Here is a 288,358-nt window from a genome sequence, read left to right on the forward strand (position 1 = left end):
ATAGTACTAGAAGTCCTAGCCAGAAATATTCATCAAAAAAAGAAATAAAAGCCATCCATATTGGACAGGAAGAAGTAAAATTGTCTGTTTGCAGACAACATAAGTTTATGTGTAGAAAACCCTAAAGACTACATGCACACATACCTGTCACAACGAATAAATTCAGCAATGCTGCAAGATACAAAATCAACACATTTTAAAATCAGCTGCATTTCTATATACTACCAATGAACAGCCCTAAAAGGAAATGGAGAAAGCAATTCCATTTATGATACCATCAAAAAGAGTAAGATACTTAGGAATAAACTTAACCAAGGAGGTGAAGGATGTACAACTGAAAACTATAAAACTTTGCTGAAAGAAATCAAAGAAGACAGATGAGTGGAAAGACATCCCATGTTCATGGATTCAAAGACTTAATATTGCTCAGAGGTCAGTATTAACCCAGGTGATCTACACATTCAGTGTAATTCCTACTGAAATCCTGATGGTAGTGGGATTTTTTTCCTTGAAGAAATAGAAAAATCTATTCTAAAATTCATATGATCTCAAGGGACCTTAAATAGTCAAAACAGTATTGAAAAAGAACAAAGTTGGAGGTCTCACACATCCTAATTAAAAAAAATTTTTTACAAAGCCGATTTATTACAAAGTTATAGTAATCAAAATGGTGTGGCACTGGCACCGAGATATACATACAAACCAATGCAATAAAATAGAAAGTCCAGAAGTCAACCCCATTTATATGATCAAATGATTTTCAACAAAGTTGCCAAGACCATTCAGTAAGGGAAAGGAAGTCTTTTCAACAAATGGTGTTGAGAAAACTAGATACCCACATGCAAAAGAATAAAATGGGGCCCTTGTCTTACACCAAATGCAAAAATTAATCAAATGGATCAAAGACCTAAGGGTAAGAGTTCAAACTATAATACTTTTAGAAGAAAACAGGGGAAGAACTTCACGACATTGGATTTGGTAATGAGCTCTTGGATATCGTACCACAGCAAAGGCAACAGAAGAAAAAAGAACAAATAGGACTACATCAAAATTAAAAACTTCTCTGCATCAAAGGACATAATTGAGTGAAAGATAACCTATGGAGTGGGAGAAAATATATGCAAGTCATTTATCTTATAAGGGGCTAATATCTATGATGTACAAGCAACTCCTAGGACTCAAAAACAATAAAAAATCAAAGAACTCAAAAAAATGGGCCAAGAACTTGAATAGATATACAAATTGTCAATACGCACATGAGGACTAGATGTTTATATCATTAATCACTAGGGAAATTAAAATCAAAACCATAATGAGATACCACTGCACACTCGTTACGATGACTGTCAAAAGGAGGAAATAACAAATATTGTTGGTAGAAATGTAAAATGTTACAGCCTGAAGAAAACAGTATGGTGATTCCTCAAAAAATTAAAAATAGAAATACCATATGATCCAGCAATTGTCCTTCTGAGTATATACCTAAAAGCAGGGGCTTAAAAAGATACTTGTATGTCCATGTTCATAGCCACATTTTTCACAAGAGCCTAAAGGTGAAGGAACACCAATGTCCGTTGATGGAAGAATAGAAAAGCAAAATGAGGTACATACAAATAATAGAAAATGATATTAATCTATTCATATCATATGAATATGCTCCAACCTCGAAAGGAAAGAAAGGAAATGCTAACACACACTGCAACAGGGATGAGCCTTGAGCACATTACGCTAAGTGAAATAAGCCAGTTACAAAAGACAAATACTTGGTTATTGCACTTACATGAGGTACCTAGAGTAGTCAAAATCATAGAAGGTAGAATGGTGGCTGCAGGGTCTGCGTGGAGGAGATGGGGAGTCGTTTTATGGGTATAGTTCCAGTTCTAGAGATGGTGGTCGTAATGGTTGCACAACAGTGCGAATGTACTTAATACCAGTGAACTGTACGCTTAAAAATAGTCAAGATGGTAAATTTTATATTATGTGTTTTTTACAACAATTAAAAACATATACAAAATTATGCATTGGCTTATGTAATGTAGAATTCAGGGATAGATCTGGGCTTTCAAACAATGGTCTTCGGACTTTGGAATCTCCCAGCCCTCCTTCCTCTGTGTTGCTTGTTCTCAGAATGGCTCTTGCCATCCTGGCAGCTAAACTGCACAGTGACATTTCTGAGCTTACATAGTTTTCTATTTCTCAGTCTTAAGCATGTAAAATATCATGGGAGGACTCTGATTGGTTCTGCTTGGGCCACATGACCATCTCTGTGACCAATCACGGTGGGCAGGGAAAGCAGATCTGAGCCACCCCTATCACTGTCGAGCAAGTGAGGCTGTGTAACACGCAAGGTCATCATGTAACAGGAGAGAAAGGATGTTCTCCCAAAGAAGGGGTGTTGGATAGACAACCCATGACCTCTGTAGTGTCTGGATTCTATCTTTCAAAGTCACTTCCACCATTTGAGGCAGACTGTGAGCACTTTGCCTGAGTTGTGGAGATTGGCTTTCTTCCAATTCCACTCTCCTTTTCAAGTGACCACAGCCCTCCAGAGGGTCTCCAGGTTCATGGCACACCCACCTTCCAGAGGAGAAGGGTTTCTACTCCAAGTCCCTGCACTGGCTTTGAAGTTGGGTGTGGCTCTGAACAGGGCAAGACAGGCGCTCTCCTGATAGTCTGATTGATTTTTCAGCTTCAGTTCTGTTAACCTAATGCTACCTCTTGGGACATTGAGTATGCCCACCAGAGTCTTACATCTACCCACTTAACTTCCATTTGAAAGATTTATGTGTGAGGTTGGATACATTATTACTCTTGTGTAGACAGTCATCAGTGTTTGTGAATTAAGATCGATGATGTGGGCAGCCACCTACACGAATTGCTTAAAAGTCGTTAATTTGTGGTTGGCGTTAACATGTTTGATGGATATCACCAGATACAAATCAGAAAGAACTCTTGGCTCATTTCAGGGACGGTGGGGGCCTATTGCAATACTTTCTACAGAAGTAGGATGGATTACCCAGTGAGGGGTTTCCCCCAGGTGTGGTGCCTTCTACGACCTGCTTTCCAGGAACCTGAAGAACTGGTTTAAAATGCAGATTCCTGAGATTTACCCAGATAAACTGAATCAGAGTCTCCGGGGATGGGACCCAGGAATCTGTATGTTTATCAAGCTCCCCTGGTAAAGTTTGAGGGCCCTACTCTGGAATTTCCATAATTTATACTGCTGTGGCTATTTCACAAGGGTGGCAAAATGCAGGAGGAAGCTTTCCTTTCATACACTGATCGGTGTATGGCTCACCAAGAAATTGTTTTGCTGGGTGCATAGCCAGGCAAGTGCAAAATCATGGAATGAGGAAGAGCAGAGAGGTTTTTTGACATTTGCTGTTTCTCAATGGTCTTTAGCTCAAAAAAAAAAAAAAAAAATCCTTATGCCAAAGTAGCATATTTTGGGGTGGCACGTTCTGATCTTCTACAAGGGCTCTCTGTCGCTCTCTCTTGGCCCCATCTCTGGATTTTCTCTCTCTCAACTCCTTGTGACTGGAGACAATCTGGTGAGCTTTACTCCCTCCTTCCTTGCTTCATGAGGGACTGTGCTTAGATTGGCTTTCTGGAGCGGGTGACGTGAAAGGACATGCCAGAGCTCATATTCTGCGTGGATTTTAGACGCTGGAGAGGTCTTAGCGATCAATCATCCCCCGGGGGGGGGGGGGTTGCCCCTGCACCACTGGACTTTCTTTGGTTCATTTCAGACATTGCTAATCAATCTCTGCACTTTTTCTCATGAGGCTTGGATGCGGCCTCACAACCCTTTCCAATATAATACTGAGTTTTGATTGATTTGCCGTGAAGTTTATTTAAACCCTAGATCTAATCAAACTTCAGTTTTTACCTATGGAGAAGGGTAGGAAAAGTGACTTGCTCAAGGCCCAGAGCTAGGTCTGGAAATACCAATACCCTGGCTATAACATATGCAGAGGGGTTTTTCTTACCTTTGTGAATGGTCAGTTTTTAATAATATTTTCCAGAAATGTTGGAATAAATTTTAACAGCTAAAATATAAATTGTGTGGACTATAATCTTTTCCCTATATGCGTGAAGATTTCTTAAGGGTTCTAGAAATTGTCAAGCACTGAGTATGTAAATAGCCATTGTTAAGTGGCAGGTCGGAGCATTGACAGCCTGCTAATCCCAAGAATAATTCGTAGATTGGTGGATTCCGCACTATCTATCACTTAGAGTTGTAACCAGTGGTTCATGTATTTCACTCAAAAAGGGAGAGCAAGGTAGCTCAATCTGCAAATATTCAAGTGCCTGGCATTTACAAAGAACAGAATACATATCACTTTGTTGAGCCCTCATCGGCCACATCATTTTCATTTGCCGACAGCCCCAGCCGGGTACACTTACTATTATTCCCATTGAGTTTACAATTCTCACACCGGGGAGGTGCGTTGTTATAACCAGTAACCAAAAGAATGTGGTGTCATGTCCAAAATGGCAACGTGGCTGAGTTCAGCATAGAAATCAGAGGTCTACAGAGAGACCTCTCCTTCCTAATGCAAGCCAGGGGGCTTCCACTGCTCCTACGGAATGCTGCTTCGGCTGCTCTCCATCACCAGACATCAGAAGGAAGACTTTAGGACAAATCCGTGGAGGAGAGTTCTGTTGGAGGTGGCAGGAGGCTGTAGTTGAGAGTCCTGCCACATGTGCAAAATCAGCGCCTCTGCTGACAGCGGACCTTCCTCCTCATCTGATCCGCTCCCTGACTCTCCCCCTCTCTCCGTAGTTGTTATTTCTTTGCCAAGCCCTCAAGCTGGATTAATTTATAACTTTAATAATGTGGTAAAGGGCCTGGAGTTATTTTGCCTGGAGAAGGTGTATAAAGTAGGCTGCATCATTTTCTCCTGTGCTTCCCCATAAACAGCCCATCTGCTTACTCGTCCTTGCTATTGGAATTTCAGCCTTTGTGTTGGAAAGTGCCTGGATTAGTCTGAACTTCAGGGATAATTCAATGTACAAATGCATGTTTGTTGCTTTTTGGGTGAAAGTTGGTAAGGAGAGGAGAAAACTGGAATATGGGGTGAAATGTCCTAGAAAATTAACTCAAAGTAGATCTCTTAAAAAATTCTGTAGGGTTAGGGGGCATCTGGCTGGCTCGACTGGTAGAGTGCGCAGTTCTTGATCTCCGGGTTGTGAGTTTAAGCCCCACATTGTACGTATAGAGTACTTAAAAAAGCATTAAGAACCCCCCAAATTCTGTAGGGATATTCAACACTATTTCCCAAGGCAAGTTCTGAATAAGAAAAAGAACAGATGACATCAATTTCACAAGAGAATCTTCTTGCCGAAGAAAACATAATTTCTATCTTTATTTTTATTCTTAGCTTTCCAATAAAATATCATATATATGTATATATATGTATATGTATACATGTATATATGTCTCTCTCTCCATATATATATATATGTATGTGTATACACGTATATATGTCTTTCCATATATATATTTATATGTGTGTGTATATATGTATCTATATATACATATATATGTATGCATACATACATACATACATACACTGAGAGACCAACTGGGAGAAATTTTCAGACTAAGGCAGTCAGGATCTTACAGATTCAAAATTCACATATGGCAGAGATATGTTAATAAATGTAAGTGGATTCTTCACTTGGGCTTGAATAAATTGGACAGGATTTAGAATTAAAATTGGAAACCCATGCTTTTTCTTCCCTTCAGATCGAACTCAAACTTTCTCTCAGTTGAGCACTGAGTAGTCCCATAACGTATTCATTAGTTTATCCCTTACAAATTGCTTTCCTATGTATTATAGCCTTGGATGTTTCTGCAATTCTAAATCCTGTAATGTAGTGATTCTTTATTTTTCTACATGTCATAGATGAGGAAACAGTGCTCCAGAGAAGTTGATGACTGTTGAGCACGAAAGGGTCGGTACTGTGGCAAGGCTGGACATTGAGTCCGGATCACCATCCTCATATTTGTTTGTTGGTGCTGACTATCAAGCGTAGAGTCTAGGTTGGGCACCAGGCTGGCCACAGGAGCCAAGGCAGTAGTAACAGACCCTGGCTGCAAGGACCTGTCAACAATGGAAGTTCAGAGTACACAAACCATGTGAAGCTGTTGGATTAGGGAAGATTTGCAGATTGATTCTATCAAAGGGGAGCCAAAGGTCCTATAATACCTCCCAGAGTGATAGTCCACCTGGGGGTTGATGCTAAGCAGGACTGATGGGGTGAGGAGTTTGAGGACAGAGGGCAGAGATGCATAAACCCGGTGGGTAGGAAGACACGAAGAGTCCAATGTGACTCAACCCATAGTTTTGTGCCTTTTGAATACTTGTATTCACTAAAAGATGAAATTATTATTGAAACCTGTTTTTTTTAATGTGTATTTATTTATTTTGAGAGAGAGAAAGAACAGAGGAGGGGCAGAGAGAGAGGGAGAGAGAATCCCAAGCAGGATCTGTTCTGTCAGCAAAGAGCCCAATGTGGGGCTTGATCTCATTAACCATGAGATCATGACTTGAGCCAAAATCAAGAGTTGCATACTTAACCGACTGAGCCACCCAGCCTCCCCTGAAACCTGTTTTTATTTTGTTCCAAACTATATAATTAAACTGGAAATCACTAAGAATTGGGATTTCTTACTGACTTTAGAAAGAGTATTCTTACGGGGCCCAGTTTAATAGCTAGGCTTCTGCCTCTATTGTTAATGAAGAAAACTTGTCTCTTTGCAAAGTTTCAGTTCAGTTTTTGCATTTCTTTGACAAAAAAGGTAAAAATCAATCCAAGAAGAATATTGGCAAACTCAAATCCATCCTTTTCATTAGTGTATCGGTTTGAATAATATGTATTTACATATTGTTTTGTGACAGGACCACAAAAAAAGTTGTGAGTGATATTCTTAAATTGTAATGAAAATGCTATCACGTTTTTTTGAGCTCATTGTTTCCTGAGCAGCAGGTGATAAAATTCAGGCGATCAGTATACGCAGTATTTCTGGGCTTTACTGGAATGATTAATGGTTCAGACTTTATATGAATTGGGAAAGAGGTATAAGACGAGATCAATTACAGGTGAACTTGGACTTCATTACCACAGAGCAATTGCTAATACGGCTCTCTTCTCTGAATGTATATGAAGGCAAAGGTTGGGCGGAGAGAGTGAGGAAGGCAAGGTCTGGGCCAGTGGGCTGCCTCTGAACAAATGGTGTTTGCAGTGAAGACGCCTTTTAATTGAACCAATACTGCATGTAGACTCCTGGCCGCCTTAGCAGCTTCATTTGCTCATTTTTTTGGATATAGACAAAAGTCTATATCTTCACTGCTGAAAATTCACATATTATGAAATGTCTGATTTGCAAAGTGAGAGTTCTCTGGAATCACCTCTCTTCTCCATCATCTGTGAGAAAAACCACATCAACGGTTGGGTATTCTTCTTGGAATTGATTCTGGCTCGTTCTACCACTTATTTATTTATTAACACAGAAAAGATCAAGTAACATATTTTGAACTTGATTGATAACTTAATTATCCCTGTGTATTAATAAAACAACAACCACCTACGTGGGCCTGGGCCTGCCTTGCTGCCTAGCTGTGTCTCTGGCCAGCAGCTGGCCTTGCCCTTGTGCCCACTGTCCTCCAGTAAGGCCTTTTTCAGATGCCAGAATAGCATTGTTCCAGGGTTAGTGTTTCCTTCAACTGAAGTCACTTAGGAGCTCTGGGCACGAGACAAGAAACTCCTCAGGGGCCGGCTTATTCTTGTTGTGTGTACCTGCTGCCCTGGAAACTTGTCTGGGTTTTTTGGGGGAATCTTCCTGCCCAAGGAGACTCAATGGCAAAGTGGGTCAGAATATGCCTTCTGGAATTGGTGGCATCCTTTTTTCTTAACCTCACTAAGCCTCAGTTTCCCTGTTGGTTAAATGGAGACAATAATAGTACCTACGGTTTAAAATTCTTTTTATGGGGATTAAATGAAATCCTTTATGTAGAGCATTTAGCCTGGTGCCTATGATGTTGTAAATTCCTGTGAACGACATATCCCCTTACTAGATGTGCTGGCTCAGGGGGACAGGGACTGGTTATCTATTTCCTTCTCTATCCTTAGTGCTCAGTCCACAGAGGATTCTGGATAAACATTTATGAGGAAATGAATTCCCACTGATTGCCTCTATTGACCCCACTGACCAGGCCAGTCCTTTAAGCTGGAAAGAGAATCCAGAAAGGAGCATTGGAAGGTCAGAGAAAAGTCATTCGCCAGCTGTCCAGAAGTACAAGCCGGGTAGAAAGTCAGAGCTTGCTGCCCAAACTGGGAAGCTTCCACACAGGTCCCACTGCTCGCAGGAGACCGCCACGGGGCGGGGATGAAGTCTGTGGAGGCCTTTCCTCTCCATTTGATGTGGGTCTGGATGTCCTGCTGGTTAGTAGGCTGGCATTTAGGAAGGACGGCTGGACGTGTTTTGAGGGAAGAACAGGAACACACTAGAGCCCCAGGTCTTCAGCATGTTTTCACCTTGCCTAACCATGACGACCTTCCAGAAGCAATGGCTGCTGCTTCCCTTCTACCTTGCAGATCTTTAGCACATTTCTCCTCTGGTTAACCCTCTACTAGATCTCTAAATATGGCCCCAGCTCAGCCAAGTTGACTCAGTCAATGAAGCACTCTCTGAAATTGATTCTTCGTGTCTGTCAGAATAAAAGACAGCACCTCAGGTGTCAAGCTGCTAATGAATCCCATGGCTTTTCGCCAGGACATTCCAACAGCCAGCTATTCCAAACTCCATCTCTTTACCCCTGTGAATGGAAGGGCCCACTGCCCAGGACAGATATGCACAGACATCCATCGTATGGGGCCGTTCTGAGTATAATGATGCAGAAACATATTAGCTGTTAGAGTAGGCAAGGTCTTGTGGGATTTCTCTAGCCTATAATTGGCTTTTACTGTTGTGGGTTCTGTGAGTGTCAGAAATAATGAGATGACATCTGGGTCTGACATGGCATCATTAGAGGCCTGGTAATGCAGATGATGAACATGCATTCATATAAGGGAGGATAATGAATCAAGTGGGGAAATGCTTGCGGAGTCATGGGGGTTGTGTCCAGATATATACTTTTTTTGGTGTATATTAACGCCAGCAATTGATAATCCATGGCCCTATCCTCCAGGGGCTTGTAGGTCCCCAGCTAAGATAACATTTCTCAGGCCACCAAAAAACTCACAGTGAAGATCTTTGTGAGCAAGTCTGAAGGTCATCTGTGCTGCACCTAGGGTTGGATGGGATGCGGATTAGTCCATCGGGAGTGTGAGACAAGGCATATGAGAGCCCAGCTTTCATAGGAAATATCCTGAGCACAGTTTCATATGCCTCTACACAATTCCAGTGATACTATGGTTTTTGGAAAAAGTTATTTAGCCATTTATAACAGTCATTAAATTGCTATGACTTATGGGTGAATGGCATTATCCCCCCAAGAAACACTGCAGGACATCTGTTTTGCCACACTAAGCAACAAGCCAATGTAAATGTTTGTCTCTGGCTATAGAAATCCTCTCCTCATGCACTGAGTACGTAGGAGACTTTGCACAGCTCTGCTCATTATAAAATTCAGAAGCCTTAGCACCATTGTTCATAGTCAGCAGGTGATGGGGAGGGGAGGGCGGGCAGCACTTGAGGGTTGCCTGTTAAGTGCCTACAAACAGTCGGAACATCAACCCAGATCTTGTAGTTTCAAACATCCTATCTCTTACCTCCAATCCCCCCTCCCAAGCCAGTGTGTTTAGTACTGCCATGATGGCCACATAGCTCATGCTTTTGGAGAGGGTAGGGTGTCTGTCTGGACTGTCCCCGCCTGTCTCTGTCTGCCCCCATCTGTCCCAGTGTAGCTTTCTCTGTCTCTGCCCGCTTGGTCTGAAACTCTCTCCTTTCTTTAGCTTGTATTTTTGTTTGTTTGTTTTGTTTTTTTGTTTCTTTTGTAGTGAAGGGAAATACACATGCAGAAAAGTGCCAGGTCATAAGTGCTCAGGTGAGAGAATTCTCATAAACTCTAATTGGCCTCCTAGAAGCCCCTTCATGCCCAGTTCTAATCACTAGATTAGAACTCTCCCCAAGGGCAGCCATGCCCCTAATTTCTAACTGCCTAGATGCGTTCGCCTGTTTTTATGGTTTATGTGAATGGAATCCTGTGGCTTTTTTCACTCGGCATTTTGTCTGTGAGGCTTATCCATGTTGTGTGTAGTTGAAAACTCATTCTCATTGTGTGCGTATACTGTGGTTTATTTATCCATTCTGCCAACTATGGGCATTGGGAAGTTTGCAATTTGGGTCTGTTATGGGAAGTGCTCCTGGGAACATTCTAGAAGATGTCTTCTGTTAAGCATATGCCCGTATTTCTGTTGTGCGTAATTTGGACTAAGGAATGTTAGCTTCCCTTGACTTTAATTGTAAATTAAAGTACCTGCCCTTCAACCGTCTCAGTCTTCACTGAAACCGACAGGGAGACTTAGTGGTGCTTAGGCCATAAACTCAGGTGTACGAGAAGTATCACTGGAGTTTTTAAAATTTAAACCTAATATTTATTCATTCATTCATTCATTCATTCATTCATTCATTCATTTATGAGAGACAGAAAGGGCGCAAGTGAGCTAGCGGCAGAGAGAGAGAATCCCAGGAGGGGGTTCTTCCAGAAGGAAAGAGAGAGAAGCAGGGCTTGCCCAGAGCGGGGCTTGTGTCTTTTACCTGAAGCAGAGTTCGAACTCACCTAAAGTGAGGCATGAGCTCACCCAATGTGGGACTCAGACTCATGAACCATGAGATCATGACCTGAGCCAGAGTCAGAGGCTTAGCAGCTGAGCCACCCAGGTGCCCCTAAACCTAATTTTTAGCTCTAAGTCCCCCTCCTCATACTACTAGACAAGGGGAATCTTCTCTCAGTTGTTGTGCGATTCCTGCCACACCCCGTGGGGGCTGTGACCAGAGTCAGGAAAGGGAAAGGATCTCTAGCCACCATCTGTCCCTCTGCTGAGCAGCTCATACTTCAGAATGAGGGGTGGTTCTGTGCTGTGCTTGGGGCATGGAGATGTGGGGGGTCTGAGACCCTTGATGTCTCTGACCATACACTTTGGGGTCCTCTCTGGGTCCTGCTGGCTCTCTCACGGGGGATGGGGAAAGGGGGGGTCAGATCCCTGCTGCTCTCCTTCCAATCACAGGGAAGTCTCTTCTTCAATGGGAAGACCCTCCCTGAACCATCCTGCTTCTTGGAGCCCCACTGCCTCTTCCACCAGCTCTGCCCCATGTGGTGGGCTCAGGATTTGGAAAGCAAAAGCCAAGAAGTTTAAGGCTGGTTGCTTTCTGCCCTAGCATGTTTCTCCCTTGAAGCAATGAAACACAGAACCTGCTTCAATGGGCAAAGGTGACAACTGGGGAGAAGAATGGATATCATCTTAAAGTGTCACAGTCTTTGCTTAACTAAAACGTTGGGAACATGGTGGCCATAGGCACATGTGACCTGTGTGGTGACAGTTGACATGATCTGCTATCCATGGACTAGGGGGCCAGTGGGCACCACCTGGGCGTGTTGGTTTCTCTTTTATGGGACTCTTGTGAGTCTCTTACAAGAGACTCTGTTTTTCCTCTCCTAGAAGTTGGGGAAAGGGTCTTGGGTGGAGAGGAGGGAGGCAGGAGATACTGGAAATGAAGAGAGATATATGGAAAGATTCTTGGGGAGAAGACACACTATCAAAACACAGCAGTTTGGGGCGCCTGGGTGGCGCAGTCGGTTAAGCGTCCGACTTCAGCCAGGTCACGATCTCGCGGTCCGTGAGTTCGAGCCCTGCGTCGGGCTCTGGGCTGATGGCTCAGAGCCTGGAGCCTGTTTCCGATTCTGTGTCTCCCTCTCTCTCTGCCCCTCCCCCGTTCATGCTCTGTCTCTCTCTGTCCCAAAAATAAATAAACGTTGAAAAAAAAATTAAAAAAAAAACAACAACACAGCAGTTATTGGGGCAAGACACATGCTAAAATGGCTAAAATACTGACAATCTGAGAGTGTTGTGTCCTAAGAGATGCCAAGAAGCTCATGTGGTGGGAGAGCACTCACCCCCAGATTCATGTCCTAGGGCTTTGGGGACAAAGGAACCCAAACTGGATTGCTTAAAACAACAGAGATGTATTCTCTTACAGTTCTGGTGTCTCGAAGTCCAAAGTCAAGGTGTTGGCAGGGCCATGCTCCCTCTGAAGCTTTGAACGAAGCATCCTTCCTTGCCTCTTCCTGGTTTCTGGTGGTTGCTGGCAATCCTTTGTTCTCCTTGGCCTGTAGATGCATCATTCCAACCTCTGCCCCCATCCTCACATAGGCTCTTCTCTCTACATGTGTCTGTGTTTTCTCTTTTATCCAATATTAGTCATTGGATTAGTTTACACCTTAATCCAGTGTGATCTCATCTTACCTAATGACACCTACAAAGACACTGTTTCATATATATATATATATATATTCCCCCAGTCCCTCAATGGGTTGAATGGTGCACACCTAACGTTGAGGAGAACCATCTGCCCTATTCAGTCCACTGATTCAAACACACTAAATCTTTTCTGGAAACCCTCTTACAGACACACCGAAAATAATATGTAATCAGATATCTTGGTAGGGGCACCTGGCTGGCTCAGTCAATAGAGCACGTGACTCTTGATCTTGGGGTTGTGAGTTCAAGCCCCACATAGGGTTTAGAGCTTACTTAAAAAAAAATCACAGGGATGCCTGGGTGTCTCAGTCAATTGAGTGTCCGAGTCTTGATTTCAGCTCAGGTCATGATCACACAGTTCATGAGTTCGAGCCCCATGTTAGGCTTTGCACTGACAGCATGGAGCCTGCTTCAGATTCTCTCTCTCCCTCTCTCTTTCCTTCCCATGCTCATGCTCTCTTTCTCTCTCTCTCAAAATAAATAAATACAATTTAATTAAAAAAATCAGATATCTGGATATCCCATGGCCCGATCAAGTCGACACGTAAAATTATAATTATATATATAATCATATAATTACATCACCATTTTTTACTACACAAGAATCTTTATTTTGACAAATAAGTGAAGAATAAAAAAAATGACCTGAAAAGTAAAAGAAAAGGTTAAAATAAATGTTTATGAATTATTGTAGAAATTATACAAAAAGAGGGTTAAAATTCACAATGAGGAAAATCCAAAATGTGTCCTTTTGTATAAAGGCTCTTCCTTGGCAAGAAACAGAGAGAGATCAGAAACACAGTTTGTTTTTGCTGCTGAAAAATGTACAAGATAACTTAGAAAAACAAGTCAAGGTAGCTATTTATAAAAGCGTGGGGAGGATAAGAGGAAACACCAAGGGATGGTTCAGGGCTCTGGGGATGTTCCCATCACCCTTTGGCTTGAGGGGGCAGTTGCTGGGACCTGGAGGGAAGCTTAAACTAGAGGAGGGGATCTCCCAGCAGGAGCTGTGACCTTTGGTAGAGGGTACTGCCCACACTGCAGAGACCAAAAGTGAGCCAAGGGACACAGGTACCCCCCCACCCCCCACTTCACTTTCCTCCCTCCTTCTACTTCCTGGCAGTGTTGGTCATGGGGAATCAAGTAGAGGAGTGGTGGGTCCAACGAGAGCCTTTCGCAAATAGTGCAGAGTGGAGGAGGGTGGAGGGTAGAGCAGGAGGGTCAGTGGAAGCCATCCAGACATGACGTAGGGGTTCCTCTACCGGTGTGAATGTGGGGTGAAGAGAGTTTGCATGCCAGCGTCCCAGGCCAAGGAGGAGCCCACAGGGTGGATGGAAGTCCAGGCCACCAAAAAGGCCCACATGCAACTAATGAGTTACAGTTCATGACAGTGTAATTTCTATAGGGCAATTTCTAGTTTTCAGTCAACAGAATTAGTTTCGTTCTTTGCATGGAAGAAAAATCAATCTAGACCTTTTTGGATAGAGACTTAAGAAAACACCAAAACCTTAGGGCCACCACTGGCTGTGCCAAGAGCTAGAACAATCCTAGAATAGAGACTGACAAAGACACTCAGAAGGTACTTGAGGTGATTATATTACATCAGGAATTCAAACCATTCTATCTCAGCTTGGCTCTAATAATCTAAATATTTGAAATGGATATTAATTTAATTTAGATGATCTGGAAAATTAACTCAAAATTTCTCCTCAAAGCATAGTGTCCTTTTTTTGTATAAACATTTCACTTAGGGCTATCTGGGTGGCTCAGTCGGTTGAGCATCTGACTCTTGGTTTTGGCTCAGGTCATGGTCTCACAGTTTGTGAGTTTGAGCCCTGCCTTGGGCTCTGTGCTGACAGTGCAGAGCCTGCTTGGGATTCTCACTCTCCTTCTCTCTCTGCCCCTCCCCTTCCTCTCTCTCTCTTTTATAAAAAAAAACTTTTTTCAATGTTTTACTTATTTTTGAGACAGAGACAGAGAATGAACAGGGGAGGGTCAGAGAGAGAGGGAGACACAGAATCCGAAGCAGGCTCCAGGCTCCGAGCTGTCAGCAGAGAGTCAGATGTGGGGCTCGAACTCACGGACCGTGAGATCATGACCTAAGCCTAAGTCCGATGCTCAACCGACTGAGCCACCCAGACGCCCTTCTCTCTCTTTCAAAATAAATAAATAAACATTTCAAAACAAACAAACAAAACATTTCATTTATAACAGGTAGAGTTAAATCAACAGATTTTTCAGGTATATGGCACATCATTTTTTTTTCCCTTTTCTCCTCTTGATAAATGAACTCAAAGGCGACATACATAGATGTACTTTTTTTTTTGCTTGTAGGCCTTTAAAATACATTTTTCTTGTGTAAGTCAAATGAAACATTACATATTAATTTGTACAGTGAGATTTATTGAGGTTTCTGGAGCTGTTAGGAGTTTTCAAATAATGTGCTTAAAAACTTCTGGGTCATTTCTGTGATTTATTATGAGGTAATATATAAATACACATTTAGGTGCCCATTAAGAATAGATTTGAGTCCCATAATATGGAAATTACTCAGCTCTTCATACTTCATAATACATCACATTAGCTGGCAGTATGGAGCCATTATGATATTAACATAGATTTCAGCGCAATAGAAATATACTTACAGGAAGGTTAAAAGAACAAGATCTGCTTCTAATGGCTCTTTGAGCCACTTGGAACAAGGTAGTGCTTTGTTGGCATATTTGTAAAAAGTTGAATAATAAGATCTTAAGATTTGTAAAAGAGTGATTTCTGAGTGCTACTTTAAAATTACCATTTCTCGTAAAATATTTAAACATGTAAGCACGCAAGATGGCCAGATGGGGCTATGTTTCTCCCCTTCCATTTTGAACATGACTAGGAGTCTGTAAAACATCTATGTCGAGGAAGGCTCTCACAGAGCCTGTTAAAGAAGATCTCTTCCACCTTCCTGGAGGTGGATGGATGTTATCAGAAAGTTGGCAACCGTACTTACAGAAGCAATGTGAAAATAATAGTGTGCAGGGTGAAGCATTGTGAAGGCTGATGGGCCCCTTGGCTGGAATATGAACAGCAGGGAGGAAGAATCTTGCCCCGAGGGTACACTAAAGCCGGAACAGTCTGCTGGTTCACACTTCAGTTCAATCTTTGCCATGTTGGTCATGGGAGCGCTGTTCCCACAGCTGAAGGCTTTTGTGGCAGGGTCTACGTTTCTGGGTTCTTCTTTGTGGTTGAAGCCGTGGGAAAAGCAATGCAGAAACCTAAGCAAGCACCCTGGTGTAAGTGCAGATTCCTCATGCCCTGGGCCAGGTTCAAAACCATCTACAGATCCCGTGTTTTGGGGACCCAAACTCTGCTGGGTCTTGAGCACACATTTAATAGTTTAATCCAATGTCTCATTGGTTTAAAAACAACTCTTGGTATTTATGTATTTTTTTCTTTTCCAGTGGGTTTGAGATGATAAAATATGCTGACTTCCTCCTGGCAGCTGGGGACACCTAGGCGGTGGTTCTTGGCTTTCGATGTACATTGGCATCGTTTGAAAATGCCAGTAACAGGGCTCAGCCACACCCCCAAACCTGCTGAGCAAGAATGCCTCAGGACCAAGGCTTGACTGACCTGAACTGAGAAGATGAGGCTAGACATCTCCCACTCCTTCCCCTGAAAGGCTTAGGACCCTGGGTTACTTCTCCAGAACTCACCTTCTGACAAACTACCCCCAGGAGGCCATTTCCCAGGGTGTGTTTAGCTGAGCGGGGAGGCGTGGTGTGGAGAAGATGAGACTGGTCTGGGGTGGGTCTCTGACACTGGTGGTGCTGATCTGGCCTGCCCTGTGAGGCCCGTGGAGAGAGAGAGCCTGTGGGGAGGGAAGGGAGCAGTGAGGGGTGTCCATGGCCTGGGCTTGGGTGGGAATCACGACGCCGTGTGAGGATGGGGGCGTCTTTTCCGCTTATCGCGGGGTACAGCAGGGCTTCAGAGAAGGAGGAGCAGCCCACTCTGGCTGGAGGAGGCTGGCGGCACTGGGAAAACGGAGTGTCCTTTGACTTCAGCGTTAGTGTCAGCACTGTGGACACTGGCCTGCAGGACAAAAGGCAAGAGCTGTTGTGAGCCTATGTGAAGACTCTCTGGTGACTCTTCAAAGTAGGGGTGCCGGGGGATGGGCGCGGGGGGCATGTGTGTGAACGTATACACGCATTTCTCAAGGGGCCGGAAGTCTTGCATTATACACATGGGTAAAGGGCCAGGGACACCTGGGCCGATGCCCTTCCTGTGACCCTTCACTGTAGTCATAGGCCGGGACGCTGGGGGTCACCTGTCTGGTCTTGGCTCCCCTGCCTCTCTTAGGTGGACGTGGCCCACACTGACTGAGGGGTTAAACAAGGAAACCGTTAGCATTCACCCCTGTCTTTGGACTCCAGCTAGTCAATGCTTCCGTGAAGTGCATACAGATCGCCAAGTCTCAATGCTGTGCTTTGCGGAAGATCCGACCCTCTCTTCCACCAGGAGCAACATGAAGTAATCTTTAAAGACCAGGTCAGGGGGCGCCTGTGGGTGGCTCAGTCGGTGAAGCGGCCGACTTCGGCTCAGGTCATGATCTTGCGGTTTGTGAGTTCGAACCCCGCGTTGGGCTGTCTGCTATTCGCACAGAGCCTGCTTTGGATCCTCTGTCCGCCTCTCTTTCTGCCCCTCCCCTGCTCGCACTCTCTCTCTCAAAAATAAATAAACATTAAAAAAAAAAACAAAAAGCAGATCAAATGTTGCTTTCTCCAGGCAATCTTCCTTGATCTCCTGCAGCTACAGATCTCTCTCCGCTTTTTGGCTTATGGGGCACATCATTTGTCGTTCTTGGAGTTCACCACTTTCTTCTTTGGGTAACTGCTAATCACATACACATGTGGGACATGCGGTGGACGCTCATCATTTGTAGGCTTCCATTTTCCCAGCAGGTGGAAACTCCTCGTGGGCAGAGCCCAGTTGTCTTAGTCCGTTTGGACGGCTACAACAAAATAGTGTAGATAGCGGGCTTAGACAACAAACATTTGTTTCTCAAAGTTCTGGAGGCTGGGAGGTCCACCATCAGGCTGCCAGCAGGTTTGATGTCTAGTAAAGACATACTTCCTGGTACATAGATGACCGTCTTCTCACTGTGTCCTCACATGGAAGCTCCCTGGGGTCCTTATTTTAAGAAAAAAAATTCTACTCATAAGAAATCACCCTTGTGACCTAGTCACCTTCCCAAGGCCCCATCTCCTAATGTTATCATATTGGGTGTTTGGATTTAACATAATAATCTGGGATGGGGGAGACAATGATTCAGTCGATAACACCCACCCTTAGCTCTCCTACAAGACAGTGCTCTCAGGAAAGGCACTGGGACGTGTCTTCTGGAAATGAATGGCTAATCCCTGATTCCTTCCTGGGGAACTACTGTGGGCATTTTGCTTGGGAAAATAGGCTTCACAAAGAGGATCTTATTACTATTTAAGAACCATTCTTGTTTAAAGTTGTTTAGTTTGAGAATCTATAGGCAGTCTATTCTGAGTATGCTTTTTTTTTTTTTTAATTTTTAAATATATTTTTGAGAGAGAGAGACAGAGCACCAGCAGGGGAGGGGCAGAGGGAGAGGGAGACACAGAACCTGAAGCAGGATCCAGGCTTGAGCCGTCAGCAGAGAGCCCAACGCGGGGCTCAGACCCACAAACTGTGAGACCATGACCTGAGCTGAAGTTGGATACTTAACCAGCTGAGCCACCCAGGCTCCCGCTAAGTATACTTTAAAAAAAAAAAAAAAAAGTTTATTTATTTATTTTGAGAGAGAGAGAGAGCGAGCGAGCATGAGTAGGGACAGGGCAGAGAGAGGGGGAGAGGGAGAGAATCCCAAGCAGGCTCCATGCTATAAGCACAGAGCCCAACGCGGGGCTCAAATTCCCGAACTATGAGCTCATGACGGGCACCAAAATCAACAGTCAGATGTTGAACTGACTGAGCCAGCCAGGTACCCCTGAGTATACTTTTTATCCCGGTGAGCCAGTAAACACGGAGCGTTCACACAATGGTTCACCATGTATGGGCTTCTCCACTGGCTGATTGAGTTAAGGATACATTTAGGGCTTTGAGCAAAGCATCCTCACTGGGAACAGGAACCAGTAGACTAGACAAGCCATTCCCAGCTTTTAGGGGACCGAGGAACATCCTATTTTAGTGGCAAAAACTTGCACAGATTTTCACTCTATGGTGGTTATACTTTTTAATATCTGTTAATTGAGAACATATATAATATGACAAAATGTTATGGGTCATTTGAGGAATATTTTAAAAGCAAGTTAGTCTTCACAGCACCTACAGGCATAAATCTGGCATCATTTTATTTTTTATGGTAACAAAAGAAAGATGAAAATGGCAGTGCTTGTTGCCACGTGTGTTCACAGTCTTTGAAATTACTCCTTTCCCCCCGAGATCTGTGGCCCGTGGATTGTCGGTCACTGCACTGAAACTGTCCTTCTGATTAAAGCTAAAGCTCCTGGTCAAGGAACAGCCCCATTGAGGGTCTGACCAAGAGGAGAAGCCACAGCCTTCCAGCTTTCTGTAGCTGCTTTGCTTTTCTCCTTGTATGTTGTGCTTTTTGTGTGTGCGCACAGCTTAGAGCCAGCCTGTCTGCAAAAAAAAAAGGTGAGATGATTGTTATCTGTTTGAAGATAAATCTCGCCAACTGTATTATGCAGCCTTGAGCCAGACTAGAAACAGTGCATTCCCTCCACCCATATTGCAACTAGGACTTTCTTTTACCTGCTCCAGGGCGTGCTCCTTACCTTTCCCAACCTCTTGACCAGTCAACAAATCATGGGGGTTGTAAAAAGGGCGTTGTATTTATTCCTCCAAATTAGAATGAAGGGGAAATATAGGTAGCTTTATGTAAATATAATATTGCAACACAAGCTGCCCAAAGCTCATTTGTTTCCTGAGTCTGTTGGGGATCATAGAGGTCAATGTTGGACAAGCCAGTGGTCCCAGGGGTACTCTGTGGGCATCAATCTTTTCTTTCTAGTTGGACTTGACAAGTTGGAAAAGAGGAAGTGTGTCACACACATAATGAGATTCTGAGCCTCCGATTATTTTTGTCCAGTTGTTTTTAAAAGGGAAATACTGCTTTCTTATCAACTCACCATGCAGAGCAGTTTCTGTGGGATAAATGATTAACATGAGTCAAAAGCACAAAGAACGTTCGGACGTTAGATATTAGCTCTGGGGTGAGATTTCTCCATCCTCGTATGATATGAGTCTGCCATTGTGGGCTTGGGCAGAAGAATGCCACTGTGTCGTTTCTGTTTTCCATTTTATCAAATCATACAACCGTGTTTCAGTCATTCTGACATATCCAGTCTCTTTACCTACCATCCTTGGCTGTTTCTGAATTGAGCCAGTGTTTCCTTAATACACGTTTTCCTAAATTATAAAGTTGGGGACCTAATGTAATTTTGAACTTCACATAATCAATACACTCTTGCTATTGCTGTGGCAAGATTGAGGAGGGTTTCGATTTGTAGCCAGTTGGTCAGGAGTGCAGGTGGCCGGGGGACCCCCCCCCCCCCCCCCCGCCCAGGCTGTGGCTAGTCTGTGAAGGGAGAAGCAGTCTTGCTGGAGACTGAGCCCTTAAGCTGTGGAGTCTAACTCCAGATGGTTGGCCCCAGGATTGCACTACAGTATTGCAGGAACCAAGTCATGTTAATGGTGGAAATGGAGAGAGAAAGCCTCAGGCTCCTCGGATATCTAACTGACCATGAGAAAGTCCAGTATCTTTCCAAGAATGTCCTTTCATCCACCCTACCCCCTCAACGAGCTAGAGTGGGTCTATCCTTGCAAATCAAAGAAACTTTGGCAATTTGGGCAGGGAAGCAGGCCATCAGAAGCCTGTGGTACCCCTTCCCATCTGAGATCTTGTTAAGTCGGACAGATACCCAACTCCCCAGAATCTGCTCCTAAGAGGACGCCAGGTGGTAAGACCATGGACCTTGCATGATCTCGTCCTGTCTTGCATTCTCTGCCCCAACCCTGGTTTGGGGCCACAGCCTGACCCTACATCCCTTCCTGGATTACTCTGCTCTCTGCCTGGACCCCAGTGGATGCTTGTAGGGAACTCAGACAGGAAGGGCCTCAGGCTGCCTCCCCCAACTGTGACCTCAAGAGGTCATCCTGGGCTGTCTTTATGTTAGGTTCCTCTACTGGTCCAAAATAGAATCTGCCATTTGGCTACCATTTGGTCCATGTGTTCATGTCTTTGGTGTTTCAGTTTTATGCAGTAACAGGATAAGAATCTTACTGTCTCCTTATTGCTGTAATTTCTAAGTATTAAAGCCTGAATTATGGGTTTCTAAGAGGACGCCAATGATCTGTATCTCCAGTATACACTAAAGGATGGTACAATTAATATTTAATTAGAATATTTTCTGGACTATTTTCTAGAAAACTTTAACTTAATTTTAGGTGGAAAAAGGTACAGGCGTCCCCCCCCCCCCTTGTGCCATTCATTTTTTTCCAGCTCTTTCGGGTTCCTTACGTTATTGCTGGAATGTGATTAATCGGACTGTCAGTATTGGTTTAGCTTTCTTTTTGGTGAATTTAGAAAAATCTTGCAGTGATTTTATGAATCTAAATTATACGTGCAAAAATTTTAAATGTAGATGGAAAATTTTATCTGGACGTGTATCAACCCTGGGAGTCCTTAGGGGCGGGCTCTTGTTCGAGATTTTAGGGTGTTTCTGATAGCTTCAGAAGCCAGAACTGCTGCTTACTGCTTCTATGATCCCTCTAGGTGCATATTTTTGTAAGCCCTTATATGTCTCTCATAACTGGTAATAAAGTTCTTCAAATAAGTAAATAGGGAGGTGGTAAGTGCTTAGCAGGGAACTAGTGTTTTATTTCAGAGCCAGGCTTGGGCTGGAGAGAAGAGCCAGGTTGGAGCTGGGGGATGTCACCGGAGGAAAGAGAACAGAGCAGTGTTAACCCTGTGGACTGGGGGAAGGAAGCCCTTTGGGGCCTTTAGAGAAGATGGGAAAAAAAGACAAGGGGAAGAAGGAGATTTAGGGTATCTGGCAGAGCCACCAACAACAGCCTCTGACCCACCTCTTAGCCCCTGCCACAGTCTGCTCTTGGACTTCTCGGTGAACAAGCACTTACTGTAAATGCTTATGCTGTAAGCCCGTATCCACTGGGGATAAGGTGTTGATTGTGGAACTGTTGGTGGCACTGCTCACCCCAGAGCTCCCTCTTAAAACTCCAATGACAAGTAACCTTCGTGACTTTTCTCCAGTTACGTCCAGTGAATAATTTGATTTCTGATGTTTCACGTAAAGGGATTGGCCAGGGCTCAGCCTTCTGTGTGTGTGTGTGTGTGTGTGTCTGTGTTTTACTTTTATTTTTTTTGAGAAAGACAGAGAGAGACAGAGTCCAAGTTGGGGAGGGCAGAGAGCGAAGGAAACACAGAATTCGAAGCAGGCTCCAGGCTCTGAGCAAGCTGTCAGCACATAGCCCGATGCAGGGCTCTAACCCATGAACCATGAGATCATGACCTGAGCCAAAGTCGGATGCTCAACCAACTGAACCACCCAGGTGTTCCCAGCCTTGTGTTTTGTAACCCCTTCGTCATGACCCCTGCCTGCCCCCCACCCTTGTCCTGCGGCCAATAGCCAAGCCTGGCTGACATTCAAACTAGGAACCACATGAGAGCCAGAGAGACAGATCAATGCCAGTGAATTGCAGCGTATTGGAAACTTAGAAGCTTGTACAGCTGAGATCTCAGCTTATGAGACAACAGGCAGCAGCCTTTATTTTTAATATTGTTGATATACTTTTTAAATTACAAATGAATATACATTGATTGCTGAAAATTCAAACCAAACAGAAAAATATAAAGTAAATAATGGATGTCTTCTATCCCATAAATCCTCTCTCCTAGTCCAACTCCTTACGTATAACACAGCTACCAGTTTGGCCATGAACACGCGCACACACACACACACACACACACACACACTTCTAGGACTTTTGTTCTTTCCATGTTGACAACAACAAAAACAACAAAAAGTGATACTACAAGTCATCCACTTTACCCTCAGTGACATAACAAGGATGCCTTACATGGTGGTGTATATTTACAATTGACCTCTGACCTTTGTTCCAAAGTCTTGCTCTGCTCTAACTCATCGAACCACACCCTATTGACTGGTATTTGGGTTGTCTCTACTTATTTGATCATTCAATAAATATTTTTGAGGCATTTAGTAAATGTTAGTGCCTGTTCTAGACCAAGATGCCCACCCTCATGGGGTTTCCTGCAATGGACCCTCACGTGCCTCCTTCCTCGTCACAGGGCAGGTTTTGGGGGTATAGTGTGTCAGAGAGCATGAGGGTTTTACATGTTGATGGGTCCTGACCAAATGCCACATATCTAACTTTATCCCGTGTCTTTTAAAATCCTATAATTTCTTTTATTTCTGTGCAGAAGGAATCATTTCTTTTCCAGAGTCCTATCTCCTGTGGACCCATGTGAAAGTGATTATATTTTAATCAGAAATGCTGGAAGAATAATTGAAGTCATAATGCAAGAGCTCTTTTGTCAGGGAAACACCAATGGGATTTCTCACTTGTATTTTGGCTACTCTCCTTTCTCAGAAGATGTAATTTAAACTGTGCAAAGAACCATCATCCTGAGGCTTCCTTGGGCTCTGAAGTGTCTGGGGACTGTTGGCCATCTCCAGGGAAATTTGACATCTTTCTAGAACTTCTGAGGCAGGAGGAGCCTGTTAGAAATCTGGAAGTCTCTTTCAGCCTCTCAACAGTGGGGATTTCAGTTGACTCTCCCAGCTTGTGTGGTGGGATAATCTCGCCCTGAGAACAGGGGAAAGAATCCTGTTAGGGTTTCTGATCTTTCCAAATAAACAGACTAGAGAGTGTTAAAATCAGACCTGTGATGTTAATGCAATGTTTTTATTTTGTTAAGTGATTTCTGACTTCATGTTTCAATGTTTTCAGCATCTCTGGAACTAGAGCAGAATAATTGTTGTGGTCAGTACCTGCCATGAATGCAAAGACACCTGGGTGGCTTTCAGAAAAGCAGGCATCGGGTTCTCCATCAGCCTGGGTCTTGGTTCTCTAATCCCTTTTTCTTAGGTGTTCCCAGGAACCTCTGCTTGGGGAGAGAGGAGAGGCATACTGGCCACTGGCAGAGGAGGGGAGTGTTCTACAGGAGAAGGGGTCAGATGCATAGCAGTCTGAAGCCAGAATCTTGGGTTCAAATGCCAAGATGGCAATTTACTAATGATGTGACTGTGGGGACATTATTGATGCCCTGTATTGTACTCTGCAGGGCTGTTGTGAGATTTTCTACACTTCTAGCCACACAATTTGCATTCAGATGTGGGTTTGGTTCACTGTGTTTAGCTGTAGGACCAATGAGGCTGGAGGGTGGGAGCTGGGATGCTAGGTACGTGATTTATTTCATTTATGGTCCATAATGGCACACGATGCTTGGGTCCTACCGACCTGGGTCTCAGACACTGGGTTCTGATTTCCTAGATGTGGACTTTGGCTGAGTCATTTAACCTCTTTGAGCCACTCGTTCCTTCGTCAGTGACAGGAGATAGTGACATCACCCCTGTCTGGAGTGTGTCCGTGAGGACCACACAGGAGAATACCTAGAGGGTCTGCACTGAGCCCGGGGTGCAAAGAGAAAACCATAAACAGTGGCCATCACGCCTCAGGGTTCTTTTCATCTCACTCCCGCCACCGCCTTCTTTTTACTTCTGCCTGAATTTCTTGAGGCGGGCAAGTAATTTTAGCTGGACAGCTACACGCCCATTTGGCACAGTGAATGAGGGGAAAAAAATCGGTCCTTTTCCATTTCGTAGACATCTTCAGCCTGCAGAGGCAGCCAAACCTCCTGGGCAATTTCCTCAGAAGAATCACTGCCTGTGCTGAAAAGGAAATCATTATTCTTGGCAGAGATCCCTGACTTGTTCCAATGGACAAATCAACGCAAAATAACTTCACTGAACGGTTTTATGTAAGTTGCTTGGGGAGCGTTTTGAACTAGTGTTGACTGGGCAGCAGGTTCATGCAGTTCATCACCCGCTCTTCTTGTAGCTGCAGCGGTGGCCCTACTGAGATGATTTTATGAAAGGCTGGGTGACCAGTAACACTTTCCTTTACACATTCCCTAATACAAATGCTCTTTGGTGCCGGACGCTGGAATTTCAATCAAGCGGGCACATGGGCAAACACAAAGGCATGCGTTCATCCATTCACGATTCATCCACTCAACAAATGTTTACTGTGCACCTGTAACTCACCAGGCACTGATCCAGGTCATGAGAACACAGCAATGAAGAAGAAACCTGGTGCCTGCCCTATGGAGCCTATCGTGTAGTAAGAGAGAAACTCGTATCCAATACTCGGTAAATCACTAAGACACAAACAACAGTAAGTGCTGAAGAGGAGAGACATGAGGTACGAGGTACGATGGATACCTAACCTATTCGGATCTGCTATGTGTGGGGTGGGAGACCTATTCAGAAGGGGCGAGGAAGGTTTTGCTCCAGAAGGGTAGTTGAATGGAAATCTGAAGGGTGAGGATGGGCTAACCTGGTTGAGGTAGAAGAACATTCCAGAAGGATGGAGCTGAAAGTGTAAACACCCTGAGGTGAGAGAGCATGCACGTTCCAGGAATTGAGAGAAGGCCAGTGTGGCAGTGACTGAGGTGCAAAGAAGTCAAGATGAGTCCGAAGATGAGGCACTCACACAGGCCAAGTAGGCATTGCCAAGAATTTCTGTTTTTATTCCAGTGCCAAATGGCAAACCACTGTTAAAAGGTTTTATGAATGGGTGTTCATGTATGTATGGGTGTGTGTGTTGTTCATGACTTGATTTTCATTTTGGAAGCACCTCTGGGCTACAGCGTGGGGTTAGGAGTGGGGATGGGAGAGAAGTTAGGGAACCAGGGAGAGACGGCGGACAATTGGACAGAGATGGTCGTGGAAATGCCTGGACCTTTGAATGCATTGAGGATGTACACCGACAGGATGTCGTTTTAGATCTAGAAATGGAGGTGATGGAGAGGTTAGGGGTGACGCTTGAGGTTCTGACTTGCAAAGCAGGGTGAACGGTGGAGCCATTCACTGAGGTGGGTAACACTGGGACAGAGCCAGGCAGGCGAAGGAGATGGGGTGGAGGCAGGGCGTGGAAAGCCCTGAGTTCTTCCTCCCAGCACTCTCTGGGCCTGTGCACCTGTAGCTCACCTCCACATATGGAGGACCTCCTTCTGAATTTTGTGCCACTGTCACCTCTACAAGTAAGTTTTCAGACTTCTCACTCAGCATCGCTACATTGCCATGTTTTCATACCCCTCGGGGAACTCAATTCAGTCTCTGAAAGAAATGGCATTTTCTCTAGACCAGGTCTAAGTCAAGTTCCCTCTCCATTTGGTAAGAAATAACATTAACAACAGCCACCATTCCTTGCAGGATGCTGTGCTAGGTGCCTAACATTTGCAACTTTATCTGAACTTGGGACTAAGTCAGACCAGCAGTGAGCGATGAGCCTGATTCTGGTTCAGCAGTCAAGGAAGTAATTGACTGAACAAACACTCCTTGCCAAGAACCTAATGTGCTATGCTTGGCCCTTGGGATACAAAGATAGAATATGGATCTGTCCTCGGCGTGGGGTGAGGGAAGAGGGGAGACCTACATGTGCTACTATATCCTGGCTTAAAGAAATTATCTGGGGGCGCCAGGGTGGCTCAGTCTGTTAAGCGTATGACTTTGGCTCAGGTCATGATCTCACGGTTTGTGGGTTCGAGCCCGGAGCCTGCTTCGGATTCTGTGTCTCCCTCTCTCTCTGCCCCTCCCTCGCTTGCACTGTCTCTCAAAAATGAATAAACATTCAAAACGAAAGAAATGGTCTGGCAGGGAAGACCCACATATCAAGACCTGGCCATAAGCAGAATGAGGTGAGGTAGGCAGTAGGTCCTGGATGACAGAGGAGAAGGGATTCACTTACAGGGAGGATTGGGGCAGGCTTCCTGGAGGCGGCAGCACTTGTTTGGGGGCTTATGGGATGAATAAGAGTTAAGGATGTAGAGCAGATGAGGGAAGGACATTTTGGGCACAGGAATCAGAGTGCAGGGTACGTTTGGGGAGGGTGGGGGGCTGCTGGAGTGCAAGGCATGTGGAGGGGGAAGGAGTGAGAGAGGAGGCAGAAGTTAGAAAGGGCCAGAGAGTGGAGGTCTTCCTATGCTAGGGAGTTTGGATCTGATTCTGCGGGTGGCTATAGCTGCGACAGGTTCCTAAAAAGGGGAGAAGAACAGTGCCTATAATTTAGAAAAACGACTCAGGTGGCAAGGGGAAGAGTGGGTTGGAGAGGCAAGACATTAGATTTTCCAGATTTTAGGCAGCTCTTAGGGGTTGAATTGTGTTCCCCAAATACCCTAACACCCTGTACCTGTCATTGTGGTCTCATTTGGAAGTAGGGTCTTTGTAGATGTGATCAAGTTAAGATGCGCCCATCAGTGTGTATCCTAATCCAGCGTGACGGGTGTCCCCAGAGGGGAATTTGGACACAGACGCACACAGGGAGGGCGCTGTGTGACAACCATGGGGGCAGAGATCACTGCTATGCAGCCGCTGCAAACCAAGGAGTGCCAAGGGTCTCCAGTGACAGGAGTTGTGAGAAAGGCCTGGAACGGACGGATCCTCCCCAGAGCCCTTGAGACAGTCTGCCCCCACCTACACCTTGGTTCTGTACGTCTGGCCTCCAGAACGGTGAGAGGGTAACTTTCTGTTGTGCGAAGCTCCCGGGTGAGGTGATTTGTCATGGTGCCACAGGAGGGCTTCCTGAAAACCAGCCAGGCTGGGCCTCAGCCTTAGAGTCTCACAGAGGTGTGGGCCCAACCGCAGGGAGGATTCAAACTCATACTTTCTCCGTCAAAGGAGGCTGTGAGGACCTTCCCCAACTCAGGCAAGTCCTCACAAACGTGCTGCTGAAGGCAGTGGGGTCAGATCACCTTCTGCCTCAGCAGATGACATGAAGCGCCCTCAGGAGAGAGGCTGGGAGAGACGATGCTCCCCTGAACCCCAAACTCGCTCCTGGTGCGCGGAGAAGAATTATAATGGCAGGAGCAGAACTTATGACGCACTCTGGAAGCTTCTGAGACTTTATAGCCTGAGGGTTGGTCCCTGTGACAACTAAATTTGAATGGGCTTTGCCATGTGCCTTGCACGGGGAGGCTGCTGGTGGAGAGAGGAAGCTCTTGTCCTGCCTTTGGGTTTAAGCTGCCGCCTCCTGTCACTGACTCAGTGACAATTTAAAAATGAAAGTGAGAACCTCACTCCATAATTAAAGAATGCAAATCAGAGCAACAAAGAGAGGCCATTGTTCATGCATTGAATTGGAGAGAAATTAAAGTGTTGGGGACAGGGGAGGGAGGTGGTGGGTGGCAGTCGGCCTCAGAATGTTGATGGCAATGAAAACGTTTGCAGCCTCTCGGGAGGATAATCTCATAATGTCTATCAAAATGCTTAATGCCCACACAGGGTCCTATACAGCGTAGGTAAGTTCCTGCCCTGCTACAAATCTACCCTACAATCATGTTCGCAAAAATTTGCCAATTGATATGTGCAAGGATGTTCACTGTAGCAGTTTGTAATGGAGAAAATAGAAGAAAAAAAACACTGGAAACAACTTGTGATGGCTAATTATAGGGGTCAACATGACTAGACCAAGGGATGCCCAGAGAGCTGGTAAAACACTATTTCTGGGTATGTCTGTGAGGGTGTTTCCAGAAAAGAATCACATTTTAATTGGTAGACTGAGTAAAGACCGATCTCACCAAAGTGGATGGGCCACATCCGGTCTGGTGAGAGCCTGAATGGAACCACAAGGCAGGGGAAAGGTGGGTTTACTCTCCGCTTAACCTGGGACATCCATCTCCTGCCCTCAGACATTGGCACTTCTGGTCACTGAGCCTTCAGACTCATACCAGGACTCATGCCATTGACTGTCCTGGCTCTCAGGCCTTAGGAGTTAGTGCAAAACATGCCACCAGCTTTCCCGGGCCTCCAGCTTGCAAAGCAGGTGGTGGGACTTCTCAGTCTCCATAATTGCATGAGGCAAACCCTCAAAATAAGTCTCTTTCTATATATCTGTATAGATCCTGTTGGTTCTGTTTCTCTGGGGAACTCTAATATTCAACTTAATGTTTTTCAGTAGAAGACTGGGTAGTTTTATTATGTGCATCTATACAATGGATTGCTAAAATTAATTGGGAGACTATTCTGGGGTAACTGTTCTGGATGGAGTATAATGCGGTGCCATAACTTTTTTTTATGTTTTAAATTAAAACTAACAATTTGAATTGAAAACACAATTCTATAATTTCGAAATTATTTATCAGCATCTACTGAGACTGAGCAGATGCATACCAATATAACCTAGCAGGTCTCCTCCTGCATGCATTCTCTATAGATTTGCATCATATAATCAACAAAAGACATTAAGAATGCCCCCAGCAGCTCCATTTATAATAGCCCAGTCTGAAACACGGTAAATACCCAAAAAGTGTAGACTAGGTTGGTAAATTGTGGAATAGGCATATTGCTGGAATACTATACAGCAACGAAAACAAACTGTGGCTCTATGCAACTATATAGGTAAATTTTGCAAGCACAATGTCGAGTTAAAGAAGCCAGACATAAAAGAGAGTGTAGTAGTACACAGTACATGATTCCAAGTGTCTGAAGCTCAAAGTCAGGGGAAAAGAGTGAAATGAGTGATAGAAGTCCAGGTAGGGATGACCTTTGTTGGGGGTAATGACTGGGGTGAAACATGGAGTCCATTTCTTGGCATAGGTGGTGATTAGTTGAATGTGTTCACTTTGAAAATTCATCAAGCTCTACACTGATGACTTTTGCGTTTATATATATGTAATACTTCAACTAAAAATTTACTTAAAAATAGATACAACTCAACAACAAAAAAGAACAAACAACCCAATTAAAAAATGGGCCAAGGTCTTTATAGACATTCCTCCAAAGATATATGAATGCTCAATACACATGAACAGATACTCAATGTCACTAATCATTAGGGAAATGCAGATCAAAATTATAATGAGATACCACTTCATACTCCTTAGGATGGCAATGATTTTTTTAAAAAAAGGGGAAATGACAGGTGTTGGTGAGGATGTGGGGAAATTGGAACCCTTGTACATTCCTCGTGGAAATGCAAAATAGTGCAGCTGCTGTGGAAAATGGTCTGGTGGACCCTCACAAAGTTAAACATAGAATTACCATATGATCCAACACTTCTATGTCTAACCATACACCTCAAATAATTAAAAGCAGGGACTCAACAGTACTTTTACACCAATAGTCAAATGATGGAAGCAACACAAATGTCCTTCAAGAGATGAATGAATAAACAAAATGTGCTATATCCCCCAATGGAATATTACTCAGCCACAAAAAGGAATGAAATTCTGATACATGCTATAGCAAAGATGAACTCTGAAAACATGCTAAGTGACATAAGTCAGATGCAAAAGGATAAATATTGTATATGAATCCCCAGGTATGAAGTCACTGAAATGGACGAATTCGTTGAGACAGGAAGTAGAATAGCGGTTACCAAGGCCTGGTGGGAGGGAGAATGCGGAGTTATTTAACAGTGTAAAGTTTCAGTTTGGAATGATGAAAGTTCTGGAAATGAATAGTGCTGACGTTGCACATGGTTATGCATGCGATGGTTTGAATATGCTTAATGTCACTGAGCTGCATGTAAAAGGGTAAACTTTGTGTATATCTTATCACAACAAAAAAGTAAAATATAATATACTTAAAAAATAGAGATCTATGTGATCTATGTGATAGCATACATGGAGAACGTAACCCTGATTAAATATTTTAAAAGAGCATGGAAATACATGCAGTTACATTAATATTTTAACCTAGAGGATATGCAAGAAAAGCTGATAGTGGTTATCTTTGCAGAGGACAGGAAGTAGTGGGGACAGTGAGGGGTCCTTTTTTATTTAAAACCTTTGTCTGTATCCTCTGAAATCTTCTTTCCCTGGGCATGCATTGTCTTTATTCAAATTACTATAAAATCACAAGGGAAGGAGGCAGGGGGCGGAAGTTCCCTTGTACTCACTTTCTCCAGCTTGCAGGCCAGTCCCCTGGGGAGCAGTCCTGAGTCTGGGGTGGCAGACAGGCCAGCAGAGCCACTGGCTTGTGCGCCCCTGGTCCTCCCCAGGATGGCATGACACACGGCAGGCTGATCACTGCAGTTACTTCCCGGAAGGGGCAAAGCCTGTTAGCCTGGGGCTCCAATTTATGGAAGACCCGGTCCATTTCATTTTTATAGGCCAAATTATAGAACGATTCACCTTTGTTTTATATAGTTGTTTCAATAATAGAAAAAGGGCATCGAACATGTAGTGAGGTAGCTTGCCCAAGAGAGTAGGGGAGAGGGAACTGGTTATGTCTTTGAACAATAACTGGTATATATTTAATGCCTGCAAATCACTGATGTTAGCAGAGTAGTTTCCTAGAGGAAGCGTCCACGCTTTGGACTCTCTAGAGACTCAATGGAGCTGTTTGCATTAGTATCACTGTGAAGGACAGTCATTATTCCATCTAATCTGTGACGATTGTGACCATGGAGTGGGGACTTGCTATCCCCCTACCTGGCTTCCTGGTGAAAACAAATTTCTTGGGCCTGAGCTCTTTGGGCCAACGAGTTGTTTATTAAAGTGAATGACAACTGGACAGGAAAAAAATCCCACATTTTCCTAGAATTCAAGGAACATGGTTGTCACTTGCATCAAAGAGCTGTAGAATGGTTGTCCCCTAGAGCCTTCGAGCATTTTCACACTGTCAACTGGTCCCAAGAGACAGGAGACAGACAACGCTCCAAAACCATGGGATGGGGTGGTAAAGAAATACCTCATTACTGAGAAGTTTCTAGTTGATTCAAAAGTTTAACTCCCCCTTGAAGGAGCATTGCTAGTTTAAAAAATTAAAGTGTAATCAGGTGGGAAAACAATCACGTTGTTTTTCAGATTTCAAAGCTGGGTTTAGCAAGAAAAACATTGCTTAAACAGAAAGCCTTCCTTGTCCTCAACCAAGGATATTTCACAGCATAATTTTGCTTCTGTTTTATGGCAAAGAAATCTCTAGGATATGATGTGGTGGCTTCCCTGAACAATCTCACCATAAAGTTAGTTCCAGCAAGATCCTAGTGTAGTCTCCAGCTGTGGTTCCACGGCTGCTTCCATTAGGTTGGTTAATAACGGAGCTCGCATCTGCTGAAAACCTAGTTTGCAGCTAATAACGCTCAGATGCGTAGGCTTTTCTGTGTGGAAGGAAATGCTCATTTGTTTCATTTGAGGAGGCATAAACACCAAGTAATTACGACTTCTCCAGTTCTGCTCCACAAGGAGAGTGTCTAATCATCATTAATCCCTCTGGGATGCACACTGTGGCACCAGCCCTGTGATGAGCTGGTTTGGAATCAATCTGGACGTAACATGCCATCCTTATCATTTAGCATTGGTTAATCTCCTCTCTCTCACAGCCAGAAGCCCTGAGCACATGTGACTGTGGGACACAGAGGGAATGGACTAGGATCTACATTTGAGTGGATCCTGGAAGATATACAAAACAAAGACTCCGAGGATGTCCCAAGTGCAGGCCCAGACTTGCGTCATCCCCTCCTTATGAGTGAAGCCAAGATGGGATGGGAAGAAGGTACTTGATGACTGGGGTGGATGGGAGTGTTGTAAACTCTGGGTCTAGAATTCTTTCTTGTCTAGCAAGAAAGCAGGACGCAGGATTAAAACGCGAGAGATGGGGGCGCCTGGGTGGCTCAGTCGGTTGAGTGTCCAACTTCAGCTCAGGTCATGATCTTGTGGTTCACAAGTTCAAGCTCCACGTCGGGCTCTGTGCTGACAGCTTGGAGCCTGGAGCCTGCTTCAGATTCTGTGTCTCCCTCTCTCTCTGTCCCTCCCCCGCTCATGCCCTCTTTCCGTCTCTCAAAAATAAATAAAAATGTTTAAAAAGATTTAAAAAAATGCGAGAGATGGCTAATGTCGGGGAGAAGACAAGAGCCCCGATTAAGGGTGCTTGCTCTGTTTTTATTAGGATCAGAAGGCTTACAAACATGGTGATGGACGTGCACAAAAAGACAATGAAGCTGTGAACGTGAGGGAAAAGTGGTCTTGAAGATATGCGGGGTTAGGGGTTTGGGTTAATACAGCCGGGAGGCCAGGAACAAGGTTGTTTACACCAGACTTGAGGCAACACCTCTGTTTATCTAAACTGGTCTAGGGGATGAGAAAGAGTGTGTAACCTCAGGGTGAACAAGGCACCTTTCTCTTTTGTTGATTAGCTCAGCTCTGGGCAACTTCACCCTGCAGAGTCTAGAGCCCTATTTACCTGTTTACCTAATTTGGTCCTTCCTTCCTGTGAAAGCAGATTTCTGCTTTAGTACTAAATTGGGGGGCATTACTGCCCTGGATACCTAATCTTGTTTCCTCATATATCTTTGTATAGGGCCTCAGCCCCAGCCTCTTGATCCTGGGGCCTGGCCCATCCTCTCTATACTTATTTACCTAATCTTGTTTACCCAAACTTGCGTGTGAGCATCCTATGGCTTTGTAATTCTTTTTGCCTTGTTAACCCATTAGTGCAGGCTCAGGGAATTTCAGAGCTTATTCCCCACATGGGAGGGCAGACACACACTCTTGCTAACCAGACCTAGCCTGGCCTTCCCTGCCAGAGCCATGCAGGAGTTGATCTCATCTGGGATGAGAGTGACACAATGAGCCTATTAGCGAGCATAACTTAGACTAACATGACAATGACTGTCTGCCAGTGCTTTTAGGAATTATACCAAGAGAGACGCACTATATCCTTGTGTTAGTAGAATAAGCTGGAGACAAATCATGATTCATTTTCATGTGCAGTTTCGTCAACTGTGAAGCTCCCTCCACCTTAAGCATCTCGTAAACTGTAATTTGCATCATTTCCTTGTTTTTATTAGCCTTGTGTTACTTCAGACTGAGCAGGTTTGTTTGCTCACTGACTCAACATTTTCCCAAAAAAGAAAAATGGAAGAGCAGACACTTCTAAGGCTTAGATCCACAGGCTTGAGGCAGTGAGCAGTCTTCCCCATCAAGCAGTCCTGGGATCACCCTTCTTGATCCTACCCAGGTGACTTTGCACCTGCTGATCTCCTGAACAACCCTGTCATCAATTTGCACACCTGGGGATCCTGTTGTTCCTTCTGATGTCTTCTCTGCGAAGCCTTCCTTGCTCTCCCCAGCTGTCTATTCATTCAAAAAATAAAATGTTTGAAATTATGTGACAGTCACTTGCTGGGGCACTGGAAATACCATGGTAGACATGGCAGATTTAGGATCTTAGAGTTTAGTGAGAATATAAGACAGAAAAATAAGCAAATAAGCAAACACAATTATTTCAGCAGTGGTAGGTTATATAAAGATAATCGGACATGAAAGATGGAAATGACAGAGGAACTCCCACGTAAGGAAGTGAGAAAAGCCCTCTTTGAAGAGGTGGCTTATAATTTGACCCTTGGAGGAAGAGAAGGAGCCAGTCAACCTTAGAGGAAGCGAAGATAATTTCAGAACATGTCAAAACCCAAAGAAGGAGGAGGGCAAGTTTGAGGAAATGTAAAAAGCCAGCAGGACCGGGGAGAACATTGATTAAGGGCTCCCCATCTGTGCCCTCAAAACCTGTTGTGCATACTCCCGGTACAGGGTGCCTGTGGTTCTCTAAGTGGGGGTCTGGGTATCTGTCTCCTGTCTCTGCTTTAATCATCTGCATCTCCAGCAACTTGGTCCCTGCGGGGCACGCAGTAGGTATACAGCATGTGTTTGTTGAATAGAGGAGTCAGTGACTCTGGTCTTGTCTGCACTGGGTGCTTGCTATGTGTCTCCGTGTAAGCTGGTACACGGGAAGGATGCTTGCAGGGTGTGAAGATTGGGCAATGGCATCAAGGGGCTGTGGGCCACGGTTTCCGATTGCTGGGATCTTCCCTGGGACTCTCTCTAGTCACAGAATTGCCCAGACTGTGTTTCATAGCTGGCATGTTGATATTTCCAGCTGTAGTCCTTGCTCTGGTTAATTCTGGCTGCTTGAATAACCGCAATACCTTTAGCTTAATGCCATAAACGAACACCATAAACGAACACCATAGTCAGCGGGGTGGATAGCCCAGGCTTTGAGGAGGGAATAGACCTGAGAGATCATCAATCCAGTCTTCTTATTTTATGAGGATCAGAGGGAAAAACGACTTACCCAAGGTCACACAGCTAGCTAATGATTGGAAGGAGACTAGCTAGCACCTGGAGCCCTTGACTCCCAGGCTTTGTTATGTCCACTGCCCATCTGGTCTTCACTTATGTCTCACCCCTGTGGCTTCCTCCACATACCCAAGGCTAGGAGGGTGGAGTTGGGGCCGGGGCTCCAGAGTCAGGCTGCCCCACTGCAGATGTCAGCTTCACACATTGAGCAATGCCTCAGTTTCCCCATCTTCAAAATGGGGTAACAGCTAAATTTATCTTTTAGTGCAATGATAATTAAGATAAATTAAGTAATTCATGCGAAGAACTGGCACTTAGTAAGAACTTCATAAATGTCAATTCTTATTGTCTTTTCTCTGAATACTATTCTAGGGTCAGCACATGCTCAGCACACATTTTCAACAATCTTTTCCTTTATGTATTGTTTTTCTATTAGCTACTGAACTGGATTTTATTTATCCATCTCTCCCCAGACAAATGTCTCCACTGTTGGAGAAATTATAAATCCCAAGCTATTGTTTCCTTATTAAATTTTAGGAAACAACACCACAGCGCTTATGATGTGCTCTTGCCCAATGCTGACAGTGTCGGAGGGAGGCTTATTATGATTAGAGAAGTTAATTAGTCATGCACAAGCAATGCAAACAGTGTGGAGGAGAAGGGGCCTCTATGGGGAGAGAAATGGCTTGAATTGTGGTCCTGAAGATGAAATTATAAATGAGACAAGGGATTTCCATGCATAAAATACATCCTCATAATGAGAAATGGAGATGGAAATGAGAAAGTTTGGAAAGGCTTCAGTTGTCTAAATGAAACACTAAGCTTCACATCTTATATTTATCAGATGCTTACTGAGGATTTAAATGGAGGGGTAATTGGGTGAGTAGTAGGCGGATGGATGGACAGACAGGTGCATGGGGGAAGGGTAGGCAGGCAGCTGGATGCATGGGGGCTGTGGCTGGATTTGTGGGTGATTTGATGGATGGCAGGACAGATGGATGGGGGATGGATAGATGGAGAGGTGGGTAGGTGGATTAGAGCAAAAGCTTCACCTGAGTTTTCACATGCACTCCTGTGGAGCTCCATGAAAAATTACAAATAGTATCTCTGTGTGAAGTTAAGTGTTTTATTTCCTCAACTATCAATAAGAAAAACACCAAGTACCAATCAGCCTTGTTAGAAGAAAGGCAGAATTATCCTTTTATTCTCTGTATAGAAAATATACAAAATTACTGTCACATGAATAGGCAATATATATAACATACACACACACACACACACACACACGTGTGTGTGTGTGTGTGTGTGTGTGTGTGTGTGTATATATATATGGAAAGAAAGTAATCCAAAGTTGTATCAGGCAGCTAATTAATAACAAATCATGTTACTCTTCTGGATTTTGTGATGTTAAAATGTATTTGTTATAATTTATTTTCTCATTCTAAAAAATATTTACCTTTAAAAAAATTTATTTTTGTGATACTGTAAGCTTTTTCTTAAAGAGGGCACCCAAAAGTGTTTACATTTCAGACCCACAAAATGTGGATTGATGCCAAAGCATAACTCTTTTTTTGTTTTAATTCGATATAAAGTGAAAGAAAGAGAGAGAGAGAGAGCTAGCAGGGGAGAGGGACAGAGGGAGAGAGAGAGAGAGAGAGAGAGAGAGAGAGAGAGAGAGAGAGAAAGAATCTTAAGCAGGTTCCATGCTCAGCGCAGAGCCCGACATGGGGCTCAATCCCACGACCCTGGGATCATGGCCTGAGCCAAAATCAAGAGTCTAATGGTCAACCAACTAAGCCACACAGGCGCCCCCAAAGCATAACTCCTAACTCTATGGTCCCCACTCTGCCCTTCTTCACTCACACTTGCCAATATTCCAGCCCTGATTAAACCAGAGCGCCTGTCGCTGACAACCCAAGCCCCTGAACGTGGCTGGAAGAAGATATCCAACCAGGATGGCAGTTTCTGGTTTCAAAATGGATCCTTGGCACTGCTCTACCCTGTGCTGTTTTCTCAGTAAACACACCTTCCCACGATTCTCCACGACTCTTGTCACACCTGCGCTATCCTCAGACCTCCAACATCTTACCCTGTCTACTCTCTTAGCTGATGACTTCTGTTATTTCACTGAGAAAATAGACAGGAACTGCCCACCTTCCCCACTCTATCAATCTGACTCCTCTGTGCTCTTCTCTTCCTCCTCAGTCACAATGGCACTGTTCGTGTTACTCTGTAAGGCAGCCCCCTCCCTGCCCTGGGCACCAGCCCCATCCCTTCTGGAAGATGCAAAGAACTGAGAGTAACAGGTGCTTGGGTGTCCCCACCCGTTCCCCTTAGACCATCCTGGAGGCCACTGGGAACAGTTCTCTTTCATGCCAACTCCGCCTGGTCCTCTGCCCTAGGGGGTACTTTGCCCATGGGTCTGGGGGCTTCTGGAAGGGTTGAGAAGCCCTCAGTCAATAGAGGATGAGACTGAGTGGAGAAAGCTCACCCTTTGTGAAGCAGTTCTGATTCCTAGAGGCGCCAGCTGGACGGAGCCCCAGCGTCTACAGCAGCTAACGCATGCACCCTCTGACTTTCTTCCCTTTCCTGTCTCACTTTCCCACACCCGCACTGTGCTTCTTAGGATCCACCCCTCAAGTAAGCTGCTTGCTTCCGAATCTTTGCTCAGGGTCTCCTTAGTCTTCAAACCACATCCCAAACCCACTGGGTCCTTACCCTCTTCGCCGGTCTACCCCACCCTCACCTTGCACCTATAATTTCTTACAAAGCTCTCTCTTTCTTTCTCTGTTTCCACGGCTACTCCATGTGGTTATTCTACACAGAGCATCCCGAGGACCTTGATCTTTCTTTTTTTTAAAAAAATTTTTTTAATGTTTGATTTATTTTTGAGAGAGAGAGAGACAGAGACAGAGCACGAGTGGGGGAGGGGCAGAGAGAGGGAGACACAGAATCTGAAGTAGGCTCCAGGCTCTGAGCTGTCAGCACAGAGCCCGACATGGAGCTTGAACTTGTGAACCACAAGATCGTGACCTGAGCTGAAGTTGGATACTTAACTGACTGAGCCACCCAGGCACCCTGGGGATCTTGATCTTTCAAGTGCAAATCATGGGATGCCCCTGCTTAAAATCCTGTTGCCCATCAAATGTTGAGTAAAATCTAACCATCTCCCCACGGCTCCTCCATCTCCTGTCTCTGCCTCATTCCCTGTCCCCCCCCCCCCCCCCCAGCCAAGCTCTGTCCCCACGGGTCTTTGCTCCTGAATGTGCCACGCTCACTCCTGCCTCAGACCCTCTGCTTCTGCCTCTACCTCCCCACCTTCCTGTGGCTGACTCCATTGCAGAAGTCAAATCTCTGCTCAAGTATTTCCTCCTCAGAAAGGTCGTCCCTCCGAGATAGCAGAAACAATGGTCCCCTAAAGGTGGCACATCCCAGTCCTCAGACACGGTGAATATTTACCTCACAGGGCAACAAGAGCTTTGTAATTAAATTATGGATCTTGAGATGGAGATATTATCCTGAATTGTTTGGGTGGGTCAATGTAGTCACAATGTAATCCTTAGAAGAGTAGGCAGGAAGATCAGGGTAAGGACAGAACAGAATGAGGGAGAGGGTAAAGGAGTGGGAGAAGCAGGAGCCAGGAGCCAGGAGAGAGGAGAGGAGAGGATGCTATGTTGCAGAGGATGAGATCAGGAACCAAGGAAATGGATTCTTCCCTAGAGCCTCTGGAAGGAATGCGGCCCTGCCACCATTTTGATTTTAGGGCTTCTTTGCTCCGCCCGCCCCACACACACCCACAATGTAAGAGAACAAATTTGTGTTTATTTCAGCCACTAAGTTTGTGTCCATTCATTACAACAACAACAGGAAATGAGCACACACTTTGTGAATTGCCTTGTGTTTTTCTCCCCATTGTGAGCACAATCTGATTAGTGCCATTTATAATTTGTGTGCTGGTTTATTCCCTATGACCCCACCAGAACGTAAGCTCCAGGAAGGCGGAGACTCCGTTTTGGTCACTACTCTATGCCCAGCAGCACCGGAGATGGGACCGTGCCTTTGTAAAGTCTGCGTGGTCCTACGAACGGCCCTTCCCGTCCCATGTCTGACACTACTTGTATGTGTGATGACGACTGTTCCCCAACATGACCCTTGAAATACGCCTTTTCTTTACTGACAGAGACAGTCTCTCCCTTGGCTGCACATGCATTTGAGTTGTTCTCCCCAGTATTGGTATGTTTGCCCGGAGCCAGCCATACCTGCTACCTGATTTTCTCATGGAGCCAATGGCACTGGAGCAGGTTTTATGCTTGACCAGGCACATTCAGGTTATCGCCAATAATGGGAATGATTGGAAGTAAACTTCCCCAAATTAGACAAATCAGTGGTAGAGCTGGACCCCATCGGGTGACCAAGAAGACATTTTCATTCTCGAGGCCTCATTATTACATCCCTCACCCAAGGGGGCCATTTGCCACTCCCTTCCCTGGAGCTCAACCCTCATGGTAACAATGCCTTCTGCCTATTTTTCTACCACAAACTTCCGTCTACCCTACCATTTCTGCTTCCTCGTAGCTTCCGTGAACATGGAATTTTTACCAACTCCTGGTTTCTACTACCTTCTGATTGCTACGCTCTGCCTTTCAGAGAGGAGTAAATGCTTGATTTATGTACCCCAAGCTGGTTCCTTGTTGCCAACAGTACAAGAAACATGGGTTTTGTAGGTTTGCAATGTAAACTACTCTTGATCAGATTAACCCATAAGTGACCGAGGCTGCGACCTGAACACCAAACAATTTACATGGGGGGGGGAGGGGTCAGAAATTTATCCTAATTAAAGGAGAAATTACCCTGAATAGCAGCCACAGGCTTCTCAATATTAGCATTTTAAAACAATTGAATGCATTCTTTCATCTTTTATGCTGTTATGGACTTTAATGGAGTAAACATAGCGGGGGAAAAAAAGTTAGTAAAATATGAAAGGGAGAAATTAGGCAGACTGCTAATCCTTTAGCAGAATTAAACACCAACGTCTCAAAGGTATTTCTGGGCTGCTTTACAGAAAACAGCTAAATAATTAATTCATTTTATGTATCCTCATGTGGCGGCAAATGCCAAATCTCTTTAAAATGTTGTTACATTTGTTTCTGAGTTTCCCTGGAAATTTACATGAGGAAGGGCTTTTAGGTGGTGGTCTTTAGATTCTCAGAAAGGTTTTAGTGTCGTCATTCAGAGAGAGTAAAAATTATCCTGGCTTCCTGGGCAGCAATCCCTGGCTCTGGGGGATTGGGAGGTCCAGGAGTGGAGAGCAGATTGCCATCACTCTAGTTTCTTGGGAGAAATGTCTTCCCATGACAGAAAGGGGAAGGTGTGTTGAATCTCTGAAGCCATCAGCTTGACTCTGGACACAGGGGTCTGTAGGTGGGCAGATGGGAGAGTTGCCAAAAGCAATCCCAGGGAGGGAGCGGGGCCCCTTACCTGACCTGGGTCATTCACCTAGGGCAATGCAGTTGTTCATTGACAAACGTCTCTGTACCTGGTGTTGCGCAGAGTACTGGGGTCATGTGAGGGTCAGCAGGCCAGACCTGGTCCCAGCCCTTTGGGACCTGCATTCCTTTGGGACGATAACTGAGCCCAAAAAACACGTTTTGGGAAGTGCTGGGGAAACAAACTGTTGTGACAGACAGCAGCAAAAAGGAGGCAAACATACCAGCATTATTATATACTGTGAATGGGCTTTTATTCACTAAAATAAGAAAGCCTCAGCCTCAGCTGTTTAAGAATTCCAATTTTATTTTTTATTTTTATTAAAATGTTTTTTAACGTTTATCTGTTTTTGAGAGACAGAAAGACAGAGTGTGAGCGGGGGAGGGTCAGAGAGAGGGAGACACAGGATCCCAAGCAGGCTTCAGGCTCGAAGCTGTCAGCACAGAGCCCAACGCGGGGCTTGAATTCATGAACCATGAGATCATGACCTGAGTCGAAGTCGGCTGCTCAACTGACTGAGCCACCCAGGTGCCCCGAGAATTTAAATGATTAAATGGAAGTCATCCAAAACAGGTGATTTGATGAGGTGAAAAGCAAAAGGCTGAACAAAGATATTGAGCAAAGATTAGCAAATGGTACTAATGTCACACGAGGTTGAATTCAAAGCGGAGGATTAAAACAAGGCAAAGGTAGCACTTTGTTATAAAGGATATTATTCACAATGGGACCATAATGATCACCCATCTGGAGCTTCAGATTCCATGGCAGGCAGAGTAATGGCCCCCCCAAAGATGTCCATGGACAATTCCTGGAACCTGTAAAAATGTGGCCATGACGAAAGGGACTTTATAGGCGTGTTTAAGTGAAGGATCTTGAGATAGGCTATCCTGGATTATCCCGGTAGGCCCAATAATTACAAGAGACCTCCTAAGTGGAAGAGGGGGGCAGCAGAGTCAGAAAATGGGATACAATGAGTGGTGGAATTTCTGGCTTTGAAGATGGAAGAGGGTCACAAGCCAAGGAATGTGGCAGCCTCTGAAAAGAGGAAGGCCAGGAAGCAGATTCTCTCCCGGAGCCTTCAGGAGACATGCAGCCCTGCCAATTCTTTGACTCTAGCCCAGTGAGTCTTCTGACTTCCAGAACTGTAATATACCACACGTGGGCTGTTTAAGTGCTTACGTTTGTGGTCGTTTGTCACATCAGCCATAGGAAACTAATACATGTACCAAATGACAAAGTGTCAAGTTATGTAAAGAATAAAGGGCAGGGACAACAGTGAGAAATATACAGAATCATGAAAGAGATTTTAACTCGTTCACACAGAATTGGGTGTGAAATTGCACGATGTCCCCCAGAATCTGTGTTCTTCTCTTCTTCCCAAGAACACAACTGGACTACATTTCCCAGCTTCTGTTGCAGCTAGATGTGGCCATGTGACAGTCCCAGCCAATGTGATGTAACACATTTCTGGGCCAAGACTTTTAAGAAGCTCACTCTCCCCTCCCTCCCCCAAGGTAATGATGAGGCCTTCGGAGATGGAGAGGACTTAAGGTAGAAAGAGCTAGGTCCTTGAATCACCTTGTGACCAGTACAATTTATGAGAGTGAGAAAAAAACTTCCATTGCATTTGAGTCATTGTATATTTGGGGGTCTTTTTGATACAGTAGCCTAGTTGAAGGATCAGGATATATGGAAAAAAATATCTAAGAATTAAAAAGGTTTTGAAAATTATAATTAAGCAAAGGAAACAATCAATAGAACTAAAAGGCAACCTACCGAATGGGAGAAGATATTTGCAAATAACATATCTGATAAAGGGTTAGTATCCAATACATATAATGAACTTATCAAACTCAAAACCCCAAAGCCAAATAATCCAATTAAAAAATGAGCAGAAGACATGAACAGACAGTTCTTCAAAGACGACATACAGATGGCCAACAGACGTGAAAAGATGCTCAACATCACTCATCATCAGGGAATGCAAATCAAGACTACAATGAGATATCACCTCACACCTGTCAGAATGACTAAAAATAAAAAAGTGCAAGAAACAAGTGTTGGTGGGGATGTGGAGAAAAAGAAACCCCCTTGCACTATCGGTGGGAATACAAATTGGTGCAGCCACTGTGGAAAACAGTGTGAACTTCTCTCAAAAAATTAAAAATAAAACTACCCCATGATTTAGTAATTGCACTACTGGATAATTACCCCCAAAATACAAAAACACTAATTCATGGGGATATCTGCACCTCTATGTTTATTGCAGCATTATTTATAATAGCCAAACTATGGAAGCAGCCCAAGTGCCCATCAACCGATGAATGGATAAGGAAGAGTTGGCATATATATGGAATGGAATATTATTCAGCCATAAAAAAGAATGAAATTTTGCCATTAGCAACAACATGGATGGAACTAGAAAGTATAATGCTAAGTGAAATAAACCAGTTAGAGAAAGACAAATACCACGTGATTTCACTCATGTATGGAATTTAAGAAACAAAACAAACAAAGGGAAAAAGAGAGAGAGAGAGAGGCAAACCAAGAAACAGACTCTTAACTACAGAGAACAAACTGATGGTTACTGGAGAGGAGGTGGGTGGGGGTATGGGGAAAATAGATGATGATGGGGATTTAAAAATATACTTACCATGATGAAAAAAATTAAATTTAATTAAATTTAATTTAAAAAAAGATGTAGGGGCACCTGGCTGGCTCGGTTGGTTAAGCCTCCAACTCTTGATTTCTGCTCAGGTCATGGTCTCATGGTTCATGAGATCGAGCCCCGTGTCAGGCTCCACTCTGACAGTGCAGAGCCTGCTTGGGATTCTCTCTCTCCCTCTCTCTCTCTGCCTCTCCTCCCCTCTCAAAAAATAAAAAAGTTAAAAATTAGAAGATCCCAAAGTTATAATTAATATATAATTATAATTGGTTACTATTAATGAAAATAGAATTAATAAATTATAAGGAATAAGATTAATAATTATAACCTAATATACATTGGCATATCAGCTGATGGAGACTACTCCTTATTTTCAAATAGTTTTTTGACATTTATAAAAATTGACCGAATGAAAGTTCATGGAGAAAATCTCAATAAATTCTTCTTGGTCAAAAGTATAAGATGACATTTTCTAATCACAGTAAAATAAAAATAACTGACAGAAAAAATATATAGGCATTCACTTTTCCTCCCAAGGCCAGTACCTTCACAAAGAAAGAGGAAAAGATTTCTTAAGTTACCCTTTACTTCTCCTCTCATACTTTGCCGTAATATTTGAAATTTCTGACTTGATTCTTACATTATTTCTTAAGAATTGGGGCAATACAACTGTAGGGGTAGGGATCGAGTTGGTGATTGCCAGATGGAGGAAATTGACCCATAAAAGGCATGAGGGAACTTTTCGTGGTGATGAAAATGTTCTATATCTCAATCATGGTGATGGTTACACAGCCTTACAAAATGCCCTGATCCATAACACCCAACACAGCATAAACTTTACTGGTTGTAGACCATAACATAATAAAACTGAGTTAAAAAAAAAATAAAGTCGGGGCGCCTGGGTGGCGCAGTCGGTTAAGCGTCCGACTTCAGCCAGGTCACGATCTCGCGGTCCGTGAGTTCGAGCCCTGCATCAGGCTCTGGGCTGATGGCTCAGAGCCTGGAGCCTGTTTCCAATTCTGTGTCTCCCTCTCTCTCTGCCCCTCCCCCGTTCATGCTCTGTCTCTCTCTGTCCCAAAAATAAATAAACGTTGAAAAAAAATAAATAAATAAAGTCAAAGTAAATTGAGAGAAAAGAGTAAACTTATGGGCAATAGAACCATGGATTATTTTTTTCTTCTTCTTTTTTTGTATGGAAAAACGCACTAATGTGTTTGAGGATGCCTGTTTGTATCGAGTAGTGTGCTGAATCACCGGGTTTTTCAAATCCGGCTGTGTTGTACTTAGAATTACCACGCAAGTTGGAAAGTCATCCATCATATCAGTATCTGTCAGAACGCTGCCACACCGCTACCCAGGCTGTCCTGCAAAATCCCAATACCAAGGAACATCTGGTTGTTCTCTCATTTGAAGAGAGAGGCAAATCACGTCTGCAGTAGCACATTCCAAACACGAGATTCAGTAGAACCATCTCCAAGCTCTGCATGTACCTCCTTAGGACTGACAGCCGTGTCAGCATGCGGGAGGCTGCCCCTGAAAAGCAATCATCCTGGCAGTCATTACCTAGAACTTTCTAAAAGCGGACTCTTTTATTTTAGAGAAGAATGTCCACAAGGGTCAAATACAGTTTTAACCAACACTTAACAAACGTGACATCTCCCTCCCCTGACCCATTTAAATGCAACAGGAGGATGCTAAAAGAATACTCAGCGCTTTGGAGAGTCGGCACTGAAACGCCAGTTGGCAAGTTCGAATGCAGTGGAAATAGCGTGAGGTGGTGCTCTGGGCCTCTGTTGCTGGGTCCTGCCTGTCTCTCCTGTGCCATCTGCTCCCAGGGCCACATCGATTATCGCTAATGCTTAAGCAATGCCAACCTGCTGGCTTCACATCTCCATGAGTTGACTCGTGCTTCACCCTTGGCATCCATAGCTTTGCCCGGATACCCTTACTCATCCATCTGCCTCCTCCGGGAAGCCTTCCCAGAATCTTCTGGCTAAGCTAGGACCCCTGATTTTTGTATTTATTTCCCTGTGCATATGACAATTTTTATCACTCACCAAACAGTACTGAGATTATGTGTTCCTGGGTCAATCTCCTAAATTGGCTTGGAAGCCCCAAGAAGGCACATTCTCTGTCTTACTGGCTTCGTCCTCCAGGCCTTAACACAGGTATGGCTCTCATCACCTTATTGAACTGAAATGGGAAATGCTTCTCTCTTCACTCCCAGCCTGTTCTCTTCCTCTCTTCTCGCTGACCATGTGGGATGGGCTCAGAGTTCCAGGTGCAAGTCCCAGATGCTGCTGGGACAGGTGAGGAGGGCAGGGGTCAGGGCACCAAGGGAAGGGTGAGCCTGAGAAGCAATCATGGCTTTGCCCAAGTACGTTGTTAATTATTTTATTAATGCCACTAAAATTTCAACCAACCACAGGTGATTTCGCCCTCTTCTCTGTTGAGCTAATCTATTTTCGAATCTTGGAAAGAAAACTAAAACCACACGGACAATGCAGTGTGCGTAATAGAATAAGGAGAAATTCCAGCATTAAGCTTGACGGTAACCTTGTCACCAGGTGATGCTATGAATATGCCCTTGTCTGGTCTATAGATATGCTGATTTTCTTTTCAACTCTGAGACCAAGGGGTTGAGGAGGACATTTTACCTTACTTCCCGATGAGGGAGTGAAGAAGCCTGTGGGGAAGGAAAGCCAAACTACATTGATTGGTTGAAAGCAGGTCCAAGGTCGAATGATGGATATGCACAGGCAGGCGTCCTGAGCCTTGGATAAAGCCCAAATACAGAGTCAGGAGTAAGCTGAGAGTCAGAATCTGAGAACCACTGACCTGAGTGAATGAGGAAGCAAATTAGGGTAGGCTGGAAATTCTAGGAAGATGGTCCAGATCGAGCTGTGGGGTTGGTAGGGTTTTTGGCAAGGTATATCAGAATCGTATTTCTATTCCTTGTCCCAAGATATCATGAATAAGAATTAGCTGGGGCACCTGGGTGGCTCAGTCGGTTAAGTGGCCGACTTCGGCTCAGGTCATGATCTCACAGTCCGTGAGTTCGAGCCCCGCGTCGGGCTCTGTGCTGACAGCTCGGAGCCTGGAGCCTGTTTCAGATTCTGTGCCTCCTTCTCTCTCTGACCCTCCCCTGTTCATGCTCTGTCTGTCTCTGTCTCAAAAATAAATAAACTTTAAAAAAAAAATTAAGAATTAGCTGAATGTTCTTTCAAAACGTGCATTTTATATTTGTGTGTGTATATGTGTGTGTACTATGTGAACACATGCATAGCTTCTGTTTCACTCTCTCTTTTTTTTTTAAATATATACATAGAATCATTTTTAAAGGATTTGTTTATTTATCTTGAGGAGGGTGAGGGGCAGAGAGAAAGGGAAAGAGAGAATCCCAAGCAGGGTCTACACTGTGAGTGCAGAGCCCGACGTGGGGCTTGATCTCACAAACCTTGAGGTCATGACCTGAACTGCAATCAAGAGTTGGAGGCTTAACTGACAGAGCCACCCAGGCGCCCCTAGGATCATTCTTGACACAGTGAAGTGTTACTGGAATTTTTTTTCACTTGGCATTATGTCTTGTAGACCTTTATATGTCATTGCATCTTGATTAAATTCATTAAAAAAATTATTCCAGAATATTCCACATAACATGGTCTACCAAATGTATTTAACACATTCTCCTATCGATTAATATTTGGTTTTTTATTATCCAATTTTGGGCTATTTGCAGAGCTACATGTTTTATATACATACCTCTCTACAGCTGGGCAAGTATATTGGTAAGCAAGATAGTTAAAAGTGAAATCATTGGGTTGAAAAGAGGGTATATCTTAAGTTCTGCAAGGTGTTTACAGATAGCATGGAATCTGCAAATTGCCTTTGAAAACACTAATTGTCACTCTTACCTTGGTATCTACTCTGCCTGTTTCTCCACATCTTCATAAAGAGATATCATGCTGAACCTGAGGTCTGACACTTGTGTTCAGCCGGCCTTCTGTGTTTCCAGGGCTGCCAACACATTATCTGATGCATAACCTTCTTCTCCCACTGACTCCCCTCCTCCCTCCACACTGTCGCTTAAATAAGTGTCTCTCTCTCAGGCGGGTCTCGCCGATGCTCTAAACGAGTCTATGACATGCTTGCACCGTAGCCTAGGCTTCCTCGTATTTATGGAGGTGTTAAATAATTATTCGTTTAATGTTTGTATTCCACCCTAGATTCCTCCATTCATTCTCACATTTTTATTCACTCATTCATTCAAAATGCTGATTGATAAATCGAGTGCTGGTCTAGTGTAGGGGTTAAGAGCATTGGAATTAACAGACATTGGAATCAAACTTCTTGGGTTCGAAAACCAACCTTGTCTCTTACCACCTGTATGATCAAGTTATACGCTTTCTCTATGCCTCTACTAGTACTCACTTCATAGGCTATAGGGATGGTTAATTGGGAAGGTGCACATAAAACACTCCAAAGGGCAACCAGTATACAGTGAGTGACAAATACATTCTGTTATGTCTTATTATATGCCAGGCGGTGTGCAAGTGCTGGGCACCCAGCAGGGAAGGAGACAAAGAACTGTCGAAAAATTAGAATAATTTCACATTATCCATAAAGGAAATAAATGCAGGGTGGACTGGGGAGGGCAGATTCCTCTTAGATAGTGTGGTCATGGGAAGCCTCTCTATAAAGGTGACTGGTCAGTTGAGGCCAGAAGGAAAGGGGAGGCATGAACGCTACAAAGAATCAGGGGAAGATCCTTTTAGGCAGAGGAAACAGTAAGTGCAAACGTCCTGGGGCAGGAAGATGGTGTAAGAGCAGAACCTCCATGATGGAATAATGGAGAGCAAAGGTGAGAGGTCAGGTCTGGGGCCTGTTGACCATGGTATTCCAGTGCCTAGTATATGGCATACTATTGTGTAGGTATTTAACACATTCATGGAATAAATAAATGAGTAATGAACGAGTGAAGAAAGGAAGCGATGATAGGAGTGCGTTAGAGGCTTTGTTCTGTTCTCAGGTACCATCTGCCCACATTTGTTCATTCCACCTTCTGGAGATGAAACAAGTGAGTATGATTTTTGACATCCTTACCTGCTGGAGAGTGAGACAGGTAAGTGGGAACCTTAGTCTGGATGGGATTTGAAGATCACACATGGCACCCGGTCCGGTCATTCCTGCCAAAAACCCGAGAGCTGTCTGAAAGAAGGAATTTCTGCGGATCAGGTATACAGGAAAGGTGACAATGGACATTTCCACCAGGGAAGCCTGGAAGAGTTTCCAAAGAAACCTTCCATTTCCAACAGTGAAGTCATTTACCCAGAGGTCAATGGCCAGGCTTTTGCTCACTGTGCTAGCCTGGACTGGCTTTTCCCCTCAGTGACAGGTGTCCTGAGGCCATGTTCACCCCCACGTAACCACATGCAGCCAAGTGCCCATAAGCATACCCACTGTACAAACTTCACACTGGTCTGACCCTCTGGTTTGATGGGATTGCCTAAGGCAGCAGAATAGGCATATTTAATATCCATGTAAAAGAGAAAGAGGGTCCAAATGAGCAGAAATGTAAAAAACCTGGGTCTGGTGGGATGGGGTTAAAGAAACACTGCGAGCATTGGTTTACCACTGCAGCTTCTCAAAACTGTTCTTGGGGCGCCTGGGGGGGTCAGCCAGTTAAGCATCTGACTTCTGCTCAGGTCATGATCTCGCGGTCTGTGAGTTTGAGCCCTGCATCAGGCCCTGTGCTGACAGCTCAGAGCCTGGAGTCTGCTTTGGATTCTGTGCCTCCCTTTCTCTCTGCCCCTCCCCCACTCATGCTCTATCTCTCTCAAAAATAAATAAATGTTAAAAAAAAACAACAACCTGTCTTAGGCATAGACTGTTTTATTTATCATCATGACCATTCTCAACTGAAAAAAAAAAACAGCTTACTAGTGGCATACGATCCTAGGCCAAAATCCCAAGCCTTTCCCTCTAGTCAGTGTTGATGTTCTAATCATAAATTACAGTGCGTTGGAAAATACAAACTTCAGAGCTGTTTTATTTTTCTAGGCGTTTTTATGGTGCAATGAAACACATCTATATCTATATTATATCTATAAAAGAAGTTGATTTTATTTAAAAAAATTCCTTTATTCATATATTCAAAATATGTTTTTTGAACCAGCTGCGTCCCAGGGCAAAGGTTTCTGAGGGTCATAAATCCTGAATTAGTGCAGGTGAAAGTAGTTTTTGCTATTTTCCTGTTCATATTTAGCAGGCTTCAGAGTCTTTTTATCTTGTGGCTGGCTTTACAAGAGACGTCCTCCAAGGAAAGTATGCTCCCCCGGGGGCTGAGTTGGCCTGGTTTTGTTGTTGTTTGTTTTGTTTTTGTTTTTGTTTTGTTTTTTGTTTTCATGAAAAGGGTGATCTTATGCATGTAACTTTCCAAATTTGAAGGGCAAGGTTGCCATGGCAACTAGCGTAAACCCACAACTCCTATACCTGGATGTTCTAGCTGCCTAGAACATTCCTCCCACTGGGGGCTGCCTCGGCATCCCCAGCCCTGCAGCCATTGCCTTCTTGGGGTTTTGCAAGAGCTCAGGTCTATATTCCAACCCCAACAAAGGTCACACCCAAAGCCCCTGTCATTGGCAACCTTGGGACAAAATCTGCGAAAAGACTTATGCCTAGCATCTTCACTACAGTTTTTACCGGCATCGTGATAGAACTTGCCGACAAGGTCAGAGACTTGCATGATGGCAGGATTAGTGTTCTACATAGAGAGATGGAAAGAAAATCTTTTCTAGACCTGTAGGAGTCTGAAGAACCGGAGAAAAAGAAGAGCAGAGGTCATATTTTCTTAGGCTTTACCTTTTACAAGATGGATGGTTCCAGAAACACTACCAACTCTACTTGCTGAAAGGTGGTATGGCCTAGGGGCAAGAGCATCACTACTCTCTTGGTTAAGTAACAATCACTCACTTAACAGGCACTCTTGATTGAGTAACAATCACTTAAATGTTTATTAAGCACCTACTACATGCTAGATGCTGGGGATTCAAGGTGCTGGAGTCTCCAGTTAGCACCTTGCTAACCATGTGCCAACAAGGATGCTTTATGACTTGCTCAGGGGAGAGCGTGCCCTGGAGTCTATCTTGCATGGTGTCCTGTACACAGTAGGTACTCAGCAAACGTTGTCAAGGGTGGGGAGCAGAAGGCTGAGATAGAAGGGGCAATGAATTTCAAACCGGGAGGCCTTGGGACCCCAGGCAAGTCACTTTTGCCTCTCTGAGCCTGCTTCATTGCGAAAAAACGGGAATAGTAATATCTCCCTTGCAGAGAGGTGTTGAGAGAGTTTAATAAGATCGTGTCCCTGAAAGGGTCTAGTATGGTGGTTGGCATGTGTGAGTTCTCCGGAAGAATGTCTGTAAGGCTAGAGCAGGTGTGGGAGAGGAGGATGGAGAAGTAGCAGGGGCCACAGGCACCTGGGTGGCTCAGTGAGTTAAGCGTCTGACTCTTGATTTTGGCTCAGGCCATGATCTCATGGCTTGTGAGTTCAAGCCCTGCATCTGGCTCTGCGCTGACAGCACAGAGCCTGCTTGGGGTTCTCTCTCCCTCTCTCTCTGCCCCTCCCCTGCTCACTCTCTTTTTCTCTCTCTCAAAATAAATAAATAGACTTAAAAAAAAAAAGTAGCAGGGGCCAGATCACACAGGCTGCCCAAAGGGTCATATTAGCCATTTTGCTCTTTCTCCTGAAAGCAACAGGGAACCCCCAGAGGGCTCTAAGTGACAGGGACAGGCATGTCTCTGCCATTTTGGAAGCACCTTCTGGCTGGAGCCTGGACCTGGGAGGGACAGCTGGCAGGCTTCTGCCCTGCTGCTGAGGAGTCGTGAGGCCGGCCTGCGGGGAGGTGTGGCCAGGGCCGGAAAGCAGCGGGTGTGTGTTCAGGGGGGTCCCCCGGGGGGTGGAATTAGCGGGGCCTGGTGTCTGTTAGATGAGGCCCAGACAAAGGGGCTGTTTCACCGCCGAGGCGTCAGGCCGGCATCCTGAGTTTTTGCTTGTGCGACAGGCTGGAGTGGGGCGCTCCCAGTCCCAACCGCGGCATCATGGAGGAGAAATGAGTTCGTTGGCAAAACATGCACGGAGCGCGAGGGGGCTGCAGGCTGGCCCGAGCGGGGGGGGGCCCGGGAGCTCACGCCAAGCCCACGAGTCCTGAAGAGAATGTGCTTCTCCAGCGACTGTGGAGAAGCTGGTTGGGGCTGCTGTGGCTCAGTCACGTGCCTTACGGCCTCCTCGCCCGTGGATCCAGACATACTCATTGAGCACCAAGCCCGGGGCCCACGCGGGTGACGGGGACAGAGACAGACCCGCCAGTTTCCATTCCAGTGCGGGGGACGTACAGCAACCACGTGACCAGGATGTGGCCAGGATCATTTGCCTCCATTTGAGCAGCAGAGGTCAAGAGGCTGGAGTGTTTGACAGTAGCTGGTGTGGGTGGGTGGGTGGCTTTATGGAAGGTCGTCAGTGAAGACGCTTAATGTCAGGTCAGAAGATTGCAAGACGCTGGGCGAGTCACATTGTCTCCTGGAGCCTCAGTTTCGGCATCTTGCAGATGGGAATGATGGTGCTTTCTTTCGGACCAAACGATACCATCCATCAATGCAACTTGAAGCTCCACAAATGTGAGGGGCTGTTACCAGGTAACAGTGGGGGCATGGGAAGGTTTGGGCTCCGGCCAAATGTCCTTGATTAAGAAGAGAGAAGGGCATTTACTTACTGCCCAGCATTTTCCTTAGAATCAGAGGGTCCTAGCTTGGTGAAGGAGTCCGGCCTGGTGCTCAGGGCCCGGCCCCCAACTCCGCCTCCTCTGGGAATGGGGAGGGGTTTGGGGGTGGGAATGGAGGGGTGGTCAAGACCTTGGCTGTACTGTGCTTTGTGGCCACAAGAGGGCTCACAGCCCACAAACTTTTCCTCCAATGAATCCTTCATGTTTTCCTTTTTGACACAGTGGCTCCGAGTGGGGCCCCATCCAGTAACATTTAAAATTGCTATTCAATTATGCACGGTTGTCAGACAATTATAAGCATTGCTGTAATAGCTGAACATTCATTTTAGCATCTTAATTTTATAAATGTTTAAATGTGTTTCTCATGCAGAGCTATTCAAATGCAGATGATTAAGTCAAACGATTGCATTTGTAATTTTCTGGAAGTTTTTCCTTTGAAATGAAATTTCCCCACTAAAAGTGTCCTTTCGTTGTACCCTCAATCAGCTGTTGGGTTCACGTTCACGGTGGAATTGTTGTATCTCGGCCACGTGCATGGTAGTGCCTTCCTTTCAGCTGCGGGATTTGTTTGGTACCGGGGCATGTGGCTGGAGCCCTGCTTAATGATTCACTGTCCGATCCTCCAGTGTCAGGCTGGAAATAGGCACGAAGGGGAATCTGCAATAGTAGGAACTTTCAAAGCTTAACAATGTGCTTCACCGCGTTAGAGTTCACAGTGAGATTTTCAGGTCGGCACAAGCATAGGCAGGGATAGTTGGATGCAGATCCAACCTTTGCTCACATGGAAAAAACATCCTATGTTCATGGTGACTCCTTGTGTTGACAGGTCAGCAGACAGTTCATTAACTTCCCTCTCTCTCTCGAGCAGACTTTGCTGCCGTAGTTCCCCTGAGCGTCGGTCACACTGAGGGCTGGGCTCAAGGCAGTCACCAGGTGGAGAGGTTTCCAGCCCACTGACTCCAGAGCATCCAATCATCACATCAGCCCCAAGACATCCATCACTTACAGTAAAGGGCCTTGTCATCTGGATGAGACCGGGACATCAAGGTCTCAGAATCCTCCCGAATAGAGGGGGCTTTTACGCAAGGCCGGTGGCGCTGACCCCAAGGAAAAAGGCTTCAAGAGGAGATGTCTTTTTTTTTTTTTTAATTGAAGTATCGTTAACTTACGATGTCCCATTAGTTTCAGGTGTACAACACAGTGATTCGACAACTCTATATACCCCAAGTGTAGTTCCCAATTGTTACCATAGGATGCTGCAACACACTGACTATATTCTCTATACTCTACCTTTTATCTCCATGACTAAGTGTTCCAGAATGGAGCCTGTACCTCCCATTTGGCCCATCCTCTCTCCCCCCCCCCCCCCATCCCCCGCCCCAGCAACTACCAGCTTGTCCTCTATATTTACGGGTCTGTTTCTACTTTTTTTGTTTGCTTGTTGGCTTGTATTTTACATTCCATATGTAAGTGAAACCAATCACTTATTTCACGTAGCATGATACTCTTTAGGTCCATCCATGTTTTTAGAAATGGATAGTTAGATTGCTTTCATATTTTGGCTACTGTAAATAATGCTGCAATAAATATAGGGGTGAATATATCTTTTTGAATTCGTATTTTTGTTTTCTTTGGGTACATACCCAGTGGTAGAATTACTGGGTTGTATCGTATTTTCAATTTAAAATTTTTATTTTATCTTATTTTATTTTCTTTAGAGAGAGAGAGAGAGAGAGACAGAGAGAGAGGGAGAAAGAGAATCCCAAGCAGGCTCCATGGTCAGTGTGGCGTCTGATTTGGGACTCGATCCCATGATTGTAGGATCATGACCTGAGCTGAATTCAAGAGTCGGGCACTTAACCAGCTGAGCCACCCAGGCATCCCAGCATTTCCATTGTTAATATTTGGAGGAACCTCCATTCTGTTTTCCACAGTAGTTGCACCAATTGACATTACCATGAACAGTGCGTGAGGGTTCCCTTTCCTTCACATCCTTGCCAACGTGTGTCATTTCTTGTTGTTTTGATAAGAGCCATTCTGACAGATGTAAGGTGACGGCTCACTGTGGTTTTCATTCCCATTTCCCTGGTGATTCAAGAGTCGATGGTTTTGAAGTTAAACTATCTCATGAAAGAGGCTTGTTGGTACCCCTCTATCTTGGACACCTTGCTAGTTGTTTCTATTCTTGGGCACCCAGGCTAGCTAGTCTTCAGGGCCTCTGTCGACCTGGCACAGTGGGGTAAACTTGCTCAGGCTGGCCTCAGCAGCTCTTGCGGATGTTGTGGATTTGAAGGGGAAGGGAGACCATTGTGTGAATCATGCTGGCAGAGAAGATTCTGTCCCTGGCGTGCACTCAGCCAATCTGATACCCCCATGTGAAGTTCTGACGCACCGAAGAAGGGACACTTTGAGGTAACTCACAGTCAGAGGTGGCTGAGTCAGGGATAGGGAGCCGTTAGGGTCCAAGGACAGTGATTAGCCAGACTGTCCTTTGGGTGTGACAGTATGTTTTCCGATGCTTGGGTCTCATTTGTTCTTGCTTATAATTTTTTTTTATTTTTTTGAGCCTGGTCCTTTGTCTTTCCTGTCAGTGTTATAATCCCATCTAAAGAATTGCTTATTGGGGCGCCTGGGTGGCGCAGTCGGTTAAGCGTCCGACTTCAGCCAGGTCACGATCTCGCGGTCCGGGAGTTCGAGCCCCGCGTCAGGCTCTGGGCTGATGGCTCAGAGCCTGGAACCTGTTTCCGATTCTGTGTCTCCCTCTCTCTCTGCCCCTCCCCCGTTCATGCTCTGTCTCTCTCTGTCCCCAAAATAAATAAACGTTGAAAAAAAAAATTAAAAAAAAAAAAAAAAAGAATTGCTTATTAGGTTAGCTAACTTTGGTTTCTGTTCTTTGCAACCAAAACTCTTGATGTAGCTGGGGATAGAATACTGCATTTAAAAAAAGATCTTTTTTTTTTAACATTTATTTATTTTTGAGAGAGAGAGAGAGCATGTGCACAAGTGGGGGAGGGGCAGAGAGAGAGGGAGACACAGAATCCGAAGCAGGCTCCAGGCTCTGAGCTGTCAGCACGGAGCCCGATGCACGGCTCAAACCCACGAACCGTGAGATCATGACCTGAGCCAAAGTCTGACGCTTAACCGACTGAGCCACCTAGGAGCCCCTTAGAACATCTCATTTTATTCACTTCTCACTTTTTTTCTCATCTGAGACTGAGACTTCTTTTTCAGCACCTGCTGCAGTCTCCAGGTTCTAGCCTCTTTTTGTCTCATGGAAGTCATTTCCTGATCCTAAAACCACAACACTTTCCCAGCCAACACCTGCCCCCTGGCTCTCCCTGGATAGCTGTTCATCTTCAGGTCTCTGTGCTCCCTCTTCCCAGAAACACAGTGCTTGGGAAGGTGGATTTTTAAGTCAGAGTCCCAGGGGTCATGTCCAGCTTCTGCTATTTCCTTCTGTGTGGTGTTGGGCCCAATTCTTAATTTCTTTGTATCTCAAAGCCCTCATCTGAATGATGGACAAAGTAATATGTAGCCCCTACAGTTGTAATAAGAATTAAATTCATGAAGACATATATAGTGTGTAGGACAGTACTTGGGGCGCAGGAGCGCCCAACAACAATAGCTATTATTATTAACATTGCCTGTCAGTTTGTTGTGAGGATTAACGGAGGCGATGGATGTGGCATTCAGCAGTTCCCGGAGGAGTCCTCAGTCATGGTTTAATTGTGATCATCCTTTATTTGATGGATCTTTCTCATCCTTCTGATGTGGTTCAAGTTACCTCTGTGCAAAGAGTCCTGACTTTACTTGCCACTGGTTGACTTAGCCCAAAGGAGCAAGTGGGAAGAAAAATAAAGAAATGGTGGTTTGGATCAGAAATTCAGATGACATAGGAAAAGACCCTGCCCATGAACTTGGGCTCCCTTTGGCTGATGATGTTTGTACAGAATCCAAAGTAGGCTCCAGGCTCTGAGCTGTCAGCACAGAGCCTGATGCAGGGCTTGAACTCACGAACCATGAGATCATGACCTGAGCTGAAGTCAGTCGCTTAACAGACTGAGTCACCCACGCACCCTGACATTTATCTTTAGATGGCCCTGTGATTCCATTTTAATGGAAAAAAGAAATCAATTAGCAGGTGCTTCTTGAACTGTTATTGAGCTGGGTTTTGGGGGTTTGTATTTGTTTCTCTGATTCCATCAAACTTATTTTCCTGTTTCTCCCACCTTCTCTCTCCTTTGGTTTTAGTACAATTTTGGTTGGAAAATTCCAGCCTGTGTAGAAGGATATAAGAGAAAGGCGTGTGTCTTGCAGCAGGAGAGTAGCACATTTAAAGGTCAGGTCAAGGTGCTATGGAAGAGCAAAGGTGAGGAGCTTGGGGAGTGGTGGGGTTGGAGGGAGCGCTGGGATCTGCCTGGGAATCCTTCCTCGGCCCTGTCCTGTCTGAACCATTCTCCTTGCTCCCCCATGGCCTCCCCCACTGACTCTCTTCAAAGATTTCCTTGCTTGGAGAAGGATCTGGCTGGAAGTATCTACTGAGGGGGTCATCTCTACATTCTAGGGATCTTCAGAGCCAGGGATGGGGGTGTTCTAGGATAACAGTAGGTCTGTGAGAGGATGAGTTTGGGCAGTGGGCAGGCAGGAACACATTGTGAGCATTATGGGCTTGGTCTACAACCTTTGCCTAAGTACCCCCTGGCCTGCAGACTTGGAATACCTCTTTCTGTCTTAGAATTCCTACCTAGGACACAGTCCTTTCCCTTTTAAATACTGCTGACCAAATGCTATTGTATCCATAAAAACAGTGGCAATAATAATACCAGCAGAGACATATCCCGAGCATTCATCATGGTCTAGGGACTGTCAATGTTCTAAATGTGCTTTCACTGTTTAGTCCAGGCAACACCCTATAAATTAGTCTTTGTATTCCCATTTTGCAGATGAGAAAACAGATTTCAAGAGATTCAGTGACTTGCCTAAGGCCCCATAGGCAGTAAATGGCAAAGCCAGGATTTGATCCCAGATAGAATCTTGGAAGTCAGTCTAACTGATGGCATGGAATGGACATACAGTTTTTACTGTGGTGTATGCTGTATCCAGCTATGCTAGAAAGTGATTTTCTAGAATTTGGAGTGCTTGTTAAAGCACAGAATACAGGGCCCTAGTCACAGTTTTAGATTCAGTAGATCTGGAGTGGGCCAGAAAATTTGCGTTTCTTACAAGTCCTCAGCTGTGCATGCTGGTCCAGACACCACATGTTGAGAACCACATCCTACAGCAATATCAACCCATGACTGTGTGTTGACTGGAAAATTCAACCGTAAAGACTTTGTCAATTTAGATCCGACTCATAGAGATTTTCCAATCATGTGACTAGGGCCAGGATGTCATTTTGTACAAAAAAAGTAAGGTCTTTTCAGTGAATTCATAGCACACATGGTTATCAAGAAGAGGTTTAAAATGGTGAGAAAACAAATTGTCCTCTGGTATGCCTAGCCTAGGTGTGCTAAGCACAAAGCAAAAATGTGCCAACAGGTTGGTTTCCTAAAAGGAACCCTGATTATTCCTTTTGTGACATTAAGTGATATTGATCCACAAAGTAAGAAAGTTACTCCTTTTACAATCTCTTTCAGTTCTAGTGATGTCAGTGAGAAAGCTTCAGTTTTGTGCTATTTCCCTTGAACACTTTCAAAAAATCTTCCTTAATCTCCTGTTGCAACAAAGAGAGAGTTAAGCCTGAGGACAGGCAGTAGTAACCAGAAGTTAATACACAGTTTTTACTGATGTCCTTTATTTTGCCATTAACTCATACATACCCTGTTTAAATAGCTTAGGAGAAATTATGAGCACAGACTGCGTTGGCCTGAATGGGCACTGCCATTTACCAACTGTGTAACTGTGGGCAAAGTTCTGAACCTCTCTGTGCTTCAGCTGTCTCAGTTTTAAATGAGGATAAAAATAGTCTTGGCTTCAGTGTTGCTATAAGGATGAAATGGGTTAATATTCATAAAGCACTTAGAAGATTGTCTTGAACACGGAAGTGCTACATAAGTACTTGTAAATAACTAAATCGGTAAATAATTCATTGAGGCATGAAAAGCATTATCTTAAAGCAATTTAAAGGCAGAGACCACATACTGGAAACCCAAGGCTGTCCGGCCCCTCTCAGCCCATGTCAGACACTAGAAATCCATGAAGGCAGGTTCCTGACTCAGCTTTTCCCTGGCCACAGCCATCAAGATATCCACAAACAATGGTTGATATTTAGCACCCAAGATGAAGATCCATTTGTCTAGCCTAGGCTGGCCACTCTGGTGGACCTGGGATGGGATTCTGGTTGAATGAGGGGTGAATTGGCAGACACTTTGGTCAGGGCAGCCCCCACGGTGGTGAGGTCACAGAAGCTGAAGGAGGGCAGATGCCAGCATGAGGTTGGCCATTACTGTTTTGTCCTCATTAAAGAAGGGTCCTGAGGGAGCAGTGATCTGCTGTGCCCCTCAAAGCCAACCAATGGGAGTGTCTAAGAGCACTGGAAGTGGGGAGTAGGGGCATGTTCACTCGTCACTTAGAGAGCCTTTTGACATGTGACCCTACTGACCAAAAATGAACTTCGTCTTGTCCACCATCTTGCCTCAGTCAGGCCTTCCCTGACTGAGTTATTGAGTTATCCAGTTATTGAGGGGGCTTGTTTAATTTAAAAAAAAAAAAAAAAAAGCAGATCCAGGGCCAGCTTTCCTAGAAATTCTGATCGTGTAGGGCATTTGCATCTTTAATAAGCACATTAGTGATTCTGATATAGGTACTTCATGGAACACACTTTCAAAAATCTTGCTTCTGTCTCTTTTTAAAGGGGAGCTATTCCTTTGTTTTTATTGTTTTAGAATCTTCTGTGTAATTCTTTGCTGGCACAAAAGACCCCTTTGAAAGGAAGAAAGTGAAAAAACGCTGCAAACAGATAAGAGTGATGACATCAAAACAAAGAATGAATGTATCGTGTGTAGAGAGCTCCAAAACATTGTACCTTTGTCTGATTGGCCAATTCAATTAAATTGAATTCAATTAAATTGCTCTTTGGTTATTAGCAGAAAGTTACATGTGCCTAAAATCTTTCACTAACAAAAATCAGAGCTTTTATTATTCAGTATTAAAAAGTTCAACCCAATGAGTTTCTATGCCAAATTTTTAAATTAGGAAGCCTACAGTGTTGGAATATCATGACCCAGTTTTCGTTTTGATTTCCACCTCTAATTTCTTACGTCTAGTGCAAAGTCTGCTCTGTGGTGTTTCCAACTTAGAAAAAGTCAGTGGCCAAGAAGGACACCTGTCAGCCACAGAAAAGAGGAGGTGAGTATGCAAATTAGAATGCAAATGAGTGCAAATAAGAATCTGAAAGATAAACAAGATGAGTTTTGGGAGATGCTGTGAATCATTGCTGTGCTTGGTTCTTTGGCTGATGTAAAGGCATTAAGACAGGAAGTTGTTCCTGCAGGGGATTTTTTTTTTTTTTTTTTTACTGTGGTAAAATTTAAATTACACAAAATTTACTACTTAGATTCTTTTTAAGTGTACTGTTTTGTGGCATTGAGTATATTCATACTGTTGTACAACCATCACATTATCCGCTCCAGAAACTTTCCATCTCCCCAAACTGAAACTCCACACCCATTAAACACTGACTTCCTTTCCCTCACCCCTAAGTCCCTGGAAACCACCATTCCTTATTATTTAAAAAAAATTTTTTATGTTTATTTATTTTTGATAGAGGGACAGAGCACAAGCAGGGGAGGGGCAGAGACAGACACAGAATCCGAAGCAGGCTCCAGGCTCTGAGCTGCCAGCACAGAGCCCCACACAGGGCTTGAACTCACAAGCTATGAGATCATGATCTGAAGTCAGCCACTTAACGACTGAGCCACCCAGGCACCCCTCTGGCAACCACCATTCATTCACTCATCTGAGTGGAATCAGATAACACTTATCCTTTTGTGTTGGCTTATTTCAGGTAGCTTTGTGCCCTCAAGGTCCATCCATGCTGTGGTGTGTGTATTTCCTTCTTTTGAAGGCTGCGTAATATCCCGTGGTGCGTGTTCTATTCATTCATCCCTGTGTGGACACTTGGTTCCTTTCACCTTTTGGTTATTGCGAATAGTGCTGCTCCGGAAGATGTAAAGTCTTCCGGCAGTGGATTTTATTTTTTTGTTTTTAGTTTTTTATACTTAATGTAGTTTTAATGACTTAAGCACAGGGCTGTCCCATATCTTTCTACACATATGTTTATAAATATGTATATCTTAATGAAAGAAGATTTTACTTGCAAGATGGATCATATATAGTGTCATTTCAATGAGGTAAGCACACGACAATTTCCATATGCTTCTACACTTAAGTTTACGGACACTTATATCTCAATGAAAGAAGATGTTACCTGACACAATGATTATATACAGTGTAGTTTCAACGAGTTAAGCACAGGGCTATTCCCATATAGCAGGGGATTTGAATAATAAAAAGCAATGACCCTCTCCCACCTCCCTCTACTAAGTCTGGCCTGATATCCAGAGCTGGCAAGGGACTGTCTGTTGTTTGAGAGACACTTGGCAGGAGATGGGCTGAGCACATGGCTAAACTTCCAGCATCCCGAGCCAAGCTCTTCGTAATTTTTCTTGAGGCCACATCTTCTCATGAAGTCCATCATGTTAGAAACTCACACCTTCTCCCGCACAAGGAGACAGTTAACAAATCATGTCAATGGTGATTTTTTTTTCAGTTGAATGATATCTAAAAATTCTAGCACGTGAGAAAAAGAATCCATCACATGACTTGAAACCACAGGAAATAATAATAATGGGAGTGGAGACCATAATAGGGTGGGCATCACTCTTTTGCATTAAACGTCACTCCTTGTCTGTGTGTTGCATTTGCTTTGCTTATGGTATATACCCACAGCGAAACCATGGCGGAGTGGAAGACAACTTCTGGGAAATTTTATATGAAGTGCAAGAGGGAGGCATACGCTGCTTGCTAACTGTCTGACAGATTTATAATGTTGTAGAGATGAGAGTCGCTAGGTAGCTTGACCTGCATCACAGAGGTGGGACTTGTTTCTGAGCAACAGGTAGGGATTTTCCCCTCCCAAATGCTAATTAATCTGAAGGAGCAAGAAATCAGATGGGAACCATAGCATTCTGTGCTTCCTGTTTTCAAGGCTGTGATGGAAGGGAATGGTCGTCAACCTATCCCCTTTGAAGGTCAGGTTTTCAAAGTTGTAGAACTCTCTGGAGCAGTGGTGGGTGGTCAGCCCAGAGGACCTGCTTTCAAAAATTATTTTCCTTCTGGTTTTGGCCCCTTAGGGTGCCTGGGCCTCATTCTTCCCTTTAAACACGCAGACAAAAGCCCCCCCCCCCCCCTAGACAGCACTGCCCAGGAGGCTGGGCTGTTTTGGAATTCAGGTTTTGAAAAGGGCTTTGAAGATAAAAGGAGGTACCTTCTCTTGCCTTGATTCAATCTCGTCTTGCAGCCTCTCCCTAACAGCAGCCTGTCTCTGCAGCTGAGATGCTGAAGGCCTATCCATGCAGCCCTCTGCCTGGCGTGGGGTTTGGCTAATCCAAGAGGCCAAAAGAGCCTTCCTCCCAAAAGGATCGCCTCAGCCCCCCAGACATTGCTTTGTATGGGTTCAGCTCATCCAGCTGACTGAGAGCTTCCGGAACGAGAGCAACCTAAGACCTCATTTCCCCAGCTCTGCCAGGGCATGGATAATCCAGATCATTGAAATAGACTCTTCCAGAGAGCAAACCTGGACATCGCTCACGAAGCTTGTTGGAAGTCTTTCAGAAACCACATTACATGCTTATGTTCCTTTGAAAAGAGGAAGCACTGAGCACAATGTAAGCTTTGTGCCATTATCTTTGTTGGACCTTCCTCAGTAGGCGGAGCGGTGCCACAGAGAGGTTGCACCTGCCGTCCCTGAGCGTGGACACGTGGCTGCTGCGTATCTCTGGCATTTTCTTCATCTAATCTGCCATGGGATTAAAAAAACAGAGTAACCAGTTAGTTAGCCTTGTACATGAGAATGAAGAAGACTGACATTTGGTGAAGCAACAAGGGCAGAGACTTGAAGTCTGGTAGCTCTGGATTCAGGTGCGGGGTCTATCTATGGTCCATTGGACGGCCTCATGGGGCTAGTAATTCAACCTCTTGGAGCTGGTTTTTTCATCTGTAAAATGGGGATGAGGCTGGTGTGAGGATCACACGAGGTGTCGTGGGCAAAGTGTGTGGCACCCAGAACTGTTATTAAAATCAGTGGAGGAGGTGGGGAGCAGGTACCATCCCGGCCCCGCCCACACCCCTGCATACCCGTCACGTCTTATATAACCATCTCCCACCTTCCAGCTGCAGACACCTGCAACTTGGTGCTGAGGGCTTTCTCTGGTCATCGCCCCCTGCTTGGCTGGAGCTCAGAGAAGGCCAGAAGTTCCCAGAAGCATCCCCTCGGTGTCCCAGGAGTGATGCTCAACAACTGACAGACAGTAGAACCCTGGCTCCCAGCTGTGGTTGGGGTGGGGGTGACTGAGATGGGCTCTCCTTGTTCCCCAGTGGGACTGTCCACAATGTCACCTGCTTGATGACACCCTTGTATTGGCTGTCCTTCCCGTTCTGTCCCATGTCCTCACTTCTCCTGCAGGGCCTCCTGGGATCACTTCCTAAATAAACTACAAGTCCTCAGACCCTTGTCTTGGGTTGGCCTCTGGAGGAGCCCAGACCAAGCATTACGACCAGTAGGTGCTGCCTCGTGTTCCTCTCAGCTTCCCATTTTCGCCCTGTGTTGTTCGGATTGCATGGAAAAGACAAAATTCTATTTTCACACAGGTACATAGTTAATTTGAAGATCTCACTGTGCAATCGCAGTACATATTCTTCAGTTAAACTTCCAGAAGAATGAGATGGGCAGTACTTGTTTTCAGAACTGAGTCATTACCAAGAGCTAACAACCACTTGTTGGGGAAGGTCGTCGAAGGACGTGACCTCAGGCTCTCCCAAGAGCTGGACCCAGAAGGCTCCTCACCCCCTCGCCTGTCCTTGGAAGGCACGATCTGACTGCCATCCTCGCAGCGGGATCCATTCTCAAGAACACAGCCTTGAGAGAAACAGCATATGTGCCTGAACCCAGTTCAGGCCTCTATATAAAACTCTTAAGATCCTGACGGGCAGGTCTGGAGATCTGCTCATCTTCCTGCAGCCAAGACAAGCCCGTATGTAAGTTCCTTTGTTCATTACACCTGCCACCCATCAACCTGGAGTGGCCTGCCTCTTCCTTCTGTCTCTCCCAGCCCTCTGTGTATAGGGGCCAGTTTCAGGTGTCACCCTGGAAGCTCCCAAGCTTTAGGACCAGCACCACTTCCATCGCAGAAATCTTAGTCAAGCAAGAAGCCACGGAAGCTTTTGGAAAGATAGAAACCTACCACCAGCACCCAGTGTTCTCTCGATGGGACGGCTGCCCAGTTTGCGTGGTGTGAAGGCCCATACGTTCACCTGTCGCTGCACAGCAGACTGCTTCAAAGTGACAAGGGCATGCACTGGGCCGACAGTGGTGTCCTCGCTTGTGCATTTGATGCAAAGGAATGTACAGAGCCCAGAATCTGTAAAACGACCAGCACGGAGGGCAGCACTCCTAATCGCGGCCACCTTCACGCGAGGGTCAGGCCTATGCAGAGATGGGAGATAGGGTTTTTTTCCCCCCAAGTTTGCACAAAAATGAGCTTATGTGCCTGTACCCGTTCGCGCACTGGCAGTCTTAGATGTGTTAAGATTTAGTATGTCACCCAGGCAGGTGTATGTTCTTCTTTATTACGGCTTTTGAAGTGGTTAAAACATATTTGAAAACAATACCCATTTGACTACAGCCCCTGAAGCAGAGCCAGGTTTCAACCCCCCACACTCCGGCACGCAGCCCCTCCCCGACCTTCAGTCTGCAATACCTGCAGATTTTCTCAGAGGCCACGTGCCATCCACGTCACTCAGCGCCCACGTGGTTCATCTCACTGGCCCCCCCAAATGCTCCACGAGGCGGCTATAATTACCATCACCATTTTCTTTTCTTTTTTTTTTTTTGAATTTTTTAAAATGTTTATTCTCGAGAGAGAGACAGACAGAGACAGAGTATGAGTGGGAGAGGGTCAGAGAGAGAGAGGGAGACACAGAATCCGAAGTAGGCTTCAGGCTCTGAGCTGTCAGCACAGAGCCCGATGCGGGGCTCGAACTCATAAACTGTGAGGTCATGACCTGAGCCGAAGTCGGACGCTTAACCGACCGAGCCACCCAGGCGCCCCTACCATCACCATTTTCTAAAGGCCGTAGCACAGACAGGTTAGGTCACTTGCCCAAGGTCACACAGCAAAGGAGGGGCAGAGCTGAGGTTCAAACCCAGGTCTGTCCCATTCCAAAGATTTCATCAAAACTACATCCCCAGTGAGCCTAATTGCAAAGGGTATGCTCTTCCTCCTTCACTCCATGAGTTTATTAACTGCTCCTAATGGCACAGGTGACAAAAGGCTAAGGTGAGGGACTTTCTCTCCTGGGAACAGAGTGTCTTTCTGTCTACATAACGCTGGTAGGTGTTGGCAAACACTGGTAAAGAATTGTGTACGATGATGCTTCCATTTTTTAAAAACAAACCATTCCACGTGTCAGATGTATAGTGTCTGTCTCCCACAGAGGTCCAGTTTCCTCTAATTTTTATCTATTACCAATAATTCTTTGGAACTGTAAGTGTTTACAATAAAAACAACAGGGCAGTTTTTGCTGGTGCAGGTACACCCCCTGTGAGGTGTTTCTGTTAGTGACCAGTGGCTGGTCTGCTCACCTGGCCACCCATTCCCCAAGGGCCCTCCTTTAGAGATGACCTTTGGTGGTTACAGTGATATTTGGCTACCCTTCCTGCTGGGACAGCTGGGACCTTTATAGACCTGTTTCAACTTACTAGTACAAGATCAAAGAAAACCTTCTGGGTTGTGGGCATCTCCATATTGCTTTTCCCTGCATAGATTAAAGAGTTGTTGGTGTTTATATCTAATGATGTAATTTAACTTAAAAGAGAGGGAGGACTATCATCTTACTACTTGGACAAAGGTTGGGAAGAGGGGAGATATGGCACCCATTTTCATTAGCACCCTTTGCATAGAGACGGGGAAAACATCTTGTGAATATCACTTATTACTCAAGTGTCAGAACATCTTGTGTCCTGGAAAGTTATACAACAGACCTGTGAATTGAATAAAGAGATGAAGTTCAGGTAAAATGGGAAGGGGCCAGCTTTGTCCCGGCGACACCACTCTCTCCTACTGTCCTGTGCTGACAACTCCTGGTCGTGCACATGATCACTAGAGGCCAAGGAGGGATGGAGTCATTCTGGAATGGAATTTTATTCTATGGCTGGGGGGTGGACAGACAGAATGGCCACTTTCAACTATTTTCCCCAGTGTGTACCATTTAATACAGCACTTTAGTCATCAGCTTCTTGCTTCGTGAGGGGTGATCTTGCTTTCCTAACTAAACCCTCGTAGCCTCTATACCTTCTGTGTCCCCCACATATCCCTCAATGGTGTTTGGCACGTGGCAGATATTTGGTAAACACCCTGTGATTGACATATTAGATATAAGGATTCAGTCAGGTCTCAATGACAGAAAAAAATCCCAATCAAGCTGCCTTAAGCAAAACCAGGAAGGTAGTGGCCCATGTAACTGGGGAGTCCAAGTGTCAGTGGTAGTAGCCAAAGCTTGCCTCGGGGCATCATACAATGGCAGTGGTGCCTGATTTGCCCAAATCTTACTTCTGCTTTCCTCCATTTCAACTTAATCCTCAGGATCTGTGTAATGGTGAGATGCCAGCTTTCTGAGAGTCAGGTAAAAATTATGTACCCTTATAGAAAAATAAACATATACCCCACACTTTGCAAACAATTTGTGGGAGTTTCACGTACCCACTAAAATCCCAGCATTATTAGGGAACTTTATAGCTTTGGGAGTCACATCTGGAGAAGTTAGTAGAAAGGCAGATAAGGCAACCTTTGTTCTCAGGACGGAGATAGTTTTATGTTCCATGTCTGAAAAGACTGTACATATATAGGGCAATAGCTCTGGAAATCCTGACGCCTGTGCTGTGGTCACAGGCAGAGAGTTGTCTGGGGCCACTGGGTCATGGCCTATGTTTATCTATCCATCACTGTTCCAAACACGTTATCCACCTGCAGTAGACTCTTCTAATCTCTTTGAGGGAGAATGAAGAGCGCGAAGACTGTTTTTAGAAGCTAAGTTCCAAAATGCAATATGCATACATATATATGTATGTATATGTATATATATGCATATATATACATATGCTAACTTGTAAAACTCATCAATGTCACCTATACCATGCTAGACAATAACGTGTTGTCTCCTTTAAGCTCAAGTGGCAAATGGGCTTTGAGACAGGTGAGACTGGTATAGCTGCTGGATGTAGTTGTGGACCCAACTCTTTCCTAAAATCTTGTTTGGATGAAGGAAGAGACGAGCAAGACAAAATCACGTAATACCATTGTTAGCAGATTCCCCCAATGCTTAACGTTTCATTCACTCATTTGCTCATACGACAAATACTAATATTTACTGAGTAGCTACTCTGGGCCAGGTATTTTTCAAGGGGACATAGCAGCAAATGTAAAAAACGGTCCCTTAGTAATAGTGATTATCTTCTAGTGAGATCCATGTGGCCGGCATCTTGTGTGGTGGGCATATGGTATTTGTCTTCCCAATATCTGTGCACCCAAAGTAACTGACTTTGGTTTAGGGCATTAATCCTTTTCCATTCTCAATCCTCTTGGTTTGAGAGATGGGTCTATGATCCAGAGTGATCCCAGTCAGCATAATTATACCCCAAATCCTCAGCCACAATGGTCACATGACCTATACTGGTCTGATCAGATCAAATGTCAGGATTTTTACAGGAGCTATTGAATTGCGCGCACACACACACACACACACACACACACTTTCTCTTTTATCTCTGCTGAACGTGAAACTGAGAGGCTGTAAGTTGGGGCTATCAGTCAATTTGCACACAAAGAAGAATCTGAGCATGAAAGCAATAGAAATGTAGCATTGAGTGCTAGTGCCAAAGACATCGAGGCTTCATACGTTGAGTTCTTGATCAAGCTGAGCCTGATTCCAGAATTCCTCTCTGGATACCATCATCCAGGTCAACTTGAGTGGGGTTTTCTACCAATTGCTGTTAGAGGAATCATAATTGATGCACCTGCTGACCTTGAAGACTTGATGTAGTTTCAGCTACAAGCATGTTCTGAGTACCTGGCATATGCAAGGTTCTCTGAGAACAGATATGCCAACATGTGGGGAAGGTGAAGGTGAGGTGGGCTTCATCACCCCTTCCTTCCTATCATCAACCCCTACTACTCATGCCCCAATACTCCACCCCGGGCACCCTTCCTCCCTTCCCCAGGCACGAGTCTTGGGTTCCACGTCTGCTCTCCTAGCGGTCAATCAATCCCTGGAGAGGGCAGGCCAGGGGCGTGTCATACCAGGAAGGGCACTGAACTTTAATTGGAAGAGGCCCTTTGCTTCTACTCTGTGCCTTACCATCTAGATGGTCTGGGTGAGCCATGGAACTGTCTGAGCTTTATCTTCCCAAAAAGGAAGGGTGGCTATAACAACAACAACAACAACCCCAAAACATTCTCTTCCCCATAAGCTCATGCTGAGGATCAAAGGAGTCAGTGTAAGGGGCAGGGGCAGTGTGCTGTAAATAGCAGACTGACAGATGAAAAAGAAGACATCTTTGTTCACAAATAGCCTAACGTGTGAGTTCACCTGGGAGACTTTGCTCTTCAAAAGGGGATCTCTGAAGAGGAAAAAACGTCATTGCTGCATGAATTAAGCTGGAACCTGAAATGACAGCCCTCAGCAAGGGCTGATAAGGGTCAGAGGCCCTGCCTGCCTCCCCCGTCATCCCGTGCAGGCACCTCTTCCGCTGGCCCTTGCGGAGTGAGCCCTGCGACTGACTCCATTCCCAGGATAGTAGTTAATGACCTGGAGCACCTGGGTATTTAGAGAACATTTTTCTTTCCATTGGCGCATATTTCTGCAGCAGTGACAAAGCAGAGGTGGCGCTGTGGGAAAAGGACCAATGAGGTGGACAGGTGGATTCCCCGGACCGGAGAAGACGGTGGTGGAGCTGTGCTGTCCGTGACCTCCTCTGAAGGTAGAAAGGCGGCCAGCACGGGAAGATACCAGGACGAGGATTTCCGGCTCTGGGGGCTAAGAGCTTGAAAATAAATGAGGAGTTTTCCCCCAAAGAATGCCAGGGGAGTAGTGAGCTCACTGGTCCGATCTGATCAGCGGTGGGGAGGAAACAACTTTTACTGTTACCTGAGTGCCTCCTTGCAAGGAGCATTTGAGCAGCTTCCAGAGATTTCCTAGAAGTGACATTTCCGTTTGGGTCTTCGAGACACAACCTTTGCGGGGTTTGCTGAGTGCGTCTGACCCCATGGCAGGCAGCACACTTGGACAAATGAAGGGGTTGGCATGGTTTGCTTGAGGGTTCCCACGGAGAATTTCCTCCACACCCTGTGACCTGTTGTTTTTCTTTGGTCTTCCACTTAAAACCAAACCAAACCAAACCAAACCAAACCAAACCAAACCAAAACAACTGAGCTGTAATGTACCCACGATTAAATAAGTACACGGACTTAAAGCATACAGTTGGATGGATACTGGCAGTTGTATGCACCCATGTGTCCAGCATTTCGGTTAAGTATAGAATGTTTGTAATACCTCAGAAAGTTCCCTTGTGCCTCTTTCTTGCCTCTACCCAGAGGTAACCACCAGGTGGAGAATAGAACCACCTATTCTAGAAGCTCATATAAATGGAATCCTATGGTATGCTCTCTCTTTTATGTCTGGTTTCTTCTGCTCAAAATTATGCTTTTGAGACTTACTCGTGTGTTTGCATGGATCAGTAGCCCCTTCCTTTTTATTGAATCATGAATATTCCCTTGCGTGAACATGCCACGATTTATCCATTCTCCTGTTAATGAACATTTGGGTTGTACTCAGTGTTGGGTTATTGTGAATAAATCTGCTATGAGCATTTGCACACGTCCCTTGGGCTTGGCTAGCACAGAGCAAAGACCCCGAGGAGATAGAAGACATGGAGAAAATGAAAATGAAAAGAACCGAGGGGGCCCACACAAATCATCAGTTCTTGACAAAGCTGCCAAGGCAATTCAATGTGCAAAGATAGTATTCTGTACAAACAATGCTGGAGCAACCAGATAGCCTAAGGGGAAAAAGAACCTCAGCCCCTGCTCCTTGGCACGTGCAAAAATTAATTTGAGATAGAATATAGATCTAAATATAAAAGGCAGTATTATAAAGCTTCTGGAGGAGAACATAGGAGAAAATCTTCACAGATGTGGAATAGGCAAAGATTTCTTTGGGTACAAAAGGAATAACCATAAAAGAGGAAATTGATAAGTGGGTCTCTGTCAAAACTAATAATGTGCACTCTTCGAAAGGTACTGCTAAGAAAATGCACAGTTTAGGCACAGATGGAGAGAAGATACTTGTAACATGTATAACTAATGAGGGACTAATATTCAGCCTATAATAAAAATTGCTTCAAATCAATAATCAAAAGGAAGAACCCAAGTTTAAAAATAGGCAACAGACACGCATAGGTACTTTACAAAAGAAGGTGGCAGAATGGCCCAGACATACACGAAGAGATGTTCAACATCATGAGCCATCAAAAAACCGGAAATCAAAACCACAATATGATTTCATCCAGGATGCAGGCAGGTGTCATCAGAAGGGCACAGGACTGTGAGTCAGGGACTTGAGTTCTGGTCCTGCCCTTGGCCCTGCCCCTGACTCCTGGGGTCTTGGCAAGGCCCTGGACTTCCGATGAGCAAGAGAGAAGCAGCAGCTATGCACTGAGTACATAGGTTTCTTCATCTTCAATTTGTTTTCTTGCACTAATATTCCGGGATTCTCACTTGTGCCACAGCATCTACGCCAGTGAGAATCCTGCTGGTGGCCCCCGCACAAAGATTTCTTTGGATGAAGTAAAGGTAGCGATATTCTGACTTTTCACATGATGAATTTGAACATAATAGACAAAGTCCTGCAGGGAAAAGAAAGTTCCTAGCTTAAATCCTCTTCTAAGAAGTGAAAGAACATTTTTATTTTCCTGAAAATGTCATAAATTCATACGTTTTCCTCCTTGGATGGAATAACAGCTAGTCTAAAGACATGAAGGGGTTAAATCATGTTCAATGTACTTTATACGTTTCCCAGAATCAGGAAAGTTGTTTTTTATTAGGTAGAATTTGGCTTAATGTACTTCAGTGTGTTATCTATAGTGATATATCCTCAAAGGTCTTATAAATACTGCGACTTGAAAAGGTGAAAGAACCGAGAATGCTTAGTTGGGAAAAGAGAAGCTTCTCTCTCTTTCTGTCTCTCTCTTTCCCTCCCTCATCCCACTCCGTCTCCATGTCTCCATTTCTTTCCAGTCACAGAATAATTAAAGGACTGTTATAATGTAGAAGAATAGGCATTAAATATACTCTGTGGCCCATATAACACAACTTGGACCTAGGGATATAGGCTACAGACAAACCTGTTTCTCCTTAAACAACAACAACAACAACAACAACAACAACACCAACAACAAATCTCTCCAAAAATGGAATGAGCAGTGAGTTCCACATCCCTGGAGGTGTTCAAGAAGACAGATACTTATTAACTATTTAGGAAGACATTCATGGACAAGGCTGAACTTGATGACCTCTCTTGAAATTTCTCTTGGATTTTGGTGTTTTAGGCACATCAGCAAGTTTGTACCAGGCAATCATGGTGGAAAGCCTGAATGTGTGGGTCTCGGAGGTTAAGGGTCACCATGCTGGCCGCCTGTTGCCAGGTGACACTCTTAGAGCACTTAGATGGGTGTCATTGAGATACAACGTGTAACTTTTGGAAATGAGATTATAAGAAATCGCTGCAAAGTTCCGTTCTCCAAAGGTGGCTTTGGTTTTTGGAAATAGCTGAAAGTCTGGTCAATATGGGATCACCATACTGTACAATGCTGTCTGAGGATCAAAAAAATATCCAACAGCAGAGGCGTGATTATGGAGGGATGACGGGGACTTTCTTGGCATGCTCATAAGCTTGGCATAAAATATGAGAGATTTTCCCAGAGTGGCACTTGGAAAATGTGTGCAACCACAGAAGCACTGGGGGAAGCTGCAGTCATTTGAGTGTTTACATTCTGGTGTGAGTTTTCAAAGATCAGTCTCACGCATTACAGCTATGGTGCTCATTATGTCTCCACAAGGGATGGAAACGTTTATGTCATTTCTGATGACTGGGTGAGACTCTAGCGACTGCTCAAGTCTCTGAGCTTGCTGAAGCTCTGACCCCTGATTCCTTCCCTGGGGAACACGTCACATCCCACAGGAGTCTTACAAAGACCCAGTGGGAGCTGCCGAGCTGGACACCTGGGTGCTCCGGCTGGAGTGCTTTATCTACCCTGCTTTCATTTCTTCGCTTCCTCGTCAATTCATTTATCTGCTGGGGTAGCAATACGGCACTTCTGGAGAGCTCTGTTATTTGGCACGTGTTTACAGCTGCACCGCTTCTAGAGCCAACCACCTCCGCACCCATGGAAGTGGCTGTCTGCTCTGTGGGATTTGGGACACCAAGAATGTCCTCTTCAGTCCCCTTTCACTGGGAAGAGAACCCGCCTGCCCTTCAAGAGTGACCTCCCTTAAATTAGAAACTCTTCCGTGAGAGAGAGCCCACAAAATATCCTGATCCAGGTTTATACAGTAAAGAAGGCTGGAGCTTTCCCTGGAAGCCAAATCTGGTAAATGAAAAGGGACATCATTAGGGCAGATGACAGGCTTGCTGATCGGAGTAAAGAAGGAAGAGGGGAAGAGACTGGATAGCAAAGGGCAAGCCTTGGGTGACATCACAGCTTTGTTTAAAGTCTTGCAAATTTGTGTTGACAGAGCGGTGCTGTCTTACCAGGGAGCGCCCAGCATAACTCATTTACTGGTGAAAGACCTTGGGTGTAGACAAGAATTCGGTGGTGGGGGGTGGGGTACATGCCAGTTGTCTTCAGTCTGCCTGGGGGTGTCCTGGCCCTTGTTTGTTTGCTACACATCAAACAATTTCCTTATTTCTAAGTGTCAGCCCCTATTTGTGGGGCTTTGGGTGAAGGTTTCATTCCCTGCTTAGGGATCAAGCATGTGACCCAGGCTTGAGACAGTCAGTCCATCAGGATTCCCTGGCCACAGTAATGGGTTCATGTCCGGCAGTGCCACTGACATTCAATGACACTTTGGCTGGGAGCTCTGGGATCAAGATCAAGGTCGTTCCCGCCAGATTTGACTCTGAGAGCCTGCAAAGCTGGGATTCTTGCAGCCAACTTGCGACTACCAGGAACCTGAGACTGAAGCCAATACAGTGCAGACAGAACAGAGAGAAGGGAAGAACCAAGAGAACAGATTCAGGCAATCAGACAGGAAGTTGAACTGGGCAGCTCTTCAGATGTGTTTCAGAGTCGCTTCTTAATGACTACAACAATGAGATCACATGCCCTTTCAAACTCCCTCCCAAGGCATCTCTAGTACAAGCAAAAATGATAAACACATTGTGGCACAAAGATTCTAATTCTGTAATCTTGGTAACAGACTCTGGTGGGCAGGGATATTAGAACTAGGTCTCTGCCACGAACCTATGCTTGGTTTTGCTCTTCCAGGAAGGTGGACCGACTGTGCCCTCCAAACCTCTTCCAACCTTCTGCACCTACCCTCTTACCTTCACCCAGAATTTCCTCCCTTTGTGTCTTCCTACTCTGCCTTACAAGAACCAACTGTCCTCTACAAGGCTAGTCCCTGGCCATCCCAGACCAAAGGAATGACTCAAACTTCTGACCTCTGACTGATCCAGTTTTCTGAAGCACTACTTTGGACTTACTAAGACTGCTTTGCATGGCTTCTTGATGTTTCTTCACGACTCTTTGGCTCCCCATCCTCCCCATAATTATCCAGGTTATGAATCCTAACACCTAGCACTCGGCTTTGCACAGGCTGCACTCAGTTGATGCTTATAACAAGGGATATTTTATTTTTTTATTTTATTTAAAAAAAAATTTTTTTAACGTTTATTTATTTTTGAGACAGAGAGAGACAGAGCATGAACGGGGGAGGGGCAGAGAGAGAGGGAGACACAGAATTGGAAGCAGGCTCCAGGCTCTCAGCCATCAGCCCAGAGCCCGACGCGGGGCTCGAACTCACGGACCGTGAGATAAGAGACCTGAGCCGAAGTCGGACGCTTAACCGACTGAGCCACCCAGGCGCCCCAACAAGGGATATTTTAATAACATGGGCTCTTGTTAGTGTCCCCTCCTGGCCACCTGCCAGTCTCAGATCTGGGTCATTAGAATTCATTGGGTTGACTATAGGATCTCCTATACCACTTGGCCAACCTGCGTGAATCCAGTTGTGTTTAAGGCCCAAGACACAGAGGAGACAGAACCATACCTCTTTCCCCCAAGTTCTTCCCTCTCCACCACATCTGACACCCCACATACCAACCGAGATACATAGTCCATTCATTAATTTGCCAAAAACTCATCAAGCACAGTGTGCCAGGCATTGGGTGTACAGAGATGGGCAAATCAGAGGAATTTGATTCCTCTGTGGGTTTTTTAAAACTTTATTTTTATTTATTTTGAGACAGAGAGAGAGAGAGACGGAGAGAGAGAGAGAGAGTGTCTCAGGCAGGCTCCGTGCTGGCATGGGGCTCGATCTCAAAACTGTGAGATCATGACCTGAGCCGAAATCGAGAGTCAGATGCTTAACCGTTGACTGAGTCGCCCAGGCACCCCACTGCCTGTGGTTTTGATGTGAAGCCTCTTCCACACAGAGCTAGGATTGTTCTTCCTCTGTCTGCCTCTCTGTCCCTAGACCCTGAGATGTCTGGGCTTAGGTATCTCGGGTCTGTCATGTGTCCCCTTGGAGGCAGGGTCTGTTTGTCCTTTGCTGGTGCCAACGCCCTCCTCCAAAGCTCTTCTCTCCACCTACTCCCCCTTTTGTCCAAAATTGAGATATGGTTCCTCATTCCCAGGGACTACCCTCTAATCCATTTATCATACTCATAAAATCCTGGCTGGGTCTCTCCTAAAACCCATGAGATCTGGTCTCCCCAGGGACAAACTAATGGTTAGTGTGAGCTTTGTATCTTGAATGTCCATTTGGCTTAAGTTAGTAAAGCTAAAGGAAATACTCGCAGTCCTGACAGGGGATGGGAAAAGCAAAGCCAAATCCCCTCTGGGCTCTGGCTTGAGGTCATGACCCCCAGGCCAGCAGCCAGTGGTGAAGGTCTGGCCTTTGACTGTGAACCCTAAGGATGACACTCCTGGTCTTACTGCCCCAGGGGCTCATGGCTGACCCCAAGGGCCTGTCCTTTTCGCTTTTCACAGCGCTGCAGCCCCAAAGGTGCTGAGGGTGGGGGTCGGAGGAAGCTCACCCCAGGGGCTGCCTGGCGCTGGTGGGTGGGTGAAGAGCCAGGCTCACCTTTGCCCTCAGTCCGTGTGCCAGGACTCTGGAGCCTGGCTGGCGGTTCCTGAACGCAAAACGAAGCCTACTAGGGCTCTCGGGGTGGGTGGTGGGAAGGGGGCGGGGGCAACTTTATAGACAATAAAGGTTAGAATTTCAGGTTGGCAAGGGGTAGGGAGAGCAAAAAAGCGGGAGGGAGGGTGCGGGGCTCCGCAGGAGCAGAGGGTGCCGGGGCTGCCTGGGCCTGAGAATCCCCCGGCGCGTCTCCGCCACCTGCCCACGTGCGTGCGTGCGCCGGGAGCCCGAGGCCGGTCAGCGGGAGTCGGAGGCCGAGCCCGGAGCCGCAGAGCAGCCTCAGGCGGAGACCCAGCGAGCGCGCTGCCCCGGGAGCCGAGCGCAGGGGCCGCCCACTGGCGGGGGAGCCGGGGAGCGCGCAGGGGAGGCGGCGGCGGCGGCGGCCGCGGCGGCGGGGCTTCCCCGGGCTTCCCCTCCCCTCCCCGGGCCAGGGCGCGGAGGCGGCGCTCGGCGCCAGGGCGCGGGGAGTCCCCAGGGCGCCCCCAGCTCGGCGCGGGGCCGCGGGGCGGGGAGCGGCGGGCGCGGCGTCCGCGAGCCCCCGGGCCCCGCGGCGGGAGGTTCGGGCCGAGCCCTCCCCAGCGCCCGCCCGCCCCCGCCCGGCGCCCGCCTCCCGCCCCCGCCCGCGGCCTGGAGCGCGCCTCCCTCGCCGCCCCGGGTCTGGCGAGCCGGCGCCGGTCGAGCTGCGGGAGCCGCCGAGAGCACCAGCCGCCGCCGCCGCCTCCCCGGGAGCTGCTCCGGCCGCACCATGCGGGAGCTGGCCATCGAGATCGGGGTCCGGGCCCTGCTCTTCGGAGTGTTCGTGTAAGTAGTGGTGCGCCGCGCGGGGGGGCGCGCGGACGCGGGGACCCACGGACCGAGCGTGTCTGCGCCCCAACTTTGCTTGCGCCACCGCGTCCCTTCGGGGCCTGGATTCGAGGTCTCCTCCCCGCCCAGTGCCCGGGATGTGTCCTACGGGACCGTCCTGGTCCCCTTCCAGGGACCCTGGGCGCGGAGGGACCCACGTACGCCGGACGAAGACTCGCTCCCGCCACCCCCATCGCGCCAGGGAGCGGGACCGGCCGCCGCTCGGGTCCCCTCGCCTGCGCTTGTCGCCGGCTGCGCACCAGCTGCCCGGGGACTCAGGTTGCACCCCTGGAAGCGGGAGCGCAACCTCGCTCGCGCACTCGGGAAGTTTCTCTTTCTGTGCGATCTTCTGAGCCCGACGTTTGCAGTCCTTCCTCCTGGCCCATCTCCCATCGCCGTGCGCAGGGCCAGGCTGGATCTCCTTCCGTGGCCCTGGCCCTGGCTTTGGCGACCGGGGTTCAGGTGAGCGTTTCCCCCAGGAGACGTTTGCGGTACTTCTCTGGCTGGAAAACTGTTGCTGCGGAGGCTGGGGAAGTCGGGGGCCGCGGCCCGAGGTACGGGATCCGTACGCCCGGAGCTCAGTGCGGAGCCCTTGTCCGCTTAGGGTGCGGGCGGGCGCTAATGGGGATAGCAGCGAAATGCCTCTGGTGGCTCCGAGCGGCTGGTACCTGGAAATAGCGATCTTGGAAAGAGGAGGGGGCTCCGGGCGCAGGCTCTTTTAGAGATGTCTGAACCCCAGGGAGCCTCAGGGACCCGCTACCCGCCGGCCCCCGAGGCCCAAGCAGCAGAGAGCTGTCGCCGTCTCTGCCTTTCAGATCCGAGCCTTTAACACCAGCTCAGACCCACTCCACAGCCCCCTATGATCTCTTGCCAGGCAGGCGACAGCACCTGCACTTGACCCTCCGTTAGCTGGTCAGGTTCTCTTTGCCCCTCCACCCATGAGTGTTTTCTGACACATTTGAAATATTAAAGTTGCATGAACTTTCTGGACTTGCCAGGTTCTTTTGAAAAGCCCATGCATGCAGCCATTCCAAACAGGAGGCCCCTCTCTGGATTTCTGCCCCAGCCTGGAGTCATTGATGGCAGGTGGGAGGCTGTGAGTTGACTTCTGTTTCGTGCAGCCCAGGGTATACACATGGAAAGAAAGACCCTTTCTTGCATGTTTTTCTTTACTAGGGATTAAATTCATCCAGAGTATTGATTCACACCATCATAAAGGGTGATGAGTTCCCCCAGATGCAGGCAAGCCCCCTCTCCCAGCTTCTGACTAAACACTGCTGTTATTCAGTGCGAAGAAGGAATTAGAAGAACTTCAGTTGGGTTTTGATGCATTTGGAAAAACAAAAAAACACTTTTCCCTTCTCTTACTCCATTTTTCTACCTTTGGAACATATATCAAAACTAGAGATTGCTGTGTTATCAGATGGGGCCAGATCTGATTGGCAGATAGGCTAGTTCCATTATATTATTATATGATAGAAATGATAAAATAGTGTTCAGTGCACGGGATTTACCAGACGTTTGTTTGGTAAACGTGAGTGTGCGTAATGCTGAAATAAAGTGAGGTAGGCTGGTAGGCTGCCTGGTCTGATTGTTGCTGGAAATTGTCAGATAAAGAAAGGGTCCAACGGTATGCAAACATTTATATTGTTTTCAGATTTCAAATAGCCCCCAACACATTTATGAGATGATTACAGATATATGACGCTCTGTGCAGTGGCTTTGAAAATGTGATAATTACTGCTTTATGTGCTTTTTTTGCTTCCTCAAGGAACGTTATGTAAAAATCAGGCAGTTTTATATTCTTTTCTCCAAAGTTCCCCTTTGTATTAATTAATGGGGGCTCTGCCGTTACCCAAAGGGAAACATTTGGGCACTGATGGTGTTTTGGGGTGATTCCCTGATTTTCTGTCAGTTGGAACCAGTACAGTGGATCCAACTTGTGGCTCTTTTACCTGCAAAGACCAGCTTTGGTATCGGTGTGAGACTGCCTGGGTGGGATTCTTGGATGTTCAGATGCTGTTATCATCAGGCAGAGATAACGACTTCCGGAAGGACAGGCTAGGCGCACATAGATACAGATGACCCTTTGTTTTCTTAGATAAGCTTCTGGTGGGATAACAGAGGCTGGATTTGGGGGGAAGGTTTGTTCTTCCTTTCTCCAGCGCTGGTCTGATGGCAAGATTTCAGTGGTTTGTACCCACCTGTGCTCATGAAGGTGGTGGTCTCCGTAGCAGAGTGGGTTGAGAAAATCCTTCTGGGCAAGCTGCATCCACTTTCTCTGCAGCTGGGTCCAGTGTAGCTGATAAAAGTCATCATCTGCCTCTGCCCATTGTATGTACCCTATTTCTCAGGATAAGAGAATAATCTTTTTGGGAGGAGGGGAGACACTTTGCTTCTTTGCAAACTTGTGCCTCTGGGAGGATGTCACCTGTAGATGCACCTGTTCTGTGATTATATTTTCTCTGAGTGAGAGCAAGACCCCACTGCCTGAGGCCCACATGCTCCTGTAGACTTGAAGTGAGTGCTAATGAAATGCAGTTTTGGACCTTGAGGTTGTGGGGTTATATGCTTTTCCTTTCTACTTAGGGAACCACTTCTGTGTCTCTAGGCCAGGTTTAGTGCTGAGGTTTGGCGATTCAGGATCCCAAGAGCATGCCTTCCAGGAACCCCCCATAGACCATCCAAGAGGTGTGCAATGTCCATTGGGCAGCCCTGACCAAGAAGTTCAAACCACCGGGAAGAAAATTAGTAACGAGTAACACAAATCAGGGCTGGCACAGAAAGCTTAACCGAACAGGGAATAAAATGGTTAGAGGAGCCCAGTGTTTAGGAAAAATCAAAGTACAATGTGTAGCTTTGAGGCTGCATTTAGTGCTCTGAAGCTTGCCCGGAGGCCCCTTTGCTCTTACTTATGGAGTGTGGGCAGAGCAGAGAGGAGGAGCTTCAGTGGGCTTCCTCCATTTTCCTGCCACCCAAGGCTCCGGCAGATTCTGTGAGCTTGTGTGTACCTGCAAAGCCAGCACCGGACCTCGGTGAGCAAACGCAGTGTGGATACAAGGTGGTCAGTCAACAGCCTCGCAGCCAGTGTTACACTGTGGGTAGTATATTACGTCCACTTTTACTGCCGTTACCAGTACAGTAAGTGCCATTTATTGAAGGTTTATTACGTGCCAGGCAATAATGAAGATGATCACACAGATTTAACCCTGACACACACTCCACGAAGCAGGTATGTTGGCATTTGTGTTCACGCATGAAGAGGCCGAAGCAAAGACAGGTTAAGGAACCGCCCAAGTCACAGAGCGAAAATGGGAAGCCCTGAGATCCAAATCTAGATGGTCCTTCTGCGTCATCTGGACTCTCAGTCACCTCGCTATACTGCTTCAGGAAAAATAACAGCCGGTGCGTGGCTCTCAAGGGTTTACTGTGCATAAGACATTCAAACAAAGAAAGCAAGATTTAGACAGGGTAAGTAGCTGGCCTGAGGACACTCAGGTAGCAGGAGGTATAATCTGGATCTGAACAGGCAGCTGAACCCCACGTCCCACAGCCATCAGCCGCTGAGATAGAATGTGTCTGGCACCAGACTTTGGAAACCAGAGCAAAAGTGACTGCATCCTAGAAGCGATCCCCTTACCGTGACCTATTGTCTCCAGAGAAGCAAATGAATGGCGTAGAATGATGTGTGGGAAGAGGCGTCACTCTGGTTCTCAGAGCAGACTCTTAGGATGACATTTCAACGGGGATGGGGTGGTAGTTATGGGTCCCATGCCCTAAGAGACGGGATTAGGATATGTTACAGACTTTGCAGGGTCTCCCTTAGTCTCTGGAGCCCAGAGGGGGAGGTGTGGGGAGAGAAACTTGCAGGTCAGAACCTAATTGGTAGATTAAAGAACTGAAGGGTGTGTATACTCTCTCTTGCACCTTTTGGCCCTTGCCTCCAGGACATCAGTTCAACTGGAAAACCCTTTCTTTATAGCACTGCAGAAAGGGCTCTGGAAATAAGACAACAATCAGAAATGCCGGTGGAGGGGGAAGGCGATCTACCTGTTTTACCTGTGAGCCCAGGTTCCCTGGGGTCCTCAGTCCCTCTCTCCACTACCCGCTCTGAGTGGCCCCCTGTCTGGGATGTCCCTCTGGGAGCTGTGGGTTGCTCAGCGAGTGGATGACATTTGCCTCAATTCAGATCAATCCTGTGTCTTTCTTGGAGCACTTCCTGTGCAGGAGACCTGTACTGGGGGCGGGGCGGGGGCGGGGGGGGGGAGGGTGTTTGAAGAAGGCTGGGGGGGCCTCCTGGGAGCTCACAGGTTGGCCAAGCAAGCACACAGGGGACCACTAGTGATTTTCCCCAGTGTAATCGCTTGCTTTGGAAGTTTTTCCTCCCAACGTTTTCATCATCCATCCAGGTGACAGATGCTTACTTGGCACCTTCTAGGGGCCAGCACTGTACGAGTTCTTTTCCTTCCCCTTCGTTGGTGCACTCTGGTTGGTATCATTCCAAACAGACACAGGGAAACTTGGCACCTTTGCTGGTCCAGGTGATTTGCCTGAGGGCACTAGCTGTCAGGTGGGATTTTTGGAGTAGTGACGAGGCCAAGGACAGTTGTAGTTGGAGCAAAGTGCTCCGTTTACTGAGGAGGGGTTAATTAGCCCCAGGAGGGATGGGAAGGTGGGGACAGGTGCCAGGGAAGGCTGCCCAGAACTGGCACCTCACCTGAGTCTTGAGTATCCAGCAGCAGGCCCGAGGACATTCCTGTGGACAAAGTGGCCTGGAGCAAAGGCCTAGAGGTCTGGAGGCACATTTTGGATGGGGATCAGGTCTCTGGGTGTGGCCTCAGCATAGAGTGTGGGTCTGGAGGTGGCTGGTAGGAGGGGCAGGAAGTGAGTCTGGGACAGCAATGTGGGTGGTCTCAGTGCCCTGCTGGGAAGCGTGGACATTCCTTTATAAGCAGTAACTGGGGAGCCCCGGGAGATTTGAAACAAAAAAGCATCATGGTAAGACACTTGCCTGGTGGTGGAAAGTGACAGCTCCCTCGGGCACGTAGGCCCTGTTTACGTTTGTAAGTGACAGTACCCAGCTGCTGTGCCCCACGGTGTGTGCGCTCTGGGGGCCTGGGTTGCGGTCAGCTGTCTCTGTGGCTGGCTCCATACTGCCAGCTGTTGGATTGTGGGGGCCGGCACTGTGTCATCGTCTTCTTTGCTTTCTCTGTATTCCCAGCCAGGCCTTGCCACCAGCGCGGTCTGTGCCCCTTGAGTGCTCACCAGATTGCGTTCGATTTCTGATGGCCATTTCTGATGGTCACAGAGACCCCAGGGCGATCTGCCTCAGTGCAGAATGAGGCTTCCTTAAAGGTTTGCTGACCACGTGCATCAGACTTTCCTGGGGCCCAGCTCAGACTTCACTGAATCAACATATGGAACGGAGCCCTGGGAATCTGCATTTTCAACAGGTGCGCCTTCTGTCCACCACATTTGGGAACTACTGACGTGCGGCCTACACCTTCTTGTGCTGGAGGGTCTCCTCTGGTTCTTTTCCGGCTGCACAGACTACCCTTCCCCAACTCCTGCCGTCAGGTGGGGCCATATGGAACGTGGGTGTTCGACAGGTGGTGAGCTCCAGTTGGGGCAGCGTAAATTTAGTGGCCTTTAGTGGCCTGTCATTGTCCTCCTCTGTTGGGGACGAGCATGCAGCTGTGTGTTGAGACGGCAGAACTTCTCCACGTAAGCAGAGAGACAGCTTCCCTGGAGAGTCATAGCATTGGCAGTGGACTTTGTGGGCCAGAAGGAAACTTTTTGCGTTAATGGCGATTTTAGGGATTGATTAGCTACTGAAGCACAAGTCTGTTCCATCTGGCTAATACACTTGGAATAATTTTGCTTGCTCTCTAGAAACAAAGTCATTTGAGGCAAAGCGGTATCATGAAAGACTATGGACTTTGGAGCTAGACGGGTCTATGTTTGGATTTTAGCTCTGCCACTAACCAGCAAGTCGCCTAAAATCTCCGAACCTCGATTTCTTCATGTGGGAAAGAAGAACAATACTTACCTCATTGGATGTTAGTATATAAGATGCTTTTTTTTTTTTATAACCCCTGTCCTTAAAAAAAATTTTTTTTAATGTTTACTCATTTATTTTTGAGAGAGTGTGTGAGCGGGGGAGGGACAGGGAGAGAGACAAAGAATCTGAAGCAGGCTCCAGGTTCTGAGCTGTCAGCACAGAGGCTGATGCGGGGCTGGAATCCACAAACTGTGAGATCACGAGATCAGGACCTGAGTCGAAGTTGGACGCTTAACCGACTGAGCCACCCAGGCGCCCTAGGAGATAAGGTGCTTTAAGCACCTACAGTACATGGAACAAAAATGAGATGCCTTCTCCCCACTCTTGTGAACCTCTACTGCGTATAGTTGGTGTCTGAGAATAGCAGTGTAGCACAGTGGTCAGGACCATGGCCTTTGGCATTGGTTGCTGAGGCTTGAATCCAGATTTTGACACTTACTAGTTGCATGAGCCTTTGGGGAAAGTATTTATCCAGCTTAGATCCTTGTTTCTCCCTCTGTTCCACAGAAAAAATAGCAGTACCCATGAACGTAAGGCTTGGGAGTATTAAATGAGAGAGTATTCAGCTCATCATGGGTGCTCAGTAAATGGAAATGTTATTACCATTGTCCTTTTGTTAAGATGAATCCATAACGTACGCTAAAGAGAAACGCTGTAGGTAGCTAGCAATACTCTGATTACAAATGATTTACTACAGGATTTCTATAAACTAGTAGACTTCTTTAAATATATTTTGCATGATTCCTTTTAGTCCCCGTGAGGCAAGTATGTAACTTGAGCTCATGAATGAGCTCATTCAGTGAGCCGTACCCGCATAGAGCAGCGTGGCTGGCTCGCTGTCTAATGGACGGGTGGTCCCAGTACTGTCGTTTCTCATATGTGACTTACATTGCTGGCCGTTTACAACAGTGATTTTAGGACACCAAATCCGAAGGGGCATTAGCATAACTGCATTGGACCATGTGAAAGGAAAATGCTGCATTCCTATCATTTTCTTCCGACACCCAGTGTCCGAAGCCCTGCGCAGGGAGTTTTCCATCAGACACCCTCCCGGGGCCCTGTCCACCCCCAGTCGGGGTGGATGGAGTGCGGTGAGCATCTCTTCCCTCCCTGGGGAGGCTTCTGCCTTGTCATCTGATAAATGGAGCAGCCTTCTGCTTGAAATATTATTTGCCACTGTAAAGTGAGTCTGCTGAACCCAGAATTCTGAGAATTGATGATGTTCTGCCACAGGGAGATAAATGCTTATAACACGACGAAAAGGAGATCATTAGTTTCATAACTTGTAGACAAAGTTATCTCAATTAGTTATAAAGATGATGCCTTTTATGACCCACACAAGGCTCATAAAAGCACCATACCTCCCTCTATTTTCCTATGATAGTGTTCTTAAATATGAAAATCATCATAGTAATACTTGTTTCTTTAGTAAATATAACCTGTGGGTGAATCAGAAGCACCGGTTCACAGTGCGGAGGTGGACTGGCACAGAACCATACCCGCCAGTGCCATCATTAACCAAAGGCACAAAGGTGTAGAGGGGCTGGGAGATGTCCCGGGATGGACGAGCAGGACGCACAGAGAATCTGGGAGTCTTGAGCCCAGGGATGGCCGCATCACCAGCTTTCAATATGTGATTGAAAAACTGTCCTGCAAAGGTGAGAGACTAGTTGTGATTCGGTCTCCACTGCAGACAAAGGAGCAAGAAACAGGGTCAGAATCCGTAGGAGGAGCATTTAGGTTGGTTTTCAGAAAAGTAGGCAGTCTGCCAGTCACTGGGAGACATTTCTTTTCTCCTTTTCCGAAGGGTTTTAAAAACATTTTTATGAAAGTGTTAGTTCGAACCATATGCAGTGGCTGATATTTGACTGTTTTGACCTACAAAAGCAAGAATTTCATTGAATTCAACCTAAAAATAAAATACACAAGGAAACAAATGCATGACTTATAATTGCACAGCTTCCCAGAATACCCTCTGCCCACCAAGCCCCATTTCCCCCGCCCCCAGGGTTCAGTTCTGAGCTCCATATAAATGGAATCATACAGCAGGTACTTTTTCATATGGCTGCTTTGCTCAGCGTGTTTTTGAGATTTATCCATGTTGTACTTCGTTGTAGTTTGTTACTTCTTATTGCCATAGAGCTTTCATGGCATGACTTACCTCTTGCTTTACTCATTTTGCTGTTTATGGATATTGGGGTTACTTGTTGATTTGGGCTGATGCTGTTATTGTCTGTCTGTCTTCTTTCTTTCTTCCTTTCTTTTTTTTCGTGAACATATTTGTAATTTCTGTTGGGTATATACCTAGGAGTGGAAATGCTAGGTTGTTATTCACTTGAGGTTTTTAAAGAAGGATTTGGCCTTTCTTCGTCTAGCTCCACTTCTGAATTAGGGATGTGTGCTGCTTTAATCTCCATCTGTTGAGCAGTTACTTTGTGAAAGCCCGTGGTGGCCCCGAATGCCCCGAAGAAGCCACGAGCTGGGTCCCCACTCTACAGGCAGGCAGGCAGGCAGCCAGGCAGCCAGGCAGCCTGGCCACCGTAGTCAGTGCAAGGGCTTTGGAATTATTTTCTGACTGCTGATTGCAAGGGTGTGCCCTAGCTTCCTCATCTGTAAAGTGGGGATAAGAAATAACACCTGCCAGGGGGCTGTAAGGATGAAATGATGCGTAACAGGTGCCAGCCACAAAGCTGGCACATAGTGGTAAAGCCACTCTGTGTCCCTGGCTCCATCATGCTTCCTGTGGGCAGGTGGAGATGAAGGTGAGTGAAAAACCCCCCTAATATCACAACGTAATAATAAGAAGAAGAATGCAGCTCTTAGCACCACAGGAGAGCTGTGCCTTGAACTAGGATTTCAGAAGTCTGGGGGAAGCATTCTGAATAATCATCCAAGAAATCACTGACAAAATGAAATGACCAATACCTATGTACGTGTCAGTATCTTTTCATTGACCTGTATCTACACTTTGGTTACAGAGGGAGGAAAGGAGACGAGCTTTAACACGTACTGTAGATCAGCTTTGTTCTAGGCACTTGTCACACCTTAGATGATTTCATCTTTGCAAGTCCCTTGCCACCTCCCCCCCCCCCCCCCCGCCGCAAGAGGTGATATTGTTGTCCTGATTTACACAGTAAAGAGTTAACACTCCTCATATACAGAAAGCTCTTGCCAATCAATGAGAAAAGAGCAGAGCTCTTAAAGAGAAGAGTGGGCAGCAGAACTAACAGGGAACTAGTAATACAAATAGCGAACACACCTTTATAAATCTGTGATTTCCATAGAAATGCAAAATATCCATCTGAAAGCAGCAAAATGACATTGCATATAGATCAGCACACACTTCTTATTGTGCTGGGACCAAAGAATGTGGAGCCATTGAAATTAGTAACATAGACGACTATTTGTTGACTTGCGGAAGATACCCATAAATTGTGAAGTGGTAAAAAGTAGGTTATGTAGGTGTGCACGATGCTACTTTCATGTGGTAATGTAATGAAATCAGTTTGTGTTGATATCTATAAGGAAAATCGCTATAAAGATATACGACAAAATTGTAACAGTGGTTATTTTAGCCGATGGAATTATATAATATTTGCTTTTTTCTTCATGCTATTTATCGTCTACATTATTTTACAGTAAACATTTATTACCTTCATATAGAATCAGAAAAATCAATGTAGAAGTTTCCTGTTATGGGGAGGGGAAGAACCTAATGAAATATTCTTAGATGGGGCTGTGTGATCTTTTTGTGATTGCTTTAGACATATCTGTAGCGGGAATGTGTCAAAAATCAACCTTTCTATATTTAATATCAACTAAAATATTGAAAGGAAAACCAGAAGGTAAAGATTAACACCCAGATGTGCAAGGTTGTGGTGAAACAGATGTGATCTGAGGCTGCAGGTGGAAATGTAAATGGACATAAGCCTTTAAAAATTTTTTTTAACGTGTATTCATTTTTGATAGAGACAGAGCATGAGTGAGGGAGGGGCAGGGAGAGAAGGAAACACAGAATCTGAAGCAGGTTCCAGGCTCTGAGCTGTCAGCACAGAGCCCGATGCAGGGCTTGAACCCACCCATGAGATGGTGACCTGAGCCGAAGTCGGCCGCTTAACCCACTGAGCCCCCCAGGCACCCTGGACATAAGCCTTTTGAAGAGTGGTATTTCAGTGCATAGACAGACCTGAAATTATTCCTGTCCTTTGACTTAGAAGTGTTAGAAAAATATGTTGAGGCACTGATGTAGAGATGCAAAAATATCCTCTTGTATAAGATATTCACTGCTGTGTTCCATAAAAGCAAATATATTTGTCAAATAAAACTAAAATAAAAGTCAAATGGTCAACACTGGAAGAATAGTTTGATAAATTACGGACACAATAAATTGTCTATTAAAACGATAATTTTGAAAATTGGGAAGAAACATGGTAACATTTTATGATGTAGTAGTTAAAGGGAAAAAGGACTCTCCAAAAATAGATGTCAGAGTTAAACTGTGGGCAGCATGTTTGATTTGGGCAAATATTAGAAAGGATTTTACACAGAAGAGCATGTATGTAGTGGGAATGAATGTTTCTCTTCACTTAAACATTTTCTTTAAGATTATGAAATAGTTAGGGGCACCTGGGTGGCTCAGTCGGTTGAGTGTCCGACTTCAGCTCAGGTCATGATCTCTCGGTTCGTGAGTTTGAGCCCCGTGTCGGGCTCTGTGCTGACAGCTCAGAACCTGGAGCCTGGTTTGAATTCTGTGTACCCACCTCTCCCTGCCCCTCCCATGCTCATGCTCTGTGTCTCCCTGTCTTTCAATAATAAGTAAACATTAAACAAATTTTTTTTAAGATTATGAAATAGTTGGAAAAGTTGAAACAACAGGGAAGGGTAAGGATGGCTTACCTCTCTCAGGACTGCTTCACCTCTCTGCCCGTTCATTCCCTTCACTTTTTAAAGTCAAACTTTTAAACAATGTGAACTCTTTTGTGGGACTATGTTGCCTGGCACGTTTCTGAGATTCATCTATGTTGTGCATAAAATATACATTTTGAATATATTATGTATTTACACATAAAAATATAGGTGAATATAAAATAAAATAAATAAAAGTTGAATAAAAACTGAGACACCCTGACAATTTTTTTTTTTTTTACTTAATTTAGATCTACTTGATTCTTTTTATTGGCTGTGGGTATTTCATCATATTAACCTACTCAGGGCATTTTAGGGTGTTTTCATGTCTCAGTACAACAGACAGCATTGCAATTGTGCTTACACTGTAGTGCACCTGTTAAAGTATTGCTGTGATAAGCTTTTGCAAATGACATTTCATGGTCAAAGACCATGTGTGTTTTAAATTCTGATGGATGTTGCTCAGTTGTCCATCCAAAGGGCTGGCTGTCCATGTTTACATTCTGTTTTTCGACATCCTTGCCAATGCTGGGTGTTGGTAATGTTTTATATTTGTACCGTAGGACAGAATATAACATTTGCATCTTTTCATTGTGTATTGGCAGTTTTTATTTCCTTTTTAAAATTAGGTTTTAATTTTGGGGTGCCTGGGTGGCTCAGTTGGTTAAGCATCCGACTTTGGCTCAGGTTATGGTCTCACAGTTCATGAGTTCAAGTCCCACATTTGGCTCTGTGCTGACAGCTCAGAGCCTGGAGCCTGCTTCAGATTCTGTGTCTCCCTCTCTGTCTGTCCCTCTCCTGTTCATGCTCTCTCTCTCTCTCTCTCTCTCTCTGTCTGTCTCTCAAGAGTAAAGAAATGTTAAAAAAAATTTAAATTAAGTTTTAATTTTAATTCCATTATGGTTAATATATAGTGTTATATTAGTTGCAGGTATACAGTATAGCGATTCAACAATTACGTATATCACCCAGTTACTTATCAGGACAAGTGCACTTCTTAATCCCCATCACCCATTTCACCCATCCCCCACTCATCTTCCCTCTGGTGACCATCTGTTTGCTCTCTATAGTTAAACATCTGTTTCTCAGTTTGTCTCTTTCTCTTTTTCCTTTGCTTGTTTGTTTTGTTTCTTAAATTCCACATGTATGTGAAATCATATGGTATTTGTCATTCTCTGACTTATTTCACTTAGCATTATACTCTCTAGTTCCATCCACATCGTTGCAAATGGCGAGACTTCATTCTTTTTATGGTTGAATAATATTCCATTGTGTATGTATATATATACACACACATATATAAACACACATAGACACACACACACACATCTTTTTTATCCAATTCGTCTATTGATTGACACCTGGGTTGCTTCTATAATGTGGCTATTGTAAATAATGTTGCTATAAATGGGTACATGTATCCCTTTTCAGTTAGTGTTTTTATATTTTTTTGGGTAGATACCCGGTAGTGCAATTACTGGATCTGTTTTTAACTTTTTAAGGAACCTTCAGTCTGTTCACAGTGGCTGCACCAGTTTGCATTCCCACCAACAGTGCACAAGGGTTCCTTTTCCTCCACATCCTCGCCAACACTCGTTTCTTGTGTTTTTGAGTTTAGCTGTTCTGACAGGTGTGAGGTGATACCTCATTGTGGTTTTGATTTACATTTCCCTGACGGTGAGTGATGTTGAGCATCTTTTCATGTGTCTGCTGGCCAATTTGTATTTCTTTAGTGAAATATCATTTCCCTTAATCCATGCTTCATCTTACTGAAGTGTAGGAGTGCTTTATGCCTTAAAGATATGAATCTTTTCTTTCACATGTTGCAGCTATCTTCTCTGTGTCTGTGGTTGACTTTTAAATTTCTTTGCAGTTTCTATTATGCGCACATTTTAATTTTTGTGTAGTTAAATCTATCAGCCTTTCCCTTTATGGTTTCAGAGTTTCTGTCCTATTTAGAAAGTCCTCTTTCGGGGCGCCTGGGTGGCGCAGTCGGTTAAGCGTCCGACTTCAGCCAGGTCACGATCTCGCGGTCCATGAGTTCGAGCCCCGCGTCAGGCTCTGGACTGATGGCTCAGGGCCTGGAGCCTGTTTCCGATTCTGTGTCTCCCTCTCTCTCTGCCCCTCCCCCGTTCATGCTCTGTCTCTCTCTGTCCCAAAAATAAATAAACGTTGAAAAAAAAAATTAAAAAAAAAAAAAAAAAAAAAGAAAGTCCTCTTTCATCTAAAATAGAAACGTTCTGTATTTTCTAGTGTTTTATGCTTTGTTCTTTAATTTTAATTCTTTAACGTATCGGAAATTTATTTTTATGTATGGAGTGAGGTAGAGGATTTAAATTTCTGTTTCTGTATAGTTTTCAGTTGTGGAGTAGACATTGTCTTCTCCGTGATACCATTACCAGTGACAAATTCCCATATGTCCATGGAATTGCAAGTGAATCTTGTTGCAATTTCAATTCTAAGGTATATGGCCCCTTACCTCTGGGAACAAACATAGCATGGAGGTTAAGACTGCAAGCTCCAGAGTCAGGATGCCTGAGTTCAAAGCACTAATCTTCTCTTACAATCTGTGTGAACTTGGAAGTTGCTTTATCTCTCTGTGCTTTAGTTCCCTGGTCTTAATAATGATATGGATAATAGTGGATACTAATAATAATAATGGATAATGATGCAGGAATTTCATTGTATTGAGATCAGAGAGAGCGGCTTGTGCAATTTTTGTGTTTCATAACTTGTTCTGATTTTCTGTGTGGCCACATATGTGGTCAATTTTTTGTAAATTTATATAGCTTGAACATAATGAATAGTTTGTGTTTGATAGGTACAAAGCTCTAAATATATTAAAGCAAGCTGACTATACTCTTCAAATCCTCTATATTCTTTTTTTTTTTTTTAATTTTTTTTTTCAACGTTTATTTATTTTTGGGACAGAGAGAGACAGAGCATGAACGGGGGAGGGGCAGAGAGAGAGGGAGACACAGAATCGGAAACAGGCTCCAGGCTCTGAGCCATCAGCCCGGAGCCCGACGCGGGGCTCGAACTCATGGACCGCGAGATCGTGACCTGGCTGAAGTCGGACGCTTAACCGACTGCGCCACCCAGGCGCCCCCTCTATATTCTTACTATAAAAAAATTCATTCTTTATAATTTGGTCGTTTTTTAAAAAAAGTAATCTCTACCCACAACATGAGGTTCAAATTCATGACCCTGAGATTAAGAGTAGCATGCTGTACCAACTGAGCCAGCCATGTGCCCCTAACTTGGTCTTTTTAATGTGAAGGTATGCTATCCCTCAAACTATGGTAATTAAAGCATTTACATTTTTGGAAGAAGTAACTAATATTTTGTCATACTACTGCCAGCTTATTCTCTGTTTTATTTTTGTGGTGCTTCATTTTGCTTTTTTACCCCCTAATTTCTTGCATTTAGCTGAATAGCTCAAGTTTTCTTTGCCACCCTTCTTTTTTTCCCTTAGTGATTTGGAGGTCAGAATTCCTATGTCTGCATTTCAGATTAGTGTTCTTAAATTTTATCTCCCTCTGATAAACCTTTTATCGTTAAGAAGTTTTCATCTTTGTGTTAATATTCCTTATCTTGAAGTACACTTTAATACAAGATATAGGTAGCTACATTATCTTTTTTGAGAGTAATGCCTGCATAGAATATATTTTCCATCCTTCTACTTTCAACCTACCTGTATTTTATGTTTAATGTATGTGTCTTATAAACGACATTTAGTTGTACCTTTTAATTTTATCCAGTATGGCCAATCTCTGCCATTTATTTCAAGTGGTTAAGCCATTTACATTTAATGCAATTATTGATGTGGTTGAGTTTAAGTCTACCATCTTATTTGTTTTTTATTTGTCCTGTTATTTGTTCCTTTTTTCTCTTTTCTTTAAAATTTTTTTAATGTTTATTTATTGTTGAGAGAGAGAGAGAGAGAGAGAGAGAGACAGTATGTGAGCTGGGGAGGGGCAGAGAGAGGGGGAGACACAGAATCAGAAGCAGACTCCAGGCTCTGAGCTGTCAGCACAGAGCCCAATGCAGGGCTCGAACCCAGGAACTGCAAGATCATCACCTGAACTGAAATTGGACGTTTAACAGACTGAACCACTCAGACACCTCTCTTTTCTTTTAGATTAACATTTGTTAATATTCCATTTTATCATCTTTATTGTAGTTTTAGCTACACCTCTTCAAAAATTTTAGTAGTTTCTCTAGAGATTACAATATGCATTTTTTACTTGTCACCATTAAGTCAATATTTCAAACAGATTTCAAATACAGCATAAAATACAGCATAAAAACATTATGACAGCATACTTTCATTTCTTCCCTTATGCCTTTGAGATACTGTCATAGATTTCACTTCTATATATGAATCACATAAAACATTTGTTTTTGTCTTAAACAGTCCATATACCTTTATAGAAATTACATTGAAAGTATTTACCCACATACTTAGCATTTCCAATGTTCTTTGTTATTTCTTTCAGATTTAGTGTTTTCCTTTAGGATTATATGCCTTCATTCTGAAGAACTTCCTTTAGCTTTTCTTTTTTCTTTTTTTAATTTTTTAACATTTACTTATTTTTGAGAGAGAGAGAGAGTGAGCGAATGAATGGAGGAGGGATACAGAGAGAGGGAGACACAGAATCTGATGCAGGTTCCAGGCTGTGAGCTGTCAGCACAGATCCCGACGCGGGGCTTGAACTCACAAACTGTGAGATCATAACCTGAGCCGAAGTCAGATGCCTAACCGACGGAGCCACCCAGGTGCCCCCCTTTAAGCTTTTCTTGCAGGGCAGATTTGCTAGAAATAGGTTCTCTTGGACTTTTTCTATTGGGATTATCTTTATTTTTGAAAGATACTTTTGTTGGATGTAGATTTTTAGGTTAACAGTTTTCTTTCAGCTATTTAGAGATGGCTTTGAATTGCAGATTACATTCTTTCTGATGAGAAGTCAGCTGTCTTTGTTATTGTTGCTTTCCTGAATGTCATGTGTTTTCCCCTCTGGCTGCTTTTAAGAATTTCTCTTCACCTTTGGTCTTTTGCAGTTTGAGTATGATGTGTCTAGGTTGGTCTCATTGTACATTTCCTGCTTGGGTTCATGGAGATTCTCAGAGCTATGGTTTGATGTCTTTCATCAGTTAAATATTAATAAGACATTAATATTTTTTCTGCCCCATTTTCTGTCTCTGTTTCTTTTGGTTTTTCATTCACACAGATATTAGTTTTATTTTATTTTATTTTTATTAAAACTTTTTTTAATGTTTATTTTTGAGAGAGAGACAGAGTGTGAGCGGGGGAGGGGCAGAGAGAGAGGGAGACACAGAATCTGAAACAGGCTTCAGGCTCTGAGCTGTCAGCACAGAGCCGGATGCAGGGTTCGAACCCACAAACCACAAGATCATGACCTGAACTGAATTCTGACACTTAACTGACTGAGCCACTCAAGCACCCTTATTAGACAGTTTTATATTATTCCACAAGTCTTGGAATGCTGTGTTCTATTTTATTTTTGTTATTTCTTTCTTCCCTGTGGCTCAATTTAAGGTAGTTTCTATTGGTTTATCTTCAAATTCACCAATTCTTTATTTTCTACTATGTCTATTCTGCTGTTGAGCCCATGCAATAAATGCTTTATTTCAGTTCATTTTTTTCCAGTTTAGAATTTCCATTTGATTCTTTTTTAGAGTTTTAGTTTCTTTGCTGATGTTTTGCACTTGTTCATTCTATTCTTCTTTCCCTATAATCTTTTAATGTATTTATAACAGAAAGTCCTTTTCTGCTAATTGTAACATCAAGGTGATCTACGGTTCTGATTTTTTTTTTCCCTGATGATTATGGGTCACATTTTACTGCTTCTTTTGTATGTGTAGTAATTTTTTATTGCATATTGGAGCTTATGAATCATACATTATGGAGACGATAGATCATTATTGTCTGCCAAAGAGTGTTGAGGTGTGTTCTTGCATGAAGTTAATTTATTGCTGGGTCGCCTTCATCCTTAGAATCTTGGTTCTAGGCTATGTTTGTTTAAGTCTATCTTGGTTTTGCCTTTGATCCTAGGGTACATCCTTTAGTTCTGGGAGGTGCTTTTTATTACTATAATTTGGCTCTTCTGAGGTTTCAGTAGAAAGGCTAACTTGGAAGAACTTCAACTCCAAACTCGATCTCCTGGCACTGGCTAGCTGCTGGAATTTCCTGTTTTACTTTTAGATTGTGGCTGTTACTTTCCAATGGGATCCTTGGAGTCCTGTCCTGCACATTGCAATGTCTGAGTTACCCAGTAATTTGAAGGGAATTTGTACACAGAATTTTGGGTTTCCCTTCTCTGGCTAAACTCTTTTTCAGGAAGGTTTCGTGGGTGTGGTATTATCCAGTATTTTATTTCCACTTGCTTTCTCTTTTCCATAGTTTTCTCCCCCGCTATTCTGCTTTACTGATGGACACTCCTGGAGGCTCTAAAACCTGGCTATGGATTTCTTAATGTTTTCTTTCTTTTCAGTTGTGTTTTTTGAGAGGGAAGAGAGACAAAGTGAATGGGTTGCATCAGCCATCTTGAATTAGATATCTCTTTAAATAGATTTTTCAATTTTTTCTTGGACACAATGTTTATGTTTTTTAGTATATAAAATTATATTTTAAAAATCCACTGATTCTTACTTTTACCTGTGAATATTTTTATGGCTTTTGGAGTCATCATTCAAGTGACCTCTCCTTTATGTATCTGAAATCCTACCTATTATCTAAGACTTGGCTCAGAATTTGCTTTTCTCTGTTACCTTGTCTGAGCATATCAGCCCTGAATGAATGTACGTGATATTGATGACAGTGTTATATAGAAGGCCCCTGCTTATCTTTTTATTTAATGACAGAAATACTTGGTTCCTGAATGTGTTGTGCTTTAATTCAGTTTTGTGGACCAGTGCAAAGATTTTCAGCCATGGAATGAGAACATTTTAAATTGGACTTTAAACATATGAACAGCTTACTCACAGAAAATCGTGTGAAACACAGATGCCTTGCTTTGATTTTTTTCCTAACACAAAAGATCCTTTTACTGTTTGCTGGAAGTAGCAAACTGTGGTGGTTTGACGATGACGAAGATGACAATGATGTTAGTGATGATAATTCATATTTATTGACCACTTACTATATGCCAGGCACTTTGCTCCTGTGAGATAAGAATTTTATAATTTTTCATATTTTTGGATGAGAAAACCAAGGCTTAGAGAGGTTAAAGAATGTGCCCAGTGTCACACAGTTAATAAGCAAGATGAAATGCTTTCCGTGAAACATTTAAATTGAGTTATTTTATGAGTTGGAACAATTCAGAGCAGATTTGGGTGGGGGTGGGGAAGAGGAAGGACTGGTAGTGAGGCTTCCTGATGATGAAATGACCCTGACAACCTCTGCAAAATCATGGACGTGAAGGGGATAGACACACGACGAGCAAATGGAATGTTGACATTTTACTGGAAGGCACCGCCGAGTGAATTATATTATACCCAGTGTCTGGCCTGACCTGGCTCTAGGCGTTGTCTCATCCATCACCCTCTGCCTTGTTTCCCAGAGGTCCTTACTGAGATCCTCCTTGTTGTTCAGGGGCAGAGCTGAGTCTAGAACCTCTGTCTCTTGACTCCTGGCCCCACAGGCTGCTGTAGCAGGTGACTTCCTTTGCTCCTCTTGAGGCGTCAGTTCTGCACGTTAGGGCTCGTCCTTTCAAAACCCTTTGGGATCATTTGAATGCAGCTCTGTTTCTAGACAGCCTCTGTAGGGCAGCTAGTGAGGAGAGCTGCTTTTTATCAAAACAAACTCTTGCTCAAAAGGAAATCCCAGCGTCTCCTCCTTTTCCTCACCAACGTCCAGGTATCAAAGGAATAAATTCTAGAAATCTAATGGACGGCATAGTGACTGTAATTAATAGTACTGTGTTATGTATCTGAAAGTTGCGAAGAGTGTAAATATTTTTTTAAGTTTATTTATTTATTTTGAGAGAGAGAGAGAGAGAGAGTGAGTGCATGAGCAGAGGAGGGGCAGAGAGAGAGGGAGAGAGAATCCCAGGCAGGCTCCTTGCTGTCAGCTCAGAGCCTGATGCTGGGCTTGAACTCACGAACTGCAAGATCATGAGCTGAGCCAAAATCAAGAGTCGGACACTTAACCAATAGAGCCACCCGGGCACCCTACAAAGAGAGTAAATCTTAAATCTTCTCATCACAAAAAAGCAATGGTGGTTAAGCACCATGATGGAGGTGTTTACTAACACTGTGGCAGTAATCCCTTTGTAGTATTTAAGTGCATCACACCAATACATCACACACCTTAAACAGTAAAGCTTTTCAAAAAAGATCTCAGTAAAGCTTTTCAAAAAAGAAGTCCTGGGGCGCCTGGGTGGCGCAGTCGGTTAAGCGTCCGACTTCAGCCAGGTCACGATCTCGCGGTCCATGAGTTCGAGCTCCGCATCAGGCTCTGGGCTGATGGCTCAGAGCCTGGAGCCTGTTTCCGATTCTGTGTCTCCCTCTCTCTCTGCCCCTCCCCCGTTCATGCTCTGTCTCTCTCTGTCCCAAAAATAAATAAACGTTGAAAAAAAAAAAGAAGTCCTGACAGTTCTCCTACATGTATTTGCCACACTTCTGCACCACGTGTAGGAGAGACGTGTCCACAGGCCCAGAGCATGCGAGGTGACAGGTGAGTCCTGCCTTCGAGCGCTGTCCTCTCCTCGTGGTCTCTTTGACCGGCAGTTGCCTGTGGACATTGTTTTAAGTATCAGGAAGAGGGATGGACCTGAAGTTCAGGGGTGGGTGTTTCTGGAGGGGTTTTCTTTGTAAAGCCCAGCTTTGAAAACTGGAGGGCAGCCCTTGTCACACTGAGAATACCTGCATTTGGGGCAGAATATTTGCGGATGGTGACACATCATTTTCCTTGGTCCCATTCCCTTGTCCTGGGAGCAGAAGTAGATGACTTGGGGGTGGAGACTCCACTCCCCTCCCTTAAGATGGTGCAGGAATCACCTCTACGCCTTCAGGAGCATTGGCAGTGCATTGACTATGTCCTATTATGTGAGATGCTGAGCCGGGCCTGGGAACAAGAACCGAATGCCACAAGCCCGCCTCACTAGCCAGAGTCACGTCAGCGGCAGAGAGCAGGGTCCTTGGAAATCGGGATGCCATGGGGTCAGTCTTCTTGGCATGGAGGACTGGCAGAGCAGGAGGGCTTGCCAGGGGCTCGGGGGCCCAGTGGGGTTGGGGTTTGGGTGGTAAGAGCCACAGCACCCAGAGGTGGGACACAAAACTGAGTGGAGGATGTCGGGGAGCAGCTTTGCCTGGGGCCAGCTGTGCCCTCCTTTGTGCAGACCTTGCTTCTGGGTCTCCAGCCCCGGGGCCTGCCTTTTGAATTGATTTTGCAGGAATAGCTTCTTTCCTTTTGAATGCTTCCTCTGTGCCAGGTGAGATTCTTTTTTAAAAAAAATTATGATTATTATAAGCCCATTTAATTCATCTTAAGAAAACCTAAAAAGTAAAAATTGATGCCTGAAATCAGAATATTCATGCTGAGTGTGACCTCATTAATGGATGTATTAAGAACTGTATTCTTCAACATCAGAGAGTGTATTTACATTTGCAAAAAAAAAAAAAAAAAAAAAAGAAATTCAACAGGGGTAGCCTGAGAACAGCATAGTCTAATAATTTCACTGACTACATTTTTCATTGTCAAATGAGTTTTGCAAAATATAGTCTACCTGTTATTGTTCCACATCACCGTTTCAGATGACCTGGAGAGTTCTCTCTGTAAAACAGTGGAATGGTCCGATATAGGATATTTAAAAGAAAGGCAGTTTTGTTACTTTATGGAAATTCAGGAATAGCAATCCTAAATTCACACTGTGCATGCAGGTGAGTTTCTTATGCTTTGTGTGCAATGAACTCGTCTGGTCCTTATGACACCAGCATGAAGTGAATGCTGTTAACCTTCTCACTTTTGGGGAGGGGAAGTGCAGGGAGGGGACAGTGATCTGTCTGTGGTCATTTCTATAGGTGGCAGAGGTAGAACGGGGGTCCAGGCCTGCCTGGCTCCATAGCTCTCTGTTCCCATTGCTGTCTTGCTGGGGTTGGGTGGGGGTGATCTCTTTGTCCCCAGCTGCCCACACTCTGGCCTCCTGTGCACTGTGCCTGCAGTGGATCTTGGTCATAACAAACCCATGGTCAGGAGCAGTTGAGCCTAGTGCCTAGAGGATCGCAGGATCTGGAGCCCCAGACCCCCTGGCATCAGATGCTGCTCAACCTCTGCTTGAATTGCTTCAACCTCTCCTTCCTCAGTTTATGAATCTGCAAAGTAGGGAGAAAAATCGTACCTGTTGGAAACTGTCAGAGAATAAATGCTAGCAGGGTGATGCCTGGCATGCAGGGAGCTCTCCATAAATAAAAGCCATCGTCATCAAAATGGTTGGTGTTCATCTAGAACTTTCCCTACCCTTCTTTTGGCCCCACCTTTACCCCATCTTGCCTGTGAGAACCATGTGTTTATAAGGTAAACCTGTCTTCATTTACCATAATCCTTGTTTCTTTCTTGAACAAGTGGAACCTTTCTCTGGATGTTAGCAGGCAGTATTGGAAAGCAGTGCAGCTTTAGGAAAAGCCAACATAAAAAGCATCAAGAGCCTTGGATGAAGCTTGATTAATTATCTGTGTACTTTATGCCTGAAATGCGAATCATGGTTTTCATTTTCCTCTCAAGAACGTGAGCTGCCTGCTTTGAATTAATCCAGGAGAGCAGTGTTTTAAAAAATTTCCCTACTGCTTTGTCAGCACTTAGAATTACTGCCTGAGGGTTTTCTTTTTCCCTTCTCAGAGAATCTAAAGGCAGGTTGAATACTTTTTGGATTAAATTTAATTAGTTTAAGTTTGGAAAAAAAAAAAAGAAAAAAAGAACAGAACTTTGTGAAGGTTGTGCTCCAGAAAGAAGTGTTTCCATTGTGATTTTTTGTTTGTTTGTTTCTGAGGTGTTTTGAAAACCACTCTGGGTTTTTCTGCTGGCTGTGTTGGAAATCATGAGCCCCTGCTCACGGGAAATCGGAAAGCAGGTGTCACTCTGGAGTGAACTGTGTTCAGTTTCACAGTGAACGGAGTCAAATCCTAAGAACAAATCCACGTGAGATACGAATGAGTGCAGGTATAATTTTGGCATTTGCCTTGCTCCACTACAAGCATCGTGAGAGGAGGGCTTTGACTTTTGTGTTCACCACTCTCCCTCCCACTGCTGATGTGGCTAGCACATAGTAGGTGCTCAGGAAATAGTGAGCAAAAGACGTAGCTGTAGTGAGGTGACTTCAGATGACGGTCTGCCTACTAGAGGAAGGACCTCTTCCAGTTGGCATATCCTGGGCCTACAGACAGGAAGATGAGGTCAAGGCTTGCCCTTTAGATGTACAGAGAAGCTCAGAGGAGAAGTCAGGGAAGCCATGGGTCACTCAAGTTGGACAACTTTTCCTCCCCAGGAAGAAATGCAATGAGGAAAAGTCCAGGCATGATATTGAGATACCATGTGGGTTCGTGGCTCTGTCAGCTCCCCAGGAAGGGTGACTCCTGATCTTCTCCCATTGGGCTCTGGCATTTAGAGGCTGTGCAGGGTAGCACTGAGCAGGGAGGTGGCAAAGGTGACAGTGTGATTAGTGTGGCCACATGTGTGTTTGATTAAATGTTGAGACACACACCATGGTCTGCCAGGTCTCCATCTTCTTCAGGGCCCATGCCCACAGCTGGCTGTCCACAACCTTCTTGTGACGGGTCCTCAGTGGGGTCAGGCCTATTTCCCAAGGCACAGACCCTCTGAGCACTACCTCTGAGCTGAAGCGTACGTCTTTGAGAACCACAGCTTTTTAAGAAAGTTATCTTTGTTAGAAGTTCTTTCTTTAAAAAAAAATTTAATGTTTATTTTTGAGAGAGAGAGAGAGAGACAGAGTGCAAGCAGGGGAGGAGCAGAGAGAAAGGGAGGCACAGAACCCGAAGCAGGCTCCAGGCTCTGAGCTGTCAGCACAGAGCCGGATGCGGGGCTTGAACTCACGAACAGTGAGATCGTGACCTGAGTCGAAGTCGGATGCTCAACCGACTGAGCCACCCAGGCACCCCAGAAGTTTTTTTTTTTTTTTTTAAATCAATGTTTTCAAATTATAAAATAATTGTAGGCTCAGTGTAGGAAACTTGCACAATACAGAGAGAAAAATGGGAAAGAAAGTGAAATTATTTATGGTCCTACTAGCCAGAGAAAACCACAGTTAATATTTTGGTCTGTGTTCTTTTATTTTTTTTTCTTCAGTACTTTTCTACACAAAAGCTATGCCTTGTCTGAAAGGCAGTTTTGTAGCATGCCTTTTCCACTTGGCATAACACCCTCAATATTCTCCATATGACAATAAATATTCATCCCCAATATGTTTTTGTAAAAGTTGCGAAGGTTGGCAGAATACACCACCCCAAAATGTGCCACTTTGGCATAAGGATGATTTTGAGCTGACAGCAGTCAAGAGGAGGCAGATGAAGAAGGCTCCCTGCCTTCCTCCGCTTTGCCTAAAAGTGGAGCACAAATTTTCAAGTTGTCCTTCCTCCCTTCTGTACCAGGAAGGACAGAAATTGGTCAATGGAGACAACTTTGGACCCTATCAGCCTGGAGATGGCACTGGAGTAATTTGCAGTAACAAACTTCATGACTAACCTTTATGTGCCATTAGTTTCCTCTCATATTTGACCTTCCTACAGTTAGCTACCCTTGGAAGTGCTAAAACTCTTCCTTTGTCCTGTCATTCCTTCACAGATTTATTATCCTTTACCGGGGATGCAGTATAAGCTGGAGTTCTAAGCCACTGCTTTGAGTTACTCATTTTTCCTTGGGTAGTTCCCATGTAACCATGTGGTACACCTGTTAATAAACTCTTGTTTGTTTCTCTGAATCTGTCTTTTATTATAGGGATACAGTTAAGAACTCAGAAGGGTAGATGGGAAATAATTTTTCCTTTTCTACAGCTACAGTACATTAAATGAAGGCAAATAATTAGATACAGTCAGCTTGCTGGTGTTGGACATTAGCAGGGCATCTCTGGGTTTTAGCTGATGTAAACAACATTGTGTTGAAAATTTGGCTCATGTGTTGCCATGAATATCTCTGATTATATTCTTAGACTTAATTCCTGGATGAGGGATTTCTGGGACAAAGCATTTTTCCCCCCTCTACTTCCTCCTAATAGCAGAAAGGTTGTATTTTCTGTACAGTGCCTGATTTGGCTGGTTCTTCTTATCCTTCCTGCTCAAATATCCCTTGCTAAAGAAACCTTTACTGAGAATTTTGTTCAATGCTCATGCCCCACCATGCTGCATTACTTATCCCCCTTTTTTTGAATAGTTTTTGAATAATATTTATTTTATAATTTTTTAATGTTTATTTTTGAGACGAGAGAGAGAGAGAGAGAGAACACAAGTGGAGAAGGGGCAGAGAGAGAGGGACACATAGAATCCTAAATAGGTTCCAGGCTCTGTGCTGTTAGCACAGAGCCTGATGTGGGGCTTGAACTCATGAACCATGAGATCATAACTGAGCCAAAGTCAGACATTTAACTGATTGAGCCACCCAGGTACCCCTTTAATAGTATTTATTTTAATCTGAACTGATGCTGTCTATTATTTATTGGCGTCTTTATTGTCTGTCCCCACTCAGCAGGTTGTAAGTTCTGTAAGTGCAGGAACCTTGCCTGTTGGGGTCACTGCTGTTGGGCAGAGCCTTTCCAGCATTCCATTTCAACCCTGCTTGTGCATCTTGGTGTGCAGGACAAGTTTACTGAGTGAATAAATGCTTACCCACACTGCTAATAACTTGTATTATGCATTTTAAAAAAACTTGTTACCATTATTCTAAACTATTTTTTTAAATGTATTTGTTTTGAGAGATAGAGAAGGGCAAACAGGGGAAGGGCAGAGAGACAGAGAGAGAGAGAGAGAGAGAGAGAGAGAGAGAATCCCAAGCAGGCTCCACACTGTGAATGCAGAGCCTGATGCAGGGCTCTATCCCATTAACTGTGAGATCATGACCTGAGCTGAGATCAAGAGTCAGACGCTTTGACTTAGGCTCAGGTCATGATCTTGTGGTCCATGAGTTCAAAGCCTGCGTCAGGCTCTGTGCTGATGGTTGGAGCCTGGAGCCTGCTTTGGATTCTGTGTCTCTCTCTCTCTTTGTCCCTCTTCTGCGCTCTCTCTCTCTCTCTCTCTCTCTCAAAACTAAACAAACATCAAAAAAATTTTTTTGAAAAGTCAGGCACTTAACCGACTGAGCCACCCAGGCACCTCTCTAAAAATTGTTACCTTGGGGCGCCTGGGTGGCGCAGTCAGTTAAGCGTCCGACTTCAGCCAGGTCACGATCTTGCGGTCCGTGAGTTCGAGCCCCGCGTCGGGCTCTGGGCTGATGGCTCAGAGCCTGGAGCCTGCTTCCGATTCTGTGTCTCCCTCTCTCTGCCCCTCCCCCGTTCATGCTCTGTCTCTCTCTGTCCCAAAAATAAATAAACATTGGAAAAAAAAATAAAAAATAAAAATTGTTACCTTTATTCTAAAACAAAGAATGACAAACATGATTTAACTTACTGCTGGCAATCAGTGGCCCTCAGGTGGTCCTGTGATTCCTTTTGGTGTACTGAGGTGTAAGGAAGGCATCTTTCCCATGCACTGACTGGGGGTTTTAAGTATTGTGGTTTGTTTCCCATAGTTTAAATGCTTTCCTTTGTATGTAACAGGCCATAGACGGTGTGTTTACTTAAAGCAAGTTGTGTTTCTACTACAGTTTGCAGCTGTTAATCTGTAGCGGGCCTTGAAAGGAGATAGTCACCTTAGTAGAATGGTGCATAAATTCAGAGTGAATAGGTTTTACTTGAGGGTCTGAGTAGCTGTCCTGTGTTTTAGTGCTTGAGTGTGCTACATGCCTAGAGGCTTTTTAAATTGCTGACTGGTTCTTATAGAGGGGTGATGTTGATAGTTGAGTTCTGGATGAGCAAGGTATTACAATTCTTATTACTGAGATAGTGTCCCCTTGAGTACAGCCGAAGACTATGTCATCAGGCTGCTGTAGCAGTCAGAGGCTGAACGAGTAGCTCATACAGAGAATACTGGCAGTGGCCGTGCATCTGGGGCACAGCTGGGGGATGATGCCAAGGGCCATGCCTCAGGACTCTGAATCTGACCTCCTCTGTCCAAGGTTTTATCAGCAACTTGGATAAAGACATAGACAGTAGGCTTATCAAATTTGTGCATGACACAAAACGGGGATGGAAGTCTAATATGTAGGATAATAGAATCAAGATTCATAAAAATCTTGGCAGGAATGATGGGTTTGAGACTAACAAGGTAAACCCTAACAGGATTACATGTGAAGTCTTGCAGCTCACTTAGGCAGAGCCAGCCAGCAGCTGCCAGCGCTGGCCAAGGCCTGCCTTGGAGGCAGTTTGTGTACAAGAAACCAAGTAAGGCCTGTGGGCTTCCTCGAGGCTATTTTTTAAAATTAATTGCGCCTTATATGCTTTTTAAAATTAATTACGCCTTATATGCTTTTTAAAATTAATTACGCCTTATCTGCTTTTTAAAATTAATTATGCCTTATATGCTTTTTAAAATTAATTATGCCTTATATGCTATTGATCACAGTAGGACCTCCAGATCTAGAGGATGGTAAATTGCTTCATAGCCCTTCTTTCCTGGAGCACGTCTTCCAGTGCCCCTCTCCCGACCTGGACTGATTTCCAGGCCCCAACTGAGCTCTTGCTTTCTCTGGGGAGCTTCTCCTGAGCCTGCGAGCTGGCCAGCAGCCCTTCTCCCCCATCACAGTGCTCACCAAACTGTGTGGCTGTTGTCTGATCATCCGTCTTCTGCTTTGGACCCAAGACTCACAGGGCCTGTGTCTGCCTTAATAGGTGCCCCGCCCTGAGCAGTAACACGGTGACTGGCACACGACAGATGCCCAGTGGGTGCCCTGCCTGGTGGTATGAGCACCAGAGGATGGGGGTAGGGCTCAGGACTCCATACCATTGGATCTTATACCTTCTTGCCGCCAGGCAGTGACAGGCTTGCAGACCCTGGGCTGTGGGGAGCAGGTGACGCAGTTGTGGATGCTCAGCCAGACCATGCCCAGGTGTGGACCGTCCCAGGGGGGGCTCCAGGGCAGCCCGGGGGATGTCAGGAAGAAGACAACGCAGTTCCTTGAATGAAAGAGCTTTAAACCAAGTGGAACTTTCTGACCACATTCGGACTGCTTGCTTGGTGGGAATCACCGCTTAACCGTGACAGCTGAATTCTGGAGAGGATTTTTTTTTTTTAAGTATATTTTTTAAAATTTATTTTTGAGAGAGATAGAGAGCAAGCAGGGGAGGGGCAGAGACAGAGAGGGAGACAGAATCCCAAGCAGGCTCTGTACTGTCAGCACGGAGCCCGATGCAGAGCTTGGACTCAGGAACCGTGAGATCATGACGTGAGCTGAAGTCAAGAGTGAGACACTTAACCGACCCAGGTCCCCCCAGAGGGGATTTTTAAATGGAGGGGGAGGAGTTGAAAGCTAGTGAAACAACAGCCAGGGCTGCCCTGCCTAGGGCTCTCCCTGGATGCCAGGCACTTTATGTAACAGCCCCTCCTCTCCCTCCCTCCCCCATCTGTGGGGTTCCGTGCTCCTGTTGTCTCCCTTGGACACATCAGGACACTGAACTCTTCTTCTAAGTCAGCTAGTGAGCAGCTGATCACTAAAGTCTGTTCCTCCTCTAAGGGCCACCGATGCTACGATTCTGCTGTCTTGGGGTTTAGTGACACAGCTCTTCCAGGGTCTGTAGGGTAGGAATTCAGTGGCCGGGGACTTTGTGCCTGCCTTGGAGAAGCTCTTTCTGCCTCCTTTGTCTGTTTGCGGGTCGGCAGCTGACCCGTCAGTGCCTCTGTGTATGGCCCTGGGGACTCTGGTGGTGGAGTCTCCTCTTCTCCCAGGACAGCAAAGAGGCCAAGGTCGTCTGTGTGAACACGCAGACACGGGTCCTCTTCAGGCCTGGAGGTGGTGTGGGGTGGTGGGAGGCCTTCACAGGCTGGAAGTCAGACAGCCCCGGGTTCGAGTCCCCGCTGCCACTTATTGGCTGTGAGGCCGCCATCTGATCACTTAACCTCTCTGAACCTCAGCTGTGGAACGTAGCATTAGTCTCCAGGTCTGTAAAGCACTTGACCCAGGGGCCCCCTTGACAGGAGATGGCTGATGTCCCCATCTGCCTTCAGGGTCTCAGCTGTGTTGCCTGCGCTTGAGGCTGTTAGAAATCTGTCGGCCAGGTGAGCTGAACACTTCTGTGAAAACCAACTGACTTTAAATTTCCACACCTGGAGGTGCTGGATCTTTCCTGCCTCATGGATGTCAGAGGCGGGGAGGGGGGGAGGGACAGAATCAAATCGTCAAACTCTCCCAGCCTCACGCGGCCTGGGGTGGGATCTGTATCCAGGCCTCTCTGCCCTTGGTCATTCTGGCTGTGCTTGGCCTTCCCAGTTGTCTGGTGTACCTGGTGTGTGCGTGCGTGCGTGTGTGTGTGTGTGTGTGTGTGAGTGATGACCCCTAACTCATTCTCTACAACTCTGTCCTGCAGCCAGAAATAGGATTACAAACCATTTGTTGGAGGGAGGGGATATCACGAAATGTATGTGTGGGTTTTTTCCCCAGAAATTATGGGAAGGGAACATCCATTCCTCAACAAGTTCTTTTGAACCCCTTTTAGGCTTCAGGCACAGCTCAGGAACCCGGAGACACAGCAGTGACAAAATGGATAAAGTCCCTGCCCCCATCGAGCTGGTCCACCAGTCTGGTGAGAGAGGCTATAGAGAAGCACACAGATAAAAATATAGTCTGTTGGTGGTGACGCCCAGTAGGAAAAGATGTGGCCGAGAAGGAGAGGAAGGGCTGGTTTGGAATGAGGTTTTGCTATTTTATGTGGAAATAATTCGAGAACACCTGCCTGAAAAGATGCTATTTGAGCAGAGGCCTGAAGCAAGAGAAGAGCGAGCCTTGCAGGTGTCTGGGAGGAACATTCCGGGTGGAGAGAATGGCAAGGACAAAATGCCCGGCGTGGAGGCACGCTTGGTGAGCTCAGGGCCCCTCGGGGGAGCCAGTGTGGCTGGGGTAGAGTGAGAGAGTCACATACGGTAGCGATGCGAGTGGCCGGGCGGTGGATTCCAGGCCCTGGGTCGAGCTGCTCACCTCCTCCAGTTCTCACTGCTCAGAGACCCTGGTCCCCGAGGGAGACCCAGGCGGGTGCGTGGCACCTCCAGGGATCACAGCTCCAAGACACAGGTTATATTCTAGTGCAGATCCACGTGGCTCCGAAGTCCTCATGCTCCCACTGGGCTGGGCTGGTGGAGATCACCCCCGTCCGTGTCCCTGTCCCTGTGTCCATCCTCACTGTCCTGGTGCCCTGCACCCCTGCCTCCAGCCTACAGAGGGGTCCACTGGCACTGACCGGGAACAGAGCCCTGCTCCCCTCTTTCCTGGGGCGGGAGGGGGGGTCCTCCCTGCCAGACTTCTGCCTCATCTTCATTGAGGTCAGAAGCGAGATAAATGAGAGATTGCTGTTTGGGTTCAGGGTATGGAGTCAGTGCGGGTCTTCATTGGCCGAGGGGGATGAAAGTGCCTGTGACCTTTCCAGGGTCTCTGGGGTGGCTTTGAGCGAGGTGGCCTGGAGGAGCTCGCTCCGGTGCAAACAGTGGAGCTTAAAATAACACTGACCTCCGTGGAGCCTCGCGAGGACCGAGTTAACGTGTGTAAAGCACTTAGAATGTGCTAGCACACCTGGGAGTCCTCTGTCCATGTCCACCATGGTCACCACTGTGAGCCAGGGATGGAGGGAGAAAGACAGACTCTGTTCATGCCGCTTCCGGCCTGGCGGGCTCCTCAGCGGTCCCTGTGTGGTGCTAAGTGTCCGTGGGAAGGTGTACAAATGTGACTGAGCAGATACAACCAGTGTTAACGTTTTGGGGATTTTCTTCCCGCCTTTTTGTCCAGTGTATGTTTGCACGTAAACACCACCAACAGCCACAACACAGGAGAGCCCAGGATTGTCCCTTCACCTAACGGCGTGTCCTCACGGCCAGTCACCGTAAGCGGTCAGCGTGTGGCAGAATGATGTCCCGCAGGGACGTCCGCATCCGGATCCCTGGGATCTGTGGACGTGTTGCCTTGTGTCGTGAGGGGGTTTAAGGTCCCAGAGGTAACTAAGGTTGCTCATCGGGGAGGTTATCCCGGATTATCTGGGTGGGATCAGTGGAATCACGGGAGTCTTTGAACTCGCTCTGAAAGTGGAGGAAGGGGAGGCAGGGGAGGGGGCCAGAGAGATGCAGAGTGGACAGATCCAGACTTACTCTTGCCGGCTGTGAAGTTGAAGGGGGTCACGAGTCAAAGAATGAGGGACACCTCTAGAAGCTGGAAAAGGCAAGGACGGATTCTCTCCCGGAGCTTCTAGAAGGGAATGTAGCTTTGCTACACTTTGATCTGAGCCCAGTGAAATGTGCATCAGACCTTTGACCTCTGGAACTAGTGTTGCTAAAGCCACTAGCCGTTTGTTACGACAGCAATAGGGAACTAATACAGCTGGTTTTTAGGCTTGTGCCTCCCCCTCTCCCCGCCTCCTTCCCACCAGCCACGCTGGGCTCCCTGGGACACGGGCTATGCCTTGTTCACTCTGGCTGGATCCCTGCATCTGGCACCGCTTCAGGCTCAACGGAAACGTATTAAACTCTTTGCACCTGCTCAGGACTGGCGCCTCCAAGTTCAGGGCTGGAGTGGTATCGTCTCTCTCTTTGCAAATCCAAATGGTTCTTCATGCTGCCCATTGGGAGTGGCGTCCAAGGCTGAGGGACCTGTGGCCAGCCCAGGCTAACCTCGGCCGAGGCCAGGCGGCACAGACACGGAGTGCTGGCCACCGGCGTTGCCCACAACTGGCGAGGCCTTCGGAGGGGAGTCCCTGTGAAGTAGGACTCGTGGGCAGAACACAAAACAAGCACATGTTTTTCGATGCCAGATGCTATGGGTTCCTTGTCGCATTTTAAAAAGGACCACTTTTGATTCATTCATCGGGGAAAGGAATGAGAGGTAAAGACACAAATCAAAGGGAAAATCCACATAAAAGAGAAAAGAACAGAAGCGGAAAGAGAAGTGTCCTGTTGGCCCTAGAGCAGGAGTACCGCACCCGGGATGCCCAGGGATCCACACTTGTTTGGTCCGGGGCAGGGCAAGGGCAGTGATATTTTTAAAAGTGTCTCTAGTGAGCGTACTATGCAGCTAGGATTGAGAAGCGCGGCCCCAGGGCATTCTTGGCTCTGCTCTGTTCTCCCATTAGAAGCCCTTCAAGCCCTACAAGTCACCGGTATTGCGTAGGGGCCACCCACGCATTTTACAAATGGAGAAACTGAGGGTCAGAGACACAGGTGCCATCTGCAAAGTCATGAGGCACGTGGTGGCCCAGTTGAGACCGGGACCCCCACCCGTGGACTTTCCTACAGGCACTGCCAACGGCCTCAAACCAAGACGCCCCCCCCCCCCCCAGCCTGCATCTGTGGGTGGCTTCCTTTCCGTTTCTTTAAAGTTTTCCTATTTCTTCCCAAATCCCCCTGTAAAAGATCAGCTGATCCTTCGATGTGAAGATAAACCTCTCTGTCTCCACCTGCTCTTTGTTGAGCCGGGACCCCTTAGTGAGTATGAGCACAGAGCACAGGCTCGGAAGGCTCTGGGATCTGGCTACGCTGTTACTATGCGGCCTCTGAGGGCCTCAGTTCGACCATCTGTAAAATGGTCGTAATGCCAGTAATACTCCATAGGGTTTGTGAAGTAGAAGAGGTACATGGTGCATGGAGAGTGTCCAGAACAACATGTGGCTCGAGAATGCCAGATGGTACAATATTGTTTCAAGTTGCTATTGATATAGGGAGGGGGGTCGCCATTCAAATGTCAGAGCCGGTAGCAACCGTCAATGGCTGCGTTTTCCACTGTTGAATTTGGACTTGCTTTGGAATGCACCTGGAGGTGGTCAGCCGCGTCCACTGGTTGACCTGACAGGGAGCCAGTCCTCTCTCAGAGGGTGGTAAGTGTGAGTTTCCAAGTTAGGGTTCAAGGAACACTAGCTTTGGAGCAGAGGCTCTTTGGGCATTAGCGCCTCATTTACACTACCTGCCTTGAGGTCAGCCTGCCTGGGGCCGCCTCCTGGAGGCGCCCAGGGTCCTTGGGAAGAGCTGAGCCCCTCGCTCACTGCAGGATTCAGGGGATCCGCTGCCTTTGCCTGCATGTCTCTATTACATAAAAATTTTCCATGCAAGTAATTGCAGAATGGGGTAACAAGGAGGATAATAGGGGGAGATAATTGTGGATAAATCAGCTTGATTACACTTTTTTTCCAAACTCGATTATCCAAATTCGCAGTGCTGTGCAAAATCGCGAAAGCCAATTAAGACCTTCCAGTAATGACTGCAGAATCGGGGGAAGCCTCTCTGATAAGTCCAGCTGGCTGCCTGACAGGTTGAGGGTGGCAAGTATAACCCTTCTGCTTCTGCTTTGTTATATTTTAGAGACAGCCGGGGGGGTTACTGTTATGTTTTTAAACAAAGCTATTGTGTCTACAGGGGAGAAGGTACCGTCCCTGCTGCTGATTGTGTAGATAGCGATTGAGAGGCACCTTTAGTATTCTGCAAGGGGGTCATTCTGATTCGTAATGTTGCCAGTCGCACTGGGTACGGATTCATTTGGAGATGCAATACCATTTATAAAATCACAAGTTAAAGGACTCTGGGAAATCATTTAAGGCAGAGAAGCAACAATTGACTTCTTTAGCAGCATCCTGTTAGCCTCCTTTTACCAGTATTACTTGATCTTTATACCCAGTTGTGTTTTTCTTTTCCCCAGCTCTATTGGGACATAATTGACATATAACATTGTGTAAATTTAGGGGCGCCTGGGTGGCTCAGTCGGTTAGGCGTCTGACTTAGGCTCAGGGCATGATCTCGCAGTTTGTGGGTTCGAGCCCCGCGTCGGGCTCTGTGCTGACAGCTCAGAGCCTGGAGCCTGTTTCGGATTCTGTGTCTCCCTCTCTCTCTGACCCTCCCCCGTTCATGCTCTGTCTCTCTCTGTCTCAAAAATAAATAAACGTTAAAAAAATTAAAAAAAAACATTGTGTAAATTTAAGGTATATAATATGTTGATCTGATGCACTTATATACTGAGAAATGATTATCACTGTAGCATCAGCTAACACCTGCAGCGTGTCACAGAGTTAATATATCTTTTTTTTGTGGTAAGAACATTGAAGGTCTGTTTTGGAAAACTTCAAGTGTATGATACAGTGTTACTAACTGTAGTCACCATGCCATATATACATTCAGTCTCTAGAGCTTACTCATCTTATAGCTGGAAGTTGCTACACTTTGACCACTATCGCCCCATTTCTCCTACTTTCCACCTGCAGCCCATGCTGGCCACCATTCTAGTCTCTGTTTCTATGAGTTTGCTTGTTTAGATTCCACATAGACGTGAGATCATACAGTATCTGTCTCTTTCTGTCTGACTTACTTCATTTAGCTGAATGTCCTCAAGGTCTATCCATACTGTCACAAATGGCAGATGTCCTTCTTTCTTACGGCTGAATAATATTCCATTGTATGTATACAGCACCTCTTCGTTATCCATTCATCCACTGATGGACACTTAGGGTTGTTCCTGTATCATGCGTATGGTGAATAATGCTTGAAATGAACACGGGCATGTAGGTATTAGGGATGAAGATGTCAATTTGGAAAGGCCGGAAGTTGGGCTGATGGGGCCCTGAGAACACAATGTGGTCCCCACTGTTTCAGCCCCAGTCCTAGGATGGGCTCCTGGGCCAACATTATTTTTAAAAAAAAAGTTTTTTTTAATGTTTATTCATTTTTGAGAGACAGAGAGAGACAGAGCATGAAGGGGGAAGGGGCAGAGAGTGAGAGGGAGACACAGAATCTGAAACAGGCTCCAGCCTCCGAGCTGTCAGCACAGAGCCTGACGTGGGGCTTGAACTCACGAACCGTGAGATCATGACCTGAGCCGAAGTCGGACGCTCAACCGACTGAGCCACCCAGGCACCCCCCAACATTATTTATGAAGGGTCTGGAGGGAGGGAGAGGAGCTTAAGAAAGACAAAGTGAGCAAGGAGAGGGATCAGAGAGCAGGAAGACAGTACCCCAGGAGCCCAGGATCAACACTAGCCCCTTTTGAGTAGGGTGACAAAACCTACTCCTAGGCGGATGTCAGTGCTTGTTGAACACATGACTGCATGAGTGAATGAATGAGGAGTAAAACTGAGCATTTATTAGGCTTGCTTACTATGTGCCAGTTATCTCATGGATAGTTATCCTTTTACAGATGAGAAACAGGCATGCAGAAGTAAAGTGATTGGGCCAAGGTCATTTTACTGCCTTGCTCTACTGCAGATGAATGAATGAGACAGCGAATGAATTTGCATTATACCAATCAAGAAGCAACAACACTGAAGGAGTGATTTTCCTGTGGTCACAAGGTAATCAGTGGCCGCTAGCTGACGCTGGTCCAGTGAGCTGCTGCCCAGCACCAGCCTGCGTCCCTGTACTACCCGGGCAGACCCCGGATCCTCCCACCGCTGCCTGTACCGAGTGGAGTTGTCTGCAGCCCACTCGTGGTTTTGCTGTCACTTCAGCGTACCCTTGCCCACCCTCCCAGAAACGGGGGCTGTGGAAATAGCCCAGGGTTATGGTTAGAAGACCTGGGTTTGAGCTTCAGTTTTGCTGTTTGTCCTGCTGAATGAATTTGGGCAGGTCAAAAACAAAAACAAAAACAAAAACACAACACCCTCTGAGCCTCAGTTTCCCTCCCTGGACATTGGGGACGGCAGTGCCTACCTTTTCGTTGTGAGGAGTGATTGAGGGAAGCTATAACATGTGCCTAGCGGGCTCCTGGCCTATAGGAAGCACTCAGAAAGCGATCAGCTGACCCATCTTCCCTCACTCTGCTTCCTCTCTCCCCACTTCTCTTCCTCTCCCCTTCTCTTCCTTCTGGATGTCTCTGAAGATGGCATCTCATTTACTGTGTTACTAAGGAGCCATTGAGATGACCGGGGACGCATCAAACCCAGTTCTCAGCAGTGCCTAGGGGCTGGGGGGGGGGGTCTCTTGTCACTTGGGACAGAGTTGAGAGCAAGGTTTGCAGGGGTGGGTAGGTGCCGCCAGTGCTGCTGGAGGGGAGCACCCAAGTGCTGTGGGCCAATGCGTTCTAACAAACCAGGCAGCAGACGAGCCGTCTGCAAAGCCATGCTCCCTGAGAAGAGAGAGGTGCACTCGTCCACTGGGGGCGCTGGCCTCGTAGACTGGGGGGGGGGTCCTGGAGACCGTTAAGTGCCCCCCACTCCTGGACCAGCCAGCAGCGAGGCTGCAGCAGCCACAGAGAAGAGCATGTGTCATATTGCACGGTCTAGCGGGGGGATTCACAAACACAACGGGTGTGGCCGGACCCGAGGCAGGACTTGGCCCTCCCAGGCGGGCAGCCCTTTCTTCGCTCCTTCATCAGTTTGCTGCCCTGGCGGGATGTGGGCCTGAGGTTTCCACACCAAATTCTTCAACGGAAGCCAGAGATGCAGATTGTGCAGTAAGAGCTCCTGGTTTTTAAACATTGGCCATGAATTATACATAAAAAAAAAAAAAAAAAAACAAAAACAAAAAAAACAACAACAAAAAACACCGAGCAGCCCAAAGCAAATGTAGTAGCAAGAAGCTGCTTTCAGTCCAAGGGCGGCCAGCTGCCAGCTGCCGACTGAAGATTCCATGTGGCAGAAGATCCCATCTTTGTTGAAATAGCGGCCGTGGATTCGTTTAGTCTTGGTGCAGTAGGTATTTATTGAGCACTTACTTCATGCCAGGCACTGCTCTAAGCCCTGGGGCTACGGCTCCGATTGAAAGCAGACAAAAGTCCCTGGTGCCCATTTGGAGCTGGTGTTTGGTTGTGGCCCTTGCATTCAGCCTCGAGATCATCACTGTGTCTTTGCGGCCGTGGTGGTATGACCTGGCTTATCCTTGATTCTTTTCCTAGGAAGATTTCAAGTCAGCAGATGGATCCCAGCCACAGAGCCTAGTCGTACCAACAGGCAGCCATTGCTGGGTCCTTCACTCGGGAGCTGGCTGTCACTGGGGCCACGGAAACCGGCCCAGGGAGCCTGCAGTTACGCACGGCCTAACCCGGGTCCAAGGGACTGTGTCCCAACTTGACTTTGCATTAGGGGGTTGAGGGCTTGTAGTGCAGGTGATGCCGACAGCAAAAAAACTTTGGGGGCAAAAATGAGGGTTCTTGATCAGCTTGAAAACCACAGGCCTGGCCATTCCTCAGGGTAGAAGGGGGGAAACGTCTGCCTCCTCCAGACCTTGGCTGCTGAGCAGGTTTTCATGCCCAGGGGAGATGTACCCCAGCGTCTTGTCTCCCATCCCCATGCTCTCAGCCCTGACCTGGCCCCTGCCCATCAGCCTCTTGTCTGATCATGGCCGTCCCTGGCCCTGGGCCTTCTGATCTGTGGCTGTGCAGTCTCAGGAATCTGCCTCCTCTCACCTACCAGCCCAACTGAAGATCATTCTAGAACATGGAAAAATAAGTCATGGAGAAAATGATCAGGGGCTTCATTCAGGTCGGGGCTTTGCTGATATCTGCCAAGGACTCGGGGAAGAAGGGCCTGTTGCTAGCTGGACCCCTGCTAACTGCCACCGGGGAAATTCAGATGAGGCTGAAAGGGAGCAAGATCTCGAAGACACTTGAGGGCCCCAGTTGGGAACAAGTGGTCTCTCTGGCTGATGCGTTTTAATTAAAATTATAGCTCAGAAACCCCTTCAAATTAAGTTCTGTCTTCACTGTGTTTTGTCCTAAGCATTGAGTGGCATTCTGTGCTGCCCCAGGACTCTGCTCAGTGGTGTATTCTGGGGTCTTTATGTGGCCTGGTGTGGCCACATACCACATATTCCAGGTGTGGGTATGTAGAATGTTCCAGAGTGCTTTCAGCTGTGGCTAAATTCCTAAAGACTTATTTAATCCAGGAATGAATGGTTCCCTGGGCATTCTAGAGCCAAAGATTAATTGGAGACTGAGGTCTGTTAGCAAAGAGATACGAACTTTCCTCCCTCGTCCCCTTTCACTACATTTTTTTTTTTCCTTTGCAGTGGTTTTTGTTTGCTTGTGGCTCAGAGACAATCTGGTGGTCCCTGCAACGTTTTCTGCTGGGAGATGTGTCTGGCCCAGAGGGCTCTGCGTTGCCGGCCCTGCTGGGAGAGCTTTTCTGAGCCTGGGCCTAGGCTCTGAGCTCTGGAGGCCCGACAGCCAGTGGGAGGCAGATTCCATAGGTTTCTCAGAGCCTTAGTCTCAGCTGCCTGGCTCTGCCCATAGTCACCTGTCCCCCACGGCTCACTGTCACCCACACGTCACCGCCTTAGTTATGAAGCACTTGCTTTCCGAGGCGTCCAGTCTGGGCAGCATCTGAGCCCGGGAGAGGACTCCTCATCGCCTCAGGCTCTGAGGCGACCTTGGGGTCTTGACCTGAGGGTCTTCAGATAGGTCTAGGTGTGCAGGTTTTGGAAGGGAACTCCTTCTGTGAGTCAGCTGACCTCTTCCCTTGTCTCTCCTTTCTTCTTGCTGACTTTTATTCATTCCTCTTTCTGTGTGTACACTTGACTGAAATAATACTTTCCAAGAGCATCAGTTGCTTTGGCTGAGAAAACACTTAATTTTGGAGTATCTTTCTGGCCAGTGAGCAAAATCATTTTAAAACAAACAAACAAACGAACTTCGTGTTGTGGAAATTGTCACAAACCCTCCACCAGTTCTCAGGACTTTGATTTCATCTGGTCCCCTCTCCCCCTTTATTGGTGGAGTATTTTTCCTTACTATTTATTTATTTACTTATTTACATTTACTTACTTACATTTATTCCTTTTTGAGAGACACAGAGTGCAAGTGGAGGAGGGGCAGAGAGAGAGGGAGACACAGAATCCGAAACAGGCTCCACGCTCTGAGCTGTCAGCACAGAGACCGACGTGGGGCTCGAACTCACAAACTGTGAGATCATGACCTGAGCCAAGTTGGATGCTTAACCGACTCAGCCACCCAGGTGCCCCTATTTATTTATTTTGAGAGAGAGAGAGAGAGAGAGAGAGAGAGCGAGCAAGCGAGCATACAAGTGGAGAGGGGCAGAGAGAGGGGGAGAGAGAGAATCCCAAGCAGGCTCCACACCATTAGTGTGGAGCCCAATGCAGGGCTCAAACTCACAAACCATGAGATCGTGATCTGAGACAAAATCAAGAGTTGGGTGCTTAACCAACTGAGCCACCCAGGCGCCCCTATTGATGGAGTATTTTAAAGCAAAGCCCAGTCATAACATCATTTCATATGCCAATACTTCAAAAACTTTAACCGATGAGAACTTAAGAAAAACAAAAACAATGAAACAAAAAACTGAACCAGTCCCCCCAAGAGCACAACACCACTTGTAACCCCCAATCAAATGAACACCTAATTTCTTTGAATCAGGATCTAGATAAGGTCCCCACGTTGTTTTGTGGGATGCATATTCTTAGGAATTTTTTTTTTTTTTTTAATTTGTGATTTTTCAGTGAGTAGTAGTATTAATGGCAGTTGTTGGGTGCGTCTGATGGACCCTGACTGAACTCAAGATTCTCACTACATTTCAGCAGGGGTGCTGCCCATTTTACAGATGGGAAGGGGACTTCGCCAGCTTGCCCCTGGTCACGAAGTCCTAGCTGGACCTGATGCATTGGCTTTTGCAGCCCGCGTGTCTGTAGACCAGGATTTTCTGTTTGAATTCAGACAGTGAAATGTTTTCAGGCTTCCGTTGACTTCCGAAGGGAAGGCACCCTCTGTAGAGATGTTCAGAAATTGTTGGATTAAATGTTTGGACTTTTGGGCTGATGCACATGATTTTGAACGTGGTGCTGCTGCGAAATATGCTTCCGGGTACGCCCCCGCCCCACTGCAGGCATGTTTGGGTGTGTCCTGCTTTTTCTGTGCGGTGGTTTGAATATGCCGTTGGCTGCAGGAGCTGCCTGATGGGGAGGGGACATCTACTGAGCGTCGCACAGCCTGCTCTGTGCTGAGTCCATTATGCGTTTCCTCCCCATCCATTCCTCACCACGGCCCTGAAGGTAGTTTGTGTGGTTATCTCCACTCGTGGACAAGGCAACCAGGGCTCAGAGAGGAGGCGTAACTTGCCCAGGGTCACACAGCTTGTAAGTGGCAAGGGTAGAACATAGCCTTTTCAACTCCACAGCTGTGGCTGCCAACACTTTACTTCCATGGCCAACATTACCTTCTGTCCTAGTTCCCCCACTTTAGGGGCTCCTGCTCCTGGACCTCTCTATACCAGCATCTCATCCTGGACATTTTCAAATATGCGGAAAAGCAGAAACAGCAAAATGATTCCCCCGTATACTCCGCCTAGATTTAGCAATTAACATTTTAACTTATTTGCTTTATTTCTGTATTTATATGCTCTATGTATAATTTTCTGAACTATTTGAGAGTAAATTGCTGGTGATTATCCTAAGCTCTCTAAATGCTTCTCCAAAAAATAAGGCATTCTTCTACATATCCATGTTCTTACCACACTGAAGGAAATTAGTACCTTATTATCACCTGATATCTAGTCCGTTCCAGTCCCTGTACTGCCCCGCTCATCCTCAAAGTTTCTTTTTAATGGCTTTTTAATTTTTTTGACCCAAGATCCAGTCAAATGCATGTTACATTTGGTTGTCTTGTCTCTTAAGAGTCTTGTAATCTGGAACATTCCATCTAGCTTTATTCCTAGACTTGTCTAATTCATTGCTGGAGGGCATTTGACTTGTTCCTCTGCCCCTGTGTTTCCTATAAGCTAGAAGTTGGATCCAAAGGCTTGATTAAGTTCAGAGTATACATGTTTGGGAAGACCAAACATCCGTGGATCCATCCGTGGTTGGAGGTGTCGTGTACTTCATGGAGCGTGTGTCAGAGGTCCATGTGTGTCTGTGGCCCCAGTATTGGTGACCACAGGTATAGGGGAGGCAGATTGGGGCTGTTCTTTTTCTTTTCTTAAATTTTTTGTTAACGGTTTATTTATTTTTGAGAGACAGAGAGAGACAGAGCATGAGCAGGGGAGGAACAGAAAGAGAGGGAGACATAGAATCCGAAGCAGTCTCCAGGCTCTGAGCTGTCAGCCCGGAGCCCAATGTGGGGCTTGAACCCAAGAACCGTGAGATCGTGACCTGAGCTGAAGTCAGACGCTTAACCGACTGAGCCACCCAGGCACCCCCAGGGCCGTTTTTCTAAATGCTGAAGAAGAACCAGTGTGAGCAGGTTGTCTTTGGGTCGGCAGCTTTGTTTTATCCACACTGCCCACCCCTGGTCCTTTCTCTTCCTTCCTGGAGCTGGATAGATCGAAGACCTCTCCAGGCTCAGTCCAGACGTTTCCACCCCTGTCCCGCCCCATCGTGTACAGAGGGCCTGGCCAAGGAGTACATGCTCTGATCGTCCTATCTTCACACCCTTGGTGAGGAGGGATTCCTTCCCTAGGGGCCATGGGGGTGGCCATACATGGAGGTTGGGACAGAGAGAGGGATGGAAGTTTATTAGTCACATTTGCACACAGCAGGGGAGGAGAAGACTGCCAGCCAGCAGGGCCTGTGGGAGGCAGGCTGTGTAGTTCCAAGAGGGAGGGGTGGCCCTGGTTCCTACAGGAGGATGTGATCGGCCTGTTTGTGGGCTGGTAGGGGACTGAAACCCCATACTTAGGGATAATAAGCAATAATTTCACCTGGCCCCTTGATAAAGAGGGCTGTTTGGCCGGGGGACCTCCCCTGAGGGGGCAGAGCAAGGAAGGGAAATTGTGGTCAGGCTGGTCGAAGCCCGTGTGGTTTCAGACGCGAGGGCAGGACCCAGCATTAGGCTGTAATTTGAGGCTTTCGGCTGCAGCGCAGTAACACACGTACAGAATGCGTGCTATTCGCAGGTGCCCTTCTAAGAACTTCACACCATCACCTTAATATTCACACCAGCCCTCTGACGGAGGTGTGTAGGTGTCATCATCAGCAGTAGTTTGCAGATGAGGAAATCAAGGCCCAGGAAGGGTAGTGTCTTGCCCAAGGTCACGCAGTCAGTGAGGGTGAGTGCAAATCCAACCCAGGCTGACCCTCCGGAGTCAGTGCCCACAGAGTTGGAAGGGCATGAGGGCTGGAACCGGGGGAGGAGGAGTGGAGCCCGCCTGTGCCTGTGCCTCGGCCCCCGGGGGGCGGCCACCCTCGCTAAGCCTGCCTTCCCATCCTTTGTGAAGCTTGCTGCAGAGAAGAGGGGCCGTCCCCAGGATGGGGTGGGGGCCATGGGAGCCGTTCCTCATCTGGTCCAGGGCTGGTCTCCTGGATACAGTGCAGGTGAGCGGCCGACAGCTTTGCTGCACGGCACCTGCTTCTCTGGGGGGCGGGGAGGAGGGGGATGCTGGGGGCAACTTCTTGGGGTCTTCACTTCTCTTGCCACCTCCTTCTCTGTGCATTGTTTCTTCCCTTCCCTCCTTCACGACAAACATCCGACTGCCCTCTGCAAGAATCTGATTTCAGCCTTCACACTGAGAACTGAGATCAACATGTTGCATTTCCCAAGAGCAAGGCTATATTTCTAATTGTGGAAAATTGTGTCTCTTATTCAAATAATTGCAGTTGCCACTACACTGGTGGGCAGTGTGTGTGTGTGTGTGTGTGTGTGTATTTGCATGTTCTTTCCTTAAAGTTCCAGACTATGTGCTGAGGAGGACGTGCATTAGTGGACATTCCAAGGCACATAGAGCCGTGACGACTTAGGCAAGAGACCCTTTGTCTTGTAGCCTCAGTATTCTCGTCTATAAAATGGGAATAACAGCAATTTCTATCTCATAGGCTCTTATGAAAATTAAATGAAATAATGTTGGAAAGCACCAGGTCAAGGGCATGGCACAAGATGGCTCCAAATGTGATAACCAGTTATTATGAAATTTGTTACTCTTGTCTTTGGGATGGCCAACCGCCGAACTCAGGAGAAGGCTGTATGTTCAGAGACAGGTCACGGGCTTGCTGGCTCACAGAGATAATTCATCAGTACATTCTGTCCGTGGCCTCATCCCACCCTTTGTCCTAGGACTAACAGTAAGCCTGAGACACCTCCTCCCTGCCGGGCCTGGAGCGACTTGCCTGTCTACTGACCGCATCCAGTGCCCATTTGTAAGTGTTTTCCCTCTCTCGTGGGAGACGCCCACCCGTGGGGCAAGTCAATAGTTCAGTCAAGGAACAGGCTTTACTTTTTGCTCTTGCCTGGAAAACTTCTTTATCACACTGCAAGGTTCAAAAGGGACTTCCTGGGCCATTGTCGCTCACAGAATGGTCAGATGATGAGTGACAGTTGTCATCGTTGTCTGTCTGACCCTCTTCCCCCGGCATGCAACCTCTCTGCCCCAAGGTTGGGGAGAATGGGGGTGGGGAGTCCTTCTCAGACCCACTTTGTGTCCTCGGCAGTGTTGATGTTCACATTGGAGGAACAGCAGCCACCTTTGATGGAGGCCTTCAGTGCCCTAGACACTTGCCAGACCCTAACTTTTCTTACTGCTGATGATAGCAGTATTATTACTGCCCTGGAAGGTGTAGCCATCCTGGGGGTGGGGTGGGGGGAAAGATACGAAGTCTCAGAGAGGTTAAGTGACTTTTCTCAAGCCCCTCAGCTGGCAAATGCCAAAGCAGGGATTTGAACCAAGTTTAATGGTCTGGTTAGGTTCATATTTCAGTACAATCTTGTGTTATTTTTGGTTGTGGGAAAAGGAGGTAGAAATCTGTGTCTAGTATGTGACTGAAGTGTTAACCTATTTTGAAAAAGCTATGCCATCTACGTATGTGATATGATTAAAGGGGGGCGTGATAGCGGAGCTTTGAGAACTTGGCTTTGAGTTAGAAGCAGCATGGGGACAAAGGCTTCACTGTTCCTTGCTAGTGTGATGTCAAGATGGGCCATTCTTCTGGGTTCCTAATTCTGAATGTTGCCCCATTCAGCATGTGGACAGTGATAGGTCCACACCCTGTGACATTTCCAGGGGGTAGGATCCTCATAAGCAGCCCTAGATTAGAGGCCATCTCATGGGTCCACCTACTGGAACACTCCTAACCCGACATCTCCTGAAAGCAGAGTGGGCTGGCAATCTGTGTAGACAGCTCTGACACCTGTAACTGAAGACCTTGACGTCTCATTCTCCAGTCAGTTGGCACTTCACGGTCCCTTGACTGTAACCTCTGCAAGAGGGGGACCACGTGTGTTTTATTCCCCAGGGTTCATAGGGCAGTGCCTGGCACATCGCAGGCACTCAGTACGTGATTGTTGAATGAATAAGCAGGAGGCAAAGATGATGGTGGTCCACTGCCTCTCCCCTACTGCACCCTTCCTATATAAGCAGATACCGTATGCTGCTTAAGAGTCAGGCTGGGCTGTGAAAACAGGACTGGCCATGAGGAGACAGAGAGACAGAGATGGAGAAAGAGAGTATGGATAGGAACCCAGCCTCAGGAGGATTTATGGATGAATTAAAAAGAGAATAGCTCAGCATAGAGTTAGAATAATGTCTCTGAATTTTCATTGTGTATGTTTTCCAAGTTCTTCAAATCGCACCGTTAGAAAACTTAAGGGAGAAAACAAGAACACTCTTCCTCCTTTGCAAGGAAGAAATCGGTACACGGTTAGATTGAGACAGTTGTGCGATTCGAGCAGCAGAGAAATTAAAGAAGCCTATCTCGGATCTAGATCCAACAGCAAGCCAAGTCACCTGGCTCTGGGCAGGTACAGTTTTCACAAAAGAAAAGCTAGGTTGCCTTTAGTGGGAACTCTATCCTTTCTGCATCAAAACGTTTTGACCCGCTTCCACGACAGCAGCGGGGCTTAGAGATGATTTTAGGGGCTGTGCGATGTGCGCTTAGGTTACACACGGGTGAGAGCCCCCACCTCCGCAGTCACGGAGAGGGTCACTCACCCCCCTCCCCGTTTCCCCTTCCGTCTTTCCCCGCCTTGCAGGGGACGGACAGACCAAGGCCATGGACAGACACTCCCTGGGCCTTCACAGGGAGGGTGGGCTCCTCTCAGAGGCAGCGGCACCAAAGAATTTAATAGCGGTCTTTTGTTTTCATTGTGTTTATGTTGACATTTACCGGCTGTTGACAGAGGGAATGTTGACTTTGTAATTAAGCAGTGACATGAAAGTTTCTTCTAGGCTTTTAGTTTACCAAGTCTCAAGGAAAGTCACAGTAGGGGAGGAAGGGGGGATAAGGCAAAACTTGGCCAACTTGTTTCTTTTTTTTTTTTTTTTAATTGTTACTTATTTTGAATGAGAGAGAGAGAGAGAGAGAGACAGGGGAGGGGCAGAGAGAGAGGGAGGGAGAGAATCCCAAGCAGGCTCCTAATGGTTAGTATGGAGCCTGGACGCAGGGCTCGAACCCATGAACCGTGAGATCATGACCTGTGGCGACACCCAGAGTCAGACGCTTAACCAGCTGGGCCCCCCAGGTGCCCCTTGGTTCTCAAATGGCTGAAGCTGGGAAGCACCGGCTTTCCGTCCCCGGGAGCCTGTGTGTCCACCCTTAGTGCTCACGTGAATCCCCTGGGGCTCTTGCTGAAAATGAAGATTCTGATTCAGTAGATCTGGGTGAGGCCCCGGAACTCTGCGTTGTTAATTGGCTCCCTCCCTTTGATGCCAGTGCCTCGGCCCCTTTGCGAATCGCAGTTTGATTGACAGGCGGGCAGCGTGGCACCACCGGGAAGCTTGCTGGGGATGCCAGCTCTCTGGCCCCACCCAGGACTGGTTGTTCCTGTCAGCACAAGACCCCAAAGTGATCCTGGCCACATTAATGTTTGGGAAGCGCTGATCTAGTGCTGATCTAGTGCTGGGGGGTCCCAGTGCCTAGTGAGCCCTGGTGAGCAGGTAATTGGAGGTCGCGCTTGGCCTCCTCAGCAGAAACCGGGTTTCCACTTCCTGGCTCCCAAACCACCTACAGAGAGCTCATGGAAGGGGGTTTCCGGGCCTGGGCTGCCCTTTCTTGGAAACACCCTGTCTTGTCTCGAGACCTGTCTGTTCTGCCTCACGCCCACCTCTGCCCCCGTTTGCCCTCTGAGACCCACGGTCCTCTGCGTAGCTGCCTTGCTGTCTGGAATCTCAGGGGCAGGCACCGGTGGCTGGAGCGTGGCTGGAGAAGGGACATCTATCTCTCTAGGCTCTGCTGCTCCCAGGGAATATAATTTGCTTGATAGATGTGTTCTGGCTGCAGCTCCTCGGGGTGGGGTGTGGAATTGTGCAAAAGGCTGATTGCAGGCTTTAAAAACTCGCCATGATGGTCGTAACACGCGGGGGACAAACGAGGTGAGGAGGGACGGTGCCGGCTGCGTGGGGAAGAAATGGGGATCAAGGTTCTGGGGCCTCTGAGAGCGAGGCTGTGGGCACATTAACACTGCTGACGGCCCGTGGGTGGCAGGTTGTTATTTTAAAGCCACCTGTGTCATCTTACTGGCTTCTTTCCGATGGGACCTTGTCACATCCCTGCCAAGAGGTGGAGTCCAGTCCCCTGTCTGGAACCCGGGCTTGACTTTCAGACTCTTGTGTAACCAGATAACACCACAAGACTCTGAGACTAGGTCAGAAAAGACAGTCAGCCTCAGCCTGGCTCTGTCGGACCCCCCTCCTGAACTGAGTTCACCAGGTACAGAATGGGGTCCGGAGGGTCCAGAGGTGGCCTGATGGCCGCGAGCTGACAAAGCAAACCATATCCCCGCAGACTCAGCCCCCTTGATCCCCGTCTTTCTCTCGGTGGTGACCGGGTTCCATCGGCCTGGGTGTTGTGGGTTCCCAGGGTGTGGGAGGGTTTGGGAGGCTGACAAGGTGAGGAGGGGAAGCGGTCTGGTTTCCTGGCAGCAGCCCCAGGATGCACCTCACTGCCCCCCCACTTTCCCTCCCTGCCTGCCTTTCTCTCTGCTTTCCTCCTGCCCAACCTTCTGTCTTCTCTCAGAAGCTTTTCTTGCTCACTCTGCCCCCTACTGGTGGCGAGGTGTCAGCACGCCGTCCGGGGGTAAGGGAGGGGAGGGAAGAACCTGACATTTTCCCCCTGGTGCTGCCCTGGTGGCTCTTCAACCTTTGTTCCTTCTCCAGCCTACTTCCTCCCCAGAGCCGGCTGCCGGCCTGGCCTCGCCCCACTCCGAGCCCCCATTCTGCCCTTCGGCTTTCAGTTCACTTTGGAGCCCCAACTTCCTAGGGTCTTCACAACCATTCTTTTATGCCCAGCATTGGTCCTCGGCGGCAGAAAGTTGTACAGTGTCTACCATGTCTCGGTAATTCTTTCGATCCATTTTACCCTGTCATCCCCGTCTCCTTCCCCAGAGGCTGGATTCTCCACCGAGGACGTGAAGGAGTGGCCGTCTCGGGAAATACAGGCAACAGACGAGAGCGCTCACACATCTTCCTTTGTTTTGTTTCAGTTTCACAGAGTTTTTGGACCCATTCCAGAGAGTCATCCAGCCAGAAGAGATCTGGCTCTACAAAAATCCTTTGGTGCAATCAGACAACATACCTACCCGCCTCATGTTCGTAAGTACCGCGATTTCATGGCTGATTTGACCAGTCTCCCAAGTATGAACCAAATGGGTTTCCATTTCTGCTTTGCCAACCCCTGCTGAAGACAGCGAGCAGTCTCAGAGAAAGAGGAGGTGAGCAGCCCATGGCATTAAAACTCCATTCCAGATCATGATGGGCGCTGCTTGGCCCTATGGAACCAGTAATTGCCTGACACTGTGGAAAGAGGAGGGACTGGCTTACGTGAGCTGTGCCGAGTTGTTTCCAAATACTTACGGTAAAATAAGACCAGAAATGGATTTTCCTGCTCCATCTCCTTCTGGAATAAACCTCTGTTTTGCCAAACTCAGGCCCTATATAGATAGCTCTGTCAACCACTCTTCTGGTTCTAGCAGGTCAGCTGACTTCTGATGCGATACCTCGTATGACTCAATCCCCAGATAGTGTTTTGTGCCTTTCTACTTCTAGAATAAATGGACCAGCATCCAAATAGCTGGTGGATATAGCAGGATTATTTTTACCTCTTCACCCTGCCCCGTGGCTATTGAAGCCTTTTACATTTCACTTCCTATGTGCCGGGCACTGTGCTGAGAGCTTAAGAAAGGATTATCTCATTTAATCCCACCCAACATTACAGTGAGAAAGATGTCAGTCTTGTTCACATTTGCAGATGCAGAATTACATTCTAGAGAAAGGAGGGAACTTGCCCAAATCCACACAGCAAGTGAGTGGTAGAGCCAGGATTGAGATCCAAGCAGCCTGCTCTGAGCCCAGGCTCATCCCTGAAGCTGCCATGTAGGTTGGGAGCTGAGTGTCCAAGACTCCTTGCTGATGCTAATGGCCTCCTGGGGAATTGCCATCAGGCCTTTCTGTAGCAGAGGAAATACTTAATTAAGCTCCTCCTTGTTACGGAACAGTAATGTAATTTTTGGTTGAGCTGGTCTTCTAGCTTGAAGGCTATTTCTGTTGATCACCCATTGTGTCTTGTGCCTCTGGAAACTTACATGGTTGTTCTAAAGATTTCATAGAGCACATGAAGAATATTTTTGCATCTTGAAAGAAATCCCTCTGATTTTATGAAAGAAATCTTGTTAATTCGTGATTAGAAAGATCTTTGTCTGCAAACATCCCGAAATGCCCAGCACATTACAAGAGCTTTGAAATCTTATTTTATTTGCCTTTTAATAATTGCTTTTCCACCGGAAACTAAACTGGATTATTGTAAATTTCAGGGGGGAATTGAAGAGTTCAGGCTTTACCTAACACTTGAGTATTAAAATTAGACTTTTTCCATTTCTGCTCTAACTCAAATCTTCCATAAACCCTAGAAATAAAGGAACTAGTGTGTGTCTGGCTGGTTTATGCCATGGCTTTGAAAGGGAGAAGCTCTTATCACTTATCCCCACTCTTCAAAGATTTCACATTTTACGTGCTGTAAGACACAATTTGGAGATGAATGCTCATATGGGATATTGTGAGAAATTTGTGGCTGTGTCCTAGATTTGTGAACAATGGATTGTTTTGAAGTCTAGATACAAATGCCACAAATACCCTGGCTGCAGACACACATAGGAGTGGGTACATTTGCATGTTGGCAGAGGTGGATAGGAGGCAGTAAAGGAGTTATTCAGTGCTGTGAGTCTCAGAGAATAGAAGTGTATTCAGCCTCAGATCCTGATTCCTACCCTCGAATCTCCTGAGGAGATAAGTTCAACCTTTTATTTTGTTAGTGGTAGTTGATGTATTTCATTCATTTGGTCACAAGATTTAATGCAGGCTCCATAATAACACGAGGAAAGAAGCAGATACATTTATAATACACGTAACACAAAGAGGAAAAATATTTTGTCACCACATAAATCAAATTTTTTTTCTCCTGGATTTTATTAAGAGTTTAATATAAAATATCTGTTTGCTTTGATCCATTAAAACCTTCAGGTGTTTATGGAAGACTGTAATAAAATATATATTTTCAATGTTTTTTAAAACAAAGTTGGTTTCTTTAGAAGGCTCAAGTTTTATTGTTTAATACATAAAAAAAATCTTGGGGTCTGTTTTACTTATGGTTGGAATGGGTTTTTTGTTTTGTTTTGTTTTGTTTTGTTTTGTTTTGTTTTGTTTTGTTTTGTTTTTGAGAGAGAGTGCATGTGCCTGTGTGTGAGTGGAGGAGGGGCAGGAGAGAGAGAGAGAGAATATCTCAAGCAGGCTTCATGCCCAGCATGGAGACTGTTGGGGCTCGATCTCATGAATCGTGAGGTCATGACCTGAACTGAAATCAAGAGTCGGTCAGACACTTACCCAACTGAGCCACCCAGGTGCCCCTTGGTTGGAGTGTTTTAATCTAAAGGCAAACTTTTTAACTTCCTAACCAAAGTGTTATTTAAAGACAGTTTGTAATAAACCACATGTCTTTTGATTGGGAAATTAGTGCCTCTGGAGCGGTGTGTGTGTGTGTGTGTGTGTGTGTGTGTGTGTGTGTGTGCGTGTGTGCATGTGTGCACACGCATGTATATTTTAGAGGAGCCACTTGGTCAGAGGTCACAAAAACAGTATTAAAATGGTAGGGGATTAAGTTAAGTACAGAGTCAATGGTGATAACATCACCAGGAAGCCCCTCTCATTTTCTCTGTCTTTGGCACTTTCAGCTAAGGTGACGATGGAACTTCTACATGAAAGTTGGGTGTGGTTGGATTGTTTGATTCTGAGAGTTTGTATCCCTTGATGACTCTGGGTTCCTGTTGACCAGAGAGACAGGCTGAGAATTCTTTTCACATATACTGAGTCTTGAATTAACATTTCTGGGAAGTTCCCAAACTTTTAGCTGTCTTTATGGAAAGCTGCTTCCTTATTCAAAAGACGTCATGGTTCCCTCCTGAGTGTGTGGGGTTTATCATAGCATCTTTGAAAACCTGCTTTTTGCTGTAGGAAGACTTAGTTTGTGTTGTTTTTTGCTTTTTAGCATACTCTTTGTTTCTGTCTTAGTAGTTGTGTCTTTGTAGATTCAAGGAACATTTCCAGCCTGCTGTGGGTAAGAAAAGCCATAGGAGCTTCAGGTGATGGGAAGTCAAATCAGATCTGGGGGGATATATCCTGTATATAGGGGTCCTACAGTCTTCTGCTGGAGATGGTACTCTAAAGAAAAATAGAATCTAGAAAGGGCTAGAGGCTTGGGTAAACTTGCAGGGAGCTTCCTCATCCCCATCATCACTATCGCCACCACCGTCATCATCATCATCATCATCATGGCAGTAACAACAACAAGTAACATCTCTGGAATACAGGAGTTGTGCTCACCACCTTACAGTGGCATCTGAGATAATCCCTGTCACAGTCTGTTGAGGTCATCACTTTTGGAATCCCATCATTTCAATGGAGAAAATGGCAACTGCAATGAGATTCAGCAACTTGTCCAAGGTTATACAACCACCAGTTGCTAGACCCCGATTTGAATGCCAGCTGCCAGAGGCTAGACCCTCATGGACCCATTCAACTGTGATGTCTCCTTCGGGGCTCAGGTGATGTGGAAAGGTGGTGAGAAGCCGGTCGCATGCACAAGAGCTGGTGTGTCAAGGCACAGACACAAGAAAGCAGGGGCCATGTGGGCCCAGTGAACAGGGCCCAGGGACACAGACATGAACATGACTTGGATGGACCCAGGAAAGCTCTTGATAGGTAAGCTCAGGTAGTGAGTTGATGGGATGATTGGTGTCCCCCAGTTGCTTTACTTGGCTTAAACAAACAAACAAACAAACGAACCTACCCAACACCTGTCCTTTGCCCTTGTTCTTTCTGCCCTGGCCACAATGAGTCCAGAAGATTTACTTCTGTAAAACATTACTGATACCGTGTTGATTCGATAACAGTGTTTCCTATTCTAGTATAGAATGCTTCTAGGGAAGACAGAAAGTTAATTTTGGGGGGAGGAGGGAAGGAAAAGAGACAAAGCTGGCTCATGATAGACAGTTTAATTTTTAGACTCTTTGCAAAAGTCGTAGACAGCTCTTTTCTCCGTGATGGGCTGTAATTTCTTACCCACAGCAAGGCCCTTTCCAGGTGTCTGCACTGCATGTCCTGGCTTGTCTCTATAAGCACTTTTCAGCACATCTGTCAAGTGCCAGAAATTAAGGCACTCCGGGCCTGTTGTTTGTCTGATATGAATGAACTACGGTGACAAACTCTTCTCTGGTTAACATCCTGACATCAGAGTTTGAGCCCTTTCGTTGTTAAAAGTTCTCGGTATACTTGTGCCCCTCCCACGTCAGACACACTGGCCCTGCTTTGTCATTTTCCAGAAGCATCCTGGAAGTACCGTGTCTTGTATCAGTGCTGCAGGTGACCCACCTTCTGGAGCAGCAGTGGCCAGGAACTGACAGTACTTCCTGTGTTGGTTTCATTGGTGGACGCACAAGGCCGGTCCCCGGTGGAGACTCTGGTCACTGGTCGTGTAGGCAATGGCAGGTTGCCTGGATGCATTAGGCTCTTCCCTGTTCCTGACTTCCTCCCGGCACTGCTCAGACTCAGGGCATAGGGGGCGGGAGCTTCAAACCACTTTGTTCCCAGTAGTGTGGTCACAGGATCCTGGTACTCCTTTACTGGTTTGGGTCATTTGTTAACACTTTTCCCTGGGGAAATAATGACATCGTAGCATCCAGTGGATGCTGGATGCTAGCTGCTGGATTCTCTGGGTCGGGCTTCTCTGTACATTCCAGACTGGATTGCCTCAGTTCCCCTTTCTAGCTATGTGACTTGGAAGAATCACCTACCCTCTCAGTGCCTCAGTTTCCTTACTTGTATAAAGGGCCTTTGATAACACTCTTCTCCCCCTCCTACAGTGTTGACAGCATCAAGTGGGGTGATAGACTTCCAGTGCTTTGTTTAGTGTGTGGTACAGAGGAAGCATTCAATAACTGCTGGTGAATTTAAATCCCAGTAGCAATATTTATTATGGATGGTATTGTTGCACCCATCTTAGAGATGAGAAAACTGAGATCCAAAGGTGAAGAGGTTGAGTGACTTGATCATGGCCACAGAGCTGGTAAGCGTCAGAGCTGGAGCTTGAACCCAGCTCTCCTTAATCGGAGTCTGTTCTGCACATTGTGTTTCTCAGCCTGTATAATAGCACCAGGCAAAACCAGCCACAAACTGGACCCTGCCTGATGACTGAGATATATTATCTTGATATTTGGGTTCTGTGCGCTACAGTTAATTAGTAGCTTACAAAGCCATTCTTTAATGCAAGAATGATCTCAGCCTCAGTTTCCTCACCTGTAAGATGAGGCATTTGGACCAAGGTGATCACTGCGATTCAAGACTCCAGCCCAGGCAGCATATGGAAGTGCAGGTTGGGGTTTCTAGGCCCACCGGGTGCGTGCCTTTGAGAATTCATTTCTTTCTCGGTTTTGTTAGCTGTGCAAGGAGGATGTTTCCCCCAGGAGAGTAGTTAGAAGATTAGACAAATGTGAGGAAAGCCCGGCACACATAGTAGGTGCTGAATCCATGACAGCTGTCCCTAACATTTCTGTGACTTACCCATGTTCCTGGATGTGAGCCCCCTTACTTCCCCCTCCAACTCCAGAGAAAAGGCATTTACCATGTTTTATTAATGCTTCTTACTTCTAAGGTGAGAACTGCTATAACACCATGGCTAAAATCCCAGAGCTTGATATAAAAACAGTCTGGGTATAAATCTCCACTTTACCACTCAGTAGCTGTGTGCCTTTCAGCAGGTTGCTTAACCTCTCTGTGCCTTAGTTTCCTATCCATAAAGTAAATGTGTGTTAATATGTTAATTTGCATGAAATGCCCAGAACATACCATGGTCCTAATTAAGTTTTCAGAGCACGTTAGTGCTGTTTATCTCACTTACGTCGGTACGCGGGGCAGCCCTGTTCTCGTAACTAGTGAGGGAAACTCAAGCATGGAGAAGGGTTCAGTCTGTTTTCCGCGTCCTGCAGTAGTGGTTGGCTGGAATTCATCGTTCTGGTCTCTCTCCGGTCCCTCTTAATAAGCACTCAGCGTTCACTGTCTTTCCACTGGGCTCATTCCCAGGATTTAAAAAACATTCAAAGCTTGGAAAAGTTAACCTAAGGGAAAACAATAGCAGGGGATATTTTGCCTGCCTCTTTGTCCTACATGTCCACATCTGTTTGGAAGTAGAAGTGGTCACCCCCACTTCCTGTCTGTGTGTCTTTGTCTCCAAGGGCTCAGGCAGCGGAGCAGCTGCCTTTAAAGGCTTTTGCAGGAGCGGTGGAAGGGGTGCGCCCTGGATTTCATTCAGTCTGGTTTGTTGGGTGAAAGGGGGGTACCCATTCTTGTGTCCACTCCTCTTACTCAGTTCAGGGGTGCTTCCGCCCAGAAGGAAGTTGTTTTCCTAATGGGTTGGCTTCTGGGGCTAATCTCTTAAATCTACCTTTTAGTTGGAAAATCTTGGTAAAAAGGGGGAGAGATGACACATGTAAATATGTCTCTGGCTATGCCGACTTGAAGACTGTGCTGTCCAAGGATATGGCAGATATGTTTCCAGGAAGAAGAAGTGGGATCGGAGCCCAAGTGTCATTAGGATGAGGGGAGGAAAGAAAGATGGCTACACCCTCAGGCACAGACATTTCTGTGGCCGCCTGGATGATGGGTGCTGTGGTTCTTCCTCTGATGTATTCCCTCATGTGAAGCTCATGAGCTGGGGAGCCCTCGCCCTCCTGGGTGACTAGCATAGGCCTAGGAAGTAGTTTCTTGGTGGTTCTAGAAAACAGACCAATGTGCATCTACATAGGAAAGTTGTAGAAGGGGTGAAATTAAGTGATGGCTCTGGTTGGGCCATCAGAGTTGGGGGGGTGCTGTTGGAAGTAGGGGAGCTGAGACAGGAAGCGGTGCTCAGGGAGATCCCCTTGCCATCAGGCTGCGAGCCTGGAGCCACTGGGTGGTCCTGATGCCTTCTCCGGCTCCTGCTCATGGGCCTGGAGCTATCGGTCTCCCCTGTGGTGTCCCTGTCTCCTCTTGGTTGGTACACTCCAGCTCAGGATCTCCTGTAGGCAGCCTCTGAGGTAGGCAAGGTCTTGCCAACTCGTATCTTTTCTGGGGTTTTATGTCAGTCTTACCTTAGAGTATTCCATCCGGGATTGCCTTGTAATGTTGTCTCCAGTCCTGCGCTATTCTGGTATTTAAGGTTTGAGTATCAGTGGGGTCACTGTGTGCCATTCACTGTTGAGTGAGCTGCTTTTCCCTATTGGGGAGTGTGTGGCCTCATCTGCGTGTCTGATGTGAGAGGAAACAGGGAGCTAAGGACTTCTTGGACCTTGACTGTAACTTTGGACTTAAGTAAGCAGGGGCTTCCATCATTACTCTTGAAACACTAAATGCGCGAGTCAAACCTCTGACTCACCAGCATCAGTATCATTTGAGACACCTGGTACAAAATGTAGATTCCCAGACGGGTCTTGTAAGGCTACTTGAGGGACTCAGCTTTGTAATGAACCCGACTGTTATTCAAGTGTGAGAGCCACCCAGGCACCCCTGGGAACTTTCACAGATGTCGCTGGAGGTATTAATGCACAAGTGAGCATTGCCTTTTCCAGTCGCCCTTGGGGAAATCTTCTGCTTCTCTGCTCTAGTTCTGAATCTCCTCTTATACAGCTGCCCTTAGACTGGTGCCACATTCTTCTGAATACCTTCCATGGTGATAGGACTTGCTGATTTGGTGTTTAAACAGCTAAGTCATTCAGGACCACAGCTGATAAGGAGGCTCATCCAGCTGGTTACTGCCATTGTAATGGGAAAGAAACCAGCCAGCAAGGGGAGGGGTTTTCTCCTGTCTCATGAGCTGCCTCTGAAGACGGTTCCCAGAGAGGAGGCCCCAGGATGTGCTGAGCTCTTGCAATCTAGTTGCAGCAAGTGTGTAGAGCATCTCCGGTCGTTTTGAAAGACTGTGTTCATTTGGAGAATTGTTTTTATAAAAGAAAAGTGTCTTCTAGCCAAGCCTATCCCCATTAGAAAGTCCCTTTCCAAAAAGTGGCATTGCATTACAGGTGGAGATTTCCAAAGGTGTGAGCACTATCGGTCAATAGTCACCAAACCCCACCCTTCCTACCACTGTGTATTAGGTCAGTTGTGAATTTGTGAGATAATTAGTCCCTTCTGATATTGTTTTCCTGAGATGTTATAATCAGTAAGGAAGTAACTTCAATACTGTTCTCCTGGTTGTTGGAATGGTGAAAACAACTTACTAATTGTAGAATGCTGAACAAAGGCTAGATATGGCAGGCAGAAAACCTGGTCTCCAAAGCCTGGCCTTGCTACTCACCAGCTGTATGTCCTTGGGCACATCATTTAGTCCCCAAGCCTGGCAAAGATAGTCACAGAGTCATCATGAGGATTTAAGAGACACCGGTGCCTGATGCTACCCAAACATAGTTCCTGCCTCATAGAGCGCTCTGTAATCAATGTTGCTTGCATCTGAATCCCACCAGCTTGATTCATTAAACACTTATTGTACTTTTCTGTGTGCTTTGGGCCAAGGGAGGGGAGGAGATGGAAGAAAGGAAGGGAGACGGTAAGCAAAAGTATTAAAGTCTGCTTTGTGGAGGAAATGAAATTCAGTAAAAGAACATCAAAGAAACTGAATCGATTGACTCTAAGCAAGTGCAGTGTGTTGCCAGAGAGATGGGGATGGGAGGCCAAGGGTTCTTTCTGCAGTGGAGGATGTGAGGGGGTCCTCTGGCAAAGGTGAGTCATCATTATAGGCTATTCTTTCCTGTTTAAAAAGCCACCACTCTGGCGCGCCTAGGTGTCTCAGTCAGTTGGGTGTCCAACTTCGGCTCAGGTCACGATCTCTCAGCTCGTGGGTTCGAGCCCCACATTGGGCTCCGTGCTGACAGCTCAAAGCCTGGAGTCTGCTTCGGATTCTGTGTCTCCCTCTCTGCCCCTCCCCTGCTCACACTCTGTGTCTCCCTCCCTCTCTCTCTCAGAAATAAATAAACATTTTTAAAAAATTAAAAAAAAAAAAAACTAAAAAGCCACCACTTTAAAGGTGGCTCCCAGCAATTGCAAATCAATTATAACCCACAATCAGACCTCCAATTTTTTTTTAAGTTGTCAGAGTCTCTAAGTATAGATATAAATCCTCCTTCTTTGAGGTCAGGAGTTCAGTAACATCATTCAACTAGTGAGTCTAAATGAAACTAACTTGAACTAATTATCAATCAGCCCTCTGATAGCAAACTGCTGTCCTCATAAGGGATTATTTGTTATTTTTTCCAGGCAATTTCTTTCCTCACACCCCTGGCTGTTATTTGTGTGGTGAAAATTATCCGGCGAACAGACAAGACTGAAATTAAGGAAGCCTTCTTAGGTAGAGTATTCACAGTTCTTGCTCTAGGGGATGGGGCTGAACTTAATTAGATCAGTAGATTAAAAAAATCTCTGTTGGACCCAGCTGATTTTTCTCTTGGTCAAATTAAACTTGGGAGAAACAAGAGAAGGTAAACTTTTAGCCCTAAGAAGAGCCAATTCGCAGATGGTAAAAAACACGTTACCTTCAGTGGCAGCCTGGCTGCTGTCCATTGTGCTGAATGTGAATGTCCGTCTGTACATCCCAGATCTGTGCTACTCAGGCACAGGAGCAGGGTAGCTCTTAGTGGTAAGGCAAAGATGATCTGAAACTGTCACTATTGACTGCCAAATCCCACATTTGTGACTAATAAATTACAGGCAATTCAGAAATCAGGCACAGATTTCTTGACCTGTCACCATTGGCTGGAGGCACAAATGGGCAAAAGCAGATGTAAAATATAACAGAATTCGGAAATAAACTCTATAACTCATCTTTTTGGGGACATTTCTAAAATTAAGCAATTTTTATTGTATAGAGAGTGTTGTAGTCTTTGCCATCGATTATAAGACCATTGTAACAAATTCTCCCCAAGCTAAGCTGTATCTGCATGTGACGCAAGTTTGACATTTTTAAGATTAAACCCATTTTTATGATCTGCATATTAGTTAAAGGACTGAGTAAATGACAATATTAAGAGAAAGCAAAGGTAATTGGCTTGCTGAGTAACCCAAATAAACTACCCAATAGCCAGGTTTTCAGCTTTCTGATCCTTAGGAAAACTGAATTATGTTTATTTTTTGACACCTCATAAAAGCTATCCAAACTCTTACATAAACTGTGTTTTTGATGTGTTGTATGGACTTTATTATTCAGTTAGATAATATATCTGGAAAAATGAGATATTGCCCCTCTGAGGGTATGTTTGTAAATTATTAGGCTTTGAGGAAATGAAAAGGTAGCAAAACATGGTCTTCTCTTTTCTTGGTACAAGAATGAGTGTAAGGGCAAAATCTTGGCTAGGCAGAACAGTTAAGGGGCTTTGTGCTCTGACACAGGACAGGGAACATTTCTTACATAACCAGGCTTTGGTTAGGCTCTAATTGAACAGAACAGAATCTCTCTCCAATTAGCTCATATAAATTAGGGGTTTAGTTACAGGGTTATATCAGCAATCTCACAGATAGCCAAGAATAGGGGGAAAAGGGACAGAGGAGCAGTATGGGAACTAGAATAGGGAGCCGGGCCATTGGGACGGGGATAGAGACATGCTTCTCTCTGTAATGTACCTTCCTTCTACTTCTCAGGTGTCCTGCCTAATCCTCCAATGGGCCCATCATTTCTGCTGCCCCATACTTTTGATTTCTATGGGGTTCGAGCTTGCAGCGGTAGGCGCTCCCGCCCCACACCCATAGGACTGTCACCTCCAATGCCCACCTCCAAGTACCTCTGCATCTAATGAACCAGACTTCCTGGGCAGACCCTCTGGCTCAGCCCATTTTTCATACCCGGACACAAAACTCATGAGTCCCTGGCCAGCCTATAGGTGCCCTATCTCAGGTCAAGTGTTTACCCGGCTGCTTATCTGTGGTTTGGGGATTTGGCAGTCACATGATCTCAGTCCCCTCAGCTGATGTGGCAGAAAGGTCAGTTTTTCCAAGGAGGGCATAGTGCCCTCCACATGGGGGTGGAGCAGCCAGGGCAGTGTTTGGATAAATATTCCCATGGTCCCTGAAACGTCCTACTGGGAGTCGTCTCAGTTGACCTGGCAATCCTTTGCCTTACTTTTTATTCTAGTTGCTCCCCTGGAACCAAGTCCTAAGGTAATATGACTGTGGGTAAGACCTGTCTCTCATGGTTATGGTTATAATTTACTGCCAGCTTTTGGAGTTGTGTGTTGTTATGGCAGTAAGTTACTTCTCTAGACCTTTTCATTTTCTGCTAAATCTCCCTTAGAGTGACATTTAGAAATTGCACACCATATCCTGCCTCCTATATGTTAACACACAAGGTGGAGTTATTGGATGTTCTGTTTGCCTAAATAAATGAGAGCTTGCCCTGTAAAAATGATAAAGAGCCTCCTGTTGTACACAGGTGGTTTTTTTTTTTTTTTTTTAAATAACTTCTTTTAGGAAGCCTTGGAAGTAGGGGGCTGGAAGAGTAATCTTTAAAAACCAAGGACAGGAAATCACGTGTAGTGTTTCCAGTGTTATCTGGAGTTCAGGACTTTCTCAGTGAGAGTGGTTTAGTGTTCGGGTCCCTTCTTTAGCAGACCTGAATCCCAAGTCCTTCCTTTATCTGCATGTCCACAGTGGCCACCTTTGTGCGTGTGCCGTGGAACAAGATGGGTGAGGGTTGCCCCCATGCAGCATCCGGCTTTTAGGGGTTTGGCTGCAGAACAGCTGATTGGTATAACAGAGACCCCTGTTATGGAAATACCACAGTGCTGAATTCCCAACAAGCAAAGTAACAGCAAAAGCCCTCTAATCCTTTGGGATGCATATAAGCAGTATTGTTCTCAATACAGGCCTCTCAGAGGCTAACTCATTGGACACTTCACTTTGAATTTCTTTATCGGACATAGTCTGGTTTGTCTTTGGTTTTGTTTGCGTAATTCTCTCAAACCCACTATGCTGTGGGATGTTGTAAACACAGCCCTTATGAAACAGACCCCCTGGGTTATTGTTAGTCAACAAACATCCCTGACTGGGGCCATTCAGTTCCTGCTCAGCCAGCCTTTCATGCATCTGATCTGGGCCCAGCCTACCCTCTGGTATCAGTGAGAGGCCCCCATATTGGTCCCCCAGGGGTTGTACTATTCAGACAAAAATAATCAGTTCAGTTTACTTCCAGAATGCTGGGATGACTTTCACCCTAAATAGCACCAGTTAGGAGCCCGATTGTCTTCTGTCTCCTTCAGGCTTTTAGATCAGAGAGTGAAGTTGCCAGCTGTTGGTGGTTACATCGCATCTACACATTTTCTAGTTCAGCTACTTGAAACTTTTCAAAGAACTGCCCTGTGTTACAATAAACCCAGCTGGTGCTGAGGCTGGGGACATGTATGGTGTTCTGGATCCATGTAGCGGTCTATGAAATTCCCTAAGGGCGTTGGGAGATCAGCTAGCAATGCTTGTTTCCAGAGACCTCCTCGGTGCTGAGGCCATGCTAGGACCCGAATAAGAAGGAGTCTGACCCAGCTGGGAAAACCCAGCAGTGAGTCTGCCAAACCAGCTCTAGCAGGAAAAGATCCCAGTCCTGCAGGGTGATCCCACAGCCTGTGAATTGTTATAGCTCTGGGGAGAATACATCAGTGAAGATAGCTCAGGGCATTTTCCCTCCTCTCTGCAAAGGAGACCTCTCAGCAGTGTTCTAAGGTGGCAAGAAAGGAGGGAAGCCAGCATTTCAGAAGGAAGGGTCTGTGTGTACAGGATGTAATCAGCGGGATCTCTCTGAATTCCCCCGTGCTCGGTTCCGATTTATACATCCCAGTTGCCTGCTTGGTGTGTTAATGGCAGTGCGGGGCTGTGACTCTTGCTCTGCTCTTCACACTGGTGGCCCATCCATCCTTTGCTGCCACACTCAGATATGGCCAGTTGTTGCATGTCTCGCTCTTAGGTAATTTGTTTCCCTTTGACAAAGGTATTCATTTGAACCGGTTCCTCCCATTCTCTCTGCTTCCCATGACTTGTTAAAAGCAGATAGGTTTTGTATCAATCTCTGTGGCCGGTGCCCTCAGTGACTGTGTCAGCCATTCCATAGTACTTTCTGCTTGTAGAACACATTTGTCTCCCTTGATGACCATGAACTGGTCCAGGCAGTCCCTTCCTGGAAATGTCCCGCCACTGCTATTTTCTTCCATAAATCTCAGCTACTATTGAACAGTTAATATTTGCCAAAGGGAAACGGTAGCTTATATGTTTTATTATTCAACAAAACAATGGAATGGGGGCGTCAATAGGTTTTTATCGCTTATGCACGGTATTTGACCTTCCATTATGTTGACTTGCCTTTTGTGAGGTCTTGATAAATATGGGAGAGACCTGGGAGGTCCTTGCAGGGAAAGCTCTCTCCCTTTGGATGATCTGTACTTCAGCCAGCAAAATCCTTCCAAGCCACTTAGAGAAAGTTTCCATGCTGTATATTTTTAAATAATGTATTCCAGAAGTTCCTACTGCCTTAGATGGCAAAAAAGTACCACCTGGCCAACCTTCTCAAAACCCAGTGAGGTGTTGGGACTGTTTACCTTCTCAGAAAGTGATTTGTTTGATAACGAATGGACAGCTGTCAGCAGGTGAAGAGTCAACAAAGAGATAATCGCCAAGTGGGAATGTCCTGCTCCAAAGACGGATACCAGCAGATGCTGTGATTAGAATTATGTTTGAGAAGATTGCCAGAAAGAAAGAAAAATGTTAGTTTCTTGCTACCACTAAGAGGAATTCTATATGCTGTAGTATTAAATCTGTTCCTATCAGGCCAGAACATAATGGATGTGTTCCTTTCCAATATTAAAAATATTAAAAAGTCAGGGAGGAGAGATAAATTTTATGTCATAGGGGCTTGGCATTTTACGAGTCACTCTCTGGAGTCTTGTCTTAATTATATTTTACTCTAGCCATGCAGACTTACCTCTGTTTTTTTAAAGTATTGGTTCATATTTCTATGGTCATAAATCGAATAGTATTATCATGGAACAGTGATGTTGATGATGATGTTGATGATGATGTTGACGATGATGAGGATGATGATTGTGATTGGGAACCAGCTCATTATTTTTCTGTCTGTTGGTTTTGTTTTGTAGCAGTATCCTTGGCTCTTGCTTTGAATGGAGTCTGCACAAACACTATTAAGTTGATAGTGGGAAGGTAAGTTGCAAAAAGAAACAAATGGCTTAGACTCTCAAGGTCATCTGTGGATTGGCACATGGGAAGCGATTCCTCTTCTCCATTTATCTTGCCTCTCTGTTGACTGCTCCAGCAGTGAGCTGGTCTCCATAGAGGTGAATGGTCGAAAGACCTGAATTTGAGGCCTGACTTCAGCCTTGACTAGCTGTTGGCCGTGGACAGGTTAGCTCCCCTCTCAGAACCTCAGCATTTACTGATTATCTACCTGGTGGAGGGTGCTGGCCAGGTAGCAAGAGGGCAGAAGGTGGATACAGATTGGGCCATGCATCACCTGGGGCTGTGGTATTCTTCCAACTTTCTCTTTAGAGTTGCTGTGAGGCCCCAATAAAATGCTGGTTCCCAGGCCTTGTCTGCTCTAAGGTTCTGGTTCAGTAGGTGAATAACTACATTTGGAGAACATTAGCCGATAAGGGGAGAGAGAGTACGCCAGCAGCTCTGATAGATTATTGATTCTGATTATTGATAGGTTATAGGTATTGATAGACTATTATTGGGCCTAGATCCGAGAGCTGGGAAGATCAGGAAGTCAGCGTGACCCAATATGTGCAGAAAAGGGCCCTAGCGTTTATAGAACTAGCAGAGCCTTGCCCATGGCTGGCCTTCAGCAAATATTAGTTGAATTAATGGGAAATGATTGGCTATCACCCATCTGTGTAAAAATCCTCACCTGAGGGAGACAAAAAAACATGGGGTGAAGTGTGTTGGTGCAAGAATCCAATTGCTTGCTTTTGCCACTTACTGGTTGTATGTGACCTTGGGCAGGAGTATTACCTTTCTAAACCTTCATTTTTGCAACTGTAAGATGAAGGAAGTCCCGGGGATGGCATAAGAATCATACGTTATGATGCTCATGCAGTGCCCAGCACTGTGCGTGGTCCCCAGGAAGGGCTCAGTCAATGCTGGCTGTGTCTGCGACAGGTGGCTTGACCTCAGGGGGCCAGCTTCTGCCCACTTCCTGTGAGGTCTGCCTCCCCTGATGTGGGCCAGAGAGGCCAGCCTGGATGGCCATGAGCTGTGCATCATGGAGCTGAGTTGTCGGGTCCTCCCTCTCAGTGAGGTTAGGTGAAGCCTGCTATTCAGCGAGGGGCAATTGGCCATCCAAATTCAAGATGTAGGGACACGAGAAACCTGGAGTCTGGGGTCCTGAGAGCAGCCTCTGAATGGGAGCTGTGGATGGAGGCAGGAACCACCTTCTATTTCTCTGGCACTGTGCTTAGGGCCTCCTATCTAGTCATCTCCTCTAAACCTCACGACCTCACCTCTGGGTGGGTGTCGATCCCCCCCCTTTTACAGATGTGGAAACTGAGGCTGGGAGAGGCTACACAGCCTTCCCAAGGTCAGAAAACTAATAAGTGGCCAAGCGGGAGTTCCAACTCAGAGCTTTCTGACCCTGAAGCCTGAGCTTCTCCCAAGACCCCCATGGTCCATGGGGAGCTCTGGTGTCAGTGACAGGAGGAGCTGGGGGCAGCAGGGAGTGGTGGGGGTCAGCTTGGGGTTCATTTGTGATGGCAGCATTTTATATTGAAAATGTCCATGGTGTCTTTTGTAGACCTCGCCCCGATTTCTTTTACCGCTGCTTTCCAGATGGAGTGATGAACTCGGAAATGCACTGCACGGGTGACCCCAACCTGGTGTCCGAGGGCCGCAAAAGCTTCCCCAGCATCCATTCCTCCTGTAAGTTCACGGTGGCTGGGACCCTCTTTAATTCCGGGTCGTGTTTCCTGACCACTTGCCTTGAGATTTTCGGTCGAGAGGAAAGTGCTGGGACACGAATGTTGAGCATAGTTCATTCTTCTTCCCTGTAGGCTTAGAAACAAGAATTTGCCAGCAAGTAATAAGCCTGTGGATGAGGCTCTAGAGTTTACAAGACATTGTATGTGTTGCTTTTATGAGCTCAGCAGAGTGTGACATGTGACACTTTACCCTTTGGCAGTGCGATTCAGGAGCCTGACAGTGCAAGGGAATTTATCACGTTCTCTGGGACCTTAAGCTTTTCAGCTCTGTGTTCTTATCTAGCTCATTCTTTCGGTGACGGTATTGTGTGTGTACCAATCTATAGCCCATACATACACATATACAAGTACATAAAAATACACACACACACACCAATATATAGTCTGGTTATAGATATGCAAGCTGGGACCAGCCTTAGCCAACACTAAGTAATACGAATCAGGTGCAGGGCGGTGTAGTGCAGAGCACATAGGTGTTTGAAGTGTGACAAACCCTGGTTCAGTCAGGTATTAGCTCTGTGACTTACCCTCCCCTGCCTCAGTTCCCGCTGTGTAAAATGGGGATGATAATGCTTCCATGATTGGTTGGAGCGAGAGTTAAAATAAGTAATGATGATCGCTGTCATTTCTGGAGCAGCCACCATGACAAAATGTGTAGGTGCGTTATCTTATTGAATCCACTCAACGTATACGTGAAGTACTCAGTACGTGCGTTAAATCAACGGTACTCATCCATATTATTGTTTGTAGCCAGAGCTGAGGTTCCAGAATACCTGGGCTCATTCCGGCAATGTTTACAGAATGACTAAGTGCCAGGCACTGTGCCAGGTGTGGGGGACACAAAGGTAAATAAGACACAGCTCGTGTCCCGGGGAGTCCAGAGGTAGTGGCATGCTGTATATTTAGGTTGGTGATCCTGGGATCATTGGAGAAGCACTGTGGCCACCGGCAACCACTTGAGAGAGGCCACTCTTGTGACCCGAAGTCCTCGATTCCTTACAGGTCTGACGTTACTTGCCTTTGGCAGGTCTGTTACCTTAATCTGTCCTGTTTTCTCTAAGTACTTAAGACTGAGTACTTCTTCCTGATAGTGGCTGGATCAAGGAGTAACTATCCTGAGGTGCTTGTGGACATTTTGCTCAGAGCCCTTAGAGATGAGAGCCCTGTCAACAAGATATTGGGGTTCCAGACACTCTAAGTGAGTTGCTGTTAACCTGTACAGTGGCCCCCCACCCCAGGCCGGGTTATCCCCATTTTACGCATGAGGACAGTGAAGCTCAGACAGACTCAGTAACTTGTTCAAGAACCCTTCGTTGACCTTCATGCCAGCCTCTGACTCCATAGTGTCTCAGGACTTTCAGTGTTTAAATACAATGAAGATTTATGTATGTATGTATGTATGTATGTATGTATGTATGTATGTATGTTTGTTTGTATTTATTTATGTATTTGGCGTAAATGAGTGAGGGACAGAGAGTCAGAGAGAGGGGGGGGGGAGAGAGAGAGAGAGAGAGAGAGAGAGAGAGAGAGAGAGAGAAAGAGGGGCTCACCAAAAGTGGGGCTTGAGCTCATCCAATGGGGAACATGAACTCAGGAACCACGAGATCATGACCTGAGCTGAAGTCAGATGCTTCACCGACTGAGCCACTCAGATGCCCTCCATGTTCATTTAAATAAATAACTCATACTCTTGTCTGGTTTGTTGGAGACTATAGTGGGTTGAATAATGTTCCCCCAGAAGATATGTCCAAGTCTTAGCCCACAGAACCTGTGAACATGACCTTATTTGGAAAATAGTCTTAGCAGAGGTAATTAAGGATCTGGAGATGGGCTCATCCTGCATTTAGGGTGGCCCTAAGTCCAATGACAAATGTTCCCATTAGAGAAAGACAGAGGAATATTTGAGACACAGAGACACAGGTGAGAAGGCCATGTAAAGTTGGGGGCAGAGATCAGAGTGACACAGGGAGCCACCTGGAGCCACCAAATGCTGGAGAAGGCAAGGGAGGATCCTCTCCTGGAGGCTTCATGGGGAGCATGACCCTGCCACACCTTGATTTCAGACTTTTGGGCTCCAGAACATGAGAGAACATATTGCTGTTGTCGTTAGCCATCAGGCTGGTGTTCATCGGTAAGGGCAGCCCTGGGAAAAGAATACAGAGGCTGAGACTGAACGCTTACCAGTTAATGGAAGGGGTTTGGCTCTAGAGTCTCGGGGGAGATTGAGAGAAAACGCTTACTGAGTGTGCTTCCCTAGAATGCCCATAGCGAGGGCCCCGCGGTGCATGAAGGTGGAGGGCCCGAGCTTCTCTGAGGCTACTTAAGGCAAAACATCCATTTGTAATCACTTCCCACTCTGAGTTTATTTGTCCTTCTGAAGTCTCACTTTTTTTTAATGTTTATTTGAGAGAGAGAGAGAGACACAGAGAGAGAGACAGAGAGACAGAGCATGAGTTGGGGAGGGGCAGAGAGAGAGGGAGACACAGAATGTGAAGCAGGCTCCAAGCTGTTAGCACAGAGCCCAACGTGGGGCTCGAACTCACGAACCGTGAGATCATGACCTGAGCTGAAGTCAGGCACTTAACTGACTGAGCCTCCCAGGCGCTCCCTCTGAAGTCTCATTTTAACGTTTATTTATTTTTGGGACAGAGAGAGACAGAGCATGAACGGGGGAGGGGCAGAGAGAGAGGGAGACACAGAATCAGAAACAGGCTCCAGGCTCTGAGCCATCAGCCCAGAGCCCGACGTGGGGCTCGAACCCACGGACCGCGAGATCGTGACCTGGCTGAAGTCGGACGCTTAACCGACTGCGCCACCCAGGCGCCCCTGAAGTCTCATTTTAAGTGAGTGTCTGTTTTGGAGGACTTGTGGTGCCAGTGGAGGAATGCCCCACCGCACGGTTACCATCTGCTCATCATCTGGCATTCTGATGCCAGCCACTGTGTACAGGGCCCTGGAACAGCATGCACCTGGGCTTGACCCCTGTCTGCTCTCCATCTCTGTCTCTGTAGCGTCACTCGAGTTCTCTATTGTTTTAGGGCATGTTCTGTCCTCCCAAAGACTGAGCTTTAAGGGGCTTCCAATGCTAAAAGCAGAAAGAAGTGAACCCCTGTGGGAAAACCTGAACCCTGGCTTTCCGATGGTTGACCAAGGACAGCGGCACAATTTAGTATCCCGTGTTGCATTTGACCTTGGGAAGGAAATAGCTCTGGGTGTGAAGAAATCAACCAGAAGACCGCTGGTCCTCGAGAGTGGGGGCCGAGCCCCACAAAAGTGCTCGTTTTAGAAGCACACCTTCCCTATCAGATGCATTTGCTGACAGAGCTGTCCGCCAGGTGCCCTGTCAAATGCATGGCTGATGTCGCATCTGTGGGAGACCAGCTTTTTGACAGAGGCTGTTACTATCTTTTGCTTAAGACACTACTTAAAAGTTACAGGTTTTTACTACTTGGCAGACACAGAATCCTACCCTGTGTCTAGGCGTTGATGATAGTATTTTTATCTGCTCTCTTTCTTTGTTGTGACAGGTCAGTGATTGCCTTACAGGGAACTGCCACATCCACTTAGAAAAACCATCAGTGCTGTTCTTTGGATTTCTTACTGTGGCTAACAGGAAGCCTCGTGGTTGGCATGACTCTTGGCTTTCAGAGGAGGTGCTGGGCCTCAGTGGGGTGATGTTGGTGGACCCCAGTTGTGACACACACACTCCTTCTCCCTTCAGTAAAATCAACTTTGTAGGTTGCACTGGAGTGAGTAGACACAGGCGTTCTGGAGCATGGGATCTCCCGAGATGAATTTTCCAGGCTAGGTAACCACGGCTTTGCGTCTGCTCTGTTTATAGATAATCAGTGACTAGAAGGTGGTCGATGTCCACATATCATCCCGCAGGAGAGTTGGTTTTCTTCGAACAGAAGAGCAAACGGTTTCTTTTGGAAATAAAAGATCTTGTTCCCAATTTACCATAAACAAGTCAGCGCTCCGCTGAAGTGCTCGGCTGGCAAACAGCATGTCCCATGGCAGCCTTCGTATGGGACTCTCTCCGTAAGGCAGCCCGGGCCACCCTTCTGGGCAAAACAGAGATCACAGTTTCAAAGAGCAAGTGTTCCCTCCAGAGTTACCAGAAATTTGGGATTTTTTTTTTTAATTATTTTTTTTTTCCAACGTTTATTTATTTTTGGGACAGAGAGAGACAGAGCATGAACGGGGGAGGGGCAGAGAGAGAGGGAGACACAGAATCGGAAACAGGCTCCAGGCTCTGAGCCATCAGCCCAGAGCCCGACGCGGGGCTCGAACTCCCGGACCGCGAGATCGGGACCTGGCTGAAGTCGGACGCTTAACCGACTGCGCCACCCAGGCGCCCTGAGAAATTTGGGATTTAAAGCAGAGAAAGGCAAGGGAGCTTCAAAGCAGGGATATTCTGAAAAGGGAATTGTCTTTCATTGCAGTCTCTGCTTCTGACCGGGTATGGTTTCAGGGTTAGGTTTCAGACAGAAAATAGAAGTAAATTATTAATGCCACGTGAAGCTATTAAGAAACTTCGTTCTTGTAAAAATGGTGAGAATCTATCAAGGGACATGGTTGTCAGGCTGTTAGCAAACAACAGCCCGTGGGCCAAATCCAATGCCTACTTGTTTTTATAAATAAAGTTTTATTGGAACACAGGGATGCCCATTTGTTTATATATTGTCTATGGAGGTCTTCACATTCTAATGGCTGACTTGTACAGTTGCAAGGGAGACATGGCCCAGAAAACTGAAAACCTGTTGCTTATTCTCCAAACAAATAGTATGAAAAAGCATTACCATGAGGGCTGGGGTTGGGCGGGGATAAATAGGGAGAGAATAGAGGAGTTTGGGGGCAGTGAAACCTACTCTCTATGATACTTGAATAGTGGATATGTATCATTGTGCATTTGTCAAAACTCATAGAACGCACAACAGCAAGAGTGATCCCTAATGTGAACTGTGGACTTCGGGTGATTTGTCCGTGTAGGCCCATCAGTTGGAACAGATGACGGGGGATGTTGATAGTGAGGGGGCCTGTGCGTGTGTGGGGGTGGGGGTCCTGTGGGAAGTCTCTGTGTACCTTCTTCATTTTGCTGTGAACCTAAAACTGCTCTAAGAAACTTAAATTAAAAAAAATTACTAAAGCAAGACCAGGGCACTGTAATTGTGCACACAGATGTTTCAGTTTTTAACCAACTATCACATTTTTTAAAGGGGGCATTTATAGGATAATCGGTGCTCGTGGGATACAGTTCTTTACATGACAGACAAGATTCAAAAGGTGTATTTGGCTAATGGTGATCTAACAGATTCTTCTTGAGCACTGACTGTTTTGTAGGTACTGGGTTAGCTCCTGGGGAGGGTACAGGATGGTCAGACGTGGTGGTGTCTTCTTTAGGGCAAGAACAAATACCAGGTGCATTGCCACGGTGCTGTGGAATTGGGGAGCTGGAAATTCCAAGCCGGGGACAGGTAGAACTCTGGGAGGAAAAGCACCCGTTCCTATCATTTCCCAGCAGAAGACATTGGAGCTGCACGTTTTGAGATATTTATACCAGAAGTGCCTTTATCCGACTCTTTAGCTGGGTGCGGAATTCTAGGTAGAAAATCACTTCTGCGCAGGATTCTGGTTTACAGTGCGTTTGAGACAAGCCTTGTAGTCTTCCCTTCCTTGGTTTTGTTTTTCTTCCCCTGTCTGGAACCTCTTAGAATCCTTTCTCCGTGTCTGGCCATCTGAAGTTTCACATGATATACCTTACTGGGATTCTTATTTAAGGTGGAAACACTAAGCTAACTGGGCAGACCTCTTTAATTAGTCTTCACTGAAGGATGACTGGGGAGCGAGCTGGGTTTTCACTGGTTGATTCTGAGTGCTGGCTTCTGGCCTTTACTTTGAGCTCTTCCATTTCCCAGGGAGGCGCCTCTGGCTCTCGCCGGGTGTACCTGAGCCTGGCGTTCTGGGTGCCAGGCTGAGGGGCTTGGGTTCTTACAGGTGACCTTGCGGACGTCCCCTTAACCCCCTGGTTCTCAGCCTGGTTGTTCGGCCCTGTTCTCTTCTTGCCTGCTTTTCCTAAGTGCAGAGCCTCAAATAGTTGAACTTTCTATCTTCTTCAAGAGTCAGGGACGTGATGTTTCCTTTCTGGTTTGTAGGTTGGGGTGGAGACGTTAACTGCTCTTAATAAGGTCTTTCCACCTGTTCCCTGTGTCCATCCTGTGCCTTTCCCCCTGCCTCCTGTAGTACCTGGGGCCTCCAGTTCAGAGCTTTGCAGGCTCTTGTTGGTGGGTGAGCGGCTTCTCATCAGCACCGCCCTCTGCAGGCCGTAGACTTGTCTTTCCTGGCTCTGAGAGGTATTCTCTCTGCCACCTGTTTTTTCATTGGCATACGGTGTGGACTTAAATGGACTAGCTCCATTTAAGGTAGAATCTATGTTCCTGTTTTCATTAGTCATGGTTCTCCAGAGAAACAGAACCAGCAGTGTGTGTGTGTGTGTGTGTGTGTGTGTGTGTGTGTGTGTAGAGAGAGAGAGAGAGCAGTTATTTTAACGAACTGGTTTGCATGGGTGTGGGTCTGGCCAGCCTGAAATTTGTAGGGCCCGCCCGCAGGTTAGAAGCTCAGGTATCGGGTGACGTTGCAGTCTTGAGTTTAAAAAGGGCAGAGCAAGCCAGCAGCCTGGAAAGTCAAGCAGGATTTCCATGTTTCAGTCTTGAGGTAGGATTTTATTTGGGAAACTTCAGTCTTTGCTCTTAGAGCCTTCAACTGATTGGGCGAGGCCCAGCCACACTGGGGAAGGTGAGCTCCTTGACTTAAAGATGGTAAATGGTCATCCCATCTACAAATATCTTGACAGTAACATCTAGACTGAGGTTGACAGAGCAGCTGGGCCCCCTGGCCTATCCATGATGACACATGAAATTAGCCATTGCACTGTTGTTCTATCCTTCTGCTATCATTTTAAAATCAGAAACAACCACTATGATGCTCTAATACCTTAGCTGCAGAGGTATCCCGTGTTCGAAGGTTCTTGCTCAGCCTCAGTGTTCGTCTGCTGACAAGTCCTTGAGCGTGGCATGCACCTGTTGAAGGGTCTTTGTAAGGCTGAATGTCTGGGAGTTTGCTTTCACTGAACAAATCTAAATGTGTTTTAACTACAGATTGAGAACTGGTCACAAGATCCCATGTATGCTAACTGGCCAGGTGTGACCCTGTCCAGCATGAATATTCAGTATTATAAACCAGCTGGTTGTTAAATGTTAGGCAAGCTTTTGTGTAAAGAAACAGGAAAATGAAAACAGGAAATTGTAAGGTTTAGTCCTTTCGCATCATTGAGTTAATTGAAATTGCTGTCCGGGGGGTTTGCTGAATGGGTTTTGGTAGATGAGCAACTTGAAACGTACTACCTTCTTCTGGTAAAAATGCTATTGAGTGGCTCAGTCAGTTAGGCGTCTGAGTCCTGATTTGGGCTCAGGTCACGATCTCACGGTTCGTGGGTTCAAGCCCCGTATTGGGCTCTGTGCTGACAGTGTGGAGTCTGGGATTCTCTGTCTCCCTCTCTCTGCTCCTACCCGGCTTGCTCTCTCTTTCTCGCGCTCTCTCTCAAGATGAATAAATGAACTTAAAAAAATGCTATAAAATGGCAGTTTCGGCTGCTGAGATCATTGGTTCAGCCAGGGCACACTGGTGGTCATTTGTCTGGGGTCAGCTCAATTAGTGTGGTTTCTAGAACTTAGAGGAAAACGTCCAGTCTCACTAGTGTGTAGAGGGACGGCATCAGATTTGGCAAGAGCCCCTTACAGCTTTTCTCCTCAATCTGTATCATCCTCCATCTCAAGCTTCAAAGACAATTTGCGAGGTTCTGGGAAGCAACTGTGGTTATTTTGCCACATCTTTCTCAAGCAAACGAAGACTCCCCTGCACATTGGAAAGCCTTGCTCTGGGGTTGCCAAATGTGGGGAGGGAATGATTGCTTTAAGCAGAATCCTAGACCTCTTCATAGGAGGGCACCTCTTCATCTTTCACAATCACCCCTCCTCCTTGTCTCAGACATCCCCCCCCTCATAATTGTTCCTTTCTACTGTGAAATTTTAATGCCAACAATATACTGTATCTGTGTGTGTGTGTGTGTGTGTGTGTGTGTGTGTGTGTGTGTGTGTGTGTACTGTGACCCTTTGCAGGGCCACAAGCAATTATAATACCTAAGACTTTTTCATCTCCCCAAGAACCAGTTTTCATTCCCCTTGGTGGGGGGGGGGCAGGTGATGCTGTCCTGTTTGAGGATGCATGTTTTGGGGTGGTAGTTCTCAACTGGACAGTTTTGCCTCCTGGGGGACAGTTAGCAATGTCTCGAAGGAAGTTTCGGTTGTCACAAATCGGGGGGCGGACTACTAGCATCTAGTACATAGAGGTCACCGATGCTGCCATGAACAGCTTGCAGGGCACGGGACAGCCCCGCAACACAGAGCTATCTTGCCCCAGATGTCAAGTGTGTCCAGGCTGAGCAACCCTGTTTAGGGTAATTAGGCAAATGTGTGGAAGAAGTTGATCACTCGTGTGTTAAGTTCATCCACTCTCCAAGTTCCCGGTCTGACCAAATAGGATTGATTGATTGATTGATTGATTGATAAAGTTTATTTATTTATTTTGAGAGAGAGAGAGAGAGAGAGAGCGCAAGCGAGCATGAGCGGGGGAGGTGCAAAGAGAGAGGGAGAGAGAGAGAATCCTAAGCAGGCTCCACACTGTCAGTGCAGAGCCGGATGAGAAGCTCGAACCCACAAAACTGTGAGATCGTGACCTGAGCTGAAACTGAGTCAGATGCTTAACCAGCTGAGCCACCCAGGTGCCCCTCAAATAGGATATATTTAAAATTGATACAGTTCGGGGCACCTGGATGACTCAGTCGGTTCAGTGTCCAACTTTGGCTCAGGTCATGATCTCATGGCTCATGAGTTCGAGCCCCACACCGGGCTCCGTATTGGCAGTGCAGAGCCTGCTTGGGATTCTCGCTCTCTCCTCTTTCTCTGCCCTTCCCCTTCCTGTTCTTTCTCTCTCCCTCGAGATAAATAAATAAACTTCTTAAAAAAATAAATAAAATGGATACTGTTTAATTAATATAAAATACTCTCCCTCAAAAACTCAACTCACTATTTGCTTTCTGTGAAGAAAACACCAGGGTAAGGTTAAAGGTTATATATGAGACTAACGCCTTTTTCCGTCTTTCTTTTTCAACTGTTTATTATAAAAAGTTTCAGACCTATAACCCAAACCAGGAACCTACTGAATATACCCGTGGCCCAGGTGCAACACCTTGCCCTTCTTGCTTCTTATGTTTCTCTGCCCATTTCCTACCACCATTCAGTACTGACAGTGCTTTTTAAAAAATTATTTTGGTATTTTAAGGTAAAATTTGTATCAAAACACATAAATCGTCGTCATTCAGTTCCGATACATGCACATACTATGTCACCCATGTTCCTGTCACAATATAGAGTATCTCTTTAACCCCAGAAGGTTCATTATGTCCCTGAGTCAGTCTTCAGTGCTTCAGGAGAACCGCTGTTCAGGTTTTTTGCTTTTGTTTTTGTTCAGATTCTTTAGTTTTATCTCGTTAGCTACCATGCAGTGTAGTCTTGGCTTCAGGAGTAGATTCCAGTGACTCATCACTTACAGATAACACTCAGCGCTCATCCCAACAACTGCCCTCCTCAGTGCCCATCACCCCTTCCCACCCCCATCCCCCTGTCAACCCTCAGTTTGTCCTCATATTTAAGAGTCTCTTGCGGTTTGCCTCCCTCTCTGTATTCCACTGTCATGGATATCCTCCAAATCATTTATCCATTCTCTCTTTGCTAAACAGATCGTTGCCAGTGTTTTCAGTTGTTAATAAAAGCCACTGGGAGCATTGATGTGCCAGAATGCCGTTTATCTTGGTTAAATAGCTGTGAGTGACGTTGGGGGGTAAAAGTGTGGTATGTATTTAACATTGGAAGAAACCGCCAAATATTTTTGCCGAACACTTGTGTCAGTTCGCATTCCCACGGGCGGCGTGTGAAACTTACAAGTGCTCCTTGATCTTCACCAACATTTGGGTGTCATCAGGCTCTTGCAGTTGAAGCGTGTTAGCACATGTGCGGTAGTATCTCATTGTACCTGTAATTTGCATCTCCCTGATGACTAATGATGCCATGTATATTTGCATTTACCTATTGGCTCTTCACATGTCTTCCTTGGTGCAGGGTCTGAACAAAGTCCTTCGGCCACTAAAAATTTTTGGGTTTTTTTTGGTCTGTTTTTGATTAGTTGGTGAAGCTTCCTCCTATTCTGTTCACAAGCCTTTGTGAAAGAAATGTCTTGTGAATATTTTCTTCCATCACTGGCTTCCCACTTTATATTCATAATGGTGTCTTTTGGTAAGCAACAGTTTTTAATTTTGATTAAGTCTAATTTGCCATTTTTTTCCTTGCATCATTATTGCTTTCTGTGTCCCGTTTAAGAAATCTTTTCTCGGGGCGCCTGGGTGGCGCAGTCGGTTAAGCGTCCAACTTCAGCCAGGTCACGATCTCGCGGTCCATGGGTTTGAGCCCCGCGTCGGGCTCTGGGCTGATGGCTCAGAGCCTGGAGCCTGTTTCCGATTCTGTGTCTCCCTCTCTCTCTGCCCCTCCCCCGTTCATGCTCTGTCTCTCTCTGTCCCCAAAAAAATAAATAAATGTTGGAAAAAAAAAAAAAAGAAATCTTTTCTCAAAAACAAAAAGGCGGGGGGGGGGTGCGCCTGGGTGGCTCAGTTGGTTAAGCGTCCCACTGCAGCTCAGGTCATGATCTCACAGTTTGTGAGTTCGAGCCCCACATCAGACTCTGTGCTGACAGCTCAGAGCCTGGAGTCTGCTTCAGATTCTGTGTCTCCCTCTCTCTCTGCTCTTCCCCCACTCGTGCTCTGTCTCTCTCCTACGAAAATAAATAAACATTAAAAAAAAAATCTTTTCTCACCCTCCAGTTGCGAAGATACCTTCGTATATTTTTTTCAAAAACGCTGTGGTTTTTGTATAAATCTAGGCTTTTCTCAAATTGACTTTTGTTCACTGTGCAAGGTAGAGTTTGAAGGTCAGGTTCTTCTGTATTGATATTCATTTTTTCCAGCACCATTTATTGAAAAGACTTCCCATTTATCATCCAATAGCCTTGGTACCTTTGTGAAAACTAATACACTGTGTAATTGTGGGTCTATTTCTGTGCTTTGTATACTGGTCATTAATCTCTGTGCCTATCCTGATGCCAGAAGCTCACTGTATTGATGGCTGTAGTTTTCTGGTAGGTATTGAAGTCAGGTGGTTTGAGTTCTTCATCTTTGTTTTATTTTTCCCGAGGTTGTTTTGGTGATTACAGGTCTCTGCAGCTGGGGCCAGGGACAGTGATAGGTTCTCTCTCAATGACACCCATATCCCAGGACTTGGGTGCTAGAGGGAGGGGACCATAGTAGCCTCTGATCCTCTTGGGGGGTTGAGAAATGCTGACAGCCTGCCCCTCCCAGGAGGGTCCCATTGCCCTTGACTAGGAAGAGGAAGAGGAAGAGGAGGAGGGGGCCCTGTGTTCGGGCTATATCCACCTGGGATGGAGATTCATCATAGTAGGCTGTGATTGAGGAAGGAAGGAATGGGTCAGGTTCAAATGCCACAGATTCTTACTATTCTTACTGAGTTTTAGTGCATTTTTTTCATGTTATAATTATTTATTTATTTATGTATTTATTTATTTTTAAGTTTATATCCAAGTTAGTTAGCATATAATGCAATAATGATTTCAAGAGTAGATTCCAATGTTTCATCCCCTATGTATAACACCCAGTGTTCATCCCAACAAGTGTCTTCCTTAATGCCCTTTACCCATTTAGCCCACCCCCCAACCCTTCCAGCAACCCTCAACTTGTTCTCTGTATTTAAGAGTCTCTTACGTACTGTCCCCTCCCTATGTTTATATTATTTTTGCTTCCCTTCCCTTATGTTCATCTGTTCTGTATCTTAAATTCCACATATGAGTGAAGTCCTATATCTGTCTTTCTCTGACTAATTTCACTTAGCATAATACCCTCAAGTTCCATCCATGTAGTTGCAGATGGCAAGATTTCATGCTTTTTGATTATTGAGTAATACTCCATTATATCTGTCTATATCTATATCTATATCTATATCTATATCTATATCTATATCTATATCTATATCTATCTATATACCACATCTTCTTTATCCATTCATCCGTCGATGGGCATTTGGGTTCTTTCCATACTTTGGCTATTGTTGATAGCGCTGCTATAAACATTGGGGTGCATGTGCCCTTTTGAATCCTGTATCCTGCCCTTTTGAATCCTTTTGAATCCAGTCCTGTATCCTTTGGATAAATACCTAGTAGTGCAATTGCTGGGTTGTAGAGTAGTTCTATTTTTAATTTTTTGAGGAACCTCTATACTGTTTTCCACAGTGGCTGCACCAGTTTGCATTCCCAGCAACCGTGCAAAAGGGTTCCCCTTTCTCTGCATCCTCGCCAACATCTGTTGTTGCCTGAGTTGTTAACGTGAGCCATTCTGACAGGTGTGAAGTGATACCTCCTTGTGGTTCTGATTTGCTTTTCCCTGATGATGGGTGATGTTGAGCATCTTTTCATGGGTCTATTAGCCATCTGGATGTGGCTCTTTTCTTTGGAAAAGTGTCTATTCATGCCTTCTGCCCATTTCTTCACTGCATTATTTGTTTTTGGGTGTTGAGTTTGGTAAGATCTTTATAGATTTTGGATACTAACCTTTTATCCAATATATCATTTGCAAATATCTTCTCCCATTCCATCGGTTACCTTTTAGTTTTGTTGATTGTTTCCTTCAGTGTGCAGAAGCTTTTTATCTGGATGAGATCCCAATAGTTCATTTTTGCTTTTATTTCCCTTATGTCCAGAGCCATGTCAAGTAAGAATCTGCTGCGGCCTGGGTCGAAGAGGTTGCTGCCTGTGTTCTCCTGTAGGATGTGATGGTTTCCTGTCTCACATTTAGGTCTTCCATCCATTTTGAATTTATTTTTGTGTATGGTATAAGAAAGTGGTCCAGTTTCATTCTTCAGCATGTTGCAGTCCAGTTTTCCCAGCACCACTTGTGAAGAGACTGTCTTTATTCCATTGGATATTCTTTCCTGCTTTGTCAAAGATTAGTTGGCCATACGTTTGTGGGTCCATTTCTGGGTTCTCTATCCTAGTCCATTGATCTGAGTGTCTGTTTTTGTGCCAGTACCATGCTGTCTTGTTGATTACATCTTTGTAATACATCTTGAGGATTGTGATACCTCAAACGCTTTGGTTTTGTTTTTCAGGATTGCTTTGGCTATTCTGGGTCTTTTCTGGTTCCATACATCTTTTAGGATTGTTTGTTCTAGCTCTGTGAAGAATGGTGATGTTATTTTGACAGGGATTGAAATGTGCATTTTTTGTATGCTCTAAGGACCATCCAGAGACTTAAAAAGGTTTTTTTTTTTTTTTAATAATTTTTCCTAGTTTTGCTTTGGAGTGGGTCCACATAGCTCCTAGGGTCACATTGCCATCCTAGGAGTAGAATTACCTTATGTCCGTTTTGATGAATTGTATTTTTAAGGAATTTGTACATTTTTTCTAGGTTGTTGGATGTATTAGTATAAAGTTGTTTGTACTATTCTATGGACTTTGTGATATCTGTAAGATCAGTGGTAATAGTGCCTCTTCCATTTCTGTTATAGTTATTTGTATTTTCTGTACTTTTTAAAATTATTTTTACTTGAGGTTTATCAGTTTTACTAATCTTTTCAAGAAAAACAACTTTCATGTTTATTTCTTTTCTCTCTATATTTTTTCTATACCATTGATTTTGGCTCTTCTTTGTATTGTTTCCTTATTTTTTAGGATACCTTTTATTTATCTAATTTTTTTTTAACATTTATTATTAATTTTTGAGAGACAGAGCATGAGCAGGGGGTGGGATGGGGAGCAGAGAGAGAGGGAGACACGGAATCCCAAGCAAGCTCCAGGCTCCGAGCTGTCAGCACAGAGCCTGATATGGGGCTTGAACCCACGAGCCATGAGAACATGACCTGAGCCAAAGTCGGATGCTTGACCAACAGAGCCACCCAGGAGCCTCTATCTATCTGTCTGTCTGTCTATTTATCTATCTATCTATCTATCTATTTAAATTTAAATTCAAGTTAGTTAACATACAGTGTAGTCTTGGTTTCAGGAGTAGAACCCAGTGATTCATCTCTTACATATGACGCCCAGTGCCTATTCCTAAAAGTGCCCTCCTTAATGCCCATCACCCACTTATCCCATCCCCCCCTCCTCCCTCCCTTCCAGCAACCCTCAGTCTGTTCTCTGTATTTAAGAGTACATAAGTGTATGGTTTGCCTCCCTCTTTGTTTTTATCTTACTTTTCCTTACCTTCCCCTGTGTTCATCTGCTGTGTTTTTTAAATTCAATAGATGAGTCAGAGAAAGACAAATATCTTATTTTCTTATTTTTGAGTTTTGTTTAATTTGCTCATAATTTTCTAGTTTTCTAAGTTGGAAATTTATATCATAGGTTTTTTTAAAAGACCTTTTTGCTTTCTCATGTAGCATTTATAGCAATAACTTTCCCTTAAGCCCTGTATTAGCTGTTTGGTATATTGTACTTTTATTCCTATTATGTTCAAAATATTTTCCAACTTCCCTTGTTATTTCTTCTTTGATCTTTGATTCTGTCTTTGACTTTCCTATTTAGAAGTGAATTGTTTCACTTTCCAAATGGCTTTTCTAGCTATCTTAATATTTTGAATTTTTAACTTAGTTTTATTGTGAACAGAGAACAGCATGTTCAGTATTTTGAAATGTGTTGAGAGTTGTTTGTTGCCTAGTGAATACTTTATCTTAGTGGACCTTCCACGTACACCTGAAAATGTAATTATGTATTTGTTGGGCATGGCATTCCATATGTGTCCATGAAGTTAAGATGCTGTCATTCGGAAATTGTTGATCTTTGCTTTTTTAATTTTTGTCTTAATGTTCTGTCATGACTACGAGTAGGGCTTGATGGCATTCAACTATGACTTTTGTCTCTCCTTTTAGTTTTGTTTCATGTATTTTGAAGGTTCGTTTATAGGCACATACACATTTATGATTGCTGTGTATTCTTGATATTTCAACTTTTTTTATCATTAGGAAATGTCCTCTGTTCCTCATTTTACCTCTTCCTATATCATGCAATGACTTCTTGTGGATACAAGGCTCTTGGGTCCATCAACTGTGAAAAAAAGTTTATAACCGAGATCTTCTGCACTGTTTGTGATGGAATGGATTTAAATTGCAAAGGAATTGTTGGCTAGACACCTATTTTGTGTGGGTTCCTTTTACCTCTGTATCAAACGATGGGCTTTTGACACAGTCTTCCAAATACGGGCCCAGAGATCACTCAAGATGGTAGATGTGTTCCAAAACTAGAAATTCAGATTATTGCATGTGGTCTGTAATGAACATCTTTTGGGATGTGTATGTATGAATGGAAAGACACAAAGGGAAAGGGAAAGAAAAAAGGAAAGAAAGAATCAACCAATCAGTCATGAGCCAACACTGCTCCCCAGTCCCCTTCTCTGAAAACCGTCCCAGTCCTCAGTGATGACCCATCTTCAGATGGGGCCCTGCCACAGAAACATTGCCTTTATGGGTTCAGAGTCACTGGCCTTTCTCTTTGTATTTTCTCAGATTCATATGTAGCATGCATATCCTTAGTACCCGTGTATTTTCTTTTCCTTTTTGGGTAGAACTCCTAGAAGTACATACGTTATTCCCACGGGGGTCTCCACAGCAAACATTTCATTCCGGGCTTGCTTCCTGATGTCTCCCGGTGAGTCGGGCAGCCGCCTCTCCCACCTCTCTTGGCATCTACTTGGGAAATGCAAAGTCATTTGAATGTTAGTGGGAGCCAACTTAATTAGGAAGTTAAGTCTGCCGAAGGAAAATGAAGCAGATCATCCTACAGCCAAATCTGTGCAATCTTTGGATGATTCAGACCAGCGTTTCTTTGCTCCCATCAGTCTCTGGAGCCTGCTAATTAGTGCTAAATAGCACCTTCCTTCTATGCCAGCAGTGGCTTCAGCTCTGGGGATATGGAAGTAGAAAAGACATTTCAAGCCTTTGAAGAGTATGGCATTCTAGAATGGTGCTGTCAGGACACTCTACAGCTTAAAACCCTTCAGTGGCTTCCAGTATACCTTAAGGTTAATCCAGCCCCTTCGAGATAGTCTTCAGACGCTTGCATATGCTCTGGCCCCTGCTGCCTCTTCAGCCTCGTGTCCTGCTCCCTGACCCAACCATGCTTCCTGCGTTCCAGCCACTCTGTCCCTGTGATGACACTGCAGACAGCTATCATTGATCCAAAATGAGAAATGGGGCAGGGACTGTGTTAACGGCTTCCAAGGACTTATCCCATTGAATCCCCACAACATACCTGTGAGGTCCGTACTGTTATTAGTCCTCTTGTCCAGATGAGGAAACTGAGGCTGAGGGGGGATAATTATTGGCTCCAACACCACACAGCCAGCATGTCACGGAGCTGGCATTTAGACCCAGATCATGTGACTTCAGAGCCTAACTTTTGACAGCTCCCTCAACGTGAGATGTTCTTTCCTTCCTTGCACGTGCCCTGCTCTCTCTTCTCAGGGGCTGTCAGGAGCCTGCCTGTCCTCCTCCAGCACCCACTGTGTCACGTGTACCAATCCAGTTCCAGCCACCAGCCCCCACTTCTCTTTGTGCGCTTGGCACCTGGGTGTGCAGAGAATGGACGCGCGTGTGTCCCCTGGAGCAGCCCTCAGCCAGAAACTAACGGGGCTGGTGTATAAATATCCCAGCTCCCTTGCTGCTTATGTAGAACATGTCTGAGAAGTGTATTTTACAAGCCCTAGTGGGATTGGGCTCTTGCCTCCGACAGTGATAACTGGATATTGTGCCTCACTGGCTTCCTTCCTATATCTGTCTCACCTCCCCACTGGATTTTCTGGAATCATTTTCCTAATAAACTATTTGCAGTTGAATCTATCTCAGGGTCTCATCCTGAGGGAACCGGAACTGAGACCTTACCCTGGCTAACTCCTACTAATTCCTTGAGTTTCAGCCTCTATGTGGCCTTATTAAAGCAGCCATCCTGAACACCCCACATGCCCCTGCCACTATTTTTGGTTGTAGTACTTAGTTGCATCTATAATCGTTCTGGTTGTTTACTTGTTTTTGTCTGCTTCTCCTCCTTGAGGGCAGGGACCTTGACTATCTCCAGCACTGGTGTATTTCTGGTGCCCATCATAGTGAATGGCTCATTAGAGGTGCCCCAAATGTTTCTTGAACAAATTTGTTAACTGAAAAAAGACTTTAACTGAAGCTATGTTTGGGCTATAACTGTGTGATCGGGACCCCAAATTCACCATTGATGCTCAGTTCCGAAAACAACCCCCACCTTCCTTTGTTTAGAGTAAGAAAGAGAGGCCCGAGCTGTTAGGGTAACATGCTCAGCTGTCCTGCTCCCTCTCAGGGAAGTCTAGCAGCAAACGCTTGACTTCTCAGTCTTCCCCTTGACTCTTAGAACATGAAGGGATCTGGTTGGGCTAGGGTCTCATCGCTTACTCTGACTTAGGAAGCTCTGTGGTTCTGCCGTGAAGTCTTCAGTTTTGTAAGAGGGTTTAAAATCCCAAGCAGAGAAGTTCTTGTGAGATTGAAAGGCATACAGGTGGGGAAGCACTTTGCATGGTGCCAGGCTCTTAGTCGGTGCTTTGTCAATGCCTGGAGAGGCCAAGATGACACCTTGAGTTAGGATCCCTTGTGCCTGGAAGCCTGAGTGGGGCCTGGGGACTTGAGTGTCTGTTGCACGGGGAGTGCGGGAGACAAGCTAGCTTCTGGAGCTTTGACATTCATGAGTCTTTTTTAATAAGTAGGCATTCAGAGGTTAAAAGTTTTTGGGAAGCCTCTTTATGTTCATTTCCACCAGTAAATGGATTCAGTTTCAGGCCACAGCTTGTTCTCTTCCATAGGATTATCTCCCTTGGTTTTCTAGGTTATGAGGAGCTCTGCAAGATTTTGTTAGGAAGGAAGGAAGGAAAGAAAGGAAAGGAAAGGAAAGGAAAGGAAAGGAAAGGAAAGGAAAGAAGGAAGGAAGGAAGGAGAGAAGGAAGGGGAGAAGGAAGGAAAGAAAGAGGCAGTGTTCTTGAGAACCTCCACCTGAGCCCCTCCCGATCCCATGGTGATTAGTAACCTTGTAAAAAGTACGGATCATATTTTTGTCCTTTACTAATATGGCCTTTTGGTCAAATGCTAGAATATTTTGGCCTGGATATTTACCACACCTTACAAATAAAACCAGATTCCATTTATTAAATCCTTTCAAAATTACTTCCTTTTGGACGAGAAAAGTGACGGGCACTTGCTGACTCTGGCTAGAGCAGGGAAGCCCTACGAACAGCTGCCTTTTTCTCCCTGTTTCTCCCCGTTTCTCCCCGTTTCTCCATGTGGCTTGGTTCTGTGAACCTGGGCGTTGTCTCCTCCTGCTGTCATACCTACTGTCGTACCTGCTATGACAAGTGAGATGCCGCCATATAGCTCACAATTGGGACTTTGTCATCACATCGCAGGTAAAACTTCCAGGATTCTCTAAATGCTTTAAAAAGTTTTCACTCACTCATTTCTTTAGAAATTCAGTCATTTATTCCACACACTTTGATTGCATGCCTACTGCGTGCCAGGCTTTTGTGCGTGGTGCGGGAAGAGGCGGTGGTGGATGAGACAGACACAATGCCTGTCCCGGCAGAGTTCACAGGGCAGGGCCACTGCAAGGCCACGGAGGATTCGTGCCAGTTAGGAGAAGGTATCTCTTCCAGCAGGTGTAACACAAGGTACAGGGCATAGTGAACAGGGAGCCGCCCTCCCTTGTCGGCTGGGCACCCTGGGGCCATGAGTGTCCTCAACAGCCATTCTCGGTAGCCCTGATGGACGGCAATGGACATGAAACAAATAGCCATTACAACCCTGACATATGCTACCAGGAAAAATATATAATACCTAGTAATTAAAGTGGTGTCTCTTACATAATCAGAGGCATGTGAGACAGTTCATTCGAAAGGAATGGTGGGGCAAGACTGGAGAAGAGGGGCCGGGAGCACTTCTGACCGGAAGGACGCTATGCCTACCCGTCCCTCATCACAGCACACGTGGAGGAGGGAGACATCCGCCAGCGGGTGATGGAGAAGAGGGACGGGACACATAGATCTTTTTGTGACTTTTGGATTGTGGCTCAAAATCCCATGAGCATTCATTTATTTCTTTTTTCTTCATATGTTCAGAAGTATGTATTGTTGGTGCCAAAAGAATGTCATTTTAAGACCTAGCCTGGGACTAAAAATGATACATTTGCCTTTGTCATCATTAGCTTGCTCTACATAAATAAATAATTTTGTGTCCGCCATTTATGTGTTGACTATGTAGAGAGAGAAGAATTATTTTCAGACTCAGACCTGACTTTGGCCTGGCCCCATCACTTCAGGGATGCAATCTTGGACAGGTCGCTTCATGACAGTGTGCCTCAGTTTACTTCTCTGTAAACAGAGTCCCAATCCCTACCTTTCAAGGTGTCAGGGCAGCGGGGGAGGGGGAAATGAGATCATTTATTGCCATTCTGCCTTGAACTCTGACTCTGGGGAAGATCAGACAAAGTCTGGTCTCTGTCCCCTTTGACAGATGAGAGAATAAGGAAGAAACAAAATCTCCTGTGCCTACAACAGGTATTCATTTGAACGCGTTTGTGTCTAAGGCAGCATAACAGCAGGCTGCAAATGTGTCACTCAAGTTTATTTCCCTATCTAAAGGTACGTGTTTGATGATTATATTATGAATGATTTCCTTCATGCCATGCGTTTTGCCGAGAGGGTTGTGGGATAAATTCAGTCAACATATTCCTTTTGTGTTGGTTCTCACGTTTACACCCTCAGTATTAATTTGATTCTAAGCACAGATACCTGTGCTTCAGAAACTCAGCGTCTTATAATTTTTCAAAGCAAAACTCAAACATTGAAAAGATATTTCTCTCAGCACGGTCCTGCTTTGCATTTTAGAATCACAGCGTGCCATTTTTAGATTATTATCGAGCACCATTGTGTGCTTCAGAGAGCCCCCCCTGGGCTGGGCTTCCAGACACGGCACAGCATGGTGCCCTTGCCTGCCAGCCTCAGGCTTAGAGGTCGGGAGGTCTGCTGGAGGTTCATGGCTAAGAACGTCGGTTGACAGTTGTACCCACACCTAGCAAGGTCACTGAGGTGGGGATACCCGGAGTGAGGTCTGTCCGTGTGTTGGCCGGCGTGGGCCCAGACACAAACTGCCAGAGTCATAGCCTGACCTTAGACAGTGGAGTTCAAAGTCATTATCTGCTGTTCTTCCATCGTGTTTGCTCACTGGCTGTGGCTAAAGCCCAAGAACAGAATTAACAGTCAATTCCCTAAGTGAGTAACATCATTTATCAAGGTAGTTTCTGGAGACGCAAAGGAAGCCTCCAGGTACAGCTAGGATGGTTGTCCTCAAAACCTAGAGGCAACTTGGGAACCACGGTTTACTGGGCCTCCCTCAGTGTTTGTGAGGCGGGATTTGGAGCAGTGGGGGCATGGTGGCCGTGAGCCCTTCGCCGAGGAGCTGGCTGCCTGCCCCAGCAAAGAAGGTGCTGGTGAAGGGCTGCAGCCAATGTAGGGGGCCGTGTAAACCTCTGAAAAAGTGATTTTTCTAAAAGTATGCTCAGTTCCTTTCCCCCATCTGGCACACGCACTCATTCCTCAGTTGCTGGGAGAAGTTAACTGGTAGAAGCTTTCCCGTGACAACAATCACAAAACCCACTGTCACGTGACTCTCAGGGACGCTTCCTTCTTGTCCTGGGCACGTGGAACAATTAGACACCTGGTTGTTGGTAAATGACAACCTTGTTTTCCAAAGTTGTCAAAAATTCTCCCACGCGTTGGCAACACTCACTGGGATGGAGTTTTTCTTCCTCTAGAGGCAGTCCGTGTGCTGTGTCTTAAGAGAGACTGCCACAGGCAATGTCCCCCGGACACTGGACCAGTGTGGCTGTGGGCGGGAGGGCTGGGCCCCCTTGCTGGGGAGCTGTGAGGAGGGGCCGAGGGGGCCCCACCAGCACCAAGGACTGCCTGCCACAAGCTGAGTGAGTAATGTCACAGAGTCGTAGAAGCCGCGAGGCTCCAGGGACATCTGGGAAACTGGAGTCCCCGTCTTCAGCACCATTTTAGAGCCTTCCTGTTCAAGCAGCATTGTCCTTGCCTGTAGATGGTGAGGCGGAAGAGGGCAGAGCCCAGCTGACCCTGGCACCCTCACAGCTGCCTGTCACAGGGTGCCCTGCCTGTGTGGTCAGCCTGTGGTCCCCTACCAAGCTCCAGTGGGAGGGCCAGAGCCTGCGAGGCCCATGAGGCCCAGGAGCGGGTCCCCGGATGTCGTCTCTTTCCCTCCCTCTGCCCTGGAAGTGGCAGTGTGGCACAAAGGTGGGCTGGATGAAGGCTTGGCTTGTCCTCCAGCGTTTCATTTCACTCCTTCCTCCAAATATCAGCCTGGATGCTGCCCTTCCCCCAACCTCCAGAAGCCCTGTATGGGCTTCCTCTTCCGTTCCCTCACCCATGGTGGCTCCAGAAGCCCTAAATGCTCCTCATGGTGGCATGGTGGCACTGCCTTGGGAACATGGGGACCTATATCACTCGTAGTCACTCACCAATTTCTGTAATAATTCCTTGGAGAATTCTAATCTGGGGATTTCCCTAAACCATGCTTGAACCAATTTGAGCTTCCTCTCTGTATTAGTCAGGGTTTTCCAGAGAAACAGAACCAGTGTGTGCATATAATGAGAAGTGGCTTATGTGATCATGGTGTCTGAGGGGTCCCGTTCTGCCATCTACAAACTGCAGGTCCATGAAAGCTGGCGATGTAAAATCTAGTCTGAGTTGGGAGGCCAGAGACTAGGAGGACTGATGGTGTGTGTCCTTGTCCAAGGGAAGGAGCGAACTGGTGTCTTCGCTCAAGCCGTCAGGCGGAGAGAAGGCGAATCCCCTCTTGCAATCTCTTTTATTCTATTCAGACCCTCAGATTGGATGGTGCCCACTGACACTGCAGAGAGCACCCCGCCAATGCAAATGCTAAATCAGAAACCAGACACACCCAGAAATAATTTTTAGCCAAATATCCGGGCACCCTGTGATCCGATCAAGTTGACACATAGAATTCACCACCACACTCTCCTACCCCCTTTGGGAAGAGCACGTTTCTCTCCTCTCCAGTACATACCCTTCAAACCAAGCAGCCTCAAGCCCCCACAATCACTGCCCTAGCCTATGGCTCACTGTCTTCTTCCCGAAATGCCTTCCTGGCTCTTTGCTATAGCCGCCTCCCCCCACCCCCACCCCCACCCCCACCTGGCACAGAATAGTATTGAGAAAGTGAACATACGCCCTACCTACCCATCTTTCGAGGCTGGACTCATTTTCCCAACTCTTCCTGCAAGCCACCTGTGGCGATAAAGACCCTCATTCCCTTCTTCATATCATTTACCTTGTTCCTCCTGGCAGTGTGGTTGGATGGCTAAGGCCAGAGAGTGCACAAGGACTGTTGTCCACAGTAAATTCAGACGTAAAGGAGAATACAAAAGCACAGTTCTCTGATTGTTTTTAGCCTGGAATAGTTGATTCTATGCATTGAATAACAGGTGCAATGAATAGCAGCAGTCCACAAGGAATAGGTCTACCATGTATGTTCAGTTCTTTTTTCTTTTTTAATTTTTTTAACGTGTATTTATTATTGAGAGACAGAGCATGAATGGGGGAGAGCAGAGCGAGGAGGAAACACAAAATCCGAAGCAGGCTCCAGGCTCTGAGCCATCAGCACAGAGCCTGACGTGGGACTCAAACTCACAAACTGTGACATCATGACCTGACCTGAGCTGAAGTCAGATGCTTAACCGACTGAGCCACCCAGGCGCCCCTGTCCAGTTTCTTACTAGAGTTCAGGGATGCTAGGAAGTATGTTCTTTTTTCCTAAAATGGATGTTCCTGAAATAATTTGCCTTTTAAAAAAAATCCTTAGGAGTGTTGAGCAAAGATAATGGAAAGGAAAATTATTTTTCTCTCTTCTAAAATAAAGCGCTCGATAAGAACAAGTACTGAAATGAGTGTTTATAGTTAATCCCTAGCATTTTTTAACTAAGAGGAAATAAATGCCTTTTGAAGAAATGTCTAGAAATTAGAAGGCAAAGCATAACTCTATGAGGTCCTGTTATTAAATAAGCAGAGATGGCATTATTTTGATCAAACATAGCATGCCATATACTTGCAAGTGACATTTCCCATTTTCATCAATCATAAGGTTTGAAGTGAAAGTTGAAAATTGTATTTAAAAAAATAATTGGTAAAATGGAGGAAGAAACCCAGTAGAAGAATGATTGATTATCAAAAAGTCAAAAAAGAGCCACAATCATTTAGACTTGGCCGAAGTGTTGCTTTCTGTAATTTCCATCAACAATGGCATTTTACTCAGTACAGTGTAGACCCTTCTTGGCCGTGTGAAAAAACTGAGGGACATCTTTTCTTTTCATGTTCCTTTTTCCAGCTGCACTTAGCATAGTTTCATGGAAGTTCTATACCTTTCCAAAGCCAGGCTGTTCCGGTCCTGGGAACATGATCCTGAATCATTTACTCATGGAAACTTACTGGTTGAGTGGAAATTACACAGGTGTTGGAATCCGAAGGACATGAGTGTGAATCCATCATTTAGCTTTTGTGACTTTGGTCGTTGCTCATTTCTCTAAGCTTTGGTTCTCTCATCTTTGAAATAGATATAATGCTATTTCACATTATTGTGAGGATTATATCACTGAACTTTCAAATTGTACTAATATTTTTTCATTCGGTTTAGTCACATGCCGGTGAATTCCTTAAGGATAATGACTGCATATGGACCAAAATGATTGGCGTTAGATTTGGGGGATTGATTTTCATGGCAACAATTGTTTGGAATACCAAAACTTTAAGGTAAAGGACTTCCAATTCCACTGGATTTGCCCTTGTTGTTAGTTCTTAAGATTAATAGAATTGATAAACTCCTAGCAAGACTGATCAAGGGAAAATAGAGAGAACACATAGATTACCAATACCAGGGAGGAAAGCAGAGCTTCTCTTAAGTATCCTAAGTACATCAAAAAGACTATAATAAGGGCATTTGTGAAAAGTTTCATGCCAACAATTCAACAATGGATGTGGAATGGTCAAATTCCCTGCAAACCACTGCTCACCAGAATGGATATCGGTGGAGTAGAAATATAATTTGTAATCAAAAACCTTTGTAGAAAGAAATGGCTAGGCTCAGATGGTTTCACTGGTATCTTCAAACGTTTATCTTAAATATATAAATAAGTAAATAATCTTAAATAAATAAGTAAGTAAATAAAACTCAAGTAATTTTTAAATAAATTATTTCAATAAAACTTCCAATAAAATAAACTTACTTAAATTTATTTTAAATAAATAAACAAAACTTAAATAAATAAAACTTTCAAAAATATAAAAGGGTGCCTGCCTGGGTGGCTCAGTCAGTTGAACGTCCGACTTCGGCTCAGGTCATGATCTCACCGTTTGTGAGTTTGAGACCCATATCTGGCTCTGTGCAGACAGCTCAGAGCCTGGAGCCTGCTTTGGATTCTGTGTCCCCCTCTGTCTCTGCCCCTCCCCTGCTCATGCTCTGTCTCTTTTTCTCTCTCTCTCAAAAGTAAATAAACATTAAAAATTTTTTTTTTAAATATAAAAGAGAAGGGAACACTTCCCAACAAATTCTGTAAGACTATACAGGTAAGGTTATAGAATAATCTTGATAACAACATTTGGAAAGATATTACAGAGAAGAAAAATTACAGGCCAATATCTGTCATAAATATAGGCACAAAATCCTTTAATAATTTAGCAAGTTGAGTCCAGAAATACATACAGAGGAATTGGAATTTATCTCAGGAATGCAAAGTTGATTGAAAAATTAAAAATCAATCATTACAATTTCCCAAATTAACAAAATGTTGGGGGAAAATCATATTATCATGTCAGTAGATGTAGAAAAACAACACTCATTCATGATAAAATCTCTTATTAAACTGGGAATAAAATGGAACTTCTTCAGTTGGATAAAAGACATCTATGAAAAACCTACTGCTAACTTCATACCTAATGGCGAAAGATTTAATACTTTCCCCTTTAGATTGTGAATATCATACAAGGTTGTCCATTTTCACTGTATCTATTAAAAGTTGTATGGTGGTTTTAGTCAGTGCAATTAAACAAACAAACAAAAGACAACAAGTGAAGTTATTTTTATTTGTAGATGACACGATTATTTAGAAAATCTTAGACAATCTACAAAATATAGTCGGATTAATAAGCAATTTTGAAAATCCTAGGTACAAGGCCAATATAAAATTCAACGTTATTTCTATATAATAGCAAGAAACAGAAAGTACAAAATTTAAAAATACCATTTACAGTAGCATCAGCTTATGAATACATACGAATAAACAACAAAAACTGAAAAACCTAGGGGCGCCTGGGTGGGTCAGCTGGTTAAGCATCCAACTCTTAGTTTCGGCTCAGGTCATGATCTCACAGTTGATGAGTTCGAGCCCCACATCGGGCTCTGTGCTGACAGTGTGGAGCCTTCTTGGGATTCTCTGTCTCCCTCTCTGTGCCCCTCCCCCACTTGTGCTCACACACTCTCTCAAATAAATAAACTAAAAAAGAAGAACAAGAAGAAGAAGGAGAAAAACGTGTATGTTGGTTTTTCTTAAATAGAACCATAGATTCAAAACAATCCTATATAAATTTTTTTTTGGTAGGGATTGAAAGTTGATTATAAAATTTATGGGAAAATTCAAAGGACCTAAAATAACAAAATCATTTTGAAGAAGATAAAAGTTTGAAGTACTGACAGAACTTGACTTCAAGACTTCATATAACACTACAGTGATCAAGCTAGTATGGCTTAAGGATAGATAAATAGATTAATAGAGCAGAATAGAACCAAGAAATAGACCCACACATATATGGTCAAGGTGCTAAGGTAATTTAGTGGTGTAAGAAAAGATTAAGATCAGTGGTACTAGAAAGCCTGAATAAAGTATGAAAAATAAATTAACCTTGACTCCTACCTCATACAGTATGTAAAAATTAAAGTGAATCATCTACTAAAAGTTAAATCTGCCAATCACCTAGAAGGTAATGTAGAGGAATATATATTGGTACTTTGGGATTGTCAAAAATTTCTTAGAAGGAACACAAAAGCATCAATAATAAAAATAATAACTTGAACTTCACCAAAAGTTAGACGTTTCATTCTTCAGAATATGTCATTGTGAAAAGAAAAAGGCTAGTCACAGACTGATAGAAAACACATGAAGTTCATATATCTTACAAAGGATTTGTATGCCTATATCCACAATATATGAAGAGTTCCTACAGATCAATAATAAAAAGATAACCTAATAAAAACACAAGCAAAAGGCTTGAACAGAGACTGCATAAAGAAAGGTGTGTGAATGGTCAATAAACACATGAAGAGGTGCTCAATTATTGCTTATTAGGGAAATGTAAATTAAAACCACGAGACACCACTTCATAGCGATGAGCTAATAGTTAACTTTAGAAAGACTGATAGCACCAAATGTCGATGTTGAAGGTGCAAGAAGAAGTCTCATATATTGCTGGTGGAAACTGGTATAACCACTTTGTAAGCTGGTGGTCAGTTTTTTTATGAAATTAATCATATGCTTACCCTGTGACTCAGCAGGTCCATTCTGATGTGTTTACCCAAGAGAAATAACACATGTCCAAGAAAGGACTGACACAAAGTATTGTAGCAGTTTCATTTCCTAACCAGCCCAAACTAGAAACAATACAAGTGTTTCCGCTAGGAGGAGAGACAGCAATGAACAGGGATAAACCTCTGATCACCATATATGGATTTCAGAAACACTGTATTGAGATGAGGAAGCCACACACAGAGGAGTACGTACTGTGCGTAGTATCCTGTTTATGTGAAGTTCCAGAACAGTTACAACTAGTCTGTGGAGTAGAAATCAGAGTGGTTTGTTCTGAGCCAGGCATCACAGACTGGGGAAGAACTGACTAGAAATGGTTGTAAAATCTTTTGGGAGATTTTCCTTACATGAGTATCTGTGTTTTTCAGGATTTAAGATTTGTGCATTTCACCGTGCACACCGTGTGTGCACACCGTGTGTAAGTAAAAGAAAAGCTAGACCAAAAGCAAAAATTCTCAGAAACGTAAGAGGTACTGTCCACGTATGAGTGAATCTCAAGGATATTTCAGAACAGCTTGGTAATTGATGAAGACATCACATCGCACTTGTTTTAACTTGAAAAGGAAGCAGGCTCTAAATTGTGATTGCATTTAAGTGGCATTTGAAGTGACCCTGGGAAATAATAGGGTACCCTGAGTTCAGTGTTGTCCACTGATACAGTGATTCAGACCAGTGGGCTCTTACTGTCTTCCTTCTTCTACTTTGGCTTATCTCCCGGCCATTCACTTAGTAGCCAATTGATTTTTGATTGTACTTCTCTTTAAAAGTCTTGGGATAAAAGTCAAACTCTTAGAATAACCGTGTTCCACAAAACCCTCTAAAAATCTGGCCCTTGCCTAATCCTCTAGCTTCCTCTCAAGCCATGATCTACTCCAGCCATGCTGACCTGACACTCCTGATTGTATCCAGCTCTCTGTCTTTCGGGGCTCCACTGCTATTCCCTACTGTGGACACTCTTCCCAATGCTCTTTGTGTATGTAGTTCTTTCTTGTCTTTCAGATTTATATAAAATGGTGCCCACCTGGCCCCATCAATCACTCTCTTTCAAAAGCCTATTCCTTTTCTTACACGTTCACAGTTTATAATTATTTTTATCTCTAGATCCATAAGACCAAGAACCAAGTTGGTCTCGTTGTTCCCCCGAGCTGAACATAATACCTAGTCAAGCATGTAGCAGGAACTGAATAACTATTTGTTGAATAGCTTCATAATAAAACTCTCAACCTTATAACCCCAGGTGGTGTTGGTGATCATTGTTTAAAGTAATTGTGTGTGTGTGTGTGTGTGTGTGTGTGTGTGTGTGTGCATGTGTGTGTCTTGGGAAGTCCACACATTTTTCTAAATCCAGACCAGATTGTTGTTCATTGACAAACATTTGTATTGTCATAGGGAATAAAGTCATTTTTCTTTAAATTCGGACATTTAGCTGCCCACGGTTAGGTGACCTTTCACTGAATTGCGGCGTCTGTATTTAATGGATGAAACATGGAAGTTAAAATCAGGGCAATACGTCATTGTCTCTCCTCTGAGTAGAAAGTTGGAATCTGATTTGATTGCAGGGTTTGACATTTTGCATTTTTATTCTGTCACCAATGACCATCAAAGAATGGCTTGGGAAGACTCAGGAACTTTATCATTTCCTGTATTCTGCATGCACATACGTACACTCATCCCCAGGAAAGCAGTCTGGCTGGTAGACCAGATGAACCATTTGACTGAATTGACAAGTAGCTGCTACTGCTTCTCTGCTTCTTTTTTTTTTTTTTTTTTTCTTTCTTTCTTTTTCTTTCTTAACTGAACTGACTGAATCCATGACCTACTTTGGCACTTCAGAACAAAAACAAGCTTCCACCTCTGGGCCTCATTTCCCCAAAGCCATTGGCTTGCGCCAGTGATTGGCAAGGAATATCAGCTATGCTGATTTCCAGATCTCTTCAAGGAGCTGAGTGACAAGGACTAGAGCTGATGGAATCAGTGCAGGAAAAAGCTGGGACCCCTGCCCCCAAATCCTCTTCTGGTATTTGGCACAGCATAGACGGAGCGCAGTGCATTTGGGAAGGGCGCAGACATCAGCGCTCTCAACATCCAGATAATTGTTATCTCATCCTCTGCAGTGCTGAGATTTCATGGGGAAGGTAGAGTCAACAAGCCATGAAAGGAAATATACAGTAAGAATCAACCGCCTTTGCAGGTGATCTGCTCTCCAACATCTATGCCTGCTTCTGGGGCTTCCCTGCCACCCTTGCCCAGGTCTCACTGGTTATTGGGGGTTTTGACATGATGGTACAATGCCCGCGCATGCTGTAAGGTGGTGACCAACGGAAAATCTTTGACACCTTGACAAAGATTCAGGATTTCACGAAGTCAGTGAAAGTGATGTTGCAGAGCTGCTGGACCAAAGACTTAGGCCAGTGTTACAATTAAAAAGAAGCGAACCCACTAGGATGAGGCCAGTGGACTTGCTTCAGAAGAGACTGATTCGAGGATCAAAGGATTATGAGACGTAATTGAAAAACGATGAAGACCACTGATATTTCTGTATTTACATATAAAAAAAAGAAGGATCCTAGTGATTTTGAAGGCAAAATGTCCAGTGTTGCCTCACCCCCTTATGTTTACGTTATGTCAAGAACAGTTGGGGCGCCTGATGGCTCAGTCAGTTCAGTGTTCCACTTCAGCTCAGGTCACCATCTTACAGTTTGTGGGTTCAAGCCCCACGTCGGGCTCTGTGCTGACAGCTCAGAGCCTGGATCCTGCTTCAGATCCTGTGTCTCCCTCTCTCTCTCTGCCCCTCCCTCACTCATGCTCTGTCTCTTTCTCTCTCTCAAAAAAAATTAATTAAATTAAAAAAAACACCAAAACTTGATTTATTCTTTGTTCTAGAAATTAGCTTCATTGCCATTGTAACCCATATTGTGTAAAATACAAGATAAAATAAAGTTTCACAAGTTTTAGTTTAATTTTTTGACCTGGCATCTCAATGAAAGATTTTTTGCAGTATTTAATGTAAATAGTTGTTTCTCTTTTAAATACATTCACTTTAAGCAACTGTTTGCTGTCCGTGAGATTGCCTGTCCTGAGAGTAAGCTGGGTTCCATGGGCCTGGGGCCTCCTGATGCCCATGGGGGCCTGAAACCCCTCGAGAATCACAGAGAGGTAGAGGGGCAGGTCAGAGAGGCCCAGTGCCATGGCTTGAACTGCTCTCCAGACTTGGCCACTCCTCTCTGTGTTCCCAGCACCTGTTCACCTGTGGATCTGTGGCAGCAGGCTCTGTCCACCCACTCTGGGCGGCATATGACTCCTTGCCTGCCCCCAAACTTGCTTTAGGAAATTTTGGGAGTGCTGATAATTTCTCAGAGGCTGTTGGTTAAACTGAGTGCCAAATTTGGGAAGTAGGGTTGGAAGGGAATGGAGAATAGTGCCAGCGAGGGAGTAATAAACGCAAAACACCAAAACAAGCAGATCCTAAATAGCAAAGCCCTTATTTTTGCCTCTAGAGAAAAAAAGGAAAACCTGTTTTTTTTGTCATTTATGAAAATAGCACCCCACACCTCCCCCCCCCCACCCCCCAGTCTCTTGCTCAGTCTGTTAAAGTTCTCAGGTGAGGTTTTGGCAAATGCCTTAGTAAAATTGAGACTCCCTGAGAGTGTTCTTGTGCGAGGCAGAAAGCATGGGACCTGGGAGGTCTGACCGGCTTCAAGCCTGTTTGAATGAATGAATGAATGAATGAATGAATGAATGTAATTTGGGTCTTATGTCTATCACTTTCGGTGGTGACCTTGAGGAGGATGACGTATCACTCATTCACCTAACTACCATTTATGTCAGGTTGCTTCTTAAGTTCCAGGCACTAAATTGTGTGTTGAGGCTGCAAAGGTGAATGAGACAGCATCTGTCCTCAAGGAACTCAGTCGGGTAAGGAAGTCAAGACCGTAAAGGAGGGATTCTTCCAGGAGGCTAACTGGCTGTATGTACTCTGAGACCAAAACTGTAGGCGTGGGTATCCCCTTGATCTATTATTTTTGCAGACTAGTGGCTTGTGTGACTAACTCCCTCTCTTCCCTGCCTTAGGAAAATGGTGAGCGCTGTTAGGAGATCACCCTCCATTCCATGAATATTCTCAGAGACTGACAGCAGATGTTTCGGTCTTTAATTTCCAAAATTCCAATTTTCTCTTAAATTTTTTTTAAATTAATATATTTTCTTGTCCTCAGGCTTCTGGCACCTCTTTTGTTTTCCATGTTTTTGCATCGATTCCTGGAAGTAATTTTTGATCTCATGAGGAAAGGCTCTCAGTGTCCTGGGGAGTAATTGTTCTCTTTCTCATATTGGAAATCACAGTGGGAACAGAACAGTTAAATTATTTCTGGCCCAGGCATCTGTTTGTAGGTACAGGTTGTGTTCAAATTTCATGGGTAGGATGTCAAGTGGTGTGGACATGGGCATAACATTTAAGCTTGCGATTCACAACAGAAGGGACACAGGGCAAGTTCGGTCTCCTGTGGAGTATATTGAACAAAAGCATAGAAGCTTTCTACTGACTGTGTACAGCTAACATTTATTATTTACTATATTCTGGGAATGCACCAAATTGTCTTGTAAATGCACTGTCTTGTTTAATCCTCAGAAACAGTCTATGAGGTAGATATTCTTATAAATCGTATTTTGCAGGTGAGACCCAGAGGGTTAAGTATCTTGTCCAAGGTCACACAACTAGTAAATAGTGAAACTAGTATTTAAACCCAGGCACTTAGGTGTTACTTTGCATCAATATCTGCCTGTCTTCTATTTCCTTTAAGATGCTAGTGAAGAAAACTCCAGTTTGATCATGTATGCACAGAGTAGCTATTTCTTTCTGAAAACTTTGTAACAAAAGTATTTTATGTTCATGTTTGTGGGGCATGCTTCATTGCTAATAATTTTTAAAGAAAAGAAACAATCCAAGTCCTGATATTTCTTAGCCTGTGCAAATCACACAAAACATGACAAATGACACAGGATTGCAAGTTGTGTGTTGCAATGAACAGGAAGAAAAGGGATGAGGTGTTTCACCCTTAAGAAATAGTTACATTAGAAAAATAAAGTAGCAATGAAGCTTGAAAAACATCCTAGTGTAAAATCTGTAACAGTCAACCTGGCCAGTTTCATTTATTCTGTATTTATTCTCATTACAAGCTTTGAGTGCGCCCTGGTTAAATCAGTGTTTTCAGAATTCTCAGTGGCTTGAATTTTATAATCTGAGAAATCAATCAAGTGCCTCCGGAGAATGCCATGTCTTATTTACTTGCAGCCTCCAAACGCCTCTTGTAATTAAGTATTAGTTGGAGTTCATTGCACTTGAATAATAAGGTGATGTTTGGGTAGGCTTCCTTTGTTGTTTTTTCTTCAGGAGCATTGCTTCTGTTCTCTGGTTAAGCAGATTACTGTCGTCATAAAAATGCACTTTAAAGTCTCCGTAATTATGATTCTTAGCGTCTCCCGAAACCAAAGCCGGTGCTTCGTGTTCATTAGTAGCCCCGATGTGCACACTGCCTGCCCTGGGATCATGGAGCTTTTACAGTCAACCTTTACGATGAAAGAAGACCAGGGCTGGGGGACTTGAACTTGGTGTTCTTTTATTTAAGGGGCCTGACTTGCTCGATGACCGAATGAATGGCTGAATAGTCCCTGATATAGGTAGGGCAAACAGCTTGGTGACTGTCTCTATCTAATCTGCACTTGCTCCTGGACTATATCATTTTCTTACTGCTTTTTTTTTTTTTAATAGGGACAATTAGTTAACAGTGAAATATATGTGCAAAATCACGTATGAAACATATCTGTATGGTTTACATAATAATATTATTAAAGTAAATAATGGTAATAGTTATAACAGTAGTAGGAACAGTTAAATAATAGTATTAATAATAGTATTAAATAACAGTTAAATAATAATATTAAATAATAACAGAAAACAGACCCTCATGTACCCACTACTTGGATCAAGATAAATTAGGATGTAAATATACTCTTAGAAATCCTAAATAACCTTCCATGGTGACTGTTCTCTCTTCCACTGTTGCCATTATCTTGAGTTTTTATTTTATTTTAAATTTTTTAAATTATTTTTTTAATCCTTATTTTTGAGAAAGAGTCAGAGCAGGAGCAGGGGAAGGGCAGAGAGAGAGGGAGACACAGCATCTGAAGCAGGCTGCAGGTTCCGAGCTATCATCACGGAGCCTGACACGGGCTCAGACTCACAAACTGTGAGATCCTGACCTGAGCTCAAGTCAGACACTTAACTGACTGAGCCACCCAGGTGCCTGCATTATCTTGAATTTTCTTTTTAATTTTTTTAAATGTTTATTTGTTTTTGACAGAGAGAGAGAGACAGAGCATGAGAGGGGGAGGGGCAGAGAGAGAGGGAGACACAGAATCCAAATCAGGCTCCAGGCTCTGAGCTGTCAGCACAGAGCCCGATGTGGGGCTTGAACTCACAGACTGCGAGATCATGACCTGAGCCAAAGTCAGACGCTCAACCTACTGAGCCACCCGGGCATCCCTTGAATTTTTTTTTTTTCAACGTTTATTTATTTTTGGGACAGAGAGAGACAGAGCATGAACGGGGGAGGTGCAGAGAGAGAGGGAGACACAGAATCGGAAACAGGCTCCAGGCTCCGAGCCATCAGCCCAGAGCCTGACGCGGGGCTTGAACTCACGGAGCGCGAGATCGTGACCTGGCTGAAGTCGGACGCTTAACCGACTGCGCCACCCAGGCGCCCCCCCTTGAATTTTTAAAAATAAGTTATTTGCTTTTCTGAGTAGTCTTACACACACACACACACACACACACCTAAACAAAATATTGGTAAGTTTTGCCTATTTTTAAAATTTGTAAAATTTTTTATTTTTGAGAGAGAGAGAGAGAGCGAGCAGGGGAGGGTCATAGAGAGAGGGAGACATAGAATCCAAAGCAGGCTCCAGACTCCGAGCTGTCAGCACAGAGCCCGATGCAGGGCTCCAACTCATGAACCGTGAGATCATGATCTGAGCTGAAGTCAGACACGTAACCAACTGAGCCATCCAGGCGCCCCTGGTTTTGCCTATTTTTGAACTTTACATAAGTGGCTCATATCCAGTCATACTGAGTATATTTTTGTCATTCGACACTTTTGCTTACCATTGTTTTTGAGATCTGTTTATTAATGTATATGGCAGAAACTCATTCATTTTTATTGCTGCATAATATTCCAAGGCATGACTATACCAGTTTTAAAAACAATCATTCCGTTAATGGACACTTGGGTCATCTCCAACTTGGACCAGTTATGAAGAGTGTTGCTATGGACTTCTGGTGCACTTATTGCAAAAATAATTCTCAGATGTGTTTCCTGGCAGTAAGAGTTCTGGGCATTTGCTTATTTTCAACTTTAAGAAATAATGCCCAACTGTTCTTATACGGTTTCCCCAGCAAGTTACGAGGGTTCCTATTGCCTACAGCCTTGCTGGCACTTGGGGTCATCAGGATTTAGTTTTTGCTGGTCTGGAGGGTGCAATGGCAGCCTCAGTTATGGTCTGTATCTTCCTGATGACTACTGAGCTGGACCTTGTTCTCATGAGTTTAATGGAGTTTAGGTTTCCGCTTTATAGGACATTACTGTTGTGTCTTTTGCCTATTCGGTTAGGTTGCCTGTTTTAATTTTGCTTACTTACAGCTTTTTAAAAAAAATACTCTGGATATTAGTTCCTTGTTGGCTATTTGTGCATCAGACATTTTCCTCTTGGCGCTTGTCTTTTTCATTATCTTTATGTTTGTTTGGTTTTGCCTCCCACATTGAATTTGTGTATTCATTCTCTTATTTATTCATTCATTTATTTTAATAACTGTTTTATCCTTATAGAAGTGTTACTTCCTACTGCCCAGAAGTCACCAGCATGAACACCTTAGTGCATATTCTTCTGGGTTGGACGATTTGTGTGTGTGAGCGTGAGAGTCTGAGTTTGTGTATGTGACTCTGTGTGTGTGATCAAACTGAAAATTCAGTCAATAATTTCCACCTTTCCATTTGAGTAAATTTTCATCACATGATGTATACAAACCGTCTCCAGATTTTCCCAATGTTCCTCTTCCAGCTGTTGTCAAGCCAGTATCCAATGCAGGATTTATTGTGTATTGGGGTGAACCAAATTCTCATTAATAAATGCAGTCAGTTGCATCAGTCCTTTCTTTATGGTTAGTACTTTTGGTGTCTATGAAAATATGTCTCCCAACCTCAAGGCTGTGTTACCTTCTAATTGCTCTAAAATTTCATTGTCTCTTTTAGGTCTGTAACGTATCTGGACTTGATTTCTGGGTATGGTATATGCTATACAGTAGATGCCCAATTTTATTTTTTTTTTCCAAATGGATATCCATCTTTCCCAGCACTATTTATTGACTTACACTGATCTGTAACATGACCTCTGCCATATTTCCTGTCCACACAAGGATGGGTCTTCTCCTTGGCTCTCTCTATTCTGATCTATTTGATAAGCAAATGGATCTATTTGTTTGTTCCTGTAGCAATGCTGCAGTGTTCTAATCATTATAGCTTAATAATAACTTGAGATTAAGTAGAGCAAATCCCCATGTTAGCCAGGCTAGACTGGGCTATCTTTCAGTGGCTTAAAACTTTTTTAAAAAAGTTGTGTCTTGGGGCGCCTGGGTGGAGCAGTCGGTTAAGCGTCCGACTTCAGCCAGGTCACGATCTCGCGGTCCGTGAGTTCGAGCCCCGCGTCAGGCTCTGGGCTGATGGCTCAGAGCCTGGAGCCTGTTTCCGATTCTGTGTCTCCCTCTCTCTCTGCCCCTCCCCCGTTCATGCTCTGTCTCTCTCTGTCCCAAAAATAAATAAACGTTGAAAAAAAAAAAATTAAAAAAAAAAAAAAAGTTGTGTCTTGCTTATTACGTGTGTAACTGTAGTCCCTTGGGGGCTCTGTTGGGTCATCTCAACATGTGCTTCCCCGGAGGGAGAAGAGAGTATGAAGAATCACACATCATCTTTAAATGCTTAGAAGTGACACAAGTCAGTTCTCATATTTCATTGGCAGAACTAGTCACATGACCACACCTAGTTTCAAGGGTGTTGGGGAATATAATTCTTTTATCACTAGAATTAGATGGTCGCCTACCACATCTCTGACCTTGTTCTTCAGTAAAGTTTTGTCTATTCTCAGCCCTTTGCTCTTCCATATGTATTTTAGAATCAGCTGGTCAAGTTGCATGAAAATCCTAATTGACATTTTGATTGACATTTTATTGAATCTATGGTGCACTTTGGAGAGACATAATAATATCTTTCTATCCAAGTGCACGGTATAGTTGTCTGTTTAGGTCTTAATGTCTTTTAGTAGCTTTATACTTCTATATTTAAAGAATTTCCACGTTATTCAGCACATTAATTTTAGATACTTTATATTCATGTTATAACTATAAATTCTATTTTTAAATTATATTTTCTATCAGATTGTTTTCTGGTATCCAGGAATATAATTGATTTTGGTATATTATGGTATATTAATTTTTTTAATGCGGAAATTTTCCTAAACTCCTTAGTAATTCTGATTACTTATCTGTAAATTATTTTGGGTTTTCTACAAAGAAAATTCTATTACATACAAATAATGACAGTTTTGTTTTTTCCTTTCCAATTCTTAAAAGTTTTTATTTCCTTCCCTTACTTAACGAGCTAGGACCTCCCATACAATGTTCTAGAAGTGGGATAGAGGCATCCATGCCTTGTTACTGATATAAAGGGGATGTTTTAAACATTTTCCCACTAAACATGATGTTTTGGGTAGACATTTTTAAAATCAGGTTCCTTTTATTTCTAGTTTCTAAGAATGAATTTGGTGTATCTACGAGTTGGAGTTTTTCCCCTCTACTGTGTTAATGTAGTGATTTATAGTCCTTAATTATTAAAATATGAAACGGGTGTTAATTCCTGTAATTAACTCACTTTGGTTAAGCTGTTTTCCCTCTTTTTACTTAATGCTAGATTTCATTAATAGTATCCTGTTTAAGATATTTATCAATATTTTTTGAGTGATGTTGGCCAATAATTCTCATTTTTATAATCACTGGTTTTGTAATCACTTATCAAAGTCAGACAGAAGTACACAAAAGAAACACAAGACCTACATAATCCACCAAAATGGTTGGAAACATTATTTATTTCAGTGACTGACAGATCAAACATAAGTGGGAAAATATAGAAGATTGAAATAACAAAGTTAAGCTTCATACGATGAGTGTTGCCTCATTTTTAATCCTTTGTAAAGAGTCTGTGTAAGATGGTTTATCTCCTTTTGGGATGTCTGGCAGGTATGCCTATAAAATATTTCGTCTTAGAATTTAAAATACTGAATCAATTTAAAGTTACAAAGCTCTTGTGTTTTAATTTTTTTTCTTGAGGTATTTTTGGTAATTTGTATTTATTTTTAGAGCTTAGTTCTTTTAGGTAAACTTTCAAATGTATTGATATAAAGTATTTTGTAATATCCATTTGTTCTCAATTTAATATCTGCATTACTCAGTTTTTTATTGTTTATAGGCACCTTCTCTCTCCCTCTGTCCTGAATTTTTTTGTTTATCTTGCCAGAGCTTAATCTGTTACTCTTTTCAATATGCCCTCTTTTGCTGGAAGCCTCTGTGCTGTGTATTTGTTTTACCTTATTTCTGTTGCTATCTTTATTATTTCCCTCTTTCAACCTTGAATTTATTCTGTTCTCTTTTTTTAAACTTATTGAGCGAATTTAAATGCATTGCTCAATAATGCTATTCTTTCTTCTTTTTCTAACTGGAACAATTTGAGCTGTAAATTTTCCCACAAATGTGGCTTTGAGCTGCATTCTGTAAGTTTAAACGCATATGTTTTCGTTAAATTTACTTTTGAAAATTTTCTTTCTTTTTTTTTTCCTGTGACTCCTCTAAGTTGATTAGAAGAGTCTTAAAAAAAAGAAGAAATCCTAAACATAGGATATTTTTCTTGTTATACTTTTTAAATGATTTATAGTGTAATTGCATGGTGGTCAGATAATGTGATCTGAAAATTACCACTCTTTTGATCTTGAGGCTAGCTTTATGGCTTAGCATATGGCCTGTTTTCCTAAATATTTCACATAGCTTCAAAAGGATGTAAATTTTAAAATTGCAGGACATAAAGCTGTACATATGTCCATTAGACCAAACTTGTTGTGCTGTCCAAATCTTAATATATTTAACCATTTCCTGTTTATGCTTAATTTATCAATTATTAAAATGTGTGTTAAAGTGTTTGACCCTTATGTAGATGACATAGTTCCATGGCCTTTGTAACTGTGTTCATTTTTGATTCATATAATTTTGAAGTGATGTGTAAACACAGTTTAGAATTATCATACTTCCTAATGTATCTTCTACTACCTTTATAAATAACTCGTGACCATCTTTATTTCTAATGCTGTTTTTACAATAAAGAATATCTGATTTTACTACTAACACCAGATTTCTATTGGTTAATATTTGCTACTTATATCTTTTTCTATTCTCTGTGCTCTGTGTTTTATGTATGTGTTTCTTGAACTTTTAGCCGGAGCTAATTTTAATTACAGTTGTTGCCATTACTCATATGTGAGGGTTTATTTTTATCATTCATTATGTACTGTTTTCTCCTCCCTTCCTGCATGATTTTTTGTTATGATTTTTCATTATTTTCCTCTTTTTTGTTTAGAAGGTCTATCAGATCTCTAGTTTAGCACACACAGTTAACACAGTCTCAAGTTATTTAATATCTTTGTTTTTCCCATCTGAACGTTTATTTCTAATATTTTTTTAATGTTTATTTATTTATTTTGAGAGAGAGAGAGCATGAGCAGGAGGGGGGCAGAGAGAGAGAGGGAGAGAGAATCCCAAGTAGGCTCCACTCTGTCAGACCAGAGCCTGATGTGGGGCTTGATCTCACAAACCATGAGATCATGACCTGAGCTGAAATCAAGAGTCAGATGCTCAACCAACTGAGCCACCCAGGTGCACTTCTGTTCTCAACATTGAATGTGAAGACCCTGAATGTTTTCCCTCTGATAAATGGATTCTCATTTATCTGGTAGATCTTTGGTCTTCACTCTAGCTTGATTCCTTTTCTCTCTCCCCCAACAGAACCACCAACCCATGCATGTGTAACCCCTGTGCATACCAGCACCTCTGCTCACCGTCGATTTTCTGTCTCAGCCTGCCCACCTTCTGCCTCAATGAGAACCTTTAAATGTCCTTCTCTGATACTCTTTTTTGGTAAATGCCCTATTTTTTATTTTTCTAAAGTTTCTTCGTTTGATCTCGTTCTCGGAAGATGGCTTTACCAACAGTGGAATTCCAAGTTGACAGTTACTGTCTCTCGGAACTCTGAAGGCACCATTTTGCTGTTATCTCGCTGTGGTGCCTCTGGCATTTTTGAAGTCAGTTGTAAGTCTTACTGCTGCTTCTGTGTTAGTATTGTTTTTCCTTTCTGGGTGCTTTTAGCCCCTTGCTTTTCTTCTGTGTCACAAAGTTTTATTATTCTGTGTGTTGGCATGGGTTTCCTTTCACGTATCTTGTGTGAGATTCACCGGGCTCCCTAAATCTCAGGCTTGTGCCTGTCACTATTCTGAGATACTCCAGCCATTATCTGGTTGAATATCTCTCCTCCCTTTTGCTCTATTGTCTTCTTCTCCACTCTGGAACTCCGGTTAGACTTTACTAACCACATCATGTGACCTCTCCATATTTTGCCTGCCCTCTTCTAATGGCGCTTTGGAAAAGTTTTGAATCTGTCTTCCAATTTATGGATTCTCTATTCAGTGTTGTCTCACATGTGTATTTAATCTATTGAGCTTTTAAGTTCAATTACTCTATTTTTTTATTTATAGAATTCCATTTGGTCTTAAGAAATCTGCTTCATTATTTTTTATGGTGCGTGTTCTTTGTCCTTATTTTCATGCCTCCCTATAATTTCCTTAAACACATCGCAAATAATTATTTTATATTCTCTGCCGTATATTATCTGAAGTTGTTATGAGTCACCTTTTCCTCCAGAGGCCCTGAAATCTTTTGTGTTTAGAGCTTCCTTAGTCTGGGCTTTTAATTTTTCCTAGAACTTTATTTTGGGGAATATTTTCATGTCTGGGTTGAGGATGAATTTTGCCAAAGAGCCCTACCTGCTCCGGGGCCATCCAGAATCAATTCTCCACTTCAGGTTTTGTGGGGACCATATGAGGAGCATGAATTAGGCAGCAGAGATCTGTGAGAGAGGTGTTGGAGTTGTGAGATCTCTCCACACGGCACAAAGATGAAGACAGGGAAGTCTTACTGTTTTCCTCCTTATTTACTCTTAAGCCTTTGAGATCTAAGGTTCATCCAGGAGGCTGCTGTTATGTTCTCTACCTCACATAAGCCTGAGACCATGTCCCTTCACCCCTGTGCCTCATGGCAACATCAGAGCAGAGGCTCGAGGTCTGCAGGTTTCTGTGAACACATTCAGGACACAGGCTGGCTTTACTGTATCTAACTTATGTTGTATCTAAGACCCGGGCTTTCCTGGCATTTGGGGGAACCTTGCTTTCATTAATTCTTCTCTTTGCGTCAACTCGGTGATAGGTTTAAAAGATTGTTGCCTTGTCCTTGTATTTCATTCAACATGGAGTTCTTTCAGTCAGGATATATAGTCCGACACACTGCTGGAAATAAAATCCTGGACTTGGGAAGTGTTAGCTATTTCTGTATCGGTAAAGGAGACCGAAGTCGGGCTGAGAAGCAGACAGATCTGGGTCCGAGGCCAGCTGCGAGTTTTCTCATCTGTTTCCTCAGCGTTTCTAATTCTCCCTTTCATTTGTACATGGAATTTCTGTTTACAAGGTACTTTTGCAAAACTCGTGGTTTTGAGACTCGGGTGAGGCAGATCTTGTTGTCCCCGTTTGGCAAATGGGAAAGACCACTGTGGGGGACACCACTCTGCCCTGGTAACACCTGGGAGAGTTCTATTTTAGTTCTATTTTGTGCTGTCTTGGATTAAATCACTTAAAAGAAGCCAGCTACTGGATTTCAATTTGTTGCATGGGGGGAGTTGGTACTTGGACAGGTGTCTTCAGGAAGATCCTGAGCCCCAAGCTGGCTTCTTGATAGAGTCCCTTGATCAGTTAGCAGTGTCTGCTAAGGTCACAGGAGATGAAAAATCAGCATTTTTGCTTCCCCGAATTTAAATGGCCTTTTTAACTTAATAATAATAATAAAAGAACCCACAATTCTTGTATGAACATAAACAAATCTTTTTGATTTGGATGGGGCAGCAACAGGGGGAGACAGCCTTTCCATACATCAAATAAATGAAGCTCTTGCCATATTTATGGTCAGTTTCCTTAGGGGTATAAGTGAGAAATTAGCATGGATCATGATTGAGGCTTGTTGTCAGGGAAACCAGGACATGAGGGAAGCTTGGGAAGCCATCTCCTCCGGTACCCAGTCACTTCTTCAGCCCTGAGTCTGGGAGGGGCTGCAGTGTTCTTTAGTAACCAGAACAACACCCTCGCCGGGCACAGGAAGTCACATGAGGTCTATGTGCCTTCCCCTCGCCCCTCCTGCAGGGCTGAGAAGATTCAGTTGGTCGTGGTCAGCACCCATCATGGCCACTCTGCGGGGCAGCATTTGAGCCAAACCCCTCGGGGCCTGCAGCTCTTAACGCGGAGCCCATTTGGGCCTGTTGTGTGTACAAAACCCAGGGCTTTCCTCCTGCGTCCCCACTCTTGCTCTGCTGTCATGCTCACAGCACTGCTGGTACCAGATGTGGGGGGGTCTTCCCCAGCCAAGCAGTTCTCTGCCAGGGGGCTCCGATTTAAGTCAGTTCTGACATTCTACCTGCAGATTGCCTCTGATCCCGTGGGTTAAGGGCTCGGTCTCACAAAACTGTCCCCACCCAACTTCAGATGCCAGTCACTAATCCAGGTTGTCGCTATGCTCCTGGCCGATTGGCCACGAATCTGAGGGTCCCGTGGTCTGCTCCTCGGCTTTGATTGATTTGCTAGAGCGGCTCACAGAACTCAAGGAAACACTGAACATTTACCAGTTTATTAAAGGATATGATAGAGGTTACAGACGAACAGCCAGATGAAGAGATGAGGCAAGGTCTGGAGCGCCCAGTGCCCAGGAGCTTCTGTCTCCATGGAGTTGGGGTCATCCTCCTCGTACGATCACCAGCCTGGAAGCTCTCTGAACCTTGGACTTTGGGGATTTTTGTGGAGGCTTCATTACATAGGCATGATCGATCATTGACTCTGTTTCCAGCGTCCCTGGAGAATGTGAGATGGGGCTGAAAATCCCAAGGTTCTAATCATGGCTTGGTCTTTCTGGTGACCAGCCCCCATCCAGGAGCCCGCCCAGAGTTGCCTCAATAGAACAGAAGACACTCTTGGTACTTATCACTTAGAAATTTACAAGGGCTTTAGGGGCTATGTGCTTGGAACCAGAGGCAGAGACCAATGTGTACGTTTTCTTTTGTCTCACACGCTGTCCTCCTGTGTGGACTGAGCTCCCCAGTCAGAGCTAGTGGTGGGGGCGGGTTGGGAGGGTTGTTTTTCCCTAACAAATCATATGCAGGTGGTATAACAACTCGTAGAAGGTCACTTCCTTAGAACGTGGCTGGGCGGTAGCCATCATTCAGACTTCAGAGGCTTCCCCTGAAGCCTGTGCACCCCACAGAGAGGCCGGTCAGATGGACGCACTGGGCATATTCATGGCCACTGCCTACTTAGTTGCTTGTCAAACCATGCACGTTACTACTGAAATTTCACCCTCAAATTTCTGTGCTGCCAAGGCCTTGGGAGGGAAAGTAAAATGATTTCTCATTAAAATGTTATCTTCGTCTTCATCTGGCCCATGTTTTTATCAGCTTCCCTACTGGTATTATGGCAAGAAGTGATTTCTCCCTTTTGAGGGCGTATTTTCATTTTCATGTTTCAGATCATTGTGGCGTATATAATCACGACTGAAAAAAGCAAAAGTTGTCTTGGCGATTTAGACCTTCTGGAGATTAGGATGCTCTGGTAGGCAAACCACTTCCACCGTGGTAACTCCTCATAGCTCTCTCTAGGGCGAGGATTAGCATTTATGATTCCTAACAAGACTTGGTCATCAAGCAGCGTGGGGTGGGGGGTGGGGGAGCCAGAGTGGCTTCTGTCACTTAAAAAATCCTTAATCCTCCTCTGTGGATGCTTTCCCTGTTCCCAGGATCTTGTCTCCAGGGACTGACTGAAGAACCATCACCTTCTTCCCCCAAAGCCAGTTTCTTAGGAGCTCCCTCTGTATTTTTTTTGCACATTGTGCCTGAGTTGGCTGTTGATTCATTCATTCTTTCTTTCTTTCTTTCTTTCCTTCTTTTTTTTTTTTTTTTTTTTTCCAGAACAGAGTCCTATTTGAAGATGCAGACTGGGGTTTTGCAAGGAGCTTACAGTCTGCCTTTTCTGTTTGCCTTTCCTGCCTCTGACATTTGCTTTACAGACTAATTATGAGCTTTGTGATTCCTTTTCCTTTTCCCCATTGCTCAGCCTCAAACAAAGCTGCACACTCATTTCTACCGTGAGATGGAAATCTTGTCTGGCTCAGGAAGCTTGAGTATCACCCTGCTTAGAAGTAGGGGATGGTGGGCATGACCTTTCATGGCCATGATGTTTTTCCATCCCCAAGGACCTTGGCCTGTTGCCAGAGTACCTAATAGAGTCCAGTTACATTTGTGAAGTGAATAAATGGTCTCTACCATTTACATATTCAGTTACTATGTATTGGTTACTTTTCTCACCAGGCGGCATGCTGGGTCCTAGGGCTTCCATGGTGACCCTGAAAGGTACATGCCTACAGGGGTGTGAGACACAAATAGGCAGTGCCATGACCGCAATTATGCTAAGAAACTCTGTGGTTTCTTGCTCTATTTAGAAATAATTCACTGTTTCTAAGGGCTGCCTTAACCTTCAGTAAATATTTCGACCTAGCTGAGCCTCCATTTCTCATCCATGAAATGGGCCTATTACCTATGTCTCTGTGTTGTTCTGGGGATGAGGTAAGGCCAGATACTGAACGCTTCTAGTGCAGTGCCTGGCAGATGGAGGCATCCCACGCCTGAGCGTCTTGCTGTCCTTCTGATAGAACATTCCTAGTGCCTGCTCAAGTCCGCACTACTTCCTCTTTCCTTTTCTAGTTTATGGAGACACCACTCTGCCTGTCCATCCTTCAGACCCTTGGAATCTCATGTTGCTTCCCTTTCTATAGCTTCACCTCATCTGAGAACTCTGCGAGCATCTCCCGGTGTTCCCTGGAATCCAGCCCGGATATCTGGGGGCTGGGTGTCAGTCCCTGGGGAAGAGAGGGGCTTCTATTCTGAAGATCCCAGGAGGATTCTGGGGTCACTCTTGTAGGATGAACCTTGTAGGAAGTGTGCATGTGCGCTCATGCGTGTGTGCAGGCGTGCGTGTGTTTGAGGGGAGGGGGGATGCTAACTGTGGATATGTCTGGAGGGTGGGATGTGGCAAGAATGAACACCCCAGCTCATCTCCACCCCATATGTTTTTCTGAGCCAGTGCCTGACTCTACCCCTTCTGTCAGTGGGTGCATCCCTCCCTTCTTTGTGAAACCTTCCCTGCTTATCAGATCTTCAGCCATTCATTCACTATGCACATTTGTTGAACATCTGGTGAGTGCAGGTGTGGGGAACACAGCCTCTGTCCCCATAAAGCTTAGGATCTAGTAGAAGGGAGATAGATGCTAAACAGTCACAAGAATAAGCGTATTGGGTTAAGTGTTATGAAGGACAGGTACAAGGTACAGTAAGAGCCTGTTACACCTGCTGGTGGGGCTAGGGAGGGCCTCTGAGGAAGTGACATTTAAACTGAGACGTGAGTGAGTAGGAATTAGCTAGGCAGAAAAGGGATGCTCATCATTGCGTTCCCATAGCGCCCCCGAGAATATACATCATCTGGTCTAGCTTCCATAACACCACCGTTTCTTCCTTTCATTAATTTGTTCATTCACGTGTATTTATTGAGCAACCGTGACTTGTCTGGAGCTATTCTTGGTGTGGGGCATATAATGGCAATGGATCAGACATCATCCTGTTCGTGGAACCACTGAGTTTGCATCTTTGTTATCTTTGCACGTGTGTCTGTTTCATTTCCTCCTCCACACTTTCAGATTCACTTTGGGGGGAGGCAGCAGCATTTCGAGAAGAGCGTTAAGTAGGAAAGGAGAGGGAGGGTAAAAGGGATCAGACCATCATCGACGGCCTAATGCACGCCGGGCACTTTGCCCAACGTATCATGGACACTCTATCATTAGTTCTCCCAATCACTCTATTGGACAGCTGCTGGCATGTCCATTTTCTAGATGGCAAGCCTGAGTTTTAGAAGTTAAGCACCTTGTCCTAGATCACACACATAGGAGGTGGTGGGGTCAGAATGCCCATCTAGGTCCACCCGGCTGTGCTACTGAGCCCTTCTCACCTGCGTTTATTAGATCCTAACTCCATCTCTGATCTGCTATAGGTTCTCAGTTAATTTCATATTTCTGGAGTCTCAGGTCCGCTTGGCCACCTGGCTCCCTACAGCGGGTCAAGATGGTTTTCTCCATCCCTCTGGAGCAGTCCAGTGGTGTTGGCTTCAACAGTCCCAGGCTCAGCCTACCTTCCGCAAGGTGGTTAGGGTCTACCCAGTCTCCTCTGGTCTAACAGACAGCTTTCAGTTTCTCATCAGCACACTAATTCTTGTTAAGTCTCAAGGCTGATGGTGCGAGAGTAAGCAATTCTGTCTGAGGCTGACAGGCACTGTGGTCCTGCCTAGTCACAGACAGTTCTACCACAGGGTTGAGTGACTTTAAGCCCTGGATTGCAGATAACTGAGGTGGTTTTTACAGCCCCTTCCTTCTATCTGTCCTCCAGGCTCCAGTTCTGTCTCCTCCTTGGAGCTTCCCTTGTTTTTCCCAGTTTTCCTCTCAGAAATAAAACTTCTCCAGGGCAAGAACGGGGTCTTATGCATGTTCCTATCGCTATGGTCCAGCAAAGTCCCTGGATCCGAGAGGCCATTAATAAATATGCGTTGAGAGAGTTAATGAAGGAATGGATGGCAATAACATACCTTTGGGCTCAGTACTTTCTTCATTCAGCACATGTCTATTGGGGCCAGTCAGTTTGTAAGAGTATACAGATATGAGGGTGAAGAAGGTATTGTAAGTCCTGCCCTCATGGAGGTCATGGTCTAGTGGGATCTATGTCTACCGGGTTATAAAAGCAAAGCAAAGCACTTATGTATAGATGCTTCCTAAGATAAATCAGGACCTAAGTCTTTTCACTTAAGTCATCTAGTTGAGCTAATTAATACTTTTGAGACTCTGTTGAATTATATTTGTCATGATGAACTCTTGTTCTTAAAAGAAATTTTAGAAGAACCGTTGATTGATGTAAGATTCAAAAGATTTCAGGGATTTTGAGAGTTCTCTTTCTTCCAGCAAAAATAGACTTTTTTGTTGCCTCCTGCATCAGAGCAGAGTAATCTCAGTTGCTCCTGAACTGGGGAGAGGCAGGCTGTTTTAAAAATCACAGTGTGCACTGAGTCTCTTCTGTGGTTTTCATCAAAATTGACCCTTGAAATTGTAACTCCGGTTGGGTTGTTAAATCAGACGCGAATGATCATCTGGCGAAATAAATAGCTGTCGTTCCTTAAACTCTGCGGAATGGTTTGAGGCTACAGATGCCCTGTGGATCCACATTCTCACAAAGATTTGTGGTGATCTTCTTTCTTCTTCTTTTTTTAAGTAAACTGTCTTAACCAGTAGCTTAGAATATTAATGAATCTCACTTGTCCTAAAATAGAAAACAGAGCAGGCATCTTGGCTAGGCTGAACTGTAAATTGAGAAACTATGAAATTGAAACTATGAATGAGAAACTAGTCACATTAAGGGGTTGGGGCCACAGGGACATTAGAGTAGATTCGAACACAGTGAAGCTTGTTACTGTGGAATCCTAGGAAAAAAGCTACATGATGGGTCACTTAGCATGGGGGCATGGCCTCCTGGCTCTGCGATCCTCTCATCTGAGAGCTTCAGGCATTCCTCAAAGTGGGATCAGAAAGATATATCCACTGACGCATCTCACTGAGTCTTCAGGTTTGTTCATTTTACCAGCTAAGATCATTTTATCTCCTCTGAGAGCCTTGGAGGCTGCAGAATTGTAACAGCCTGAATACCTAGCCCCAGAATTCTCTCCAAGCAAGCATGCAGTTATATAACTAAAGAGCTGCAGATGACAAAGTAGACTTGGGGAAGGCTTCTCTTGCAGAATGGACCATTCCTGTGCAAGGCAATGCACAGCAGCTGCTGCTGTAGCCAGCAGGCTTAGGCAGGAGATCGCTTGGCGGCCGGTGCTACACTAAGCATTTTACAGTTCCTCGTTAACTGACTTGCAAGATCACTTTGTAAGTCAAGTGCTGCAAATCCTATCGCACAAATAAGGAACCGGAGACCCCAAGAGGTGAGCTTCTATGGGAGTTAAGTGGCAGAGCTGAACACCACATGGGTTTGCCTCAAAAGCCCGCACTCTTCAACAGCACACAATACAGCCTTTCCTTAACTTATGATGGGGTTATGTCGCGATAAACCCGTGGTAAGTTGAAAATACCATTAAGTTGAAAATGCACTGAATGCACCTGACCTACTAAAACCTCATAGCTTAGCCTAGACCCCCCCCCCCCCCCGCCCACCGGCTCCACTCCCCTTGAATGTGCTCAGAACACTTATATTAGTCTACAGCTGGACAAAATCATCTAACACAAAGCGTATTTTGTAATCAAGTGTTGAATATCTCCCGGGATTTGTTGAACACTGCACTGAAAGTGAAGAACAGGATGGCCGTGTGCCGGTTGCTTGCTCTGGGGAGCGCGGGGCTGACCGGGCAGCTGAGCATCACGAGGGAAGGTCGTATCGCATGTCACAAACATGGGGAAAGGACAACGTTGAAAAATCAAAGTACGGTTTCTACTGAATGCATATCTCTTTCCCACCATTATAAAGTCAAAAAATATAAGTTGAACCATTGTAAGTCGGGGACTGTCTGTAGTCCCTGCTGTTGAATGGATTGTCTAGTCCCTAAATCCCCTGCCTAGTTTAAAATGGTGTTGCTGTTGGTTTAAACGAAAATCATCGCGGGGCGCCTGGGTGGCTCAGTCGGTTAAGCGTCCGACTTCGGCTCAGGTCATGATCTCGGGGTTTGTGAGTTCGAGCCTCGCATCGGGCTCTGTGCTGACAGCTCAGAGCCTGGAGCCTGTTTCAGATTCTGTGTCTCCCTCTCTCTCTGACCCTCCCCCGTTCATGCTCTATCTCTCCCTGTCTCAAAAATAAATAAACGTTAAAAAAAAAATAAAAGTCATCGCAAACTCAAGTGCTTCTTTGCTGTGGTGTGGGGAGCAGGGACAAGTTGACTTGTAGTTTTCAGCTCAGGCTTAGAGGGTCATTTAACAGTAGACCGCTGGTACTGGAAGGCAGCGGTCAGGTGAGCCATCAGACCAGTAGTCTGTGGATCCTGCCCTGTTGGCCCACCCACCAGGCTCGCTTGGTCTGCACCGTCGTAATTTTTGATGAGTTGTTCATATTTTAAAATGGAGATATTTACCGTCAACTTCGGGATTTCCCTCCTGTGCTAGAAGATCGAAACTTCTAGGAACACAGAGCCCACGTCTCTACGTGGCAGACACCGGCTGCTGTACAGGGAAGGCTGCATCTCTAAACAGGCAGGTGTTCTCCCGTTTTCTCCAGTCCTCCCCACTCCCAATTGTCGCTCAATAGTGAGGCCAGGTGTTAGTTGGCATTCACCATCACAATGAGCCGTTGATTTTTTCAGAGAGTGAAGTGTTTCCTATCTGAGTATTAGCAACAGTGGAATAATAAAAAACAGACCAGGAAGGTTTTCTGCTGCACAAAGTCACCTCTAATATCCAACTACTTTACTCATGTTTCCTCTCTGACCTGGTGGCCCCTGTGGTTCAGTCTCTCATTTTACAGAGCAAACCGAGGCCCAGAGAGGGAAAGTGACTTGCCCAGGCTCGTGTATTCAGTTAACGGCAGAGCCACGGTGAGAACCCAGATCTCTGCCAGCTGCACTGTCCTGCTTGTAAGGAGTGTGCAGGTTTGTTCCCACGTGCTGCTTTTGGGTGGTCTTGTAGGATGGTCCTGTAGAGATGGTCTTGTAGGGATACATTCTCCTCAGAGCACCTTTCAGTATTAAGATTTATTCAGCCACCTGGTCTTGCCCTTCTCTCTTGAAGAAGAAGAAAATACTAACACTTTGAGCATCATAAAATGGAAAATTTGTACAGATGACCTCATCAGGGTGCAATTCCATTTTTGGTGCCAGGAATGATCAGTTTGGGAGAAATTTATTAAAAAGGGCACAAATGGAAAGCACAACATGAAAAGCAGGATCTGTCCCCTTGCTTCTTATCTCATTTATTTTGAAAGATTTTTCTTTTTTTTTGGGTGCCAGTTTTATTTCTTGCGATCATTGGGGTCCAAAGGTCTTCCACTTGGTTTAAAAGTCAACTGGGGAGGAAAGGCAAGCCACATTATTTCATCTAAGCTAGCTAAATAAATAGAACTTTCTTTGCAAAGGGAGACTCATAAACCTATGGCAATTCACCTGTGTAGCCTGGAAGAAGAATCAGTGACTCCTTTTCAAAATCACCAGGCAGGCAGAGAGCCCTGTTCAGGGGATGTGCCTCGCGTCACATCCTGGACCGGCAGCTTGTATTGTGATGCTTTGCTTATCTCCTCTCATTGACCACAGCCAAGCGAGCATTGAAAGTGCCAGAAACAGGGTTGGGAAATCATCCTCTTTCATCTGCTTCCTAGTTTGGAGGCTCCAAGAACATCTTTGCTTTTCACAGCCAGATCAACATATAAATATTTACAATCGACTATTTCCAGCTAAGAAAACCCGCCACGGGCTCTGAAAGCAAGGGGTGTATGCTCTATCCCATAGATTGCTGTGTGTGTGTGTGTGTGTGTGTGTGTGTGTGTGTGTGTGTTTCAGACTTTGGAAAGTGAATCAATTCAGAGCCCCCAAGGACAGGTAGAGTCTCAGTATCCCCTTGCCCACTGGCTTGGGAGTGTTCTGATCATATTTCTGTTGTCCATAATGTTAGCAAAATATGAACGCATTTACCCTATTCTATGATGGTCATCTTCTGAAATGTCCACAGCCTTGAAAGCTCTGTTCTCAGCTCCATTCCTTAATCATGCTAGAAATGGGGGCGATGTCCAAGGGGAGGGGCAGACAGAATGCACAGGGTGTCACCTGTTCCACATGAGCACGAAAGGCTGTCCAGCCCTGCAGTGTCTCAAAAGTGCACGTTTCTTTGAGAGAATAGGGTGTTGGTTGCTTGGCTAGCCTTGGAAAGCATTTCTTTAAAAACTTCCCTGTTTTGTTTTTCTCCCAGTCAAATTGAATCTGAGCCTTGGGGAGCCCCAGGATCTCAGGGCTGGAAGGCTCCCGGAAGATTACATTCTCATCACAAACCCCCAGCCTCATAGGAGGCAGTAGCAGAACAAAATGTGGGATCACATGAGTTCGGTGTGATTTCGCAGAACCTGGTTCTTATTCAGACAGCTTTTGGAAAAGCAGGAATGCAAAGTGGCCATAGTGTCCGTGGTTCAGATGGGCCTCCCTGGCCACAAGGCAGAGCCCCAGAAGCTCTCTGCCAAAGGACGTTCTGCTGGCTCAACCACTGTATAAATGTCACTGAGAAAGCGACAAGCATAAGGTTTAGCATGAAATTGGAGCTTGTCATGTCACCTAGCAAAGCAATGGCACACAGCACTGCTTTAAAAATACTGCCCGGGGGCGCCTGGGTGGCTCAGTCGGTTAAGCATCCAACATCGACTCAGGTCATGATCTCACAGTTCATGAGTTCAAGCCCCGCGTCAGGCTCTGTGCTGGCAGCTCGGAGCCTGGAGCCTGCTTCGGATTCTGTGTCTCCCTCTCTCTGGGCCCCTCCCTCACTTGCACTCTGTCTCTCTGTTTCTCAAAAATAAATAAACGTTAAAAAAAATTTTTTTAATTAAAAAAAAAAAGATACTGCCCAAAGGCCTAGTAGGATGTGTGGAAGAAAAGCAGAGGCTGCTGGGTGGCCAAGGATCTAGACTGTGGAGCCCAGCCTTTAAAGATATGCCTTGGAATTGCTGCTCCTTTTCAGAGAAGCAGACACTCCAGCACTCCTGAGGGCTGTAGCATGAGTCCCATGACATGGGACAGAGGTCATTTTACCTGCCTGCTGAAGACTGGGTCCCAGCCCACCACTGCTGAAGCTGGCCAAATTTGAGTTCCTGGGCGACAAGGAGGTGATCCAGTGTAGGCTGAGGGTCTGGCCTAGAGCCACCCACCCCAGTTCTTGACCTTGGACGGTTTTCAGCAGCCCCTTCCCTTGCCCATCTTGTGCCTCGAGCATTGGCTGCCTGAGCTGGGACATGTCCGTCGTAAAGTCTGCAAACCAATTTTTTTATGGGGACACATACAAACTCCTGCTCATCATTCCCCTCGTACTCGTTGACTTTTTTGTTTTTCGTTTCTTTTCCCAAGAGATGCCAGTTTGGCAACACGTAGAGCTGCCTGTCTGATTGAAATCTTGGAGACTCTCATCCATAACTTCACACAGCCCCAGGGCAGTTCTTTTAGGCTCCCGCGCTCAGTATAATCAGCCAGATAGACTTGCTACACTGTTGGTTTGAATGAAGTCCATTACTCGCCTGTAAGAATTCAGGATGAGGCCAGTACCCACCAGAGACAACTGTCCAGCATCTCCCTCCTACTCTGGGACCTCAGGGGAGAGTATAAATGAATAGAAGAAACAGCAGTGTGGGTAAGGACAGGAAATTAAGAACCCATTGTGCTTGCGAGGATGGCAGCCAAATGGGGCCCCCTTGGAATGCCCATGAATCACTTAAAAACCTTCCACCCTAGCAAAAATGTAGAACAGGCCTGGACAATGAAGCCCCTTATGTATTCTTATTTCAAACAGAATATTCAGTATGTATTGGCACTGCTTTGTTGTTTATTTAAGTGCTGATAATTATTCAGAAATGTTTAAGTGCTTCATTTTTATTCCTGAGATAAACCTGATTTAATATTATGTTTAAAAGCGGGGTGGGGGGGAACCCTCTTCCCTTCTTTAATTTGGTTGAAAACATTCTGCTTTGGCATAGGCTTGCGTTCGTACCTGGGGGATCCCTTTTAAGAAGACACATTATTATCAGAGATAATTTGCCGCTCATTTATTTTTACGTGATTATCTTGAACCCACAATTTGAGGTCCTGCTTTTGTCATTTAATGTACCGTAAGTGTCGTCTGTGGTGCTGTATTAGGGCTGTGATTTCCTGGGTGCATCGTAGTCCACTGAGTGGAGGTATGTCGGTTTGCTTATCTGTGCTTCTGTGTTCATCACCTTCTCCTTTTCTATAATTATGAATAACTCGACCAGAATATCTTCTAGATCTCTCCATATTCTTGTATGACTCTTAGAGATGTGTTATAAAGAGGATGACTGTGTTTCAGGCCAGGCCTTCTCAGACTTGAGGGTACACGTAGGTCACTTACGGACCTTACAAAACGCAGAGTCTGGCTCAGCGGGTCTGGGCAGGCCTGACGTTCTGCATCCGTAACAAACTCAGGGATGCTGAGGCTTCTGCTCGGGCTTCAGGCAGTCTCTCAAAGTCACCGGCATTCTGGCATCCGGAGTGTTTGCAAGTCCCGGTTTTCCAAGTCCCTGGGTGGGCTAGTTACCAAGGAGCTCTGCCCCCCAGGAACATTGTCCCAGCAAGAGGAACGTTTTGATTAGGCTGGTGTCTGGAGAAGGCAGGGGCTGCGGCTTCCACGATAGTGCCCTAAGCACAATCCTGGCTGACGTTAGAATGACTTGGGGAGTATGCACGTACACACTCCCACACTCACGTTTACTCACACACATACTCATACGTATACATACATACACACTCACATTCACATATACACACATACATACACACACACTCAATATACACATACACCTACTGGCATGCACACACTTACAACACACACACACACACACACAGTTGCACATGTGCACACATACACCCTCGTACATATACACATATACGTTTGTATACACTCACACACTTATACACACTCACATATTCACACGATTCACATATACGCACACACTAATACATACACACATATGTACATACATCCTCACACACAGCACCTATACGTACACACTCATATATATGCATACACTCCCACCTACACATGCACTCTTGCACACTCACACTCATACACATGCTCCAGACCAGTAGACCATCACCAACAGGATATCTGGCAGCAAGACCTGGCCACCGGTATTTTGTAAAGCTTCCTAAGTTTTTCAGGTGACTCCATGAACAGCCAGGGGGTGAGGGCCATTCTTGTAAACCCACAGAAGACCCCCTCTAAACCTCACTGAGTTCCAACTGTGTTTTAAACCTGACTGGATGAAAAGTTTGGGCATTATATATGCCACACCCGACCTCCACGCTTTTGACCATGGACTTGGCATAGTCAGGAGTGGTCTTTGCAATTCTAAGTATCAATAACCCTAATTTCTAGACGAAAACAAGGCATTTCTCATCGCCGTCTTCTCCATCAGACGCATCCCACGCAGCTCCATCTCCGTGAACGCCACCAAGCCCCAGATCCCTTCCTTTTCCTCACCCTTCCGATCTAAGCAGCCATCACGGTCTTGTGTTCCATGCACCATGTTTTCCTTATGGAACTCAACGCACTATATTAAAATTCTCTCTTAACCTGGCTATGTCTTTCAACCAGACCGTGAGCCCCTTGACACGGAGAAAGGATCTGATGCGCTTTGTTGTTCCCCCACCTAGAGTAGTGCTCATCTAGCACACAGTAGATGCCCATTAAATCATTGTTGAGTGAGAGGAAGAGAAAGAAAGAAAGAAAGAAAGAAAGAAAGAAAGAAAGAAAGAAAGAAAGAAAGAAAAGAAAAAGAAAGAGAGAGAGAAAGAAAAGGAAAAGATTTTGATCACACGCAAGCCTGGAAAGCCATTCTGATTGTTAAAAGTTTCATACCAGCGTGGTTCTAGCGAGAGCACAGATTGCCTAGATGGTGCCTGGTGCCAGCATGCCTTGGCCCTGGGGCGCGCAAGATGGTACATAGGATGCCCGGTGTGTGCCGTGTCCCTGCCACCGTTACCGCCTGCTGGAGTAACACCTGCTGTTTCTCTTTGGCAGTTGCCTTTTCTGGCCTTGGCTTCACGACGTTCTACTTGGCTGGCAAGCTGCACTGCTTCACTGAGAGTGGGCGGGGGAAGAGCTGGCGGCTCTGTGCCGCCATCTTGCCCCTATACTGCGCCATGATGATTGCCCTGTCCCGCATGTGTGACTACAAGCATCACTGGCAAGGTGAGTCCCTGCCCGGGGCCCGTCCCCATGGTTGTCTGACACCGTCCTGCAGGGATGGGTATAGCAAGGCACCTATTCAGGGAGAGCCAAGCTTCCACCATCAGACCAGAGGAGGCTGAAATAACAGGAGCTGCAGTTTTAAAGAAAACACGCCTGTTCAAGGGAGCTCTGACCTTCATACTGCCCTTGCTGGGTATGACTCGGAGCCCCACCATCTCCTCCGTGCTCAGGTCCTGCCGGGACGGCAGACCCGTGGCCTCAGACCCAACTGTGATTTCCCTGCCAGATCACTTGCCTCAGCCTGCAGACTTAGTGCCAGGTGATTTGGGGCTCCCGTCACATCTCACATCTGTCACGCAAGGACATATTTCTCACCACAGAGACACTTCCAAAAGATGTGTCCAGCCCGGGCATCCGTGCCAGCCACGTTCTGAGCAGCTGCTCCAAGGCTGTGGTGAAGCTTACCTATACATATGACTCCTGAAATACCCGAGAAGAGTGAAAATAACACAAAACAAGTGAGAGACTGGAATAAGACTAAACCACGCCGTCTCCTCCTACAGATAAGCTGCAGCTCACAGCCTGCACCTGCCACAGCAAACAGGGAGCAGACACAGAGGTGATGTCCAGAGGACGTGGGGTGGCCAGGAGCGCAGGATCTAGGGCCGTGTTTCCTGCCGGGCAATCCTCACATCACCTGGAGCAGGCCACCCTCGGTTGGGAGGCCGACTCCGGGGGTAGGTCTGGAGTGGTGGCCAGGAGTCTGCATTAGCATGCAAGTCTGTTGTTTCTGATGAAGTCTGAGGAGCTTTGGGGAGGAGCGCCAGTGTGGCAGCTTTAAGCAAACTGAATTATATGTGCCCCAAACCAGATTCCCCATCCGTATGTATGGCTTTCCACGATCCGCCTGGGGCTTGTCCCTCCTCTTCTTGCCTGGTTCCTGCTGCCACCAGGCGGTTCCCCTCCTCCTCCTTTTCTGTCTCTGCTGCCTGTGGTTCTGTGCCCTCCTCACCTCATCCTAGCTATTCATTCCAGTGGCCCTGAGGCAGCAGAAGAGGCCAGAGGTGAGGGGGGCTCCTAAATGGACATCTTCTCTGGATTCTCTTGCTCCTTTCCCAACCTCAACTCCACCCACCACCCTCCTAGAGCTCGCACTCTGGGCTTCATGAGCCTCTAGCAGCAGCTTGGAGCTGGGAGTGAAGAGTGTAGGGGAAATAGAGGCTGATGCATGGTCTGGACAGGTAGATGCATCAAGTGCAGTTCAGGGTCTTGAGGCCCTCCTGATGGGGAAGCCACTCGAAGCCATAATGCTGGGTCCTGCGCCCTCCCTTGTGGTCTACTTTTATCGATGACTTGGATGAAGTTCTGGATAGCACAAAGCTACATCATGGAAGGGAAGCAGAGAGAGAGAATCGCTGAGTCAACAGCAGAAGGGCATGCCCACGGCGCCCGGGAATATTTTCCAACAGAATCATTGTTGTCCAGATGATGAGGGCATTTCCCCAGGGTCCTTGTGGGTCAAGAACATCATGGCCTGGATGGTGTCTTATGGACTGCTTTTCATTTATATCCCTTGCAAACTGAAGTTTCTTCTTCTGAACTTGGAAACGATAACCCCCAAATATTTCACATGCTATTTCACAGACTGAATGAAATAATGGATCTGAATGTACTTTGTAAGTGAAAACATATTACACAAATGCAAATTGGTATTGTTGTCTCTTCGTGCATTGTTTCTAAAGAAGGATATGTTGTGTTGCCCAAACAAGTGATTTAGAGGCAGATGTATTTTGGGAACATGGTCTATTTCTTTTAAAATTTAAATCAAAGTTAGTTAACATATAGCATAATAATGGTTTCAGGAATAGAATTTAGTGATTCATCACTTACCATGTAACACCCAGTACTCATCCCAACAAGTGCCCTCCTTAATGGTCATCACCCATTTAGCCCATCCCCCCAGCCAACACCCTTCCAGCAATGCTGTTTGTTCTCTGTATTTAAGAGTGTCTAATGGCTTGCCTCCCTCTCTGTTTTTCTTATTTTTCCTTTTCTTCCCCTATATTCATCTGGCATGTTTCTTAAATCCCACAAATGATATTTATCTTTCTCGGACTGACTTATTTCGCTTAGCATAATACATACTAGTTCTATCCACGTTGTTGTAAATGGCAAGATTTCATTCTTTTTCATCACTGAGTAGTATTCCATTGTGTGTATGTGTATCTACACACACACACACACACACACACACACACACACACACACACTGCATCTTCTTTATCCATTCATCAGTTGATGGCCATTTGGGCTCATTCCATAATTTGGCTATTGTTGATAGTGCTGCTATAAACATTGGGGTGCGTGTGCCCCTTTGAGTCAGCATTTTTATATCCTTTGGAATGTGCCCGATCTCGTCTGATCTCGGAAGCTAAGCAGGGTCAGGCCTGGTTGTGTCTGGAAGGAAACGTGGTCTATTTGTAAGCTATGAACCCTTGGCTTGCACGTTTATTCAGTCACTTTGGATTTGAGAAACGATTAAGGGTTTCACAATGGAATAGACCGCTGCTTCATCTTGGAAGGCAGGAAGAGCCTTCATGTAGCAATCTTGTCCTGAAAGCCGAAGACGTGAGGTTGGCCTCTCTGAAATAGTTTTGGTCCTCATGACCTTGGTATGGCTGGTGCGTCATGGAAGGATGAAGACTCACAGTCCTAGGCTTTGTCACAGTGGTGGACTCATGAGGCAGCTGGTGCATCAGGGCTTCAGACCCATCTCATCCACCTGGCATACAGAGGAACTTGGAGCAGTAGAAGGAGGATATTCATGCTCTGTGGGCTGATGGGCAAGTGAAGCAATAGAATTTACGTTCCACGACATTTAGGGCCACACCTGAGGGGCAAGCCAAACTGTCATGGTAGACCTCCATGACATTCAGGCAAAACTGAATGTACATGGTACTTCGATGTCCATTGGTACAGGTCATTGCTGTGGGTCAAGTAGCAGTTCACCTGTGCCATCATCTGTTCAACTTCTACCCCTAGAATTAGCCAGGAGAGGACTGTGCCCTTCCTTGGATTCTTTAATGGGCTCTGAAACAAGTCCGGTTCATTTTACCTGAACTCCCCTTTATGAGGCCATCTGTCACTGTCTACACCAGTGGTCTCAACAGAGGGCTGACTGCTGTACCTCCCAGGGAACACTTAGCAATGTGTGGAAGTTTCTTTTTGGTTTGTACAGCTGGGGGTGGTGGTAATGGTGATTGCTCCTGGCACCTAGTGGGGAGAGGCCAGGGATGCTACTAAACATCTTACAATGTACGAGATCATGTCTTCCTCACAACAAAGACCTATCCAGCCCCAGATGGCTGTTGCTGAGGTCGAGAACCCCTGATCTACAGTGTACCTCAGCCCCCCCCCTTTTCCCCCTTATTATATGTTAAGAAGCAGTAGTGTTCGAGGTACCTGCATGACTCAGTCAGTTGAGCATCCAACTCAGGCTCCATGCTGAGGGTGGAGCCTGCTTAAGATCCATTCTCTCTCTCTCTCTCTCTCTCTCTCTCTCTCTCTCTCTCTCTCTCCCTCCCTCCCTCTGTCTTTCTCCTCCTCTCACACACACTCTCTCTCCCCGCTCTGTCTCTCTAAAAAATAAAGTAGCAGTGTTCAATGAGTGGGAAATTTTATTCAGTAAACACTCACTTATTAAGGGAGTAATCAAGGAGGCCTCCAAGGTTTCCAGCTTGGAGAAGGGATAGACAGTGTGGAGGTGGCTGTTTGAGGCAGGATTCCTGATGGAGATAAATAGGTTGTTGTTTTTCTTCACAGACTGAGCCTGCCCAGTGACCATGGGCAGGGGCCGTCCATTATGATGAGAATTCACATGGAGCCCCATAGGCATCAGCAAAACACGAATTTCTCTCATTATAGACTTTAGTTAACAACATTAGTATTATGAGATTTTTACGAGTCCATTTCAATTTTGATTTATACAACCGTGCCTAATGGAGAAGTACGTCCAGTTACTCAATTACATATTCTTATCCAATATAGCTCATAATCCCAAATGCCTTACTCTTTTCATCATCATTGTTGTTTTCTGTTGTCAACACCCTTCTTGTCTTTTCCGTCTTCCCAGCTGCACTCTAAATATACCAGCCCGTTGTTTTATTAAGTGAAGAAAATGGAGGACACGGGCCATGGCAGGAAGGGGCACGTGAAACATTTAGCAGGACTTTTTCAGAAATAAAACCAGCTAGATGGGTAGCAAATCTGTGTGTGGCTGAAGTTCTCCATATTTTGTGACATGCTGGCTTCTAGGTCAACTGGAAGCTAGAGTTTTGTGGGTGATGCTAACTATAAAACCCAGCACCTCGTAAAGAGGTTTACCTTTGTGATTAGTCATGTGTTTTCCAGAGTTAAAATTTATGGAATTCCCATGCTAAGAAAAATATATGTGGAAAAAAATATAAAGAAGGAGAAGAGCATCTTACTGAACTTCCTTCTGCCTCAACTCATAGTGTTGTGTGTTCATGTTTTCTAGTCAGTGAAGTGTTACAGCTGGGAGTGGCAGGAATTATAGTTTGTTATGTGAATGGGCATAATACGCTGCCCTCAAATTCCTGTATCTGGATCCAGGCTTTCCTTATGTGGCTCCACCTTTGGGGGTAACCTTCCAACCGACACTGGTTTCTTTAGTTGTAATGTCATTCTCAGCAGCCCTGCTTACTTGTATGGTGTTTCATTCTAAGAAGGAGCATCTCCCTCTGAATGCAATACAGGAAAATGGGTTTCCAGGGGAGAAAGGGTCCTTCATTCCCAACCAGCCCAAGTTAGAAAGCATCCTTGTCAGTCACAGATGCCATATTTGAGCGGGCTGAAGTTTTCAAGATGGCTGCCACTGCCTTCACGACATTTCCCTTACTGGGCTGTGAAGCGTCTGTGATTTGAAATGAATTTTTGTGTAGTTACCAGACTTGAGATTATTAGATGTGAAGATGAGGTGGTTGGGAGGTGGGGGGCATTTTGCTGGACTATTCAGGTGTCACACTAAAAAGTGAGGCAGAGGCTGCTACCTCTGCCCCCATCCCCCACATACACATAGTTGAGGGATACACGCTCTTAACCATTTGTTTCCTTGGGCTGTCAGAAGCAGTCTCTGAGCAAAGTGACTTGAAAAGGACCCCTTGGAACTATATTACTATTCCTACCAGAACCCCACCGGCCTTCCACGGGACAGAAGCACTGATACTCTCCCATGGATATCCTTGGTCTGGAGTGAACTGATCTCAGCTCCTTTTCCCTCCACTGTCGGCTGCCCTCTGTAGTGGGGTCTGCATTTACGCTCCTCATCAGCTGCCGAACGTTGGTCGGGGTCTGGGAGCCTCCAATCCTCAATGGCTTATGAGTCTGCCCATCTCTGTCTTCCTACCCTAGCTGCCCCATAGGAGGGCTGGGCAGTCTGCAGCCCCAAGTCACCCTGCTCCCTCCCATCAGAACCCACTGGACAGTGTTTGGGCCGGGCCAAAGGGAGCGTGAGTCAGGGCCTCCAGGTTAGCCCTGGCCTTCCCCTGTTGCTCAGGTCCCAGGGAAGATGGATGGTGGCTGCTCAAAAAGGCTCACTGATAACCTTGCTTTACTTCACTCCAAGGAATTCTTCCCCCCTCTGCTTTCTCTCATTGTCTCTGGTTTCTCTCCTGGGCTCTGTGTTCAAAATATTTCTAGAATCCGACTTCCTCTGTAGATGTGGCTTGTTCCCTTCCCCCTCCTGACCTTGACTCAAGCATTATATTCTGGCTGAGGACGTCTTGTGATGGTCACTCTGGTGATTTGGCAGCCCTTCCTCCGAGCTTCCTAGCGCTCTCATCTTGCTCATTTATCACTGCCGGATGAACTAAGTAGTTTATTATGTATTGATTATTGTCTGTCCTTATCCACTAGAACAGAAGTCTGCAGACTTGTTCTGTAAAGGGTCAGATAGTAAATATCTTAGGCTTTAAGTAGGCCATACACTCTCTGTCCCAGCTCCTGGATTTGGCTGTAGCAGTGTGGAAGCAGCTATGGACAATATATAACTAAATAGTTGCCCTAGTTTGTGAACTCTGCACTAGAGTCTAATCTCCATGACGGCAGAGATTTTTGTCTCTTTCGTTGGCATGGCACATGGTGGTTATTTGTGTTAGTTTCCTAGGACTCTTGTAACAAAGTGCCATAAACTGAGTGGCTTAAGAACAGTAGAAAGTGTCTCACAGTTCTTTCTGGAGGCTAGAAGTCCAAAGTCAAGGTGTGAGAAGGGCCACACTCCCGTTGAGACCAGTAGGGTAAGACCCTTCCCCTCTTCCAGCTTCTGGTAGCCCCAGATGCACCTTGGCTTATGGCAGCGTAATTCCAATCTGTGCCCCCAGTGTTTTCCTTGTGTTTCTTCACAGTCTCTTCCCTTCTGTGTGTCTGTCTTTGTGTCCAAATTTACCCTTTTACCAGAACACCAGTCATGTTAGGTTAGAGCCCACCCTCATGATCTCCTTTTAACTTGATGACCCCTACACGGACTCTGTATCCAAATAAAGTCACATTCTGAAAACTGCAATGAGGACTTCAACATATCTTTTTCTTTTTTTTTTTTTTTTTTTTTTTTTTTTTTTTTTTTTTTGCAGGGTGGGGAGCCACCAATTCAGCTCATAACAGTGTCCAGTAAATGTGTTGAATGAATGAATGAATGAATGATTTTAACTAAATCATGTTCCTTTCTTACCAGTATCATGTTTTTCTTCACACAGGTTTTTATTAAAATTAACCTTTCCTCTGCAAGTTCTTTTCCTTTAAAAATGAACCAAACAATTACACCTTAAACATTCACTCATTCATTCATCCGGCCTCTTGTGCCTGTGTGCTGGGCATGTCCCCCACGGGAGGTGTGGTACTGAGGGAGACCACACCGTGGCTGCCAGCATGCCAGATGGAACACGCATCCTCTGTGCTCTGAAAGTTCTTTCTTAGAGACTCAAAGTCACAAAAACGGGAAACTTCATTCTACAAGTCCATTGTGGCGGAATGGCAGAAATCGTCATGTGGGCTTGTTGAGTTTGTCAGAGCTAATTTTTACCCTGGTATCCTGGGTCATACAGCCCAAGGCATACAAGGGCCCGAGTGAGGCCAGCTAAGCGAGCTTGGATGTTGCCATGGCAACAGAGAGATGCGTTTGCTCCCCCAGGGGGCTTGACAGTGCATCTTCAGAAGCCTTTCTGCTTATTTGTGCCAGACCAAGTGAGCACGGCCAGGATGTCCTGGCACTTCCATTTGCCAGACCCAGACAGAGCCTGTCCTGTCCTTTGACCTCATGAGAAGGGGGTGGGGGCCCATTTTATGAGTGGGAATCAAATCCAGGTTGCCTGATTTCTACCACCATTGGACCCCATCTGGTGTTGCTTCCCCCCCCCGACTTTGTAAAGAGTTTTGTTGACGTATAATTCATAACTTGTAGTTCATTCCCTTTAAAGTGATTTTTAGTACGTTCAGAGTTGTGCAGCCATCACCACTATCTAATTCCAGGAAATTTTCTTCACCCCAAAAAGAAACCCCTACCCCAGCTCCTGGCAACCACTAATCTTCCTTTTTTTTCAATGGACTTCCTTATTCTGGGCATTGCGCATTCGTAGAATCACAGTATATGTGGCTTTTTGTGGCTGGTCATGTCGATTCTCTAGTGCGTCTTGTCAGTGCTGTTCAGCACATGTCCATTCACCAAACATTTACTAAGAACTGCTGGGCCCTTGGAAACGAAGATGAGGGAGGTTGTCAAGGGGAAGTCAATCCTGGGTGGTGGGTATGGGTTAAGAAGTATGCACACATGGCAGCCCAGAAAGCCCGTGGGGTCCCTGCTCCATGCTGAGTGTCCGTATTACCTGAGGGTACATGAATACCTCATGGTCAACTTAGTTTTTTTAATATTTGTTTTTGTGAGAGAGACAGAGCACCAGTGGCGGAGGAGCAGAGAGAGAGGGAAACCAGAATCCGAAGCAGGCTCCAGGCTCCGAGCTGTCAGCACAGAGCCCGACGTGGGGCTCGAACCCCTGAACCGTGAAATCATGACCTGAGCCGAAGTCGGACGCTTAACCGACTGAGCCACCCAGGCGCCCCTTATTCTTTTTAAGTTTATTTATTTATTTTGAGAGAGCAAGTGTGAGCTGAGAGGGGCAGAGAGAGGGAGAGAGAGAATCCCAAGCAGGCTCCATGCTGTGAGCACGGAGCTGGACACAGGGCTCGAACTCACAAACCGTGAGATCATGACCTGAGCCAAGATCAAGAGTCAGTCACTTAACCAACTGAGCCACCCCCCAGACACCTTCCTGCCTTTTTTTTTTTTTTTTTTTTGAAGTTGGAATACCTCATGGTCGTATGTCCTGCAGGATTACGAAGACACCACCAGGTAAAAGATAATCCTTCTCTCAGGCACCCAAATTTGCCAAGCCCCTTCCTTCTTTCCTCTGCCTGGAAGACTGCAGGTGCCCTCCCTGTCTCCACTGCCCACTTCCCCCGGGTCACGCCTGCTTATCCTGCACGGCCGGCCCGTGGGCCATGTCCTTGGTGAGACTCCCCGGGTCCAGACCAGCCCAGGCTACTCCATTGGGCGATCTCACAGACCCTCACTTCTCCTTCACGTCATATGGCACAGAGGCAGCTCACTGATAAGGCTGTCACTGTTTAGTGTCCATCTGGCCCCTTAGGACTGTGGATGTGTCCATTGTATTCAACCTCGTGCCCTGGGACCAGACGTCACGCCTGACCCCTGATACCTGTGCAGCACATACACATGACATTGATGCTGAGTAAAGAGAGTCCGGTATTTCGTACTTCAGGGACACGGAGATCCATGTATCCCCCTTTTGAACCCTCTGGTCCCATGCTACCATAGTTAGGGTAAAATCCATCCAAAGTGGTTTTTCCCTTAATAAAGGCCTGTTTGTCCGCTGCCCGCTTTTCTGTCAGCACATGCCCTACGGGACGTGAGTGTTGATTTCATCAAAATACCAATAGCCCACTCGAGGCACTTGATGGCCGTCTCCCTCATAAAGTAAGTCCTTTTTTGGCCCTTGTTCACCACCTTTGTAATAAAGCCCCAGATGGCTTGGCTGAGAAGGCGGCTTGCCTAGACCTTGCGTTGCCCTTACTTTTTCTAATGACTCTGGCGGACCTGTGATACCCCTGTCTGCTCTTTCAACGAAATAGGAAGACAGCATGGCCGGGACTTGCCACTCGCCTTGCCGTCAGCCTAGGGAACCCATACTGAGAACGATTCGATGTCCTGTGGACAGTGGTTCACCCAGGGGGATGCTAAGCCCCGGAAAATGGAAAGCCAAATGACATTATCTGTGGGTTTTGTTATTTGGTCCGTTCAGTAGTCAGAGGCTCAAATGCAGATGTCCTGGGTCATTTCAGACCCTGATAAAAATAATGCCCCCACGCGGGGCTCTTCCCTGGGGTTAGAGAAAGCACAAAACAATAGTGCCAACTCTCCGACCTTGAGCCCTTGTGTCCTGGCACATTTTTAGAGGCTGCCGGTCACAGGCAATGTGAAGAGCTTCTCCTTTTGAGGAACTTGATTTAATTCCATTAATTATGCCTCGTGACCCCACTCAGGAATTCACGATGCTGTCTGCCTATAGGAGGTCATGGGGTCGCTGTGGGGCATCGGCTGAATGCCTTCTTTTTTTTTTTTAATTTAAAAAAAAATTCTAATGTTTGGGGCGCCTGGGTGGCGCAGTCGGTTAAGCGTCCGACTTCAGCCAGGTCACGATCTCGCGGTCCGTGAGTTCGAGCCCCGCGTCGGGCTCTGGGCTGATGGCTCAGAGCCTGGAGCCTGTTTCCGATTCTGTGTCTCCCTCTCTCTCTGCCCCTCCCCCGTTCATGCTCTGTCTCTCTCTGTCCCAAAAATAAATAAACGTTGAAAAAAAAATTTTTTTAAAAATTCTTATGTTTATTTTTGAAGGAGAGAGAGAGGCAATGCGAGCAGGGGAGGGGCAGAGAGAGAGGGAGGCACAGAATCCCAAGCAGGCTCCAGGTTCCGAGCTGGTCAGCACAGAGCCTGACGTGGGGCTCGAACTCATGAACCAGGAGATCATGACCTGAGCCGAAGTGCGACGCTTCACTGACTGAGCCACCCAGGCACCCCCAGCTGAATGCCTTCTTAGCAAGGGGGCTGCCCCCATGGTGTAGGTACCTGTTCTGCCTGTAGATGGTTTTTTGTGGGTTTTTTTTTGCCTCCTCTGTCCCCCTCAGCCCCTCAACTTGACGAGATGTTAGGGGGATTGGGGTTCTCACACCAGAGATCTGTTGAGTCGGCGATCCTGGTGTGTCATAAAATATTTTCTTCACTTTGTGACTCAGAAGGTTCATTTCTTCCCTGGAAAATCACTTACCATGAGGCAGAGACTGCCTGCTCGATGGGTTTCTGTGACACGCCAGCGATACTGCAGGTCTCTAGTGGAAACTTGCAGAAGAACCAGAAATCACAGGCATCTAGATCCTATAGAGGTGGCTGGACTCCTTCCAGAATCTAGAATTGGTTTTGAAATTCGAGAACGCAAACCTGAGTTCGTGCGGCGCTCAAACGCGTATTAAAGACATCGGGAGGAATCAAGTGAACATTTTAAAGGGATCTTTAAGTTCTAGACGTGAAAAGATCTGGAGAGGCCACCAAGGTCTGTACCTCTAGCATGATTTCTCTTTCTTGTGGTCTTTCAGGGGGGTCCGGCAAGCAAACCTGTCACCGCAGCAGGTGGGAAAAGCGCTTTCTGGGAAACGTAACTGGCCACATACGAGTGAATCGTAACACGTGTCTCCCGTTTTGCTCTTTCTGCCTAGATTCTTTTGTGGGTGGAGTCATCGGCCTCATTTTTGCGTACATTTGCTACAGACAGCACTACCCCCCTCTGGCCAACACAGCTTGTCACAAACCGTACGTCAGCCTCCGAGTCCCGACGTCGCTGAAGAAAGATGAGCGGCCCACAGGGGACAGCGCGCCCAGCATGCCTCTGGAGGGCATCACCGAAGGCCCCGTATGACTGCGGTCTCGGGAGGATGGACGCTGAGCCGAGGGCACACTCTTCCACCCCGGCATCACAACGCAGTAGGAGAGGTTTTCTGTAGTGTGTTTTTCATCAACTGTTCCTCAAAGTTATCCCTCTGCTTCCATCTGGCCGATGGCATTCCTGCTACTTTCGATGTCTCCTTTCAACTTTCTTGAGTTTGCAAAGGAAGGACGCAGGGACAGTCTCTGAGAGACGTGGGGAAGGAGGCTGCCAGGGGAGGGTGGGTGCAACTCGGTCCATTCCTTTGTCCTCAGTGTTTGCTGTAATAGCCACCGCCCTATGTTTTCATGGTCGTGAAACGTAATAAAGCCTCCAAGCTGGAAGACGTGGTGTCAGCTGTCCAGGGCAGCAAAAGTCACTCAAAGACGTGGTGTGTTTCACAACTGAGGCCAGCGTGGGCAGCTGGTCCCAAGCCAGCTCTGGCTGTAGGTCATTCCAGGTGCTGAACTTGGAAACTTTCTGAAAGGTCAGCCTATCATAGCAGACGTCTCTGAAATGGAGCTGAAGCTTAGGGCTCCTGTCTTAGTCTTTCCAGGGTTCTTCTTCTTCTTTTATTTTTTTTTTAAGTTTATGTATTTTTGAGAGAGGAAGAGAGAGAGAGAGAGCAAGCAAGCAAGGAGCAGAGAGAGGGAGAGAGAGAGAATCCCAAGCAGGCACGCCATCAGTGCAGAGCCTGGTGCGGGGCTCGAACTCACGAATCGTGAGATCATGACCTGAGCCGGAGTTGGATGCTTAAAGGACTGAGCCGCCCGGGCGCCCCTCCAGGGTTCTTAAATCATTGAATTTAGAAGGAAATGAGGTGAACGGCTTCACACAAGTGACTTCACCCAGTACAGTGAAAACGGAGATGCCTGAGCGCCAGTATGGAGAGGGGGTCGCTGCAGTTGTCTGAGGGCTGGCGAGCACCAGATCCTTTCCAGGGGATGGCCGGGTGACCTCTGGCAGTAAGAAGCAGCTTCAGGGTAGGACCTTTCCCCTTGAGGACCCGAGTGTGGCAGGACTCTGCCAGAAGGTCTTCTTTGAACAGCGGCGTGCTCCCCCCTCCTGTCTGGCAGGTGGCATTTATTTCCACATGACAGGGCTCCGGTAGAAAGCACCGGAACAGAGTCAAGAATGCCCTATTTTAGCTCAGCCAGCCGAGGACCTTGGCCATCCGAGGGCCGACCGTGCTGCTCCTTGGCCAGTTTGTTCTTTTCAAAGCAGTGAGCCCTCCCTCCATTCCGTTCTGCTCAGACGCACCCCGCGGTTCTCCCGGTTCCTGGGCCTGCTGCGAAGGGGTGCATCTTTGATGACTAAAGACTGACACTTTGCAGCAGTTGCAGTAACAGACTGCCTCTGCCAAGACTCGAGTGGCTGTACAAATTATCACCCGAGCAGCTCTGGGCTGAGTGTGCCAGTTAGAACCATCAGGATGCTTTCGATTAGCTGTCTATACCGTGAGCTCAGCCCCCGGGTGCACATACCGCCTTGTGAAGACCTTTTACAAATGAGCCCCTGTGCAGCCCTCTCCAGCTGCGGTCCTTCCAAATTGGGGTCAGCACAGAGCCGTGGGGTGACCCTCCCGTCGTGAGGTGGGGTGGGGGGAGGGAAGGCTTGAGTCGCCTTTCATCCACAGCCAGACTCTTGATTTCTAAAAACCACAGCAGCTACACTCACAAGCAACTCGGAAAACACATGCGATATACTTTAGCAGCTAAACCATAGCAATCTATATGACATGATTTAAAATCCGGGGCTAAAATTCATGTAAAATTAGGAAATCAAATAATCTGATTCAACTAAGTGTTTACAATTTTCAAAAATATAGTCACGAGTAACAATGCAAGAGAAGGATCCTTTGATGCTATTTAAAAAAAAAAAAAAGTTACGGTTCATACACTTCTTTGATTCTGTAGTTACCAGAGCTCTGCTTAGCAGGCGGGACAAAAGTGAGAGTTACACGTTATTACTGATGGTTTCAAATGCTGGGCCATGAAATGGAAATTTAATGTAAATAACTTACATTTACAGATAAATGGAAGGATTCTGAAAAGTGACAAAGAACAGAGCACTGTTAATGCTGGTAATTGAAGGGAAAGTCCTACCCCAGGCCAGGTAAAAGCTTTCATGAAATTATAAAGTTACAAAGGACGTAATGATGTGAGGCTGTGGCAGGATTCTTAGAAGCCATAACGAACCGCGTACGTTCACAAAAGGTGGGTGTTTTTGTGGATCCACACGTTTTAATTTCATGCTCTATTAACATGAAGGAAAAATAACACCATGAGGCACTAACGAAGTGGCCGTGAATGAAGGCACTTCTGCGTGCCCCTGACCCCTTCTGGATGTGAGGGGTTACCAATGCAGGCGCTCTGGCAAAAGAAGGTCGCACACAGTGCAAGCAGTCAGAACCCATCCTGGCGGCAGTGGTCTGTGAGACCTTCCTTCCTTCCCTAGTGAACCTGCTCAAAGTCCAATTAGAGATCAGCAGGCACAAGGTCAGACACCTGGAGACAACAGGGGAGGGAATGGAGTGAGCAGGGCAGGAGGGAGGCAGGGGAGGAAGCCGAGCCCAGCTAAAGAGCACCCACCCCAGGTAGAAGGTGGCAGGGTCTCTTTAGTTCCAGATTGCTGCCAGGTAGGAAGGCGAGCCCAGTGCCGGATCTTCTGGTTTTTCAAGAGAAGTTCGGAATCTGCCTTCTTATCTAAAAATGCTTGATTTTACATCACATAGCTATGTCTGCTGAGATCCTTTAAGATGCAAATAATAAAATACCCAGTTGAAAGCAAGTTGACCAAAGAGGGTTTATTAATATTATAGATAATAAGAAATTGGGAGGTAGGTGGTCTCAAAGGCCTCCAGCCCTTTCCATCCTCCTGCTCCACCATCTTCAGGATGTCGGCGATACCCCCCTCATGATCACAAGGTGGCTGCTGTATCCCCAGGAATCACATCTTCATTGAATCATGCTGGAATGCAGGAGTAAAGGAATCCAATCGTGTGACAAGGTAAATGCACTCCGGGAGTCTCTCTTTATAAGGAAGTAAGTGTTTCCCAGTACCCCTGAAGAATTCTCTTTGCCCACCTTGGCTAGAACTATGTCACATGGCAATCCCTGGAAGTAAGGGGGGCTTGGGAGGGAGAGTAAGCAGCATTTTCAGCCTCTGGAGTGCTGGGAAACACACTTTTTTTTCCACTAGAGTTGCTTTCTGTTACTTATGACCAAAACTGCTTCTGAAGAACTTTTCATCACCTCACTACTCTCCAGAATTAGAGGGACAATTTACAAGGACTTTACAGACATTGTACGGATGACACCAGGCTTCAAATTCCACTCCCTACTTTCCAAACTGCATTCTTCAAAGGTGAGCCCGTCCATCATGCAAACCCCAGCCGGAAATTTCAGAGACTTCCTGGCAGGTAGTAATCTCAACTGGAATGTTCCCCCAAGTCTCTAGTGGCCAGTGGTTCCAAACTCTGGTGAACACATCGAACAAAGTACCCAGTACAGCAGCTAAGACAAGGAAGGACTGATGGGGTGCTTTGATCTTGCTCTCAGTCCCCAGTTTAAAACAAAACAAAAGCCCCCAGCTTCCTCAGTTTTAAAAAGTGAATTGCTAATTTCAGTGTAAAATTTACCATGGATTTTTAAAGATAATGGTGCTTCTCTGGGGAGTCTCCTTTCCCTTGAATGTGTGTATTTTTGCCTTCAGAACTTTGATGGGCAGGGGCTAGCTCTTCCCAGCATGCCTCTTGCTTGGGGACATGGTGACCCTGCTTTTGTCAAGCAGAACTATTAACATACTTGAAAATGACCTTGCCGCCTGTGACTATAACCATCCTAGTGCAAAGGAATCCATCTTAATTAGGGTTAAAAGTCAGTGTGGTTTGCACCAGTGCTGCTATCTGGGGAGTAGAGATTTAGTACTGGAATTTCAGGGGAAATTATTTTGTGAGGGGAGAAAAAGAGGAGAGATGAGCTTATACTAGTGTTTCCCAAGGAGACTTTCCCAGAACTTGTCTGGCTTTGCAAAAATACAATATGATACGATAATGCAATAGAGTACAGTATAATACAGGGCCGTGCAATACAGGACAAGAACGTATAGCACAGTACAATGTAATATACGGTATATAGTGTAGTACCATGTACTATGTATTATACTATACATATTGGATATGTATAGTATAGTATAATACAGTGTAATTCAGTACAGTATGATACAATGTAGTAAAGTATGATACAATATGATATAGTTAGGTATAGTACAATGTAATATACTGTGTGCAGTATAGTATAATGCAATGTAGTACATAGTATGATATAGTACGGTATGATACAATATGGTAAAGTATAATGTAATGCAGTATAATACAGTATACTATAGTCCAGTACAATGCGGGTGGTTAGCATATTCTAAACTCCCCTCTTAGATATCCAAAATGCACAATAACATACTAAAGGCTCTGAGAAGTCCTGCACTAAAGGAACGGACCCATTTTCATTCTCGGAGACATTTTTTATTTCCAGTTCTTCCTGCCATGCTACCATGACTGTCTGCCAATGGATTTCTGCCGATAATCAGGAATACTAGTACTCCCCGGGACAATGCGAGTGACACCTTCAGACGGTGAATGCTGTGTGGTGGGTGAGCCCCGGCGATGGCCCTGCTACTCTGGTACAGCATCTTCTCTCGATCCGCCCTAGAACGTTCCCCAGGCTGATAACTTAAGACCACCGTCTGGGGTGGTCTTGGGTGCCTTGCACACTGTGATGCTGGACACCTGCTTTTGTCCACATACTTGTGCTTAGTCATCAACAGACGCTCTCTCCTCGGGGTGCTGCAGGGAGAGTAGAGTGGGAAACACGCAGAACGGGGCCAGGCAGCCCTTGAGCAAATGGGTTCCTCCCCATGAGCCTCATTGTCTGCATCTGCAAAGTGAGGACAACCGCAACCTTGAAGGACCTTGTAGGACTGCTTGGTAATCAAGAAGGTAAGATGTGGGGCCATGACAGTTGTAGTTACTGCAGAAATCCTGGGGTGTCTGAGCAAGCACTCTGGGGCTACAGAACTCCCGGAAGACTATAGGATCATTCTAATGCAAATAAGGAGAGTTTCTCCAGGAACACTGTGATGATAATCTACTATTAAAGCCCGACTTATGATCCCTCCACTAATTGCTGCCACCAGAAGGCAGTGATATAGTTTATCCTCTTAGGGGAGCCCAGATCCTCACTCTAAGAAGTTAGAATTAATATTACAGTAAATTTCACTGTTGACTTTTATAAGAATTAATATCTCAGAGAGGTGCTCGCAGTAAGCCAGATGTTGCTGCAGTGGGAGAGGGGGGCCTGACTGTGGCCAAGGCAGCACCGGGTGGTAGGGGGTGAGAGGCTTGTGGGGCCCCCCGAGAAGGGAGAGGAATCAGAAGGGGCCAGGAGGACCTCCTACTACCCAAGGAAGAGGAAGCAGCGGAGCTGACAAAGCTGGTGGAATTATTGGGAAAAAAAAAAGTGTGGAATCGGAAAAAGCCATGAAAAGGCTCAGAGACTCAGGAGCTTCTTAAGGCTTGTGGAATTGTGCACCCTTTGCATCTAGTGCGCGTGGAGACAAATGGTGCTTGTACCCGTGTGTCAGGTACCAGGTGCAGAGGGTAACCTGGAGCTATAGAGGGTGATGTGTCTGCAGAGAGGGCAGCGCTGGCTTCAGTGAAAGGGGAGTTTTGTGAGATGGCCAGCCCAGGCTTATTTTAAAATAAGAGTCAGACCCCCCTTACAGTGCATTTGGGCACCCCCGCCACACACACACACACACACACACACTCACACTGGAGATTGTCTGCAGGTGTGACATTTTTGTATGCCTCACCTGGGCCTGCCACTGCCTGAGGCAGACTTTACAGAACATTCTGATCTTTGGTTGGTCACCCTGGCCTGCCTTGTGACCCTGCATCTGCCCCCTGGACCCAAGAAGGACACTTGAACTTCTGGCTCACTGCCGACAGCTCAGAGGGGAAACAAACCAAAGCAAGGGGTGCCTTATGAGGCCGACTTGATGAACAGGTGCCGTCTCAACACTGTATCGAGTTCCACGCACGTGGCAGGTAAGAGTCAGCTCTGGGCTGTGCTTGGCTTCAGATCTAGCTTGAGCACCTCCTTGACCAGGTCACAGACCCCTTTGAAGACTCCGTGTCCTCCTGTGTAAGATGGGGTTTTTGTGAGGAAAGCGTGTACAGAGAGTGCTTACTGAGCCCAGGGCTCGGTACATAGTAGGTACTCAGTAATGTCAGCTGCTTTTGTTCATGTCATCCGGCATTGTGTTGTGGAGGACAGGATATTCCACGGGAGTGGATTTTCCCGAAAAATTGCATCAGAAGCCTTTCTCACATGTTGACCATTTTCATTTAAAATCTTTGATAGATGAGACGCCCCTGGGTGGCTCAGTTGCTTGAGCATCTGACTCTTGATTTCATCTCAGGTCAAGATCTCATCGTTTGTGGGATTGAGCCCCGAGTTGGGGTCTGCACTGACCATGCAGAGCCTGCTTGGGATTCTCCCTCTCCCGCTGTCTTCCCCTCCCTCACTTGTGCGCATTTGCTTTCTCTCTCTCTCTCTCAAAACAAACTTTAATAAAAAGCTTTGATGAGGCGCCTGGGTGGCTCAGTCGATGAAACGTCCGACTTCGGCTCAGGTCATGATCTTGAGGTTTGTGAGTTCAAGCCTCGCGTCGGGCTGTGTCCTGACAGCTCGGAGCCTGGAGCCTGCTTCGGATTCTGTGTCTCCCTCTCTCTCTCTGCCCCTCCCCCACTTGCACTCTCTCTCTCTCTCTCTCAAAAATAATAAACATTAAAAAAAAAAAGAATACCAAAGACACTTAACATCAGCGATCTTTGAGGAGGGAAAGCAGGTAGCTGGGAACAGAAGCGAGAGGACTCTTCAAGGAAAGCCACTCTATTTGTTTTGAATCTTGAACCACACATAGGATAACCTATGCAAAAATATGTAATTTTTTTAAACCTAAACTACATATACACATATCTGTATACACTTGCACATGGAGGGAAGATCTCTGGGAAGATACACAAGAAAAGGACGACAGGAGTTCCTCCAGCGAGGGAAGGAGACGTGTGGCTGGGCGACAGGGACAGGGGACAGTTACTGTCACTGCTTTAAAAATTAAACACACAGGGGCGCCTGGGTGGCTCAGTCGGTTGGGCATCCGACTTCAGCTCAGGTCATGATCTCACAGTCCGTGAGTTCGAGACCCGCATCGGGCTCTGTGCTGACAGCTCAGGGCCTGGAGCCTGCTTTGGATTCTGTGTCTCCCTCTCTCTCTGCCCCTCCCCCACTCATGCCTCTTTCTCTCTCTCTCTCTCTCTCTCAAAGGTAAATGAACATTCAAAAATAATTTAAAAAAAAAAGAGCTTTGATAGATGAGTTCTATACCCCAAACTCTCCTTGCCCAGAAATTGCTTCCTAGAATATTACCTTCATTTGAAGAACCCAGTGCCATGATTTTAAAGACTGTATAATGGATAATGGGGTCAGTCGTACAATTTCTATTTTATAGATGAACAAACTAGGGATCAGAGAAGGCAAGCCATCTGCCCAGGGTCACACAGCTTGTAAAAGGGAGACACTGGCATCCAGGCCTGTGTGGCGGCTTCCTGCGGCTCTGTGGGAACAAGTACACGGTTGTATCTCTGGTGGGGGTTTGTTGTCTCCCCCCTCAGTGTCAGGAGGAAGGGCCAGGCCCCTGGGGCCCAGACCCCTCAGATTCCGGGAGGAGTAGAGAAAGCAGAGATGGTCTGGAGGCCCCGGGAGGCCCCAAGGGCTGGGCTGGCAAGTGCATTCTTTCCCCGGAAGCCTCCAAGTTTGCCAAATGTACTTCCAGAGAGGGCCAGCCGCGGGCGGATGACCAGAGGGAGGGGAGGAAGCAGGTTCCGGGTCTCACCAGCCCAAAGAGCTGAGCTGGGATTCCTCAGCATAGAAGTCGGGGGCCTTGTCCAGCCTAAACTCTGCACTCAGGAAAGGCCGTCCAGCCGGCGACAGCTGCACACCCCTGTGTCCAGCGCTGCCCCGCCCCCTGCCGCCGCGTTCCCCCAGTCACAGGTGCAACAGCTTTGTGGGAGAGGCACTGTCCCCACTCTCCAGGGGCTGGTGAGGAACGGGAGTCACAGAGAGGTTCGGACACTCGGCTCTGTCACACAGCAGTGAGGACGGGAGCCCAGCAGCCTGCCCCAGAGCCTGCACATTTCATCCCTACACCCTACATCTGGCCTGCGGCAGATCTGCCTGTCCTTCTCCCCGGCTGGCCGGTGAATTCGCAAGCCTTTCCCGGGTCCTCGTCAGCTGCTGCCATGCAGGCACCCAAGGGAGCACAGAAAGCTGAAGCTGTCTTCTGTCTGAGTGGTGAGCTTTCAAATGACTGCTGAGCTCCACCTTCCTGCGCTGTCTCCCCGTCTCCTTCTTCCTCCCACGGTGGCTGGTCTGGGACTTCGCTCTCATGGTCGTGGAGGTTCGGGAGGGAGGGGGATAAGCACAGCTGCCCAGCTGCGGTGCGTCCCGGGAGCAGCCTTAGTACAGGCCATCCACAGCCTCTGCTTGACTCCTTTGTGTCCCCTGCTCTGGAAGGCACCTGGCACAGGGGACAGGCTCAGGTAGTGTTAACTGAGTGGATGAAACCGAATAGAAACAGCGGACAGCTCCCTTCCTTCATCGCCTCTCCTTCTTCACGTTTTGCAGTCCATTAGAGCCTCGTCAGTAGATTTGTGTTCCAGAAGCAGAAGGACGTGTTCTCTCTAGGACATTGATATGTAGGGGAAAGGGAAGTTGGGAAATCACTAGGGATGGAGATTTGGGGAGAAGGCGGGGGGTGCTGGGAGGAAAAACAGCTGGGATGGGGGAGCCAGGAGAGAGCGTTCCAGGCTACGGCTGATTGGCCCTGGCCCAAGGGCTCCCAGCCCACCAGGCGCTACCTCTCTCCCCCCTTGGAGCACAGCTGGGCATCGGGGACTCACCAGTTGGTGGCCCAGGGCTCAAGACCCTGCTGGAAGGAAAAACGGTATCTGGGCATCCACCCCAGTCATCCCCCCAGGAAAGAGGCTGAAATCCTGTCCTGGGGGACTGAGGGGCCCCCCGTTCTGGGCTCCACTCCATCATTTCCAGCCTCAGCTTCCAGCCTTGCATCCGGATTTCCTGGGTCCTAACCATACGCTCGGGCTGGGGTGCTGTGCTGCAGCCTCACACTCAGGGCTCCTCTCTGATGGTCCCTTGGGGCAGAGGCGCATGTCCCGAAGGACCAGTGACCCCCACGGGCAGCCTGTGTGTTCTCAGCAGGTAGGCTGAGCACCTGATATGGGGACATGGTTCGGCGCATCCGGACCGGAGAGGCATTGGGGGTTCGAGGCCTCCCAGCCCCCTGGCTTCAGGTGAAGACGGAGCCCGAGACTGATCTCAGGTTCAGCCATAGGTTGTGGCATGACAGGGGTGTACAGGGACAGGGGCCACTGTTCCCTTTCTCCGGGTCCTCAGGTTACCTGGGCCCAGGGTTGTGGGTGAGTGTGGATGGTTTCTTTTTCCTCTGATTGCCGATTGCTAGGGGTTACCCCGGAGCTCCCGAAGTACACGGTGCAGTGGACACGCACCTGGGAGCAGTCCTCGGGCGCCCGCCCCCCCGCCCCGGCCAAACCCCTGCTTCTGTCTCCTTTCTCCCTCATGGACAGAATGGAGAAGACAATAGTGTGTGGAGCTCTTCTTGGGGTGTCTTCCACCCAGGGAGGGAAGGGTCTCAGAAATGGTGACGTCTGGGGCACCGCCTGGGTGGCTCAGTCAGTTAAGCGTCCGACTTCGGCTCAGGTCATGATCTCGCGGTTCGCGGTTCGTGAGTTCGGGCTCCGCGTCGGGCTCTGTGCTGACAGCTTGGAGCCTGGAGCCCTCTTTCAGATGCTGTGCCTCCCTCTCTCTCTCTTTCCCTCCCCTGCTCGTAATCTGTCTCTCTCCCTCTCTCCTTCAAAAATAAATAAACATTAAGAAAAAGAAAAAGAAATGATGTTTGGTTTGGGGTTGATATTTCGCAGGCAGTGCTGTGTACTTATACTGTGTGACCACTATCGGCTCGTCTGCCTAAGCCAGACTCCCAGACATCGCCCCTCCCGGTCTGTCCCCTCGGGTTCCCTTCATCAGATCCGTTGGCCGCTCCCCTTGGACCCACCTGCAAAATACACCCCACATCCACTCCTCCCCCCTGTGCTATTGTCACCTTACTGCAAGCTGCCACCTTCTCTCTCCTAAAGCCCTGTGACATCCCTAGTCACGTTTCCCCTCTGTCCGCAGCCCATGTTCCATTCAGGAGCCAAGCGCACACCTGTGTGTGTGGGTGAGTGTGTGAGTGTGTGGGCACGGGCAGTCCTTTTTATTAAGGCATTATTTATGTAGAATAAACTTCACCCATTCCACATGTCAAGGGGTTGTGAATTTTGACCCTTGTAAACCGTTATATAACCACCACAATCAAGACATAAAAGTTTCTGCATTCTAGAAGTTTCTTCCTGTGCCTCTGTGCCCCATGAACTCCTCCTGTCCCTCGTGCCAGGCGACCGCAGATCTGCTTTCCACTCAGCATCTGGGCAATGAGGACAAGCAGCCGATAGCAAAGATATTCCTTCTTTAAGTGGCTGAGCCTTGAAGCAGGGCTGCAGTAAGATAGTCTATTAAGTGAAATTATTTTTTCTAAGCTGCCTCAGTGGCATAGCGACTGCTTTCATGCAAAGTTAGTTCACTTTGGGGAATGGCAGACAGGACATCTAATTTGCAGTTCAGCACTGGGGTGTTCTAACTCTCGCTGTTTCCTTTTTCGCGGTTTCTTTTCTGTCTCTGTGTCCTTCCGAAGTGTCTTTTTTGGGATCTCTGTGCATCGCTGTGTGTCTGTGATGTCTATGCTCTGTCTGCTATCTCTCCCCTTCTGCCAGCGTGTCTCTGCCTCCTGACGTGTCTCTCGCTAGTCGCGATACCCGCCCGCAGGTGCTGAGCTGGGCAGGTTGCAGAGAACTTCACCAGCCTCCCCACACTGAAAGATGCACTGTGGTGTGCAACAAGAGAGCACTGAGGGGAAGAAAAATCCCTTTAAGTGTGCGCACGCGCTCATTATCCTGGGGCTGGAGAGAGGAGCCTCTCAAACTTTGCCGTTTCAGTAAGAAAGGCCTTTGAAATCTGTACAATGACCTTCACACTTGTGTCTTTTTTTTTATGACAGCTAGAAGATGGGTAAATAGTGCTGGATGCTGGTTGGCTGGTCCACGAAGGGTAGGGTGATTTATTGAGATTAGTGTGGCTTCTGTCTTTGCTGCCGAAGAACTAGAAAGAATGAGCGGCTTGGCTGCCCCGTTCTCTGGCTTCCTGTCTCTTCCAGGCCTGCTGGGCGAACCTGCTTTTCTTGAGAGCCTGAAGTCACTGTGGGGATGGTACCGCATAGTGTGGGGGTGCAGAGAGGCAGGAAGGGCCTTCTGGAGGGGCCCAAGGAGCACAAATCTGCATGCCAAGCTCTGACTTAGGTACTGAGGAGACATCAGCGCACAAAACAAACATTCCTGCGCTCATGGCACTCATACTGGGGAGGCAGCTGTGAACCATGATGGTCTCAAGGAGGGGAAAAGGACCTTCTGGGTGATGTGGGAGGGAAGTGGAGGTTTAGTTGGGTGGTCTGCCCTGCAGAGGAGGGACCCCCATGGCTTGGGGCCCTTCACTTCAGGAAAGATTGAGGGGTACAAGAGTGGCAAGAACCAGCAGAATTTCTGCTTCTGAATAACAACGTGGGTTTGGGCTGTAGGTGGGTTGGCAGCTACGGGGGCAACCATGAGGCCCCCCCTTCGAATGTTCTCCACATAAGACCCCAGAGCTCTTCCACAGTGCTGGGTAGGGACAGGCCCCCAGTTCACTGAGCCAGGCCAGTAGGATTGGGGTGGGCACTCAGAGTCACAATTCAATTTAAAGAAAATAAAGTAACTTGACATGTCTTGCCCACTTAAGTTTGTAGTTTCCAAGTCTTAGCCAGACTATGATGGAAGGTGTGTGCTCAGTGGCATTGGGCAGGTCGGTAATTGTTTTGCTCCTCAGAGTACTGTGCCTGACTCCTCATCTGTGTGTTACTCAGTCCTGGAAAAGTATAGCTGAGTAGGTGGGTAAGAGTGACAGCTCTAGAATGATTGAGATCTTAGCTCAAACACAGACTGAGACCCACAGATTTATATCCCAGGTCTCCCATACGGCCCTGGGCAAGTTCCCTGGATTCTCCTTCTCTCAGTTTGTTCGTCTGAAAATGGCAGGCATGACCGTATTCACCAGAGAGGGTTACTCTGAGAATTAAGTAAACAATGCGTGTAAAGTATGTAGAAAACGTGCTTGGCCGCTGACAAGTACCCGAGACATACTGGCTCTTATTTTTTCTATTTCTTACTGACTAATCTTGGAGAAAGGAACTACTAGCTTCAACCATGAAGCTTTGAACTAGATGATTTCTGAAGTTCTGTCCTCTGAATCCCAGGACATAGGGCTTAGTCTCTTTTCCACCTTTAATTAACAGTGGGTAAAAGCCACAATTGCAAACTGGACTAATGATGCAGTGGCTTAACTCTTAAAGAGAACGATCTGGGGTTCACAGAGGACCCACTGACAATCCAAGTCATGTCAGGGAGAAGATAGGGCGGGGCTGGGTTGTGTGCACAGTTCACGAACACATCTTTCCTCCTTTGGAACACCGAGCTGTCCAACAGGTAATGAAAGTCATCCCAAAGACAGTGATGAAGAAAGGAAAAAGATGAATAAAAGAAAAGAGAGACATTGAAGCAAAGAAGTTGGTTCATTATTGCACAGAAGAAAATTTACTAAAGGGTGGCTCGTGTCTTAAAGTCTTTCACTCGCATAAACTCTGGGTCTCTGTTGGCATGGGCATATTCGAGGGCCCTTTGGCTACCGTACATTTTGGTTCCCTGGGAGGGATAAGGAACAATGACTTCAAATAGGCCTAGAATGTGAGACAGAGCTATACAAAATAGTGAGGGCAGGGTGGTAGCTACCCTGAATCTGCAAATGATTTTGACTGATGGGAACCTGCAGAGCAGACTTTCAATCTCTACAATCCCTCTGAGATGGATTCCTCAAGCATTACTAGGTAGTGGATCCAAGATGGTGGTGTGAGCCTTGACCAGGCGCGACTTCACCCCTGCCCTGTTTACCTCTCAAAGGGATTATCAAGCTTGTAGGGGAGGGGAAATATCTTTCCCTTCTAGGTTCTCAGCTGGAGTCTATAACAAAATACAGACTAAGAAGGGAATAACACGTTTCTTAACATGTGTATTACACGCATCGCACTTGGGAGTATCCAGAGATGCGTAGCTCAAAGAGATGACGTTGAGTTCAGGCATCTGTAGCACCTTCAACAAACAGTAAATTTGTAGAGAAATGACAGGACAAAGGAAAGCAATTTTAGGTTTCCAAGGGAAGCAAACTGTGGGAAGGTCAATAAATTGAAAACTAATGTTAGATAAAGCCTAGCTAATAAAGTTTTTAAGGTAGATTCCTCTGGTTGGTACTGTCTCCACATGGATAAGGGTCTAAAGTTTTCTCCCTTCCTGACAGAGAAAGGGGGATAGACACTTTGTAAATGTATGTCCTGCTTTTAGGCAAATGAGGGAGGGCAGAGATGTTTTTTTGGTTGTTGTTTTGTTTTGGTTTTGTACCTGCTTTGTTAAAAAGAAAGCTACAGGCCCAAGGTGTTGTCACTCGCCCCCAGGACAGCAAACCAAGACTTAATTGCAGTTTCAACCTCTCCAGTAGAATTTTAAGCCAATCAATCTGGAATTTTCTGGTCGGCACCAATGAGGTAATCTGTCACATGGGTTCTGTCCACCTCCCCATGGAAGGTGAGGTGATCCACTTCTTAAGACCCCCTGCCCTTACCCCTAAGGGAAGGTGACCTTGCCTGAAGCAATCCTTTCATGTCTTTTGCTATTAACTCCTTTCCCTATTCTTCTTCCTATAAAAACCTTCCATTTTGTACAACTCCTCAGAGCTCCCCTTACTTGCTAGATGGGATGCTGCCCGATTCATGAATCGATGAATGAAACCAATTAGGTCTTCACATTTACTTGGTTAGATTTTGTTTCTTAATTGTCTTCAGCCCAAAATAGTTTTTATGCCAAAGTATCATATTTTAGGGTGACATTTTGATTTCCTTCAGGCTCATGTGAGACAATGAGTGAAAGCATAGGAATATGATCAGAGAAGACTGGATGTTCTTGTGTGTGTGTGTGTGTGTGTGTGTGTGTGTGTGTGTGTGTTTAGAGAAAGAGAGAGAGCACACATACATGAGCAGAGGAGAAGGGCAGAGGGAAAGAGAGAGAGAGAAAGAGAATCCCAAGCAAGCTCCACACCGTACTCGGATCCTGACTCAGGGCCTGATCCCATGACCCTGGGATTATGACCTGAGCCAAAATCAAGAGTCGGACATTCAACTGACTGAGCCACCCAGGCGACCTCCCCCCACTGCCTTGTTTTTCATGTTCTTTCTTACTCACTCGTGTCCTGATATCTTTGGTCCAGCATTTGCAGAATGAGTGGCTAGATTAGGAGTGGAGCGGGTAGTCAGCAAGAAGAGTATCGAAGTTAAAATGACACCCTTGGTGGTACCAGCTAGGGTTATGCCATGGCCAAGACTGGTCTCTGATTTGCTGCCTGGGAGTCACAGGACCTCTTTGCTGTATGAACATCACTGAATTCTTCTATCAGTTGAAACAGCCATATGGTGGGGACTTGCCTCAAGGGAACTTCTGCTCAGAGAGGGAATTACTATGAGTCAGTAGGAATGACTAACAGATTCTAGAGAGAAGACATTGCCTTTTGGCCTCTTAAATGAATCCACCAGCCAGAAGGCTCTTGTCTGCTCTCTGTGACTTTCAGAACAATCTCCCTCAGTTCTCTAGTATTAAGGGCAATCGGACACTCGGGAGAGGCATCAACATAACCAACAAACTTAGAAATGATGATTCTTGGCACTTCTAAAAAAATAACAGAAGCATCCACAACGTTTGTAAGTTCACAGTAGAAAATTACTTCATTAAATAATAAGCTGTAACAGTGGTTTCACTAGTAAGTCAGCAAAGAAAACATGAAAACTTAACAAGCTGCCAAGAATAAAGGCAATCGCTATATATTTTTAAACATGATCAGTCCTCGAAACCTCTGACTGCTGATGGGGCCAAATTCATTTCCATCCTGGAAAATCTTACGCTTTTATCTTCAGACAAGACCAGGTTGGGAGCTGCAGTACTTTGACAATGACAGTGATCAAAATGATGGCTGGAAGGAGCAGAACCCTGACTGGTTACAGAATCCCCACAACGTGTAGGTTCTTTGGGGATGACGGCCACCATTTAGTGTTATACATAGCAGTCCCTTGCCATCCATAAACTCTGCCCCAACACGTTCTATCAATTTTGTTACTTTGATGTGTTTATCCACTTTTGTTTACATCCTGCACGCTTTCTGCCTGATAACATTTAACTTTGGGAGGCGCTGGCGGGAGGGGGGTTGCGGTGCGGGGTGCGTAACTAGCCACGCTTCCCTCCGTCCAAGCTGTAAACGCTCAGAATCCGAGGGGGAGCATGTGACCTAGCCTGGCCAATCAGCATATCAAATCCCTCTGCCCTTAGTGATTGGTTGAGGGGTGGGCCAATCAGAGCCGCTGAGCCTCCATTGCAGGACTCGTGTGGGAACCAGGGAAAAGGAAGCCGTTTCTTGCTGGGCGTAGCTGAGAGGCTGGCATGGGAACCTCGAAGGGCGGCTGCAGCTGTCTTACCAGCAGAGGAGACGCATCTGCTTGTAGGTGGAGCCCACACAGAGGAAATCACAGCCCCCAAATGGAGGGAATGAAACGGATGACGTCACCGGCGCCCCCCCCCCCCCATTTGTGCCAGAGACCCCTGGCTTTCAGTTACTTGAACCAGTGGATTCCCCTTTCCTCTGTCGCCAGGTTGAGTTTCCTTTTGCATTTCCCGCGACCAGAAATGGACACTGCTTTCAGCAAGTGCCAAGTAACAGTGCGTCCAGGCCCTAGAAGACAAGCCATGCTCCGCTGGTTTCCTTTCTCTCGAGTGGGAGTCTGCCCGGGCCCTGCGTGTTCTTTGACGAGTGTCTTTTGTTCCCCATCCCTTCGCTTGCTGTCCTCCAGCCCTGGAACCACCGTGGCCCCCCGTCGTCCAGCTGATGCTTGGAACCCGTGGAGTGGAACGTTGTGTTACTCAACTTTCTCCAGCGTCAGCCCACTGGTTTTCTGTCTCGGGTGACGCGGGCTGAACGCAAAACACCGCAGCCTGCTGGTTTGAATTCCACCGCCTGCCTTCATCGGCCTGTGTACATGTAGGTGGGCGGCAAATGCCATATCCGTCTGATGGCTCCGAGCCACAATTTCACCCTGTCACTGATACCCATTATGTCATTTTGGAAAATGCAGGGATCCGGGTTGTCCAATCTCTCCAAATATATGATTATAAACAGATAAATACACATTTAAAATCCATTCTTACTTTGGCGGGATCTGAGGAGAAAATGCGGTCTTTGTGGTTGTTTTCCCATAGAAATGAGAAGAAAGCCAGATGGCACACCGTCAATATCACAAGCAACAATGGAACACAAATACCGTATGTAAATTGTTTTTACAATTAACAATAATACTGCTTCACAAGGGTTGTTAACGGTCCCCTCCTTTCGTGAATGACATATCCCTCTTCAGGCAGGTGGTGGGTGGGGGGGGGCGCGGTTCTAGAATTTCAGTTGATGCTTATGGAAAGAGAATCACCACAATTCAGTGGGCAAGGGGATCACTGAGTTTGGTGGGCGCTCAGAGGTTGTGTCTTCATGTTGTGTGATCATGTGGAAACTGATCGGAGGCCCTCATGTTCAAGAAATAAGTTTTCTTGTGTTAGTTGCTACATTAGAGTAGGAAGTTTGTCGTCTGAATTGAACCAAGTAAGTGTCTTGACTCTCAGGCCTCTTTGTGGTCAGATGATGTGTAGTGTAATGAAAAGCTGAGGTCTGAGTCCAGCAGATATGACATTCTGGGAAAAAATACGATGCTGAAGCAAACTTTTCACCATGATTCCTTGGGTAAATAGGACCCCAAATTCTGTTTTTATGGAATAAGAGAGCTGCCCTTATTCGGAGCAGATCTGAGTGTAGTACTTCGACAGGGACTGTGGGGAATAGGGGAGACATGTATGTGATTGTGTTTCTGGACAGTGTTTTGATTGCATGGTTTTTTGTTTTTTTTTGTTTTTTTGATAAAAAGCAACAAAGGCAGGAAGGAAGAAAGGGAAAAGGAGGAGAGGAAGGAAGGGAGAATGAAGGTAAAATCGAAAAGCAGAAAAAGAAGGAAAAAGAAAAAGAAACAGAGACGGTCAGAATTCTATTGCAGTATCACTGGCTGGAGGGGAGGACACTGGCGGTTGACAGCATTTGGGCAGTGTTGAAGGGGCAGGAGCCGAGTGTGACACAGAAGCCATCATTTGGAGATCAGAGTAGACTCGTTTTCTTGAACGGAGGAAGGAAGAATTAGAGCCAGTAAAATAGGAGAGCGACTTCAGTTCAATTTTAAGAACTCTTGTCGTGAAGAAATGGGCTTCCAGGTGGGGTAGTGAGCGCCCTATCTGGAGATGTGCAAAGCAGAGACCAGACACATAATTTCCTTGTGTGTTGACAAGGAAATTCATGCATTAGGGAAAATGTTAGACTAACTACCGAGAGTCTGTTGTTTCACGTTTGACTGTTAGAAATCTAAATGGTGATCTTAATGAATACCTCAAAGGAGCTCAAGCCATTCGGGAGCAATAACTCCTGAGCTCCCGGAGAGCCCAGAGGAGGAGACAACTATGGCAGCAGCAAAAAAACACACCAAGTCACACTTTGCAGTAATGAGGAGGTGATTACTTCTCTTCAAAAACCCCACAGGGAACATTAGTAGGTAGAAGTTAAATCACAGGCATTTCCCCCTCGTTATCTGGTTAAATAACTTGAGTTGCCTTTCTAATTAGCCCTGGGCTGTCAGCTCTGAAGAACTCTCCAGAACCTAGTGAGATGGTTATAAACGTCGCTCGGTCCCAAACTGTGCACGGTCATTGTTGGCCAGAACACTGCCACCCACACAGTGACATGAGTAAGAGGCACGGCAGAAGCCACTTACACTCCGGGACATAAGGCGTAATAACATCTGGAGCTACTTCATAGCCCTGCAGTTTCTTTATGAAGCTAAGCAAAATCTAAGTTCCTGAACTACTACTTAGAAGTCCAGATGGAAAAAATTTCCTTCTCCCACCTGTTCTTGGCGCCCTGTATTCTGTGGACACGATGGCTGCCACCTTCCCCAGGCTGTGCTAGGTAGCTATTGGTAAATCATAGTTATTAAATGTTGGGTCACTTTTTAATGCACCTGTTAAAGAAAAGAAAGCTGGCATAATTCCCAAGGAATAATAGAGAAAACCAAAGTACCATTGCAACAGAGTCTCACTTCTACATTTCCCAACTTTCACCTTCTGGGGGTGGCGAGTATTCACGAGGTGAATTCTCATCCACTGGCTTTGAGGTCAGTGTAGGGGTGGGGATGGAGGAGTAGTGATGGGAGACAATTTACAAAGTCCAGAGAAACTGGAAAGGAAATGGGCACATCACCCCCCCTGGAAGGAATTCATCTAGTGTTTATTCTCCTGTGTCACGGTTAAGCAGCTTTTCCATATCCCATTCAAGCAAGCTCACCCTTTGGCTCTTCCCAGACAGCGGCTGTCAGCTGGCCTCTGAAAATTTCTTGTAAATATTTAGTTAATTAGATGTCAAGCACATCAGATGGTGGATAAACAGGAGGAGCTGCATAGTCAAAGAATCTGACAGGAATAAAAGCAGTTGCTAATTATGAGAAGAAAAAATCAGACGAAAGACAAAAATACTCAAAGACTTAGTTTCTTAACTCTCTGTTTCTATGGACGAATTCAGATCCTCAGCAACATTTAATATTGTCAGTCTTTTTAAATATTAGCCATTCTAGTGGCTGTGTATTTTCACATGGTTGTGATGTTAATTTGTACCTCATTTCTATGGCAGTTGACGCTGAGCACTTTCTTGTGTACTTATTGGCCGTTCTTGTGTGTATATGTGTGTGTGCATGCGTGTATTTGTGTGTGTGAAGCGTGTTCATGTTTTCAATATTTTGCCCATTTTAAATTGTGTTATTTGTCTTGGGTTGTAGGAGTTCTTTATCTATTTTAGTTATGTGTCCTCTTTCGTATCAACGTGTTGCATTTTATCTCTCCCAGTCTGTGGTTTTCCTTTTCATTTCCTTAACAATGTCTACTAAAGAATAGATGTTTTTAATTTTAATAAAGTGAATTTATTAATTTTTGTCCTTTAATAGGTACATTTTGTGTTTTAACAAATCTTTGCTCTTCTCTAAGGTGGCAAAAATTTTCTCTCATGTTTTCTTTTAAAAGTTCTGGGTTTAAATTTTACATTTAAATCTGTGACTCATTTTGAGTTACTTTTGTTTAAAGCAAAACTATTATTTACTATGGGCTTTATAGCATGTGTGGGAGAAAAATATGATACAATAATAGCACATAAAACAAACAGGGGTTAGAGGATTGGGAGTACATAGCTCTTAGGTTATTCTTGAAGTTTTGTGATGCTATGTGGGTAGCCTGCAGTGAATTAAAAATACGTATTTTAAATCTTTGAGCAATGACTTAAAGAGATAGAGCTGATAAGCTAATAGAGGAGATTTAAAAAAAAAAAATGAATGCTAAAAATACTCAATTAATAGAAAACCAGAAACAAGGACCAAACACCATATTGGACAAATAGAAGACAAAACAAGATGTAGATTTAAACCCAACCATATCTATACTTACATTAAATGTAAATGTTATAAATACTCCAATTAAAAAGTAGAGATTGTCAGAGTGGATGAAAAAAATAAGACTCAATTATATGCTGTCTATAAGAAATTCTCTTTAAATATAAAGGCAGATAAGTTCAAACTAAAGGATATATCTTTATATATATATATATGTATATATATATACATATATATATATATATATATATAAAGCAAACAATAGTTGTAAGGAAGTTGGAGTATTCGTATGAAACAGACTAACGATGAAAAGGTTGATTTTTCAGGAAGATATTTAGATCTTTTTTTTTTTTTTTTTTAATTTTTTTTTCAACGTTTATTTATTTTTGGGACAGAGAGAGACAGAGCATGAACGGGGGAGGGGCAGAGAGAGAGGGAGACACAGAATCGGAAACAGGCTCCAGGCTCTGAGCCATCAGCCCAGAGCCCGACGCGGGGCTCGAACTCACGGACCGCGAGATCGTGACCTGGCTGAAGTCGGACGCTTAACCGACTGCGCCACCCAGGCGCCCCAATATTTAGATCTTAAATATGTATACACCTGGTAACAAAACTTCAAAAATGCATTAGGCAAAAACTCATAGAACTGAATGGAGAAATAGACTGGCCCACAGTTGCCAATAGAGATTTTCGCACTCCTGTCTCAGTAATTCATAGAACCAGTAGACAAAACCAAAGAAATAGGGATAAAGAAGGTTCAAATGACACTAGCAATCAACTCCCTCAATGAATGGTGCATTTTTAGCACTGGGACTTGCAGGGAGAGAGGGCAAGAATATATTACATCACCCTTTGCTAGGTACCAAATACATTTGTTCTGTCTGGCTTGCAGGGCTCAAACAGGTCATGTGAAGTGAAGTGGGGCCATGGCAAAGAGAGTGTGAGCTTCTAAAACATTAGAACATACTCCATCCTCTCTGCTGTCAAAACCACACTTCCAGGACTAGCTCAGTCTTGATGAGACCCCATGGACATGTTCTGTACCCATTTGGGTACATGTACCATTTGGGTACAGTCATGCCCCACATGACTCCCAGGCAGTGCTGTTTCCCTCACTCTGGGCTGTGGCCTAGAAATCTGTGACCTGTCATCTCTTCCAGCTCAGGAGATGGGCAGGTGCCCATTCTGTTACTTGAAGGCATCGTGATGAGGAAATTCACCCTTCCCTGGGCTCCTTTCCATTGCTTCCCTAAAGCATGTTCATTTAATTACTCAGCATGTGAGACATGTACATCCCCTTTATAATTACAGCCTCTTTCCCTCTCTTTAGAATAATAGTGTCTCCATTTCCATCCTCCTTCCAAACACAGAGCCACACCCCCCATTCAGCTTCCAAAATAGCAATACTTCTTTTATTTTAAAACCAGTCCTCCCCTCATGTCTTTCCCAGCCTACTCCTCTCTTCTCCTCTCTCCTCTTTTCAGATACAGCTAATGGTCTCTCTTTAGTACTTCTTCCAAATATTCTGTATCCCTACTTCTTTTCAGAAGGGGAGCCGTTGTCTCTTTCTGGAATGCCTACTTGTAAGTAACTCGTGTCTGTTCCCATCTTCCCCTTAACTAGTTATTAGCTTAGGTGCTCAACTAACTTCTAATAATAGGTCATGATAATAACCTGAAATTTACCCAGTACTTAACTATGTGCCAGGTGCTCTGCCACTGTATCTCATTTCATTTTTACAACATTGTGAAGTAAATATTACTTACCATCCCCGTTGCGCAGAAGGGAACATTAAGAAATTATTTGTCTAAGGTTGTACAAGGAAAACTGGCAGAGGCATGACTCAGATCCAAATCCAAGTTATTCTGACCCCCAAACTAGCAGTTGATGCCATCCCCCAAACCACGTCACCAGTTACAACGTATAGTAGTTCCTGTGGTTGCCAAAACAAATTTCCATAAACTGGGTGCTTGAAACCACAGGAATTTTCTCTTTCAGAGTCTGGAGATCAGAAGTCTAAAATTAAGGTGTTGGTAGCGTTGGTTCTGGAGGAGAATTCATCCCGTGCCCTGTCCTGGCTTCTGGTGGCCACTGGCAATCCAGATGTACCACTCTCCTCTCCGTTTCTGTCTTCATATCATCCTCTCTGTGTGTTTTCTCCTTTTCGCTTCTCTTATTGGGATACTTGTTATTGGATTTATGATTCACCCTGATCCAAGATGGTCACATCTTGAGATCCTTCCATTAATCACTTCAAAAAGACTTTTTTTCCTAAATAAGGTCACATCATAGGTTCCGGGTGGACACCCTTGGGGGCTGAGGGGGGTGAGACACCATTGAACCCACACAAAAGCGAAATCGATGTAGGGCGTGTGGTTTCCAGGCCAGGCTGCAGAGACTTCTGCCGAATGCAGATCCAGTCTATCACTTGACGGTAACAATAGTCAAGATGCCTTTTAATTCTAGAATTTTATGAGGATAACAAGAGTCACTAAGAATGAAATTCACATTGTAGAATAATCTACATAAACACACGCGTGTGATAAGTAGATATGTAGTACGTTTAAATGCCAAGCAGATTTCATTAAATTAATGCATCTAATTGGCAGTCTCTACCCAATGAAAACCCCAGTAAAGTGTTGGGGGTTCTGCCTCCCCTTTGGCCTGGCTCCCTTTCTTCCTTCATTCTCCTGGTCCCAGATCTCCCACCCTCTCTGCTCAGTCGTCCCCCTCAGCCTGGCTGGTCCCTTTCTGGCACCAAATCTCACACCCTCACTGCAGAGTTCCAGCCTGAGTCTCTCACCTAACAACATTTGCCCGGGGGGCTGTTTTTCCCTGCCATTGTCACTGCAGCATAATGACTAATTCCCAAACCCCTGCCGTGGAAGTAACAGCCAGAGGTGCACTCCGGGCTTCATGCTGCTGACATAATGCCCTCTGCCACATGCCACGGCAGCCAGAGGAGGGTTATGGCCCACTGGGGACATCGCAGGAGATGCATCCCCTCCCAGCTGCGTGCTACTGCCGGATTGATTTTTACACTTTAATTATAGCCGTAGTTAGTGCCTTATGGATTGTTATAGAGTCAGACCCCGCAGAAATGTCTGTGAAGTTTGGCAGCAGAATAGGGGAGTCAGCAGCTCGGGGTATATTATGAGGCTCTTCCCAAAAAGGTGTCACAGCTGGCGTTCTGTGGAAAGGAAATCTGCAAGGGTATAGTGTTGTGGGTTATCTCTAGACCCCATTACTTCCCAAAGAGGGTGGATGTCTAGAGCTTGAAATGCCCTTCAGGGTCCTTTGGAAAGCTACAGATGCCTCTGTGAGTTTGTAGGAGGCAGTCAGAGTCAAATTGTACTCCCCAGAAGGAGGGAGGAGATTCGGGACTGTTATCGCCTGGTAAGACCTCACTAGGACTGTGACACGGAAATACTCCTGTACCTGTGGGAATGGTCCCTGTCCCCGGGACCCAGCACCTCCATGTGAATCCACCAGGAGCAAATTAACACCTGACCCAGCAGGGGGCCTCCAGGCACCTGTTCTAATTAATTGGTGCGTTATAGCTGCTTCCTAAATGTTTGAAAACTGCCCATAGGAAAGACAGGAACCACTGAAACTGTGAGGTCCCTGGGAGGGAGGATTGGAGGAAAACTGCCAAGGGGTTGCAGCCAGAAGCCCAGGGAGGAGGAGCGATGTGTCAGTGGTGGTTTCGGAGCTTGTGCTTCTGAGCTTTGCCGCAGCTTCTGTTAAACCTGTCATAGATTTGGTCAGGATTCTGGCTGGGGAACGTGAGAGGGGCTGAGCCCTTGAACAAGGCAAAGCTGACCTGCAAGGGCGAGGAGAACAGCATGTGCTTTGGACAGTTACCCACGTGGTTAGGTTCCAGGATGTCACTGGGCTCAGAGACCCAGAGTCCTGCTTGTCTTGGGAAGGGATGTGTTCCATCTGGCCAGTCCAGCAGGTGGGTTGGGGCAGACAGTGGCAAAATACAACTTATCTTACTACCCTGGGTGTGTGGATCATCCAGGGGAAGAAGAGTGTCATATGTAGCCATTTTTTTTTTTTTAACTTTATTTACTTTGAGGGAGAGAGTCTCAGAGAGACAGCAGGAGGTGGGGTGGGGGGGAGGGCAGAGCGAGGGAGAGACAGAATCCCAAGCAGGCTCCATGCCAGCAGCACAGAGCCCAATGCAGGGCCCAGACTCACAAACCTTGAGACCATGAACGGAGCCAATATCAAGAGTCTGACGCCCAACCAACTGAGCCATCCAGGTGCCCCAGCCATACATTTCTTATAGAAAGAAGGAAGACTGAAACAGTAGCTTTTCAGAATACTCTCTCTCCTCCTGGACAGCCTGCCCTTTCCCCTAGGAGGGCTTTCTACTTCTGCCCCAGAGGGTCTCCACTGTCAGCAACATTTTTGCTCAGGACTAGGCATTGCTGTGCTTGTGCTCTGTACCAATATGGGCCGGGCATCAGTCCCAATGGCCACATGGATGTGTCAGACACTGGCTTTGGATATGAACCGAGCCGAGCAGTCAGCTTCAGCTCTTTCTTCTCCAGGGACATTTCCTGCCTGGTCAAGTACATGCCATTCTCCCTGCTCAGTCCATATCTTTCGTATGAAGGGTCTCACCTTTTTATCTTACACCTGCTTGCAACTTGGCTTGTGCTTCCTTCCTCTGCTCATGGAAGGGCTCTTCTCCAAATATGTGTTAGATATTTCCATCTGATGGTCAGGTTCCCCGAAGAGCATTAACTTCTCCCTTCACATCTCAAGTTTTCTGTTGAAGTTAGAAACTGATGGATTTTCTCACAGTCATCCTTCCAGAATTCCATGGAAAACCTCAGTTTTCCAATGTGTAAGCCTGAAGGAGTTGGGCTAGATGAATTTAACGTCTGACATTACCATTTTTTATGATCATGTCTGCTTATCATCTTTTCATTTTGCTAACAGAAGCTAGCCCACAAGTCACCCGCATGTGAGTTCTAAAGTGGTGTCTTTCTCCAGGACAGGCCTCCTGTAGGTTTTTTGGCTTGGCAAGCAGAGCAAGAACTGGAGTTTAGTTCTCCTACACCTTTGGCCAGGTGCTCTCATGCAGTGAAGGACCCGTCCATCCGTACATGGCAGTCTCGTTTTCCAAATACCAGCAGGATATACAGTTGCAAAGAACAAGGGGACAATAGTCATAGTCTTTGTCCAGAACAACGGTTCTCAACCAAGAGCAGTTTGGTCCTCCTCCCCCAGGGGACATTTGGCAATATCTGGAGATATTTTCTGTTGTCCCAATGGAAGGATGGGTGAGAGAGCAGTGGGGGTGCCACTGGCATCCAGTGGGTAGAGGCCAGGGCTTCTAAACATCCTACAGTGGACAGGACAGCGCCACAACAAAGGACTACCCAGCCCCGGAGATCAGCAGTGCCAAGGTTGGGAAACCCTTGTTCAGATATTAGCCATATCAATCATCAGACATCGCATAAACAAAATAAGTACTTATTCAGGAGGCGGTAGCAAAAGTTTAAATCAGGAGTAACTTTAGCAGCTATTTCTGAACAATGTGTTTGAACCTCTCTTTCTGGAAAGAAGGCTACATTTTCATTCGGGAAACCAAAGAGAAACCTGAGATTTATCGCCCCCAAGGATATCTCCTTCAGTTCTTTCCTTCTTGTTTTATTTATTTATTTATTTATTTATTTATTTATTTATTTATTTATTATTTATTTATTTATTTTTTGAGAGAGAGAGAGAGAGAGAGAGAGAAAGAGAGAGAGAAAGCGAGCGCAAGTGTGGGAGGTGCAGAGGGAGAGGGAGAGACAGAATCCCAAGCAGGCTTCACACTCAGCACGAAGCAGACACTGGGCTCATCACAGGGCTCGATGTCATACCTGTGAGATCATGACCTGAGCTGAAATCAAGATGGGACACTTAACCGGCTGAGCCACCCAGGGGCCCCGCCCTTCTTGTATCTTTCTAAACTTCTAGAAGCCCCTTGCCAAATTGCAGGTTAGAATTACAAAGATCATTTTAACATTAATACTTAGGGTCGTCTAGGTGGGCCACGATTCGCGCGCTGGAGCCCCGCCTTGGGCTCAGCACGACAGTGATGAGCCTGCTTAGGATTCTCTCTCTCTCCCTCTCTCTTCCCCTCCCCTGCTCACTCTCTCTCTCTTTCAAAATGGATAAACTTAAAAAAATTAAAATGAATACTTAGGTTTTCCACTGTGAATTCAACTGTAAATTAACCTAAAATGGAGTCTACAGTTTGAGTATTCATTCTATACAAAAACACAAGGGAAGAATGTCTTTTTAATCTTTATTAATTCTTTAGCTTAAATAGTAATTGAAGGGTTATTGACCCTCAAGAGATACTGAAGAATAGCCATGTGTGATGTTTTATTATTGAAATCACAGTTTACATAAATGAAAAGATGGAGGAAGTAGAACTTTCGATTCTAAAATGGAAATCAAGTCGACTCTTCACTTGTTTTGCTCCAATGGGTCTTGACTTGAAAGAGATTGAAGAACCAAATTGTACTTAGGATGTAGAAAGATACGCCTAACAATGAGAAAAAGCCAGATAGTATAAGTCATCTGCCAGCAGGAACTTCCGTTTTGTTCAGTGTCGTATCTCTAGCACTTAGAACCTGGCTTGACATATGGTGGATGCTCATTCAGTGTTCGCTGGAGGAATGACTAAATGGATTAATGAATCTGTCATTATTTTTTAATTGTTGCCTGTCAAAATGACATTTGGGTCGTCCCAAGATTTTGTGATTATAATGGTACTATGAATTACTCCCTACACACATTTCCCCAAGAGCTAGAGCATTTCAGACCATTGCTCTCTAGGCTTATTAAATGGATTAATGAGAAAGAGTGGATGAGGAAGGAGGGACATTATTTATGTCTCACAAAATGGTATTAAAAAGCCTAGGGAAGGCTGAAGAGACAGAGGACAATCACTTCTTCCACTTGTCCTTTGTGTTCAGCTCAAGGGCGGCCCATTCCAGGGAGCCCCTCTGCAGTCCCCCCATCACCCTTCATGCCGTTAGCACCCATGGGTACTTCTCTGGTGGCACATACCACCCTTAATTGAAACTATTGGATTATTGGTCTCGCTTTGTCATCTACACAGGTGACCTCCATGAAGACGAGTTTTGTGACTTTCTGTAAACCACAGGCCTCAGTGCCTGAAAGAGGTATGTTTCATTCCAACAAAAAATTATTAGCATAATAATAACATAAACATAACAGTGACTATGCTCACTGTTGGAAGTCACACAAATGTAGTAGTCCCTTCCCTAAGTGGGCACAGTCTAAATGAGGAGACCTCCTACCATCACTACAAGTTCGCAAGCCGCAAGCCGCAACTCCGTTTGTGTCAAATATCCACCAAGTAATTGACAACAGAGGCGTATTCTGTGAAATCATGAAACTTGTATTCAAAAAACACACAAGAGGGGCGCCTGGGTGGCTCAGTTGGTTAAGTATCCGACTCTTGATTTCAGCTCAGGTCTAAGGGTTTGTGGGTTCCAGCCCCAGGTCGGGCTCTGTACTGACAGTGTGGAGCCTGCTTGGGATTTGATTCTCTCTCTCCACCTCTCTCTGCCCTCCCCCCATCCCTGCCCAAATAGATAAATAAACAAATACACTTAAAACACACACACACACACACACACACACACACACACACACACACACACAAGAACTGGCTCAAGAAGTTTTAATGACATAAGTGACAAATGGTAGATAATAAAGTGCTGTTTATACTGTTTTGCAACCCTGATCCAGGTTCAAGGCCACGCAAAATAACAATTTAGGCACTAAGTAAAACTTAGGGTAATGAGCTTGAGTTATTAGAGACCGGCATTGGAAATCAGTTTATGCTTCTGTCTTAGGGTTTTCTGTAACCAGCAGAGGCTACAGCAAACAGAATCAGTCTCCCACTCAGATATATCCATTTGATGTCCTTCCTTCCTTCCCCAACTGTACTTTGGAGCAGCCGTAGTGCCTGAAGGTATGAGAAAGGTTGAGAACGGAGAGAGGGAATGGATAGAAATAATAGGTTCATCCACTGAAAAATAAAATATTCAGTGACTTCACAAGACACCTGATACTTAACTTCTTTGGTTAACCGCTCCCTCACCCTCCGCAAGGAATCTGACAAACCCCTCTAGATAATTTAGGCTACCTTGAGAAACCAGGATATTTTTCTTAAAAGCTAAAATAAATCTGGTATCGTCATAAAGGACAAAAGTTCAGAGAAGGGGGAGTATTCAGGTGTCTGAAGTCCGAGAAGATGGTGAGGCTGACACAGGAAGAGATGAACAATTGCAGAGCAGAGCTGACAGCCCTTGGGTGGGGGGAGACTCCGCAGCACCTGCCTTGACCTGTCTCCTGGGAAGGCTGCCTGGAAGAAGAGGCATTCCTCTCATGAGGGAATTGACTTCTTACTTCATCAAGTGTGGCATCAAAACATTGCTTAGATGGAGCTCAGGGCCTTCCCACGGAATATTTTGCCAGATCTCCTCGCTTTCAACTGATAATGATGCCGGCTATGCAAATGCACCTCTTAGATCACCAACTGCAAGGAGGAGCGTAATTGGCAGTGGTCCCAGCCGAAGACCGTCTCCCTGTTTGCATCATGCTTTCCACTCAGCGCTCTTGGCAGGTGCCTGAGCTTGGTGGGAATTCTAAGGAAGGCCGTTCCTGGAAGGCACTTCGTCCTCTGGCGGGAGGACTTGGTCTCCCCAGGGGCCTTGGCAAACCTTTCTTAGAATGGCTCTGCGGACTAAGACTCTCCCTCCCCTGCTCCTTCGGCCCTTTCTCCTCCACACCTGGGACATGCATAGCTACCTCAGGGCCCTCCCAGCTTCCTCTGGCTATATCCCTATTTTCTCTCTAGGCATTTCCCCCAAAGAATCTCCTACACAACTAATCCTGTTTTGGTATCTGATTATACTTTCTGAAAGTAGGTAAATTTGCTTTCGTTTTTGTTTTTGTTTTTGATTGTGCATAAGGTTCTTTATATGGCAGATAGTGAGGTGAGGTGGGAAAAGCTTAATCAGGAGCGTGGGCTTGTAGGTCCGAAGGCCTGAGTTCACGTCCCCTCCCTGGTTCCTTCCATTTCTGTGTCCTTGAACATGGTATTTAGCCTTGCTCCCTAGCTAAACTTGTTTCTTTATCAGCAAAATGGAGATGATAAATTACCTACTTCATAGAGTTGTTTCAAGATTAAAAGGATATTATGTGAATGCAAGATTTCAAGCGCACGTAACGAGAGTTGCTCTTCATTGAGGGCTTTCTACGTTTACTACGATTACTCACTTAATCCTCACAATTTTTATATGGGGTATCCAACTTTACCGATCAGAAAAGCAGGGTGCAGAGGGGCTGAAAGGCAGAGCCAGAATTTGAGGCCGAGCTCCAGAGCCTGAGGTCTCTAACTGTACCCCGTGTCCTTCCCCAAATAGCAAATGCTTGGGAAATAGCTCGCTGTGGTTTCATCATTAAATCAGGGGGCGTTTTCCACTTTCTGTTCCTGTGACTTTGACGAGAGTCTTCAACGAAAAACAAAGTTGTGACTTTGCAGAGGTGACCTGAGGCAGGGTCTGTACAAGGCCCAGCACCATGCCTGGTGTTTCGTATGCGCTCACTGAATTGTAGCTATTATAATTACCACTATTATTCCTCTCTCTTAGCAGTGTCGCCGTGAAGGAACGATGGGCTGTGTGTCCCTCGCTTCGGAGGGGGCGTCTGCTGAAATGCATCGGGAAGGGGCGGAGTTATCACTGCTCCTTCTGTTACCATAGCAGATATCTCAGTCTATCTTTTGCAAGCCTGCGTCCCTTTATGGGAACTTTGCCCCGTTCTCACTCCTCCCTGTCTGGCTCAATCTGCTGCCTGCCCGGGGCCATCAATAATATATGTCCCCGCGGGCGGCTGAAAGACATTAAGGACACATGGTGACGGATCAGAGTGCTGGTCGCCCTCTGCATGCAGACTGCGTGGGAGACTGGGGCTGGAGGCCGTCATGGCCAGCCTCCAACTGGGGGGCGGCGGGGGGCAACTCCACCGACAGCAGCTGCTGGGGAGCCCAGATGTGTGCGTGGCGGCCTCGTCTTCGTATGCTTATTCTAGCACAAACATGCACGTGTTCTTTCTTCCTAAAATAGCAGGGAGGAAATAGAAAATGCATGTTGCGTAATTCTTTTTCACTCTCCTTTCCGTTCTGTGTCATGCTTTATTAACACGGTCAAACCGAAATCAGACAGGTGTTCCGGGACATCATAGGCTAGGTTGTTAACAGGCCAGGTGTGTTCTTGGCCTTGGCCTTCTCTCCTCGTGGCCCCTCCGGTGCCTCTCGACATCCTCGTCCCCACAGACGCACCTCAACATCCACCTCCCTACTTGGCTTGCAGGCGTATGGGATCTGCGGCTTACTCTCTCCGAGTTCTGGTTAATACTTAATCCCTTCCTCTCACTCATGAGATTCAATTGTACAAATGTACGAACACCTGGAGTGTGGAAGCACACGCGCGCTCCTCGCCTTCCCGGGACTTCACACCGGTGGTGCTCTCGCTTCTGCGGGCAACAGAATCGCCTGCAGGGCTGCCTTTGAAAACACACACCGCTGGGCTCCACCTCCGGAGCTTTCCATTCAGTGGACGTGGAGTGGGTCTGATCTTTTGCTCCTCTAACGTTCCCCAGGGGCTGCTGTGCTGCTAGTCCTGGGGCCGCACGTCGAGGCCACTGGCTGGTCTGAGACCCACACACGTCCGCAGGCATTGAGGTAACTGGCACCATAGAGGCTGTGTGGCTGCGTTGGCAGAGGCCGATTTCTGAATGGGTCATCCCGGAGGGGGTGACCTCTTTGCAGGCTCACGGGGGGCTCCTGCAGATGGGATGGTCGAGAAGTAGTTTTCGTGAGGTACGTGCAGATACTGAGGCAGAGGAGGGGGAGTCTGGGGGCAGGCAGCAGTGTTGGCCTTCTTAAGATTCCCTTGTTGACCGTCTCCATGACCTTGGCCAGTACTTACTGTGCCCCAGGAGCAGCCCCCAGCTGGGGATGGGCTTTCTTGCCCCTCAGGCGGGACACCTCTTAGGCGTGCTCTGCGTAGTCTCCCGCGATCCCAGCAGAACAGAAACCCAGTTGCCCACAACGGTAACCTGATTCTTAATGCCTGCACAGGCATCCTTCCTTTCCTTGTCTCAATTCTCCATTCTCCTCGGGGCGCCTCCTGGGATCATCTCCCAAATAAATTACTTGCACTCACTAACTTATCTCAGGATTTGCTTCTGGGGAAACCCAAATGAAAACACCTGCTAAACAATCAGTCAAGCGTCATGTCAGAAGAAAGACATTTCCAGACGTGCAGAGTGTTTCAAGGAAGGTGTCAGAGAATGTGCTCTCACAAAATGGGACCACGCATCAAACAAGAGGAAGACCTGCCATACAGAAAGCAGCTCTCAGTGAAGGAAGGGGGGTGAAGAAAGCCCTGAGGGTGCAGGTGTGTACAGCTGGGTGACAGCTGGGTGCCGGGCACACAGGGTCATCGGGTCAGCCTGGAGCACAGCTGAATGCTCTGGGAGAGAGCGTCCTTGGGCAGAGAAACTTGACAAAGTTCTGAATGCATTTGGACTCCTTGGGAAGGGTGTTTAGACGATTGTTTGTCAGTTTGGTCTTAAAAGTAGTGATAAGAACATAGTGTACCATGCAGACTTTTTAAAAAGAAAAGGACAATTCAAGTCTAGGAAAAACACAAAGTTATGAGTTAGCTATGTTTTAAAATGGTAGTGTTGACTGATCCAATAGAAACCACAATGAAACTCCTCTGGGAGGCTGGGAGATGTGGGGAGCGCACCTGGGAAATAAAACTATGAAATATTTTTTTTGGGGGGTGGGGCTGGGGGGGCTATAGGACAAAATGAATTTTAAAAAGCCTGAAGCTGAAAAATCAAAAGATAGCAACTCAAGCATGGTGTTTATTTCATTTTTAAAACGTGTTTATTTATTTTGAGAAAGAGAGAGACAAAGAGAGAGAGAAAGAGAGAGAGTTCGAGCAGGGGGAGGGACAGGGAGAGAGAGAGAGAGAGAGAGAGAGAGAGAGAGAGAGAGAGAGAATCCCAAGCAGGCTCTGTGCTGCTAGTGCAGAGCCCGACGCCGGGCTCAAATCCATAAACCATGGGATCGTGACCTGAGCCGAAATCAGGAGTCTGCCATTCAACCGACTGAGCCACCCAGGCGTCCCTCAAGCACAGTATTTAAAGACATGGAGGTAAAGGGGCGCCTGGGTGGCTCAGTCGGTTAAGTGTCTGACTTCAGCTGAGGTCATGATCTCACCGTTTGTGAGTTTGGGCCCCACGCCCTGACTCTGTGCTGACAGCCCGGAGCCTGGAGCCTGCTTCAGATTCTGTGTCTGTGTGTCTGCCTCTGTCTCTCTGTCTCTCTCTCTCTCTGCTTCTCCCCCACTCATTCTCTCTCTCAAAAATAAATAAACGTTACAAAAATTAAAGATAGACAAATAAAGACATGGAAAGAAAAATAAAAATACTCAGAGCTAAAGCAGGTAGGTGTGGCTGACTTGCAATGAACAAGAGGTGCTGGGGGAAAAGAGGGATCCACAGCTTTCCACAAATTGAAAACACTTTGACTCTCCACACTGTGTGACTGTGTTTGCCTTGAGGAAAACGAACAAAAAATTCAACACAATACAATACGCAACCTCAGTTGAAGAGTCAGCTTTTCAAAAAGGCAACTCTGACCCGATGTCTGACTAAGAGCTGCTTTCTAGTGATCTGTCTGTGGGAGAGACATTAAAAGTCGTAAGTCTCATCTTGGGTCTTCTGGCTGGTCTCTCTGGTCAGACTCCAAGCTCTTTGGTCTCAGACATGGTGCCCCCATTCGCTCTGCATGTCCAGCATACAGTTGGTGCTATACTTTTTAATTTTTTTAACGTTTATTTTTGAGAGGGGATGAGAGGGAGCGTGAGCAGGGGAGGGGCAGAGAGAGAGGGAGGCACAGAATCCGAAGCAGGCTCCAGGCTCCGAGCTGTCAGCACGGAACCCAACACGGGGCTCGAACTCACGCACCGTGAGACCATGACCTGAGCTGAAGCCAGAGGCGCCCCCCCAGGTGCCCCCGGTGCTATGCTTTTAGGGACAGAGTGGAGTGGTCCCCATCAGGCTTTACTGGGGGGAAGAGGGCAACGGAGCCCTTATAGGCCCCTTACAGGCCACTGAGGCTTCTTGTGCGTGAAGATCGAGATTCCCAAAGCTGATTTCTCATCAGAATCACCACGGGAACATTTTTGACATACGTGTTCCTGGGCCCCATCTCAAGAGATTATTAGTCAGAGCTCTGGGATCAGACTTAGGAAACTGCATTTGTCAGAAGATGGATGGCACAGGATGAGCCAGGCTTGGGGACAGGCTTGGGGCAGGGGCAGTGTCTTAGTTCAGGCTGCTGTAACAAATATACGATAGATTGGGTGGCTTTAAAAACAAGTATTTATTGCTCACGGTTCTGGAGGCTCGGTATCAGCCTGATGCAAGATCAGGGCATCAAGGTGCTGGGAGATCTGGTGTCTGACGAAGGCCTGCTTTCTGGTTTGCAGATGGCTGTCTGTCTGTCTGTCTGTCTGTGTCCTGGGTGGCGGAGAGTGGAGAGAGCAAACACACCGTCATGCTTCTTCCTGTGAGAGCATTAATCCCATTTGTGTGGGCTCCACCGTATCGACCCAATCCCCTCCCCAAAGCCGACTTCCTAAAACAATAACCTCGGGGATTAAGCTTCTACATACGAGTTTTGAGGGGGGACACACACATTCAGTCGAGAAGAGGGAGGAAGTGGAGGAGGACCAAATCAGGGCTGGAGAGTCAAGAACCACATTGGAGACAGTTCCCAAAAAGCCAAAGCTGATGTAGTTTGATCTATTTGAATCAGAACAAAATGAATCACACCTTTGTGTTGATTTAAAACACAAACACTGCAAAAGAGCTACGTGGTGAGCCCTTCATTATGACTAAATCTACCATGTTATTTCTGAAATGAGGAGATTTGAATATGGAAAATTAAGATCGATTTCTAGATGACCTACTTTCATCACTGGAATATAATGGGCTCTTTAATTTTCCTTCTTATGGAAATTAGTAACAGTGAAATAAGTCCAAAGGTAAGCTCGTGTATTTCACATCTAATATGGGATGTTGGTGCTGTTCAAAGTATCTAATTTTATTGAGGGAAAAATGCTTTAAAAATACCCTAAGGGAGGGGTGCCTGGGCAGCTCAGTCGGTTAAGTGCCCGACTCTAGATTTTGGCCCACGTCATGATCTTGTGGTTCGTGAGGTCGAGCCCAGCAGCAGGCTCTGCACTGACTGGGATCCTCTCTCTGTCCCTCTCTCTCTCTGCCCCTCCCCTGCTCTTGCTCTCTCTTTACAAAAGAAAAAAAAAAAATACCCTAAGGAAACATCTAAGGAAACACCATTCCCTAAATATGCATAGTTTGATTCCTGTCCTGATGTTCATTTATTTCAGTCTTATCTTCCTTCAAAATCAGTCAGTATCCACTGAGTCCCCACTCTGTGCAAGACCTGTATTTGGGAAGCAAGGAGCTTAACCGCTGTAGGGAATATAAGAAAACATGAGCCATGAGCTCTGTTCAAAAGTAGTTTACAAGCTAGCTGGGGAGATAAATGCATGACAGAATTGCTAATGATCCGAAGCAGGTGTATGCTAAAATCAAGTCAATGGTGCAGAGGACACAGCTATAGGAACGCAGATGAGGGGGAGGGAGATGTGGTCAGGGAAAGGAAAGCTTCTTAGAGGAGGTGTGATCTGGGCTGACCTTGAAGTCTGGGTGAGATTTCACTGAAGGGAGTTGAGCAGAGACTCCCAAGGCAAGGGGGAGAGAGGGCACGAGTCCAGAAGGGGGAAGATGTAAGACAGGCTCAGGAGACAATGCTAGATTGAAGGAAGGTGCTTTCTTGGGAATCACTGGAGGTGAGACTGGACATGGTTAAGGGGTGACCGTGAAGGTCCCTGAATGCCAAGGTTCAAAACAGTAGGCAGTCAGGGGCAGTTGATGAGCTTTGATCAGGTTAGAGAGGCAGCAGATGAACACAGTATTTGGGGAACATCATCTGGAGGAAGAGTGTCTGTGGATTAGGAAAGTGATGAGCCACTTAGGGGACTGTCATCATAGGGTACATCTGAGGGGATGGGATTCTGAGTCAGACCGTGGGATCTGGATGAACCAGAGAAGGAAGGTGGCCTTGTTCAGTGAAGAAGGAAGCAGCTCAGTGACAAGAAGAAGGAAGAAGGTCCATAGAAGGAAGGAGGAAGGAAGAAAGGAAGGAAGGAAAGGAAAGGAAAGGAAAGGAAAGGAAAGGAAAGGAAAGGAGAGGAAAGGAAAAGAAAGGATAGAAGGAAGGAAAAGAAGGAAGGAAAGGAAAGGAAGGAAGGGAAAGGAAAGGAAATGAAGGAAGGAAAGGAAAGGATAGAAGGAAGGAAAAGAAGGAAGGAAGGGAAAGGAAAGGAAATGAAGGAAGGAAAGGAAGGAAGGAAAGGAAGCCAAAAAGGAAGGAAGGAAGGAAAGGAGGAAAGGAAGGAAGGAAGGAGAGGAGGTGGCCCCACTTGGTCGGGTGAATGGTGGCATTGCTGTCAGAAACAGGAAGATAGATGTGGCAAGGGATGCTGGTGTAGAGAGAAAGCAAAGGACTTTATTGCAATCATGTTGAGTGTGGGCAGACAACAGAAGGAAACGCAGGCCGGTGCCTGAGATGCGGGACTTTGTGTAGGAGAGAGTTTGAGGCTAGAGTTGTCCCCACAGAACTGAGAGTCCACGTTGAAAAGTGGAGAAGGTTCTTTCATGCCGCCATCTGGTCTGTGCCTCTTACGCGCCACACCTCTGCAGCGCTGGGGACACAGGAGGTGGGGGCGGGGGGAGGGGGAGGAGAGAAGAGCAAAGCAGACCCCCTCCCTTGTGCAACTTGCATTTCACTGGGGGAAGCTGACCTTACACCCAGAGTTTCACAAAGATCTGGGGGAGGGGAGCTCGAAGAGAGAGATGGCAAGCAGACGGAGGTCCATTTTTAGGGGCGAAAAACTAAAGCAGAAGTATTGTGGAAGCCAGGACTCTTACGAACTTTAGTACAGAGAAGAGAAGTCAGGGAAGGTTGAAACTCGGTATCGTCTGCTCAGGACCATCGTGGGGCCCTGCCTCGCTGTCCCATGTGCTTGTGATTTTAGGCAGAGAGCACACAATCACTTCCAAAGTCACATTGTGGATTCACTGACGAAGCTGGTGTGACCGGCGTCTCCCTGTGAGCTGCCTGGAGGGACCAGAGAATACCACCAACTCGCAGGCACTCAGTATTAGCCTCGGGCATTGAAAGGGAACCAATGAAGCGGTTGGAAAATGAATCAATTAATAGTGTTCATCGCATCAGTTCCTCGCCGGGTCCAACGATTCCTTCCGAGCGGCCGGGGATGCTTCGTAATGAAAGCCAGGCTCATGTTCCCATCAGCTAAATGAGGCCTCTCGTCACATGGTTCTTCTCGGAGGCAGAGCCAGTGATGTTGATGTTGATGCGACTGATACATATGTATCGACCAATTAGTCATAATGGCAGAGAGCTGAGACCTTGTCTGCATTTCCCGTGAACCCAGAACAGCGCCAGAAATCAGTGGTGGGTTGTAGCTCTCCTCTTAGCAGGTCAGTAGAAAAGGAGGGAGCCCCCTCTGCCTCTCTGAAGCCTGTGTGACACGCCTCGCTCGTATGGCACTTGGTCCACAGCGGAGCAATGATCCCTTCACTTGCCAAGCTTCTGCCCTGGCCTCGGAGTTCTTGAGGTCAGGGGCTGTGTTTTGTCAAACGCTGTGCCCTCACTACTTAGTCCGGTATCCGACACATGGCCCGGGCGCTCGCCAAAGGTCTGGAGCAGGTGCGAGCCCCCGTGGACGCCTCTCATGTGGAAGGAGTATGTGTGGAGGCAGCCGCAGGTACTATTAAGCAGTCAAAGCCACCAAAGGAATTCTGGAGAGCAAGGAGCCAGTCCTTCTTTTCAGATTCAAAAGTTACATTTCAGCCCAGCCGGAGGACTATGCGAGAGACAAGGGACACAAGTGTGCAGGAGAATATCAAATGCTGTGTAGCCCTGGGACAGACAGCTCAGCTTCTAGAGTCCTGGTGGGGGAAACGGTATAAAGTCCAGGAAGTGAATGGACTCAGCTGTCCGCAGAGACTCCTGGGTAAATCGGGACGGACTGAGCGCCATGCATAGGCCAGTGACACTAGGGGTGGTACAGGAGACTCAGGGACCCTCCCTAACTTTCCTCTTGTCTGTTACTCAAACTCCCTGCCACACCCCACGACACTAAAATGGCCTCGTATAAGCCATGTGCTTCTCCCCCTGCCCATCCCCCCCCCCCCCCCCCCCCCCCCCCCCCCCCCCCCCCCCCCCCACCTCCCGGGCCCAGGCCAGGCTCCTGGGTTACAGATAAATGAGGCTGGAGACCCAGATGAGAAGTACATAGTAACGGAGGCCACATGGATGGGAGGAAGCAGACCATTCTCGGCACTAGCCGGAGAACGACGCTAACAGGGTGATAGGGGAGAGAGTGTGGGTGCTAGGGGAAGGTCTGCCTAGGACTTTAAGGCAGGGAGTCCAGGGTTCTCCATGAGATCCAGGGGACTGAGGCAAAGCATACAGTTTCATGTTAGAGATTTAGCAGAAAAGAAAAACAGAATCAAATGCCCCCTCCCTTAGAATATCTTCCACTCTGTCTTGGGCTCAGCAAAGAGTCGTCTTAACTTACTGTGCCTTCTACATTCATTTGGAGGCACCCCACATTCTCTCACTAACTAATACAGTATCTTGATGTATTCATTATTGTGCATAAGAAGGCGGTGATGTGGATGGTGTAGATTTTAGCAGGTGATTATCAAAGTTGATATTTAAAAACAAAACAAAGGATTCCTCTGTAACAGTACAGTGATACACAGCTTGGATTCTTTGCTTACAATGAAAAGAAACCAATTAAAACAACGTGACACAAAAGCAGGAATGGGGTAGGGGTGCATATTCCCTGGGAAGAAGAATAGTGAGACCAACGGGCTCCAAGCAACAAAGGCCATCGCCCAGCTCCAGATGGGGATGCATCTGGGGGAAGCAACTCAGGGACTGTCGTAAGGGTCCTGCCCTCAGAATGACCCAGCCCCACTGGGCTTCCTGTTTGTATCATTTTGCCTCAGAGTAGGGACAGAGCCAGTGGTTCGGCTCATGTTAGGTGTCCTTCCTCTGTTCACTGACATCATCCAGGGAAGAAGCCACTGTGGTGGGCAGCGCCCCAGCCCATACCAGGGGCCATCCTGGAAAGCGGGGGGAGAGCAAGGCTGTAGTCTGAGGGGCTGGGCTGGGAACGCTAACTCTCCGGAGGGCCTGTGTGAGCATCATGGGAAGATAGTGCTTGTGAGAAGTCTGTTCCAGCTCCTGGCGCGAAAGAGCTACTCCAAAATGGTAGCTTTAAATCATAAGATAAAAATTGCCGGGACGCCTGGGTGGCTCAGTCGGTTAAGTGTCCGACCTTGGCTCAGATCATGATCTCACGGTTCGTGGGTTCAAGCCCCGCATCGGGCTCTGTGCTGACAGCTTGGAGCCTGGAACCTGCTTCGGATTCTGTGTCTCCCTCTCTCTCTGCCCCTCCCCCACTCACACTCTGTCTCTGCCTCTCAAAAATAGATACACATTGAAAAAAATTAAAAAAAAATAAGATAAAAATTGCCGTACGCTTCCATTAGCCTGAACGCCCAAACTTGTTTTAATTGTTAGAATTTAATTGTAGCTTCCAAAACACACCCGAGACCACAAATAAAGCATTTTAAGATTCTTTGAAGCCAAAATGTTCAAGCTGATGAAAAGATAAATTGCCCTCTATGGTCCTTACATGATTCACATGGGGAAAGAGCTTAGTCTGCCCCACCCCATCCCACTCCACCCCCCGCTAGGCCTCGGCTTCCAGGCGAGACTCTGCCCTTCTCCTCCTGGTGACTTCAGGCACATCGGTCCCCTCCGTGGGCTTTAGTTTCTTCATCTGTGAGAAGGGCTCAGAGCTGATGAGGAGCTTGAACTGGACGGCCCCAGATAATGACGAACAACTCTACCCTACAGTTCAGGACCGAAAGCTCTTTGCCGTCTATCATGACATTCGATTCTTCAAGTGTAACAGTCATTGCATAAACTTTATATAAGCCTCCGCAACCACCATTTGTCAATGAGAAGCCCATGCCTTGCTGTTCCAGTGGTCCGTGGGCATGTGGGGTAGGGCCATTCTTCTCCATAAACCTGCAGACATGACAGCCTCATCTCCAACACATAGAATGGTGACCCAGACGGGAGGAAGCTGAGTGCGACAGAGCCCTGGAGAAATCAGTCTGAACTAATTGGCTTTCCATGCATGCCTTCATCAGGAAATGAGGCACCATTATACTATTTTATTATAATTACTATAATATCTTAGAAGCAAGACTCTTTAGCTCCCCCCCACACCCATAATTAGTAATAATGAGTTAATTCGCAACTGGATCTGTTTCATTTTTCAGGTCGGAGGGCATGTAGCATCTAACTTCCTGTTTTCTATCAAAAGTAAGTTTACCCTTGTAGCTTTGCACATTCCTGAGTGGGTTCAACTGTATTGGTGGTGGTGAATGGTAGTGTGAATTTGTCCTTGGAGACTATCGGAATATAATTCACACAGCTCAGGGATGCCTTGGTGGGCTAGTATTTCCTCCTTAAGCGATCCTTGATACCCAAATGCTCCATTCAGTGCTTCCACAGGAAGAAATTTCAGTTTCCCCTACCATTATTGTTTGTCGACATTTCCTACTTAAGGCCATAGATTTGGGGGCTGCAAGTGATCTTAGAGATAATCCACTCCCATATTAATGCAAGTGAATTGGATTCCCGAAAGGTTAAGTGAATTGCTCAAGATCACAGGGCTCAGAATTCAGGTTTTCTGGTACTCATCTGGAGCCCTTGACACTTCATGGGTCTGCCCGGGAGGAAGATTGCAGGAATGTTTTTTTATTACCTTGGTGTCATTTCATGAACAAATAGTGACAAAGAGGCAGAGATTGGAAAGAGGGGAGCAGTGGAGGGAAGGTGTGGGAGGGAACGCAGCATTAGAGAGTCAGAGACAGGTTATAAATTACCGTAGGGACTGAGGAACACTGTTAGGAAGTTGGCTTTGTAAAACCCTCACCCAAAACAGCAGTGTGCAGCGCAGATGATTTCAGCCACAGCTTTCTTAAGTTTCTGCAATGCGTTTTTTAAATCTGCTTCTGAATCCCAGCATCACATTTCTAGACACCCATATTTGAAACTAATCAGCGAGGCAGTAGGCTGAGAGTCGCTTCAGGCCTGCCGTGACCCTGACCATCCTAATAGAGATGTGTTATTTCTCTCCTGGGCTGGTGGCAGATGCCGCAGCCACTTTCTGTTCTGGCCCTTTAAGGAAGGGAGGAAGTGGATGGAGGGCTGGCCTGTCCCCACCCAGTCCTGTCTGAGGGCCCCAGCTCAGTGGGAACTCCTTTGGAGGGAGAACATGGCCAAGTCCCCCTTCTATGCTCAAGAACTGTGGGGCTTTGCATCTTGCAAGGGGCCTGGTGGAACTCTAGTAGCTTCCTTGCACGAGGAATTTCGCCATCCAGGTGAGGTCTGGTTCCCATTCGTCCCCGAGCCACCAGACTCCAGGGGGATAATTTTGAGATCCTGGTCACCTGGAATCGAACTTGTCACCACTGGTTATCATGCATTCTCTTGCAGCAATTACCTCTACGTTGTTAGCATAGAAAATCAACCCAATCAATGTGAAACTACAAAGCTTTTGAATCTATAAAGAACCTACCACTGACAACCAGACCGAACCACAGATGTTATCTGTCTGTAGCCAACCCCCACACCCCTCAGGCGGTGCCCCAAACATCCCCCCACCAATAGAAAAAAAGGAAATGGCATCCACACCTCTCATGCCGCAGAGAAGGCCCTTCTGGGCTGCTGTTCTTGGGTCATCTGACAGTTGGGGGTGGGTTAAATGATTTGGGGTCTGTCCACCTGTCCTCTGCCCATGGTTGACCTTCCCTACAGGGACTCCCCTTAAAAATTACAGCAAAGGATGACTGGTGACGAGAGCGTGGCTGCACAGTCCGCAATTTGCTGGGGTCATCTTGGATTCTAAACTGGCCACAGAAGGTTGGAGGAAAGAGGGAAGGAAGGGCCATCCCTCCCTGGGTGGAGGGATTCCTTAGCCCGAGAAGGTACTGGGGGTCTGAGGAGCTGGTTGTCCTGTTGGCTTAGGGGCAGTAGAGCATTTCTCTCTGGGAACAGGCCCTGAAAGGCTTCCTTCCCGAGCTGCTCATGGTGATGGCCTTCTGGTCGCCAAAATGTGGCTCTTTTTTTATGGGGGATCTTTTTCCTCTTAGGGGCTGCGAAGGAGCCCAGGCTGACAGAAGAAACCAACTACTTTTGCTTTTTTCAAAATATAACTGTTAGAACCCATATGACTGCTTCAATACTGAAATCATCTGAGAAACACTCATAATCAAACTCTTTATACTTGAATTTCGATTCCTACCAGCGCACAGTTTGAAACCTCGCTTTAAATAAAACAATGTGTTTATAACGATCAAGGCTGCTAATGGGGAAGCAGGCAACACTTGCAGGGGAGGCCGAGCCAGCCCAGCCAGGAGCTTTCCATTACTGGCCACGAGGGAGACGTGAACCCGGCTACACAGAGGGAGGGAGCTGTTTTCTTCTTCCCACCCCTCCCAGCTATGGCCCCGGGCATTACACGACCCACTCCAGTGGCAGCTTGGCCTGATGGAGAGGTCGCTATAATCTGGACTCTTGGAGACTTGAGGTGAATCTACTCACTGTCTGTGGAACCTTGGGCAAGTCCCTGCCTCTCCCTGAATCTTAGTTTGCTTCTCTACTGAGTAGAAACAACACACCTGCTTTGCAGGCTTGTGGGGACGAAATGAGATGAAAAGTATAGTCTCTCAGGCACAGAGGCCAAACTTGGTAATGAGCCCCTCTTACTGAAATCTAACAGGCAGGGGTCCGCAAAGATTTTCTGTCAAGGGCCAGACAGTAAACATTTTAGGTTTTGCAGACCACAGCGTCTCTCAGTCAAGCTACTGAGCAGTCGAGCTACTCAGCTCGGTCTTGTAGCGAAAGCAGCCGTGTTTTCTCCCCGTTTTACAGTTGAGGTGACCAAGGGGGTAAGCAGTTTGTCTAAGGCCCCAGTAAATGGCAAAGACACGATTTGAAGGTAGGCAGAAGTGGATTTACCATAAAGCTAACAAACCTTAAGCTTCAGGGCCCCTCTCTTGCATATACTACTTCTAAAGCTCTGGAATATATATTCATGTGTTTGTTCATACATTTTTTTTTTTAAATAAAACTTGCAAAAGTAACATGTGCTATTTGCAATCCGTTAAGACCACCATCTCTCTCCATTGCAACTTCCCACCCACCACCATTCACCCTTACTGGTCTGATGTTGGAGTGGCTGTGGGCATGGTTGGGGTCTGGTTATGGGGACGGTGAATTGGGTAATGTTTGGTTTAGTTAGTGGGATGTGTGTGTGTGTGTGTGTGTGTGTGTGTGTGTGGTTTGCAGTCACCTCTGCATAGAGTTAAATTATTATTTGCCTTCCGGATGTAAGAATGCTTCTAGGAATGCTCTTACCATTGATTGTGTCAACTCACCTGAAATCATGACAGATTGTATCTGATAATTCACACCAGAATCACCTAAGAAGCGCATGAAGCTATAAGGCTGGTCTATGGAAAATTCCTCGCTGAATGTTACGTCTCATATATATATATATATATATATATATATATATATATATGTGTGTGTGTGTGTGTGTATATATATATATGTGTGTGTGTGTATATATATATATATATGTATGTGTATATATATATGTATGTATGTGTATATACACATACACAAGCAGGGGAGGGGCAGAGAGAGAGAGAGAGAGAGAGAGAGAGAGAGAATCCCAAACAGGCTTCACGCTCAGCACAGAGCCTGATGTGGGGCTCAATCCGACAACGCTGGAATCATGACCTGAGCTGAAATCAAGAGTCAGGTGCTCAACTGACTGAGCCACCCAGGCGCCCCTCTTCTTTTTTTCTTAAACAATGCTCAAACATTATGGGAGTTTGGGGACCCCCCCCCAAAACTTGTATGTGCCTGGAATCTAGGGAATCTGAACACAGAATATACACTCTGGATGCCAGAACCTTATTACACTACGGTTGGTCACAATTGTTCACATGCACCCACAAAAAAACACATTTGCTCACATTCACCTGCACCTTCTCCGATTGCTTTCAAGTTTACGGTCAGGCCTCTTCATCCAACCCTAATTCACAAACCTCTGGCTGAGGTGCCTGCACACTCTGTTTCTGCATTCTCAAATCATACATCATCGGATTACTGTTTTGTTTTGTTTTGCTTTTAAAAAAATTTACATCCAAGTTAGTTAGCATATAGTGCAACAATGATTTCAGGAGTAGATTCCTTAGTGCCCCTGACCCATTTAGCCCATCCCCCCTCCCACAACCCCTCCAGCAACCCTCAGTTTGTTCTCCATATTTATGAGTCTCTTCTGTTTTGTCCCTCTCCCTGTTTTTATATTGCTTCCCTTCCCTTATGTTCATCTGTTTTGTCTCTTAAAGTCCTCATATGAGTGAAGTCATATGATTTTTGTCTTTCTCTGACTAATTTCACTTAGCATAATACCCTCCGGTTCCATCCACGTAGTTGCAAATGGCAAGATTTCATTCTTTTTGATTGCCAAGTAATACTCCATTGTATGTATGTATATATATACATGTAGATATATACCACATCTTCCTTATCCATTCATCCATCGATGGACATTCGGGCTCTTTCCATACTGTGGCTGTTGTTGATAGTGCTGCTATAAACATGGGGGTGCATGTGTCCCTTCAAAAGAGCACACCTGTATCCTGTGGATCAATGCCTAGTAGTGCCATTGCTGGGTCACAGGGTAGTTCTATTTTTAGTTTTTTGAGGAACCTCCATGCTGTTTTCCAGAGTGGCTGCACCAGTTTGCGTTCCCACCAGCAGTGCACAAAAAACCCTCTCTCTCTGCATCAGATTGTTTTTTAATCTGTACTATTTCCAGAATTTATGAGGCTCTAGGAGGCCTTTGGTCTTCATGGGGGAGATTGCCCTGCGTGGTGTAGGATTTCTCAGCAATCTCAAGGCTCCTCAGGTAGGGTCACCAGCCGCATGGGGGTCTCTGGAGACTCCCAACCTTCTCCATTTCCCTACATTCCCTCCATTTCCAAGCCTCCCCTGCACCCTGAACTTTACTGTCCTCCATTATTTTACTTGGGAAGGAAGAGCGAGGGAGGAAGGTGTTTGGCACATGGGCTCAGCCAGCTTTTTTATCATTTGTTCTTGTTTTTTCACAGGTGAAGGTGAACTTAAATCATTTACAGTTACTGAGGTAATTTTTGCATGTTTGGTCTTCATTCTGTTATCTCTTGTTCTATACTTTTGGGGATATTTTTGGATGGGGAGCTCTATCTGGTTTTACTTCTTGCTTGTCCTTGGTTTTATTTTTTAGCATATTCATTGTGGCCTGCCTTTAGTTTTCAGTGTGAATGAAAGTTGTACATCTTGTTTTTAGTCTTTAAAGAATATTTAAACTACAATTTCTATAATGATCAAAGTCAACAGTGAATCTGACATGATCTAACATAAAAAGAAAACTTAAGGATGCTTTAACTTACTCCGTCCAAGTTTTAGTAATGCAACTTAGAAATGAGAACTGGTACTTAAAACAATATTTGTATTCAAATTCCTCACATTCATTCTTTGGGAAAGGTCATCTTCATAATTACTTGAGCTACTTTTCCTCTCTTTAACGTCTTTGAGATATAGGACTTTGGTGGTAATCTGGGTATCATGCTTTCCCTAGAAACATATTCCTCCGCCCCAGGACCTCAGTGACATAATGTCAGGGTGGTTGTTTTCTTCAACATGTAGCTGGATGTGATCTTCTCTAGGCAGAAATGTACTGTACCGCTTTTTTTTAATTTTTAAAAAATATTTATTTATTTAGAGAGAGAGAGAGAAAAATTGTGAGTGGGGGAGGGGCAGAGAAAGAGGAAGACACAGATTCTGAAGTAGGCTCCAGGCTCTGAGCTGTCAACACAGAGCCTGACATGGGGCCGGATCTCAGGAAAGGTGAGATCATGACCTGAGCCGAAGTCAGATGCTTAACCAACTGAGCCCCCGCCCCCCCCCTTTTAAATGTTTTTGTACTGTCCTGCTTTTTAAAGGAATTTTTTAAAACCGAAATCACAATAAATGTGGCACTTAAAACTATGAGATCCAACTTACACGACGTTATAGACCGAATGTTGGTATACACCCAAAATTTATATCTTGAAACCCTAATCCCAATGTGATGGTATCTGAGCAGGGGCTTTGGGGGCTAATATTAGATCCTGATGGTGGATCAGCATCTTTATAAAAAGAGGTCAGAGAGCTAGCTCGTTCTCTTTCTTTTCTTTTTAATGTTTATTTATTTTTGAGAGAGAGAAGGAAACACAGGATCCAAAGCAGGTTCCAGGCTTTGAGCTATCAGCACAGAGCCCAACGTGGGGCTGGAACTCATGAACTGTGAGATCATGATCCGAGCCGAAGTCAGACCCTTAACCGCCTGAGCTACCCAGGCGCCCTAGCTCTCTTTCCACCATGCGGAGTGATGGTGAGAATCAGCCAGCAACCAGGAAGAAGGCCTGCACCAGAACCTGATCATACTGGCACTGTAATCTCAGACTTTTAGCCTCCAGAAATTTGAGCGTTAAATTTCCGTTGCTGAGAAGCCACTCCGTCTGTGGTATTTTTGTTATAGTGGGCTGGATTGACCAAGATGTATGAGGCGCCTAGAGGAGTCTAATTCATAGTGACAGAAAGTTGAATGGTGGCTGCCGGGGGCTTTGGAAGGGGGGGAAGCGGGGAGTTATTGTTCAGGGGGCACGGAGTTTCAGTTCCACAAGATGAAGAGTCCTGTGGATGGCTGGTAGTTGGTGGGTGTGCAGCTCTGTGAATGTACTTAATGCCTCCAACTACACCCTTAAAACCGGTTCAGATGGTGAAGCTTATGTTATGTGTACTTTATTCCAGTTAAAAACCTGTGATGTCAAACGCCCAGCCGTATTACTTACTGAATTGGAGTCAGATTTATGTTACCTGAGGGTTTTCACTGAGGCCATCAGTGACCTTCACCAAAGATTTGGGTCTAGTAGATCTAAGATAAGCATCCAGATCAAGGATAGGCATCTGTGTATTTTAAGAGATTTAGGTAATTCGGAAGCTTCCTGGTTGAGAATTTCTACTCTCTCATTTGATAGCGAATGGTGCCTTTCGCTTACTTGCTGTCTTGCTCAACGGTGAGCTGAGAGCAAATGCATCTGCTGCTCACCCCATACATACCCTCCAGCATCTAGTAAAGCCCTTCAAAACAGGTGTTCAATGAATAGCTATTGAATTGAGGAAGGAGTATAAATATTCCCCACATGGTGGCGTTATCCAATGACTAATCAAAGGCCACCATCCTCTAAGCTCTAGGAATCAGAAGTAGGTGACCTTTAGACTCCCTGTAAGACACTAGTCAGTCAACTGCACTCTATGGCCAGATTTCTCTGGCCTCCCAGGACAAAATACGCCTTTGGGGTGTGGGGGACTTAGGAGTTCACACTGACACAATCGTCGTGCAACTAACATGTGCAACCTCGTATAAGGGTATAGTTTCTGTTTTGTAAATGTTTAGAAGCTGTACAACAAAAACAAGACAGATTTTTCTCTTCACCAAATTCTTCAGTAACTTAGCTCTTTCTAGTCTAAACAAGACAGAGTAAGTGTCTCATATGATGAGGGTGTCAGATAAATACAACTCTCCCTAAGGAGGACTCTCATGCGGTATGAAAGAGATGTCCAAGGGTTCTCGGGAGCGGGAGGCAATGATGAAATCAGCAGATATGTGGATAAGTGGATTGTGTGCATCAGGGTTTCCCATGTTTGTTATAGAGAGGAGACTTTCAGGAAAATAAACAAGGACACATCAGTTCAAAAACTGTTCCTCTACTATTCCCAAACTGTCTATGATAAGTAGGTTATCATCAGAATCAGAAACAAGCATTCATTTTTTATTTTTTAATTAAAAAAATTTTTAATGTTTATTTATTTTGAGAGAGAGAGAGAGAGAGGGCGCAGGTGGGAGAGGGGCAGAGAGAGAGGGAGACACGGAATCTGAAGCAGGCTCCAGACTCTGAGCTGTCAGCACAGAGCCCCACATGGGGCTCGAACTCGTGAACTGTGAGATCACGACCTGAGCCAAAGTCAGACGCCCAACCGACTGAGTCACCCAGGCGCCCCCGAAACAAGCATTATTTTTAAATCAGCATCCCTGGTGGCAAACCTCTAAGGTATTATGTCATGAGCTGTGGAAATGCTTATCTTTTAGTACCAAGGTGAGAATAGCCAACTGGGTTCTTTACAAATCATTAGGACCAAGCACTTTGACTTGACAATAGAAGATGTAATAAGATCGGGGCTCCTGGGTGATTCACTCGGTTAAGTAACTGGCTCTTGAATCCGGCTCAGGTCATGATCTCACAGTTTGTGGGATCGAGCCCCATGTCCGGGCTCCATGCTGACAGCCTAGAGCCTGCTTGGATTCTGTCTCCCTTTCTCTCTGCCCCTCCCCCACTCATACACACACTCTCACTCTCTCAAAATAAATAAGTAAATAAAAAATTTTTTAAAAGATGTAATAAGATCAAATCTTTGCCTTCGGGGCGCCTGGGTGGCGCAGTCGGTTAAGCGTCCGACTTCAGCCAGGTCACGATCTCGCGGTCCGTGAGTTCGAGCCCCGCGTCGGGCTCTGGGCTGATGGCTCAGAGCCTGGAGCCTGTTTCCGATTCTGTGTCTCCCTCTCTCTCTGCCCCTCCCCTGTTCATGCTCTGTCTCTCTCTCTGTCCCAAAAATAAACGTTGAAAAAAAAAAAAATCTTTGCCTTCACTAGTCCACCCATTAGTATATTCAACAAATATTTATTGCATGCCTACTGTGTTCCGGGCACTGTACTTGATGCTGCAAGTACAGCCATGAACTAGATCCCCCCAGGCCCCACCTACAAGCTTTTGTCTCTGGAAGAGACACACACTGAACGTAATTACACAATTATTATTTTTTGATGAAAAAAATGATAAATTATCGGTATGTAATTGATATGCAATACATTGCACATATTTAAAGTGGTTTCGATTCGGTAAAATTTTACACATGGAAACACTTGGGACACCATCACCACCATCAAGGTATTGAACACCTCCATCATCTTCAAACTGCAAGTATGCTGAGGTTGTGTAAGTGGAGAACAAACCTCAGCTATGCGGGTGCCTTGTCTCTGCAACGCTCATTGTCATACAGGTCCCAAAGCGCCAACCCCCGGCCCCCATCTTTCTGGTGCATGTAGTCTTTGGATGAACTTGACAGTCAGAAATAATTTGACCTTTGGCTACTCTCAGTCTCTCTTCTACAGTCTGGTGGTCTCCATTTGGATGTGGATAAGCCTGACTATTTCTCTAAACTGGGCCATTTCCAGCTCAGTGAGTTTGTGGGTGTTTAGTAAATGACTGAGATTTCCTGGCCCCCACCCTGCCCCTCACACTCCACGGGTGTCAAACTTTCCCAAGAAAAGGATGCTCAGAGCCTTTTTCTTAAGCGAGCACAAGGACCAGGGGGAAATCTTGCCGTTGCGTCATAATGTTGACAACGTGACAAGATCACTGGCCCAAAGAGAGAGCTGAAGACAAGCAGGAAGCATAAAACTTGAGTCATAACTGAGGAAAGGAAAGGCGACACAGAGATGGCTCATCCCGTCAGGTGTACTCAGGCCCCTATTGCTATGTCGAAGAGTGGTCCTGCTCCCCTGCCCTACCCCCCATGGTGCAAGACCTAAGCAAAGGGAGCAGGACGCAAAGGGTTGATTTGATTCTGTGAGTCAGCGAGACAAGGAGCCAGACGGCTTAGCATCTAGGGTCTTCCCTTGCTCCTGGAGTACATTTTCCGTAGCTCCCTAAGAGGCAGAAAGGAAAAATACACATGGCAATAGAGCAGAAAGCTGACTTTTCACTGGTTTTTATCGTCTCCTCTGTAATCTCTATAGGTTGTTATTCCTTGGTCAAAATGAAAATTCCATTGCTCATTTCTTCAAATATTTAGAATGTTTTCCTACGTGTGGCCAAATGGAAATTTTTAAAGAAGAGAACCAAGAACAAAAATAAGTGAATGTCCATTGGGGATATTTGCAGGAAGAACGAAGGCAGTAGATGGTCCCAAGAGCCATTCTGAGCTACCCATTTAAACCAGGGCCTCAGCAACAGGGCAGTTAGAACACTTCTCTGGAGAGCTTCTTTTGCTCATCTCCTCTCTGTCCCAAGCAGTTTAGCTGTTGACAGTACAGGGCTTTGTTCCTCCCCTGCTCTCCCCAGCCACACGACTATATCTCTTGTACCTCCAAGATGCCTATGACAGCACTGTGTTTATTGGCTTTCTAGATTTAGAACGCTTTGTCCCTGGTCGAATGCTGCAACGCCTTTCTCCTCCCTAGGAATAGGCTGCTACAAGTATTTACTTTTAGAGTTATAAATCTACAGTGATTTTATTTGGAAATCCTTTCCCCAATTTATTCCCCAGTTCTTCATTTCTGATGTTTTAGGGTTTTGAAGTGATCTCTGCTTTCCAGATGACACCAGCTCATCCACCAAATTGCATCCAGCACTGGCCTCGGATGGCAACTGCGTTGCCAGAATTATCCTGGTTGTCAGACATGTTTGTGGAGTGCCATGTAAAAATTATACGGAATGAGCTCACCGTCAAGCAGCTATAAGCATCAACTTTTATAATTCCCGTCTTCCCTCAGGGATAGATAGTATCATTGGCCCAATATCATGGATGAGGTCAAGTTACTTGCCCAAGATTAAACAATGGGTCAGAGGCGGAACGAAAATTCTACCCCAAATTCATCTAGTTCCAAAGCACAGGCTCTGAAGCACCGTGCTGTGACACCTCGCATCAGTTTCTGATGATCCCTGTATGGTTCTATCACATCTGAATAAGCCAGTGTCTTTCTCCATCTGGCTCTGACAACAGTTTGCAGCAAATTTATCACATGTGACTTCAGCTGACTTCTCCAGTTCTTGCTCCTTTGCCTTAAACGTTGTCTGTCTCCGGACCACCTTTCTGCTCCTAGGAAGATTTTGCAAATCGTATGATAGGCCCTGCCCAAAGGAAATAGAAACGAAAGAACATACCCGAAGCTGTTCTCCAACACCCTGTCGATAATCTGGGGTAGGACACAAGGAGTCCAAGTGGACCCCATCTCAAGCTAGCTTGGAATGTTAGATTATGCTGCCCTCACTACGCTGCAGCCTTTTTAAAAAAATATGAAATGACAAGGGTTCCATTTCTATCTTGATTTGTATGATAAGTGGCTTTATTTAATTATTTGGCACCATCTTTATTGATATAGCTTTAAAGGTTGTAGTGTCATTTTGGGGATGCAGATTGGTAATACAACTTGCTCTCTGTCTCCAAAGAGAGACTGCAATTACTCAGCTGTGTTAAAGTATCTCCCCTCATTTTACATTACAAGGAATATTCATGAGTATGCTATCAATATCCAAACAGGATGCACTAAATTCTGCTCCTGGGGAAAAGCTGTGAAGGGTCAAACAGGCAATTAAGATCTTGTCTGCTCTTTGAAAGGACGATGTTTACTTCCCCCCCTGCAAGAAAGATTCCAGATGGAAACCGAGATTTACAAAAGATGAAACTGTTTCCCGATTCATTTCTTCAGGGCTGAAGTCGAGCTCTCGTTAAGTCTGAAAACGTTCAGAAGATGCTTGTTCAGATCTCTCAAAGATTTATGACACTACGAGCTAATTTCTGCCTTTCCCCAAATCTGGGAGGAGTAAGTGAATGTTTTCTCTGCTGAAGCATTTAGAATGGGTAATTGCTTTCACGCCAGGCATTTTTATGAAATCAAATAATAAACAGGGTCTTAAATTCTTTGTTTTCCTCAAGTTTCATGAGCTTAAAAGAATTTCCGTGGAGAATTTTATTTCCTATGCTGCAACTTTAATAACTCCATTAAAGCTTTTGCTTTTTTTCCCCCCACCAAATCCCAGCTGTGTATATTTGGGTGTGGAATGCAGTTTTCTCTGGCCACAACTCAGAAGCAGCTTCTTAAAATTTTTAATTTTTTCGAAAATGTGAAACACAAACAAGTTTCTCCTGGGAAAATAATAGGTACTAACTAGTTCAGGGATCTGCAGACTTTTTCTGTCAAGGGCTAGATAATAAATATTTTAGGTTTTGCTCTAGGGTGTCAACTTTACCCACGTAGTGTGGAGGCAGCCCCAGGCAATTCTAACCAATTGAGGATGACAGTGTTTCAATAAAACTTTACTTATGGACATCGATATTTAAATTTCACGTAGTTTTGGGGCACCTGGGTGGCTCAGTCGGTTGAGTGTCTGGCTCTTGGTTTTGGCTCAGGTCATGGTCTCACGGTTCATGAGCTCGAGTCCCGTGTTGGGCTCTCTGCTGATGGCACAGAGCCTACTTGGGATTCTTTCTCTCCCTGTCTCTCTCTCTGCCCCTCCCCCACTCATGCTCTCTTTCTCAGAATAAACATTAAAAAAATTTTTTAAATAAATTTCACTTAGTTTTCACATGTCATAAGATATTTCCTTTTCCCCAACCGTTTACAAATGTAATAACCATTCTTTGCCATTGGACCATATGAAAAACAGGCAGCAAACCAGGTTTGATGACTCATGGACTCATTTATTGAGTCAATAAGTATTTTTTGAGCATCCGATATGTATGGAGAGCAAAACAGGTGCCATACCTGCCTTATATTACTTATGGAAGAGAACATTATTTGGAAAAATTGAAATGGAGGACATTTTCAAGTATGGGGGAAATGATAAGATTACACTAATCATGTCCCAAGCAACATCTCTGGAAATCTTAACCATAAGCAGTTCTCTAAAGTTACTCTGAGTAACATGAAAAACTGAGGTTTGACTTGAACTTGCTGTTATCTCTGTATTGCCACAGCACACGCTTTTTTTTTTTTTTTTTTTTGGTCTGTGAAATGCAGAGATTTACTGTCGTTCAACAGATTCCTACTAAAAAGTGTAAGCTTCTAGAGAGCAGGGCATTTTACTTGATGCATATCCCTCTCATAAACACAGCTCAGCCCAGTGAAAAAAGACCAACGAGTAAATGCACTCAGTTTTCCTTAGAACTGCCCTGTAAAATACAGCGGTCACCAGCTCCTGATCTATTTAAATTTAAACTCACTGTACTTCAGCCCCAATTAAATCAGGCACAGGGATGGAGCTCAGGCTTACCGGTCTTTATTTTTTTTTATTTTATTTTTTTTATTTTTTTTCAACGTTTATTTATTTTTTTTTGGGGGGGGGACAGAGAGAGACAGAGCATGAACGGGGGAGGGGCAGAGAGAGAGGGAGACACAGAATCGGAAACAGGCTCCAGGCTCTGAGCCATCAGCCCAGAGCCCGACGCGGGGCTCGAACTCACGGACCGCGAGATCGTGACCTGGCTGAAGTCGGACGCTTAACCGACTGCACCACCCAGGCGCCCCTTACCGGTCTTTAAAGTAAAGACCCCCAGGTAATTCTCATGCACAGACAGAGCTGAGCGGTACCAGCCACACTGTGGTTCTTCGAGCCCTGGAATAGGAGCTTCAGGATCACCTGGGAAGATTGTGAAGCCTGCATTGTCCTCACCTGAGAACTTGCTAGAAATGCAAATTCCTAACGCTACTCTCCCCACCAACTCAGAAACTCTGGTGGTGGCTGTAACAATCTTGTTCTAACAAGGCTTCCTGGTGATTCTGAGGTAACCTCTAGCTTGAAAACTGCTGGGCTACACCAAACAGGGCTTCCTCTGATTTGCCAAGACCCACGCCTGCGCAGGGATGAAAAGGCCAAGGTTTTGGAACGTGCTTGGGTCGGCTATGACGTTAGATGGAATTCACCCCCCCCCCCCAGAGGGGCCCTCGGGCCTGCCTTCCCAGCACAGTAAGTACCAGAGGGAATACAAATGCATGTTTGGGCTCTTTTTTCAAATTATGGCAATCTGGCAGGTCCTCTCTGCCCTGAAAATATAATATATGGAGATGATGATTATTGCTTTAGAGCAGGTATATTTTCATCCCTAAGCTGGTTCCATTACTGAACCATAATGAATCTTAATGGTAACATCACTGAAATCTGTATGCAGATTTAACACATGGAAATTATCCTTTTAGAACAACTAAACAATAACAAACCATCAAACTGTGCTCGTTAGCGCTCTTCCAACATGGCCTTCTCTGACCCCATCAGGAGGTGGGCACAGGAGAAGCTCCGGCCCCACAGACTTAGGGTCTTAGCCAAAACGCCAATTCTTTTTTGTTCGTAAATGTTGGGGCAGGTTTTACACAACCTTCCCCTGAGCAGGTGTGCGAGTGACAAAGTTTGAAAATTACTGTTCTTCTCTCAAAGTGCCTTTTAGACCTGTCTCTAAAACCAAGCAGCATTTGATTATTTGCAACGGGAGATATTTTAAAAGTGATGTCAGGGAAGGAATCTAATTACTCCCTCTGGGTTTGCCTTGGTTCTCTGTAGTGATTCACCAGCAAGGATTGGATGTGCTCTGTTGATCACGCACTAGAAAGGCACAGGTTTTTTGCGATTTCTCCGGGACTGAGAGCTTTGCACTGATCTATCAGGAGTCCAGAACTCTTCTGAGCCACAGCCTTCCTACCCCAATCTTAGCCTGAGCTGGAGCACACCTGTGCCGGGTTGGTGGGGGGGGGGGGTGTCCTGAGCCCCAGCGGGTGCCAGTGCCTTCTTCATAGCACCTACAGGTGCTGGGATGCCCTTTCCAGAAAGGATGATAACACATCAGGGAGGTAAATGGCTTTCTCTAGGACCATCTGCATCTTTGTTTCCTGGCTCCCGAGATCAGGAGCATTAACTATATCAACACATACTAATCAGGTACCTGGAGTATAAGATTTCACAAAGGTCTGGGGATAGAGATGATTCCTGGCCTCAGGGATCTTGCCATGCAGTGGGTTAAACAGAATCGCTAAAACAAGAATTCAGTGTGACCATCGCAAAGGGTGGCTGGTGCCTCAGTTCAGAAAGAATGTAGGAGAAGGATCCCTCCTAGGGGAAAACAGGAGGCTTCACTAAGACACTGACTCTGAGCTGAGGAGTTTGAGGGGCAGAAAGGTAGTGGAAGGGTGCTCCAGATGGAAGGATCAGTGTTGAGAAAGGAATCTTTACGCAGAGCAGCCTCTAAACCCCTGGCTCAGTATATTTGGATGTGCCCTGCAAGATGAGGGGAGGCAAAGATAAAAGGATGAGAAGCTTCCACAGCTGCGTTAGTTTTAGTCCAGCATTCCAGAGGAGAGCCTTTGAGCCAGGGAAGAACATGAAAATAACAGTTCCTCCCAGCAGCATTGTGAATATTTACACCTGTCATGTGCTCAGCACTACACTGAAGCAACTCAGTTGAACCTCACAACGACTTTAGGAAATGAGTATTAATGTCCTTCTACATGTGAGGAAGGGAATTCAGAGAAAATAAGCGGCTGGTGTATAATCACTATTTACTAAGGGGTAGCCAAGTCCTGACTAAGACCCAGCTTGGTCTGACTCCAAAGACTGCGCTCGGGGTAAGTGGAGGCGCCCAGGCTAGCGAGCCAGGAGAATTGCTGCATCAGGGTGCCAGGGTAGAACCACTAGAACTAAAGATGCTTGAATCTAGAATTGGACAAGAAAAATTATGTCCTTCTGAGCTAGGCAGAAATTATATCCCAGCAATCATTCACCCAACCTACCGTATGCCAGGCATTGTGTGAGGTCCTGGAGACTCAGAGGGAACAAACCACGTTTGGCTGCCCCCACCCCTCTCAGAAGCCTCCATGGTGATGGAGGACTCAATCACTAATCACGTCCTTACACAAATAAGGTTCATAACAGTGACCATGACTTGTACTCTGAGATCAAGCCTTTCTGAGCTTTAAGACCAGATAATAGGTGGGAAGCGGCAGGGCGCGGGGGTGGTGGTGGTGTCCAGTCTATGGTGGGAGAACTAAAAAGACCTTCTTGGGGCGCCCGGGTGGCTCAGTCGGTTAAGCATCAGACTTCGGCTCAGGTCATGATCTCATGGTTCATGGATTCAATCCCCACAACAGGCTCTGTGCTGACAGCTCGGAGCCTGGAGCCTGCTTTGGATTCTGTGCCTCCCTCCCTCTCTCTCTCTCTCTGCCCTCCTCTGCTCATGCTCTGTCTCTCTCTCTCAAAAATAAATAAACATTTAAAAAATTTAAAAAAGAAGAAAGACCTTCCAAACATAAGGTCTGAGGACTGAGCAGTAGTTAAAAGGTGGTGGAATGGGGAGGGAAGGATGTTCCTGACAGAGGCAGCCACAGTGTCTGGTGAGGAGAGGGGAGATGGTAACTGAGAGACAGAATGAAAGCTGATGTTGCTGGACGGTGAGTACAGAGAGGGAGAGTAGGAGTGGAGAGGAAGCTGGAAGGCGCGTAGGGGCTCTTCCTTGAAGGTCTTGACCCAAGGATGGTATTGAGTGTCAACCTTGGTGCACATTGGTGTACCTGGCAAGTTCTAAAAATGCTGAGTCCTGGGCCCTGTCCCCAGAGGTGGATTCTAATTGGTCTGGGGTACTGCCTGGGAATCAGGATTTTAAAAGGTGGTCAGTTCTAATGTGAACATAAGCTTGTGAAACACTGAATTAAAATGTTTTAAGTGTGTATACATCCTCTGATTTCCATTTTGAGAGGTCAGTCTGGCTGTGGTTGGAGAATGGATGGGCCAGGCAGGCCAGATGAGCAGCATTCTTGGCAGCTGGTTAATCAGGTCCTTTGAGGACATTTTATGGTCTATGATGGCAGCTGGCAATTTGTCTGAAATTGCTAGAAAGTTGGGAGGGGTACTTTCCCATCTGTCTGTCTTCAGTTTGTTCCTTTTATTTAAAAAAATACTAAGTCCAATCTGTCTCCTTAAAACTTAAAAAATTGGTCTAATTTCTATTCCTTGGGACAAGAGAAACAAACCTTCTTCCCCTTCTGTGTGACAGCTTTTCAGTAACAGAAGATGATGATTATGGTTCCCTAAAGCCACCTCTTTTTACACAAGATGCTTGAACAAAGCTTTGATTTAAGAAAAGTTACCCATTTGTTTTCTACGACAAATGATATTTAAACTATCAACTTTTTTTTTTTAACGTTTATTTATTTTTGAGAGACAGAGAGAGACAGAGCATGAAAAAGGGAGGGGCAAAGAGAGAGAGGGAGACACAGAATCCGAAGCAGGCTTCAGGCTCTGAGCTGTCAGCACAGAGCCTGACATGGGGCTTGAGCCCACGAAACGTGAGATCATGACTAGAACTGAAGTTGGATGCCCAACCAACCGAGCCACCGAGGTGCCCCTACAGCAAACGATATTTAAAATGATGTAAAAAGCACTGCAGGTTTTACTCTTGGCCTTGGGAAGAGCTGAAGTCAGCATTTTGAATTCTAATTTTCCTATTTGTTTTGCATACTTAATAAACATAATTTCTTTTTTTAGCAAGAAAATGGAAACTATAGGGAGTTTTCCCCTTCATTTCCGCCCCTCCCCAGATTTAAAGCTTTTTCCATTGGAGAATTTGGCTCAGCACAAATGTAATCTTTTTTTCTCTGTCTCTCCAAGTATGGAAAAGTGATCCTGTTAATTGGTGTCACTCCCATTGATGGAGTTATTACTGTAGTGGGCACAGAGCTCATTAGTTTGCATATGTTGGATATCTCATTTAATCCCTTTCACAACTCAAGAGACAGACGTAATCCCTCTCTCGGTTCCTTAGATGAAGAGAGAGGAGTTAGAGTTTGCCCAAGATCACACTTGCCCCTAGCTCCTGGACATCAGTCTTCCCCACATAGCACAACACCCCTTTCCCTATCCTCCTATGTCCTCCACCCCCACCTTCAAATGCAAGTTTACACCTTGATTAAAGAACAAGGGCCAGCTTGGATCCATGTTCCTTCTGGAAACTTCCCAGATGACCCGAGTTGCATGACCATTCTCTTCTCTGTATGTCATGACGTGTGTCTGTACCTGAGGAGGAAGTTATAATGGAGCCTATGGCATCCATCATCACGCACAGTTATTAACCACCAAGGTATTGTTTATTCCTGATCTCCGAGTGGCTTATTTTCTCTACCTAGACTGTAAGTGTCTCGGGGGCAAAGACTGTGTATTAGGAGTCTTTGCTCTCCCATAGTGCCCAGCACCTTTCTCTCTCCGTGAGACCATCAATGTTACTTAAATAAATGAATGAATGCGTAGCCAGTTCTGGGAAACCTGATGTACAGACCTTGGAAAAATCCCTGGAAAGCTAGGCGTGGAGAGGAGGAGAGCTGGGTGCACAGGCATACAGGCATGAGCGCTGCCCACCTCTGGGCTCAGTTTTCGGGGGTGCCGCCTGCCAGCCTTGTGCTCTGAGCCACGTCAGTCACCTCTTCTGTAAAACCTGGATGATAATGTAACACCCGGCTCGGAGGATTGTTGTATTAAATGAAATAATAGCTGTAAATCCCCTAATTCCTGGCCTCTAGTCTCATTCACATACATAGTAATGACTATTGTTGTCCCGAGGGTCTGAATAAATGCTTTACCGTTTCTCAAGGTAATTCCTGGACTTGATCGCATGGAATCACTGCCAGCTGTTTACTGAGCTCTCTGATGTGCAGGCATGAAGGCTGGTGTGTGGTACACAGTGGTGAGCACACAGGCATGGTCTCTGGCCCCACAGGGCCTTCCCCGTGCAAAAGGGGAGATCGGTAGGACAGCTCTGGTCCTTTTCTTTCTACTGATGTGAACAGAGGGGCTGAAGGATAGGCCCAAGGCTGGCCACTTGCTGGCCCGACCTTGGAGCTGCGCTCTGTCTGCATCACGGGATGGCAGCCAGGTGGGCATGAGCGCATTAGTCTGTGGTCAGTCGAGGGATGTGGTGTTTATTTTAAATACATTCGTGTGCATGCATGTTGATTTTGCTACAGCCATTAGCTTTGATTGGTTTGATATTAAACAAGCCTGAATAAACATGAAACAGTGTAATATTCAGCCCCGTTTGACTCCTCGATGTATTTACTGTTCATGAGTAACTATGGATACTAACTTAAAAGGACTGAGATGCATTATTTGTATTTATATGTCAGGATTGGTAGAAATGCAAAATACTAAATTAAACTGCTTAAGGTATTCTATAGGTCTACTGGCAAGGTAATTTGTTTTTAAGAAAAAAATCCCACTGCCAGTGTCTTCCCATCATCTGCCTGTGAGATATGTTAGGTACCTATTTTATTCTCCTCTTTTAAAATTCTTCATAACACATCGTATCTTGTATTCTTATTTGGTTTAGGTTTCATCCTTAGTAGTCTCTTGGCCTCATGATGTTTACAATTCTGTAGATAAAATTGACCTGTAATTATGTTTGATTTTAGCAAGGACCCTTGCAAAGAACTCAACTTAGATTCAGATTTGTTTGTTTGTTTGCAAACCGCCCACTTGGAAGTTCCTTTCTTAGCACCTAGGCTCTGATGAGCCATCCTGATAACCTCTCTACAGCCAACTCAGATACCAGGGTCTTGAAAATATGGACCAATTTCCTTGGGGGTACATTCATTCTAGGAACTTGTGACCACTAACAAATAAATTTAATCCAGAGATAGCTACACACTACCCAGATTACAGTTTAATCATGGAAAGAGGAATCAGACAATCTAGCTGTGCTATTTACCAGTCCTCTAATGACCAACACATTTGAAACTCTTGGATTCTTGATTTCCCCATCTGCAAAATGATGCCTCAGAGGGCCCATGTGAGGGTTGGATGAAATCACACCCTTAGACATGCTTGGTGGTGTCCTATCCATGGGACAGATTGGCTGAGTCTTACACATCACCAATCCTGTATTTTATCACTTCCATGAAGATGGGAAGGTTCCCGTGTAGGCGTGACCCTCCTCTGTCCATGAAGCACGGAGCCCACACACTACAGAGATGTGACTGTACATAACAGTCTCCACAAAGATGATGGAAACCAGCAGGCCAAATGCCTATTAAAAAAAAAAAAAAAAATCCAAACAATTGCCCATGAAGGGAAACACTAGGGACTAAAAAGGTATGACTTTGGGATTATTCATTCCCCCAGCTGTTTTCCCAAATCACAGAAAACAATTCAAAAAGATCCTAAGACCAATAGTTCCTCCATCTTCCCATCTCTCTCCCATCTATGGTGGGTTTTATGGATTAAAAGGCTCAGTAAGCAAGGACACGTGATCAAGGCCTCATGGACGAGCTGTGACCCCTAACTGTGGCAGGGACAGCAGTCAAACAAGAGCATCAACACAACCTTGCCCTCAGAGTCTATTCAGGGGAACACCAACGGGCAGTTCTACATGGCGCATGGCGCACATCTGTCCCACGATGGGCTGAGGCAGAAGACCGTGAGGCCGGGAGGTGAGTGTGGCTGAGAGCCCATCTGGAGAGGATCCATGAGGTGAGTGCCTGGCAAGCCAGGGGGTGTGCAGCCCGGGGACTGAGGACTTTGCTCCAGGGCTGACCTGGGGCCAGGCTAGCACGGCCACATCAGCACCCTGAACTATATTGCGCCTCTTGGGCTCCAGCCTAGCTTGCCTCCACCCCCAAGTACGCTCTGATCTCTTCTCCATGCAGTTTTAACAAGGTGGATTTAAAATTATTCATGTGCAAATATAATTTCTGGAAGAAAATTTGGAAAGGACAGAAAAGTCCAAAGGAATGTCATTTGTATTACCATGCGAACCTTTTACCATTTTGCTCTATTCTCCATTTGGCCTTTAAAACTTGAGGACAGAGATTTTAAAACTCCTATTGGAATTCCCATTTTCTATCTTAATTTTATTTTTACTTAATCATGTTTTACTTAATCATTCTTCAAAGTCACTAAGAATTCTTCAGAAACTTGATTCGTAAATGTATCACAGGGCCCTCTCAGGGCGGCAGCTGGCATGGGGAAGGAGAACACTGTTCTATGGGCTGCACTATTTCCAAATCAGGCGAAGCGATGATGTTCACATTAAGTGTGTTCATAGGCCTGGGTATTAGTGTAGCTGTAGCCATTAGCCTGATTGGTTGAACGCACAGTCATTCCCTATATGAATGTATCTTTGTTAACCATTCCTCTATTGTTGCTTATTTATATTGCCTCCAATTTTTCACTGCAAATAAACACTGCTATGTTCTATTTAACGTCATAAATAAAAATGGAACAGATTAGGCTTTGTTCCTCCTGCAAGTAACCTATACCTAAATACATAAACATTAAAACTGGCTGTGCTATAAAAATCAACCAACAGAGCAATGAAATAGAACAGACAGCCAAGGAAAAGGCCCTAATATATAAAATGTGTTGTATGACCAAAAAGAAAGAGAAAGAGAGAGAGAGAAAAATACATCTCAAAGCAGTGAGGAAGGAATGATTAACAAGTGGTGTCGGACAACCTTAACCTCTTACTGTAACTACAGAATACATTCTTTGTAGATTAATGAACAATATCTTTAAAAATTGAAATCCTAAAAACCCTGGAATAAAACCTTAATGACTTCAGTTCTGGGGGTTTAGAAAGAGTAAGAATTAAAGCATTGGAAGCAATCAAGAGAGAAAACAACATGTTTGCCTACATAAATTTTTATGACTTACAACATAAACAGGTATTTGTTTGGTTCTATCAGTACCATGCCTACACAGTGAATAAAACAAGTTCAGTCTTGTCAGGGAGCTTATATTCTATTGGAGGAAAACAGACAGAAGAAAACTTCAGAAGAAAACAGTGGCATGGGGGAAAAAATGGACATAGTTTCTTTGATCAACTGCAGTCATCAGGAAGGGATATCCTCTGATTTTAATTGTATTGGTGGCGACCATCAAGTTTGTAAAAGCCATTTTTAAGCTATGGTTTTCTTATTACCAAAGATACGAGTGACCTTTTTGTTCCTTCTTGCTTTAGAAGGAGAAGTTATCATGTTTTTTCTTTTTTCTTTTCTTTTTTTTTTTTTTAACCATATCTTTCTTCCTACTTCCTGTTCTCCATTAATGTATGTTGTGGTTGGATACCTACGTTACATGCAATTTTTGTTTTGTATTTCTTTTCAATGATTATATTTGAAAATTTCATGTGTAATAAGCTTTGAACTCTTTAATTAATGTTAGGACTCCATGCAGGCACTTTTATTCCAGGATTTCCCCATACTAAGTACTTTTCATTCTTGCTTTAAACTGCCGTCCATCAAGTTTTTTTTTTTTTTTTTTTCAAAAAAAAATTAAGATGTATTTTCTTTCTTTCTCTTTTTTTTAAAGATTTTATCTTTAAGTTCCCTCTACACCTAATGTAGGCCTCAAACCTACAACGCTGAGATCGAGAGTCACACGCTCTACTGACAGAATTAGCCAGATGCCCCGAGCTGTATTTTCTTAGTTCTTGACTTTGTGGTATGTCTTCCTCTTAGTTTTCCACATAAACAGCAACTTGTGCGGAAAATCCTTGGAAACGGTCTTTTGTTCGTATTTCTTTTTTGTTATTCCTTCATTCTTTAGCATTGTAGAGGACAAAACGCATGCCAGTGTAGTTTTTAATCCTTTGTTGATAATCTGCAGGCACCTAGTTTAGTTTGTTTTCCTGTTTTAGATGCCTGTAGAATTAAAAAAAAAAAAAAAAGACTTAATTTTGAGAGTGGTTTTCGGTTCACAGCGAAATTGAGAGGAACGTACAGAGATTTCCGGTAGACCTTCCACTACCCAGGTGCACTGCCTCCCTCATTATCAACATTCCCCCGCGGGATGGTGTGTTTGTTACAACTGATGAACCTACACTGACACATCGTTACCCAAAGACCACAGTTTACATTAGGGGTCACTCTTGGTGTTGTGCATTCTGTGGGGTTGGACAAATGTACGATGACTTTTGTCTGCCATGATGGTATCATACAGGATAGCTTCACTTCCCTAAAAAAATAAGCTTCCCCTATTCATCCCTCCCTTTCTGATAACTTACTTTCTATCCCTTTGCACAGAAGGCATGAAAAACTAGAGTTTTCCATAGACCTTGCTACCGGGGCCTCAGTCTCTGACCAACTGCTGCTTTACCCAAGAGAGAGAAAATTCTCAGGATATAAACACTTCCTTTTTAAATTTTTTTTTATTTATTTTATTTTTTATTTTTTTAAATACATGAAATTTATTGTCAAATTGGTTTCCATACAACACCCAGTGCTCATCCCAAAAGATGCCCTCTTCAATACCCATCACCCACCCTGCCCTCCCTCCCACCCCCCATCAGCCCTCAGTTTGTTTTCATTTTTTAAGAGTCTCTTATGCTTTGGCTCTCTCCCACTCTAACCTCTCTCTCTTTTTTTTTTTCCCTTCCCCTCCCCCATGGGTTCCTGTTAAGTTTTCCAGGATCCACATAAGGGTGAAAACATATGGTATCTGTCTTTCTCTGTATGGCTTATTTCACTTAGCATAACACTCTCCAGTTCCGTCCACATTGCTACAAAGGGCCAGATTTCATTCTTTCTCATTGCCTCGTAGTACTCCATTGTGTATATAAACCACAATTTCTTTATCCATTCATCAGTTGATGGACATTTAGGCTCTTTCCATAATTTGGCTATTGTTGAGAGTGCTGCTATAAACATTGGGGTACAAGTGCCCCTGTGCATCAGTACTCCTGTATCCCTTGGGTAAATTCCTAGCAGTGCTATTGCTGGGTCATAGGGTAGGTCTATTTTTAATTTTTTGAGGAACCTCCACACTGTTTTCCAGAGTGGCTGCAGCAATTTGCATTCCCACCAACAGTGCAAGAGGGTTCCCGTTTCTCCACATCCTCTCCAGCATCTGTAGTCTCCTGATTTGTTCACTTTGGCCACTCTGACTGGCGTGAGGTGATATCTGAGTGTGGTTTTGATTTTTATTTCCCTGATGAGGAGTGACGTTGAGCATCTTTTCATGTGCCTGTTGTCCATCTGGATGTCTTCTTTAGAGAAGTGTCTATTCATGTTTTCTGCCCATTTCTTCACTGGATTATTTGTTTTTCAGGTGTGGAGAGGATATAAACACTTCCTGTCTCTTCCTGTCCTACCACTTTGTGCCCTGTTGTTGTTATTATTATTATTGGAAGTTTTATTTAATTTTTTGCTCATAAGTAAGGCGTGTTGAGGCTGAGGGCAGGAAAGGGGCCCACGCTTGACTACCCCCAAAGGAATGTCTGCACAGGAGAGGGAGGACCCCGACTTTCTGATGTGTGTAGATCTGTGCAGCCTCATTAGTGGCCGCACGTGGTGATGGAATTAAGTTACATTTGAATTGTATTTAAATTAAACTGAGAATTCCATCCCTCCCTTGCACTAGGCACACCTCCAGTACTCCATAGTTCCATGTGGCCAGTGCCTAGCGTGCTGGACAGCACAGATTGTAGAACACTTCTATCATTGCAGAAAGTTTGATACTTGCAGCAGAAAATAAAATATCTATACTTTTTAAGGTTGATAAGTTTTCTCCATTTAATGCAACACAAAAGCATATGTTGGCTCAGATTGTGGATATCCATCCATCTCTATGTCTTGTAAGTAGCAGGATGTTCTCTCATATACTTATAGTAGATTGACTGCTATTTTCTTTAACTGTTTGTTACACTTTTTCATTTTTCACTTGTGCTTTCAATGGTCTTTTACCAAGAGGTTGGGAGAGGCTATATCCGGGGTTGCTGGACACACAATGTATTTATAGAAACTCTGCCCATGTAGTACTTTTCTTTAAACTGAATGCTGGTAGCAGAAATTTTGGAAACTAAAATAGTATATCCAGCCTCTCTAGCTCCATGGGAAATTTTCTTCTAATTCTGGGCCATTCTGTCTTGATCAGGGAAAAGTCCTTCCTTTGTGGAGCTATCTCCACACATGGAAAATGTGAGCCTTTGCCAGGGACTGGAGAATAGATTCACTGGGCACCAGCGTGGATTTCATTTATGAAGCAGGGAGAGAGGATGTTGCTTTAAAAACTTCTTCCAATAGGGATGTCTGGGTGGTTCAGTTGGTTGAGCGTCTAACTCTTGATTTCAGCTCAGGTCATGAGATCAAGCCCCACGCTGGGCTCCACACTGAGCATAGAGCCTACTTAGGATTCCCTCTCTCTGCCTCTGCCTCTCCTGTGTGTGCACTGCTCTCTCTCTCTAAATATAAAATTTTTAAAAAGTTGGGGGTTGTGCCTGGGTGGCTCGGTCATTTGAGCAGCTGACTCTGATTTCAGCTCAGGTCATGATCCCAGGGTCATGGGAACGAGCCCCTCATTGAGCTCCATGCTGAGCATGGAGCCTGCTTAAGATTCTTTCTCTCTGCTGTCTCCCCCACTCACACACTCTGTCTCTGTCTCTTAAAAAAAAAAAAACACCTCTTCAGATAAGAGTGTAAGAGTGTGCATGCAGGTGCAGGATGGCTTGGGGAGGGGTGAGGCTAAGGCAAAGGGACAGAAGTCCTTTCCACCATTGATCTGATGTAATGAGGGCCCTGACAAATGTTGGGAGGAGAACTAGGGGTTTGGAGGAGAGATCACATCTTAGTGATGGGCTGGCCTTGAGGAGCTGAGGGACGTGTGGAACAGTCCATGCTCTGTGTCAGGCTGATGACTCCACAAGGTCAGGGACCACATCTGCTCTAGCGACCTTTTGCATTTTCAGCACCTGGCACAGGTCCCCTACGTAGGGGCGCTCAATACATATTTCTCAATGAGTAAATGATCTTGTGGCAACTAGGGGTGGGTCAGGTCCCAGATGACTCTTGGTTCCAAATGTGAGCCACTGTGGTGCTGTTATACTGGGAAGAAGAATCTGAAGCAGAACGAGAAGTGGAGCTGTCCAGGAGGAGAAATGACAAGGTGCACCTTAGGCAATGCGTTAGATGGAGTCTGGTGAGGTCAGAAAATGGGGGCTGTGTTACCAGGACTTCTGGTCTCCTGAACAAGGTGGATAAGAGGTCGGTGATAGGCGAGAGAAAGAATAAAATGGAACAGTCAGAGTAACACTCTGAAACTAAATTTGATGTCAACCAAATTTGATGTCAATCTTAGCCATCAGCCTGCTTTCCCATTCTGGGGGTTTTCTCATCTATACATTCCCAGGTTGTAGCAGGTAGACTCTGGACACCAGTTTAGGGCTAGGATTATACATTGTATGGGATTCTGTGTCTCAGTGATGCTCGGGATGACACCTGGGGAGTAGGCAAGCAGTGACCAACAGTGAGCCCAGCCCTGCTTTCGTGTGAACGTGGATGACTCCCTCTTCTGGCTGTCACTCCTCGACAGAACATCATAGTGTTCTAGAGGTGGGGTATCAAAGGGTGTTTTACACACACAGCACATACAAGATTCTATGTTCAAATAAGCTTGAAAGCATTTAAATAAAGCTAGACGATTTCTTTATCGCTGTGCTTTTTAATAGTCTTTAATGCGCTCATTGTCTCTCTGGCAAGTTAATGTATTGGACACACTTCTTTAAAAATGAAAGGACGAAAATTATAATCAGGCAAATCTCAGCATGTGGGTGGGGTGGGGGCAGCTGACTTCCTGCAGGCTTGTTGAGAGCCCTTGAAGATGCCCTTTGGTGAAACGGCTCTTGCTGGGGCCTTTGAGGTTGAAGATCAGTAGAGTAAGCCACTCCATTGTCTCTTGGGCCCAAGTGCCTCTCAAAGGCTGAAAGGAGCTTCTATGGATTCTGTGTGCACATCTGCCCCCTGCATCCTGCGAAGAGATCTGGACACACACAGGTGTCCCGGTTTCTGAATATATTTGGCTCCCATCGGTCCAGTGGTATTAACCACTTAGCCGTATTTGCCCGTAAGCCCATTCCTTGCTTGTATCTTGCCTTGTGGGCACTTAGATTTTTTGCAGCATAAAATAACGAGGACCCTGAGGACTTTCAGCTCTAAAAGCTGGGGTTGCTTCCGAAAATTTATCACCAGGCGGGAAAAGTCCCAAGTGGTGTGGATACTGTCCACTCCCATTTATCAAAAGGCCTCTATACTCAGGAAGTGGTCTCCTATGCCTTCAGCATGGGGGGAGGGTGGTGGTTAATAGGGCTGGGCACCTGCCTGTTCTTTGATTGCTGACTGTGTCCCTGGTTCCTGATTCCTTTGGCATGGGGTGAGTGCCTTTAGCCAGAAACAAAACTTCCTCCGTGAGAGCCATTTGCTCGGTCCAGTCCGCGAGCCCTGGCCAAGCACTGGGTGAAGTGTTTCTACTCTCTTGTCTCCCTCTCATCCCTCCCCTCTGCAAGACACGTTCTTTCCCACTTTATGCAATTCCAAAGGCTACTTATTCTAGTCCCCCAGGACTCAGAGGGGAGAAAGCCTCCGGGTCAAAGATTCTCTGAGGCTGGAAGGGCTGAAAATTACAGAGAGGGGCAACAAGCAGCTGTGGCCTTCCAGGTACGACACACGGGCGGGCAGAGGCCTGAGGGAGGAAATCCCATGCAAGTCCTAAAATGGCATCTGAAGTCTTGGTCCTAAGCAATGAGAGGCCTTATTTGATATGGCTCCCACTTGGTAACTATGGGCTCCCTGAGGGGACATCTGATTCACCTCTGTGTCCCCTAGCATCACTGCTTAGCAGGAGACCAACAAATATTAATATGAACAAGGAATTAATAGCTGCCACTTTCCACACACTGTGGGCCAGGCTCGGTGCTAAGCACATCCTCACTTGACTCTCCTATTAACCCCAGGCAGTGGTATTCTCTTCCCCGTGATACATGCAAGGGAAGAGGGGACAAGAGAGCTGGGTCACCTTCTGGGGACACAGCAGCTGTAGGTGGCAGAGCCAGAGTAGAGGCTGGGTCCCAAAGTACAAAATGAGAGTTCTTGACCACAAGCTGTAGACAGAGCAGGTGGGGAGGAGATATCTGAGACATAGGATTGGCTGGGAAGGGGAAGTCTCTTCCTCAACGCAAGTTAAGGGGCACCAGTGGGAACACAGTAAACAGGAAGAGAGTTCCCCCCACGAGGCAGATGCTGGAATCTTTGTCCCCAGCCTGCCTCCTGGCACCTTTTTGGAAGCCGTCCACATACTGGCGTTCCGGTGCCTGGGCTGTACCCTTTCCCCATAAGTCGAGCCACCCAACCACATGGTATTTTGAGCTCCGTCGCCAGGGTCTGTGTGGTATCGGCCCTCCCTATTTGACCACAGAAGGGAGACAGTGCTGCTTCCGGGGCCCAGGGGCGAGCTCCTTCCAGAAGGAAAGCTATTAACAACATGCTTGTCTGAAATACTGATGGATGTTTTTAATCACCTTGGATGTAGTATATTTTAAAGCCAGTATTTTCAGCAGTAAATATCAAAAGAAAATGTAGCCAAGTGGAGATTTCTGCCTACAGACTTCATACCTGTCAGCTGGCAAACAGCTCTTGAATTAAACAAGTTCAGCAATTCATTTTTCTCGACTAAAAATACAATCATGGCAATCAAAAAATTATCCTTTCCATTTTCACCGAGTTCATATGAGGGCATTCAAACTTTGCCAAAAGGTTTATTATTATTATTATTATTATTATTATTATTATTTTATTTTTTATTTATTTATTTTTTTGTCTATGGGTCTTACCTGCTTTTGGGAAATCTCCCCCCACCGCTAAATGTTTTCTGGTTGTTATTTTCATGAAGGCTCTGTCTTCAGTTGTATTTTAGTTTCGTTAAATAGAATAGTCTTAGAATAGTTTTGTTTTGGTTTCATTAAAACTTTTAGTTTACTTCATTAGAACACTTAGCTAATAAAGTCCTTTCCCCAGTGGAAGAAAAAAGTTTAAAATGGTAATTAAAGTCCAGAAGATGGAACAATGAACTGATAACTTGGAAGGCCCTCTGACAGGAGAGTCTAGGACACAACGGTGATTTTTCTCCCCAGGTAGAAGGAGTCTGAAGCGGAATACCAAGGTGAAATGGGGAATTTTTCTATTTGCATCACCTCCGTGGGTAAGGGCTTCCTGCTCTGTTCTCGGCAGCAGCTTCCTATTTCAGAGGGAGGGGGAGAAACTAATTTTGCTACAGATATATCTCTGCATTTTAATTTCGGAGCTTGTATCCTATCCCGTCCCTACTTGGAAATGTATTTCGTTCAAGAAGTTGCTGTCAAAATGAGTCACGTTAATTTGTCTTTCTGGATGAAGGTGTTTCTAACAGAGCAATTATGTGTTTGCCTACCTAAACATTCACCTCATTTCCATCCAGAGACTCTCCCGCTTTGCTGTCAGATGGAATATACGAAATTGGTTATCTCAGTTCAGAGAACAGAGGATGTGTTTAAATTACATAAAAGATCCTTCAGGCTGGGGCATCTCGAATGCAAAAGCAGAACAGCCAGAGGAAGGAGTGAGTATCCTCTCATTCACCATCTCAAATTTTTATTCTGTTTCCTCTGCCTGTTAGAACCTTTCTCATGAAAAGGAGTATCTTGAACCTCCACGTTCAGTCTACCCTCATTCTGATTGTGTGGCATTCTCGTGACAAAAGAAAAAAAATAGTCAAGTGTATACTTCTGTTTCTTAACATTATAGGAACTGAAAATAGCATGGGGTGATTCCATTTTTAAGATCTTTTAAATTATCCCCAGAAGTATGAATAGGACAAAATGAAATTGGTTTGGGGGGGACGAGATAAAATCTCCATTTCACCACTATTACACACTAGGTAAAGTAGTCCGGAATACTAGCAGAATTAGATTCACCACTTCAACTCAGGAAATCCTGCTAGTCCGTATTCTCTGGCTCCTGCAATTTGGGATCATACTGAAGTGCAATTTGATGTTTTATAATTACCGTGTAGAGATAACCGAATTCAGACTCACCAGCAATCTTCATCAGCTGATGACACTTCTCAAATCATTAAGCCTACAAGGCATGTACATGACACTCAGGAATGACGCTCAGTTGTGAAAAAAATTTTCCCATTGCTTTTTTTTTTTTTTTTTTGAAAGGTTAATGTTGATTTTTTAAAGAGTGGTAAAACCTACTCAGAATATACAGGTAATGTATGTTGTCGCCTCCCACGCGCCATCTCTAAAGCTCTTTTCCTAGAGGCAACTACTCCCAACCGTTCTAGCTATATATTTTTTATACTTACCCATCTTTTCCCAACTAATATGTTTCTAGTACTATTTCTTCACTGACTAGTTTTAGGCAATACTTACTATTTGGTGTGATGGTTGAACATTTAGTTCTTTTACCATCACTACTAATTAGCTACCTTCAGTTGCCCCAGTAGAGTTATTTACAATTTCTGATAAAATCATACATTGAAAATGTTTATACTGTGGCCGTGAGCACTGCTTACTTCTGCGTCGAGCGGTATACCATGACTCTCTTCTCTCTTGTAGAGTGTTGTCTTTCTGGGAGTGGAGAATTTGTATAGTTTTCTACTGTTCTGCTGCCAATTTCCTGGTAAGCTTGTCTAAGGATTTGTCATTAGTTTTTAAACCTACTGGATGATGGTCTTAGCCAGTTTGGGCTGCTCTGACAAGGTACCAAAGACTCGGTGGCTTATATACAACAGCCGGAGGCTGGGAGCCTGTGGTCAGCACGCCCACAGGGTGGGGTTCTGGTGAGACCCATCTCCTGGTTTGTAGACTGCTTTCTTATCGTGTCTTCACATGACGGAAAGAGTGGGAGGGGCTCTTTCTGCCCCCCCCCCCCTTCGTAAGGGCATGAATCCTATTTCTGAGGGCTCTACCCTCATGACCGAACCACTTTGCCAAGGCCCTGTCTCTTAATGCCCTCACACTGGGGAGGCATAAGACTTCAAGAAATTTTATGAAAGATTTTATGAAATTTTTAGGGACACACTCAGTCCATAATAATTATCAGTCCCAGTTTTCCTTGGTGACCTTCTTCTGTGTCTATGTTCTTGTTCCCGTGTCCATTGATAATTCTCTAAGACTGTGCCCAGACTGCCCTTCACCATTATCCTGTATTAGAATCTCTGTTTCTGACATCTTTCCCTTTGATTTCCTCTCTCATTTTGTGAAAGCACATTCCCCAGTTGCTTCCTAAGGACTTGTGCATTTTAGGTAAATCTTTGAGTCCTTCACATTAAAAAAGTCTCTGGTCAACATTCCCTCTTGAGTTGGTACAGAACTCTAGGTTGAAAATCATCTTCCCTCATTGGTTCTAAAAGGAATTTCCTGTGGTGCCTACTCTCCAGTTTGCTACTGAAAAGTTTGACAATACTCTAATTTTTTTTGATGTTTGTTTATTTTTCAGAGAGAGAGAAAGAGAGAGAGAGAGAGAGAGAGAGAGAGAAAGCACAAGAGCAGGGGAGGGTAGAGAGAGAGAGGCAGACACAGAATCTGAAGCAAGCTCCAGGCTCTGAGCTGTCAGCACAGAGCCTGACACAGGGCTCGAACTCATGAACTATAAGATCATGACCTGAGCTGAAGTCAGATGCTTGACCAACTGAGCCACCCAGGTGCCCCGATAATATTCTAACACTTGCTTCTTTGCATGCAGCCTGTTATTTTTCCTTCCTGGAAGCTTTTAGGGTTTTCCTTTTACTTTAGAGTTCAGTATCTGGTATATCATGATAAGCCCTGGTATGCATGTCCTGCCTTTCACTGGGCCGCGTATTCAACAGGCCTTTGCAATCTGAAGACCCACATTTAGTCTTAAGAAGCTTTCTTGTGTTATTTCATTAATAATTTCTTTCTGTTTTCTCTGATCTCTCATTTTACAAATTCTAGTGCTTGGACTTTCACAGATATATTCTCTAATTGCATTTCACTCTCTTTATCTTACATTCTGTTTGTTCTTCATTTTGTCCTCAGGACACCTGGGTGGCTCAGTCGGTTGGGAACCTACCTCTTGTTTTCAGCTCCGGTCATGATCTCACCGTTGTGGGACTGAGCCCTGCATTGGGTGTGCTGGGCATGGAGACTGCTTAAGATTCTCTCTCTCTCCCTCCCTCCCTCCTTCCCTCCCTCCCTCCCTCCCTCCTCTCCCCCGCTCATGAGCTCACTCCCTCTCTCTCTCTCTCTCTCCTCCCTCCCCTGCTCATGAGCTTGCTCCCTCTCTCTCTCTCTCTCTCTCTCAAAAGAGAAAAAAAGAAAAGCATTTGGTTCTTGTTTTCTGGATCGAATATCTTCTTCCTCTGCTTGAGGATAGTAATCTAGTGAGATGTCTGATGTTCTGCTAAGACAAAGAGATGATGACATTATGAATATAATCCATATTCTGTTTACTTGTTTTATTTGGGGAAAAAATACAAACAAAATTAAATGCAAAAAGAAATTTCTTTTGGTTCTTCTTTGTTTCCTTCCACCTTTATTTTTCTTCGATTGTTTTCTTTCATGTTAGAGGCTTTCTTTAAATTTCTCTTTGTCCACCTTATTTTTAAGAGGTTAGCTTTAAAAACACTGGTTTGGATCTCTGTTTGGAGGGCTAGTTAATAGAAGGCTGGTATGTTAAAGTGTTTCTCTGGGACCATGAAATGTTTTCCGGAGTGAATGTGCCAATCTTCTGCTGAGGGAAGTGTGTGCTTTGCTTTGAGGTCGTGAGTCTGGAATTCGGGATGGGGCTGGGCATTCCAGTGCTCAGAATGCACGCAGACTTTGACTTAACTCACTTTGTCCTATTTTTATGCCTGTGTCTCACTCCTTCCTTCTTGGTGTCCCTGAGCTTGGAAATTTCTAGACACATTTCTTTAAGTACTAGACAGTCTATTTTCTGTAGGAGGAAGGTAGGTAAGGCTGTGGTGGTGTGGGATGATGGAAGAAATTGGTGGGGAGGAGGGGACAGCTGCTCTACATAAAGATGACTGAGGGACACCAGGATGGCTCAGTTGGTTGAGTGTCTGACTCTTAATTTCAGCTCAGGTCATGAGCCCAAGTTTATGGGATTGAGCCCCGTGTCCATGCTCAGCACAGAGACTGCTTAAGATTCTCTCTCTCTCCCTCTGCCCTTCTCCCCCACTTTCACACTCTCTCTCTCTCTCTCTCTAAAAAATAAAAGACAGCTGACCCACCCTTTTTTCATTCTGCTTCTCACCTCTGCCTTCCACAGCCTCTGGTACTGAGCTCACGCTTCTTGAGGGTTCTACAGGATGAACTGGCTTTTGTATGGTCAACAACCTCCGCTCTCTATGCATCTTCCTTGCAACACACACGTAGGCTGCAACTTCCTGCCTTCTGTTGTCATGATTTCATCTGTGTTCGACCTTCCAAAAAACACATTGACATATTTCACCAGCGATTTTCTCCTCTCCCAATCTCTCAGAACTTGTGGCTTAATATCTGTAATTTGAGCGAATTTGGTGGGATTTAGAGAGTGACAGGAGATGAGTAACACTTCTGTGTCACGTTAATGCAGAATTCCCTCTGGTTTTCTAAATCAAATGAACACGGACTCTGAGGTGTCCACAGTAGAGACCCAGCTGACCTCAGCCTGTGTCGGGGCCTCTTCCTTTCCCTGGGGCTTAACAAGGCCTCAAGTGCTTCCTTGGTGCCTGGAAAACAGAAACCAACTGCTAGACTTCTGTTCTTTGTGGTCCCCCTGGGATTTGCTTCTTTTACAACATCACGATGCATAATCACTTTACTTTTTTCATTATTACAGTTCTTAAATTTTCACTGTTTTCCTCACTAAACAACATTCCAAGAGGGCAAGGATGATGTCTTCCTTGTTTATTGTTTTGTTCTCAGCTCCTTTCTTCATGTTGGTCACATATGTGGAGTCAATACGTATTTGTTCAATGAATGAATAAATGAATGGATGTTTTTAAACAAGGCTTTTATGTGATTCTAATGCAATCTGTCCACTGACCACACTCTGATAAACACTGCAGAGTATTTACTTGCCCTCTTTTGAAATCAATAGTCCTCGATTAAATTCAATTGGATTCCATTCTATTCAACTCACATTTTGAGTAGCACCAGAGGGGAGGGGCCCAACCCTGTTAATCTCCTAAAAAGTGGGTCCTACGCCCTTCTATTCCACCCCAACAGACTTTCCGTTGCAACAGGATACAAGCACACACCTCCCAACCCTGACACACCAGCAAAATGGGTATCTAGCAAGTGTGACTGTTTGTGACTTCTAGGCGCTCATTCTTCCTTACTAACAGCACCATGGATTGTTTTAAAGGAGGGAGGGTTTCCTTTCCACACTTGGGTGGACCTGCTTCGGTGGTCCCATCGAATTGCTGTCCATCTAAGCTGGAGCAGCTTCCTCGTCCAGATGTGACCACTGGGACACCTTTCCCAGCCTACATCTCAAGCAAGTGATGCCAGGACAGGCAGAGTCAGCCGAGGGCCTCCATTCCAGCACCAGCACCCAGGGGAGATAGTCAAGCAAGGAATTCTTCCTGCCCTAACACCCCGGAACTCCCTGCCTCCCATCTTACCTCGGTGACTTCTATGTGTGTGGTCTCTGGTTTCCCACACGTTCTGTCTGTCTCTCTCTCTCTCTCTCTCTCTCTCTCTCTCTCTCTCTCGGACTTCCAGGTAGGTTCTCAGTGTCCTTGTCTCAGTAGCAGCTGGTTGAATTGAGGGTGACAATGTATCCTCCCCCAAAGTGACATTTCCCCACTTTCCTACCCAGGAGACGCAGTTCTAACCAATGGGATGTAAGCAGAAGCTGTTGGGTAGATTTTCTAGTAAAAAGAAGTGGCCTGCCTCTCCAGTGTTTGTATCTCTGCCTCATTAAGTAAAAGTTTCTAGGTGAGGACAGATGCCATGTTTCCCCTTCAGCCCTGGCCATATAGGCATGCCTCATGAGGAGAAAATGGACAGATGCAAAAATACTAACTTCTGCAACACGTGATTCCATATGTCTGAGACACTGTTCATGTGGTTTCTTTAAATATCTGCATCCCTTTCTAACTCAGTTACATTTCAAATAAGATTTCAAATTGATTTGAAGGAGCACATGCACCCCAATATTTATAGCAGCACTATTGACAATAGCCAATTTATGGAAAGAGCCCAAAGGTCCATCAACTGACAAACGGATAAGGGAGATGTGGTGTGTGTGTGTGTGTGTGTGTGTGTGTGTGTGTGTGTGTGTGTATGTGTGTGTATATGTATGTATATATATACATGTATACATATATATATGTATACACACACATGAGAATATTACTCAGCAATCAAAAAACAATTAAAAAGAATGAAATCGTGCATTTGCAACAACATGGATGGAACTAGAGTGTGTTATGCTAAATGAAATATGTCAATCAGAGAAAGACAAATATCATATGATTATCTTATGATTTCACTCGTGTGGAATTTAAGAAACAAAACAGATGCACATAGTGGAAGGGAAAGAAAAATAAGATAAAAACAATGAGACAAACCATAAGAGACTCTTAAAAACAGAACAAACCAAGGGTATCTGGAGGGGAGGCAGGTGGGGGGGATGTGCTAAATGGGGGATGGGCATTAAGGAGGGCACTTGTTGGGATGAGCACTGGGTGTCATATGTAAGTGGTGAATCGCTAAATTCTCCTGAAGTAATTATTACACTGTGTGTTAACTAACTTGGCTTTAAACAAAATGTAAAAATTAAAAAATAAAGTAAAATAAGATTTCAGAAGCTTTATATTTTAGTGCTATATAGTGTTCAAGACTCGGACTCTGGACACAGAGACGGACTTGAGCTCTGGGTCTGCTCTTTTCCTCAGGCAAATAATACATCCATTCTGAGCTTCAAGGTCCTTATTGAGAAAAGGGGGAAGGGGAAGCCATTACTTCAGAGGCCACGGTGGGGGAAGAAATGAAATAACACTCATAAGATGCCTGGCTTATGGAAATGGTAAATCATGTTAGCTATCATTATAATCGGTATTATTGATCACAAAGTGCAAGCTGTCCATCGGTTCAACCCGATGCATGGGCTGAGAGATTCCTTCTAATTGTCACCACTGGGGACAGTATTAATGGTGCTTTTCCAGTTTCTGAATGCATTTTCAGAATCCTACTTGGGAGATGGAAACATTTTCTCACTCTTGCTTTCAAACTATAATTCGGACTGCCCCTAAAATACTATATACATCTTTGTCAGTTAACCTTTTTATAGTTTTTTAATAATCTTTTCTATAGTTTCCTGGAGAAGTGGGTTCAGTTTTGATCTTTACTTCAAGATACATACTATGAGATGCACCTGCCATTAATGTATTCCGTCCAATGAGTTTGGACGGTTGTACGAATTGGTGCAGCCACAACCCAAACCAAGAGGAGAGGTAGGTTTTTAATTGGTTTGGCTTTTAAATATTATTTGCCCCTTCACTATGATGCTCTCAGTAAGCAATAGGTATGAGACACAAGTAGCCAGCAGTCACCAAGACGAAGACACAAGAGTGAATCTGACAAGTGAGTCTGTTGGGATCCCACTTTCTCCCAACCTGCCCTGCACCTCGCTGCGCTGATGTCCTCTCGTCTTGTCGCTTCAGCCTTTCTTCCTGTCTGTGCTGCTTGCTTTCAGCCTCCCAACACACCCGTCTCACGTTCCGTATAAATCCTCTCTTGAACCGTGTCCGCTGCAGCTCTGCTCCTTCTACTCCCCAAAGAGAGACCTTTGCTTCCTCAGTCTCCATGGGCTCCCAGCTCACTGCAGTCTGACTTCTACCCCCATTGGGTCACCTCTCCATAACAGTTGGCCCTTGTGACCATCCCAGCCAGGGAAGGGCTTGTCCCTGCCTGAGACTTCCAGGGCCCAGCTGCTAGCGAGCTGCTGCCCTCTGGTCTGGCTGATGGCAAATTCAGAGAGTGGACGGGGAGAAGACCAGGGGTAGCTGGCATCATATATTTCCTTGCCAATGGTGTAGATAGGTCGAAATGTGAGAAAACACCACTGTTCTGACCTGTTCCATATGTTCTGAGGAAGCCTAGATCTGCTCTTTCTTTGTGGGGAAATCTCTGATCTCAGCTTTGCCTGGGCCAGCCAGATTCGGCAGTGGCTTAGGTTTCCTTTCCACTAGGAGGCCAGGATGGTCCCTGCAGAAGCAGCTGGAGGGGAGAACGAGACGCCGCCCACCTGCCTACAGCCCACAAAGTTCACTGTGATGGCCAGTTGCCTGTGCCTCCCATTTGTCACGTAGGAAGCCTGGGTACACACATAAAATAAGAATAAACACATAAAATTCGACCAAAAAAATCAGAAAAATAAAATAAATGAAATTTTATAAAGAAATCAGTGATACGACCAAATAAACGTTAAGGCTGAGAAGATCAAATGCTGGAAAATACTAGAAGTACTTTTTATATTGAACAGCGTGGGATGGATTAAACACAGGGAATGAGCCTGACTTTTCATTCACAAGCCCAGCTCTGCAAGAATTGTCATTTCCTTTATTGAATCTCTCTCAACCTAATTTTGGATTCAGGCCTTCCGAACTTCCAGGCTGGTGGAAAAGTGATCTGGGTTCTTTTGATGGCATCACCCACCTGGCCTCCTGATCATGACAAGACCCCGACCCTGTCTTCGCTTCTCTGGGGGAGAGGGTGGAGCGTGGGGCGCAGTAATTACAGCTCTCTTTCACAGCAGTGGCCAGTCGGCGTGCTTTGCCCTGGGGGGCTCTTACTGACCCTGAACCTGGGCCACCCGGCAATGAAGTCTCTTTGCTAAAGCTAGAAGCTTCTGTCTGTCTCCACAGCCTGTCTTTCTGGACACATCATCAGCCCATCCCTTTCAGCTCCAGCCACCTCCTTGGGCTTGTCTCACAGGTACCAGAGACCTTTTAATATCTACCACTTTTGTTCTCTTCAGGTCTCTCCAAAACCACCCTTTCAGCCGATGTTTTCCAGACTCACCTGAACCAACAACCCCTTCATTGGGCTGGGACTTTTAGAAACAAAACCCAGGACAGATAACATTTTGCTGGCAGTTTCTGTTTGGCAATAGAGCCCTGCTGGGACAGGGAAACACAGAGCTTACTCTCTGCTTTAAAGGAGGGAGGACGGGGGTAGAAAGAACAGGAAGGGAGGAGAAACGTAAATTAATTAAACATAAATTAATCTCTGAAAGTATCATCCAACTTTGTACATTATGTGCACGTGACGCCAGTCACTAAAGTTAATGACGTGGGAAAATGGTCAAAATTCACGAGTTGTAAAGAGGAGGGTCAGATGAGCCTGTGTCCAGGAGAGCATTTCTGAGATACATAAATAAATGCATAGACAAAAGGCAGGCAGGAAATCTGCTCATGTTGTCTATAGGCAGTAGGATAGCAGATTCTTTTTCTCTTTTGACTTACCCGCTTGTTGTTGTTGTTGTTTTTTAACTTTTCCCTGGTGAACTTGCTTTAGTTGTGTGAGCAAACAGAATAGATGAGAACAGCCAAATGTATATTAGAGAAAAAGAGAAAATAAGCCTCATGATACTTTTCATTTTTGTCCGTGCCCCCCATCTTTTGAGGAGAGGAGGCAGGAGGCTAGGCTAAATGTCCTGCAGGGTGGCTGTCCCCGGTAGATCAGTGTCCTGTGTTCTGAGGACTCTGCTGGTGGAGAAAGGGACCCCTGGGTCTCTGGCAGCCACATGAGGCCTGGCTCACCACCTAGGTCTAACATGCCCATCTGTCCTTCCTGCCTGCTTTAAGGAAGGACTCCTACCCCACCACAGACTGCAGGCCAGGTGGAATTTGGGCAGGAAGGGGGTCCTGCCTCCCTCAGTGGTGAGGACTCACAGTGAGTCAGCTGGCATCGGGCCCCATGGGTGTTTAATATCCACCTGTGGGCAGCTTTGACTTCCTGGGAAGTGAGATTGCTCGGGGCTTACATCAGGAAGACGGCTCTGCAGCTGTCCCAACCTCACCTTGTGACCCCAAAAAGCCATGCCATGAAGCACAGCTCCTGTCCTGTGAACACTCTTTTGCAGCTAAAAACAAAGTGGCCTCCAGAAGAGAGTGATGGAAAGAACAGGCAAAGCGTTTTTATGCTGTGCCTTGGAGCAGAAGCCACTAATGAGTCTAATCCATCCACCTTCCAGATGCCTTAGCTGTCGGCGACTCAGCCCAGAGAGACAGACCATGCGACCCCTCCCCCCCGCCTCTTAGGGTGCCCATTCATTTACCTATGGAACCATCAAACCCAGCTCCCCAGATTACATTTCAAATGATGGAGTGTTCCAGAAGGCTTTCTGCAAACCAAACCAGGCTTTGTAAATGTGAGCGGTGATTGTGGTTGGCATTGCAGCTCAGAGGGCTCATTCCTAAGTTGTCAGGTTCTCTGTGTCGCAGGTGGGTGGATATTGTGCTCCGCTGCATCCAGGGCCTCTGAATGCAGGCAGCATGATTAATGGGAAGCTCTGATGAGAAGTACTTTCTTCCAGAAGCACCAGAACCCACCTCCCTCTGTCTTGGACTGAAATGCAAAGAAAGCAGAGGCTAGGCTGGCGTACTGTCTGTTCCTAGTTTAGCATCTTTGTGATCTCTCCTTATTGATTTCCTTTCACTGGAAACTCGTTGCCTCCCTGATGAGTCAATTTCAAGTGGATTTCCGTCTGTACAGCGTGTGCTAGGATTACCCACTGTGTATCAGCAATGGCTTGGAGCCTGGGTGTCACTGTAGCTTTAAAACCATCTCGAACAGCTGCCTGGATTGTCGGTCACCTTAACTCTCCTGAGAGCCACTTTGTTGAGAATACAATAAAGGAAATGAAAATTAACCCCGTGTTAGGACAGCTGGTGTCAGCACATTCAGTTTTGTTAAAAAGAAAGAAATGGATTCATAACTAATTCCTGTCAGACAAGGAATTTAAAAATAATTCCTGGAATGCCTAAGGCTAGAACTTTTTGAAAATTCCGCAAGTAGTTTCTGACAATTATGAGCTCCGCTTTACCTGCCACCCGGAGTTCACTCCAGATGATCATGGCTCTTCCGTCATTTGATTTGTGGTTCCATTGGATGCTTGGGATGTGTCCTTTTGCCCCACAAGTTGTTGACAGGGCTCTGTGGGGCAGCTAGAATCTGTGGGAATGAATCAAGAGTCAACAAAACACATTTTCACTATAGTCCCGCTGCTGTTGGCTACGGTGAACCCTATCCTGGGCAAATGTGTGTCCCAGTCCTAGTTCCCACATCTTTTACATAACTCCTTCCCTCCCCTGACCACCATACCATACATTTAGCAACTTCTCTTGAGTATCCTTGAATCTGTGCCAGTCAGCCCAACTTGATTGGTCAAGTTCCAGATTACAGGTGCTCAACCTATGCCCATCAAAATTACATGGGCATTGAAAACAATATGTTCAGGCATAGTTTTAAGCCTGATAGGGCCCTATTATGATTCTGCTTAACCAACTCATACTACAGATCAAGCCATTTCCCCCAAAGGTACACCTCCTACAACCAGAGGAAGCTTCATGACACATAGTTATCTGGGATGGGCTCGTCCATCATTTCCGCAATGCCAATGGGCCCACTGGGCCAAAGATAAGGCCATTTTGGAATACAGATGCTTATGATGAACATCCCCTCCTGGGTGAGAAACATCACATCAAGCCCATCACTTACTCTGATTAAGGCATTGGGGGAGAGGACACATTGAATGAGTCCTGGGTATCAGTGATGAGCTTGTGAGGTCAGGAAAATGAGGGCAATGATAAGACAGGGCTGGAAACACTAGGCTTCCAGGAACACTTGCTGCTTGTGTACTAGTTACCAAGAGGCATTAAGGATGCAGAATGCTTATCAAACAACTTCTGGAATAACAAAATCCATCTCCTCATTGTGAAAGATAATTGAATTGATTTTTCCATTTGGGGTAGGAAAAAGGAGAGGAAGTGAGAAACAATCAGGATACAACCTACTAGAGTCGCAAATGTTTCGTGAAATTATCTTGCATAGGTTAGAACCAAAGAAAATACGCATCTGTCCTTAACTTGTCCAGCAAGGAAATATATCCATGGAGAAGTCTTGAAAACTGGCTGAATTTCGTTTCCAGAGGATGATTTTAACAAAGCAGTATAATCATCATCATCATCATTTTCCCTTTAGCACCTCGACGATTGATGCCAAGATGAGCTGATAAATGTGGAAAGCTTTATTAAGCTTTATACAGCATACAAATGCAACATCTTATTATGCCAGAGTCATGCCCTTTTCTTCAATGTGCTTCTGTGTATATACCAAGGAACTCACAAAAGGTTTTTTTTTTCTTCCGAGAAAATACACTGGTGTTCCCACCATGGCAGCTTATGTTTTGGGTGTGGGCTTCCTGCACACAGAGCCTTATTCTTCTGACATGACTCCTGAGAGCGGTTCCCAGCCACTGCTACGCGGGTAGAAAATCACACAGCACTGTCTTCTGTATTTGGATTTCGTGAGTGGCTCACATGTTCCCTTAAATCAACAGTTTGCAACCGGGAACAAATTTGCCCCCAAGAGATATTTGACAAGGTCTGGATACATGTTTTGGTGGTCACAGCTTGAGGGGGCTGGTGCTCCTGGAATCTAGCATGTAAGCATCCTGCAGTGCACAGGACAGCCCTCCACAACAGAGCCAGAATGATCTGGCCCAACATGTCAATGGTGCCATGGTGAGCATTCCTGCCTTAGTGACAGGCACCTTGCTTCCCAAACAGTCCTGGTCTCCCAGAGCAGCAGAGCAGGGAAAATCAAGCCCCCAGAACAGCTGCTGTTGTGCTGTGACAAAGTCAGGGCACAGAACCATGTTGTGGGAGATCGATATGAGTCTTTAGCTGGACGGGCGTGACAAACCAGCTTGCAGGGAATGAGGAGACACAGAGCCTGCTTAAGAGAGGAGTCAGCTCTGGAGGAACAAGTCTGAACAGGAGGCTTCTTGCTGCCAAGAAGGCAGCCCGCCCTCTCTTCCCAAAGGGGCAGGATTCATGGACCCGGGAGCATAATCGTTAGCATGTGGCACAAAAAGCTAGGTGGTAAGAGGTCAAAAAACTAAAATGGGGGCAGAGAGTTGGTATGCTCCTTTAATGGAGTAGTTGCTAAATTAGCAGGAAGGAGTAAAGATGATTTTGAAGGACAAGAAAAACACATGCAGGTTAGCAAATGTTGCATTTGAGGGCTATAAACATTCCTTCCAGGAGAAGACCCCAAGTTTGTCTCAAGGGGAAAGTGGTAGATTTGGGAGTAGCTATAGAGACTTCTCCACAGCTGTCAACCGGCAACTGAATCTTGAATAAAAATCAGACTTCGGTGGGAGGACACTGAATGCGCTCGCCCATCACTGATCTGCAGAGCGAAGCCTGTCGATCTTTGGAACCTCAGTACCATTTATGACGTGGAGTTTATCGAACTAAATTTGATTCAGGAAGCTTGTTGCGAGCATGGATCTTATTTAAGGAGGTTATGAAAGACGCATGAGCAAGCAGGACCCCATCCCTGCACGTATGAGACTCAAGACTACGTGATCTAGAAGGTTCCAGTTCTTGCAAGTCCTCAGAGAAGTCAAACTCGCATCTATGATTCCATGGTGGAAATACTCTAGATGATTTAGCATTTGTCAGGTTTGATCTTTAATCCTTAAGAAACTGGAAATCAGGGACTTACAAAAGGGGGAAAGAAATGGCAATCCAAATCCGACAGTAGCAGAGTGTGAAATGACAAATGTCATTAAAACATTTTTTTTTTGGTCCAGATCTCGTTTTTTAATATAAGAAACTCACTGAATCAAATGAATGCTAATTAAAGCAGAGATAGTGTAAGTAAAACTTATACTACTTTCTAGTGTGAGTAGAAACCTCTGATTGCACAGGAAATGCATGAAAGAATCAGTCTAGGGAGGGGCACCTGGGTGACTCCGTCCGCTAAGCCTCTGGCTCTTGAGCTCAGATCATGATCTCACAGTTTCATGAGTTCGAGCCCTGGCTCGGGCTCTGTGCTGGCAGTGTGGAGCCTGCTTGAGATTTTCCTTCTCTATCTGCCCCTCCTCTGCCCATACTGCCTCTGTCTCTCCCAAAATAAACAGATAAAGTTGAAAGAAAGAAAAGAAAAGAAAAGAAAGAATCATGCTAAGAGAAAAGAAAGCAAAGACACAAGTCAATCTTGCTACATGAGGGATGTGCAGGGGCTCTGCAGGCTGGTCCCATATCCAGGAGCCCATCGGTGAAATGCTCCCATAAGTTCCCAGAAGGTCTGTGCAATCACCACACGGGAGCAGGTGATCCATCCACAACGGTACTCATCTGTCAAAGTAAAAGGACTCACTTATAACTTTAAGTGTGCCCTCTGGCTTGAAAGCCACTGTACCCTCCAACTTCACCCAAAGCCCAGAAAGGCAAAGCCCGTGGAAAAGGACGATGAGCAAGGCTGGGAGTCCCCATTTCTGTGCGAACGAAAACGAATCACAGATGGTCCGGGAGACCCGCGGCCACCGCGTTTTAGAGGCCTCTTAATGCTTAGGTAGAGTTGATGGGTTTTCCTTTCCAATGCAAGACAAGTTGAAATAGTAAATTGTGACTACTGTGTAGTTCTTAAGTCTCACTAGGATTTGTGTGACCTTGCTCTGGAATAGAAGTTTCTCATTACGGCACCGTATGAAACACCTGATGCTTGCAGAGCCGCTGGGAGAAATCTTTGCCCCCAAAGTTATGCAAGTGGCTCTCCAGGAAAGACGGAGCAGGACCTGTCCTTTAACTGTCTCAGATGGGACAACAGAGTTGTCCTTTGTGCCATGCTGCCCCGTAGTACCCATACGAATCTCTGTCTCCTAAAAAAAAAAAAAAAGAGTGAAGCCAATTCGACCCAAGACACGAAAAAAATTCACCTATCAGAGGGCTGAAACCTGGGTGCCTATCTCTAAAGGTTGGTTACATTGCTTGTATTGAAAGGGGGGAAAAAAAAGAAAGCAGAATAATCTTTTGGCAAATCTCTAGGTCTCCTGGTATCATGGGATTTCCTTCTCTTGGCTGGTTTCAAATGAAGAAAAGTAAGTTCAACCCAGAAAAAGAAGGTTCTTCCTGAAGGTCCTTTTTGAAGAAAGAAGTTTGTCGAGTGACCTGCTGCCTTAAGGTAAGAGTTCCTTTAGGCTGAGATTTCCAAAGGCCTGGGTCAGGGGACTCAACATCTTTGAGTCTCCTCCCCTTTGCCCCCTCGGTGTCTGCACACAGAAACGGCAGAATGCATTGAGGTTTATTTGTTTTTTTTTTAAGTAACAGGAAATGATAGAGAAAGGGATGGGAGCCTGTGGAGAAAGTGAGCATCTCATCCAAATTAGGGACGTAGTAAAAGACCACGCGAGAAGGTGTGTTGTTATATTTGGAGGGCTCCAAGGCTCCAGGAAGGACCTAAAGTAAAAAGACTGAGGACTGAATTGTCATGATTTTTGAGAACTGTTGGTCAAGAGAGGATTTATATCAATTGTCAGTGTTGATACATCCCCATACGACTCTTCTCCCAACTGGAGTAAAGCTTTAGTTCTTCAAGGCTTGACAATTAATACAAAGTTTACGGTGATACTGAATGAAATTGAATACTTGAAAAAATTCCATCTATACATAAATTATATGTATATTAAAACAAATAGCAGACTTAAACCCAACAGTATCAATAGTTACATTAAATGCAAATGGACTAAACACTCTAGTTAAAAAGCAGAAATTGTCAAATTGATTTCAACAACAAAAGATTCAATTATGCGTTGCTTACAAGAAACAGATTTCAAGTCCTTTTAAAGTTTGGGGAAATATTTTATGCAAACACTAAGCCTAAGAAAGCTGGTGTGCTTGTTAATATTAGATTAAACAGACTTTGAGAAAAAGAGTATTAGCAGATAAAAAGGGACATTTTTCCCCTGATAAGAGGATCACTTCATCGTGATCAAATGGAACTTTCCAGTGAAGGAAGATGACGGAGTGAACTTTTCAATAAACTCCAAAGCAAAGAGCATTTTTAAACACAAGACACTAGGATAAATCCATATTCCGTTGCTTAATCTCGGGAGTGAATTTGACCAACCTAGAAGTACTTGAAGGAGCAGAAGGTGCCAGAAAGAAAGGATCCCCTCTCTCTGACCCAAATTCAGGAGGTGAGAATATAAAGGGAATTATGCCAAGGAATTGCTCCGTATCCAGTACTTTCCAGTCTACTTGGCAAGACTTTCTAGAGGACTGATAAATACTCTAATCCATAAAAGCAACAAATGAAGTTCTGTCAAACAAGAATTACCCAAGTTAGCTAAATTAGAAAGAATGCAGGCTGGGGCAGATTCTAGCTGACCCACACAGAGATGCAGGGAAGGTAAGAGCTGGCTGGTCGAGAACACAGAAGCACAGGGAGAGACGGAACCCAAGAGCCAAGGGGACAGAAGAGAAACAAAGTACAGGTGTCAGAGTGGAAGAGGCTCTAGGAGAGAAGGCTAGTGGTCAAGTTGGGCGGGAGAGTATGTGACGAGCCTGGCACACACGACCCCAGAGATTGCACCAGCTCAGGACTGATGAAGAGAATGGCGACCGATGTCACCCAGGAGAAAGAAAATTGAGGGAGACCTACAACTAAACCCTAGGTTTCACCCAGGGTACTGGTTTCCTGTGGCTACTGGTAACGAAAGACCACAAACTAGGTGGCTTAAAACAACAGAAGTTTTCCCTCTCATGGTTCTGGAGGAGAGATGTCCAGAAGCAAGGTGTCTGTATACCTGGCTGCTTTCAGAGGGAGGCTCAGTTTCATGGCTCCCTGCTAACTTCTGGTGGCCATCAGCAATCCTTGGTCCTTGGTGTGCCGGTCATGACTGCAGTCTCCACCTGCCATGGCAATCTCCCACATGGCTCTGCATCTCAGGGGTGTCTTACCTTCCTCTTATAAAGACATCCATCGCTTCATCAGTTCCTGAGTTTGAGCCCCACATCGG

General features: G+C 45.6%; 1 protein-coding gene across 3 annotated transcripts; it reads left to right on the top strand.

Annotated features, from left to right (window-relative positions):
• The first annotated feature begins 75,120 nt into the window (after positions 1–75,120).
• On the top strand, positions 75,121–203,719 carry PLPP4 (phospholipid phosphatase 4). 3 transcript variants are annotated; one of them, XM_045439142.1, is made up of 7 exons: positions 75,123–75,288; positions 121,878–121,986; positions 131,224–131,314; positions 136,092–136,155; positions 137,744–137,868; positions 192,145–192,315; positions 203,170–203,719. In XM_045439142.1, exons 1-7 carry the CDS (start codon positions 75,233–75,235, stop codon positions 203,367–203,369), a joined length of 816 nt encoding a protein of 271 aa, XP_045295098.1. In that variant the 5' UTR covers positions 75,123–75,232; the 3' UTR covers positions 203,370–203,719. The 3 variants fall into 3 exon arrangements, with proteins under 3 accessions (XP_045295100.1, XP_045295098.1, XP_045295099.1); XM_045439143.1 differs by lacking the exons at positions 136,092–136,155; positions 137,744–137,868 and having other exon boundaries at positions 75,124–75,288; XM_045439144.1 differs by lacking the exons at positions 131,224–131,314; positions 136,092–136,155; positions 137,744–137,868 and having other exon boundaries at positions 75,121–75,288; positions 203,170–203,224.
• Positions 203,720–288,358: the final 84,639 nt, after the last annotated feature.

The sequence above is a fragment of the Leopardus geoffroyi genome, chromosome D2 (genome assembly GCF_018350155.1).
Source record: "Leopardus geoffroyi isolate Oge1 chromosome D2, O.geoffroyi_Oge1_pat1.0, whole genome shotgun sequence".
NCBI classification, from domain to species: domain Eukaryota; kingdom Metazoa; phylum Chordata; class Mammalia; order Carnivora; family Felidae; genus Leopardus; species Leopardus geoffroyi.

What these genes read in the sequence shown, in the direction of transcription:
- PLPP4 (XM_045439142.1), top strand. Translation starts at nt 75,233, where the DNA reads ATGCGGGAGCTGGCCATCGAGATCGGGGTCCGGGCCCTGCTCTTCGGA. An exon ending in CTGCTCTTCGGAGTGTTCGT is followed by an intron (nt 75,289 to 121,877) that starts GTAAGTAGTGGT and finishes GTTTTGTTTCAG; the next exon opens with TTTCACAGAGTTTTTGGACC. An exon ending in ATTAAGTTGATAGTGGGAAG is followed by an intron (nt 136,156 to 137,743) that starts GTAAGTTGCAAA and finishes TGTCTTTTGTAG; the next exon opens with ACCTCGCCCCGATTTCTTTT.